The following is a 288,358-nucleotide window of genomic DNA, read 5'->3' as shown; positions in this document are numbered from 1 at the left end:
ATTCTCCTTAGGTGTGAGTGTGTGCATGAATGGTTGTTTGTCCCTGTGTTGCCCCTGATGGACTGACAACCTGTCGAGGGTGTACCTCGCCTCTCGCCCATTCATAGTTAGGCACCAGCACCCCTTGCAACCCCATCAGGGATGAGCGTAATGGAAAATGGATGGATGGATAATTAAGCACAAAGAGATTAAACTTGCTGTTGGGTGATGTGTTTGCAGTTTAAGTTAAAATGCTGATGAAGGTTCTCAGTCATGTTGAACATGGCACATCCAAGAAAGATTTAAACAATAAAAACCCCTGACTTCAGTCCTCATGAACAGTTTTCACTCATGTGGCTCCTGGTTTCAAGAACTTCCTTGGTTTAGAGTTTGTAGGGAAGAAGTTCCAAACTAATTTGAGTTTGACCTGATGATCACTGATCAAAGTGAGTGAAGGAAAAGACTGTCAACTCTACGATCTGTCTGATTTATTGGTATATCTCTGGCATAGCTGGTATGAGAGCAGTGGATTTGCAACCTGGGGTAAGAAAGATGGATATGCGTAGTTCAGTCTGAATGCTCTTGTGAAAAGTGTTTGCAAAAGGGAGGGGCATTCTGTATCATTGTTCGAGCCGAATGGGTAATTCAATAAGCTGGACTTGCCTCCATTCTCAGCAGCAGTAGCAGGTGTAACGTATAGAATTCTTGATTAGTTTCACAGCGGAGTTACAAGATTGATAAAACTCTTACCAAATGTAGTCAGGAGGAATGTACAAATATCTTTCCCATCCACAAAGGCACAGATCGTGTCCTTTTGCCCATTTTCGAAAAAGAAAAATTCCTGCTAAAGCAGGCTAATTAGCATCTACAGGTAGTCTCACCAGTGCAGCCATGTTTGTTTTGCTTTGGCCCGGTTTTTCCGGATGACTTCATACATGTGACTGCATTTCATTGGTTATTAACATTTCTGTATCAAGAATGATGCATCTATTGGCTTCTTGCAAGATTTATTTATAGGAATTTGTGAAATCACAAACCTCACAACAATTCATCTTGCTTGCAAGGTAAAGGGATCTGCAACCTGGAGAGATTGCAATGACAAATAAAAGTGTTTCTTATGATTTTATCCAAATTGGACCATATTTTCTGATTGCTGAACACTAAGGAACCTACAATGTTTTAACCCTTTCATGCATAGTGGTCACTACAGTGGACAGTTATTAAATGGTTGTTTTCTCTTAAATGAACATGTTTTAATGTCACATTTGCACATATGTTACTACAGTGGACGCTAATGTATCATCCTGCCACTTGTCAAACTGCCACCTACTCCTCAGCCTTTGCAAGTGACTTTTTTTTCCTCAAAAAAAAACAAAATGGCTGACAGAGGAGCACATGGGTTGTGAGGGAGAGGAATATCTGCTCATTCCTTCTATTCTAGGCGATCCTTGCAGGTAAAAAAAATATGGGGCCATCAAGTAACAATAGTTTTCTTTAAAACAAAACAAGGTTATATCAGTTGCACAAATGCGCATTGTCCACCCAAGTGGACATGTTACCAACTCCCTAAAGAAAGTATATTTTTAAAAAAAATTTATGAAAATGTTTTTTTCATTCATAAAGAGTAATAAAAACACTTGGTAAAAAAATCATAACATATACTATCGTAATTCATGCATGAAAGGGTTAAAGTGATCATTTTAACTTTTTACTCACCTCCTTAAAAAAAAAAACGTTATAACTTCCTCATCGGTCACATAGTTAACTACATACAATGTTCACACTATCTCTAAAATGTATTGTAAAGTTGCAGGTAGAGTGAACCTAATAAAGCTCAAAGTTGTAAGTGTTAATTTAGGGAATTAAGCAAACTTGCATTAGCTAATAAAACCCTTCATGTCACCGGGTTAATCTGAGCATCAACAGCATGTTTCATGTTCACTGCAGCGTTTGCTACTGTGATGTAATCTGATAAACAGTAGATGTTTTTAAAAGTTGTAGCAGAGATCCTCACCACTTCTGCATTCTTTTTTCTTCCTTTTCTCTCTACCCTCCTTCCCTGTCCATCAGGTTTTAACAACCAAGAGGTATATAAGAAAGTCTTGGAAGGATACAGGATGGAGGCACCACCCAAATGCCCCGGTTTTCTCTACAACCTCATGCTGAAATGTTGGCAGGAGAAGCCAGAGGACAGGCCAGACTTTAATGCTATCAAGATCAAATTGGAAAGAAGCTCCTATGAGTTGGAATGAACGTGCTTTGACTTCCTGATGTTCACACTCAGCACCAGTGATAGTGAGCCAGACCTTTCATAGCTGTGGATTTTTCATATCATCATAAGAACAACATCATCTTTACAAAGCCAAATGCTTTTGAAGACACAGCTGACCATAACAAACATTTACACTACTTGTGAAGAATAAACCTTTAAAAAACGTGCAATAAGGATGACCGGTATCATCCAAATATTCAATACAAATGTGATCAGCTTCCATTTTTTTGTTTTTATTATTGTTTAATGTTTATCTGTTCTGGAGCTCAAACCAGCTTCTGACTGGGAGTTTTTAGTGGCCTGAAAACTGCAGGTAGAAAACAAAAATGAGGGAATAAGGAGACTTGGCTGTTTTAGCCATTTATCCAGCTTCAATGCAAAGCAATGTGAAAAAAGTATTTGTCCCGTTTCAGTTTTAATCTTTATATCAAATATTAATGGTCTGAGGAAATTCCAAATGAGGATCTCAAAAAATAATTGTATTTATTGACAGAAAAAAAGATTTTATGCATAATGGGTTAGAAGTGTTTCACATTGTTTAAGCAAATGTTGAGCTTCTCATTCAGCTCCAAGTCCAGACTTTGAGCTCCATGGTTACAGCAGGTCACCCAAGTCCTGAATCTGCAGCAGAAACCCTGGAGCGTCACTTTTTAACTACCATGTCTGACTGTCTGCGTCATGTCTGTTTTTTTAATATTCTTTTTTTATTGCTTTCTTGCCCCTTTGCAGGCTGCTCCTGACTGCTCCTCAACTGGTTTTATATTTCAGGTCAACAACTGTTGATTTTTAAGATCTTTTAACCTACTTCATGCAATTAAAATTGGTCTAATCTTGACAATACAAATGAGCTCTGCATTCTGAAGAAATGTGTTTAACCTCAGTTAACAAACGGGCGACTTTGAAAATGATTTTGATCACTTTTTTAGTTTGATTTTTTATTTACTTTACTTTACTTTCTGTGTATAGTTTCAATGTTTTAAGATCTGAATTATTTCAGACAAATAAGGAAAGCCGAAAATCTCTTACAGTGCAATCCTTTGCTCCTAGTGTTAAGCACTGACGCCAACTTGTGGCTGTTTTTCATGTTTGTATGTGTTATTGTTCCATTTCTGTGACCATATTTAGTTTTGCTGCTTCTTTCGCATTATTATTAAAAATCCACAAGAAAAAAATAAATACAAATTGGCAACATGATAATAATATATTTTTATATGTGATTATAGGAACCATAAGAGTTTATAATGTCATTTTTTAGATAATAAGTGGACTTCTGTAGGGTGGCTGTGCAGTGCAAACCACATCCACAAAAAGTTACACACAGCTATAAATTAAAAAACACAACTTTTTCCAAAACACTATGACATTAACTTGAAACAAATACAAATAGAAAAAACCCCACAACACAATCGGAAACAATGACACAATGTTTTGAAGTGGTGTGCCCTTCAGGGCCACCGTACTTCTGCAAAAGGAGACCTATTCCTGTTTGAAGCATAAGCCAGTTACAGAAGAAACTTTTTAAAGTTTAAACGGTTCACAGATAAAAGCTTTGACTAAATTATTTGGATGAATTTGACTTTTTTCATAATCACTGTATATATATTTAATTTAATGTTGTCTTTTTTCATGTTGTCGCTGAAAGGCCAACTGAAATTGCAATGATGTGATTATATGAAGGTTTTAATTCTGTGAAATCTTTTGATTAAATTCCATTTATACCCGTAGTTTCACATGTGTTCATAATTTATATATCATTACTTTTTAAGAATGCTGTTATCATGTCTCTATAGCTCCAAGTCTCAGGTCATACACATTCAAAGTTTAAATCATTTATCTTGTTTCAGGTCACCATTCATCTACAAGTACCTAGAAAAAGTTCTGCCAATAGCAGGAGAAACTGGGACACTTTTCACAGACTGGATGTTTGTTTCTAGGATAAATTCTTTGCTTTGTTTTTGCCCGATGAGTAAAGACGGTGCTTTTTCAGGGAATCACGTGAGGAACCGGTCTCTGACTCTTACACTACTCAGCAGGTTTCTCCAGCAACATGGTGCTCAAAACAACACAGGAACGCAGGGTATGAAATGAGTGAGCATTTATCTTCTTGCAAAATTAAACATTTACTGAAATAAATTGAAAGTTACTTGATGGCGTGGCTAAACTGTGAAATGGCCAACTTATTGGATGTGCTATCACTGGTTGTAAGAACATCATGCATGGAGTCGATCGTCTTCAGCAACTTTACAGTTTCAGGACATTTTGACCATATTCAACAGTTCCTGCATTGCTTTCTGTTACCTTAGAAACACCACGATGGATTAAGGTCAAGTTTATTTATCACACAATTTAGTAGACAAGACAGTTCAAAGTGTTTTGCGTGAATTAAACAGTAGAATAGAAGGTAAAAAAGCGAGTAAAGATAAAAAGATTATAAATGGTTTGGATCAGCGGCAGCTGTCTGATGAACTTTTTTGGCAAACGTGTGAAGACGCTGTTGCAATAATCGATTCTACTAAAGATAAATGTATGAATGAGTTTTTCTAGATCCTGCTTAAACATTAGTCCTTTAATCCTCGAAATTAGGATTGATAGTAGGCGATAAAAGTCCATCATTACACCAAGATTTCAGCCATAATCAGTGGTTTCTAACTGTAGTAGCTGAAGCTGTGAGCTAACTCTGGATCTCTCCTCCTTTGGTCTGAGGATTATTACCTCCATTTTGTTTTTCATATTCTCATACTAAATGAGTTTTTATTCAGTTGTAGAAAATGATGGTGCATCCACATATTGATCTGTTCTAAGCATCTCGCCAACGCTCTGATGGGTTCATAGTCACCTGGTGACATTGTGATGTAAAGCTAAATCATCGGCATAGTTATGATGACTGATCTTGTTGTTTTCTATAATCTGAGCAAAGGAGAGCATGTAAATGTTCAATAGGAGGGGCCCCAGAATGGAGCCTTGAGGAACCCCTCATTTTTCTGGTCTCTGATTTAGAGTTCTCTACTGACACATACAGTAGAAGTCCCCGTCCTTCAGGTAGGATTTAAACCAGTCCAGTGCGGAACCAGAAAGGCTAAGCCAGTTTTCCAGACGCTCTGATCAACTCGAGTGATCAACAGTATCAAACGCTGCACTGATGTCCAGTAATACAAACACTCTGCTTCTTCCAGTGTCTGAATTTATACAGATATCCTTGAACACCTTAATCAGGGCCGTCCCTGTGCTGTGGTTTCCAGCTTGTCATTGCTAAGAAGGCATTTAACTGTTTAAACACAACTTTTTCAGTAATTTAACTGATGAAGAGGCGGTTTGATATACATCTGTAGTTCTGCAGGACCAATAAGTCCAAGCTTCTTGTTTTCAACAATGATTTGATGATTACTGGTTTTAAGGCCTTGGGAAAAACACCTGACATAAGAGATTTGATTATGAATGCAATCAAATCAGACTCAAAACAGGTAAAACCTTAATAAAACCTATGAGTAAAACATCAAGACAGCAGGAAGAAGAGCTTAGCTCAATATTTTGATAAAGTTTTTTCTAACTGTAGACAGTATTGGTACTGGAGCTGGCTTATTGTACTTAGTTTTTTCTCAGTAAGGAACTGCAACAGAGATGGGAGAGTTTGTTAACCTGTGGACTGTGGCAAATAAGGTGCAAGCATTGTTAATACTTTTGTTGATAGTCTACGAGAAGAACATTTATTTTGCATTTTTTTGTTGTAAATTTTATATGTGAATTTTCTCTTTATTGATTTCACAAAGAAACCTGAAGTCTATTTTTGTCCCCATCTTCATGCAGCTTTTAAGCACTCCCTCTTTTCTCTTGTCACTGCTGGAGCATTTCTCCCTGTAGATTTCATCTTCCCAGAGACTCCTTTCACTTTAACTGGAGCAATGGACTCAATGATGTCTGCAACTGTGGAATGGAAATGATCAATTAACTTCAGGGTTCTGGCTGATCGCTCCATAACACTGGTCTATTTTTTTTTAAAGCATGTAATTTTCTGTATAATGTAAGTTAACTTAAATTACCCCATTCTATGAACTAAATAGCTCCAATAATATATTTGTGACAGACATCTCCATACCATGAAGCCTGTCTAGATAGTTTGTCTAATAACCATCTTCTTTTAATTCTGTCTATGTTATTTACCAATTCTCCACGATCACTTTTTCTTGCAAGATCACCTGGGAGGCTGGTGTCTATCTCTGTCAATAACCTGGACAGATTTGGTGCAAGTCAACAAGAAGACAGACAGGACAAATATCCATGCATCCACTCATACCTAAGATTAATTTAGAGTAAACAGTTGTTTTTGGACAGAGGGAGAAAGCCAGAGTAACCAAAAAGAGAATACTGACACGCACAGAAAGTTCCAGCTACATGCAGACTTTCTTTACTCTAAGGCAAGTGCTGCCGCTTTCAGCTCCATTGATTCCACGGTCCTATTTTTTTACATAGAACCACCAGCAGTAGCAGCAACCTTTGGTGAATGTTGATCTTGCGTTTCTAATAACTCCACATACCACATAATTTATAATGGAAAGATATAATTTCTACCAAAGACACATATTTCTTTAGTTAGTGATGATGGACTGCAATTAGGGGGCTGATGGGAATAAAAGGGGGTTCCATTTCCAGTTTCCATTCCAGATTAAAGCTGTTGGTTATTTGATTTTAATGATTTTCTTTTATACAGAGGATGCCCTAATATGCTTCAGAATGAATGATTATGCCTGTGGTTTAATACAAAAGCAACATGTTGCATTACTGCACTAATTTCATCTACTGTGCAGCCCTTTAGCACCAGAGCGAGCTCATTACAGAACAGCAGAGCTGTCTCTGAGCTTGATCAGAACAATGTGTGCTGCCAAGAGATAAATGAAATGTAACAACCAGCTTTGAGGTTGTTGGATCCTAATCAAACTACAGCTGAAGTAAATCACAATATAGGAGAAGTTGCAGTGCAGGAATCTTGTTCAATTTTGTCTCCAGAATATCTGAATGAGAATCCAGTAAATTTGGATAAATTTGATTTAAAAAAAAATGTTTCGCAGATTGCTGTAAAATAACAGTTAGTAACTTCTTTTCAAATATGTCAATCAAATCAATTAGAAATGCAAAACATGATGTGGGAACTCTTATCATATTTGGCTTTTATGTGTGAATAAGAAGACTTCCCAAGTGACCTGTGATGCACAGGTAATCACAGGTTAACCCTACTGTAGATTTTATCCTATGCAGTGTTCACAGCTGGCCAGCAGGGGGCAACCTAATGATACTGTATCAAACTCAGGGGTCTAGAACTGCAGTTCTTTACCCTTTATAAGGCAAGCTCAAATTTTTTTGGAGATGATACCTTAACTACTGTAAATTAAACTGAAAAAGTTAATAAGTTTAGTTAAAAAAGGTAAAAAGGTGAATGAAAAAGTTCAAAAGTAAAGTTAAAAGGTAAAGAATGTAAGTCCATGCATCAGCATTAATGTTCAAATGTTATGTTGTAACAAAAAAATCTTTCATTCTGTGATGGTTCATCTTGAATTTGTTTTAAACATATTAATGCAAGTTACATTTTTTGGGTATAAAATTAACCTTGTTGTATCAACATATACATAATGTTTAAATGTTAAGTAACTGGGTCTTTTCCTGTCCTCCAATAACACTCTAAAGTAAAATTTTTTATTATGATGGTATTTCACTGAGTGCCCTATAAGGCGGTAAGGGCCTGCTTTGCCAGGTTTTACCTTAATATAATCATTATCAGTGGAGTAGACCATCACCAGAACTTTATAGAACTTGATGATCTGCTGAGAAGGTAATTAAGCCACTAGTCTTTCATATTTTGATATTTCTCTTTAATTCGAAAGAAAGTAGAAAAATGCTGTCATAGTCCTATATCTCCTTTTTTGATGCCAGCTCTTCTCCACCTTCCACTTAATTGTCTTGTGGTGCATCAGAGCATTCTTAATACATCAACACATGAGCAGCCAGTTTGCATGTGAAGTTTGTTCTGATGATTATGTTTCTATGTTTGGTACCAGCAGGGTTTGATTTTTAGTTAATGTGTGCAGTGAATGTAAAATTATATAGAACATATATCCAAAAATTTCAAATTATATAATCTTTACATCTTATAAACCAGGCTTCTTTAGTGCAGACATTTTCTCATTACTGCATCATCAACTTTATAGTAGTAGTATTTATCAGTATCTATATTATATATTTATCAGGGATTACACTGAAAAGATAAAGAAAAGTTGAAACTGTTTCTCAGACAGCTGCAGCTTTTTTTTCTGACCTAGAAGTTAACTTGGTCCGACATGTCTCGTATTACAGTGCCCCCCCCACACACACACACCACGGACCTAGTTCAAATTCTAGACCAGTTCTTTATCATGAACCCAAGGACTCCACTCCAGCTGAAAGTCATGGCGTCTATGTGGATAAACTCATGGGAACAGAAATATAAAACATAAATACAATAAAAAAGTAAACAAAAACATTTGGGGTTTCCAAACTAGTAACGTAGTTGTTGCAGATGTTATCAATGCAAGGCCAGTTTTTCTATGCATGCCCTCAAACAATGTTAGGTTCCAGCTGAACACCTCTTACATTCAAGATTATCCGTGCATCTTCTGCTAATTCAGTTGGGGTCGCAGTGGGGTCAGTGGCTGCCACAGGCAGGCTATGGGCGTTAAGCAGGCTACGCCCTGGAGAGATAGCCAGTGTGTCACAGGGCAACAAAGAGACAAACAACCATACACACACACAGTCACACATAAAGACCAATTTAAAGGAGCCAATTAACCCAACAGCCTTGTTTTTGGACTGTGGGAGGAAGCCAGGGTACCTGGAGAAAACCCACTTGCAACATCCATGCAGACAGACCCCGGGAATCAAACCCAGAACCTTTCTTGCTGCAAGGCGACAGTGCTACAAACTGTGGCACCATGCCGCCCCGGCCAAGACTAATAAAGGTTTAAAGGTTTCATATTATAATACATTTGAAAAAATATAAATAAATAAATTAAGTATGAGCCCAACCATTTTTTTGCTGTTTGAGTAGGACAATATGCATGGGTGAAAACTAGGTATCATAATTTTGGCCCTATTTAGATTTAGCCATTAGGTCCCTCACCAAAGGCCCACCTGGGACTATAATGTAGGTTCAATATCTGTGGGTCAGAACTGGATATCATCATAGACCTCATTTAGATTTACTTACCGGCAGTGGCGGCTGGTGAAAAATATTTTTGGTGGGGCTGATATAGCCTAGTGTATGTCTCCAACTAACCCGGAATAAGAATTCAAATAAACAATTGGACAATACATACAATTTAACAGTAATGATTTAATTTACTATATAATAACAGTAACAGTGATGATTTGGGTCACTGTGACGGGGTTCTTTGGCCTCCAAGAATCCAGTCTCAGTCGGGTTACCGGTGTTGGTGATTTATTGAGCTCAAAAACTCAAAACAGGGTGCAAAAGAAACTAAACATATACAAGATACTCTGGGCCTCAGCCTCCCTCCAGTTACCAGCAATGTAACAAAGAAACAGAAAACAAAAATTGCTGCTTTTCTTCCCACAGCCCTCATTAAATAGTTTAAGCCCCTCACCTCAGGCTCTCTTATTTCTGATTTCTTCTCATTAATCAGTTTTGTCCATATATTACCTCCACAAACAATTGATGTACAAAAACAAATAATTTTTACAACTTAATTCTTTTACACAGATTCATTGACTTATTCAATTACACCAAACTGGGTTTGAACCCAGCAAAGATGCAGCCAGACTGAAGATGACAAGTCCCCGCATAAACACGTACACACCCACACCCCCCACATACACACACACACACACACACACACACACACGGCTAACCCCACTGAAATATTAAGTGTGCACCCTCAATACGCCAGCAGGTAACCAGGACAGCTTGTGTGTTTTAAGTTAATAGAGCTACTGATCTCAGCGCGAGTGTATTGGTCCTCACAAACACAGTATAACAGGAATGTGTGTGTGGCGCGCAAAGTTAGAGAGGTTGTTTTAAGCGACGAGGTGGATTCGTCACAGTCACAATAACCATGAAATGAAATGTTCATATCATACAACAGGGATGTTCTTCTGGCAAACGGGTAGATAAATAAGGATCTCACCGAATTTGGTGGAAGCTGCATCTCGGTCGTTACATTCGCCATCTTCCCTCTAATTGTCTGCACCTGCGCTTGGGTTCAGAAGCCTGTAAAAGCGCAGTATTTTCAGCGCCCCAATACCATAAAGTTCCGAGACGCTGATTGGCCATTAAATTCACCTAGCAATAGTACATGATTGACAGATTCTCTGCAAATGTGGGTCAGTCTGATCACAGCCCCCAGAACAGAGACGGTAGGAGTCTGTCTGTGGAAATCCACAAATTAATGACAGTAGATAGGGAAATGTAGTTTATATAATTTGTTTTGCTTATAGTTACACAGTAAAACTGACATTTATGAGTTAATTTCTAAAAATATATTTTACGTTTCTCTCTTCTTATCAGGGAGGGCGGTGCCCCAGCGCCCCCTATGGGCCGGCCGCCACTGCTTACCGGGTATATGGACCCCACACCATAAACTCACATGGCTAGCCCATCTTAGACCTGCCTAAAGCCTATATGGGTTTAATAACCATGTGTTTTTTTTTTTTTTGTGTTTTTTTTAAATAAACATGAGATTGTTATGTTCAAGTTAGCTACCTAACAAAGCACATTTGACATGCTTGATAGCAATAGTTATCCAGTGGTTCCATCCTTATTCTGAATCCTCTGAGAACAGAAAAGGCAGGGTATATGCCTGTGAAAGTAAATTGATTTAAAAACGAATTTTAAAAATAATTTTAGTTTTGCTTTTTCACTCTGTGCATTGAAGAATACCTGCTAAATCAACATGTATCTGACATTAGCCTGCAGCTAAATCCAGCAACTTCTGTCACTGTCTTTTAAATTACATACTATAACTTTTTTTTATGCCTTCAATGGAAGCATATGTTGCAAAAGTAAAAATGTGTTTTAGTGACCTTTCAGGTCCTTTCTCACATAGTTAGACTGGAGAGCCTTAAAGTTCAGTTTTAAATCCCTTTATTTTCATGTTAGTATGATATACTTTACTATTATATTTTATTATAATGCTTTAATATTTGATGATGATTTAGAAAAATAATATGTTATATTTCTAAAGGTCCCTTGAAACCCGCAGTGAAAAGCACTGGTCTATTATCTTTTAATTGGAAACTGATCCAAAAATGTTCCCGTTCCTCCTGCTGATAAGGTTCTGTGTTGGTTTTTATTAGAATAGCAAACATGTAGTGAACACAAACACCTTGAATGTGACCTTTCATCTACTAGCTGCTTGTTTTCTGTCCAGGACCTTTAAAAAGTATCTCTTTCTGACCGCAGGTCTATGAAAAACAAACTCTTATTCCACTTATCCAATACATCTCAAAGTTCTTCTTATGAACGCTGTTACTCTGCCAATTTAGAAAATCTGAGAACTTTGAAACTATTTATAAGTTGCAATAACTTTATATAATAGAGTTTATATTTTAAAACTTGAAGGTCAGTTGTGTTTCATAAATGAATTCACACTGACCTCTTACCTCTGACTGCACTTTTACACCAGACCCACTTTCCCCCACCTCTACTCTCAACATGCAGTTATTGATACACAGATCATTAAATAGTTTGGGGTTAAGTGCCTTGCTGCCCGGAGGTGCACACTAAGAAGGTAAATATTAACTGGAGATGCTTAGATATGCTGCATTGTAGTTGAAATACATCAAATGTAAAATGAGTTTTACAAAACATGTAGCATACACAGTGTCATGCATTTAACTATTTTTGATACAAAAAGCTTTGTATTTTATATCTTTTATCTAAGACAAAGTTATCTTCATCAAATCTAACTTATGATCATTGAACAATTAAGTCATACTTAAGGAAGCCTTGTCCTTGGAAGGCAATTTTTGTGAAGGGGATATAATTATGACGGTGTTTAGCAGTTACGCAGTGGATAGACATTCGCCCAGGAGCCAGAGGAATGCCAGTTCAAATCCTCACTAATGCAAATACAGTTATTGTGCCTACAGGCAAGTCTCTAAAATCTAGAAAGATAGATTTATCACCTTAATTTTCCCATGTATGAATGGGTGATTGTCTGGTATCTAAGTATTTTTACAATATTAGCAACCTTTCAGTGTGTTAGTATTAGATAACTCAATTGCAGTAAAGATTTTTTAAGCTATAAACTTAAAGCTGTGGAACAACATTTAGTAGCAGAAGCAATTTAATATTCGTAATTTGTTATTTGTAAAAAAAATCCAAACTCAAAGCCATATGTGGACAAACTAATTCAGGCTTATCTTGGACTTTATCACCTCATGAACCAAAGCTGTAGTATTTCTTCCCCATTTGTATGACTGGTTGTAGTAAAAAGGAAATTTTATAGAGGAATCCACTAGAAACTGCATTTCACTCTGACCTTTCCTGAACGGTGTGGAGAGCAGACATGTAACAGGCAGCCTGCCTGCGCAGACTCATGCTTGCTCCCATTTTCCACATCAGCATGTTTTGAGTGAGTGCCAGTAAATGCTGGAGAGTGAAACAGTAGATGTGTCAGTCTGATTGCCCATGTGTTGCTGGGTCATGTCGCCCTCCTTACACACGTTGTCCACGTGAAAGGAGGTCAGTTTGAAGCAGATTTAGATCCTGATGGGTCCTGACTGCACCCTGGTTACCCAACTGTGTAAATCCCAGCAGGTCGCAGTCTTTATTTCTAGGGTTTGAACTCAAACCACAAAAGAAAGCTTTTAATAATCCACATAAGCTAATACGGCTGATGTTTTTGTCTTTTCAGTGAATGGAATGTACAGATTAAATGACTAAATTTCCTTAAATTGAAAACAAACATTAATTAAATGTGGTTTGTGCAGGGGCCTGACATACGTTGCATTTGGAATATAATCATAATTTTACAAAACTTAGTTGGGAAATGGAAGGGCCTCGGTTTATGTCAGATCACATTAAAGAGATGTAAGATGCTAAGTTTCTCACTCCAGCCCTCCAGGTGACAGTAATACGCTTAAAGATTGTTTTTGCTCAACATGGAATGAAAGGGAGATTTGTAGCTAGCAGACAGATCCAAGCATGTGAGTAGAAGTAAACACTTTCCAATGCAACTCTAAAGTCTTAGGAACAATGGACTGGAAAGCTTTCAAGATGATGAACACAATTAAACTATAGAGTAAAAAAAATCTACATGCTTGTGGTTAATGCAAAGCAAAATAAAAAAAAAATGTTTTACAATTTTGGTTGGGGAAAAAATGTGCAATTATGATTTTTGATAAAAGTGTTAGCCCCTCGTCTGTCTCTATCCAGGAAAGTTAGAATCTAATGTCTATATCTTTTCCCTTTATTCCAAAGAAATGTAAACCTATTTTCAACGTTAATAATTGTGAAAATTAGTAATGTTGCTTCTAAATTTCCTTTGTTTTACTATTATGTTTAAAAATCCTAAATGTTGCAGCCGAGCAGGTTTTTCAGCTCCTCTCTCTTCTTTCTCAACTTTAATACTCCGAAAGGTTCCAGCATAAGTCCCACACGTGTTGCGCATGCCTGATCATGTGCTCTGGGAGTGAAAAGCCCGTGAACAAGACAAGCTTGTATATCCAGAGCTCCAAACTTGGCTCTGCTCCCATGAACCCACTCATCTCAAGGCAACTGCCCATAATCACTGTTAACTGTCTTTCAACAGAAACTCATACAGTGAATCTCTACAGCGGATGCTTCAGTTATTCAACACATAAACTAAAAATGTTCTACTCTCTAATTTCTGAAGAGACTTTCAGATTTTGCATCCACTAAAGTTTTTTTACACCAACCATCAGCTTATTCTGCTTTACTGTCTTTATAAATCTCCTCTGTTTTCTTTCTCCACAGGAGCTTAGCATGCTACATCATTAGTTTTGTATATTGTACATTTTATGCATATTCACAATATCCCATAACATACACACTCTTTTTGCATTCATCCATCGATCCATTTTCCATCACGCTTATCCCAAGTGGGGTTGTGAGGGGTGCTGGTCTACGGTTCAGGGGTGGTGCACACCCTGGACAGGTCGCAAGTCCATCGCAGGGCAACACAGAGACAAAAAACCATTCACACCTAAGGAGAATTTAGAGAAGTCAGTTAACCTAAGAGTCAGGTTTTTGGACTGTGGGAGGAAGCCAGAGTACCGGCGTACCCACGCATGCTCAGGGAGAACATGCAAACTCAATGCAGAAAGACCCCAGGCAGGATTTGAACCTGGAACCTTCTGGCTGCAAGGCAGCAGTGCAACTTAATCAGTTGATCTATGGTGGCCACTCCTACTGAAAGTCAGAGCATCTTCAGATTTGCCTCCAGTAGTTTTAATAGTTTCCCGATCTTCACACCGTATAACATAATAGCTTCACCTCATGGTTTGTCCAAAACTTTTTTGTTTTCAGTTTTTGCTATTGTTCTGTTAAAAACTATCTCTATCTTCTTAAGGCCTGCATCTTGCTTTTGTCCTTTGTCAGTTATCAAGCCGTAAAGCATAGAGGAGAATGTTTAATAAAAAAATGGTGAGCTTTTTATTCACCCAAAAACTAACCCTAACCCTAACCCAAAAAATATCAAAAATTATTAGCAAATCCAAGACTTGGGCTGGAGACATGCAGGCCAATAAATGAGGTCAACTCAATAAACTAGATTCAAAATCCTAACTAACCAAACCTTAAACAAGAAAAACTGACAAAGGCCTTTAAACATTGGATTACATAAAACAAAATTACTGCTACATAAAAATAAAACAATGCCATAAACTCCAAACCCCGACTATAGGCAGCAAAGCACATGTTTCATTCCAGCTTTAGGTACTTCAGGTCACTCAGCTCTTAACAGTACCTTTTGCCAACCTGGGGTCCGTTTCAAAAAGCAGGTTTACTGAAAACTCCTCCTAAACCTGAAATATGGGAAACTCTGAGTGGACCTACTTAAAGTTGATTAAACTAATTCCTAGCAGCCGTTGTGAAACTGAAAAGAGTTCCCGACCTTAGGCTAGATCAATTTAGAGTTGAGGATTTTAATCTGAGTTTGTTAAACCTGCTTTGTGAAACGAACCTCAGGAAAGACAGGCGAACTCCCAAGTAACAAAGAAAGAGGTTTTGAAACAATTTGAAAGGCAATTTTGATCTTGAGGATTGATAGTACAATAAACCAATAAGCTAGCATTATATTTGTTTGATAGAGAAATGCAATTTTAGTTTTGACTATAGAATAAATTCAAGTAAAACAAACTGGTGGAAAGAGGTAATTCTTGAAACTTGCCATCAAAACAGTTTTCCCCTCAGTTCTTCTAACTTTACTTTGTGAAGTTTTACAGCTCCATCTGTCTCAATCCCTTTGAACACATGGATTTTCCTCATTTCTCTAAAGCATTTTAAATCAAAATATCATCTGCAAACATGGAAATAGAGCCCTCTGATTTTCTGCCTCATTTTATTTACAATATGCATTCATCAGTTACTATTTATGGCTACATGTTAGATACTTATTGCTTAATACTACTCAAAAAACACATTAAATATAATAAATATATGTAACAGTGATAAATGAATAATATTATTGTGTCAACAAAGAAGCATTAAATGCAAAGAAACCACATTTGTTTGCCTCTAAAGATTCCTGCTTTCAAAGATCCCACTTATTTCATGCTAGTGATAAACAGTTTAAGATAGCTGATGATATTTTTTAATTGTAAGGACACTGACAATTCATTCAGGAGGGGATGATTTCAGTAGAGCCATGCAAAATGTCTCCTCCTACTGGTCTTATTTGGCTTTCCTCTAAAGTTCTCATCACCTTTATACAGAGTGACCTTTGCACAGACTAAAGCCTTCACTGGAGCAGGAAAACAACGTTTATCACAGCAGGACTGGACCTTCTCCATGCTCCAGAGTAAAACATGTTTCATGGGATCCTTTACTACAGTCATATAGAATAGTATGCAGGGAAAACATTCACATTGAGCACCTGGTCCTATTTATGTGATACTGTGTTAGCTCTTTTTGCGTGCAGTGGATAAACTCCCCTTGCATGTGACATAAAGCAAAACAAACCAGGACATGCTAATATCTAAAATCAGCATTGAATTGCCATTAAAGACATTTATTTATACCATAACTATTATTAATTGTTGATCCTACAGGACCTTCCATCCCACATGCATTTGGTTCTTCATTCTTTCACGCTTGACTAAAATGAATTGGCTTCTGTAGCTGTTTACAGGATGCTAGGAGTTGAAAGTTCTTATTTCAATCAGGAGTATGAGCTGATGCATATTTAATTGTGGGCCCTAGGGACCATAATTCAGATCTGATATGACGCAAAGCATCAAGTGTCTTAGATTATTTCCTATTCATTCATTAGAAAGTTATTTTACTGACATTTCACAGGTTGCTGACTGTTGAAAGGTTGGTTGTCACATGATTGTCATGTTATTATTCACAGCTGGTGTAGTAGAACATTTATAATTAGAAATTAAAGTCCCAGAGGCTAATTGAAGATCATCTAGCTTTTCTACCAGCTTTAACTCAGGGATGTATGAACTTTATAGATAAAAAAAAAAAAAAAACTTTTAAACTGTCAAATTTTTTTTCTCTCAGCCAGGTTCTGCTAGCCAAAATTAGCTTTGCAGGACATTCTTTTTATGTACAATTGTCATTGATTTCCAACATCAGTTTAGTGTTGAATTGAAGATGCCATCTTTATCCTAGTTGAATTTATTTTTCTTTTCTGGGGGAAATTTTGAAATATCTGTGTTTTGTGCACAGATATTTAAAAATTTGACCTCTTAATTAGCAAGGAAACACCGCAAAGAAGAAATGAAACAAATATGTTTATTGCATTTAGACATAAGAGCTGCAGTGGACTCTGCTCTTTTGCCTGACAAACAGATCCAGTTTCAGTTCTGCTTCTTTCTCCTCTGGTGTTTCCCCTACAGATCCCATTTTATTCTCTTTCTTACCATCTGTCTTTAAATTTTTATGTTGTGCAATTTCAACTGATACCTTCAGTTTGCTTTTTTGACACTTAATGTTTAACTTTGTCTACCTTTATGCAATCTTAACAGTTTTGTTAGACCATGTTTTATGTTTTTAAAAATCTTACTGTACACTTAATACATTTTAGAACCCTTTCCACTGTTTAAAGTGGCAGCTTTTTTGTTGGTGCCATGTCTTCTGCCAATGATTCTGCTGCAATAGCTTTTTATGGTCTGTATGCCGAGGTTGGTGGCTTTAAAATAGCTTTCTTTCTGGGACTGCATGCTTACATCCACGCCTGAAGAGCACTAGTGTGACTGAAGGACAGGAAGAATCTCTGAGAAGAGGAAGAGAGGAGTAGAAAAAGGTCTGCCTCCTGGTCATGTCTGTGTCTGTCTGTGCGGAGGGGAGGAGACACACCGTGCTTGGAGAAAAAACCACAGCAGACAACAAGTAAATGGTTTTCCTCAAGATACTACACCATTCCTCAGATCCCTTAACTATTTATCTATCTTCTAGTCTTCAAAACTTAAGTTCTGATTCTTGTTTTTTTTTTTTTTTTTCTCTCCCTGGAGTCATTTCATTCTGTCCTGCAGGATTTGAGGAAAAGTTGCTGCATCTCAAATCTAAACTAAGGTAGGAATTTTATATGTTTCTATGTCGATGACTGTGTTGTTTTCACTCGTTAATTGCAGAGTTAACCTGATGTTTTATTACTTTTCATTTAAAAATAATAATCTGGGAAACCTAAGGTAGAAAACTGAATCAATATGTTTGCAAAAGCAAATAGCATCTAAAGACTTTTTGGTTTTGATTCCTGTTCCAGAAACTTTGTCTGATGCAGAAACTGTTCAGTCCCCAAAAGCAGGAGCTAAGAGGGTGTGTGTGTTTACGCTGGTGGTAAGGGTGTCAACAAAGCCATAGAAGCTATAAATGTTTTGAATCTTTTTGCACCTTGACTTTTGGACTTTTGCAGAAGACATGAGCAGCTCCTGTTGCACATAGCTCGGCAACCACATATTTTAGTGTTGATCGTTGTATTAAAATAGAAGCTTCACAACAGTCAATTCCTAGTTTAATAAAACAGTAGAAAAAAACTAAAGAAAAACACTGAAACAAGCAGTCGAAGCATCAATATATGATGAAGTTTTACCCTTTTTCTTCCTTCCTTAAACCAACTTATTAAGCTATATTTACTATCTTATCAGCAGATCTTATTACAATATACCTCATTATGTGATTTAAAACAGTCAAAGTTCATGCATTAAATTGAAGATTATCATAAATCCAAAAGCATTTTGAAAGAGAAGCAAATATTGCCCATTATTTTTTGCACTTTCAAATTATTTTTCATAACAGATTAGTTAAGAGAGGCTTTTAAAAATGATCTTGTAAGCAGTTTTTTGTTGATATATATACTGACTTGACATTGCTTTTGTTTCCTACTTGAGAGGGATGATGACAAAGCATAGTTTCTCTACTGAGAAGCAAAGTAAGTCATTCTTTTATGTTTTAGTCCAACTTTTTTGCTTTGTATATGCAGCATTGCAGAACTACAGAAAAGTCCTTTCATTTTTGCAGGGAAAAAAAAAACAGAAAAAGGAGAAATGTGTTTAGTTGTGAAATGGACTGTGGGTGTTGCGCCATTCATTTTGAAGGGTATTTCTTCCTGTACCTACAGTATTCATGTATAGCATTCCAGTGAGACCTGATCCAGCAGAAGCTGGAAAAAAAAGAAATAGGAGGTCAGAGGGTTTACAGCTTGTTTTTCTTGCCTAGCTGCCTTCTAAGACTTGAGTGCTTTGCTGTTTGCTGACGGAGCAAATCCTAGCATTTGTGTCATTACATGGGATTAACACAAACCTTTTTCACTGGCTGTCGGGCAAAGTTAACATAAAGTCCTTTTCTGCAGTTGGAGGAACGACAAAACTCCCCTCAACCTACCCATCAATCATAAGGCACCATGTAACAAGGTTAATAAGCTTAACTTTTAACAACTATCAACAATTATCCAGTGTTTTCTTTATATTTATCATATAAAACAGCAAAATAAAATTAGGCATCTCCTGAAAAAGGCATCATCTTCCTTAAATAAGTAAGTTCAAATAGCATCTGCCTCATCTTCTAATGCTTAAGCATCAGAGGAATTGGGAAAAGGGGTCATTAAGACTCCTCTATCAGTAATATCTGCCCTCCAGTCTGGATCCGTCTCTATGGTAACCTGCAGCTGCACAGGCCATTGGGTGAGTGTAGTCCCACAGCTTCATTCAATTCTTAAAAAGCAAAAACTACACCCTGTTATGTAGAGAAGCAGCTTTACATGTTTTAAACCTTTTGACCAGCCAATTAAAAAAGCTTGGATGCAATTGTTTAACATAGATCTGCTTTATGATTAACAAGCAGCAGCCCTGAAAATTATGAACAACTTGCATTTCAAAGTCCTGAGTAAAAAAATCAGCATTTTCCTTGAATTTTATGATGAAATTCTCCTAATGGGTAAATTGGTTCAGCATGACAACCGTTGACAGACCTAACCTGCTAAATGGAGCTGTGTTGATGCTGGAGGAAATTCTCATTTACAAAATAATCTAAAATTCACATTTTTTGAATGTTTATGCTGGAAAATGGTGAGAAATTGTTAACACATTTTATTTTTATAATTATATTAAAAGTAAGAAGCCAACCCCAGCCAGGCTGAGGTGGAGCAGATCCATTTCCCTCTTCATTCTGAATTAAGACTTAACTTTTTCGCAATCTTTGCGACCTGCTAGATCTGGGTCTACCTTATTTGCCTGTAAACAGAGGAGGGTTTAATATTCCATGTGACACATTTTAATAATTGTAAGTGTCTTGTTTCCTATGGGCAATTTATCCAACTACATTTGGATGTTTCAACTCTTACAGTTGGTCATTAGCTGTGCATAAAGACCTTAGAGGTGAAAAGTGCTTGGATGTTCAGAAGGAGCTCAGAGAAGAGAAGCAGACTCAACTTTAGTCACCGAAATAGAATTGCGCAAACTAAGAGTATTCCTTTGCTTACATCATTCAACAACAAAACTATTTAAAAAGCAAAACAGGGTAAGGTCAATATAATTAGATGAATTAAATGTGTATTTTTGTGAATAAATAAAAAAAGAGAGTGGTTGTAGAAGAGCAAAGGTTCAATTGTTTAAGGAAAGTGTCCGATTATCCAGTCTGTGAGCACATCACAGAGTGGGGAAAGAAAGTTCCTCTGTGACTGTTTCTATGTTAAAATTTGAACATCCTCTTAACAGGCTGTGTGAGGTCAGCTCAGCTGTTACACTGGCTGCTTCTCCTCTTTGTCCTCAGACCTGTATGGGTTGAAATGGAAGGAAGCTCCGCCCTGATGATCCTCTCTGCAGACCATAATGTTTGTTGCAGTTTGGACTGGCCCTGTTTCTTAGTTTGGTTACTGAAGGGTTAATCTTTCTGAGTTTTCCCAGAACAAACTCTCTGCTGGGTCTTCTTCCTTACAAACCCTTTGTGTAAGGAACTTTACTAGAAAGTTGTAGCTCCAGGTGGGGCGGCTGGTTGGTTAGAGAACTATTTGTTTTAAAAAGAGTGCCCCTAAAGGGATCATGGCCGAGGGAGAATCAGAGAGGAGGACTCTGACAGTTGAGTGCTGATATGAAACAGCTGGTTTCTGCACCCTGATGCCAGTGGAAAAACTGCACCTATTTTTAACACCCTGACCTCCGATCTGTAATCCTTTCATATCTACCTCTGAAATGATTGTAGGGAGATCGAAGGGGTCTGATACGTTGGTAAAGCTAAGGCACTCTGCATGGTGCAGTGCACATTTTGTCCTAAACAGATTTATTTAACTGAGATGTGAAGACAGTAATGTCAAACATTTCAAGCTGTTGCTCTTTATAGAAATCAGTTTTCAGAGGGACTCTTCCACTGATGGTATGACTCTACTGGTAGGAAAACTTATTTTTAGAAAAAGAACAATATAATAGATCAGATTACTTTGCACAATCATCCCACAGCGATGTGAAAAAATGCCAAAAGAAATTGCAGATTTGGTCCGAACTAAAGACTGATGGTGAAATAGTCGCCCCTGGGGGTTTGTTAAAGGCAGCAGTTTGTTAATCGGTTTTTGGGATGATCAATAAAGAACTAATCAAACTGAGTCAACAGGAATTTCAGAACATCCCCCTGGATGCTCCGCTGACCTTGATTTCATCAGCAAAACAAATATTTTCGTCTCTGTTACCAGAAAAGGTTCCTTATCTAAAGCCAACAGCTCTGCAATAAGAGCCTGACTGAACCCAAACACACATAGACCTCGTGGCTTTGTGAACTTTGACCCCAGATTTGCAGTTCTTCACTGACATGTCTTTAAAGATTATTTTACCTAGTTGCTGTAATTGTAACCATAGGAAAAAATACAGTCGCTCTTGGAGAGAGCTCTAATAAGAGGGAGAGTAATTTGCTTCTAATTATGTTCAGTTATGCTTTCCTGAATGCTGTGCTGCCCTGAAGGCCTCAGACAGAGAAAAAAACTCAGAACGGCAAACAGTGATGTGACATAAACCCACAGTGCAGCTAATAATAGCAATAGGAGTGCTTAAGGTGAAAAGGTGAGCAAACTGTTCCTGTTTAAGTTGAAACTGTTTCCTCTGTTTTTTCTTTTTATTATTTATTTGGACTTTCAGGTTAGCTCATTATTTGCACATCCTGGCCTCCTCAGGTTCTCTGTTCCAGCACATCATGATTAGCTGCCCTCTGTGACATTTTTCTGTGGACATTTTGACCCCAAGGATGATTTTCGCACTGCAGGCCTGAGCAAAATAGCGATGGAGTTTTTTACTAATGTGAAACATGGTGAAATCCCCAAAAGACACAATGTGTCTGCACTCCTGTGTTGAACTTCAACAGTCAAAGGCATTTCTTAACAAATGGGTTTTTAACTTTGACTTAAATTCAAAGGTAGTATAACATGTTCTTGTTTTTTAAGTAGAGTTAACTAAATGCTATTGATCAGTCTGAATGATTTATATATTAATTAACTGTCCCTCACTGTGGAGGTCCAGTAATAGAGATTAAAAATCAAATGGATGCATAAAGATTAACACAAAGGTTATAAAAAAAAACATACGAATTGAGAGACTGTATTGTATATTAAGGGCAAATTTACAAGATAAAATATACAGTATGTGTACAAAAAATTGCATATTTAGATTAAATGAAATATTCAGCAGATAATCAAAAGATAATTTTGAAAAATGTCAAACTGTGCCTGTATGTACAGCTGCTGGAAGAAAGGAGCTGTAATAACTTTTCTCAGGAGCGCCTACAGCTCTGCAAAAGACCTCAGTTTCTCTAAAAAGTTTTTGACTCTAATGGGAAAATTTTAGCGGAGGTTTCTGTCCACATCACAATTCATTATAAGGATATATCATCAATAAAAATCAGAATTTAGTACTGGTAGAGACCATACAGTTAATGTATGGTCTCTACCCTCTCAGACCCTGCTTTGAAACTTTCACTTTCCTTTCAGCACCTCCCAAAGACTTTGATCTCTGTCTCACCCAAGCTTTTTCCAGAACGCCTCTGCTTCTTTATAAGAATTACTCCATAGCTGTAGGCTGACGACATTGTGATTTTAGATAACCTGACTGTTCTGGATTTTGCAGCGTAGATGTAAACACCTGCCTCCCAAAGACCGACTGTAACCGGCAGGGCTGGTATTTTACATGTTAAATTCAACATATTTCCTGTCATTGGGAGAATTCTCTGCTTAGACAACATATTTAATTCCAAGTGAAATATGAATACATTTTAGTTCAAACAAACTCAAAGCTTTCTATCTGCTGAACAATATCCCAAACAAGCAGGTGCTGAAGGTTGCTGCAAAATTATTTTAAACCAAAGCCTAGCTTGGTGCACCTGAAGCAGATATCCGTCTACCCCAAAGCTTATTGGGATGACTAAGGAGGTAAAGTGACTCCTAAACCTGAGCTGGGACATCGCAGCACAGTCGTGATGACCGACCCCCACTGTGTCTCTCTGTTTTTAGGCTGCTGCCCCCACAGGTCCAACATTCAGCGAATGTCTACATCAACATGACCAGCGTCAACTCTCCAGCCAGCCTGCTCGCCCGCAACCACTTCTACAGAAGTATGAGACTCAGACAGTCAAACAGCCGCCTAGATCTGCTTTTAGATCTGGAAGCTTCAGTTTAAACTCAAGGTCAAAGAACAAACAAATATTAGTTTGGGATGAGAGGTTAGAACTTTCCTCGTGCTCAGGCTGAGGTGGGTAGTAAATAGTTACACTGACTTGACTGTTTCCAGTAGTAGTTTTACAGCACTGCGCCTTTTGCTTCTACCTGATAAATGAAAAGGAAAAAATATCAATGTCTACTATCTCCAGTTACTTTACAATGTAACCAAAAATTCAACAGACACGATGCTGAGATGACTGGTTTGTTGTTTTTTCTAATGTTACTTTCCATCTGAAATCATTTGGAGGTCATATAATCGTACAGTAAACGGCAGATGGTGTGACTGGAAGTCCTCAGAGTTTACTTCAGTGTGTCTACTTTGTTCAAATCTGAACCGAAAAAGAGAATGTAACATTTCCTTGAATTATTTATGCAGATACGCAGTAAAGATTTACCAGGACACACGTCAAAATCTCAACAAAGCAAAGGTGTGCTGTGCTGGAGGTTTTTAGTGATGAGGTCCTTTTCTTGTTGATCTATTCCATACAATCATCAATAAAATACTTCAATTGTGCTGCTTTAATATGACAAAATGGAAAGTTAAGCAAAACATTTAAAGCCTTTAAACATTAAAACATCATGCAGAAAAAGTAGGAGAGACAGAAATCTCCTTTGGGCTAAATTGGAAGCTATGTGTAGGAATCAAAGAAGGAGAAATTAGAATAGATGTGTAGAAAACTGGGACAATCGTGCTGCAGATTTCCCCTTACAGAGAACATGTGCAATGATGACAAGCAGCCGCCTCAGGATGAATGGGTTCATAGGAACAGAGCCAAGCTGGGAATACCGGATATATGAGCCAACTTTAAAAAAAAGTTTTGGCCGTCATCTTGTTCACGCACTGTTCACTCCCAGAGCACATGATCACACATGCACATGGCATGCTTCCGAGCCTAACCGCAGACTGTAGAAGTGGTTAGGATAAGACACAAATAACAAAAACATAGAAATCTATTTTTACAGATAAGAACTATACTAATCTGGAAGCATAGTAAAAGAAAATAAGATTATTATTATTTTTTTCAGGTTTGCTCTCAAGTCCAGAAGGGATTAAATCCACATTCAGCTGTCAGAACGACTCAGCCATGCACCAACAAAAACTGGTCAACCTTTGGATCAGCATGGGAGCTCCTCCTGGTAAAAAAAACCCCAGACAGACACATTTAGAGCACACTGCTTTAATGAGATACATACAGTACATGGATACATACATATGGTACATACTTAGATACATACATGCGTACATACATACATGCATACATGCATACATGCATACATGCATACATGCATACATACATACATACATACATACATGCATGCATACATACATACATACATACATTCATACATGCATACATACATACATACATACATACATGCATGCATACATACATACATACATTCATACATGCATGCATACATACATACATACATACATACATGCATGCATGCATTCATATACATATACATACATACATACATATATGCTTACATACATACATACATACATACATACATACATACATACATACATACATACATACATACATACATACATACATACATACATACAGGCATACATGCATACATGCATACATACAGACATACATACATACATACTTACATAGATGCATGCATATACATACATACATACATACATACATACATACATACATACATACATGCATGCATGCATGCATACATACATACATACATACATACATACATGCATACATGCATGAATACATACATGCATGCATACATACCTACATGCATGCATGCATGCATACATACATACATACATACATACATACATACATACATACATACATACATACATGCATACATGCATGCATACATGCATACATACATACATACATACATACATACATACATGCATGTATATACATACATACATACATACATACATACATACATACATACATACATACATACATACATACATACATACATACATACATACATACATACATACATGCATGTATATACATACATACATACATACATACATGCATGTATATACATACATACATACATACATACATACATACATGCATGTATATACATACATACATGCATGTATATACATACATACATACATACATACATACATACATACATACATACATACATACATACATACATACATACATGCATGTATATACATACATACATACATACATACATACATACATACATACATACATACATACATACATACATACATACATACATACATACATACATACGTACATACATTCATGCGTACATACATAGATACATACATACATGCATACATGAATGCATACACACATACATACATCCATAAATGCGTACATACATTCATGCGTACATGAATGCATACATGCATGAAAACATACATGCATGCATGCATACATGTGTACATACATAGATACATGCATACACATATACATACATACATGCATGCATACATGCGAACATACATACATACATACATGCATGCATACACACATACATATATACATACATACATACATAAATGCACATATACATACATACACGCATACATACATACAGTACATACATACATACATACATACATACATACATACATACATACATACATACATACATACATACATACATACATACATACATACATACATACATACATACATACATACATACATACATACATGCGTACATACATGCGTACATACATACATTCATACATACATGCATGGATACACACATATATACATACATACATACATACATACACTATATTGCCAAAAGTATTTGCTCACCTGCCTTGACTCACATATGAGCTTAAGTGACATCCCGTTCCTAATCCATAGGGTTCAATATGACGTCGGTCCACCCTTTGCAGCTAGAACAGCTTCAACTCTTCTGGGAAGGCTGTCCACAAGGTTTAGGAGTGTGTTTATGGGAATTTTTGACCATTCTTCCAGAAGCGCATTTGTGAGGTCGCACACTGATGTTGGACGAGAAGGCCTGGCTCTCAGTCTCCGCTCTAATTCATCCCAAAGGTGTTCTATCGGGTTGAGGTCAGGACTCTGTGCAGGCCAGTCAAGTTCATCCACACCAGACTCTGTCATCCATGTCTTTATGGACCTTGCTTTGTGCACTGGTGCACAGTCATGTTGGAAGAGGAAGGGGCCAGCTCCAAACTGTTCCCACAAAGTTGGGAGCATGGAATTGTCCAAAATGTCTTGGTATGCTGAAGCATTCAGAGTTCCTTTCACTGGAACTAAGGGGCCAAGCCCAGCTCCTGAAAAACAACCCCACACCATAATCCCCCCTCCACCAAACTTTACACTTGGCACAATGCAGTCAGACAAGTACCGTTCTCCTGGCAACCGCCAAACCCAGACCCGTCCATCAGATTGCCAGATGGAGAAGCGCGATTCGTCACTCCAGAGAACGCGTCTCCACTGCTCTAGAGTCCAGTGGCGGCGTGCTTTACACCACCGCATCCGACGCTTTGCATTGCACTTGGTGATGTATGGCTTGGATGCAGCTGCTCGACCATGGAAACCCATTCCATGAAGCTCTCTGCGCACTGTTCTTGAGCTAATCTGAAGGCCACATGAAGTTTGGAGGTCTGTAGTGATTGACTCTGCAGAAAGTTGGCGACCTCTTCGCACTATGCGCGTCAGCATCCGCTGACCCCGCTCCGTCAGTTTACGTGGCCTACCACTTCGTGGCTGAGTTGCTGTCGTTCCCAAACACTTCCATTTTCTTATAATACAGCTGACAGTTGACTGTGGAATATTTAGGAGCGAGGAAATTTCACGACTGGATTTGTTGCACAGGTGGCATCCTATCACAGTTCCACGCTGGAATTCACTGAGCTCCTGAGAGCGACCCATTCTTTCACAAATGTTTGTAAAAACAGTCTGCATGCCTAGGTGCTTGAATTTATACACCTGTGGCCATGGAAGTGATTGGAACACCTGATTCCAATAATTTGGATGGGTGAGCAAATACTTTTGGCAATATAGTGTACATACATACATACACATAGATATATGTTCACAAGTATACTGTAGCCATGTATCTTATCATTTCAGTATATTTTATTTTCACCACAAAAAGCAAACATAAAAACATTACACCGAACCAACAGAGAGTTTAACATTATGCTTCACATACAAAAAATGAAATTTAGTGGACATGTGGTGAGCAAAAATAAAACAAACTATGCTGCACCCTTCTATGGATGTTGGCTTCAATCACACTAAATCAGAAGGCATTTCCTGTGGCCCTTTCTGCTCAAGCTTTCATTGCTAATGTAAAAATGTGTGACAGGTGTTTGGTAAGTTGGACAGCTGCTTTAATAATTTTGAATGACAGTGTGTTCCTTGTGAAAAGCTGAAAACTATGCTTATTTATAGGAAAAACTAGAAAAGTGTTTTGACTAAAGTGTGTTTTAGAATTACACCTATAGAGAAGAGCAGGAACTGGTCTATAGATTAGCAGAACCGGTTTAAGGGGCTGGTGCATGACTTACATGGGTAAAATGTGCTTTAAATACAATTTTTTGTGTGTAAACAATACATTTCGTATACAAAACAGGCATAAGCGTGCGGATATATGTGTGTGTGCATGTATGCGTCTGTGTCCGACCAAATGGGGTGCTTTAAATGCTAATGAGTCATCTGATAATTGTATGTCATCTTTTTAAGGATTACCAGTGGCCATGGGAACCAAAGGATTATCAATGGAGTTTATTCTGAGTTCCTGTTTCAGCCCAAACACCAAACCACCCAACCCGGCAGACCAACGTGTCAAGTAGATAAATCAAAAGCATTGATTGGTTAAGAGACTGAATTCACTTTGACTGCCAGCAGGTTACATGGTAAACAATACTGCAGGGAAACCGAACTTTAAAAGGAAAAAATTGACATTGTGTCTGACATATAATCCTAAAATATGCTGATTGATTTCACTGCTAAGTTTAATTAGATTCCTCGTGTCTTGCTTTAATTCCTGAATGAATTAAAACACCAGATTTTTTTTCAAAGTAATATGTGCAGCAAATCTTGTAATGAATGTTTAACTGCACTAAGCGAGCCAATGACTGTACCATCTACATGATGTGCCCTATTTCATAAATTAATTTTTATAACTTTGCATTTGAATTTATTCAACTACGACCTGAGCTATGTGTGCTCCTGTTATGGAATAATTCTGCAGCTAACCAGCAGACTGATGTCTGTTAAAGGGGAATATTTTTGTGTACAACGTTATTTCTTGTTCCAAATGCAATGGTTTCCTCATAGAAGCTCCTAAAGGCCTGTGAGGAGCAGCTCTGTAGGATTCAACAGCACCTCTTCACCCTTAGTCTGAACCCAGAGACGGTTTCAGTAATGTGGAAGACCTCCTTCCTTGTTCAAGTGCTAAGGAAGATTCAGCTAACAGTCCTCAGTGACTATAGGTCTGTTGCCATGACATTCCACATCATGAAGATCCTAGAGGGACTTCTGTTGGTTCACCTCAGCCAACAAACCAGCAGCTATCAGGGCCTTCTGCAGTTTGCTTATCCCTATGGAGTTGGTGTTAAAGATGCCATCATACACCTGCTTCAACAAACCCACTGTCATTTAGACAAGGCAGACAGCACTGTGAGGATCATGTTCTTTAATTTCTCCAGTGCATTTAACAAAATTCAACCTGACTTACTAAGAAACTTTAGAAGACTCAGGTGGAGGCATCAACACTCACCTGGATGAAACAGACCACAGTTTGTTAGACTGAAGGGTCAGCTGTCTGATCAAGTAGTCAGCAGCACAGGAGCACCACAGGGGGCGGTACTCTCTCCATTCCTTTTTACTCTGTAAGCATCTGACTTCCACTACCAGACATAATCCTGTCCTTTGTAGGAATACTCGGATGACTTTGCAGTCATTGGATGCATCAAAGATGGATGAAAAAGTGAGTACAGGGAGCTGGTGAGAAGCTTTGTGTAGAAAAAAATCATCTGATTCTGAATGTCAACAAAACAAGGGAGATGATTGTAGATTTAAGGAAAAAAAACAAGAAAACGCTGCATCATATTAACATCAAAGGTGGTTCAGGAGTATAAATACCTAGTTGTTCACCTGAACTACAAACGAGACTGGAGACACAACTGTGAAGCCGCCTGCAGGAAGGGAAAGAGCAGATCGTACGTCCTAAGGAAACTTAAGTCCTTCAGATGCTGCAGCAAGATGCACATCTGCTGTGGAGAGTGTGATCTTTTCCTCCATCCTCTGCCGGAGTAACAGTATCAAAGCTAATGACTTAAAAAAGCTCAACAAGTAATAAAGAAGGTCGGCTCTGTTATAGGAACTCTTCTAGATGATTTCACAAAGAAGAATTCTTCATAAAGTGAAGAACATTATGGACAACAGTGAAAATCCTCTTCAGAAGATTTTTTAACAACAACAATGTCTTCAGTCAGAGGCTTCTCCAGATCTGGTGCAAGACAAACCACTACAGAGGGTCCTTCCTGCCTACAGCTATCAGACCTGCAACAACTGGTTAAAAACCAAAAAAATTTATAATTAATTTTCCTTTGGGTTTAATAAAGTATTTTTGAATTGAATTGAACTGAATATTTCTGCTTGCACATGGAAAGGGCGGGATCCTGATCCCATCCATGTAAGATGTTGATTCCCCTTGAAGGGAGAGGGCTTCCCCCCAGTTCTACTAAAGAACTCTGGAGTTGATATAAAACAAATCATCCTCCATGAGCAACTTCCAACCATTTGAAACAAATTCAGGGTGGTCAGTGGATTTTCCATTCTGTTAAGGCAGGAAGTCGCAACGCTAAAATTCTGGCAATATGTTGTCTGGAGCTACAGATCTGAGCCCCAGTGAGAAGATGTGGCCATTTTTTACCAAGCAGATGAAGAAACAGAAGCTCGTGGACTGGAATCAGCTCCATTCACTAAGAAGCACAAAGAGTTAATCAGCATCAATCCTGATTTGTTGATATCGTGTGAAAGAGAAACGCAGAAATTATAAAAAAGAGGTATAAACAGCAGAGATACTGGATGAAAAAGCTGATGTAATTACTAATAAAACCTCTGAAACTTTAAGGAAAGTTTTTTTTTCTTCTTTTTCATATAATAGGAATGTATAAAATAGTTACAGCCACATGCCGTCTGATTTCTCCCACATCTTTTCATACTGTATTTCTCCTTCACGTCAGCGTTCTGCGATCCAGTGAGCAGCCAGTGAACTAGAAAAACTGCAGCGTGGAAGAACAAATAAGCTGCAGAGTAAAAACCTTTTTCAGCCATTCAGCTTCATCAAGCTTTGCAACAGCTTTGCTCTTTGTTTGTTTTTCCTCTGTTTCAGTGACAGAGAGCGAATGAATGGAGGACAGCAGTGCTTACATAAGCCCATTTTACACTCATTTAGGAAAACCCACGCATCAGGATTTGTTCCTTTAATCTGTAGCAAGACTTTCATCTTAAAGTCCAATTTATTTGTTCAGCTTAAGATATAAGCAGATGATTATTTTGGAAAATGTGTGATTAAAGTTTTTCTGCCTTATCACCAGCAGACATGATGCAGATAATTTGGGGTTAAATAAAAGCTCCTTAGTGCGTTTTTCAGATGGTGTTAAGGTCAATCAATGCTGACTAAATCCAGGGCATAATGTTTGCTCCCAAAAAATGTTTTTTACCTTAGTTTTGAGGACATAAAACAGTTGAAAACAAATATATACTAAATTCATATCTGGGATGCCATCTTGTTTCAAATATGTCAGAAATCCAATCTAGAAATTATTAGATTATTTTTGTTCAGGGCTGAAATGAGATTACTAATCACGCTAATAATGATATCAATATATATTAGTAATGGTAAAATCCACAACAAAGTAAAGTCATGGTCGATAAATTAGAATATGGGTTTTGATGAGGCTCTTTTGTAAAATTAACCCTTTCTAGGGCAAGTTACCCTTTTTTATTTGACCAATTAAATGATATATTACCTACTTTAAGTTCAAGGGAAAAAAAAATTAACAAGTCAAGAAAAAGGTAAAAGGTTAATTGAAAAGTTAAAAAGGAAAGGTAAAAAGTTAATAAGCATAGCTAACAATTTTATTTAGGTTAATAAACAATAAGATATAAGTGCCAGTATCAGCATCAGTGCCTCTAAGGTTATCTAAGGTTATAAAAAAAGTGTTTCTTCCCTGTCAGAGTATTTTTCATGAATTTCTTAAAGAAGCAATTTTTTTTATTTTCTTAATATATTCGGGCAAGTTGGAGTTTCTTGTTATTATATTGACATTCATTTTTGCCATTAAAATATCCATATTTTTTTGATCTTACAAAGGTGATAGGATCTTGTCCTGGATTCCAGTAAAAGTTTTGGCTTGAAATTTGGATTTTCAAAGTATTTCTCTGAGTGCCATATAAAGGTTTAAAAGAACCTTTTGCAAAAGAACAACCTTTGGGGATATAAAGAACCTACTTTCCATCAGGATCAGATTTAATAACTGCAGCTTTTTAATTAGCTGTAAAAGGAAAACTATCATGACTAACAGAAATAAAGAGATTATAACGTCAGTCTGGGTCTATTTAACTCCTAAAATTTGATTCATTTTGTAAAATTAAATGGATTTTTCACAAAATTTTCATTTATTTCTATGATTTACATAAACTCACTTTAAACTAGAAATAATTATCAGTTAATTTGACCATTTTATGTTTTGGTTGTTTTTTGTTGCTGTGAAACAGCAGATGGGCCCTTTAGTGTGGCCTCTGACATTGGATTGATCAACATGTACAGAAAGTTCACCTTAGATCTGTTCTCTTTACCAAGCCGACTTCCTCTAATGGGTTTAATGGAAATAATTACTTTAACTGTATAAAAAAGTCTGATGCATTAAACAGAAAGGAAGTTATAAATATTCTGTGATTTTTATTTACTTTCTTGAAACAACTGGCAGCACTGTTGTCTCACAGCATAAAGGTGCGAGTTTGAATCCCAGCCTGGGTCGTTCTGCATGTTCTCCATGCATATCTGCACTCTGGTTTCCATCATTGGTTGTGGATCATGTTTTAAGCTTCTATGAAGAAACAGAATAACAGAAAAAAGTTAGAATATTTTTTTTTTCCATCATTCATGATTATTACAAGTAGCAAAGTAAATCAGTATTTCTAAAAGACCTTCAAGTAAATCTGGAAAAGAAGAAAAAAATAAATCCATGAGTTTAGAAGTAATATTTGCTTAAGGGATGGTCTAACACTGTTCCAGAGCCTCACTCCGCCCACATCTGATATTTGAAAAAAGTACCTGGCGACAGACGGACCAGGGAACATATGCGGGGGGTCGAGGCTTAGGTTTGGTCTCTGCTGTGATTATCAGTGAAACAAACATGGAGACCAATCTCACACTGGAAAAAAAATCAAAATCTAGATAAGTCATTTTTTCTTAAAATGTTCTTGAATTGAAGAGGTAAAAAAGACATTTCGCCAATGGAATAAGACAATTTCCACTTAAAATAAGAAAAAACAATTGCATTGTCTTATTTCAAGAGCATATTATCTAATTATCTTATTTTAAGAGTAAAATACTCAATCCATTGGCAAACTATCTCGATTACCTGCTCAAATTAAGGTTAAATACGCTTAATTTAAGACATTTTTACTTATGTTTAGAGTGTTTTTTCAGTGCAGTGATGATAGTTTTGTTATGGAGAAGTCATATGGGTAGAGTAAGATGCTTTAGAGGCCTGCAGACCGGAGCTGTACCCGTTTGAGTGACTGCCACCCCTTAAGGATTAATGCATGGATGGAGCTTCAGTCTGTAAAGGATCCAAATCTCAACCTGGGCCTTTGTTCCAGTGTAAGCTTTGTTTGAGTGAGTGTAGACCAGCACATTACAAACCTAAATCTGGTTTAATCTCCAAATAAATCAGACACTCTAAAATAGATGGCAGGGTATGTCCTTCAGTACCAGCTGAATTCTGATTTCCTCTCAGAAATTGGCTTTATTCAAAAACATTCTAGACATGGATGAAGAAATGCTGAGGTGTCTAAAAGCTGGTCTTTGATGCATCCTGCTGAAGAGTGTTTGTTTGTGCTGTTAAAGCAGCAGGTATTCAGGCCAGAATGAATCATCAGTTATGATGGTTTAACTTTAGATAAACATTCTGAATGGATTTTGAGTAAATCAGCAGGAACTGGAGGGTTTTGGTGGAGTTGCAGGCTCGGCTTCCCTCAAACCAACTCAAACCGGCATAACTGGGTCTCTGAGTTAAGCAGCAGCAGGAATAGCTTTTTTTTTTTTTTTCACTGTTTACACTGTTCCTGGAATAACCCTGGACCAAAACCAGCAACTGTAACCAAGATAAACACACCTTCACCTCTTTGTCCTGCTAAATGTTATTTAGACTTGGAGTCTAAATGTTATCTAAACACCATTTTGTTTCAAAGTGACATTGTTTTCAGAGTATTTGTCTAAACTTCAGCCTGACCTACTTACTTTAAGAAACTTATGAAGATTTCTGATCATAGTTTATGTAATCATAGCTGCATTACCATTTTTATTGCAAACTTTCCTAAGTGCTGTAAAAAAACACTGGAAAAATTCTTATTGTTTCACGGTGCCAAGAAATTCAAAGAAAGCCACACAGCAGAGAACAAATCAGAGGAAGGATGCAACAATTGTAAGGAATCTGGAAAGAAATCTGGTGAGAGATTTGTCCGAAGACCCCGGAACAACAGCTAAACACAAGTTAATGACTTGGCTGAGTCAGGGATTTTATCACAAAAAAAAAAAGTCTGCCTCTCAGGCCCAATACAGAAATAGATAACGGATGATTTAGGATGCGGGCAAAGAAAACCCCCACTAGGAAAGACACCTTCAATCCAGACTGAAATATGCTTATAACAATGTGCAAAAAAAGATTTTGGATATGGAGATGTGTCCTTTGGTCAGATGGGACCGAACTTAAGCTTTTTATCCACTGACATTACTTATCTTTGGAGAAGAAAAACAGATTGGCATACAACCTGGAGAACACAATCCCCACAGTAAAACATGGTGGTGGGATCATGTTACAAGAATCCTGAAGAAAGAAGGATCACAGTCTACAGCAACCTTGTATCTGGGTTGTTGAAAAAGCTACCCCCAGACAACCAAAGTAAACATTACCGACTGGCTGGCATAATGCTGAACATTTTGGGTTGATGCTTGAACAGTTAAATTTGCAGAAGCATCTAAGATCTACGAAGGAACAAGCTGGGATTCCTCTGGAGATTTGCCACAAATACAAGCGCCTGTAGACTGTATGAAAAGGTTATATACCCGAGCATCAGCAGCAGGGAGGCTCATTTTGACACTGGTAGTTTGCAATCCTTTATCTAGCCAGTTTGTTGTATAGATCTAAAGGTAAATGTAACGACCTTTGGACTTTTTCCAGAGGTAATTAACCAAAACGACTGTATGCGCTGCAGTTTAAGACTAACCAGAGCTCTTAAAGGCGAGAAAACAAGTGCATTGTATCATACTTCACTGGTTGGGATCATTCTTCATTGATACATAAAATACTTAGCTTTGTTCTTTATAGCTGAACCACTCAGTCTAAAGACAATGCAGAAAACTTCATTACGGCAATTTTCTGCATTCATGGCCACATTACTGTAACCTTATGGCTGGAAATGAGACAAGGATTAAAAACAGCATTAGGCTGCAACAGACTACTTTATTGCATTTGCAATATTACAAGGAGACAATTCTGGTAACAAAAACAAGTGGAAATATGCACCACAGTGTCAATAGAAAGATGTCACAAAGCAAAATGTTACAAATGTTAAGGAACTCAGCTTCATTTTTTTTCTTCAGTTTTTTAGTCGTTAGAAAAAGAAGTTATGAAACATGAAAAAACAATGCAGCCTTTACTAAGATGAATACATATAAAAAAAAAAAAATGATGTAAACGGGACGATCTCCGTCGCCTAGCGTTGGTCGTTGGTTCGGTTCTCCCCAGGGTGCAGTGCAGACTGAAGAGAGATGCAGGATCACGAGGAGGCGGGGCTTCCTGCGTCGCTGCTCTCGCTCGCCTGCCGCTGCATCACCATCTCCTTGGCGATGCAGGTGATCTGACCATTGGTCACTGCACCCGAGACCCCCGCCCTGGCAGAGAGAGGCAGCGGTTAGAAAAATAAACACCATATGCATACAAAAAGATATCAGATAGCTTGACGCCATTACTTACTTCTGCTGTGCCTCCTCAGTCAATGGTGTCATCCCTGGCTGCTTCCCAAAGAAGAAACTGGACCACCAATGGCCAGAATCCTGCTTGGGGAGACCTGTGGACATAGATGAACAATAATGCAAATGTCACAAAGACATAAGCAAACAAAAAGGGAAAAAAAAAAAAAAAAAGACAAAGGGATGTATAACACAACATGGACACACCCCCTCCTTTTGACCTACTTTCCTGCTCTGCCCTGCTAGAGGCACATTTAAAAAAATAAAAACTGTTCCTCTGCGTGATTAGACAGAACCCCACCAGACTGCCATCAAATATGTGAGGATTACTGATGAGGACACGCCAACTGCTGCTAAGACTCAGCAGGGAAGCACACCCAGCCTCATCACCAGGAAACAAAACTGTGGGTGTGGCTGGGTTAAGAAATCGACTCATCGCACAAAAAGCACAGTGAAAAAAAAAAGTGATACATTTTTCCCAGCCAAAAAGAAATTAGAAAAAAAATTGATTCGTCATGCATAAGCAACACTGGTTTCTGGGTGTGCTACAAACATATCATGTCTGGAAGTTAAAGAGGGGTCCTTTGGAGTTTTTAACAGTCTTTATCTTACTCTCCATCACAATCCCTCTGAAAAGGAGTGTTATGAGTCTTAAACTCAAATTACTTCTTTTAAAGCACCTTTATTACTATTAAAGCAGCTACCATGGATGAATTTACCATTGTCCCTGTTCCCTTTGAATGAAGTTAATTACCTGGATGGTGAGGGATGACCTCCCCACTGTACTCCGAACTGCCGCAAGAGCTACTACTGGATGTAGAGCCGATGCGCCCTGCAAGCAAACAATAAGGAGGTTAGATATTAACACAAACACAAAAACAACCATCAGGACAGGAGAGACACTCACTTCGGTAGTAGTCAGTGGTCGCCACGAGGGAACCGCCTGCTGGAATGGCTGCCATACTTCAGGAGTTGGTCACTGATGGGCTTGATGGAAACCTGAAGAACAACAATCACATCTGAACAGTCAGACTAGAGCCTTTAAATTAGCTCAGCAAAATGATTGAGATTTTGCATCAACAGCTTGAATATTTAAATTCTTTCAAAGTTTTCAGATAAAACTGAAACACAATAGAAGCTGATGTGTGTCTATAACAACACAGAAAAATTAAAACTGAAAGAAAAACAGGAAAAAAATGTGAGTATTAATTTAAGATCTATTTAAACTCAAGACTTCCAGATTGTCAGTTTTAGACCCTAAGGATTTTAGGGTGTAAAAGTGCCCATTTGTTATTTATCTCTTGGAGGTAAAAAAATAAAAAAAAAAAAAAAAAAACAAAAAAAAAAAGACGCTATGTGGAATTATTTTTTTTTTTTATTCATTTAATTTTTTTAATCTTCATTCAAAGGTAGTTCTCCCCTACAAAAAAAACAAAACAAAAAAACGTTATACTTGACCCACTGAGCACAAGAAAAACTGATTAAGGGGGGGAAATGATTAAAGGAATAGTACACCCAAAACATGATTAGCCTTCATTTTCTACTCACCTCCATGCTGAACAACACTCTGGAGTACTTTTTTGATATCTCAAATGCATCTGGAGATCTGGGAGGCTTCTTGCTGTCTGCTGACATTCAAATAATGGAGGTCCATGGCGCCCGAGACAGAAAGGTCCATAAAAGTCCACAAAAACGTGTCAATATTCCTCCATACTGCTCGTCCAATGTAATCCAAGTGTCCTGAGTGGGTAGCATCCAGAATTTACTCGAAACGAAGTCATTTAGAATGTTTTTAGAGCATAAACAGTAGTGTATAGGATTTCCTAATAGCGCCCCCATGCGCGCTCGCGATTCTACGGAAGCCGGCAGACCAAACCAGCGCATTCAGCTCGGCAAAGAACTCATGCTCTTCCTCAACACTGAAGTCCTCAGACATTTTTCTTTCGTTGTTTCTTTCTTTGCACAGGTAAACAGCACATTTCTTCTTCTACGCTTGCAGTATCGGCAGACCAGACGCTGAATGCGCACTTTCTTCCGGTTTGGTCTGCCGGCTTCCGTAGAATCGTGAGCGCGCATGGGGGCGCTATTAGGAAATCCTATACACTACTGTTTATGCTCTAAAAACATTCTAAATGACTTCGTTTCGAGTAAATTCTGGATGCTACCCACTCAGGACACTTGGATTACATTGGACGAGCAGTATGGAGGAATATTGACACGTTTTTGTGGACTTTTATGGACCTTTCTGTCTCGGGCGCCATGGACCTCCATTATTTGAATGTCAGCAGACAGCAAGAAGCCTCCCAGATCTCCAGATGCATTTGAGATATCAAAAAAGTACTCCAGAGTGTTGTTCAGCATGGAGGTGAGTAGAAAATGAAGGCTAATCATGTTTTGGGTGTACTATTCCTTTAATGACCACTGGTGAACATTGGGGATACATAACCCCTAACGTGCAAGTATTATGAAAACATTTATACAGATTCAGGGTAAAATTGTGTTTCTGTGTTAAACGCTTTGTTACAATGACATCCCCACAGACACTGCTCTGCAGAGAGAGAGGAGGGGGTTGTTTACATTTAAACAGTCACTGCAGCAAACCCACATCTTTGCATTCATCTCATTCAGACTAGTGGAAAAAAAAAAAAAAACCGCAGCCGGTTCTGACCGGTACTACACAATAAAACCCACTGGAGTTCAAGGTGGACGACTTCCTGCTTCGCTTTGAGGACATTTTGTGTCAGAACTAGAACAGCTTAAAAAAACAAAAAAAACACAACAACGTAGCCGTGACCATTTTGGCAGTTTCTACATCTGCTAGCTCCCTGCGACCGTTAATGAGCGGTAACTGAAAGAAACCGTCAGACCAACCGAAATTAATTAAGTTTATTCCTACCGACAAGAAACAAAACAAACAAAGTCACCCCGAATAGCTAGCATTTAGCTCGCCTCGCTGACAGGAACCCGCCTCCCATGGGGGGGAAACGGTTTCCACCATTTTCTGACCAAAATTACCACGACGGAAAGCCTCACCTTTACTAACCCAGACGATGTGCTGATGTTCAGTAGCACTCAATTCAACTCAGACGGCGAGGATGGGGGGAGTAAACGCTAGGCGACGGGGCCCATTTGAAAAAAGGTTTTGGGTAAATGTAACCCTCCAAGGTCCGTGAGGATGTCGACGCTGCTTCTTTGTAGAGCCCGGAGAAGCAGCACGAGGTTTTATACTGCGGAGCAATGACGTCTTCAAAAGAGGCGGTGCTAAAGGAAGACGATTATTTCCCCCCATCAAGGGTTCATACAATATTAGAAATTTCTATATACGTCCAGAACACCATTCTTATTGTGACTTTGAATTATATATATATATATATATATATATTCGTTGTGTAACACAGAACAACAATGTAACAGCTATATAAGACCGTAAAATATGACTCACATTATGTGAGTCATATCCGGTCTCCATCTTAGCCAAGGACTATGGCAGGCCGTTTTGACATTTATTAGAAGCGCTTTCCTCTCTTGCGTTTGTTAATCTCTAAAATCTGATTCTTCCTAGTCAAAACTACATTCCTACTAGCCAGAAATGTACATATAGATATCCTAAATTACATTTTTGCCAGAAAGAATTACATTTCAGGCTGCCAAAAACATAATTGTACTAGTAAGAATAAACTTTCAAATGCCTAGAAATGTTTCCAAATTTTAAGTGGCCCTTTTGACATTTATTAGTTTGAATATATATTTCAGATGTCTCAAATGCATGTCTTCCTAGTCAAAATGAACATTTCAGACATCTAAAATAACATTCTTCCTATCTAAAATATACCTCTCAGATATCTAGAAATGTAATTCTTACTAGTACAAATAACGTTCCATTTCCTGTGTATTGGGCTTTTATTTCCAGATATCTACAATAAAAATTTTTCTATCTAAAAATGAATTCTTAATAGGATGAATTCTATTCTATTCTATTCTATCTAATTCTGATCTCCATAATAGAGTTTCTGCTAGTCAAAATTGTTATTTCAGACATCAAAAATGAATATAACATTACCGATATCCAAAAATCCAATTCTTGACATCTAAAATATATTTCTACTAGTAGAAATATAATTACAGATATCAACTATTGATATATGAGTAGTTAAAATGGAATTTAAAATATCTAAAATTTAATTATGTCTATCCAAAATATAGTTTTAGATACCTAAAAGCATATTTTGACTAAGATTCAAAAAAGAAATGGGGCGCCGTTTCAACATAAAACAGGCAGACTGACTAGTCACCTATTCTAGATAGCACAAAAAGCATTCTACCTTTTCACAATTACAATATTCCTAGTTAGAATTGTATTTTAGATATCACTAATTACCTTTCTACCAGTAGAAATTATTTAATAATTTTAAGTACTCTGGAATAAAATTTGTACTAGTAAGAACTACATTTCAGATATCTACAAATCTTTATTTATTTAAGGTGGCCTTTTATACCTATATTTGTATTTCAGATATCTTTAATAGTATTCCTCCTAATTTTAAATAGGAAGAATGTTATTTTAGATATCTGAAATGTTCATTTTGACTAGGAAAAAATGCACTTCTGACTGAATATAGTGTCATATATATTCTACATCTGGAATATATATTCCACATCCGGAATATATAGTCAGTCAAGTTAATAAATGTCAAAATGAACTGCCATGCCATACCAAGGGTTCGTCATTTACCAAACACTATAAACCCTTGGAAATGGCGCCACCTGGTGGTGAAATTGATCACATTTAATGAAGCATTCAAAATGCCAGCAAAGGAACAAGTTTAGGTTAAAAATATCATGTGTAAAGTTATTACCCACCTCTGGCTGCAAGATTTACTTGTAACTTCAAATATATATATTTTTAAATAATAATTGAACATGGCAGCCCACTGCTGACCAAGGGGATGTGTTCAATGCAGAGAATTAATTTCGTTGCTTTGTACTTGTGACATTGGAATGACTATAAAGTTGATTTCTAATTCTAAACTTTATTGATCTCACCCAGGAGAAATTTACCTCTGCATTTAACTAGTGTTGCGCCGATGCCATTTTTTGGCCCCGATACCGAAACCCAATACCTGGCTGTGCAGTATCGGCTGATACCGATACCATAATAATGTAAAATAATTGCCATCATGGCTTTGTCAAGCTGCTGCCTACATTTGTGAAGCAGGGAAAAATCTAATACAAAGTGAATCCAGTAGAACTTTTTATTGCCTACCAGGAGTGGGTGATAATAGTTGAATAAACTTATGGCTCTCAAAATGGTATCGGTGCCCTATTTGTTGGTACTCGCCGATACCGATACCACCATTTTAGGGCAGTATCAGGGCCCCGTCCGATACTGGTATCGGTATCGGTGCAACACTACATTTAACCCATCCCAATGGGGGAGCAGTTGGCTGCCATTGTGCAGCGCCCATAGAGCAGTGTGGGGTTAAAGGTCTTGCTCAGGAACAGGCAATGGGGGTCAAACCGGGTATTGGCAACCTTCTCAGAGCACAAGCGCACTTCTCTAACCATTAGGCCAACACTCCCCTCTTTGCAAATAACCATAATGCTCATATAGATAATACACAAAAATACTTATTTACAAGTAGGCTATATAAAGTAATTTCAAAGTATCTTTTACCAGATTACTCCACTTCATGATCTTTGCTTTTAGTGCTAAATTAAGTCAGGAAACCCCAAGGTGATTTATTTTACATCAGTCATTTACTCAAACATTCATTAATGGTGATAAGCTACATCAGAACCTCAGCTTTTACTTATATTGATTGGTGGACGCAAGAGGAAACACAGTGGCTGCAAAAATAAAAATAATGTTAGTAGATGGGCATAAAATTCAATTCGTAGAACTTTGTACTTTTAATGTTCACCTACTGTAAGCTCAGGTGCATCAAGCAAACATTACAGTAAAAACTCTCAGTAGTTGCTCTTGCTCTCGTTTAGATGAAAATTTGCTTTATTCATTGAATCAATTATGATTAATTTCATTGGTGTTTTCTGAAAGTCATTTCTGCACTGCTCTTTTAGAGTCTGCACACATTTCAACTCAAAGCCATCTGCAAAATATTTATTCTTGTATATTTCAAACACTAACGGAAGTGTTGAGGAGCCAGCTTGCTCCATGCTTTAACCTTTCCCATGCTGTGGTATACAGAGCTTATGGTTAGCTTGGATGAGGTGTCTGTGCTGAGTGTGCTTTTCTCAAGGCATGATGGGACTACATATCCAAACATCTGTACTTGTTCCATCATAAATCTGAACAGGCAAACTGAGGTCTGCAGAATCTAATGAGCTTAAAAGGTTGTATTTTTTTTTTTTTTTTTTTTTAGCATGGCACACCAAGTGAAATTCTACAGCTGCCTGTCTGAAATGTTTTCCAAATGCAGTAAATATTTCCTTCTAAATCTAAAGATTTATTTGGAAAAAGGATCTTATGACATTTATTGCCAACAGTTCCCTTCGGTTTTTAACGAGGATCTTCTAACGAATTAGAAGCACATGGAATATACTCACTTTTGACCCATTTTCCCTCTTAAGTTAAATGTTGTGTTCAGGAAGTGCTCTAGAATGTAGGAAGAAAAACACAAATCTGGGACCAAACTCAGGTTTTCATTTAAAGGAATGCTTTATTTGATCTCAACACATATACAACAAAACCAGAGATCTTTAATTATTTCAGCATGATTTCCCAAATCTCATCACTTTCCAGGATCTACACCAGCAGAGACTAAGCTGGGACCAAAGTGAATAAAACTCTAAGTACTACACTCTCCTCTGTGCAAGCTTGTCATGAGCTGCGCTTCCCTTGGCACCTGAAAAATAAATGATAAAAAAAAAAAGGTACATCCGTCTTGTTTTGGCCATCTCCAAAAAATAAAAAGAATTAATCTAAATTATTTTAAACCAGTGGGGAAAAAAAGGAAACTTTTGAAACTAAACCACATTTCTTTCTCTTAGGAGTGAATCCTTAAACGACTTGAGATGAACATTTCTTGCGATGTGCGAAGGCATCCCTTTTTGGCAAAGGAAAACTTACGTGAGATGAAGATGTGTTCTGTAACATATTTAAATAATGGCAACTTGTTGACAAAATCTCAAAAAAAGAGGGAAACTTTTGTATTCTACAGGAACATATCTACTAACAAATAGTGAACAGAAACACAAATGAAACAAAACAAACATATGATGCAGTAATGCAGTTTGATGACAAGTTGGACTTTTTAAACTTTTGATCTGGAGCTTTAAAAAGTCCCGCTCTGAGCTTTAGAGATTTGGAGAATTTTCCTGCTTATAATGCCTTAAATGAAGGAAAAAAAAAAGAAAAAAAAAAGAGAAATGAAACAGGAGATCAACTGCGGCGTAGAAGAGTCAACTAAATATGAGAAAACCTGAAAGTTATTCCATCATGTTTGTCAAGATGGAAAAAAAAAATAAAATGCAGAGCTTCCTTCTTTTATTTTGAAAGAAAAAGCCTCTCAGGCCCAAAAAAGGGGGGATTTTATGCAGTTTGGCATCATGCAGCCAGTGAGTTTAGTTTGTGTGTTAAAAGCAGCAAAATGCGTGTACATTCAGATACTTGTTGGCAAAGGTGTCGCCTATGGCAGCGGGAGATCATCTCTGTCCCTAAATGAACGCGGAACTTTATAAAAAAAGGGAAGAAAACATCAAAGTTTCCTTCTTCTTTGAGCTAAATTTGAGCAGGTGAGCCTGTTAACGTAAGGCGCCGACATTCACCAGGTATCAAACGCAACAAAGCCCCGCCTCCCACAGAACCATGGCCGGAAAGCACAGATTAGGTGGCTTTAAATCTACACTACTGAAAGAAAATGCTGCAAATTAAACCCAGTTTGATCGGATCGAGAGCTGCTTTGGTTTAATTAGTGTCACCAACTCATTCCTGGCTGAAAAAACTGACCCATTAGTGTTTGTTTTTTTCCACACTGACTTTTTCTAACCCACCAAACCCTGATAACTACCACCGATATATTGTAGTCTTATATATTTATACTTATTGATAAAAATTATGTAAAAACGTTTTGCAAAGCAGTGTAAAATAGTTTATAATACAAAATGGGTGCAGTTTTTTACAACTTGGGTGCTTTTTTTTTCTTTTCCTGTGGCTGTTTGCAGGGTTTCTAAGATGAAGCAAACATGCAGATATCTAAGATGTCCTTAATAACGGCGAAGCAAAGTCTGCGTCTAAAGAGTGGAGGAACGAACTGGGTGCGAGTGAGACAGGTGAGGAAACAGTGGTGATAGTAACAGTTGCTCACAGTGTGGGTGGAAGCTAAACTGGTTTTTAACTGGCACCCGAATCCACCCTGATGCTCGGTGAGCCTCAGAGACGTCGGCTATTAAACTACAAGTGAAAATAAAAAACAAAATGACATGAAAACCTCAACATCTTTTAGGTTTTTCCTTCTTAAAACGATGTTGAGGACTGATGATAGGAAAGGCAAATTATTCCGGTTTGAACAATCTTTGAAGAGTGAGAAAGAGAACCAAAGGTGGAGGAAGCAGCAGTGATGGGACAGTCGACTCATCAGCCTGCCTGCTGTGGTGCGTTTACAGATCGTAGGACAATACGCAGAGTGTTGCTGAAGGGTCAGAGGTCCGGGCTCGATAACAGTACAGTCTGAGGTCGTGAGGAAGATGGCAGCAAGGGGGAGGAGGAGGCGGCGTGTTGTGCGCTCAGAACGGCGGGTTGTCCTGAGTTGGGGTGGTGTCGGTGGGGGAGCTGACGGCGTCTCCGTTCCCTCTGGGTCCGACAACCTTATGCTGAACAGGGTGGAGGGGAAAGAGGAAGACGAAAACAGAGGAAACAGAAGAGTGTCAATGATCGTCGTGGTTCACTGACTCAACAGTTTCTGCTTCCTGTTTACGGTGACGTCGAGGATCTGGTGTCCTCTGATGGGGTCTAACTATAGCCGCTGATATGAGGCCGGCTTGATCAGGAAACTATTTCAGTAAAGTACGCATCCAGACAGGAAGCAGCTCCAAGAACTCAATAGGATTAAGTCTCTAATAGACACTTTTAGATATTTCAGTTCCTCTCAGTTATTCAGATTTTCTGCAGAGTCATAGAACTTCACAGTTTAGATTATTGTGCAAAGTGAGGAGTTAACCGCAGGAGCTTTAGTGGCTTTGAAAACTTTATATTTTAAATACATTATAGAAACTAATTTATCCGGTCACCAGCTAAGCTGATTAAAGGCAGGATGGTCTAACGGTCTCCATTAGTCTGGATTTGGTCCAAAAGGTCAGAGTGAGAAAAGATGAAAAATGAATGAAAAAAAAGCTTAAAGGTGGATAATTTCCAGCTAATAAATGATTTCTATTTGCCAGAAATCCTGAATAACCTCTGAACCGTTTATAATTCAAGGATTTTCTCAGACAAACCGAGTTTTCTCACCTTCAGGTTTCCCACTTTGTCCTCAAATGACTTGAAGGTTGGAGAGTTTCTATAGAGCAGAAACATGAAGTCAGTTCGGCAGAAATATCAAATTATTCAGCTGAAATATACTGAGAAAAATTATTTAATCCAACAATAAAACATTTATTGTCAAGATTAAATTGTTTCATAGGAAGATCTTTAAAATAAAAATAAAAAGTGTGGGTATACAAAAACCTTAATTTTAACAGTGTATTCTAATCTAGAAAATGGCCGTTTGACACCCAAACATGAAAAAGTCAGACATAAGTTTTGGTAAATTACATGAGGATAAATAATAAATAACTCATCCAATTTAATTACTACTTACAACAATAAGCAGATAAAAAACAAAAAACAAAACTGTATTTAAAAAGCTTAAGATACCATATGTAATTTTATTGCTATACATTTCCATATAACTTTTATAAATAACAAAATATATAATTTATATATATATACAAAATATTAAAGAAATAAAACTGGAACAGAATATTAAAAAGAGCATCATTACAAACCAAATTTATTAATTTAAAATATAAATAAGACTGAGAAAATCAAATTTAAAAATAGGAAATGAAGTAAAAGAAACATTTTAACAAAAGGATGCCATCACACTAACAGAGGCCATTAGGATCTATTGGCTACAGGATGAACTCGGTGATACTTTACCTCATGGCAGGCATACTTATGGAGTGGCGAATGGAATAGTTGCTACTTTGCAAGCATTAAAGAGAGGAGAGAGTGCAAGTGTTATACAGCAAGCAAAGGGTGAGACAGAGATTCACATTTAAAGCCTGCATCTAATAAGGTTTTATCGATTAAAAGTGTAGATCTGATGCTTTGTAGCATTAGTTTGGCTTCATCTATGGCTTTCTAAAAGCTCAACTCAGAATATTTTCATTTAAACTTGCATGTCTTCATCATCCTGATGAGTTTCAGGATGACTGACCATGTAAAGTTGATGTATTAGTCTTACCTAAAGGAATTAGAGAAAGGCAGAGCTCTGATCAACCCGCGGCAGCAAATAAAAACAAGAGGACAAAGTAAGGCAAAGGGACAAACGGAAACTAACAGGCGGAGAGGACGGTGCAGGGTGAAAAACCAACGTTATCAGATGGGACCAGAAACACAGGATGCAGATAAGAGAGCAGAATCTGTTTGCTGTGGAACCAGTGTCACCGGCAGCGTAATGCCGTTCCTTTTCTGAACATGGAGGCACGTACTGTACAAGAAGCCACAATGACACAGGAACTACAACAATTCTGACAGACAAAGGAGCCAAAAATACAAACAAAAATGATCCAAGCTGAATTCTGTTAAGTTAATGGTAAACATTCATTATCAAGCCTGAATCCAATGGATCAAATTACACAGTATGTTTTATCCATAGTGTAGCTTCAGCTTGATTCATCTTCATTTAAACAATATTTAAATATGGGGGGGAAAAAAGGAAAGAAAGCTGGACCTTCTAGCTCATTTATGTATTTAGAAGAAAGGTGAAAACACAACCAGCTTTAAAGACACGGAGCCTTTCAAGGTTAAAGCTTTCTTCCGACATGGAAGCACACTACTGGTGCTAAATACAAGCTATGGTCGCTGTTTAAAACTAAATATTTCTCCTAAAACCGTGCAGTTGGCAATAATCTGACACTTAAACTGTCTAAGAACAGACGTTCGTGCAGAACAGCTAACATCTACATTGGTAGCAGACATGCAGGCATGCAGCAGGTTTTCTACTACAGTAACTACTAAAGCAAGGAAACAGATTAAAGGTCTGTTATGATAAATCTGCAAGGAAAAGAACAAATGAGCCGTCTGTAACAGAAAGCTTTGTGTTTACCGCTTAAAATTAAATAGATATATCAATATCCTCATGGTTAAACATGAACAGGTCTTTAAATAGTTGGTTTGTTCTGCGCAGTAACTGAGTCAACCTTTATGTTGCTCAGACTGAACAGAGCAGTACAGAATGTCTACTGACTCTTCTCGTTTGTTCTTGTCTGCAGGTAATGTTGTCGGCCATTTTCACTCCGTACCTCATGTCGCCCAACCTCCTGCTGATGGCTGTGCCCAGCGTGCTGAGAGCTGCGGTCGTCTTCTGCCCCGCCTCAGAGAGAGTCTCCTGGGTTTTCTTGTATCTGCAGGGAAGGAAGCAGGGATGAGTAAATGAGAAGAAAACATGAAGGAGAAGGGATGATGGAAGAGACAGAAAAGAGGATTTTTATTACCATGTGGAGGCGTGAAGAAAAGGCAAATGAGTTAAAAGGGTGAAAGAAGGGTTAGCCGAAAATAAGAAGGCAACCAAGATCCAAAAGGTTAATAAACTAGAAGATGAGATTCTTTTTCTCTTCTATCTGAAAGCTAAAAAAGGTGTTAGGAGTTTCTGGCAAGACTCCATCTGTGAGTAAAGCATGGTTAGGGTTGGGTTAACCTTACAATAATGTGGGATTCGTCTCATGCAATAGGACCTAAAACCGTTTATTATCACTACGATTCAAACTGAGGATAAACAGTAAGTCTTTGATCATCGCCTCAGATCCTGCTGAACATCAGAGGTGGAACGGTTCACAAAATCCACGGTTCGGTTCACGGTTTCGTGGTCACGGTTTTCGGTTCAGTATATGTTGATTGTTAGCCTGACATGTTGGTCGTTTTGCTGTTGGCATAAACAAAAAGTGTTGCACAATGCTTGCAGACTGTTTTTATCCACAACTTTCTTTCCGCCGTCATCGTAGGTCACTCTAAATGCAAAGTGGTCACATACAGCAGACCTATAAAGTGCTGCTGGCGCGTCTTCCAACTCCTGTTCTATCCCACTCGCCATACACACACAATTCTCCACAACAACTGATTTTTTTTCTGCTACACCCGGCTACGCTGCTTCGCTTCTTCCTCTTCTTGTTTACTACTGGTGGTTGGCTTTGGTCGCAGTAGCGCCACCTTCTGCTGTGGAGTGTAAACGCTTCGCCTATGAGAAAAAGGAGCAGCGCATGAACCCAACGCAACACACGCGAACCGAACCGAGACAGTCGAACCGAACGGTTCGGATGGTTTTCATAAACCGTTCCATCCCTACTGAACATGAACCTGTTCTTACGTCTCCAAAGACACGTCTACAAGCAGCAGGACGCCAACCAGATAAGAGCCAAAATAAAGGGAATTAAGGAGAATTATCAGGTAGATTTTCATGGATTCATCTGAAATATTTAAAATAGAAGGATCCTTCTTAGTTCAAGGACACGGGGACAAAAAGGGAGAAGAACGGGGAACCTGAATGAGGGTCTGGATGGTTAGGAAGGAGGAACTTATTAAAACTAGTGCTGCACATCATCAGGGAAATAAAAAACTGTTACACTGTTGCTAATAAATTATGAATAATCCTCATATTTCTGACTCCTTTCCAGTTAATATAAAGACACCAGTGTTGAACATTAGGATCGATTACATGTCTTCATCCAGCTGACTAAACATGTTATTAATATACAGGGTGTTAATGCATGACACCAATATAGTATCCCAGCGAATATTGGAGCAACCTCTGATGTTTCCACACACACAATGAATAAAGCTCTACATGAAACCATAAATATGCTGCAAGTTCCGTGATGAAGACGCCAAAACTTTCTGTTTCTATGCACAAGTATCCGACCCTACATCTCTTTACCAAACTCAAAACAAAGCTCACTGATGAGATTATCGTATAATCATAAAAAAGTGGGAGATTTTAGTTCGGAAGAATCAATAAGCTCTAAATATCTCATTGATATTTGACCTGCTGACCCCACGATGAAGCCAAACAAGAGAATGGGGATGATTTCTACTGCTGCTGTTTTAGCAGTTAGTCCCAAACTCTCACATACGCAGTAATAATAACCCATTAGTTAGAGAAACTGTACAAGACAAGTAAAAGTTAAGACTGGAAGATATGGAAAACATGTAAAAGCATCATAATTGTTTAATATTGATTGCAATTGGTATCGAGATTAGAGCCATCTCTACAGCAGGGCAGGAAAGAAAATTTATTTATGATGCTTTGACAAAAACGGTTCTTTAAATCTTTCATCCCGTCAGTCCTTCACATCTGAAGCATTATAAAAAAAAATGACCTCATTAATTAGATTAATATAATTATCCAAACCAACCCAGTCATCTTGGAAAATAATCCTGATTACAGGCTGTTAGAGATAACAGTTGGAAGAGCTCAGTTTCTTGTTCCCCAACAGTTTGAAAGAGGAGTAATAAATAAAATCAATGTATAGCTTCTTATTTACTCAGGTTATATGTATCCTATAATAAACATTTGGAATAGAATAGTTGACAAAGAAAATAAACACTGAAACGTTGATAAATCTTTTTGCTGCACTATAGATCTGGTTAAAAAGAAGATGCGTTTATTTCTGAAGCAAAATTCAGACACAAGCTGACTCAGCGGTTTACATTCAGGGCGTACAAAAAGACAAAGTACAAAACCATTAAGCATAGACTATTAAAAAAAACCTAAGAAACTTTAAATGTTTAAAAACTTTGACGGCAAAAAATAAAATAAAAAAGATGAGAAGAAAGCCCCAAATCTTCCATCAGTAATGCAGAAAACAAAAGCTAAACCATGTCCACAGCAGGTTACCGTCCGAAAGAGAAAAAATAAAAACACTCCTCTGATTCAGAATACTTATTTGGACCTGAAATAAACTAGTTTTTCCTTTTCTAAAAGCTATAGGATTACTTTGGAGGAGTTGTACTAGAAAGTCTTTCCTCTTATAATCAAGTTGTTTCTTTCCTATTAAGCAAAAATAACAGCTGAATGGGGGCAGCTGGGCTTCCTCCAGTATAAAACCTGAAGTTGGGATATAGTCCAGGATGTATCCTGCTATGTGTTGTGCTTAAATCCCTAAAGCTGAACTCCATCATCAGTGGCTCAGAGACCTTCAGCTTCCTGCCTAACTGATGTTCAACAAAGGAAACAGCCTTTAATCCACAAAAGCAGCAGCTAAGCAGCAAGTTTCATCACATCAGTTATTTAGAATCCAATATCCCCTAAACATAGCCTTCAACACCGAATATGAACAGAATACAAAGCATGGACAGGAAGAAGGTTACGGCAAAAGCTCCCAAAATAAAACAAAAAGAAACCTTAACTCATCTACAAGCCAAAAAAAAAAAAAAAAAAAAAAAAAAAAAAAAAAAAAAAAAAAAAAAAAAAAAAAAAAAAAAAAGGATCAACTCACGCTTCAGAGTGGGCAATGTCATCCAAAGTGGCTGAGGCAGACAGATATCTGAAGACACAACAGCGGGATAATGACACAGAGGAAGAGATACAGACAGTCACAATACAGCAGTCTTTAACTGGTCCTAAACCTGTCCCAGTCTGGGAGACGCACTCTGATACTGGGCTGAAGGAAAGAGGGGGACAGCTGAAAGGGTTTGATTTGAACACGTGAGAATGTAGAACATTTCATTACATCAGAGAGAAACAGAACTGTCATTAACAAAAAGAAAAACATGATTATATTTCTATATAGTTTAGATTTCTAGATTTAAAAAAAAAAAGAAAAAAAAAAGAGCAAAGCCTCCAACTTTTATTTATTCCTGTGTGCATGTCAATTATCGTGCCCTTCATAGAGGACCGGTGTTGAATGTAATTTCCTCTTGAGGCCATTGAGGTTTTATGGGCAGACAGCTGCATTACTCCCAATATTTAAAAAATATTGCTTCAATATCAATTTCAGAAACTGCTAAACAAATATCAAAGGTTTCAGGTTTCTTTTTACAACAACATACAACCAGAAATCATAAAGACTGCAAAGATATATTAAAAAAATAAGCAAAAAAAACATTACTAGAATAAACACTAGAGCTTTAACCAGAGGAGACTAATGTTCAGCGACGTAGGACCAAATTTGGCCAAATGGTTGCATCCATCAGAGGAGCACAGTTATGGAACACACTGCCAGCTCATGTTAGGGGCTGTGTACCCTACATACGTTTTAAATTCTCCTTGAAACATTGGTTGAAAACTAACCAGACATGTGTTCACAGGTAAATTGATCTGTTTCCATGGGCCTGTTAACCTCATTTCATTGTTAACCTAATTTTATTGTGATTTTATGTTATTGGCATCTTATCTGTTTGTGTCCACTCTGTTCTCTCCTGTAGCGTCTTGTTTAATGTTCACTGTTTTTACCTGCCTTAGGACAGCGGACTCAAATTAGCTGTTGTGCTAATTCTAGCATATTTACATTTATGCTGACATGTTGATGAATGTGCATTGTCCTAATTCAAATAAATAAAAGGTGAGATTAGAGATTAAAAACAAGTACTATAAATGTCCATTAGAAGATATTGATCATTCCGAGGACAAATTCAGTCAAAATCTATTCGCTTCAAAACATCCTAGCTATTATATGCTACAGTTTTTTCTTGTTTGTTTTTTTCACTGAAAAGGTAAAATCCAGTTAAACACACCATCATAAAAATAAACCGCAAGTAGGTTTTTCCCCCAAAATATCCCAAATTGGCGCTTACTGCATAGCGACGGCATTGTAAGCATTATAAGAAAGAACATTAAGGATAAAGAATTGCTGAAAATGCACAAAAAATAGAAAAATAAACTTACTGCAGATCAAATAGCTTTTCTACGAAAGAGAATAAGGGCCACTGAAAAAAAAAAAGTTTACCGATTTTAAAATTTTATTTCAATTTAGTATTGGAAAAAAGTCGAATTCGGACTTTTTTCTCAGAATGCTGACTTTTTTCCTCAGAATTCTTTTAATCTCAGAATTCTGACAGATAACAAACATGTTAGCATCAAGCCATAGCCATGTCTGTTTTAGAGACTAGCTCTCTTGCTTTAATGACCTTCTGCTCCTCCATCAATGAGGGGACCCCTCGGGCACGTAAAAAGTTGACTAATTCCATCATTTTCCACCAGTGTGTCACTGCCCACCTCAAGCAACTCACATCTATGTCAGTGAAGCTAAGTGCTCCCACATCTCTTCCTTCATGGTGTCAATCTACAGTAAAATCCAAAATTCTGAGGAAAAAAGTCAGAATTCTGAGAAAAAAGTCAAAATTCTGAGATTAAAGTCAGAATTCTGATTTTTTTCCAATACTAAATTGAAATACATTTTTAAAATCAGTAGACTTTTTTTCTTTTTCCAGTGGCCCTAATCCTCTTCTGTACTTTTCCCTCTTATTTTATGGATTTTTTTCTTAAATAAATATTATGACCTATAACTCAACTCAATTCAAACTTTAATTATAAAGCACATTCAAAACAACCGGGGGTGACCAAAGTGCTGTACAGGAATCACAGTTAAGGAACATAAGATAAAAACTGAGCTAAAATAGATAAACAATTAAAAGACATTTTAGAATAAAATAAAATGTAAAATAAAATAACATTTTGCCAAATGTCCACTTAGACATGAGAAGGGAGAAGAAATGTGATTTTAAAGACAATTTAAAAACCTCAAAGGAGCCTGCTGATCTAATATGCCAAGTTATTTATAAGATAAATCAGGTGACCAAAATATGATATAAATCTAAATTATACTGTGAAATTAATTAAATTCCCATGTATTATGTATAATAATAAAAATTTTTAATGAAATGAAATGTCAAATTCTTGCGTCAAAAATCGAACTAAACCACATTTTAATGGAAAGTCTTAGACTAGGCGGATCCATGCTCCACACTTAACATGAAAGTTCTGTCCTTTCTAAAATGAACTTACTGTTCAGATGGACACTGGACTACCAATAAATTCAGAGATTAGAAAACACAAAGCTTTGGAATAAAACTGCTGTGTAATCGAGTTTTGATCTAAAACTTGTCAATAGATTTGTTTGTTCTTCCTGCAAAGGATCGACTTCCCTCTAAGTCTAAACTCCTTCAGTCTTCTCTCTTCAGATAAGTGTCTTCTGATGGCGCAATAAATAAATGAGCTGCATGAGCAGCTCCACGTTTCAGGAAGCCGGGAGGACAAAGATAACGAGCATAAGCGATGCAGAACAGCTGAAAATGTTTTAAGATGGGAAAAAAAATCCTCCCACAGATAATACAAAACGCTCCAACGCTTAATGCTTTAGCAGATCAAAGCACCGAATGACTCGGCTCATTAGCGAGGAGAGAGAAAAGTAGGTCAAACACACCATTCGCTGCCTCGGTTATGTTTGCTTCAAAACGCAAAAAAATAAAAACGAGAACAAAAACTTGAGGTCCAGCCTCAAGTTGTTTTAGACTCATCAAAACCCTAAACCAGAAGAGAATATTAGCAGCAACGTTTGTCAAGAGAAGAGTAATGATGATGCAGATTTCCTGCAAAAAATTTTCAGAGAAACTGAAAAAGAAACCTGAAAGAGTCTGGATAAAACCGACTCTGATTTAGGGCTGGGCGATATGGCAAAAATAAAATATCAAGATTTTTTGATTATATTATTGTGATCTCGATTTTATCACAATTGTTTAGATACGACCAACATAACTTCGATTACATGCAAAAAAGAGAAAAATGAAATAAATGAACAAGTTTATTAAAATTAGAGAATCAAAGCAGTGCTAACAAACTTATTCTTTAAATGTCTATATTGTAAACAAACCAAAGAGTATAAAAATGCAATAACTCCTGAGTAAAACAATTACAAATTAGTTAAATTTTTCAAGTAACTACATTAAAAAAATAAATAAAAAATTCTAACTGTATCTTAGTGCAGTTTTATTACTTTAAAATCTTGACTGGTCTAATAAAGTAGAAGAAAATAGAAAGCACACAGAAACTAACTTGAGTTAAAAAAAAAATATTACATTAAACAATAGATTTGTATAATTTCTAAAGTCTTTCGAAACAAAAACTATTATGGAACTGCAAATATAGATCAGTATAGTAAGTCAAGATGTAATCTGTGCAATCTATGATGATATGATCAGGAAAATAGGCTGTCTGCAGTGTTGCATTACATAGCTCCCAGTTGCTGATGGAATGTATGGTCAAGCTCAAATACGGCTCTGACGTGCGGCTGAACCAGAGGTCGCTTGAATTGGCAAATCTTTAACTGATTTTTAAACTAACGGACGAACGTCAAACCCTCGGATTATATTCTAGCTGTGGCAGAAATACAGCAGAACTGCAGTTCTGTGGAGCCTGATAAAACGGTCTCTTAATAATGACAGATCGTCAGAGGTGTAGATCGTAACACAGTCTTAAATCGTCATATCGCCCACCCCTACTCTGATTCTCATTTTTTACTGCAAATTCAAATGTGAGGCATTTGCAGCAGAAACAGGAGGGATCGGACATCGGCATCAGACAAGGCTAGACTACGCTGGGACCACCGTCAGCACAATGCAGCTTACAGTACAGCACAGTAACGTCAGACCCAGCGGCTCTGTGCTGGCATTGTCCTAGAGAAAACAATATGAACAGAGGAGGGGAGGACATCTTTAATTAAGGTCTGTAGCTCTACCAGCTGAGGTCTCCATGACCTACACAGCCTACTGGAGAGGAGCTGGATGGCAGAAAGTACAGGGAAAACCTCCCCTCAAAAAAAGCTTACTGGAAGATTCAATCCCATCATTACTAAAACTTTTTTAATAATCAAATTTTTATACTTTAACAATCTCTCCAGCTTTAGACAATCAGAAGAGTTTTATAACCAATATATTTTCTTTGCACCTCCTGACCCCGTCTCTGTGTGGATCATGTGACCCCGTCCTCCTCCTCCGTGTCTCTTGTTGTTTTCCCCTTGTCCCGTTTATTCCCGTCTGAGCGGCCTGTCTGCTCACTGGGAGCGAAGGAGGAGGCGTCGGAGAATGTGTGTCAGAGATAGACATGATTTCCTGCATGGTCTCTCTGTGTGGATGTTAAATACTTCCACGCTGCTTACTTCTCCTGTCATACATTTTTTCCTCCCTATCAAACAGATGCAATCCATTATCATTCTGAAAGCAAACAAAATAAAGTCCAAGCCAACTTGGTTTCTAAATGCAACAGAAACACTGTTCACCAGCTGCACAGCTGCGAGAGTTGGTGGCTACATGTCGAGTTCTCATCCATCCGGTTTATTGATCAAACCTCTCAGAAGCCATTTAATGGTTTGCCTTCAAATTCAGCCATTTGAAAACGGTTTTACAGCTCAGCCACAACGGAGCAGCTGGACATGTTTTACCAACATCAAGATCAAGAGATGCAACCCTGTCCTCCAGTACGACTCTGAGATAAAAGACAAAGGATTCTCTTCTTACAGATGAACGCTGTCAGCATGAACAGCCTCCAGTCACTGAACTCTGGACAGATCTATGAGGAGACAACCAGAGACAAGCTCCTCTTTGTGCAGAAATCCCACCAGAGTGAAAAGAAAAGGTGTCACGTCTGACCTGTGTGGAATTTCAAGAAAACTCTGCCTCTAATTCTACAGTTTCTCACACGGTTGCAGCTCAATCAGATTAACAGCATTTAAAAAGACTTAAATAGTCAACAAATCTAGTCAGGGATTTATCATTAATGGGATCATATAGTCTGTACAACTGAGTGCAGAAACAGAGCTAAATTTATATAAATAAACATTTTGCAATAAAGATTAGGACAAAAATGTATCTCCGTTTATAAATACATCAAGAACTCCTTAAATGAAAGGGTTTTAGCTTCAGATTCAAATTCTGTAAAAAGAAAGATCTATTAAGCATCTTTTCTATCTAGTTATTTATCTGCAGCCCTTTTTGGTTGTGAACATGTGAAATTTAATGTTAGGTTGGATGCGATGCTCTGGTTAGAGTGTTAACCTCATCTATTTCTCTCCATCCCTGTAGTCATCTCTACCAGGAAGGAATAGGCTACCATAGAAACGGTTTATAAGACAGGGAGGCTTCTTCAGTGCAAGATTAGCCAGAGAGGGTCAGGCTGACTTTGGAAGGACTCCGATTGGAGAACAGATTCTCTACCAGAACATCTATTAACAGGTTAGACTAACAGACGGAGCAGAGGAAAACACCCGGCAGTGTTTATTCACAGAGGAAGAGAAGGGGACACATCAGCGGCTCAAGAGGAAGAAACCCCAGCTGATCTCTGAGGAAGCAAAACACTGATTCAGTATAGAATAAAGCCAAACAGCTAGTTTACACGATACCTCCACCACAGGCCTGCAGGTTAGGAAAACGTCTCAAATGCATCAGTTCATTATTAGTAAACTAACCAGTGAGTTATAGGCTACAGGGTCTGTTAATGTTAGGACAGGAAAAAAATACATCTCATTTCAGTGCAACAAGTATAACCAAATAACCAAGAAAGTCATTAGAAGTGTAAAAGTGCTGATCCAAACATTACTTCTTTAAAAAGAAACTAAATAAGTAGATTAATGCAAAAACAAAAACAAGTGATCCCGCTGTAACACCAAGTGTTAAGAACCAGCTGCTGCGACGTTAGTCGCTGCCAAGGTTAGAATGTGTGTGTGGAGAATAGCGGGGGGGTTACTGAGGGGGAGTCAGAGCGTGAGAGAACAAACAGCAGAAGCCCAGACATCCACCGGTGAGACGAGCAGCAAACAGAGCATAGACTCACAGATCCGAACTGGTAACCCTTTCATTCCACTCGCCCAGTTTCTCTGTGGTTCTCACATAGCTAGAAACAGAAACGGGAGCCGGTTACCCAACCGAGGTCCAAGCAGGGCCACAGAGGTAAACCTGCGCTTCTGCAAAGAAACACTTCTGAAACAACCGATCGACACCCAGGATTCATTCACTTAAGCCTTCAGCTCAGTTTAGCTTAGCTTTACAAGTACATTTAGCTAACATCTAAAATTATAAACATTTCTCCTACAGGAAAACTCACCAGCAGTTTATCTAAAGGTTTTAATTTCATGATGCAGAGCTCCAAATATTTAAAATCTTATTTATTTTTTCTAGAAATGCCCTTAAAGTCAAGAATTTCAAGTTGCCACTAAGATATTTGTTATTCTGTAAGCGATGTTTAATAGTATTTGCACATGAACTAATCAGATGACCTCATTCATTATTGCTTTGCATCAATATTCAGGAAACATCAGCTTAAAAAAACGCAGCTGAAAGAACCGTTTTCAGGATCAGCAATAACTTCATGATGAGGTTAAGCTGCAAAGAAGAAGACTTCAACAATAATCCAACCAGATCAGATCAGCTCTATCACCAGTGTAGAGCTTACACTGGCAGCAGGTTCATTTTTTCACTTGTTCCATTGGACTTGTTCCTGTTTTTCCTGACATCTAAAATCATCTTGTTTTGTTAACAGAGGATCTGATGATTGTTTCCGCCTGCCTGCTCCTGTACTCGGCGTCTTCATCTCTGCAGAGTCATCCTAATGTTTCTGCAGATGACGTCACCGTTTAAAAAAAAAACATGGTGATGGGAATGGTGAGAAAACCGACTACCAGGTTATACTTGAACCTTCAAGTCTCACAGTCTCAACCTGTTCAATCCATTTGCTTTTAAAGAAGAGGAAACAAAAGTAAACAATCTGTGATGAACTCCAAGTTCTGCATATAACAAACCATCATTTCCTTCTTAGTGACCCAGAGGGCAGGAAGTGGTCAGCGTTGGTCAGAGTCTGCTCTGGAAGCTGAAGCTGATTCAAGTCTGTCCCAGAAACTCATAACTCATAGAAATTATTAATAACTCCCTGACCAGTAAATTAGGATTTCCCTAACCCTTGATCCGCCAATATGAAAACACATCTTACAATAAATATAATTATATTGTACTATTTTACCTAGACAGCTACACAGATTCAAAGAGAGCAATTACTACAAACATTAAAGGATTACTAAGAAATTAGTAATTACTCAAAAGCAACACGTGTAACAACCTCAAGGCGTTTCTTTTCCAAAGCGGTGACATTTTTATTTGGAAAGGCAATCGGGTTGAAAGGAGAGGTTGATATAATTATCTCTCTACCAAAAGTTTTTTTTTTTTTTTTTTTTTTTTTTTTGTTGCCTTGCCAATGAACTAATAATAGTATTGTAGCTTGACTTCAGAGGGAATTGAACCTCTGGATTCAGAACCAGAAGTTCTAGTTCTATATATGAGCCTCCGGGGCTGAAGGGGTTAATGCATACGTACGCCTGTGAGGTCTGTACATCTTGCCAGCTCTTGGAGATGTTCTGCTTGAGTTCGTTGAGCGGATTGAGGCCGAGTTTCCTCTTTAGCTCTGAGGCGTGTTTTTCTTTGGCCGACAGAACCAGGCGCAGGGTGTTGATCTCCTCCTCAACCTGAAACATCAGCATAGCTCAAACCAAAATACTCCAGCTCTGTCACCCACGGATATATATATATATATATATATATATATATATATATATATATATATATATATATATATATATATATATATACATATATATATATATATATACATATATATATATATATACATATATATATATATATATATATATATATATATACATACATATACACACATACACATAAATAAAACTGTAAATTAATCCCATATTTTAGTCAAAAAAAAAAAAAAAAAAAAAAAAAAAAATATTCAGATCCTTCACATCACATCTCTTTACGGAAGAGGATTAGGGCCACTGAAAAAAAAAAAGTCAACTGATTTTTAACATGGGGGGAAAAAGTCAGAATTCTGACTTTTTTCTCAGAATTCTGACTTTAATCTCAGAATTCTGACTTTAATCTCAGATTTGTGGATCTTAATGTAGATGGGCACCATGAAGGAAGAGATGTGGGAGCACTCAGCTTCACTGACAAAGATGCGAGTTGTTTGGGAGGTCTAGTGACACACTGGTGCAAAATGATGGAATTAGGCAACTTTTAACGTGCCTAACGAGGGGTCCCCTCATTAATGGAGGAGCAGAAGGTCATTAAAACAAGAGCTAGTCTCTAAAACAGACATGGCTATGGCTTGATGCTAACAAGAAACCAGAAGGGCTGGTTTAAGAATGAAACGGCTGTTCTATAATCAGGGAAACTCGGTTTGGTACTTTTATTTTAAACATTATACTTTGTCTCTTACCTTTGTTAGCTCTGTGCGGAGCTCCTCGGCTTCTTCCTCCGTCAGGCCGGGTGGAAGAGGGTGAGCCACGTTTCCCGCCGCTCCCTCCACCTGAACATCGGACAGGTTGTCTGAATGATCCATATTGAGACCTTTGTTGGGAGAGTTCAGGTTGATATCTGATAGAGAAAAACAGAAAAACTATGAAGCGGGAAACACGACAAGGGAAGGAAACGGAAAACGTAAATAAAAGCTGGAGTTTTTTACGATCGTTTTTGGCTGCATTCAGGTTTGTATAGACAGAAAAGAAGATAAACCAATAGGAATCAGTATCTGCAAGCAGACTACGATGTCTCTTCCACAAAGCAGGCTTTATAACTGAGCTTTTTTATTTATTTAATCACACATGGATAAAACAATCTAAAGTAAAAAAAAAAAATGGGTTTCTTTTTTACTTCACCTTAAACGACCGACTCCAGAACTCAGAACAGGTGCAAAGAAAGGAAGTCTAATATGGCCGGCCTTTCTACAAAACTGAGGACTAATTTTAGCAGCGAAGGCTGAGTCAGAGGAGGCAACGCTGGCAGCAGAACAGGAATGGGGAAAAATATTTACTAATGAATCAAAGTAACTTCATGGAACCATATTCTAGGGTTATGGCTGGAAATAAACAAAATATCCAGACGTTATTGCAATATCAATAGATGTTGCAGAAACAACATATCTAACCTCACTGGTAGGCTCTTCCTGCCCTTTATGCTCACATCATATTCTGTTTGGGAAAATTTGTTCCAGACTCTTCTACAAATTTTGGCAAATTAATATGAAAGCTTCACTATGAAACTATTGAAATGATTTTTACAATATTCAGTATTCAAACATGGATTCTAAGAACAGAAATGTCTTTACCCGATATAGATATTAACAGTTGATCCGATCAGATTCTATCGGACTGCATCTGAAATCTCTAAGTATGCTGATAGAAACACTTTGCTTTCAAATGAATGTAACCATTGATTAATAATAATTCTTACAGCCATTGTTTATATCTATTGTTCTCTTTTTGAGAAAAATCAATCGATCCAACATTTTCTAACCTTTAATGCAACAAAATGAGTAAAAGTAGTTAATCCATGCAGATAACCTATCGGACCATATCGGCCTTAAGGAATATTTATCGCTGCAATATATGCATCACATCGGTAACTAAAAGGTTTTATTAGGACATCTCTGTCAAAGAACCACACACTGGATTATGGCTCTAAAACCTTACTGGGGCAAAAAAAAATTGCCATTTTATTAGGGCTGAAACTAACGAAATCGGTTAATATGTTTTTACTTTTTTGATTAATAATCGGATAGCCAATGGTTCCTTAAGGAAGATTTTTTACAAAATCAAAGCAGGTGAAACTAAAACTTTTCCACTTGATTGACAGTCAATAAGTCGATGCAATCAGCTGGTTTTCATTAGATAGAAAACTTTGAATCATTCTGACTGTATGATCTGGTTGAATCATCTCTGTAAAGTGCCCTGAGATGACAAGTGTTGTGAATTGGTGCTATATAAATAAACTGAATTAAATTGAATTTAATGGATAGAGCATATTGACGGTCAAAAACGTTGTTTTTTCCATCTTAAATGCAAAATATTTATACATTTTTACAACTGTACTATAATTACTGCTCTCTCAGCTAAACACGTGTTACAAGTCTCTACACTCCAGTTAACAATTAATCGATTACTAAATTAGTTGATGATTATTCAAATAATCGATTAATCACAATTAATTGTTTCAGCCCTAAATTTTATTTCTTTTGAATCTTAATTTTGTCTTTCAGACTTATCCTGACCTGGGAGACATTTGAATCCATTTCCATGTTCCTCCAAAAGAGGGAAAACCCTGATATTGAATCAGGGGATTCAGGAGGAATCCCATCACTGTGGATCCATAAGCTGGTCAGCAAGTAATCAGAAATAATTCATATTATTAAATCTCTGACAAACACACAAAGTTTGATTTGCCTTTTGTTCTAGTGCAAAATAAAAACTGACCCAGACCATTTACACACCATGGCTAATAAGCAAGGTCTCATTTGAAAATAAAACACAGTCCAATGACAGGATCAAAATAAAAGGGGGAAAAAAAGAATGAACTAGAAATTCTGGAAAAATTGTCAAAAAAAGCCAAATTATACCTTTAAAAAAGAACTCTGTAGAAAGTTACTTTATTATATACAGTGTTAATCAAATAAAGCACTTGATCCAAAAATCATTGGAGACAGATTTCTCAGCTGATTTGGCAGCAGCAGGTTCTCGAAACACACGTCCATCAGAGGTTGGCGCAACAGTTGCGAGTCGTTACGAAATAACAGGATTGACTGCAGGTAGCAGGACTCTGCAATCGAGACATCTCCGATGAGCTGTCAGGAGTCTTTAGGCAAACAGTTACTCCACCCGTTAGGTATACTGACCCGTCTGAAGCAATCAGACAAGCTTAGACAAAGAGATCAATGTTTGGGGGGGTGGGGGGCTGGGATCCTTGACTTCATAATGTTTTACTAACATTTCTTTTACTGCTTTTAAATATAATCTGATGGGTGAAGTTTTGTGACTTTATTTAAAACCTGTGAGCAGGTGATCATTTGTCTGAACTCGTTTGACAGCAGTCTAACCTGTTTGAGAAACACTGAGGCGTGGAATGTGAGGTCATCCTCCACGCCCAATCAGCACCGACCTTCCCGCTGTTCTACGTTCTAAGCTGCTTCAGATTAACAATACTAATGAGCTTCAAACCCACCATCTGCGTTTTATCGTCAGTTTACTTAATGTTAACTTTTGTTCAAACACAAAAATGAAAAAAAAAGACAATTTTTCCTTTTCCTAAAAAGTTTAGGAAAAGGAGGACATTTAAACAGAAACGTCACACAGAGACGAGGAAACGGTTCATGTTAAGGATTTCATTCTAGGTCACACCACTGACCAACAAACGGCAACAAGTGCCTTTGTTTTCTCTGCAAACAAAGCCAGAGGCTTGGCAACGCATCACTGAGTTCATCTGAGGCGCTGCATTGCCACGTCGTTTAGAAACCGCATCATCGCCAACGGGGGAAACCCTGCAGCACACAGTGATGCTGAATGAGACGCTCACGGGGGGTCTCACAATCCTTCCTTAAGGACTTTTACAGCAGTGTTTTTTTTTTTTATTGGTGACAAATGTGCATCAACACCATTTCCAAACATTTTACCCTATGACCCGAAAATAACAAACTGACAATCACATAAATATACATGCAATTCCTTCACTTTATATTTACTTATAGAAGTGAATTATAAAACATTTTAAATAAATATCATTTTAAGTTTTATTTAATCAATTAATTCATCATTTTAAACAGATTTTTCATTACATAGAACATAACATTCAACAGTATATTAAATATTTGCATCCTGCATTTAAAATAAATCAAAGCTGCACCCAATAATTTTAATAATAGATGTTTGTATTTCAGTCCCCTTTATGTCTCTCATTGTATATTTTGGCCTTAAATACACCTTAGGGATCACATCACAATGATCTGGTGACCCCCTCACAGTAGGAACCTTTGCACTAGCGCACACCACACTGAAAAGACTGCAGATTTTTTGCAGGGTCCATCAGAGGCGACACAGAGGCGAAGAAAACTGTTAGCAAAATACATTGTGAGGACAAATCAAAGATAAACAGAAATAACTGCAGAAGGGCGGAGCTACAAAGTCATTGGGTGCGTTTGATTTCAGCATCTTCTAAGGACCTGTCTACCTGGGTAAACCAAATATTACCTCATATCAGACTTTATAACCATCTAAATGAACTATTTTTCATTAATTTCAGACTGAACTATTCACATACTTGCATTATAATTAATCGACACACTGTTCAGCACCATTTCCCTTTTTTCTCTGAGCATGGAGAAGCCGGGCTGCTTGGACTCGCAAGGAATCACGGGATAACCAAGGATACGTAGGATACGCCACACCTGTCCTTCAAAATGGACAAAAAGAAGGCTGCATTTGTCGGCCGAGGATTCTTCCAATCCGAATAGGCCTCGGCACCGCGCTATGACGCAATCAAACTACAAATCTTCCCCTTGGAGGATGCAGCCGCAGTGTTGCATAGCAACAAAGTAAAAATCCATCACTACTGTACTTAAGTACATTTTGGATTACTTCATACTTTCCTCAAGTATACATTTTTTTTGACAAAATTGTACTTTTACTTTACTATATTTCCTAACGTAATTGCATACTTTTACTGTGATACATTTTCAATGTTTAGTTTAGTACTAGTTACTAAAAAGTGAGAGAGAGCGAAGCGCAAGTGTTTTGGCCCCACCTACTGACTGACTGCAACAAAGTCTGGACTTGCCTTGGCTTGTTCATCACCACCAATAGGATACACTCGTTTCACTTCTCCCATTAAAAACAAATCAAGTCTCAAAATCAGCGGCAGACACATGGAAGAGGAGACGGAGACGACAACGACTGCAACATCGAACTGGACTACAGTGGACCCATCAGTCCGCGATGAGAACCCGTGGCCTTATTTAAACACAATGTACTCTACCATGGGTGTTAAAGATTTTTCGGACAACATAAAGTGTCTGTTATGCCCGCCCAAAAACATGGAAATTCTATCTTCCAAAAACACCCCGTCTGACTTAAAGAAACACATGGAGGTAGTCAGTATGCACCCCCTGGTCTGCATTTTGCCTGCACTTGGTCGTGTACCATTTTAATGTGTATAGCACTGACCTTACTTGAAGAGGGAAAACTGAAGGCTTACAAAAAGGTTGTATTGTCTGTCTAAACTTGGTCTAAATTTCTCCTGCACTTGGTTGTGTATATTATTTCAACTGAAAGTTTGCCAAAATGTAAAACATGTCATTCATACAGCTTTTGCCTTGTTTTAATTTCATTACATTACTTGAGTAGATATATTTTTACAGTAATTTTCATACTTAAAAGACATTTCGGATACTTTAAGACTTCAACTCAAGTAACATTTCAGTGAGTGACTTGGTAAATTTCCCCAATGTAAGATCAAGGTACCTGTACTTTTACTTGACTGAGATTTCAGTACTTTATAAAACACCATGCAGCCCCTGAATTCTGACGCAGCAATAGTTTAACAAAAGAATCAATTGTTGTGTATACAGATCTGGATCAATCTGAACAAAGCGCCTCAGATTAAAAGTCCTTATATGGTAGGGCCCTTAGCTTCTAGGACTGCTACATCTAGACATAAGAACTCCTTTATCAATCAGACTGGACCTTCATTGGATGATGGACCACACTTCTGCCACTTCTTGACTAAAGACGGCTCTACAACCCCTAGATCCAGAAGGAGAAAACCACCCATCTGGGGCTCCTCACTTCTGCTGCACCATTATTTATCTCTTTATAGATTTAAACTCTGTTTATATTCCATTAAAATATTCAAAATCTACTAGAAAAAGACACAGGCAATGATCTAAATCTATATTTGATATTTTAATCAATCGCATTCCTCTGACCAATGCTAAATAACCAGTTGAGGCCATAAATCTGATTACAAATTTGTGTCAAACGTCCACAGAACCACCGAGGGAGAAAAGCTCATTTCGACTTGTTAATCGATGGATAATTTTTTAATCGATGTGTAGGAAAAATCTGATACCAGGTTAAAGAAAGAAAATATGAGAATGATAAAGATTGGTCATATTAAAACAATCACTCTGAAGCACTGGCAAACTTTTGTACAAATTTTTCAATATCAGAACTTTCTTTTTGGATAGGAATTGTTTCAGTTTCTATAGATTACTATTTTGCCACTGAGCAGAATCTGCCTTTTTTTGCCCTGACCCATAAATCCCTCTAAGTTGTTGATAAATCTTTTCCCTCCCAAGTAGTGAACACAGGATGTGGCTCTGAAAAACACTTTCTGGAATAGAAACTGTCAGGGCCGGAAACATCCATTTAATTCAGCTTTGTTTTTATGGTCGATCTCTTAGAGAAAACAGAACAGACCAGCATCACCATCAGCAGGTCAAATCTTTAAAAAACACCCTGATTGGCGGATCTGTTTTTCTGATTTGTTTTCTGAAGTTTCAAACAGAAGTTGTCAATAATCTGTTCTGCTCGCCCCCCACAGCTTCTCCTTCTTTCTAGTGAGACTTTGCACCGCTGCTATGAGGAGCCAGCCATCAATAGTAAAAGGAAATCCATAGCTGTGCAAAAAATCAAACCCACTTGATGAAAAGACAATCTTTAAACTTCATTTGAAGAGCTCCTTATGCTAAAGGCACCTTCACAGTTGGACAGGCCTGAAAATGGAGACCCATCAAACTCATTCTTGATGGATTGTTCAAAGCTGTATTCAGTATTAAAGAAGGAAAGTCAAATTTTAGGAAATATGTTAACAAAATGGCAGCTCAGCACCTTCAGCATGTTAAGTATCAATACAGTCTACAGTAGGGGTGAGTATTGGCATGGGTGTCATGATACAATATTATCACTATATTGCAATATCTCAATATATCATTATATTTTTCCTGCTATCAAAATTAAATGTATAAATAAAAAAGAAACAACCTCTGTATATGTTGATCAGATGATTTTGATCTTTCAGTTATTTTGGTATCAATGTTGATTGGGTTTTGAGTCAGTTTACGCCTTCCACCGTGACTGCCTCAACTACAGATATGGCGCTGCGACGCGCAGCAGAAGGACTCCACTGCACTACCAGAATGGCGGTGCAGAGGTAGCCCATTTTCCCTCAGTTTTAGGTAAAAATGTTTTGTTTAAAAAAATCAATATGAGGGATTATAAGATCGATATTATATCAGGCAGCCAAGAATCACGATATACTGACAGAACGATTTTCTTCCCCACTCTTAGTCTACAGCATGAGACACCAATTTAAAAATCAGGGAGGTCCGAATAAAGAAAATCAACAACCAGTAAAGGTCCAGAGACATTTTTAATTATAATCGGTTACTTAAAACAGAATTTAACACTGAAATTAAATGAGTTTTTTATGTATCCATGTTATAAACTGACCTTTTAAATAAAAAAAATAAAATAAAATAACAAAACTTTTTTCCATTTTAAAACCTAAAGTGTTTTTTTTTTTTAAGTAGAGAACAATAATCGTTCAGTTTGTTATATAGACAATTTCCTGATTGACAGATTTTATAAAACATCTGAACTGACCATTTATTTTATTTCTGTCTTTTTTATGGCTTAATAAGGGAAGTAAGGCTTTAAAGCTGGTTTGAATGGTGACAAAGCAATTCTAAAGCACATATAAAAGGTGCTCTTTTTGATTACAGGTGCTGGTCATAAAATTAGAATATCATGAAAAAGTAGATTGATTTCAGTAATTCCATTTAAAAAGTGAAACTTGTATATTATATTCATACATTACATACAAACTCATATATTTCAGATGTTTATTTTGTTTAATTTTGATGATTACAAATGACAACAAATGAAAATCCCAAATTCATCATATCAGAAAATTAGAATATTACTGAAGACCAATAAAAACAAAGGATTTATAGAAATGTTGGCCAACTGAAAAGTATGAACATGAAAAGTATGAGCATGTACAGCACTCAGTATTTAGTTGGGCCTCCTTTGGCCTGTATTACTGCAGCAATGCGGCGTGGCATGGAGTCGATCAGTCTGTGGCACTGCTCAGGTGTTATGATAGCCCAGGTTGCTCTAATAGTGGCTTTTAGCTCTTCTGAATTGTTGGGTCTGGTGTATTGCATCTTCTTCTTCACAATACCCCATAGATTTTCTATGGGGTTAAGGTCAGGAGAGTTTGCTGGCCAATTAAGAACAGGGATACCATGGTCCTTCAACCAGGTACTGGTAGCTTTGGCACTGTGTGCAGGTGCCAAGTCCTGTTGGAAAATGAAATCTGCATCTCCAAAAAGTTGGTCAGCTGCAGGAAGCATGAAGTGCTCTAAAACTTCCTGGTATGTGGCTGCGTTGACCCTGGACCTCAGAAAACACAATGGACCAACACCAGCAGATGACATGGCACCCCAAACCATCACTGACTGTGGAAACTTTACACTGGACTTCAAGCAACGTGGATGAAGTGCCTCTCTTCTTTTCCTCCAGACTCTGGGACCTTGATTTCCAAAGGAAATGCAAAATTTACTTTCATCAGAGAACATGACTTTGGACCACTCACCAGCAGTCCAGTCCTGTTTCTCTTTAGCCCAGGCAAGACGCTTCTGACGCTGTCTGTGGTTCAAGAGTGGCTTGACACAAGGAATGCGACAGCAGAAACCCATGTCTTTCATACGTCTGTGTGTGGTGGTTCTTGAAGCACTCACTCCAGCTGCAGTCCACTCTTTGTGAATCTCCCCCACATTTTTGAAGGGGTTTTGTTTCACAATCCTCTCCAGGGTGCGGTTATCTCTCTTGCTTGTACACTTTTTTCGACCACATCTTTTCCTTCCCTTCGCCTCTCTATTAATGTGCTTGGACACTGAGCTCTGTGAACAGCCAGCCTCTTTAGCGATGACCTTTTGTGTCTTGCCCTCCTTGTGCAAGGTGTCGATGGTCGTCTTTTGGACAACTGTCAAGTCAGCAGTCTTCCCCATGATTGTGTAGCCTATAGAACTAGACTGAAAGACCATTTAAAGGCTTTTGCAGGTGGTTTGAGTTAATTAGCTGATTAGAGTGTGGCACCAGGGGCCATCAATTTTGAACCTTTTCACAATATTCTAATTTTCTGATATGATGAATTTGAGATTTTCATTTGTTGTCATTTGTAATCATCAAAATTAAACAAAATAAACATCTGAAATATATGAGTTTGTATGTAATGTATGAATATAATATACAAGTTTCACTTTTTAAATGGAATTACTGAAATCAATCTACTTTTTCATGATATTCTAATTTTATGACCAGCACCTGTATGTTCATGGTGGAGAATCCTGCTTCACAGCAGCATGTTACTCAAAATGTGCAGGGTCACCTTTGAGCACGCCATTTCACTTTCTGTCACCAGTTCACCGCAGTTCTTCCAGCAGTCCACACTTTCTTTCAGTCTTTCTCATCATCTTCTCCTTCTTTCCCATCGACCGGCTTGCCACAGGTTTGCCTGCTGTGTCTTAAAGTAGCAGCAGCAGCAACCCTGACCGACACAGCTCATTGGCTAATTGGCATCACATGCATTCTGGTCCCGGAGGGCTTTACCGTACAAACAGGAGAAGCGGCGCAAGTGAAATTAGACACTGCTGTCGGACAACATGCGGTTTATTTATAAATGTTTTAAATCAGGTTGGGTCCAGATTAGCCAGCAGGTGGGTGCGGATCCGGACCGTGGTCCACTAATCCGTGAGCTCTGGTCTAAAGGGTAAGAATTGTGAATTGCGGAGTCATGTTCCATCTTTGCAAGCTCAAAATGCTCTCTGCAACTCATTGCAAGCAGGATGAATTGTCGCAAGTTTTGTGAATTCACATAGTACCGAAAACACATCTCGCCAGAGGTCAATAGATGGATTAGTGTTGATACAGAAATGTTTTGCACCGACCACATTCTGAAACAACAGGCCAAAACAAACAGGGCTGCATTGGTGATACAAGTTGTAGACTCTAATATTCAGTCTGTTTTATCAGGAACAGCTTCTATTTCTTTTCTTGAAAAAAAGAGCAAAAGGACAATATTTGTGCTTTTGTGGATGGGAAAAATGCACACTGCTCCCCAGGCTTCACACAATGGGTTGGATTAAATGCAGAGGTAAATTTCCCCAATGTAAGATCAATAAAGTTCAGTTATTATTATCTCAATGTTTGTTCTTTTTAAATAATGTGCAGAAAAGAAACATGCTGCCACCATTCCAGAGCTTGCTCATACTTGGCAGCAGCATGCAAAAGCATCTGCAGCAAAGAGCGAGAATGAAAGTAGACTGAGCCGACTGGTACAACGCTGCACGCTCCTTCATTAGGATCATCTGGGATGGATTGGTAAGGCCTCCCATCTGTCCTGATTCAGTGATACCATCAGTACCACAGGAACAAGCTGGTGATGACCTGTGAATCTTCGCAGCGTGATGAAGCCTCCGTGTCCCAAGTTATTCCAAAGTTCCTCAGATACCAGAACATTGGATCTTTTAGACCTGCGGTCAGAAAACTTTCTGTCCAAAAACATGGAGACCCTGTGGCCCCTGATGCAAAAAAACGACATTTCCACACCTGGATTTGATCTGGAAGCTGATTAATATCAAATAATTACACAGGGCTCAAAAAATAGAAACACTGACTCTGAAATAAGAGTTTGATGCACCTAGAAATTATTTTTAGAGGATTCCAGCACATCCCTGGAACCCCCTCTTTATGTGGGGCTGTGCAGAAACTTTTGGATCCAGCTGCAGGTCAGCTGGGGTTAATGACACAGCAGAAAGAAAGCTTCCTCCTCCTCCCCAGCACCTGCTCTCAGTTTCATCCTATTATTTATCAGCGAGAGACACAAAAACATTCAAATGTGTTGGAATAAAGGAGCCTATTGTTGACTTTTATCGCTGTAATGACTCATTCAAACGCAGAAAGTTCAGTTCGGTGTTTCATCGACAGATGAGCTGCCTTAGCGGATTGGGTCAGCTAAACGAGGTAAAAATCAGTGCTAACATCAGTAACCGGATCCTCCTTTCTGTCCACCTGCTGTTACTGCTCCTGTCATGGAGCAGAGGCCCGCGGCTCCTACAAACACCCCCGATAATTACAACATACATACGTTTAACTTTAAAACAACACGAGGGAAAACCAGATGGGTTTATATCACAGCTTTCTGGATTAAAAACAAGCTGCCTTCAATTTGTTTACGTATTATTTTCAGGCAGCCAGAGAGCCGCGGCTAAGTTATGCTAACTTGCCGAACAAGCTAACAATTACCTTGACTGGCTGGGTCCATGACGTTACTGTAACGGAGCCTGTGATTCTCGGATCAATTCGCCTTGAATCGACGGTGGAAAAGCGGCTCGGTGTGTGGAAATCTCCCCGAGCTGAGCGACCAACTTCCACGTAGAGAAAGACGTCGATGGGAACTGCCAGCAGACTCAAAACAGCCCCAGCCCACAGCCAGCTCAGCCTTAACAACTTTCTGTGAAGCTAGCGAAGGTTTCAGATCCACATCCGGTGACATCATTTCAAAATAAAAGCGTTTGTTTTGCAGCTACGTGGACAGTGGTCTGTAGTTTTTACAGCCTCTTAGATTTGTGTCGGTTTATAAATTAAATAGCAAAATGTTTTTTTCCCCTAGATTTCAATATAGTCAATTTACAGGCATCATTTAATCTATGGAAAATATAAAATAAAACTGGAGGTTTTTAACCTATATACAAAAATAAATATGCTGATGAAGATTGTCAGTCATCCAGGTGATAGTCATTCCGTAAAAGTTTACAAACAATCCACTGGACTTGGTTTCCAAGGTTTGAAGACGTTTCGCTTCCCCTCCAGGAATTGAGAAAGCTTCCTGGAGGGGAAGCGAAACGTCTTCAAACCTTGGAAACCAAGTCCAGTGGATTGTTTTTAAACTTTTACGGAACAAAAATAAATACTTAGACAACTTTATTGTCATTTTGTATACACACAGTGTATAGAAAACTATAATTTCAGATAGTGAATGATCAGCAGCTTAGCAGTGAAATTAACATTTCCATTTCATAAAGTGCAGCGGCGTACAAATGTAAACAGAGTGGAAGAAAAAACCTGGTGCAAAAGGCAACGATATGGAAGTCCAGAGCATTACAAGACAAATATATAGGTTGCAAATATGCAGTGTTTTGGTTGTGTTATCAGTGTGATGCAGGGTCTGTGACTTGATTTTAAGTCTTTAAAAGTTCAGCAGTCTGATGGCAGTGGGGGAAAAAGCTGTTGCAGAATCTGCTGGCTGGTCTCTATAGTGCTTCTGTAGAAGGTTATAAATATTGTGCATAGAAAGCATTAAAAAAGCTTTTGGAACAGCAGCTAAAGTTAGCATGTTTCAATTTTGTCTAGAATTTTCTCTTAGATCTTCTTTTACTCAAGAAGATCTAAAGAGCCACAAGCAGCCCTGAGTGTTGTAGACCCTTCAACTAGGGTCTCTGAATTCAGTTTTGCCTGCTGCTCTAGAGCAAGTGATCTTAAACTATGTCATTTATTTTCCCCAGCCACCAAATTTTCCCCAGCCACCAATTTGGTGGCATTTTCTCATGCCACCAAAAACCCAGCAATAACACAACCAAACAACTCAATAAGGGAGATATGATCACCGATGGTGCCACTGCAAGGCGACCCTGCAAGGATAAGAGGTATAATGGTGTATTAATGGTGTAACTTTAACTCGAGGTATGAGCAGAGAGAAATACAGCATGCCTGACTCTGCCTACGATTTTAAACCACCAGTCATTTTACTAGTTTAATTGTAATGCCTGTTGTTTTTACATTGTAATGCTTTTATTTTGAAAGCCGACCATCCAAACCAGAAGTAACATCCTCCAACTGGAAACTCAGGCATATTTCTGAAACTTTGTGTTTTTCTGTGGAAAAGTAACATTAAAAAACGCATGTTTTAATTGGATTTTTATTCGTACTTTGATTACAAACCTGAAATCTACAAAAATCATGCTTTACATGATCAAGTCTCCATCCAGAGTCCAGTTTATAACAGTAAGAAGCAAATCCAGTGTCTCATCTGAGCTTCTTGGCAAACTTGTAAAATAGCCCAAAATATCTTCAATCATAACTTAACCAAAGGAGGTAAAAGCTTCAGTTTGTACCAAAACGGGATCAATCAGCAGTTTGCAGCCAATGAAATCCGCTCTCATCATCTGTTCAGTCAAGTTTCCTGTGATATTTGAGGTTTTGGCTTCTGTAGCATTTTATTTTTGTATAAAATTGACAGTAAAAAACCGGAATAATCATTTAAAATCATCCTCAGTGCAGTTGAACAACCAACATATTATTAAATATTAGTAAAGAAAAGCAGACTCCTTGTTTTCCTCCTGCTACTTGTTGTTGTCCTCTAGGTCAGCCAAATGATGCAGAAGCTGGATGCTAAAGGAACTTAGCTCAAGGCTGAGAGGCAGGCTGATGACCAACCCAAGAAAAGTGGGTACTGTTGTCCTTTGTCCTCTGAAGGAGAATGCAGATAACTAAAGTTAATTCATTACATACACACAGAACATCTCATCCCTTTGTAATAATACATTTAAATGCTGCTGAGCCAGAACTGATACAAGCAATTAAGACATTAACATTAATTAATAATATTTTAAATAATAGACTTAGTCTGACTTAGGATTTTAATATTTCAAACCTCAGGAATCTGTATCAACAGCTTTGGTTCTTTAAAAATAAAAGGTACCCAAAGCTGTAGTTACAAAATATAACCACAAGGTGTCAGTCAAAGGCAACAAAAAACAACTTTGGCTGAACAGCTATATGATATGTGTTGATTCATATCTGACCAGCATGGTGGTGCTGATCCATGGATCTCTCTCCTCTGGTTTCATAAGTGGATGATGCAGCCGATGTAAGACCAAACCCTCTGCAGGATGACCAAAAAGGTCAACAGGTAGAAGATGATTGTGACAACCTGGAGGAAAGATGTGCAAAGATGGAAAGGGCATCATTGGGAAGCGAAGGGAACAAAAAACATTCAGAAGTTTACATTTTAAACTGAAGCATGACCGTTACACTCCAGGGTTTGAGGGAAACTGTCCTGCAACTTTGGAGAAGTAGCAATAATCTACTCTACAGATGAGGTAATTTATCATTTAATTCAGGCTCTGCTGGAGTAGGGATATGTGCAAACACCTGGGGACAGGAGCTTTGACACCTTAAAAAAAAGAGTTTAGAATATAAAAATGATTTTAAGGGGACTACGACATTACTTAAAGTCCATTCCCTATAGAGAAAACACATTGAGTTTAGTCTTCAAGCCTTTTGAATTTCTGTTTTTTAGATGTTTGAGACGTTACCTCCAGATTCAGGTTTAAGATCTGACCTAGATGTGCTGAGAGGGAATTTCCTGACGGCTGTGGGGGTATATTAGCTGTTCTGAAATGCTATCCTTTGGCAGGGTTTCCCATTGAGTGGAAACTTCAGGGGCAACTCTTTGCTAACAGCGTTAAGCTCAGTCAGTGGCGGTCCTAGATCAGAATGAGCAGAGAGTTCAGGGTGGGGGCCAGTCCTTATTTCATTGAGATACAGAACAAAGAAATGCAACAAACAAACAAAAAATAAATAAATAGGGCAATAGTTTACTGTTTATTACATTAAGTGAGCCACTCTAGAGCTGCAAGTTATCCCTGATGTAGCAGATGAAAACTGCGATCCTATCTCAATATGGCTGCATTTAAAAGTGCAACACCTTAACTTTTAAATTACTTGAAGAAAAACAAAAACGTAACTGTGCCAGTGCATATCAATGTAAGAAGCTGAGTTAGTGTTATGTCCTCAGCAAGGGGGCCATAACTTAGCCTCGTGAGACCATCCTGATCTCGCAAGCTTTCAAGGTTTCACTCGCAGATCAGTCTCCAGACTCTCCGTTAAAGAAAATTTGGAGCAATTCACCAAACGAACGTCCAATCAGCATTGGCTTTGAGGCGGGTTGAGGTGTGACGCAACGAGAAGCGCGACAGTTCAGTCTAAAGAACATGGCGGCTTCAGCCGATGAAACTAGCGTTAGCGTGGCTATCGAGCAAGTTTTATCGGAATTACAGAGTATTTCTTCACTGAAAGAAGAGCAAAACACTGCTCTGGAGGCTTTTCTCAGAGTTTGATCTATCAATTGGCTTGTGCCTGGCTTGTGGTTGTGTTTTTTGTTGTCGCTCTGTTAGTACATATGCTAGGTTAATCTGATTGGTTTATTTGGCCCGTCTATCACCAACATAGGCCATTCAGCTAACCAGTTTTTTCGCCCCTTCCCAAAATTACTTCAACGGAAGTTTTCCAGATGGATATGCGGAGCAAATCCATCTGGCGGAGTCAGGTTAGCCATAACTGGGGCAAAGGACAGTTTTACAGGGGCACTGGCCTCTTCTGGCCCCTGTTTAGAACCGGCCATGAGCCCTGTCCCCTTTGTCCTTTTTCCTGAAATTTGACCTTTTTTTAAGGGACAAGAATTAGGGGACAAGAAACATTGTGATTCCAAGAGAAATTTTCCCTACTGCTACAAAATTAAAAAGTCAATAAGCACAGAAAAAAAGGATTTTATAAGTAATAGTCTTTCTTATTCCTTTTCATAAAAGCCACAGTGAAAGCGACAAGGAGCCACAAGTTGCTCTGGAGCTGCAGGGTGTGGGCCCCTGGACTATACAGGGGACTAAATACCTTCAGTTACCTTTGACCTGCTGCAAGTCGACAGCTGTCCAACGCTGTGTTTCTCATGGTGGTAACTGGGCCGCTTTAAGTGGTATACTGAGGACCTTTAAGCATCACTCATTTAAACAAGAAGGAAACTAAGATTCTTTCTAAAAATATGGTTTATATGGCTCACAGCCCAGGGTGGCCCAATCCAGGGGCAACGGTAGCACATTACTTTTTTCCCAGCAACATTATCCATCAATCGCATCCTGAAAACATGTCATATTTATTTAGATGTTCTGTGAAGGAGGAGTTGGAGTTCCTGAGTGTTGTTTGCAGCCTTGTAGCAAAATATTCCTACTCACAGCAGCTAGACGAGCTTGTTATGTCATTTCAAACATCTAACTTAGCACTTTAGGAACAGTTTTTTCACTATTTTTCAACAAACTGTGAGGTTATTTCATCATCTCTAGCTCAAAATCTGAAATGCTTCAGCTGGTCAGATCTGACCTGAAATAAGTCCATACTTCAAGAGTGTTTTCAACTAGAACTGCAACATTTATTTGTTACCCCAATAAATATTACAGTCTAACATTTCATAGAGAAAAAGATCATTAGCAAACAAAAATATTTTGACAATGCTGATCAAAAGCCAGAGGTGGGTCAGATTCTACATGTCTCCCAATAGTAAACTATAGATAAGAAGGAGAAAGGATCATGGAGTTGGTAAAACAAACAGACAGACAGACAGACAGAGCTGTAAGGATCAAAGACTAGAGGCAGCGGTAAAGCCTTACCTTCCTCCCGATCCCATTTTATAAAATGAAAAGGTTTTGGCTCAGAAAACAGCTAAGAAAGCAGAGATAACCTACCTGCTGTGTGCTCTTCCCTTCCTGGTCCTTCCTAATGCTTTCCTCTTTCACAGGATGTGGCGCCTCAGTCATGTTTTGATTCTCCACCCTCTCTACTTCCTTCTCTACATTAACCTGACCTGATCCCACATCACCTGGATCTGGCTCATAAGTGTCCTGCTCTGAATTTTCTTCAGCAGCATCTAAAGAACTAGTTACCGCTGCTCCACTAGCTAAAGGCACATAGTCAGTTTCCAGTTCACATGGTTGTAATGATTCCACTGTTGGGGAAATGCTTTCTAGAACTGAATCCTCGACTGTTTTTTCCACTGCTTCCAGGTCCTGGATTGAAGTTTCTGGATTTTGTACTGGTTCTATGTTTTGGGCTGTGTGTCCTTTGGGTTCCTCTGGCTCTGGATTGACTTCCGGCTGTTCAGAAATGTCCTCTACAACTATTGGGGGAAAAAAGCAAACTATAATCAGATTTTCTTTGCCTAAAGAAAACTTTATTAAATAGTGAAAAACATATGAAATGGTACCAAAGCCTCAAGATTAGGGGGGCGAATTTATCATACCATTTGGTGTTGTGATATATTTGTAGTCAGGATAATAAATTTTATCTATGTACTTATTAGGGCTGGGTATTTTCGCCAAAGTCATGAATCGATTCGATTTTGATTCATACAGTTCTAAATCGATTATTTTGGTTCAATCTGTTTTTACAATAATGAAAGTGGTTCAACTGTGTTTTAAATTCTCATGTATTTTATTTTTTCCTGTCACATTAAACACAAACTTGTAAATCAGACAGTTTAAAGTTGAGATGTGAACAAAACTGTCTCATAAGTGCAAACTTGTTTGTGAAAAGTGAAAAAGTGAAGCCTCACTCGAGCAAGCAGATGTGACAGAGCAGACATGCATGAGCTGCATTATCTCCACTGCACAAACCATATTTACAGTGTTGTCTGTAACAACTACAGGGTGTTTGCTGGTCAGCCCCCATTTGTTAATGTCTTCAGTCAACCTATTGGCTATATTTGCAGTTGTCTAGCTTGAAGTAATCGTGAGTGCAAGTCATTGCACCACTTGGGGTTAAATAACTTGTTGCCAGTTGAAAGATGATCGCCCATGCAGTAATTATCCAATAGGAGGCTCGTACCTATTTGCTTAGTTGAATCCAGATGGCAACTTTTTTTTTAGCCACGAGGTGTATATACTGTATGAACACATCTAAGTACTACCCCCAAAGAATAGTCTGTTTCTTATCCCACTAAATCTAAAGATTTCTGTCAAAATTAACACCAGTTCAAGTTTCTTTTGTTTTTCTTACCTTTATCAAAGTCTATGCTCCTCAGCGCTCCTTCTTGTTCACTAAAATTAAACCTGTAGCACCTCAGATTTTCATAACCTTGTTTTAGTGTCTCTGTTGGACACGAGCTGGTGGCTGCAATCACTCTGCAGAGGAAGGGAAGCAGGGAAGAGGATATAAGTAAAGAAAGCAATATTGTATCAACAGGGAATGGAATACTGTATAATGTTGGGGGGGTTGGACTTGCGGCTAAGCTGCTTATTTTATCTGTAAATACTTACTTTGAGATCAGCTCTTTGGAATTCTAAGGATGGGGTGACAAAAATGACAACGAGAGAAAATGTTAATTATAATCATTTATTGTGGCTTAACATGATAAGTTCTCAGAAACATATTCAACTGACTATAAAGGAAAGCTAAACAGACAAAGAACTCTGATGTAAATATTGGCGTGGAGGATCTGGTTCTGCTTATGAAGGTGTGACTCACCTGGACAAACTTAGATATATCCACCTCCTCCATGCTGCTCTCTGCAATTGCTAACAGCTTCCTGTTGGCCTCCATCCTGTCACCATAGCAACGCATCAACATCTGGTTGTGGTCTATTTTCTCATCTTCTTCAGAGCTAATTTGTTGTGTCATAACCTTTAGGAAAGTGAGAAAAGAAATAAGAAGAACCAAAGAAGAATTAACATTTATTTCATTTGGTTTTAGCGCAGTTTCACACTTAAGTTTTGTGTTTTTTCTTAGATAAAGTTTAATAGGTTCTCAAACACTTTTACACAGAGGTCAAAGGTCAAATAATGAGTCCCTGTCTGACACAGACACGTGAAATTATAGGCGGAGCTTAAGCAGAAATGGAACAGCTGCTGTGTTACGTCAAAATCAAGCTTATCAGATAAATAGACAAACTCTGACCTTGCGTCTTTCCTCCAGGATGGAAAACATGCTGCTAAACTTGTCACACACATTCTGTTTCTGCGTCTTGTAGTTCTCCTGCAGAGGATTAGGGGAATATCAAAACACAAATCTGGAAAAAAAAAAAAAAGATCCTTTCATATAATCCAGAAACTGTGAAAGTCTGTTTTTCTATGAAACCCATAACTAATAAAACATGAACCCTCCGGACGACAGTCAACTCTGCATAAAGGTATATCTTTGTCACGAATTACCGCTGAGACTCAGCATGAGTTTTGGTTATAATTATCCAGCGTTTTGATCTCCAGCAGCTATTATCTTTCCATGTTTAGAATATTGTTACTCTGCATATTAAAGCTTCAGACTGATTAAACATTTGTTCCTAGGTAATGAATTGAGAATGAGATATAAAGAGCTGTCTGAGGTCCTCAGGAGGAAAAATATAGCAGCTTATGGGTTTAATAAAAGCTCTAAATAGGTTATAAAGTAATTTTATAGTCTAAAATTGGAGGCCATTTGAAATAATTGCCTATGTGTTCAAGTGGGGGCATCCAAGGAGGTTCACCTTGAAAGCAGACTGCAGGATGCTAAAAGAAGTCTCCTAAAAACATGGAGCCTTCTGCAGGCTACTGATGTCGCTGATTAAATGTCCATATCTGTGAAAAATCAATTCAATTCAGTTTATTTATATAGTGCCAATTCGCAACACATGTCATCTCAAGGCACTTTACAATTCAACCAGATCATACAGTGAAATTGATTCATAGTTATCTATCTAAGGAAAACCAGTTGATTGCATCGACTCATTGACTAGAAGGCAATCCCTCACACTAATCAGAAAGAGGCTAAAGCTTAACTTTGGAGGAAGGTTTGCAAAAAGGAACCTGTTGTTCTCTGAGAAAAACATGACAGCCAGCACTTTTACAAGAAGATCGACAAAGACCGGTTTAAGATTAAGTTTTACTTTAGAGTTCCAAGAAAAAAAGAAGCATAAGAAGGAAAGCAGCTGAGAGGAGAAGGTTTCATGTTTTGCTGCAGTAAAATCTGGTCAGCTAACCAGCACAAAATGAACTATACAGATAGTGGTCGAGGAAAACAGGAGACCGTGTGTAGATTAGTTGAAGTGGAAGCAGACCCAGTGTAGATCTTAATTAACCAAAGACTGAGATAAGAGTTAGGAAATATTAAGTCTGTTGAGGAATCAAAGCACAGGTTTGATCTCATAAAAAAAAAGGAATGACTTGAAATGGGTAGAACATGTTAGAAACAGCTGGATGTAATAAGTGGGACTAATTTTCCTCAAACTGGTCTCACAACTGGAGGACAGCTTCAAGAAGCAGCTTTATGGGGTTTTATCAAGCTAATAAGATAAGACAGGTACAGTTGCCTGTTTTCAACTATTAAAAATGCTTTTTCTATTGATGTGATTTATCAATACAATACGTTTACATTTTGGTTTTACTTAATATGAGATCATTTCCTTATCTCATATTGAAAAACTCACCAAGTTAAGAATAAAAATCTGACCTTTTAGAAACACATCAAAGAATCTGTTGGGTAGGGCTCAGTGTGTTTTATCCAAGGGAGGATGAAGAAGTAGAGGCTTGAAGATGGCGTAATGATTGCTAAGTTTATTCTTCATAAATCATGTGCATTTTTAGTCTGTTAGCCAGATTAGACAGAGTAGAAATCTAATCAGGACAGCCTTTGTGTCTTTAAAAATACACAGGATATGGGCACATCTTGGAGCCGGACTGATAAAGGAGAGCTATCTGGCAAGATGCATGAAGGTCAGGGCATGGATGGCGTGTCAGTTTCTGATACGGACGGCTAAGCATCCACCTGATGCAACACATAGGCTCATGGGGTATAAGAAGGAGGAGATGACCTTGTTCGGGCCTCAATCTTTCACTCGCTGACGTTATTTAACCCACAGTCGTGCCAACTCCAAGCAAATTCTCTGTCCTGTAACGACCTGACATGGAATAAACTCTGTTACCTTTTACTCCTGTTTTATGGTCCTTTTTTAGATGGTTCTACCCAGTTTGAGTTAAGAGTAGTAAATAACTTGCTCCCAGGAAAAGAACCGGAAAGGAAGTTCCGAGGCGCAACCGCCTTTAGGGGGGCCTAACTTCCATATTTGACATGATGTTGCATCTCTGACCCGGGGAGGAACTCAGAGAGCCCAGTGTGTTAAAGGTCTGAAGCGGAGAGAAAAGAGCTCCAATTAATCCAACAGAGAGATTTGCAGAAACTGGATTTTCCTATGAATGAACAAGCTGCCTCCAGCGCCAGGTTATAGAAAACCGGGGAGATGTAAGGTGAGGTTTGAAACTGACATACCTCAACAACTCTACAAGTCTCTTCTATTTCAGTGATGAGAGCCTGGACTTTGCCCCTGAATTCCACCAGGGAGGTGATTCCTTCACTCAGCTCATCCTAAAATACAGCAGAAATTGTTTTTTAGCCATTTGAACCTTGATTTTAGGACACACACTTCTTCTTTATTATTATAGCCATCAAGAAATAGGAATTACCCCATGTAAAATGGGAGTAAATAGGCTATTTATCATCAATCACACACATACTACACAGTGCATCAGTTCACCTTCTTTTGCTGGTGGACATCTGCCAGAGGAGCCACCTGACAGGACTGATGGGCCCCAAATACTTTGCAGAGAGAACATGTTGGAAACTGGCAGGTAAGACAGTAGATGTTTAACTTTTCACCCTCGTGGTCAGAGCAGGTTGCTTCAGTAGGAGGAAGAGGAGGAGGAGGAGGAAGAGGGCTAGAGAGGAAGAAACAATTCTGTTTAAGTGTTGATTCAGTCCTTCTGACCTTGGATCTTGGTTATCATGGTTCAGTCTCTCCACCTCGGTATTTGGTTGAGCTCCTCTTTGTAGATATCAATGATGTTCTCTACTAGCAGGTTTCTCTGGAGGCCGTAGACGCCGTGGCGATCCAGCACCACGTCGTGTCTGCAGGTTGGACATCGGAAACGCCCGCTGTTCACGAGCATAGTGGTTCGAGCGTGGAACAGAGAGGGCTTCACATGGGAAAGAATAATAGGGAAATGCTCTGTAGGGTTACGGTTTAGTAGATGGGTTTATAAAGTTAATCCGTTAATCAAGTCACCTGTTTCCATTCAGTCATAATCATTCCATAACCCCTTGAACCCTACGGACCCACCGGCGGGTCCAGCTGCAACATGACCTCGTAATTTTACCAAACCCCCAGTATTGATCTAAAAAACATATTTGGCACAGTTTGGTGACATTTATGGATAAATGTGCCAAACTGGCCCCTCCGCCTAAGAAATTTCTCACTAATACCATTCTAAAATAAATATGATTCATCTGATTGAGTCCAAATTTGGTATATTTTACACAACATTTAGATTTAAAAGTATGTACTACTTTTTTGTGCTATAAATAATATTTTGGTAGTGTGTTGCAATGTTTATTTCAAAGAAAATTTTGGCGAGGTTCAAAAAATGCAAAATATTTTGTATTTTGTCCCTAATATTTCAGGCAGGGTCAAAGCTACAATGGTGCTGACACCAGAAAACCATTCTATGACATCTTACCTTTACAGACGTACCAAAAGTTTCTTCTTAAATCTAATAGCTTTGAGGCTATAGGTTATTTACTTTTGTGTGTTTTTGTCAGGCAGAAATTTATTTATACCCCCTTAGGGTGTAAGAGGATAATATGAAAAAAACAACCTTATATCATACATTTTTAGACTGTTTTTACTCCATGTCTTTTTATAAACAAAAAGTTATATACATTTTATATGTATGAGTATAGGTATTTTATCATACACCAATTCAAAATATGACACAATTGTGAGGCTAAGGGAAAGGGGCATCTGGCTTTTTAATTTTTTTTTTCCACAAAAAGAACTAGCCTTAAAACGGCAAATGGTACTTAGTAAGGGTGAGAAGACCTAAAGCTAAAGATGAGCTGAGGCCTTCCATTCTAAACATACAGCACTAAACAGTGACATTCATAAATCCTCTCCATCCAATATGACTAATCTTGAGTTTTTATGTAATATATGGAGAATATAACCTTGACTTGACTTGACTTGTGACTTAGGTTATTCTGGATTATATCTATACTAATGCTGCTATGGGGTTAGAATGCCGGAGGACAAACAGTGCCTTGCAAAAGCCCCCCTTGAACTTTTCAACCTTTTGCCACATTTCAGGCTTCTAAGATAAAGATATAAAATTGCAGTTTAGTTCAACCCCTATCTTTATGACTTTATGTTGTCTCTGATTTCTCTCTCCATAATAGTTTCACCTGGTTTATTTGGCTGTGATCAGCTGGACCACTGCTATCAACACCTAACATAAGAGATGATAGAGTTGGGCTTATGTTTATTTAATTATTTATTTTTTAAGTGTTTAGTCCTGTTTCTCTCCTAGACACAGCTATGGTGTCCGCTTTTTACTGTGACTAACTGTATGTGCTCACTTTCATCTCTTTGACTTGAAAACTTGCTCAGAGCTGATCTTCTACTGTTTGTTTTTTTTCAGACCGAGCTTGTTAGATTTTCTAGTAACATAGAAGTATTTCTGGACAGCGATAGTTTCAAGGTGTTACTCTATTGTATGTCTCGTACCATGTCTTTTGGTTGTGCTGTTCTTTTTACATCTCGTTGCAGGTGATGAAGCAGACTGAAAATGTTTTGTCATGATCTCCTATTTATCATTCTATATCCTATTTCTTTCATCTTTTCTCTTTTTTTTTCCTTTCTTTTTTCTCTTCAGCTGTTTTTCATCTTCTGTTCTACCTACATCGCAGTGTCCATATAATCTGTAAAACTCCCTGCATAATTATAATAAAGCAATTTATATGCATTAAACAAGCGCAACACTATGGCAATAGCCATACTGCTCCACTTGTGAAAGTAAAATCTGTTGGGCTCTTTTTGGCATCAAGACAATTGTTCTTATTGCCACATTGCCAGACAGGACACTGTAAAAAAAATAAATAAATAAAAGAACAAGTATTTCTGGACGAGTGCTTCTATGTTTGTTATTGCATGTCTAATTTTCTCTCTTTAAACCCCAGTTGGCCTCAGATGGACGCTCACCCTGAGCCTGGTTCTGCAGGTTGGTTATCCTGTTAAAAGGGAGTTTTTTTCTCTCCACCTTCGCTGCATGCTGTGAAGGATTGCTGTAGCGTTAATGACGAAATGTAAGTGAATATCTACTATTGCCACAAGCTCATCCAGGAGTTTGTCTTGCAAGTCAATGACTTCATGCAATCTTTTTTTATTATTAAGATTTTTTACCAATCTGACTGTATGATCTGATTGAAATATCTCTGTAAAAAGCCTTGAGATGACATGTGTTGTGAATTGGCACCAACCTGAAATTGGAGTACTCTGTGTAAAGCTGATAGATGCACTGCAAAAGCCTTACAGCTGTAACTGCATGAGAAGGCACTTTTGGTACTGAAAAGAAATGCATGCTAAACTAATGAATATGAAAAAAAAAAATCTTGTATCGTTTTCCTGTCAAGTGAACTAAAATATAGAGAACTGTCAACAGGCTTAACTTTCAGAAACTATGAGGAGCTCTTTGATGAGCTGTAAACTGCTACATTTTTACTATTTGATAGACAATATTGCTTTGTAACAAACACGGAAATCCCCTCACAGTGAGAAGCAGCTTTAACTATCAGGTCAAACAGTGAATCTGGGGCCATATTAGATCCCTATAACTCCAAGCAATTCACACATGAAGAAAAACCCTCGCGGTGAGAACAATAGCAGCCAATATGGGTGACGGCAGCTGATTTTAAAGTGGCCAACATGTGCATACCAGTTAAACATCATCACGTCCCAGTTTAGACCCTGATAATCCACATACACACAGACCTGCACGTGTGTGCGCCTTGTTTGCAGCATGTGTGCCATGCAGCTCTGTATATTGAAGTTCAATGCACACAATTTATTTTACCAAACTACCTTCAGATAATGAGAATAACATTAAATGTGGGTTTTGCACATAATGAGGCACACCTGATAGAGCTCGTTTGCACACTTTCTGCACAGGTTGTGCTGGCATGGCAGGATGACCACGGGCTTGTTGAAGATCTCCATGCAGATGGGACACATCAGCTGTTTCTCCAGCGATGCCAGCGCTGCGTCTCGCTCTGCTCCCTGGCTGCTCTTGAGGCAGCTCAAGTCTGCTGACAGAGACATGGCTGCAGCACTGGACTTCACCTCCTCCTGCTGAAACCAGGGAACGCAAAGTCTATTGCTTATGAACAAACGCATCTAAATTGTTCTCCAGACAAAGAGTCAACCAAATTCAGTTTTCCCCTTTTTGTCATTGTTGATTTGCAGAAATGTTCTTGCTAAAGTGTTCTTTACACAAAAACCCTCTGAGAATTACGAATGTATTCAGAAAGATCCATTGGGAATGACTTTTTTTGAGCATTGTTTGCAACAACAATGGAAAAGAAGAGCTGCTTAGAATTTAACTGGACAAAAAGATGAAAATGGGACAAACAGCAGCTTATTTGGCTGTCTAGAGTTTTATTTTGCACCTTTGCTAAAAGTGTTGAACTTTCCAGTCCACTGTTAGAGCTGAAAATAGCCAAGCGTCACCTTAAGGTGAAGCTTAAAGGAGATCTTTTTTCTTCAGGTTAGTGGGTCATTCTTAGTCGTGTTGCCGCTTGGAATAGATGGACCAAAGTTCAACGAGGGCCATTCTCACAGTAAAACCAACCGAGAGCCTGACAGCAGAAACTAGCTGGATCCTTACCTTGATACGGTTCTTCCTTCTACCTCCTCCGACACTTGCTGCTTGTTCACGGTCTGTGCAGGGTCCACAACAGCAGTGGGAGGAAGAGGATGCATGGTGGGGGGACAGGGTTTAGACTGGTGTGGGTTGGAGGCGTCAGATTTCAGCCCAGCGCTGCTGAAATGATCCTGACACAAACACACACACACCATATGAGGAGTCGGCTGGTATGTGGACAGATTAAGACCCTGCCATGCTGTCCTTCTGTTACTCTCTGACGTCCTGCTAAATGTCGTAAATGACAGAAATCTTCAGATTTCAAATGAAATAGCTTATTGGACCCTTGCAAAAAGGGTTAGGGTTACACACAGGGAGAACACAGAAAAACATTGTGCTTCAAATCAATGAAAAGACATGATAAACAGATTTTTTTTCTCCACCGACTGCGCATCTCATGCTGATGATCAGCTTTTGGAGCAGACTTGGACGGATGGTGACCCCTTCTTAGAGATGATCAGTTTTAATAGATGTTTCACCACCTTCTATTTAAGAGCTGACCTGAGGTTGTGATCAGGAGCTGCTGCATCAAGCTGGAAAATGCAGAGATTACCAAAATATGTGCTGGATTATTAAAAGTTGCCTTTTAAGTTGTTTTGATCCCACTATTATTTCCTGACAGTAAGGATGGATATAACCTTAGTTTATCCTGATTCTATAATAAACATGATTTTGATGATGTACCCATAAAACCAAAATCATTGTCGCTTTAATTTCCCCCCACAATTAGTTTCAAAAGGGCAGTCCTATTTTTAAACCGTGATAAAGATAAAATGCAGTACTTAAAGTCACCAATACTTTTTTTTAACCTTTATTTTACCAGGAAGTCCCTTGAGATAAAATCTCTTTTTCGAGGGAGACCTGGCCAAGAGGCAGCAGTACAGTAAGACATATAAAAACATATCATAAACTAGACTCTACTTTAAAGATGTTCTTTATTTTTGGCTAAATTATATTCGTATTTGAATATATTCGTGAACCTTTGACCACTTAGTAAAAGAAAAGTATTCAATAACTTTTAAATTCCAACAAAATATTAAACTTTTAAGTTTTTCCCCATCACTATAGCTATGTCCTATTGGGCTGTTCTCCTAACATCCTGCAAAGCAAACTCTGCACTGGTGGCAAAGTGATTCTGCAGAACTTCTATTTAGGTTAACATCTCTGCTTGAGCTTTATCCAGAAAACAGCTCCTTCAATTGTATTATATTTCGCTGTAGTTCCCTGTGTGCAAAGAGGCGATTGCTCTTTGCTCATCTTTGTCTCCTCTAATATAGACTGATAAAACTGACTTGACTTGATATTGACCACACCATCATTAAAAAAAAAACAACACAGTGAGAGATTAAGCTGTGAAGCATCAGAACTGTTTATTTTCCAACAGAACATTGGACACTTCAAGTATTTTCCCAACCCCACACACACATATCTCTTTGCCCGACAGGTAGAAACACAAGTCCATGTTAAAAACAGGAAAATCTGCACCCATCTACAGGTTGCACTGCGTGTATATATACAGCACATCGAAAACCCTAAACATCCCCTTCAAACATTAGCTAAATTTAAACATTACAGAGACGGGTCAAAAAAATAAAATAAAGCAAAAACATTACATAACGCTGCTGGATTGTTGTCATACTGCTAATATATTCAAACATCCCTTCCTGTTGTGCCTGTGCATTTTTTGAGGCGTCAGGATTCAAGCCGGTTTCACTTAAAAGGACGAGATTAATCGAGCAAGATGTTTGGTTAAATGCATCAGAATGAGCATTAAAACCTGCAGATTCTTGGAAACGCAGAACTAAACATGGGATGATTTAGCAGCTCATTATTTCACTCCCTTATGATATGCAGAAATACGTAATGAATATGTTATGGAGTGGGCCTGGTTCACTAAGTCTTTAGAAACAGCCAATTGACTCCCCTGTTTATATGGGAGAAAAACAAAAACAAAAAAAATAATTAAGAGATCGATTGTTGTAAATCGCTTCTCTACAAAAGCAACACAATTAAATAAGACTTTGGACATCAGTAATTTCCCTTCCTGAACAACAGAAACATGGAAACAAACAAGGAGAAAACAAACACAGATGCAGTCATTAAGACAAAAAAGACTTGCAGTCAAATCTACATTAACTTTACACAACATTTACAGTGTTTTCACAAAACAAATCAAAAACTACTAAAAAAAAATCCAAAAGTAGGAGTTCATCTGTGTATAAATGAATACCTGTGATGGCAACGTGGCGCTGCTTACTGTTCTAAAACTATACAATAATAAAGAGACCGTCTCGGTCTTTGCTTTGAATACTGACGTCTGAACAAGCCTTCAGATGGAGAACGAGGACATTATTTCAGCTTCAAAACAAAGAAATGGAGTAGGAGGAGCGAGAGGGAGAGGACGCAACACCGACCGCTGGAGCAGCCAAATTCTGCATACATGTGGCTTTAAACCCAGACATCACCAGAATGCCCTCATCCTGTGACGGCCATATTGGATTTAAACACGCTGACCAAATAAAGGTTATTTTCACTCCTAACTTTAGTGTTTAAACTCCTAAAGAGGCAAAAGGGGCACCAATACTGGTCTACCAGAATCACACGAATGAATGGGTAAAACTCAACAGCCTAAAGCAGCTGAATGGATTGATAGCGAGAGCCAGTAGGTGAAAATGACTGCTGGATAAAAGAAATTAAAAAGATGCTGGGGTTCTCACATTTATGTTAGATCTCAAACATCTTGGACAGGTAATGGGACGGTTCAATCTGTCCCCTCCCTGGTGATTCAACTCAAAAACAATCCACTAGACTTTGTTTCCAAATTTAAAGACGTTTGGCGTCCCATCCAAGAAGCGGAAAGTGAAGCAAAATGTCTTCAAACTTGGAAACAAAGTCCAGTGAATTGTTTTAAAAAAATCTTTAAGGCCTATGAGCTGGATGACTGAGAATCTTCACTCCCTGGCAATAGGAGCGCGGTCCGAACGGCTCAAAAAAAGAACCGAGCTGGGATGAGAAAGATCATATTCTTGCATAAAGATGAAAGCAGCTTCAAATAAGTTTCTGCAGCCTGGGTTCTAATGCATGATTTATCCAAATGCAATCAGGGATGCTAACATTTTAACAAGCAGACGGCCTACTCGGGATCATAAAATCACTAATGAAAACTAGGGAGGCTTTCACTGTGTGAGGAAAGCGTAAAAATACAGCAGAGAACGACAGTAAGGCTGTGGCTTTAGCTCAACATAAAGGTTCTGATGCATGGAGCAGGAAGCCGGATACAGAGTTTGGCAGAGCAGTGTTCTCGTCTGAACATAAATATTAATCTAAAGTCAAAAGGGAGGTCATTATAAAAATCCAAGATTGTTAATATCTGAAGAAAGAACAGGTACTGAAAGCTAAAGCAGAGATACCCAACTGTACCGTCTGATGTGCACAACAGCAGTTATTAGCAAGGATGTAAATATTAGCAGAAAAACTTTTATCCAACATGGCCGCTATAGGAAGTGAAAAGCTGTAAGATGATGTTGACAGTTTCAGCTGGGTTTAATCCTCATTCATTTTGGAAGACTGCTGACAAAAAAGGTCGCTAAAGGGGGGAAAGAATCTGATTCATAATGGCACCTGGTTCTTAAATCTGAAGGGAACTCGTCATCATGAACGGCATAATGCATCTATAAGAATTCTCATTTAAAAGAGCAATTAAATGATGAATGAGCAGGTTTATGAAATCAAATAAAAAAATTTCATTTTTTACAGCTTCAGGAAGCACAATCTCGACTGAAGGGTTTGACACATCTTCAAAGTAATGCTGGTGATCATACAGACAATTGCAACAGGAAATTATCCATCAATATAATAGGCTGGAACCATCATACATCCAAGGAGAAAAACTACAGTTTTATTTCACAATTTTTCAAATAAAACTCTTAAAAGTTATTGCATAAATCATTAGTTAAATCTCTTATCGTCTCCAATATATATATTAAAAAAACATTTTAGTAAAAGTGGTTTTATTTGGAGGGTTATAGGGGTGAGCTTCCTCTAGCTGGTAACATCAGCGCCCGTGGAATAAATAATCCAAAAACACAACCAGATAAAGTGGGAATAATCTAGTAAAATTATAAATTTTTTTGTATATCTCCCTTCCTTCTCCCTCTAGGCTTCTTCCTGTCCATTCAGCTAATTTCAAACATATAATTTAAGAAAAGAAACTAAAAAAATAAACCTATAACCTAATGTCCTATTTTTATTGAATTCATCTGCAGGCTGAGGGTGAGATTGAAAAAAAGGGACAAGCTGGAAAAATGTCTGATGTAAATGTGAATGCAAAGTATGCATCAGTCCACCTGGTTCAGGGGTGTGTGTGTGTGTTTGAGAGTGCTGCTGAGAGACTAAACAGCTGTTAGGGCTGGGAAGGATCGTTGGAGATGCATAAAAACCCATTTTGTTTTGACACACCTTTCTCCATCCCTCTGGGCCACGTTTGAATACATCTTAGTACATTAACACATCTTTATAGCCAGTAAATTTATTTATCAGACCATGTTCCGCCCAAAGATGGAACAAGGTCAGAAACAGAGCGGCAGAAATGCAGCAAACTACAGCTGGATTTCCACCAAAATTCTTACATTTTAGGTTCTAGATGTTCGACAGATTGACTGCTGAATTGGAATTAAATAATTTAAAGTCATATTTACACATTTTTCTAAAGCCTTAATGTTCCTGTACACACTTAAATGTTAAAAAGCCATGTTCTGTCTGTTGGAAGAATATAGAAAAAGGTGCCCTCCTGTTTTTTGAGGTCTACATTTGTACCTTTTAGCACTAGTTTTTGATTAAATTTCAGCATTTAGTGTTTTCATTAAAAATCTGGAGCAAATTTCAGCTGAAATCATAAATTTCAGGCTGTAAGTATTTCAAAAAAGTATGTTTGGCACGATAAACACTGCATATTACAGGGAACCTTGGTGGTGGCAGCATCATGCTGTGGGATTTCTGCTCATTATTTGCAACTGGAGAGTTTTTTAAGACAGTAGAAACTATAAACAGAAGAGATTCCAATTCAAATAGAGTCAGCTAGAAAGCTAAAGCTGAACAGGGACGTTTTTTGGAAAAAATCCTGGAAGGTCACCAGAAAAGGGCTTTAAGCAAGACATATCTTTAACTTATTGAGGATTCAAGATAGAGGTGGCAAGTATTCCCAGTAAGATGTGGGATGCTGGTAGAGTTTTTTTGGGGAAAAAGGCAGAATGCTGACATTGAATCAAAACGTGTCTCAGGTAATATGTGTGCAAATATCTGCAACCGGATTTGTAATTTCAGCAGCACAACATACAGGACCGTTAAAGTGGGTAATGTTTTGGAATAATTGATAAATCTTATTCTATGTTAGAAAAAAAGATAATCGGACTCAGTAAGCTGCTGACACTGACCCATAGAGAGAATAAACAGACTAGCCTCTCGGTTCTGGCAACGAGGAGGAAGACGTGCTACGACTGGTTCCTGTGACATGTGGGTTAAGTTATTGCTCTAAATCTAATGCATCCACATGTATTAATCCTCTTTAAGTCGTGTTCGTCTAAATTATTCAGGAAAAACTAAAGTGGATGTACCTCTCAGCCCTAGCAGCCTCTTCTTGCCTTGTGAGGTGTGTGTGTGTGTTTCTGTAAGCGTGTCTAGTATGAGTCGGTCTTGTAGCTGTGATGTGCATCAGAGGTGAGCTGGGTAGTTTCTGTGGCCGATGACGGCTGAACCATGATGGGATCGCTGCCATCTGGGGAGGAGACAAACAAGAAAACATGAATATTTTGAAAAAAATCTGAGCATTTTAAATTTTTTACAGAAGTAGTGGCTTGTTTTTTCTACAGTAGGCTGACAGGAAAGGGGGTATGAGAGAGGGGGAGAGACATACTGCGAAGAACCACAGGCCAGATTCGAACCCAAGTCGGCAGCGTGAGGACTAAGGCCTCCGTACAATGGTCGTGCGCACTAACCCCTGCACCAACGCCCTGGATTGATTTTCAACCCGACAGATCTAAAGGGCAGATTATACTTCTGAAACCGCACAAGTCAAATGTCGCTTGGGTCTGGTTGCCAACAAGTTTTGCTGGTATGCTTCTGCACAGTCAGTCTGGAATTTCTAGTAGTCAGGATCTTTTTTAAGGTGCGTGACCTAGGGTTGTCAAAAGTATCGATACTCAAAAAAGTATCCATACTGAAAAGTTGTATCCGGATACAATACTCATTTTCAAAAGTATCGATACAGTGCTACCACCAGTGGCTCCTAAACAGTCATTCATCTTAAGCGCAGATTAGAGGAAAATGCACCTTCTGAGCACTGTGTGATTGAATAATTCTGTGCACTTTTCAGTTTCAGACTTTTTTCTGTAACAGGTGCAGCTGCTGAGAATTATTTTAGTTTTTTAACTGGTTTGGCTAGTGTCATTGTTATGTGTGTAAAGCATAGCCAAGGAAGGAACACTTAATTTTAATTTTGTAAGTTTTTCATCAAGCTTGCTTAATACTGTGCACAGCATACAACCTCAAAATATTGTTTATTGTATTTATTTATCTATTTATTGTATTTTGTTTATTAATGAAAACATTTTTGTTAAATTTTGGAGTCTTTGTTTTTATCCTTGTGGTATCGAAAATGACATTGAGTATCGAATATTTTACTTAGTATCGGTATCAAGTTGAAAAGTTTAGTATTGTGACAACCCTAGCGTGACCAGACCTGCTGCACAGAGGTTCTGCAACCGTCGTCGCACAGAGACGGATTTGACGGTTTTAGAGGCTATATGTCAGAAGCATAAATTGGCTTTAAGGCTATGTTCATGCTGTATATCAAATAATTTCACTGTCATAGCCTCCGTATTTTTTATGCTTTTGTACGGTGACCTTGAGTGTCCAGAAAGGCGCCTTTTTAAATAAAATGTATTATTATTATTATATCTGGCTTTTCAAGGAGGCCTGAACAGCCAAATATTAACCTGTTCACATAGGAAGAAAATCCATAATATGTGGAGCTAAAACAGATACGCATTTATTAGTATTCCAAGCGCCTGAAGTCTGAACTGTCATGTCGCATTTAATGCAACGTTGATAACATTGATATGGATCTCTCAAACGTCTCTACAGCAGCAGCAATCACTGCTCTACTAAACATCACACTTTTGTTCTTACCTTCATAATTATTTTGTTGGTCACTATATTGTCTGTTCCTATTGCTAAACAGCTTAATATTGAGACAGAGACACTGGTATCCGTTATTAATGCCATACATGGTGCGTTGCTGTGTGAAGCTTATGTTTTGCAAATGCAGAACATAAGCGTGCTTTGGGGTCAAAAACATCACATGTCTGGTTTTGGTTGGGTATGAATATTAGAATGAACAATGGAGCAGGAATAATCAGATTTAAGCCAAAAATACGAATTGAGCCTGAAGACCCTCAGAGTGAATGCAGCCTAAATGTTGCAGGTCATCAGGCGTGGAGGACTCCATCAATGTGAGCTGAATATTTAATGAACTCCCAGACTTTAAACAGAGAACGTGCAAAAACAGTCAAAGGGATCAAAAGGCCTACTGGTTCTAGAAAAGTTTAGATATGATAAAAAAAAAAAAAAGGGGGGTAAATCCAGCTGGAAGATCCACAGAAAGCAAGGCTTATTCTCCTTCTTCCTCTAAGGTCTATCAGGTTTGAGGGCAACATTCTGGCATTTTCCTTGTCTGTTTTCTAACATCCAAACAGAAGTGAACTATTTTTAATTGGGTTGGATTCAGACGACTTTTCCAGAACTATTTATTGGGTTTGCTGTGGGAAGAAAAGAAAACTCTACTTTCTCACTCATCTTGTGTTTTTAGTTTGATGTTATTGTTTATATGTTATGCTGTTTGTTTTGGTCAGGACTATCTTAAAAAGCATGCATTTAAACTCAGTGTTAATTTGCCTTATTGAGTAAAGACAAACCTTCAAAGTTCTTAACTTCTGTTTCCTAACTCGATTAGGATGTAAAAAAAAAACTAAGTAACCAAAAAAAGCAAAGAGGTTCGACTTTTTTAAAGACCAAGGTGTTATAATCTACATATGAATCTTGAAAATGGATATTTTCCAAAGCAGCTATCATTTTAGTTTTTCCTCTGTGTCCTTGAACTCACCTCTTTCCTCAGCTGTCATCTGGGCCTCCAGGTCCTCGGGGGACACGTAGAATTCAGGGTCCTGGTCCATCGGCGGTCGAGGTTTACATTTACCACAGCAGCAGTTACAGCAGCAGCACAGGCAACAGCAGCAGTAGCAACCTGTCGCCAGGCAGCAGAAGGCGAACAAAGCCTGTGGGGGTAAAGGTCAAGCAAGCACAAAGTGAGACCTGAGGGAACACTTCCAACAACAAGGTTCTTTCAACAGCAGAGGAAGAGCTGAATAACATAACAAATCACTGCATCTTTCATGTTGTCAAAAAATAAAAATCTGCAATATATGGTAGGATATTATAATAATAAAGATATGTATGTAAATTTATGATGCCTTTACAGGATATAAAATCCGTCAGTTTTATATATGTAAACCAACTTCAAATAGCTTTAAATTGTGAGTGAAAAAACTGGATGACAGTGAGCGATCAGACGTACCTTGGCCCACCAGCTGGACAAAACAAAGTAGGTGTTGACGTTCTCCTCTCCGAACTGCTCGGCCACGTAGAGACCCAGCGATCCGTACTTGTCGTAGATGTTCTTCTTGGTGGGGTCCACCAGGATGGAGTGAGCATTGTTTATTTCTTTAAACTTTTCAGCTGCGTCCGGGTTATCTGGGTTTTTGTCTGGGTGAAACTTCAGTGCCAGTTTTCTGTCAGATGAAAGAGAAAATGGAAAAAACAAAAACACATAAGATTTCTAATTCAAACCAACAGTGGTTGGGAGGGTGAGACAGAATGTAAGAAGGTTTAAAGATGGATTATATTACATTTCAACTACGTCAACTGGGGAAATAATAGCACTTGCAATATAATCGCAATTTAACAAAATGCAGTTTTCAAATCACAAGGGTGCTAAATTTTAATCACACTACATTTAAAGTCGTAGGAAATTGCTGTTCCAACCATTGCAGTTCTGAATTCTCTCCTATGGTGCCCGACGAGTGAATAAAGTGAATGGTGATTGGTTGTTTATCAAGGCGGCGGGATTGTTGTGGCGGAAGGTTTGCAATGTTTAGCAAACATTGTCCCAAGCATCTTGCTAACCAGTTAGCAACTTAGTGCTAGTAGGTTCCCAATGGGAAATTCCATTGGGACCAAGTAGCACTAAATTTGTGACTTAGAAACGACGCTGTCAAGGAACGCTATAACAACATGCAAGAAGAGGAGAGTTTTGTGTCGGAGGTTGTGGATGAGTCTCCTCCGTCATCCATTTTTTATTTAGAGGAGGAAAACAGGGACGAAGTTGTTGTTGAAGAGGACGCCAGGGCGGCAGAAGCTTGGTTTGGTGTAGAAGGCTTACAGCCGTGCATGTTTGAGCCCTTGCCTCGCAACGCTGCCAGTTCTCTTAGCTCTACGCCTGCTGAAGACACAGATGTCCATCACCGTGGACATTGGGACGGAACTCAATGGTAAAGGAAATTATTCTTATTTCAACCGTTGCGTATATTAGCTGTGACATATGAATCAAGATGCTATGACCAAAAACATTTGATTAACAGATGACCGTTGATATATGATTGAACAAATTTAGGTGTACAAGCTGACATATACCAACTGGCCTGCAAAAGATAACAGAAAAAAAACACAGATGTTAAGACAGGATTTTTTTTTTAAATAGAAATTTTCTAATTTTGTTGTCTGATAAAGAGTACATTTATATACATGTTTAAGCCAGAATGATTTGACATTTAAATATGACTTCCCTATGACCTTAACAATAGTAAGACACTAAATTTCTCCCTCCAGCCCTATAGGTGGTGGTTAAATCCTTTAAGTGGGTTTGTCGCCGCACAGAAAGGTAGAGAAAACTGCGGCCAACAAACAAATCCATACTTGCAAGTAAAAGTAAACACTTTTTCACACAATGGTTACAGTAAAGTCCTGTAATAATGGAGACTTGGCAAGCAAGCTCTCAAAAACTGAATGCCTGGGTGAAACATCTATAAGCTTGGGGTTAGTGCAAAGGAAAATTGAAATCAAATCGCATCGCAATTTTAGTTAGAAAATTTGCAATTTAGATTTCTGGTAAAATTGTTCAGCCCTAATTCCTAGTTGAAGTTGAAGGAAGTTTTTGGCTGTCCTAATCAGACCTTTAAGATTTTCATTTCTTGATCAACATCAGTGTTCTGGTGTAGTACTGTAAGGGAGACTTGGAGAGCCAGCAGAGGCACACAAAGGGCTGGATAAGGATGTTTTAATGTTGGCACCACACAGAACTCATGGCAGCTCTGACCTTTTCTACTCAAGCTGTTGCAAATAATCAGAAAGAACAACTCTGCCCTCATCTTAGAGGGAGTGGCCTAGTGGTTAGAGCTTGGAATCCAGAGGTTCGAGTTCAAACCCCACTCCCACAGACTGACACTCTAGGTCCCTAAACAAAGACCCTTAACTTCACACAGCTCCCTGGGCGCCGCACAATGGCAGCCCACTGCTCCCCAAGAGGATGGGTTAAATGCAGAGAGTTCATTTCGTTGCTCTGTACTTGTGACAGTGTAATGGCAATAAAGAAAAAAAGCTAGTCTTCTTCCCACCCAACCTTGGGGAATTTACCATCTCCATGCAGCGCTCTGGACCTTTTGCTAAAGCTGTGTTATCTCTGCGCTCATGGCAGGTAGCATCTCCCTCAGGAGGAGGTAGACCTGGAGCTTCTTGAAGATCCCAAAGTCCTCTTCACAGGAGCTTAAAGTTCTTGATGACTTATTGTTCTTTCAGCTGCTATATACTAAGCAGGAGTTTTCATCATACGAGGCCAATTTGTTGCAAAATAACGCCTGCATGCTTTTCTGTAGGAACTCCTGCTCCTCTTCGAGAGCATCCACCTCCTGCTTTGATTAATTGAGTTTTGATATCACTGAAACTAATACAGTTCTTTGCATTTAATGGGCATCTCTGTGATATCTTAAGCTTTAAGTGAGTTTGAAGGCAGGGAAATAAGGCTGCATGAAAGGTGTTTGGAATCATTTCAGACTAGAAGGACTCCCCTGGATTATTGATTGTTTTACAGATCAAGACCAGAGCCATTTCAAAAAGGCATGAACTGACATTTTTGCCTTTCAGATGTTAGATTACTATGTTAATCAGTCAATGAGAGGGAGAGGCATGATGAAAAATATGTTTCATCAAACAATAACAAACTAGAGTTGATCTTTTAGAGCTCCCTAGAATTGCAGTTTTTACAGGTCTTTCCCCCCTCTAGTGGTGAAAAGAATTAAAACAGATGGATTTCCTCCTGCTATAGTAGGTTTGATTCAATCCCTGCCATTTAAATCAGTACACACCTGTAACATTTCTTTATGTCCTCTGTTGTGGCATTCTTGTCGACTCCGAGCACAGCATACAGTGATTCTCCTGAAGTGGACAGCGTTCTCTGCCGCTGATGGTCCATGGCTGCTCTGTTACTCTCTTCTTCCCTTCTCCTACTGGCTCCTCTTCTCACTCAGCTTTTCCTTTAAACAAAAGAAAAGGGGAACAATGAACAATGGACGCTCTGCTCGTATATAGGTTGGACTTTATTAATGAATAAACAGACAAAATAATCAAACCAAAAATGTGCGACACGCAGCAGTTCAAGGCGAATAGGGCCAGAGGGCGATTCAACGACTGTAAACGTCTTATTATTAGAGAGAGAACTCCTACATATGAACCTACAGCAGGTTTTACAACCCATAGATTTCAATAGCTCACAATAAAAGGGGCATTAGATGGCATGAACCTTAATGGAGGTTTAGACTCCTTTAGTTTCACGAATTATACAGATCATTAGCCCTAATTACTTGTGGCTGGAAATTAGGAGGGGAATACAAATGTATTTCTTTTTCTTTTCCATTATTTTACAAAGAGGTAAACAAACATGTCTGTAAACACATCAAGAAGCCTGTTTGACGCAGTTTCCTGTTATTTAGTCATATGTTCAGAACAAAGGTTTGGATTTATGGCTGTAGCCATTAGATTTACAGATATGACAGAACAGGCCCATACTGACGTATTTTAATATAACATTTATGGCCAAAAACCAACATTATCTACAGTTCTCTAGCCTTTAAACACTGTGAAAAATAACCACAGCTCTCATATTGCTTCTCTTAAGTTAAAAACCCACAAATCCTGTGCTGCATCACCATCACAAGACCAAACCAAAAATCATGGGGCTAACCTCTTCCACATGAATGCATATCCAAACTGCAACCAAAAGGAAAAAAAAAAAAACATCACTTAACCATATCAGATCAGTTTTACTGATGGAGCCGATACCAATGATGCAGATGTATAGATATTCCCTAGTGGCAATGCTTCAGAACTATTGTGCTCCCAAAAAAATGTCACACCCCGAACACTTAAAAACAAATGAGCGCTTTAACTGCAGTTTTAACTGGCTTTAATTATTCAACTAAATGCCATGAAAAATCATAAATAGATAAACAAATCCAGTCATGAATACTGTTGTTCTCCAAAAGAAGCCCAAGGTCCAAAAAGCCCATGGTTCCCCCAAGAATTAAACATCAATCCAAAATATCTAAATATTAAAAAAGAATCTAAATTGAGAACCTTAAAGATGGGGTGACAAGTTTAAGAGCACTCTGCTTACTTTATTTACCGTCAATTATAGAGTCTTCAGATACTAATGTTTAAAAATAAAGCATTTTTTTGCGGGTTCTGTTTTTTTGCCCATACCAAGCGTTTGACGCCACTCTGGGACATTGGCTAGCCAAAATGTCTGGTATACACACTGAAAAGGATAGCGATAAGTGACGAAAATACTTATGAATCATCGTCAAGGTACAATTTTTCAACGGATGCCAAACAGAATCCAGTCGACGAACAGGTTCTGCAGCTGCTGCCCTATAAGTTTGCACCTAACAAATCATCGAAGGAGGAAAAGGAAGGGAAGATGGAGTCAATTGGGATAAATAGGAGACGAGAATAAGATGATGACTGAACATCTACAGACTTTAAAAATGAGTGTGAAGAGTGTGAAATGTTCGAATGGTATGTTTTCAACCACTAAGAGAGGTCTAAGTGACTTGTTTAAGCTTTTAAACCTGACAGGGCCCAACATGGCTCAGCTGACATATGTGCATCTTGAGCTATTTATAGATACCAGTGTAGCTTTGCTAGGTATCTATTGCTAAAAATAACCATAATAATAATGTTTGAACCAAACAGTTTTGGATCTTCATACTTTAGATCTCACATGGCAAAAATAATGAAAAACATTATTCAACAACAATGTACAGTAGGGTTATTCTGCACAATGTCATTCCATAACCCTAGAGCGAGTCACACCAGTTGCACTGAATGCAGTAGAGAGGCTTCTTCTACGCAGGGTGAATAGTTCCAGATCTATGCAGATTTTATTTATTTATTTTTTTAACTTCTGTCCCAATGCCCCAAATATTGGAGCAATATCCTGCATCTTACTGGGTCAGATTATAAAAACTTTTTACTTAAAAAAAAAAAAAGTATGAAAGAAATAAAACAGCCATCAAGACTTTAAAGCCTTGCCTAACTTCATTACCAGTCTGCTCCAGTATGCTCAAACGGAAGCAGACAGAGAATTTTAATAGATTAAAGAATGTGTAAAAAGAAAATGCAGCAATAAAGGCCGGGTTTAAACACATAAGCGACAGAGGTGATTTTCAGACAGCGATCTGGGGAGAATGATAAACCTTAGGGGTGTAAATAATAATCGTTTTGTATCGATGCATCGATCCAACAGCTGACGATCCAATGCATCGATACGTCCGCAAGAGTATCGATTCATGTTTTTTTTTTCCCCCCTCTGGTCTATTTTTATCCATTTGCTCCTGGGCGTAATTTTCCTCCCGTGCTGCGGTGGCGCTAAACCTATTTTGCCCTCCTATCGCGCTTCCTGGTTATACTCTTACAGCCATAGATATTCATAATAAAGGCTAGATGTCTCGTCCGCGCTGCTGGCCAATGGGGGTCGACGTCCGCACGTGGCGGCCATCTTGCCACAGGCAGCTCGCTCATTCGTAACATTGTGTTTTAAAGGCGCATGTACTTAACCATAACTTCCTGAATTGTCTAATTGTTTGGTTTGTTAAACAAAAGTCAGACATGTAGTTATGATACTGCACACTTATGAATAATTATAACCATGGTATTTCATATGAAAAGAACATTGAATAGAACATACAGGTGCAATAAATATACACATGCACAAGGTATTTATGTTAAATCAATATATGCTATTAAAACTCAGTGTACTGAATGGCAACATGATATATAGATATATCTATAGATATCTATATAGATATAGATACCTATATATATAAATATGTGTATATATATATATATATATATATATATATATATATAAATATGTATATATATAAATAAAATTATGTATATATATATATATAAATATGTATATATACATATTTATATATATTTTTTAATATGTGTATATATATATATATAAATAAACACTTTTATTTGGGTGTGATTAATTATTTCACAGTCCTAATTTATTTATATTTATATACATACTTTTATAATATGAATATTATTGTTATAATAAAATATGGAATACTGACAGAAAAGGCTTATTGTGTGGCAACCTCTTGGTGTAGCAGCATAATCCAGGTTTCAAATTAAAGGTAACACTTTGAAGTTTCATGTAGACTATTCGGATTATATATCAGGGGTAATTACACAAAAGTTCCTATTTTTAAACCATTATAAAAGTGACATTTATTTGCTATTAAAATTGGTACAATAGTCCCCTTCACAAGTATATATAGATGTAGCATGTTGAAATCCCCACCTACACTACTGTGATGGTATACACATGGAAGACAGAGATTTAAAAAATGACCCAAAAAACATAGCTTGGCTAATGCCCTTTGAAAAGGAAGGTTTTATTGAGCTTCTGTGTAATGTACAAGAGACCGTTGTCCACAAGGCCATCAAAGCGGACAGGAAGGTAGCTGTGGTCATGTACTAGTGCAGGAATGTCAGCAAACGGGGATGGAAGATCTTCTCCTCCTGCTTACACATTATATAACCTGCAGAAACAAAAATAAAAGTGACCAACAACAATTCACGGTGTATAAGATTGGTATATCAATATGTGATTAAATTTCAATGATACACATGCCCTCTGAAGATGAGCTGGAAAGTTGAAAATGTTTGGCACAACACCATCTTTAAGTTGTCCAAATGAAACTAATACAAACTTATAAAAGCTTTGAGTCAACAACAATCTTGTAATACTATTATGTCATAGCAAAAGTCTGGCATCTTCCTTTTAATAAACCCAGCAAATTCCTGTAACATAATGTAAGATGTGTTGACAGACCAAATCGATTGGAAATCATGTTAAATTCTGCCTCTTCCACTGATGTAAAGTTGCTGGTTAACGTTAGCAGCTAGCTAAACTGTAACGTTAGCTGCTAACTTACTAACGTTAGGTCTCACTTTGCAGCTTCTTGTTATTAGCCAGCTAACGTTAGGCTAATAATGAAAATACAACAACACTCAGATTATTGTTATTAGCCAACTAATAACTACAACCACATCCACAAATATTGTAATTTACACCAAATATTAATTGTCATACAATCGTTATTGGTGTCAGTAAAACCTATATAATTGACTAATAATCTCAGCCTTGATAACTTGCGCAAGTAGCCGTGATGCACAACTATGCTGCATGATTAAGTCATTTTTCGACAAGAAAATCTGCAATTTCGACATGTTCAAGCATCAAGAATAATAGCCACGTTCATAATGTTTGTAAGAAACCAAACTGTTTGTAAATCCGTCAAGAATTCAGTGAGATAAGAGTATTTGTGTTTGTGCTGATCACTCACCTTACATTAGGTACCACAGAGCACAACAGAAAGCCTGCCTGAGGTAAGATGGCCGCCGGTGATGACGTTTGAGACTCCGCCGTAAGACATCTAGCCTTTATTATGGATATCTATGCTTACAGCAGTGTGTTGCAGTGAGCTTAACACAGACATTTTTGATTTATGCCCAATATTGAAGCGTGGTCTGCGCTATAAGCTGTGGGTCTAGATACGGCCGAGGTGGTGAGGAAGTGGGGGCGAGTTTGGTCCGACAACGGAGGGAGATGAGGGCCAAAAAGAGCGAAGATCCAGGTGAAAAAAGGGTCCCAGCATTCTAACGCACATCGCTCTTCTAGCGGATCAAACTTCACGAGTTGTTTTCCGCAATTTCGGACATAAAAACAAAACAAGCCGGCCTCTTGTCTGCGACAGTTTGCATTTAGCTACAATTTGGGAGAGGTGCAGCGGCGCGTCTGTGGAGGGGGCGGGACGTCTGGAGCCGAGGTATTGAGTTGCACTCACTGTGCTGATTTTGTGCAGTATTTTTTGATGCAAAGCCTTTCAGAATCTATAACGCAGGGATATTATTATTTTTCTGTGAATGAGGTTTTAATAGGAATAGGTGGAGTACAACTTTTCTACTTCTGTTATTTGCGGTTGTTTCTCAAATAAAATGCACAACGATATTACAGCTTTCATTGATTTATTTCAAATTTGAAACATTGTCTAGCCTGTAAGGTAAAAAAAAAAAATTAACCAATGAATCCAATCGAATCATATCATGGTGTATTCTTGAGTATCGAAAATAATCGAATCGTTGGGTCAGGAAATCGATACTGAATCGAGTCGCCATGATGGATGTGATTTATACCCCTAATAAACCTACTAAAATTAAAGCTCTGTTTTAAAACTTGATGTTACAAACAGCCACATCACAGATATGCATAGTAGCATTATCACAGGCCTTCCTCCCAGCTGCTGTTTCACTTTATAACCATCACTTCTCAAATACTTTAAATATAATTTTGCCATTGTATACTTTTTTCTTTTTGGAGTGCGGTTTTTTTATTTTTATGATATGCTTTTCTTTTCTATTTTTTTTCTTTAGTAGTTTCACCTACTTCAAAATCTCCTATTATAATTTTTATTAACCCTAATGTATATCTGCATGCTTCTGCCAGCCTTCCACAATAGATCAAGAACAATAGATTAAGAAATATGGCAAGAAATGGTAAACGGCCTGCACTCAGGAGACCTGAACAAAGCGTTTTACATTACATTCAGTCGTTCACCCATTCATGCACACGCTCACACACTGATACACAGCGCTACTAGACCATTAGGGTAATTAGCCTTAAAAAAGTGCTCAATCAACTTATTTCAGAATGTAAGGGAAGTGAAGTTTATATACAGATTGCACATGTTAAAATGTACTTTCATTAAATACAGTGTTTTCGAGTTTGTCAATAAGCCCTGATTAAGGGAATTCTTTTTGTCAAGAACAAGTTCCTACACAGGATGTTCCTAATTCCAAGCAACAGATTAATTCAGGCCCGTCCACACGAAGTCAAAACGAACACGAAACGCTGATATTTTCCAAAACGTTTGCCGTAAAGACGGAGACGTAAAATAAATGTGAGCGTCCACACGAATGCATGAAAACGCTGCAAAATGTATGCCAGGCCTGTAAGTGGCGCTGTGGTGACAAAGCAAAAATAAGCGACGAAATGTTGGGCATGCGCACTAATATTTATACATGGTTGCCCTGCGGGTCCATTTTCGTGGTTCAGTCAAATTCAGGTGCTGAACTATGTCGTCGATATTGCTCTGTTCTTCCTGGAGATATTCCAGAAGAAGAAGATTCTGTTGTAAGCCCGACAGCAGGGTGAGTAGCATTAGCAGCAACGGCGCCATTGTTGTTGTGATACTGTGTCGCGCATGCATGTTTAGAGGCGACGCTATGACGCTGGCGTGTAAAAAAAAAAATGCGGTTAGGGCGTAAAGATGGAAACGCGAAAACAGCGTTTCGAAATCTTCCCACTCTGAAGGCTGAATAAAAAAAAGATTGTTTAAAGACCCCCGAAACGCCGGCTTCGTGTGGATGAGAGGCTGGTTTGGTGAAAAATTTGTGCGTTTAGGCCAGGGTTCGTCTTCGTGTGGACGGGGCCTCAATAAAGTTCAGTTTATTCATACAACACCACTTCACAACACATTATCTCAAGTCACTTTATAGAGACAATTCAACTAGATCATTCAGTCAGATTGGTTCAAAGTTTTCTATCTAAGGTAAAACCAGTTGATTGTTGACTCATTGACTTCAGCAATCCCTTACACCAAGCAAATAACAAGCGAAAATGAAGAGGAAAACAGGAAGAAACCACAAAATCAGGCAGACTAGCTCCGAGCCAGCTCCCAAGTCTGGGTCAAGAGAAGGTTTCTTAAATAAAGGTTTAATTACAGCTATCTTAAAGCTTGAGGTACATATCCATGTAACAGGGATAGGTTAATCATTTCTAAAACTACTATTGTAATTCTTTTCTATCAGAAAGTCCACAAACTGTAGTTAAAAGCCTTCAGATGATCCAAAATGCTGCAGCCAGAGTTCTGATGAAAATTGCTATTGCCAATTGGAGATTTCTAGATTTCTTGCACAATAAAAGAATAATATCACAAACAACCTTAACACATTGTCAAATTATGTTTTATTTGGGGTATGAATTTTACATTTACTAGTGCACTTATTTAACTAATAAAACCTGTGAATCTCTTGAGGAAGAATGTTCAACATTGAGTTTTATCTCAATAAATATATTTGTTATGCCTTTAATTATTTGTCATTTTTATCCCCATGTTGTAAAAAATGGTACTGAGTATCAAATCCTTCAGTTAAAATCATTTACACCCTGTCCCCGTTATCTTAGATGTTTCCCCTGGGCTCTGTCCTGGGGCCCTTATTGTTTATCATCTACATCCTCCCCCTTGGCCACATATACTAGAAGTATAATACTAATTTTCATTGCCATGTGGATGAGACTCGGCTCTATCTCTCATCCAAACCAAACTCCATACTCCCACCATCTTCCTTCTCTGACAAGAAGTTTAAAGCAAAACTACTTTTAATAGGTGAAAAAACTACAACATAAAAATGTCACAATTTTTCCATTTTTCCCTCTCCACATTCAAGAGTCTGGGTGTCATACTCGACAATTCTCTCCTTTTTCCTCTCATCTCAATATTACCCGGTCCGTTTACCTCCACATTTGTAATAAACAATGTCTTCAACCCTCTCTTTTAAGTTGCTCCACTGCTATCCTTGTCCATAGCTTGGTTTCTTCCCATTTAGATTTCCTCAATTTCCTACTTTTTAGTATTGCACAAAAAAGAATGAATTACAACTTATCCAAAACTCAGCACTGTAACATTAAATGTACGCCCCATCCCATCCCAACTGCATTGGCTTTCCACCTCACATCATATAAACTACAAAATATTTCTTCTTTCTTTCATCACAGGGGTGTTTGTCAGAGGTACAAATTAACAGGGTGTTTCACAACATAACCAAAAATGAGTGGTGTATCATTTCCCCTTTGATTGATTACAACAAAGCTGTATACCAGAGTTTAACTTCTGTTATGTAAGAGAAAGAAAAAAATACATTTTATATATTTTTTTTATATGCAAAAAGATGTGAAAGGCAAACAAATAATAATAAAAAAAGGAATACCTATATGTCTACACTTAGTACTCTATAATCTTCATGATAAATAGACGTCATTGCTAAAACTTATTGACAAAAATACAGTTCTGGCATTAAATGGAACATGTGCTAAACCGCACCCTATTAAACCAGAGTGGGACACTGAGTATACTGCCAAAATCATCAACTTTAAGACTATTAGGAATGTGTAATGTGAAGAAAGAGAACCAACCCTCTGGTGAAGAGGGCTTCATGGCACCATATGGTCAGTACTGCATAGGCCACCATGCAGTCCCTGAGAGAAAACCTAGATTTAACACCCCCGAGCTTCTACTGTGTCTCAGATTAACCAGAAGTAACACAGATTCTCCGCCCTCCCCCGACCAAGATTACCCAATGAGGACAATTCATCAGGACCAGTGGGATTAACGGCATACTGACACTGTTCTGGTGTGTGTGTGTGTGTGTGAACGCTCACAACCAAGGTCCTTCAAGCCAAATAAATTAGGTTTCCAAACAGAGGCCAAACAGCCAATGAGATTCCACCAAAGAGCAGGAAGTAAAGCCGGTCGTTTATTGAACAGGTCGTCAATGAAAGGGGGACATCATGAAACATCCGTCTTTTTAAGCTCAAGCTTAAAGTTCTTTTCACAATAGCCCAACTTTATTCACACAAACAGAGTAAAGACTAAATCATATTTTATTTCAGGTGCATATTTTAATCTACATGGTTTATTTTACTTATGGGCAAAAGGGTTCATACTTAAGTGAAATTTAAAATCTTTAATATAAATGAATTTCAAGTGGATGCACTTTACCTTTTAGGATGATTTGGCAGAAAATAAGAGTGGAATATAAAGTGCATGGCAAACCAAAAATCACATTCTGATGTATAAACTGTTTGATAAATGCATTAGTTGTAGCATCTTTTGGATATTTACTCGGTTCAAAATATGTTGTGAGAGATTCCATTCTAAGATGAACATAGAAATATAAAAAGAGCCTGAACTTTGATGGAGTACAAAATTATAGAACTATTCAAATAATTCACTTTGTAAAGGTGCGTTCACAAATGGACTCTAACCTTTAAAATCCATTTGAAATTAGATTTCTGCACTGATTTATGGCTTAGCTCGGAGGTCTGAATAGTTTAGAGCAGTGTTTTGCAAACCTTTCCTCAAGGTACGCTTTTATGCAGGTGTCTTTGCCTTTACACAAGAATGAAGTTCAGCAAAATCGGTTTATTAACCACTAATTCAAATCCGCTAAACAAAAACAACTAAAAAATACAGGGCAGAGGGCTCTGAGGAGGTTTGAGAACCCCATTAGGAAAAAAAAAATTATTGTTTTCGACTCAGAAAACTTTCAATGCACCTCTAGTTAACACTGCACTATGAGACATAGAGGAAGAAAGCAAGAAAGAAGCGGGATCAGTTTGCAGGATCATGAAGTAAGGGAAGGAGGACGTATGAGAGGAGATATTTTAGATCAGCTGAGTTTGACTATAGTGAATTATCATTACAATCTATTCAGGTTTTACGTAACTGGATCAGAACCTGGGCTGTATTTGAGTTGATTTTAGACAAAACTGGGTTCTGCATAATTGAACATGAACTGGGCTTGATTTCCCGGTTAGTTTCTGAATCAGTACCAGATAAATACACTGAACTGAATCCAAAACGAATAGTTCTACAATTTGCTAAAGCCCCATCATAAAACAGTGAATGTTAGATCGTTTCTAATATTTTAACAAATCTGACCAAGTCTAAAAATTAGGTCAACAATCAGCGGACAGGACAATTATTTGAACTCCTGTTTTCAGTGATGATTAAAAGGAGAAGTAGGGAAAACCCTGAACGGGTTCTTATGACTTTTACCAGAACTTTATTATTAAGGCCAAAACTAACAGCAGCAAAACATTTAAAGTTCAAGAAATCAATCAAATCAAATAATTCTATATTCCATATCTGAAAAACGAAAGAGGAGGTGTTCATACCTTTTATTTTAATTTTCTGGAACCTTTTTTACTTCTGTTTATACATTTCTATTTATATACTACATCTATATTAGTATTTGTACTAGATTATGTACTACATATCAATAGACATAATCTGGAATTATTTCAAAATAACATTTTGAGTGATATAAATACCCAGATCCTCTAATAGTGTTTCACACATTTAGGTATTTTGCATTTATCCCTAATTTATATTTAGTAAGAAATTGCTTTTTTTATACCTCCTTTTCAATATTTATGTTTAATCTGTGCTTAATCTCCATATCTGTTCCACAATTAAATATGCACATACTTTCCATTGTTAGTGTGTCTTTTTATAAATATCTTTAGCTAAAGAGCGAGTCATTTTAAATGAAATGTTTGTAGCAGCAGCAACACTTTTAATCAATCTCAGATTGAACACGATGCTTTCTTCTCTTTTAAACTGAAACAGGAAACTGAATGCCACAAAGACCTTAGTCCAAAACAGAATGCAGTTAGAGATAAACAAGCTCATGCAAACACGATCAAAATACCATAGCGTTAGAGTTTTGAAGATCTTTATTAATCTAAACCATGAGTTTATTTAGAAAAATACTCCAATAATTTTGCTTCCTATATGTAAAAAATTACGCAAACCACAATCTGTTGTTACTATATGTGCACCTGTTCAATATTTATAAAAATATGAATATTTTACTTGAATGTATAAATATTCATTCTACCCATCAAGGCTTTTAAGGTGTACCCTAGAATTATACGAGAATAGTCCCGCTGTTACCTTAATGTTCTCTGGTTTGCACACGGCCCTTATTCAGTGAATATCTTTAATCGATCAGTTTAGGAAACAAGATGTTCCTCTTTAAAAATGATACCATGTTTTTGCCTGACCAAAGTAAACAGGGTTGTTATGCACCTAATGAGCTGCTATCCTTAAATAAATAAAAAAATCCTAAAATATATTTGCAAGAAATCCACATTTTAAATGTTTTTTTATTTTTTAACTCTGCTGAAAGTTAAAATGCAGTTTACGACTTAGTTATTTTACCGTTGTTGCAAAGAGCACGCCACAATCGGCAACCCTATCAGAGCATCAGTAATGTGACCTCATCGCTATAACCGAAGCAAAGTAAACACAGCTGTCACATGCATGCAAGGCAGCTGACTAAATGTTCGAGCATCTTTTATGCTTCGCTCTTCAAGCCTGGTCATTAGACTAAACCGTCCTCTCCAATTTGAGCTATGAATGGGGGAGGGAGCAAAATGTGTCCTTTTAGATGACAGCTCAGATAAAATATCAGCATAAAACTGGATAGTTGTAACATCTTTACAGGTTGCTAAAGTATTCTTTAAATTCAGATAAAATGATAGTCATGTTTCTTTCTGTGCTTGAGTAACCACAGTTTCTGCCTTCGCCTGAAGATGATGCAGGATGACTTGCTCTGGAGTGGTCTGTGAAACCACCATGATAACTGTAATGAAGCACTGATACAAAATGCAGCAGTTAGTAACAGGCCATTGGTTGAAAAAACCTATTTATATATTGTAATTAGCCAGATATAATTATGTTTTAACACTTAAAGCATAGCTCATTTAATTAAAAAGTTCCAACTGACATAAAAAATGGACTAAACCTCAGTATATCACAGAGTACCAGAAAAGCACAAGGTTAGCTTTATGCTAGGCACAAAGATACACAATGCTTTCCAATCAGTCTGTACATCTTGGGGGGGGGGGGGGGGGGGGGGGGGGGGGGGCATTAGCAAAGGAAGCCAGTCCAATTCATTAGCTAATGTTGAATCGGCACACTGTCAGCATTCACTAATCAGTTTTCCTGATGGATGCAGACATGCTAACAGTGCAGCAGAAAGGATGAACAATCTGGACTCTGCTAAAGAAACCTGGAACAACTGCATAGGGGTTCACCTTCATGAATTGCAATGATGACTACAGGGGATTATTCTAGGAAGAAACAGGCCCTGAGAAAATTTTTATTTTTTGAGTAGTATTATTATCGAGTGTCTATCTCAAAGCTACACACCCAGTGGTATATAAAGGAAGTGTAGACAAGTAAAAAAAAAATTATTAAAAGTGCACAAGGAAGAGAAAGTAAAAGTTAATCAGTTGACAGGCTCATGTGATGCTGCAGTCACAAGACGCTTTTATAAACCTGGGCGAGGCCTGGAAGGAGTCTCTGTCTTTAACATTAAGTAACATTGGTAGAGGAAAACAATATTTTATTTCAGGTGTAAACATTGTCATAAAAAAAAATAAAAAAAGTATTTGGGTTCAGACTGTCGGAGACAGACAGTAGCAGCTGTAATTATGTCAATTTTACTGCTTTTGTCATCTATACATAAAAAAAAGAAGCAATAGTCATTTAATAATATTTAAAAACACAAATGATTTGATAAAAAAAAAAAACTAACTTGATTAGTCGTACAAAAGTAAAAAAAATGCAACACTACAAATCAGGATGATGGTCAAATAAAATCCCAACAAGTAAAAATAAATCTTTCATAGTTGTCTCTAAACTCCATCTTTAACATGGATCTGAAAAAATGAAGAGTTGCCGCTATCGAGTCGTAATTGGGTGATTGCCCAACTCTACTACTTCCCGAACTTCAGCCAATTCCTTTGTTTCCCCGTCTTTTATTACTGTTCCAAATGATTAATCCAGATGTGTGTGACTTCAGTAACCATTACGAGAACAGCCAGACACACCTGGATTAATCAGTTAGTCCAGAAATTAAAGACAGGAAACAAAGTAGTGGGCTAAAGTTCAGGAAGTAGTGGAATTGAGCATTTAATATAACTCATTACTTGTGATTCTAGTTGTTTGAAGTGTTTTTCAAATGATCTTTTACTTATAAATGTGACCAGACTATGAAAACAATTAAAACATCCTGTAATAATCAGTAATCTGACGGGAAGAGAGCGATGGCTTGGGTAACATGCTCACATGTTCTTGTTCCTCTTTAAAGGTTAAATAGCAGAATTTTTGACCCACCTTCACCTTGAGAAATATCTATTGATCCAAGCCCACATACAGGGAACCCTTACAGTACCTATAGGGACAGTACACAATACTAGAGAACAAATGTACAGCAATGTTCATTTATTGAGATACCCGTTTATAGTCATTTAGAAAACAAAGGGGTTATAAGATGACATAAGCTGACAACTGAGACATAGTAAGTGTATCATTGTGATATAGTGTTTAATTTACAAATAGTGTCTTTTTCTTGGGCCACATGCACACTCAGAGATAGGGCCATGTATGCAGATGTAAATGAATGACCAAGTCAAATGAGGTATTAAAAAATACTAACCAAAGATTGAAACATGATGACATCTTCTATTGCTCTATACAAATATTTAAAGTGTAATTTATCAAACGGAGCTCTATGGAAGAGGATTAGGGCCACTGAAAAAATAAAAAAGTTAACTGATTCTTAAATATTATTTCAGTTTAAAATGGGAAACAAGTCAGAATTCTGACCTTAATCTCAGAATTCTGACTTTAAACACAGAATTTGTACTTTTTTTCTTTTTTTTAATTTTTTCTGAATTTTTTCCTCAGAATTCTGACTTTAATCTCAGAATTCTGGATCTTATTGGGCACCATGATGTGGAAGCCCTCAGCTTCACTGACAAAGATGTGAGTTGTTTGGGAGGGCCAGTAACACTTTGGTGGAAAATGATGGGATTAGGTGACTTTTTACGTGCCCAAGGGGTCCCTGGTGATGCTATTTCATTACTGGAAGAGCAGAAGGTGATTAAAACAAGAGAGCTAGTTTAGTCTCTAAAACAGGCATGGCTACAGTTTATTGCTAACCTGTTTGTCAGCAGTCAGAATTCAATCAGAATTCAGACAAAAAAGTCAGAATTCAGAGATTAAAGTCAGAATTCAGAGATCAAATTCAAAATTCTGAGATTCAAGTCAAAATTCTGAGATTCAAGTCAAAATTCTGAGATTAAAGACAGGATTCTCAGATTAAAAAGTCAGAATTCTGAAATTAAAAAAGTCAGAATTCTGAGATTAAAAAGTCAGAATTCTGAGATTAAAAAGTCAGAATTCTGAGATTAAAAAGTCAGAATTCTGAGATTAAAGTCAGAATTCTGAGATTAAAAAGTCAGAATTCTGAGAATAAAGTCAGAATTTTTACTTTTTTCCTCATATTATACTGAAGTAAAATGAAAAAATCTGTTTTTTTTTTCTCCCAGTGGCCTTAATCCTCCTTCGCACATCTCTGTGAAAGTAAAGACCCTGATGTATTCTTCTCCTGACCATGCACCTGTCTCCTACAATTAACACACACACGTCAGCTGCGACATCAAAAGCACACCGGCGTCAGTATGGAAATCCGGATTTATCTTGGTGATGTCTTCTAACAACTACAGTTTACGACATGGGTTTAATCCATCACATCTGAACTAAAGCAGCAGCAATCGAATCTCTGCTTTCAAATAACTTAACTGAAAGATCGCAGAAGCACGTAGGCTCGGGAATCAAACCGAGGTTAAAGCGGATAATCTCCGAGCACCACATCAAACGAAAGCAACGAGCATCCATGTTGGTTAAAGGGGTGTTTAGCTAGTTCATATCCTTGTCTACATTAAGCACTTTGCTCGCTAACTAATCCAAGGGCAGCAAAGCTGGCTAATGTTAGCCCACTCAGCTAACTATGCGCGTTTCTTACCTTTTATTTCTCCAACGGGGGTAATGTTTCTGTCGCTGTCTTTTCCCCTTCTATAGCCAACTTGAAGTGTTACAGTTCTTGCATCTCAGTTTTCCTTTTGCTTTCCGCCGCTAAAGCATTCAGGAACAAGAAGCTGCAGAAAGTAGCGCCAGGCTAATGGCTATACCGGGTGGGAATGATCTGTCAGTCCAAGACAGCAATCCCTCGCAAACCTCCTCCCACTCTACGTCTGCGCGCTCACGATCTCACAGCAGCCGCGCGCATGATCGAACAGGAAGTTTACTCACTACGACGCTACGTCACTAGCGTAACAGTCGGACGCTGTGGAGAGAAAAGTTGTCGGACGTTTTTGAAGATTAAGTCGAATACATTAAAACGTGAGTCTAAAACTTTTATCCCCTTTTTGTTTTAGAAAATATATCAATACAGTTGTTTTGTCACGTCAATTGATTTTATTTTAGTTTGTAAGACTTTGGCCTTCAGCGGTTGATCTATTTAGCCTTGTCATGGGCTAACGTTAGCATGGACCACAACCAAAACTCAACAAAGCTAATCATAGCTACATAGCTCAACTGCTGCGGTTTAAACAAATAAAATCACTATGAAATGAAAACGAGGTGTAAAAATAAAAATTATAATTTTACCTTTCAGGGTCGGGAAGAAGATAAAACTGGAAACGTGTCACCAGTAGCCTTGCAAGGCTGACTTTTACAGCTTGTTCTCTTTTGTTCCTTGTTGAGAAAGTTCCTGTTCGTTAATAAAAAGTAAAGTTGCCCCTTTTTTGTTAAAAACAGTCGATAATATCGATGTAAAGTGCCAAAGCCCGTACTTTTTTTTTTTTTATGAAATGATCCTGTCAAAGTCACCAGTCTTCCAGAACAGCAGAATCCAGCATGACTACATGTAGCTTCAAACTATTTGGTTGCACTTTAATAACTCTGCATATAAATAACATGGACATTTTTTTTACTCTATATATTATTGGTTCAGTTCAGCTTGACGGGAACAACCCAAAATATAGGGTATAATTTTGTGGTTTTAAATGTTATTATGTTTTTTAGGGGACCTATATAACCAGAAACCATAGGCAGTGCATAGATTAAAAAAATATTACTAGTAAATTACTTTTTTCTTTTATTTTAACAGTATGAAGGGGAAAAAAATTAGCAGGTTTGACAAATGTGTTTTTGGATTGATTCAATCTTTTCTTTAAGAGGACGTATTATACAAATTCAATTATTTTAATCCTTCAATACATTTGTCAACTTTGGGATCTTTAGGGCGGCAGAAAAGTTGAAGTTAGTCTGCATATGCTGTGGAGATGTTTATAGATTTATATTCCCTTTGGTTCACACATTTCAACCCATTCCTTTTTTTAAATGTTATTTATCACAGTTGCATTTTTTTAACAATAAGGTAAACAGGGCCATGGAAATCTGGCTAACTGATTTTTGCAAATCAGTTATATTTATTTCTTGCAGTTGGACGTATTAACACGCACAATGTGTTACTCTTCTGTATAATACCCCTTGATAACATAATTCACGTACGTGGTAAATTTTTTTTTTTCCTTTTAAGTAGTTGCCATATCAGGATTATTACTTTTGGCTATTGCATAAAAAAGAAATGTATGTATATAATATATTGCAAATTTGTGACATCGGTTATAATGATCAATGGTAACGAACACTGTCATGGGCCACTTATATCAGAAGCAAGTCCTTGACAAAGGTTTTTAGGTCTGCACAATTGAGGGAATAAAAACGCTAGCTTGCGAATGCTTTGTTGCTGTGCAGCTACAGTAACCTTGATTAGCCAGCCAGACTGACTTACTGTACACAGGGTGTAGCTAGGCCCATAATGCAACAGCCCTTTTCTGTAACCTTAACGGTCAAGATTGCAGCTGCAACAGAGCAAGGTTTTCATGATGCCCTTTATTGTGTTCCCAAAATAGCTGTTTATATGGTTAAAATGTAGACAACTGGCTGATGTATGAAAAAAAATTTTTGTGTCACATCTGTCATTGCCAAACGATTTAGCCAAAAATCAAGTTGCGATTAATTTTAACAAATATTAAGATTTTATTTCGACTTTCCTTTGCCCTAACCCCAAGCTTGTAGGTGTTTCACTTAAGGCTTTCAGTTTTTGAAAGCTTGCTTGCCCAAACCTACTTCAAGCGTTTGAAAGGGCTGGAGGGAGAAATTTTATATCTGACCTGTTAAATATAGTTCGATTTGAATTATTTTTTTTATCAAATTGCGATTACATTGCAAATGCACTGAATTGCCCCGCCCTAATATAGACTACTAGATCACAACTGAATGATCTAATTGGGAAAAGGACATATTTTATAGCATGATTTTTAAAGTAGCACAATTAGAACCACATTGAAATAGTCTTTTGAAACTTTGAAGTTGTTGAAATCTTTTGAAACTGTTGCACATTTGAATTAAGTTTTATATGAGGTCAAATAAAAAATAAGCCAATGATGTTTGGATGGCAAGTCATCCTTACTACCACATTCAATCCCCTAAAGCAAATGAAATCTGCTATAATATAGGAAAATATTAAAGGAATAGTACACCCAAAACATGATTAGCCTTCATTTTCTACTCACCCCCATGCTGAACAACACCCTGGAGTACTTTTTTGATATCTCAAATGCATCTGGAGATCTGGGAGGCTTCTTGCTGTCTGCTGACATTCAAATAATGGAGGTCTATGGTGCCCGAGACAGAAAGGTCCATAAAAGTCCACAAAAAACGTGTCAATATTCCTCCATACTGCTCGTCCAATGTATTCCAAGTGTCCTGAGTGGGTAGCATCCAGAATTTACTCGAAACGAAGTCATTTAGAATGTTTTTAGAGCATAAACAGTAGTGTATAGGATTTCCTGAAAGCGCGCACATGCGCGTTCACGACACTACGGAAGCCGGCAGACCAAACCAGATGAAAGTGCGCATTCAGCGTCTGCTCTGCCAATAATGCAAGCGTAGAAGAAGAAATGTGCTGTTTACCTGTGCAAAGAAAGAAACAACGAAAGAAAAATGTCTGAGGACTTCAGTGTTGAGGAAGAGCATGAGTTCTTTGCCGAGCTGAATGCGCTGGTTTGGTCTGCCGGCTTCCGTAGCGTCGTGACCGCGCATGTGCGTGCTTTCAGGAAATCCTATACACTACTGTTTATGCTCTTAAAAACATTCTAAATGACTTCGTTTCAAGTAAATTCTGGATGCTACCCACTCAGGACACTTGGAATACATTGGACGAGCAGTATGGAGGAATATTGACACGTTTTTTGTGGACTTTTATGGACCTTTCTGTCTCGGGCGCCATAGACCTCCATTATTTGAATGTCAGCAGACAGCAAGAAGCCTCCCAGATCTCCAGATGCATTTGAGATATCAAAAAAGTACTCCAGTGTGTTGTTCAGCATGGGGGTGAGTAGAAAATGAAGGCTAATCATGTTTTGGGTGTACTATTCCTTTAAGGATGTCTGGATCTGATACTGATATGAGCAATCGTTTTGATATCACTCAGAAAAATACACCAGAATATATCACCCTGCATCTAAAATCTCCAATTATTATTAACATGCTGAATGAAACACTCTACTTCTGTTTAAAAGTTATGTAACTCATTGGACAATAATGATGTGTCCATTGTCTATCTGTTATTGTTGACTATTGTTTAAGTGATATCACTTCTAACTTTCCACAATACATAATAAGTGAAGGTATGCATGTCTGATGCAATTATTATGTCAGGATAATATCAGTATCAGTCAGTATTTAAAGATGTATTAGGGTATCGGAAATTCAATAGTTGTATTGTGACAACCCTAATATAAAAAAAATAATATAGTGTCCCATTTCCCCCTGATGTCTGAATATTTTCCCATTAAGATAATAGAATACCACTGATATTTGGTCCGTGTGATGCTGATTGTGTTCGACTGTAATAGAAAGACAACCAATTCAATGAGACAGTCGGGAGGATAGCAGTTATCACTGCCTGAGTTATCCTGTTGTTTAAAGTTTATTAACTGTTTATTCCTTGTTAATATGTCAATTAGGAAGCAAGTGTAGAAATAGGATTTCCTCTTTATGATAAAACTGATAATCAAAATAGTTTTGATCAGTAGTAAAATCCCCATCATCTAACATAGGCATGTTCATGTACTGCATTTATTTCACCCAAAAAGAACGAGGCTGAATCATCTTAATGAATGTTTATAGTGAGGTATTATTTTTGATTGTTTTGAGAGTTTGATTAACTGTACAGTTGACAAATGACCCTGCCAGCTTAAAAAAAAACCCAAAACAAAACAAAAAAACTCTTAAGATGGCTACTTATAAAAATTGGGTGACCTCATCAGAATGACATTTCTTATTTTTCATCAGTTTAGGAGGATTCTAAAGATGTCTTCAGGGGCTCTGTTTCCGAGTTTGGTCAGCGGCTCGAGGGGAAGCTCCAGCAAATACCTGGTGGAGTTCCGTGCTGGAAAAATGACCTTGAAAGGGAACACAGTTACACCCGACAAACGCAAGGGTTTGGTTTACATCCAGCAGTCTGATGACTCCCTGATCCACTTCTGCTGGAAGGATAGAACCACAGGCAATGTTGATGATGTAAGTAAAGATTACTGTTTTTAAATTAGACTGTGATCACAAAAAATATATACAGGCAAATAGGGCAAGATGTTAAATGTATTGCTTTTTATGTGATCTAACTTTGGATGTTAATCTTAAACAGTGAACCACAAGCAAATATCATTTTCTCTACCTCTGCTCATTTTTATAATTACCCCTTATAAAGCATTGTTGCTAGCAATGCAATATTTTTCTAAATTATACCAAAAATATCTTCTCATCTTGTTGATACTGGAGATTTTCTGATATTTTCCGCACTCTTAGGTCAGACATCCTGACTTTTCATGATTACGTTTTCTTGTCCCTATAAATGTTGGCAAACGTTATTTCTAATACAACCTTAACTTTGATCCATTTTGTTTTTGGTAGAAGACAAATATCCATGTAAAGCCTCTTACCCACTAAAATTGGAAGGTTAACATGGGTTTTTCAAACACGGGTCGACCTACTAACTATCAGCATTTGGCTCCCTTCCCATTGACAAAAAAAAATGCAGGCTCTGACCTGCCGCAGGCGAGCTGCGTGGCCTCTCTCCCCCCCACTGCTGCGAATCTGGTGATGCCATCATGCTGGGTTAGCGTTGATGATGTCACCAGTGCAACTGAAATCAGAAATTTTAACAACAGAGAGAAACATGGAAGTCACTCTGCGTGTAGGAAGTGTTTCCTATTGTTTCGATCTTTTGTCCCTTCAATTCTCTCACCAGTGCTGCGCAATATTCATCCAATGTAATTAGCAGGTCAACCCGAGTCTGATTTTTTTCACTGTATGCTGCCCTTATAGCTAACATCTAGATATCAACTATATTTAAATATTCACTTGATACTTACATATTTACTACTATATTTATATATCCACTCTATCTTCTGACCTAAGCTAAATATGAGGTTAAGAAGTCAAATAATTTGTGAGGTTTTCTTTACCATAAGTAAATTGGAAGTTAAAAGTGAATGTCCTGTCTTCTTCTAGGACCTGATCATCTTTCCCGATGACTGTGAGTTTAAGCGGGTGAACCAGTGCACCACGGGACGTGTCTATGTGTTGAAGTTCAAGGCCGGATCCAAAAGACTCTTCTTCTGGATGCAGGTTAGACAATGATGCTGATCAACTGACTAGAAAACTAAGAGCCGATCCGCGGAAGAACCAGTTGTACTTTTTTCATTTTTAGTTATTTGTGTCTGTAAAGAGATCTACCACTTTTTTTAGCATGATTTTTTTGTCATGAGGCCGATCCAGTTACTGAGGCATGGGTCACTTTTAAGAAATTCTGTTTTGTGAGATTAAAAAAGGGCTTAACTTTTAAAATGGTCAATTTAGGAGCCTAAAACGGACAAAGATGAGGAGTTCTGCCGTAAAGTGAACGAGTATCTGAACAACCCCCCAATTCCTGGAGCTTCTGGCAGCGGTGGCGGCAGCGGCCATGAGCTGTCCGCACTGGGCGGAGAGGGAGGCCTCCAGAACCTGCTGGGAAATATGAGCCACAACCAGTTGATGCAGCTGATCGGTCCAACAGGCCTTGGTGGACTGGGTGAGTAACTCTTCATATATTCTTCCAAATATGAAAAATCTAATTTGCTTAAGGCTAGATTAGGTTTTATTGTTAGCTTTTTTTTTCTCCATTAAATTAAAGTTTATGCAAATATTAAAAACCAGGATCAGTTTGGCTTTCCAAAAGAAAAAAAAAATTTGTTTTTTTTTTTCAGATACATTGTCCAAAGAGACTTTGTGATTTGAATCTGGGTTAATAAACCCAGGCACAGACGTCAGGCAGGCAGAACTTGCATGCATGACTCGAAAGTAGGAATGTCCCGATCCAATATCATATATGATAACGTTTCGATATTTGCCAAAAAATAAAAATCTGATTTCGTCAACTGCCATCTAAAATCTTATCTTATTGTTGGTTATTTAACTTATTTTGTAAGTTACTGGACCCAATGTCCACAGGTGGGGGTTGTATTCAGCCCAATAACATGCAGAATGCTTGGCATTTGCCAGAGAACATCAGGATTGGCAAATTAGCCACTGGCGCCCTGTGCTCTTCACAGATGAAAGCAGGATCATCTTTCTACAGAACAAAGTATTCTATTTGAAAGTTTCGTGTTTTTTGAGTGTTCCCTTTTTTTTAGCGGTATTTTGTCAGCCTCAGGGTAAAGTTGAGCTGCTTTTTTTGATCAGTTTAGGCAGTTTTTATAGATCTGTTTTTGTTTGTCTAAGGAGGCCTGGGAGCTTTAGCAGGACCAGGGCTTGCAAACCTTCTGGGCAGTGGGGGTCCACCCACTAGCAGCTCCTCATCCAGGTAGGATTCTCCAAACTAAAAGACTTGTGTAGACTGAAGCAGATATCAGGTTTTATGGGCCAACTCTATCCTCTGGTTCCTTCCACCTCTCTGCTAATTTCAGTTCTCGGAGCCAAGCTGCAGCAGCAGCAGCCTCCTCTTCATCAGCTGCAGCCCCGAGACTCAGTTCTACCCAAACTCCAAGCACCCCGACACCTCCTGCTGCGACCGCTCCCTCCACTACTGCTGCCCCCGCTACCCCCTCCACACCAGGTATAATGCTCCCAGACATCCTATTGGATCTGCTAATGGCTTCATGTTTTCTAATGAACCTGAATCCAACCTTTACACTAAAGAAAGGCTGAATATCTCATCTGATGCCTGTTGAGTTTCTGTGTTGCCATTTAATCACGAGTTCCCCTCTTTCTCATTTGCAGCTCCAGCTCAGACACCTGTGGCTCCAGCCTCTGTGGGAAGCCCTCCCCCTCATCAGCACATCCAGCTCAGTGACCTTCAGAGCATCCTGGCCAACATGAATGTTCCAGCAGCTGCTGCTGCTCAGGGTCCTGCAGGTCAGTAGCTAATTTCCTACTTCGTGGTTCATTCTGTGGATGAGAGAAGAAGCTGGAAGTTTCTGTCTAGTGTGAAGAGAAAGCATTCAAGACTGACTGATGTTTGGAGCAATTGTTGCAATATTAACATCCTGACATTATTTCTTATTATTCCGCCCTTAATGACAAAGTTTTAGAAAAGAGGCTCCAGCTGTGACTCACCACAGCATAGAAGCTAAAGGGTTTTGTTGTTGTTTTTTTTAGTGGACCTAGCAAGTGTTTGCACCCCAGAGATGATGGCTCCCATCCTGACCAACGCTGAAGTCCAGCAGAGGCTCCTCCCCTTCCTTCCCAGTGGAGAAAGCTTACAACAGAGTGCTGAGGAGATCCAGAACACTCTTAACTCACCTCAATTCCAGCAGGTAGAACAAGATCAAAACACAGACCTTTAGAAACTTCTTTATGTTCTTTAAACTTTATTTCCTTATTTTTACATTTTCCACTTTTCTTTGGAGCAGTTTAAGGCTAAAACAGGTATTTGAAATGAGTCGACTAACTGTCACCTCTTTCTTTCTTTCTTGTAGTCCATGAGTATGTTCAGCAGTGCCTTGGCTTCCGGACAGCTCGGCCCACTCATGAGTCAGTTTGGTCTGTCAGCTGAAGCTGTGGATGCCGCCAACAGGGGAGGTAGGACAAACACACACCTTACATCCTTACATTTTTTTTTTCCTACTTGCTTTGATTCTGTTTTATGTTCCTGTATTTTAATCATGTAAAGCACTTTGCATTGTCTTTGTACTGAATTGTGCTATACAAATAAATTTGCCTTGCCTTGCCATTGAGTCATCTCTCTTGGACTCTGTCCATAGAGCTATCTGTCAGTGAAGAACGATGTGTATAAAAATGAGAATCACTGGGAGGGCTGCTAAATAAATGCTAGGTAGCTAAAAATATTTGCTTACCTGCCTTCACTCACATGAACTAAAGTAAAATCCCATTCAATAGGCAGGGTGAACGACAGCCATTGGCAGTATCTACTAAAGAGTAGCAACTCAGTGGCAAAGTCATTCTGTGTATATGAATCAATTTCCTGAGGAAAGCCTGTCTGCAGGAAGCTTTTTACCATCTGCCACCCTGAGATGCTCTGAACTAAAGTTTATTAAGCCCAAAGAACAGAAATAAAATGCAGACTCCCAATGCTACTCTTAGAAGCCACCATAAGATCAAGGACTGAATTTTCTCAGTAAATCTCCAATAATTTTCAGATAATGTCAGTTTGTTGCACTTTTACATAAAATCACTCAGGGTAGCCCCCTTTTTTCACTACTTTTTTTTTTTTTTTACTACGGGCATCGCTGCGTCATCATTTATCAGATTATCCTTTTTGAACAGGATGCCTTTTTATTAACGCATGAATCCACATCTTCAAAAGATGCTATCTTTCTTTTCCTTTGGTCTTAACACATTTTCTCTCCCTTCCTCAGATGTAGAAGCGTTTTCCAGAGCCATGCAGGGCAGCAAAGGAGACTCAAAAGAGAAGAAAGAGGACGATGAAGACATGAGTCTGGATTAGAGACGAGCCAGCCAAGTCCCACACTCGTCTGTGCTTCCGTTTACCTCTCTTTATATCAGCATTGTCTTCAACCATTTTCTACACCAAAGGCAATGTTTCTACTCAGGAGAAATGAAATATTAGCTAGGGTTTACTTTGATCACCTAGTAGAGTTTTCTGTGTTTGAATTTCTCCTATGTTCCATTTCTTTTAAACTGTTCTGGGACTAAGCCTTGTTTTCTTTTTGTTCTTAAAGTAAAGACTGTGTGATGTCAGCTTTTTGGGGACTTACTAATAAAAATAAAGGATAAAAACACTCAAGTGTACATTTTATATGAAAACAGAATTTATTTAAACACAGGGCTGGGAGTGAGTGGGTTGGCAGCTTATTCTTTGAGACATTTTTAAAAATATGAACATGCTCACTTTTTTTGTTTGTTACAAAAAATGAAGACATTTGTAAGAAAAAAAAACCCAAAAATGAACAGGATGAGTGTAGATCATAAGGTTAAAGTTGGTTAAAGAGGGAACAGGTGGTGTCCATGCAGAACTGAGGTTATTTATGGTCAAACTTATTTGGTTGCAATTTAATAACTAATTTACTGCAAAATTTGTGGTATTTTAAGAATTTGAAATATGTTAACCTATCGGAAACAAATATGGATTTAGCCCATATGTGGCTAAAAAGAAATAGGATCCGCTCATGACATTTTAGGGCGTTTTCCATTAGGATTACTGAAAGATAACAATAGAAGGCTGTTTAAGGTCAATTCAAAGAAAACACTTTTTTTTTTAAGGCATGCTTTACCTCCATTTCAATCAATAAAACCAACTTATGAGGCCTGATCCTGTTCTAGGTATAAAGTATCACAGTGTGCACACATGGATTAACTCGTAGGCATGTCAGTTTCATCAATATACAGCAGAATCAGGAACATAGTTTGGGAAAAAAAATTAGCTTTTTTTGTTTTACATGTTTAATTTTAAAGTTAATATTCATTTTAATCAGTGCATAGTTATGTGAAACCAATTATTACTGATGTAGCACAAAAAGTAATGTGAAAATATATAAAATATGCTTTTTTTCTCCCCTCAAAAAATAAAATAAATATTACTATATCTTAAATTAGCTACAGTATCATGACACCCACCACCGATTGTTTACTGTCGGGGAATGTGAGGATATGCCTACATGTGAGGACAGCCTTGAGTTCCGACGGCTCCGTGCACAGAGAGCGGTTTGGACAACATCACAGGTCTACGGTTGATGCTAACATGGTGGAAGCAGCCTTGGAAAGCTGGGGAACCGTGAAGGTGGTTGGACGCTTTGATCTCACCTGGTGAACAGAGAATAAAATATATAGCAATTTGGAAAAAACTGACCTTTTCAGAAAAATCTTGCTTTGTTTTATAAATCCTGAATTTAAAAAACCAGGGGAAGACTGCCTGAAAGGGAAGATAAAATGACTCCAGTATCATTCCCTTACTGTTTTATATCCTAGGGGTGATTTTTGCAGAGCGAGAACCAGAAACTTGGGATCTTGGCAGCAACATTGAAAGCTTTGTCAGCTTAAGTATTCAGCCTGGTATTAGAAATGGAAATTATCCCAACCTGCTTAAAGTTTTAACTTCCAGGACCTAACAGGAAGCTGAAGAGATTTAACGCTGCCATGGTTACAAGGTGCACACTCTAGAAGGCAGACACCACTGTGATAGAGCTGCTCAGTATAGAAAAAAAAAGTTTAAAATTGGAATGACATTGCTGAAAATTAAAACATGATGGTGCCTAATGGGTCAGAATTTTTTTGTATCCCAAAATATCCAGACAATACATCAGCTGTGGACATTAAAGGCCATTTAGAGTCAACTCCATCGGCCAAATATATTGATATTGGAGTAAATTATTAACTTATGAAATATGGTAGTGTTCTACCAAATACTACATCCAAGCACTTTACTTTTTACATAAAACAATGCAATAACAATTGTGATTTGATATATTGCTGTAAAAAAAATGCAGATGCAATGTTATTAAGCCACAAGTAAGTTCACTGAGTCTTTAGTCAAGACTCCAGAACTGATAGTGCAGCCATTGACTGTGATATACTGTAGGCTGATTATCAACGAGCGCTGGGAATTTAATGACAAGAAGATTATGGGTCTGAGTACACATCCTTAAGGTACTCCGTAATACTTCGCAGCTATAGAAAAGAGAATTTGGCTGCTTAAATCTTGTCAAGTTAATTTGTTTTTAACCACAAATCCTCGCATGAGCAAAACAACAGTCAAAAATGTAAATAACAGATAAAGAAATTAATATTTTTAAAGTATTCTACAATCAAAATAGCCTTTCATGAAAGCAGAAAAGTGCTAATTTTTTTAAACATTACTTCTTTAAAACTCATTTTATAGACCTTAGCCACTACTTTCCTGCACTGGAAAAAATTGAAATCTAGATAAGTAATTTTTTATTAAAATGTGTGCATTTGTTCTTGTATTGAGGAGGTAAAAGAGACATTTTGCCAATAGAACAAGATAATTTACATTCAAAATAAGAAAACACAATTGCATTGTCTTTTTTCAAGTGCATATTATCTACATTATATATAAGATTATATATATATATATTATTTTAATAATAAAAAGAATCATTCCATTGGCAAACTACTCGAATTAAGGGTAAATACACTTAATGTAAGAAATTTTTACTTTTTTATAGATCGTTTTTCCAGTGTGTCAACATTTTTACAGTATACAGGTGCTGGTCATAAAATTAGAATATCATGAAAAAGTAGATTGATTTCAGTAATTCCATTTAAAAAGTGAAACTTGTATATTATATTCATACATTACATACAAACTCATATATTTCAGATGTTTATTTTGTTTAATTTTGATGATTACAAATGACAACAAATGAAAATCTCAAATTCATCATATCAGAAAATTAGAATATTGTGAAAAGGTTCAAAATTGATGGCCCCTGGTGCCACACTCTAATCAGCTAATTAACTCAAACCACCTGCAAAAGCCTTTAAATGGTCTTTCAGTCTAGTTCTATAGGCTACACAATCATGGGGAAGACTGCTGACTTGACAGTTGTCCAAAAGACGACCATCGACACCTTGCACAAGGAGGGCAAGACACAAAAGGTCATCGCTAAAGAGGCTGGCTGTTCACAGAGCTCAGTGTCCAAGCACATTAATAGAGAGGCGAAGGGAAGGAAAAGATGTGGTCGAAAAAAGTGTACAAGCAAGAGAGATAACCGCACCCTGGAGAGGATTGTGAAACAAAACCCCTTCAAAAATGTGGGGGAGATTCACAAAGAGTGGACTGCAGCTGGAGTGAGTGCTTCAAGAACCACCACACACAGACGTATGAAAGACATGGGTTTCTGCTGTCGCATTCCTTGTGTCAAGCCACTCTTGAACCACAGACAGCGTCAGAAGCGTCTTGCCTGGGCTAAAGAGAAACAGGACTGGACTGCTGGTGAGTGGTCCAAAGTCATGTTCTCTGATGAAAGTAAATTTTGCATTTCCTTTGGAAATCAAGGTCCCAGAGTCTGGAGGAAAAGAAGAGAGGCACTTCATCCACGTTGCTTGAAGTCCAGTGTAAAGTTTCCACAGTCAGTGATGGTTTGGGGTGCCATGTCATCTGCTGGTGTTGGTCCATTGTGTTTTCTGAGGTCCAGGGTCAACGCAGCCACATACCAGGAAGTTTTAGAGCACTTCATGCTTCCTGCCGCTGACCAACTTTTTGGAGATGCAGATTTCATTTTCCAACAGGACTTGGCACCTGCACACAGTGCCAAAGCTACCAGTACCTGGTTGAAGGACCATGGTATCCCTGTTCTTAGTTGGCCAGCAAACTCTCCTGACCTTAACCCCATAGAAAATCTTTGGGGTATTGTGAAGAAGAAGATGCAATACACCAGACCCAACAATTCAGAAGAGCTAAAAGCCACTATTAGAGCAACCTGGGCAATCATAACACCTGAGCAGTGCCACAGACTGATCGACTCCATGCCACGCCGCATTGCTGCAGTAATACAGGCCAAAGGAGGCCCAACTAAATACTGAGTGCTGTACATGCTCATACTTTTCATGTTCATACTTTTCAGTTGGCCAACATTTCTATAAATCCTTTGTTTTTATTGGTCTTCAGTAATATTCTAATTTTCTGATATGATGAATTTGAGATTTTCATTTGTTGTCATTTGTAATCATCAAAATTAAACAAAATAAACATCTGAAATATATGAGTTTGTATGTAATGTATGAATATAATATACAAGTTTCACTTTTTAAATGGAATTACTGAAATCAATCTACTTTTTCATGATATTCTAATTTTATGACCAGCACCTGTAGATGACAACCTAAATCCCCCCATAAACTGCAGAGGTCAGTATAAGGACTTCAGATACAGGAACCTTGGAGACAGACAACGCTAAAATGGTTCGGACGGCTGATGGGATTGTGATATTGTACTCACTTGGTGCGCCTCCAAGGTGTACGGTAGCTTTAGCTCCGGCAGACCGGCTCTGTTTCGGGCCCACAGTCTGTTCACTGCTTCCATCCACATGCAGTTGCAGGAGGTTGTTTATCTTCACCACTGGAGATGAAATCTGCATTACAAAATGCGACAGAGTGGTAAAAGATGCAGAAAATGATTTGATGGTCTAAACTCACCTCTGATCGTGTGCCATTGCCTGTTACACAGAGGCTCCTCAGGGATTAAAGAGGTAGAGAATTCCCCTTTGCCACTGTTTATGGAAACAATCACCTACACACACAAACACACTATTTTTAGGTTTGTTTTTTAGGACTCTGAAAAATTAGACAAAAAAGACTCAATGCATTATTCTGAAGCTGATTTATTGGTTAAAGAAAGCATAGCTTCACCTCCCCCTGGCTTAGCACCAAGCTCAGGTACTGGTCAGATGAAGTTCCCGCGTGCAACACCAGCCCAGAGTCTGAAGTGGGTCGAACCTCCAGTTGGATCTCAAAATCCCGACCCAGAACCAGAGAGTTGTCTGCCAGGAGGCGGAGACACTTCAATCAGTCTACACTCAAACGTAGACAAAAAAAATACAACGGCCGAAACACACAGGGATAGTACCTACCTATTTCCATGTGTCCTCCCTCCCCAGAGAAGTACACTCCAGGTTGTAGAGGGTTCTGGAAGCAGGGCACCACCCCCTGACTGTAAGCTGGGTTTCCTGCAGGGACTGCGTTCAGCTTCAGATCCCTGATGCATCCGATGAAACCATCACAACCTGTAGGCTAGAATTTAAAACCCCCACACAAGTGGAAAAATGAGCTTTGATAAAGGGCAAAAAGAACCTTTTTATATGAGGGGCAGTACAAGCCATAAATCATACTCATATACACATTTTATCTCGTACGATACATATTCTCACATACATATATTCTTCAACATATATACATACTTGCTCCTCACACAAATATTAATTCTGCTGTCATTATAAATTATGAAATAATTATTTAAATGTGTCATTAGTCTCTTAAAACTGGAAATAAATACAAATTTAAGGTAAATAAATAGTAACTTTTATGGTCCTCTGTTAAATATGTTGATTTTATTTCCAGTATTGAGTATAATTATTTTACAATTTAATAAATTATTCAATTGATTCTGCACTGAAGCACACCATGAACTAATTTAAATGGTCAGACAGCCCCCAAAGTCAGAGGCGGGGCTAGAGCCGCTCTCACAGTAACCCTGACGTCTGATTGGCTGCTTTTCATTTAAAAAGGGGAGAAAACTTCCTCCTGTTTTTTTTTTTTTTACTCTAAAGTCAATATTATTGCTGGAAAATGGTGTGAATTACGTATTCATACTAAAATTAATGTAAATCTGACCTTGATTGAGGCTGGGATTCCTCCAATAAATAAAGGCCCTGTGATCCGCATCTTGCTGCCTCCAGGTATCCTCTTAGATCGAACGCTGATGCCACCTACTGTCAGAATGATCTTGTTCCCTTCATGCTTTATGAAAACCTGCAGAGACACGGGAAGCAGAGAACCTTAGAAACATCTGGTGAACACAGTCCCGACCCATTACTTTCACGATTTCTCCTGTACGAGATTTCTAAATCTCTAACGCTCCTCCAAACTGACGGGTTGGAGGAGCGAGTGAGGGGAGAATGGAGCGGGGGATCGATAAACAGATCGGTGCAGCTGCTGCTAACATGCAGACACTGCACTGGTCTGTCGTGGTCAACGTTTCTACCCTCATCTGCAGTCATGAAATCTGGATCATGACCGAAAGAACGAGATCTAGGATACAAGCGGCTGAAATTAGCTTTTTCTGCAGGGTGGCTGGGCTCCTCCTTAGAGAGTCAGTCATTCAGGAGGGGCTCAGAGTGGAGCTGCTTCTCCACATCAAGAGAAGTCATCTGCAGTGGCTCAGGCATCTTTGTCTGATGCCCCTTAAAAGCCTCCCTCAGGAGGTGTTCCAGGCATGTCCCACCGGGAGGAGGCACAAGGGATGACCCAGGACATGATGTCTCTCGGCTGGCCTAAGAGCGCCTCGGGCTTCCTCCAGTAAAACTGCAATATGGGTCTGCAGAGAGGGAAGTGTGGGAACCTCTGCAATGCAATTTCTAAGATCTGTTGAAGATTCTCATTCATCCAGGCAGGCTCGGACTGGGAACGACAACCAAGACTTCTGTAAAGTGGTTTTACTGGCTTTGGTTATAAACACAGACGCAACAGTGACTGCTGCTGCGTAACGTCCACACATGCACAAAGCCAGCCAGAAACCCACTCACTCACGCATACTAGCTCTACAACATAATCAGCAGGGTTGCAGATGTCACTGATTCTTGTCTTCCAGCCCAAAAAATTTTCATAAACCGCCTGGATATATGAAATCTCGCCCAGTTTGATCCAAAGTCTATTAATCTCTTAGGCCATAAATCTAAAGAAAAACATTTTTTACCCATAGACGGCCATCCTAATCTGCCAGATTGGGAAACATCCTAACCAGGCAACAATGCACATAAGATGGGAAATGTTAGCCTTTAGAACGCTATCATGCACCGCAACATATATTTGCAAAATATTCTAACATAAATTCGCAAAAAGAGGAACAACGTAGCTTGGTTTAAAGAAAGCATTTTAGTTTTATTATAATTAACTTTTTTGCAACGATTTTACTGCTGGAAGAAATAGATAATGACACCATACGCCAACCGTCACAGGGATGTGCATGACAAGGAAGGGCTATATAAATGCATGCATCATATAGATAGTTAACATTGTATTACTTCTTGAGCTGCTTGAGTTATTTACTGTCACAGTTGGGTGCTTCGGCCAGAGAGTCAGTGTTGGGGCCGGTATGATTTAAGAAGCGCCGGCCCTCCACACTGAAATTAGGACCGGCCCACCGGGCAAATGCCCGGTATCACAGATTACCAGTCCGAGCCTGCATCCAGGTCATAGTCATTCCAGGGAAACAAAGTCCAGTGGATTGTTTTTTGTTTTGGAATGACTTTTGACATCAATTGTTTCAAAGAAAAACACTTACAGGAGTCAATTAGCAGTGCTGTTTGCCCTGATGAGCCCTGAAATTTTTCAGCTGTAAACAACAAAACCAACATGATTTTGTGACCTCACCGGGTGCCACCGCTCGTCGTTGTATCTGTTCAGGCTGCGTACTTTGACTTTGACCCCTGCTGCCTCTACTGAGAGCAACAGGTGGCCTTTTAAGACGCTGAGCGACATCACCGGTCCGCCGTGCCGCCTGCCGGCTGCGTAGAGGATGCAGCCGTCAGAGGAGTTGATCTTCACCTCTAAGGACAGGTGAGAGCTGCGGAAAGACGATTTGTATTATATAAGGTTGTCTTTATATGCAAGCTGAACCTACATATAAATGATACAGCAATCACAAATATTTGTCTGGATGGATTTCTTAATACAGTGATTAAAATCCTGTTTAAAGTCTAAACATGTAAAGAACAAAGAATTTAAACATCTAAAAATTTAAAGAGGAAGTAGAAAATTTAAAAATGGGGAAAAAAATTATCTTCTTTTAACAATAAACAAGTGAGTATACATGCAGTATTCTTAAAATGAAAATATTAGCTGGGAAATGTATATTGGCAGAATTTGGACGTCAAACCAACACTTTGGAGTCGAACTTGGAGGTCAAAGAGGCCACAGCATGTAAGTGTAATTCTACCTTTACCCAGGTCTGACTCTGATGCCCAAATGCCTGCTGATGGGCCTCTTAGACCATCAGCAATAACTTGAAAACCATCCATTTCCCTTAAACCTTTTTGAATTTGGTCACATTACAGCGAAAAACTTCACTGATCTAGACTGAATAAAGTTGTGTAAAATTCAGAGGTGAGTGGAAAACATAATAAACAGGTAAATATCTAAAAAGTGCGGCATGCATTTGTACTCTCCTAAAAGAAAAGTTTGCTGCCTCCATCTTGACTCCTCCCTCTAATCAGTTAAAAGAGTCTTTAATGTGAAGTGTTTAATCTCTGTATAAACCCGACTGCTCTCTTCCTGGCCTCAGAGAACATAAGAGAACAAAGAAAGTAATGAGAACCAAGGAACACAGCATGCAGTTCAGAGAGAAGGTTGTGGAAAAGTCTAAAGGTCCACCAACGCTTTGAGCATCTCCCAGATCTCTGTTCAGTCAGTCCATCATCTGAACATAGAGAGAGGATGGACCACCTCCAGACTGACCAAAACATGGAGGTCCACCTAAACGGTTCTTCTCATCTGTGTTTACACTCACATGGATCTGATCATCACAGAATCCTGTCTCTGGTAGCTGTAGGTAGAGCCGCTGAAGTGCATCGCTCTGCTTTCAGGGTGCGACAGCTCCCTCTGGCAGGACTCCCTGGTACTGCGACTGCGAGATTTCGGCGGCTTCTTTTGATTGCCCTGAGAGGAAGCAGCGTGTTTAATGGATGTCATGGCAGCTGGAGGAGCAGAACTTTGGTATGCAGCCTGCAGTACCTTATGTTTGCGTTTGTGCTGAGTAGCAATGATCTGTTGAGGTTTTTTAGCTGCAGGACAGCTCAGAGGGACGTTCACATTTAGTTTAGCCTTCAGTAAGTCCAGAACTGTTTGGTCATTTGTGCTGTTGGATGCAAGAATAGTCGATATATTTTACCAAGCTGTTAATACTATTTTCTTAACAGTAGATGTTCAGAAGTCATTCGATCTTAATTTAAAAGTTGCCCAGGTGGCATAACCACCATTTGAGGCTATTTTTGTATTTCCTCAGTTTTTTTTTTTTTTTTTTTAATTGAAACGTTTTAGGTGATCCGAAACACTAAGGGTCAACTAAAAAGATCAATACAAGACTTCTGTTAGGAGAAATGCACTTTCATACCAAAACGCCAGAATTTTAGAGGAAATAAAGCTTTTCTAACCTCTTTATGAAGACATTACTAATGCATCCTGTAAGATTGTTGAGATTCTGGTAAGGTGATCCTCCCAGGAAGGTGACACTAGTTGGAGGATCAGGTGGATTGCTGCTCGGCTTCTTGCTGCCACTCCCCTTCTCCAGCATGTCGTCCACGTACAGACGCAACCTGTGGAAGAAGCACGTCCACAGTTGGCAAACAATTGGGGTTTTTAAGGTTTTTAATTCCAAGTCAGATTTCTGACACCTAAAACAAACAATTTATCATCAAATCCACAACATCTAGGTCCCTTCTTATAAGGACACACCCATCTGATACCTGGATATCGGCTGTGATATTGAGTTATTAGCTGGATTGGATATCAGTGATTTGATGTCGGAGATCCAATCCATTGCATTTTACATAAAACTGTTATTTATTTCTTTGTGCCGCTCATTTGTTAATATATAACATAAAGTACATTTATATCTGTGTTAATTTGTTACCTTTTTGTAACAATGTTTATGTCGAGGCTAAAGACTTCACTCAATGCCAAGATATATGGTTCATTCATTTAACAGTTGGATTGAATCGGTATCGGCCAATACTCTAAGCCCAGGTATCTGCATTGAATCGAATCGAAGAAAACTGGATTGGTGCATCTCTAACACTGAAATATTGTAGGTTAGGAGTTCAAACCCTTCCTTTGTGTCTTTAGGCCTAAATGATAACATCAACATTTCAAAATATATCTTATAAATATATTATAAATTAATTGAACATGCAATTAATGCAGCATCTAATGCTGCTTAATATAATTTTGCAATTTATTCAAATGTAATGTATTTTTTTAAATTATACCAATAGGCAAATGATTTACGAAAAAAAAAAAAAAAAATAAAACAATAGAGATAAAAAGTGTTGCTGTTGTTTTTTTTTTTTTTGTAATGACCAAGTTAAGAACAGTTTTTCCTTTTTTTCCCCCTCTCCTTGTATTATATGAGTAACTCAACATGGTTTGGAGGGTTTTTAGAGGTTTTTTATTTTTAGAATCACACTTAAACCTTTTGCTCCCGATTAAAAATAGTAGAAAAGTTCACATGTACAGGTAAGGTATGAATAAAAAGAATAAAAAACTTCCGACTAAACAACACAGGAAGTACTTTTCCAGCCAGACGAGTCGAGTCTAATTCATGTCTTAAGTGTTTAAGACACAAGTCTAAGTCAAGATTAATGTGTTATCTCTGCAACTTTAATGCGATGATAGTTGGAAGCTCCGACTCCAGTCACCTTCCCCGGCCATCTTACCCGTTAACGTTGCTGTAGAAGGCAATATTGTGGCTATTATCATCATTGTACGTCATCTGAGTCTTAACCTCGCTGTCGGCAGCCCTCACCACAATGTGGCCCTTCTGTAAAGAGACCTGACAGATCGCCTCCTGCAGCCACAGAGGGGTTAAAAATAAGCAGAGTAGAATAACAGAGAAGAAGGTAAGATAAAAGGAATCACGTTTTATACTCTGACCTGATCCCTGTGGTACAATATAAGGCCGTCCTTCTCATCTGTTCTGAAGCTGAAGCTGGCGTAGAAGTCGTTCTTCAGGTTGTTGATAGATGTGGGGGCTAACTGCAGGTAGTTCTGACCTCTAAAGTGAGCCTCCCGAACGACCTGCAGAAACATACGACAGCTAAACCAGTGGTCCTCCACTGCTTCTATTCAACACAAACCACAATGTCTGCACTAGCAAAGCGGGAAAGAAAAGACACAATTCTTTTTAAGGAATCGCAATTAGTTGCAACGAGTTTAAAAAACGCAAAAAATTTGGATTCCACTTTTTTTTCAAGCAATATAAGCTGCTGGTTTGTCGCCTTATGGTCCCAATAAAAAACATACTGACATGTGCAGCTGTTACCTGAATATTTAGCATGATTTATTCACAGCACTGTAAGAATCATGTTTGAAGGACTCGAGGTTTGAACAACTGTTAAAAACTGAAAAGGTTCTTATTTTACCAGCAGGTCGTCATCACAGCCGAAACTGACTCCAGAGGTTTTCATGCTGGACAGAGTGACGAAACCCCTGCTGGTCTTGATGTTCCTGAAACAGCCTTTCATGGAGGTCTGTCCTGAAAACAGCGCCTTCAGACTGAGGAGACAAATATATGCTGCTTAAAATCAAAATTTCCAAACATTCGACATTTTTTTAGGCTTGGATTCTAAAGATTGGATACATTTGTCCTATTTTGAACATTTAACTACAAACTAATGATAAAAGAGTCACTCTGGCCTTGTGGCTATTATTGGAACAGACCCTATAAAGGTTGGTCACAAACTCCCTTGCTGTCCATTTTAGTTAAAATGACTAAACACAATGAAACACGGCACAGGCAGCATTATGCTCGTTATACACTTCCATCCCACCGACGTGAATATTTTTCAAAACAAAGTGATGGTCTGATGAGGTTCCACAAACCTGCCCGGTATCTCCTCCTCTGGTGCTCCTCCCAGATAGTATGTCGTGTCAAACCCGGGTAATTTCGCAGTTAAAGTTTGTTGAAAGATGAAGTCATTGTTTAGCTTTATCGCAACTTGTTTAGTGCTGTTAACAAGGAAAACCTGGAGCTGAAAAAGCAAAACAAACAGAAAATTACTTTTACCAAATAAATTAAAAAGAATATCAAACAATTTTCATGACTATTTTCATTCAGGTAATGTTGCATCTATAATTTTAACTCAGCAAGATGCCATGTGAAATAGAAAGGTGTCTGACTTTAGAGGATAAAAAACAAAAAATAGGGTCCGAGTTTAGTGTTGTTGCAGAAAAATATTATCTCTGTTAAACTTAAACCAGTCTTTAACTTGGTAGTTTAAAACCTTGTGATAATTGCATTTAATCTATAGTGCGATAATTTGTTTTAACATTTCAATAAATGAAGTGCTAAAAGGCAGATGTAGTTCCGTAATTTTCGGACTATTAGCCGCAACTTTTTCCCGAATTTTTCGACCTTGCGGCTTATATAACAATGCGGCTTATCTATGGACTTTTACAGCTAACGGCCACTAAATGGTAAATGGCATGTACTTATATAGCGCCATTATTCAAGTTAGGAGACTTGACCAAAGTGCTTTACACTACATTTATTTATCCATTCAAGCACACACTCACACACTGATGGTGGCAAGCTACATTGTAGCCACAGCTGCCCTGGGGCTCACTGACAGAAGCGGGGCTGCCGTACACTGGCGCCACCGGGCCCTCTGACCACCATCAGTAGACAATGCAGGTGAAGTGTCTTGCCCAAGGACACAATAACACTGAAAGTCGGAGCTGGGGCTTGAACCGTCAATCCTTCGATTTCAGGGCAAACTCCAACATCCAACGCCAATGTCGCCCCACCTAGCCTCCACTAGGGTAATACCTAAATGTATGGATTTTACCATCCACCATGTTGACGTCGCATTTGCTTCAACACACAAGTACGGTAGCCGCTCGTGCGGGAACGCGGAGGTCCTCCGGAAGCAGACTTCTACCGCGAGTGGTACGAGACAGAACGACAGCGAGAAAGACGGACATTGCGAGCACAAGACAGTTTGTGTTAAACATAAAAAAACCTGCGGCTTATATTCAGGTGCGGCTAATAGTCCGAAAATTACGGTAATTATATGGGTTACATCTTACAGTATATGTCACCATTATAAGTGATTCCAATATTCTTCCAAGTAAAAGAACTGATCATCTTAACCAAAGCAAAATAGAAAGAAAATATTTTTAAAGAGTTTGTAAATAGCTGCTTTGAGCTGCTAGTAAAACATTATAAGGTAAAAAATGTCAGACTTACCATTTTTGAGTTCCCATCAGTAATCTTCAGCAAATCCTTTGTTACTTTAGATTTCATATCAACCAAAGTACCATTGAAGTTATAGAAAGCATGGATCTCTCCCTGAAGTGCGGCCATGCAAAAGAACTGCATCTGATGGAGGAAACACATACAAAAGCACTCAGTATATCTCAAACACCACGGCAGGCACCTAACAATGACAGAAAGCTGAGGATGTTGTTTTTTTTTTTTTTTACCTGATGTTTTAATAGTAATATAATTCCTTGCTGTGAGATAAGTCTGAATTCCTGCTCAAAGCGTAAAACATTATCTTTATTAAAGACGATCTCAGCAAAGCCGGTTCCGTCAAAATAGGCCCCATCAGTCACCCACGGCCGGCTCAGTCTCAGTGGGGTCCTGTTTAAAGATATGATATCCAACAATGAATAAAGAAACAATTAGGATTGGCTGCACAGCCGAGCTGCTGCAGGATTTATTTATTTTTTTAATAGATTTAGTCTGTTCTCTCTGTGCATGTCTGTGATCTCTCTGGGTACTCTTACTTCCTCCCACAGTCCAACCAAAAAAATGTTAGCTAAATTAACCGTTCTCCAAAGCCTTTAGAAGCCTGGAATTGATGCCTCCTGCTTTGGCATCAGAGTGAGAACAACTTTTGGGATAAACGGTGAGGTTTAAGACTAAGGTGGGAGTTTAGGTTAAGGTTAGAGTTACAGTTATACAGTATAGCCCAGTAAAACATTTAGTGTATGAGAATCCTGCTTTAATACATTGTATTTTTGTGCCACCAGCTTCAGTGCACGGCGTGAGCATGTGAGACACATCCACAGCCTTTAAATCTCATGCACACTCGTTTTAAGGCATGTCTGCTTGCTCTCTGCACGGTGGTGTGCTCAGCCTCCTCCATGCTCTTTAAACATGATCTGTTTGAGCAGATGGCTCTGCGTCTGCAACTAAATAAACTGTATGTCATTGAACAACACCTTCAGCCAGGTGTGAAAAATGCCTTTGCCTAACTCACAACTCTATTTCTTCCACCTCCTGAGAGGTGATAGATAACTTTCTTCCAAAGGGATCAGTATACTCTATGCAGAATAGATATTTCCATATTTTACTGTACATAATTTGCACAAAGATCCAGATGACAAGGCATTTAAAGCATCTTTATCTACCGGTACACACATACAAAAGTCCTGGTTCCACATTCTTAATAGAGAAAGGAGGATTCCTCTTTCCATTGGGATTTTATGTGTCGAATCCTCTGATCTTAGGTCTAAATTTACTGATTCTTTCACTGCTGGGAAAATAGCAGACGCTGGGAATGTATTCTGGTTGAGATCAATCATAAACAGGGTGGAATGGTGGACTTCAAATTGTTTGGTAATGACCTACACCTCATACTTTGTGCATCCACAGTTCTTTCTTCAAGAACAAACCTATAGAAAATCACACTTTTATAAATGTGGTCCAGTTTTCAGTGTCATCTGTAATAATAATGGCAATTAGTTTAGATTCTGAATTGTAAAATACTTTAGAGCTTTAAAAGTACCAGAAATAAAAATAACCGAAGGAATAACATAAGGAAAAAGAAAAAAAAAACATTTTTTTTGCTTAAAAGTGATGAAGATCATTTCCCTGTCAAGCAAAGAAAACTCCTATTGATGATATCTCTGCGGTTCAATCATTTGCTCTGACCTGACGCATGGTCTGTCCGTTAAAGTGCTGAGCTGGATGGTTTTCTCAAAGTTATACAGACTGAGGACCTCCTTGTTCAGCGTTTCCAGCAGAATGCATCCCTCGAATCCTTTGGCTTTGTCAAATGGGGCTGGCAGCTGAAAGAAAGAAAGAAAGAAAGAAAGAAAGAAAGAAAGAAAGAAAGAAAGAAAGAAAGAAAGAAAGAAAGAAAGAAAGAAAGAAAGAAAGAAAGAAAGAAAGAAAGAAAGAAAGAAAGAAAGAAAGAAAGAAACAAACAAATGAAGAAAGAAAGAAACAAACAAACAAACAAATGAAGAAAGAAAGAAAGAAAGAAACAAAAAGAAACAAAGAAACAAAGAAACAAAAAGAAACAAAGAAAGATAGATAAATAAATTCTGAGAAAATAAAGATAGTTTCTGTCCTTTGGGTTAGACATCCTAAACTATTTACGGTACAAAATAAATTAGGCAAAATATATGTATAACAACCATTGTACATACTGTTAGCAAAATAAAGTTTCTCATTATACACAGTCCTTTTTTTAATGGTGTAAAATCATTCTTTTTCTTGGCATTTCTGCGACCATTTCATAGGTATAATTTTTCAGATTCACTACATATTTAATATGTTGAGTATTCATACTTCCTGTAACCCTAAACATGACTTTCTTTGCTTTTTGGCTGCACTAACAACAGTGAGTCTAACCTGACAAGTAAAGCCCTTAGCCCATCTTTACTTACCTGGAAAGAATCTGGGGGTCCGCCAACATAGAAGACAGTGCCCGTGGTTAAGAGGTTGAGCAGTCCCTGATCACCTTTAGCCTCCCCGTTTTCTTTGTTGGTCCTTTCTTCCCCTTTTTCAACATATGTGATGGAAATTTGACCAAACTGGAGGATCCTACAGAAACAAAAATATAGTAAAACGTTGATTAAGTACACCTATCCTGACTGCTTAATTCTAAAAAGAACAGGGTGAAAATGTTGTTTATTTATTAAAGTGTGCAGCGTTTGGCTCATATGTGGAAAATCCAATTAATTCAAATAATTTCTATGACAATAGATGAGCAAAAATTATTCATAATCTATGCAGAAGGTAAAAAAAGAAAAAGAAAAATCGCATTTGGGGTTCCTCAAAGCTCCGATCTTAATCCACTTTTATTCAATACCTAAATATTCATTAGATTAGAGAATATTAATAAAAATTGCAATACATGCCAAGAGAAATGCAACTTTATCTTTATGTCTCACTGAATGATCCCAATTTTAATAGTCATTATTTGGGCTGAAACAATTGATTGGATTAACTATGATTTATATATTAGTATTTGATTTATTTAATAATATTAATCTAAAATAATTTAGTAATTGGTTATTCTTTAAGAGGAGCCTACAGGCTCTAAAATTTTATTTTCTGAAAGATTAACTAATTTAAAGCAAACATTAAGCCACAGCGATACAAAATATACATGCATTTTGCAGTTGAGATGAAAAAACTCTTGCTTGATCATAAGACCTCGAAAGGCTTGGCTTGGTTTTAGCTGCAAATTCTTCAAATTAAATTCCATTAAAAAAATACCCTATGAAGCACATTTTACTCTCTGATTAATCAGAAAAATATTTGACAGATTAAACAATAAGTAAAGTTATTTTAGGTGAAGCCCAAGTCTGTGTGTGTGTTGATAAAGTGGAGGATTGAGAAAGTCTGGGATTGATTTAGTCTTTGTTTTTCTCCAAAGATTGTTAAAAAGGTAAGAGATTAAGATTCAAGTAGACCAAATAACAACACCAAAAACAAATTCATAAACATAATTGTGAAAATAATGGAGAACCAGCATTTGAAAAACATTCACCAAAATGAATGTGATCAGAATCACAATCAGAACAGGAAGCATCCAAGGCACCTTTACAGGTAATAAAAAGAATCTTACTGTTGGTCTAAAAAGTCTATAGTGGTCTGGAGCCTGACTAGCCCTGTCAAAGGTCATCAATGGTTTCTCAGTGCTCCATGGAGAATAAATAAACAAGAGCTTAGACTTTTTATTTCTATTTTTATTTGTGCTCATTTCTGAAAATGAATCCCAGAAACCCAGAGAGAACACGAAGCTGTTGAACTGAAAATTCCCATCTGTCACTTATTAGCAGCTCAGCTTGGACCAAAGGAAGAGAAGCTATAATTACCTTTCCAAGAAAACTTCAACGAAGTTTTCAGTAACTTTGATTTCATCAGACACTTCAGCAGTTTCTCCTCCAACATTGAAATACCAGTGCAGTTTATTCTCCTTTAACGTCAATGCCATAAACTCCTTACTGGACTGGAGATACAACAGACAGGATAAACATTATAAGAGCAATATGATTTTATCCTCCTTATCTATAAAATATCTCTATTCATCTTACATTTTTGTTGCCGAGGAACAAGACAAGCTGTGCTGTTGAGCCATCAGTGGATCTCTTTTTCCGCTTGGCCTCTGGCAGCTTGATATCGAACTTCATGGAGGTGTAGGCAGCCAGGTCAGCCAGGTTAGGCGGCATACGAACTTCAACTGCAGACTTTCCATTGAATTTCATGGGCACGCTCACCTGGAGGGGTGAAACAAATTGTAGGTCAATAAACTTTTCACCAGGGCCTGCTTTAAATGCATCAATCATTTGAAAGCAGGAAAAAGTCTGCACCCTGTTGGCAGCGCTGCGCGCTTCCTGAATCAGCTGCCGGATCCGGTTAATGTTCTCAGAGATGTTTGGCATTTGGACGGTATAATTCTGCAGATCATCAAGTTTCTTCATCAGAGTCGGGATATCTTCTTCCAGCTTTTGAACTGTGAGGAATAAAAAAAGTAAAACAGTGATTTGAGTTTCTTATGTTTGAGTTTCAGAGTGAGACGCTTTTTCCTTTTAATAAAACTAAATCAGTGAATATAATATAGGTTGGATTTCCTTTATCTGCTTTGGTTTTATTTCTTTAATTAAATCATGTATCCTTATAGGTGTGATTACTAACAGAATCTAATGTAATTACTACAGTAGCAAAATGGCCCTTCCCAGTCAAATGCCAGCCAAATAATGCCCACTTCCCTGCAGTCCCCAGCAAAATCCCATCCAACTTCCAGCCAATGACCTTTTCCTGGGCATGCACATTTTTTTTTTTACTCTGACTCCAATCTTTCACTGAATTACAGGGTCTGACCAGGAGGTAAAGCTTCTCTTTAGATCTAAATGCCATGACAGAAAGAATATTTTAGCAGAAAGGAATTGTAGGGGACCAACCAGGAAAATTGAGAAATTTTGAATGGCTTCTGCTCTAGAGTCCTTCTAAGATGTAAATCTTGTAAGTTGGAAAGAATCTATCCCATTCTTTTCTATCGACTGTTCAATAAAAGCTCAAATATTTAGCATTCTGAATTAATGTTGAAAGATTTGAGACGACTGTAACTGATAAGATTTATAATACCTATAACCAGCTATAACCAGCTTATTGATTGCTACTTTTTGACGTCCACCATTTATGGAGCCCATAGAGGTTATAGGCTCCATAATGTTAGGAATCCGGTTTGTGTGGGTTGTGTTTTTTGTGTCTTTCTCTCCCTCCACCACCAGGTGGTGCCCTGTTCTCGTTGGTCCTCTCACACAACTACGGCTGGTTGACTCATCACTGAGGACTATTTGAGCCATGGACTGTCACTACCTCGGCGCCAGAGTGTTTGCTAGTTTTGGGTATTATAGCCAAGCTGAGCTTTGCTGAGTCTAACTGAGTCTTTGTTTTCACTGAGCCTAACCTTGTTTTTTTGTCTTTGCCTTTTCGGCAGGAAGTCATCCTGCAAGCTGGATGTTTGGCCTTCTTCCCCTGGAAAGATTGTTTGAGTCTCACACTGGGCAGGGGATTAACCTACACAAGTTCTGTTCAAGTCCTCCAGGATTTCGGAGTGACAGTCCGCTCAATAGCTCCTCAGGGTCCAACCAAGTCTAAACCTGTCCCCCCTCCAAGAGTCTCTTCCTCTGGATAAACCCACAACGACTGGATTCTTGCAAGAAAGTTTTCTTTTCTACCGTGAGTTCCGTTTTCTCTGTCTCTCCAAGTCATCGTTCTAAGTTCCCACGGATCCCTCTTCCAGTTCCGGTTCACCAATGAACCGAGTTTCCTGAATCCAACCCCCGCTGATCTTATCAATAAACCTGTTAAAACTTTACCCTGGTTCTCTGAGTGGTTTACTGCATGTGTGTCAGATCCCTTAAGAAAATCATGACACATAAATGCTCTCTTACTTTCTGGAATTTCTAATACATGCCTTTGAACGGCCTAAACCAAATATACTGCATTTATATAGAAAATAATTCATATTAATTTAACTAGACAAACTACATCAAGAAGGAAGGACCTAATGAGAGGACATAATGAGGAGAGAGCGTTATTCCCACCCGTTTCTGAGGCATTTATCAGGGCCTTGTTGATGTCATCGCTGCTGGAGTTGACGTTGCCGTAAGTTTGCTGCCATTTGTCCAGCTGCTCTTTCATTGTATCCAAGACGTCATTGACCTTGGTGGCCGTGCTGTTTGCTTCATTCGCCGCCATTTTCGCTTCATTGATCAGCTGGGTCGTATCTGCAAATCCAACAAAACAAAGGAGCTTCCAACGTCAGAATTACAAACAGCACAAGATGAAACTGAAGATCTATCACCAAACTGAAAAGTTACAAGAATGATTTAAAACTGAGTCGCTTGTTTTCACTCCTTTATAACTGATTGATTACTAACATACACAGCACAGTTTTTAGTAGAAATATCAGACTATTTCTGCACTTATTAAATGAAAACTTTTGGCTTTGTTAGCACCTTATCACACTTTTGTTTATCAGTATTGCATTTTATTGACCTATAAAGTCGTTTTTTTAAAAAGTCACCCACCAACACGTACAGCAGCATCGTAACAGTATGATTATATCACTTTTGATTGTTGGAAAAAACTGCAGTTATAATTTATGTCACATAAAAATTCTCTGAACCATCAAAGATTTAGGATTTAGGTCAATTTTTGCCATTTATTTTGAAATTCTGTGTGCTTTTGCCATTTTCTGCTCAATAATTGCTCAACAATTGCCATTACTGTATATTCTTAATATCTGCTAATGTTCTACTTCTTTGAAATTTAGCATATCTTACTCGTGACAGGAAGGATTTTATTTCTCCCTCAATGTTCTTTAGCAGACTTTGCACAGAGCCTTGTTATTTTTTATTCGATTACTAAAGGCCTGCCTTGTTTTGCTAATGTATTGGATCAAGCTGCTGTTGAGAGAATTTGTTTAGAGCATCATGTGCTGTAAATCTGACCGCAGCTCTTTTCTGTCAGGGAGCGATTGATGGGTGAGGTGATCAATCAATAGACAAACACAACTTTCCCATGCTCTATATTGTATTTTTTTTATTCAACTTTGATAGCTGTATTTTTATTATTTTGTCTGCAGCATGTGCACTATAAATTATATCTAAAGTGTTGACGATACTGATCTAATTTTGCATTAAAATCATGTAGCAGAACATATCAGGTGGTTTTAAGTTATTATGAATCAAACAAGATTTTTTTTAACACAAATATCCTGCATTTAGTAGCGCAGCAGGAGCATTGTGATTAATAGCCACCAAAAACCATGTCTGTGTGCAGTCTGGAACTGGATTGTGTGGTTGAACCATCAGCCAGTTTAAGCTCAGGAGAGGGTAGTGATGCTGAGGAATATGGAGGCCTCACACCTTACAGGTCAGAACTATCCAGAGTGGACCTGTAGCCTACAGAGTCAGACTCTGACTGAAACTGATGGCTAATATGACCGCAGCAGCCCTGGTAGTAAACACAGGGTGGGGAAACACTACTTGTTACGCCTCTGGTACAGATGGTATAACCAGTTATTAATGAATAAAACATAAAGTAGTATATAATACTTTAAATGAACATGACTTTCAACTAAATCCTCGCCTGCTGTAAAAGAGATGATCTACTATATTCTTAAAGGGGTCATAGAATGCAAAACTGAGTTTACATTGTCATAGAAGTATGACGATAGTTCAGTGGGGGAAATGTCGTTCTAACCTATATGTTGCTTCCGATTTCTCCTCCAGTCACTGAGCGGTTCTAGAGTCCTCTGAATGGTAGAGCTTTTTTTAATCCTATTTTACGGAAAAACTATTTTATGTGGGTGCCCTTGAAATTATTGCATTGATCATTGGTATTAACATTTTGGTCTACAAAAAAAATCATCAACACTTTAATGTTATCATTATATTTTTTTATCATTATTACTTATTTAATCATAACCGTTATTAAGTCCATTCTCAAACTGACAGTAAAACATGTAATCTTCTATGTGGAACTAACATGTTAGTAATTTGTTAGAGATCACCCACAACACGCCCACCTATTGCACACAAAAATATATTTAGCATGTGCAGTTTAGCAACCCTTTTTTGAATCTTTAAAATATCAGTTTCTAAGAGCCTAAATGTCTGGTTAGTCACAGGAGGAGTTATTTTTACCCGCTGTTCTACCATCTATAATCAAAGGAAGCCTGATTAAATGGTTGCAGTTTTACAAAGATACACTGATTTAACATGTCGAATGTGCGTACTTGATGTGAAGTTGAGGCTTTTCTGAATTGCTTCCAAATCCTTTAATGCTTGATCTTGCTTAGCTCTGGTTTCGTTCAGCCTTTTCTGAGCGTCGTCCAGCTCTGCCTTCAGGGCTGCAGGGCAGAAAAGCCAATTTTAAAAATTCAGATTCGGGAAACTGCTTTAAAAAGAAAGCGAAAGAGAAAGTGTATGTCTAAAACACAGCATTTACTATTGTTCAGTTCATCGTCCAGCTGTTTGACTTCATCAAGCAGGTCCATGCTGTGGTTCTTCAGAGCGCTTGCCATGTTTCCGAGGTCCTGGTTCTTTATATTCTAAAAGGATTCAGAGCAACACCAGATATGAACAAATAAAACCACTTACGCACTACCTAAAAGCAGGGTGAGTGTGGTATTTATTAATTTGCCTATTTCTGTTTAATTTAGTGAAGTGAGCCAAAAAAAGGTTTGTTTAAAATTAATTGAAATCAATTGTGTGTGTGGGTACTGCACCTGTAGGGTGTCATTGGCGGCCTTCTCAGCCATCCTCGCAGCCTCTTCTGCTGCACTGATCTTGTTGACAATGTTGTTGTAGGCTTTTGTTAAATCCACAGACGGATCCTTGTTGGTTTCTGAAACCAAACTGCAGTGGAAACACGTCGCAGATTAACCTCCTTTTATCGATCTCTGGAACTGTGTTCTATATCTAACAGGGCTGTACCAACTGGAGCCACTGAGGGTCCCTACCTGGTCAAGTTCATGGCTAACTCGTTCAGCAGCTCAGCGTGTTTCTCCGCCTTCTCCACTAGTGGGATTAGGTTGTTGGTTTCAGCGAAGGTCTGCACCTTCTTTGCCAAAGGCTGCCTGGCTCCATCCAGCTCCGCTGCCAGATGTTCGTACTCCTGAGGAATAAGAATAAAGCATCTGCTTTTAACAGCCCCACATCTATCAATGAACTGAAAGACTTTCATGGTTTATATGAAAATCTCTTTGATCCTCGGAGATCTTTAGCTGCAGAATGAATTTGCCTTCTTATTTAAAACTAACCGAACAAAACAAAGGAACCGACAATTCTTTTAAGACATTCATCAAAACAGGAAGGTCGGAGTTAATGTCTTCTTTGAGGCTCTAGTTTCTGTGCATCATGAAACATGAAGGTTTGGGTTATACGGGTAGAAATCTGAATATCTCAGAGCTACTTTTGAAATACAAAACTGTGCAACATAAGATGCATCTTGACTAAAAATAACAGATACATTCAAATCATGGGATGTTTATTTTTCTGTAGTTCTCTTTGTTCTAACCGTTTTGGACTCCTGCAGCATCTGAGCCAGCATGTTGAGTTGAGTGACGTCAGCGACGGCCATGTCCATGGTGTCATTCACCTCCTTCTGCTTCATTAGCAAGTCTTCAGCCTTCCTCTGAGAGAAACAGAACACAGCAGTCATCAGACACACTCACAAACCTTTGTTTTTGTGGCTTTGGAGAACTTCTCACCTTGTTTTCCTCCAGAGTTTTCTCATTGACACTGTTGAGTTCTGCAGCTCTGGCGGTGTTGTTCACAGCCTCGTTCAGAGCGTCTCGCAGGTCTTTTATGTCAGAGAGGAAACGGAGCAGGCGGTCCATGATGGCCTTGGATGAATTGAGGTTTTCCTCCTGATGGTTTACCAGCTCCTTGTTAACACCATCCAACACTGACAGATTCAGAGAAATACGTTAGAAGTTATTATAATTTCACCCATTATATGCTGATTTGGCTCAAAATGACACCATGTTATTTCAGCCATATTTCTCATCACACTTTATAAATCTATAAATCCTGCACACAAAGAAAGTCATAAAATAGCACAAAGATAACAGGAATTAATCAGAAACAATAATGAATCAAAGCACCACATTCTAGCAATTCAAGTCTTTGCTTTAGTGATTGGAAGCCTAGAATACGAACTTACACTTCTCTGCTTCGCTCTTCTCTTTGTCGGCCATTTTCTTTTGACCCACACAGCTCCTGTACCTCATCTCCCTCAGCATGGCCTGAACCTCCTCGATCTTCCTCTGCTGCTCCTCCCCATCCTGTTCACCGTCTGTTTCATTCAGGGACTGGTTTGCCATGCGCAGCAGCGCTGCAGAACGAAGGAAGCAATGCCAAACAATTGCCTGTTTGTAACTAGCCTGTGGTTGATAGGCGAACAGGTGTACAAAGGTGCATCTCTGATCTCTCTCACCGTTTATGTCTATGGTGATGTTGTTAATGAATTTCAGCAGATCTTCTGCCCTCTGGTGTGTGTCGGAGGTACTGTTATCTACTTCACCAACCCTGTCTGTCATTACTTCAGACTGAAAGGAAACAACATTCAACTTTCACAATGTCTCAGTGATAAAAAAGGAACACTTGATTAACTATTAGGTTAGAGTAACCTAAAGGAGCATTTATTCGAACCTATGATAGACATAGCTAGTCATTTCAATTGATTTTAAGGTGAAATATACTAAGAAATCCAATTATCTGAGGAAAGCAGGGATATGGTGCTGTTTATTCTTAGAAACTTACAACAAGAATGGTTATTAAAACCTGGTTTAACTGATCAAGTTGTCTTCAGAAACACAGCCTCTATTGTTAAACGTACTAGACAAGACAAAGACATCTTATAAATACAGACTGGAAGAACCAATTACTCTAAATAAGTCATTTTTTCCTAAAATAAGTGCAGTTTTTATTGAATTGAGGATGTAAGTGAGACACTGCCAATGGAAGAAGACAATCTAAATATAAAATAAAAAAAAAACTACTGCATTGCCTTATTTCAAGTCCATATCATCTTTCACTCTTAGTTTAAGAGTGAAAGCACTCATTCCATTGGCAAATAGTCTTATTAAACTACTAAAATAAATTTTTTTAAATGAATTTATTTAGTTACATCCTTAGAACATCCTTAGAACATATTCATTTATTGTCCCATGTCCCAAATGGGAAATGCATTTGACTATCCCCAATTGTGCGGCTCTCTTGGAGCAGTGTGGGGTTGAGTTTTTATTTTTTTTTTTGTTTTTAACGGCACCAGTGGCTCGTTTTTCTGACAGTAGGCTGACAAGAAAGGGGGTGAGACATGCGGCAAAGGACCACAGGCCAGAGTCAAACCCCAGGACCAAGGCTTCCGTACATGTGTTGTGCGCACTAACCACTGCTCCACCTGCACGCCCTATGGGGTTAAGGGTTTTGCTCAGGAACACAGAGTGCTGGCTGTGGAGATTAGATCAGGTACTTGCAACTAGTGTTACACCAATGCCATTTTTTTGGCCCCGATACCTGATACCTGGCTGTGCAGTATCGGCCGATACTGATAGCATATTGATACCATCTGTTTGAAATTGATGTGTGTGTGTATAAATGGAGAACAGCATAATACTTCGATGGAAAATAATTGCCATCATGGTTTTGTCAGACTGCTGCCTACCTTTGTGAAGCAGGAAAAAGACTAATACAGAGTGTAGAACCAGTAGAACTTTTTTTTGCCTACCTGGAATGGGTGACAATAGTTGAATAAACTTTTGGCTCTCAAAATGGTATCGGCGCCCTATTTGTCGGTACTCGCCGATATCGATACCACCATTTTAGTGCAGTATGAGGGCCCTGCTCGATACTGGTATCGGTGGAACACTACTTGCAACCTTCTCCGAGAACAAGCACACTGCTCTAACCACTAGGCCAACACTACCCCTAATTAAGTAATTATTAAGCTAATAAATTAAGGGTAAATACACTTAGAAAGCGGAGTGAATGAAGAAGGTGAGAGCAGAACATTTGGTAATGATCCAGATCATGTGAGTTTTAGCAATAGGTGAACAGTAAGGCAAAATATGGGGCAAATGTGCTGCTTGGGGGAGCTCTGCGCTCTCTGAGTGCTTTTCTAGTTATTTATATCATTACCTTTATTCCCCTGCAATGGACATTACTCTCTGTTTTCCTTTCATGTTTCTTTTTTCATGCACAAGACTTTGAATTGTCTCGTTACTGTAATATGCTATATTAAAATGCTACATAAACAGCAATTTCCCCATTGTGGGACAAGAAAGGGCTTTTTTTTCTATTCTATTCTGTTTTATAAATAAACTTAGCTTAGCCTTACAGAGGCTTTGCTAACATCCTAAAACTCTAAGTTATCTAGATTGTAATTTAACATGAGATTGATTAATTGTGCTTCAATAGGTTAATATTCAGGCACTGAGTGTGTTTAGTCCAGACCTTTCTGCGCAGCTCATCGATATCAGTACCGATGTTGTTTATGTCTATGTCCAGCATGTCGAGCTGATTCCTGCTTGTATCCAGCGTGTTGTTGTAGTTCTCGATGGCTCGCTGGAATCAAAAATGTTTCAATTAAACTCTGAGTTTACATAAGTCTGCTATTCAGTTTGAGAACCAATCTTTCATTGACAGAAAGTGAGAAAGAAATAGAGCTAAATCCAAAGAATATGTAAAAAAAATCTGAAAACAGGAAATGCAACTAATCTGGGAATTATAATTTTGGATGTGCATTTGATCATGGTTCGGCCCTTATATTACAGATGGACCATTTAAACAGTGGATGTTGAAAGGACTTTCCACTTTTTATACACTAACATATAGGGATGCACGATATTGGGATTTTGGCCGATATCCGATATGCCGATATTTTAAAACTCATGTAGCCGATAACCGATATCAATTCCGATGTTAAAGCTGAACAAAAATAAGTAGTCATTGAAAATAGCAGTTTTGTTATCCATTTCTGACACTTTGAAAAATAATATACTCAAATATATTTTCATATGCTGATATCAAATATATTTTTAAAAACGCGGTATCGATCTATTCTACTTTCAAAATCTCGTGAAATTTCATCGTTCTGTTACAAACTCTCGAGATATTTTGCAAATTCTTGTGAGATTTTGTTAGTAAATTAGATCGATACCGCGTCAATATATCAACATATAAAAATATGGCAACATTTTGTGAATTTTCGGGGGATTTCGTAGCATAACGATGACATATAGCAATATTTCATTAGTAAAAGAGATTGATATGGTGTTTTTAAATGGAAATATATCAGCATATGAAGATATTGTGATATTTTAATGTATCAATATTTTTTCCCTCGTCTTTAGAAGTTTTTAAGTCTGTAAAAAAGAAGTCTTTGAGGAAGAAGTATTTATTTATTTTTTTTAGATTTTAGAAACTCAGAAGCTGATCAAATATCGGGTTAAATATCGGTGGGGTGGCCGATGTCCGATATTCATTTTTAAGGCCGATACCGATAGGGGGCCGATTATATCGTGCATCCCTACTAACATAGAATGGAAACGAAAGATTTTGTCAGTTTAAAGACAAATTATCACATTAATAGCTCAGTCTTCTTTAGAAATCTTCAAATGTGGAACTATTCCCAACAAAATATTATTAGTGTAACATATTAATGATGCAATATTTAATATTGACTTAATGGGCTTCTGAAAAATAACTTGATTAAAGGTGCAGTAAGTAAAATATAAAAAGGTTTTCTGTCTAAAAGTCTCACTCTGCAACGTATGTTGAAGAGAAATGGAAAAGGTGACTGTATTTCCTTTCAGCTTAATTCCTGAACAGTTTATCATCCTATTTCACACAGACATGCTGTTCACGTTTGGACTCACAGCGACGTCCTCTATAGATTTGTTGAGGCTGTCGAGCTGAGCCCAAGCCATGGAGCTGGCGTTGAGGTTCCTCAGCTGCCGGGCGACGGCAGTAAAGTTGTCGTTCAGCGTATCCAGTTCGTCCAGCAGCACCATGACGCAGCTGTCGCACGCTGAGGGTTCAAACATAAACATGCACAGGATGCTCTCCGTCAGTGTCTGATCCTCATCATGTGGATATGCACCTGGTTTACTTACGTTCGCAGTGCGTGCCGCCATCTACTGGAACGCTGTATTTCTGCAAGCAGATGTCACACTGTTTTCCTGTCATCCCGTCTGGACAACGGCACTCCCCTGTCCGGGGGTCACAGCGGCCTCCGTTACAATCACACTCTGAAACGGTTAACAGAGGCGTTTAAGATCTAATGCAGAAACATATGTTCCCTTAAGGAGAGGGTGTCCGGCAAAGTTCGGACATCTGGACCCACTTTGGATTTTAGATCTTTACGGGAAAGTATGGAGCAAATTAAAAAGCTAAAATACACTTCATAAAAAGAAACACCATTATTAGGGTCCAGATTGCTCTTAAAGGAGCGGTGTGGTCTATAGGCTGAATAATGGCTGCAGATGTTACACCAAACATCCAGACAATAACTTAAAGGTGTTGAAATAATTCATTAAGTGTGGCTCAGAGGAACGAACCACAAAGGGTCATTATTGCAGCCTGATAGATCGGACTGCTTCAAAAAAGCCCACAGCATCATGAGGGACATTTTTCAGCCAGATGAGAATCTGTTTGAGCTGTTCATTGTCAGGCAGACAACAAAGTTACGTTTAAACAAGGACAAAACAACTCAACATCAGTTTGTATCCAAATGCAACAGCTAAACACAAAACAGACGAAATGTAAACAATTTCTGTAGTTTTTGATTTGATATAAAGTGGAGTTCCAATAAAATGTTGAGAAAAGGGTGAAATAGTCCAATTGGCTGTTATGATACAATCACAGACGTGAATAGGGCTGGGTATTTTCGCCAAAGTCCTGAATCGATTCGATTTTGATAAATATAGTTCTAAATCTATTAATTTCGATTCAATCGGTTTTTACAATAATGAAAGTGGTTCAACTGTGTTTTAAAATTCTCATGTATTTTATTTTTTCCTGTCACATTAAACACAAAGTGCAAACTTGAAATCAGACAGTTCAAACTTGAGATGTGAACAAAAATGTCTCATAAGTGCAAACTTGTTTGTGAAAAGTGAAAAAGTGAAGCCTCACTCGAGCAAGCAGACGCGACACAGCAGACATGCATGAGCTGCATTATCTCCACTGTACAAACCATATTTGCAGCATTGGCTGTGAAAACTACAGGGTGTTTTCTGGTCAGCACCCATTTGTTAATGTCTTCAGTCAACCTATTGGCTATATTTGCAGCTGTCTGGCTTGAAGTCATCGTGAGTGCATCTTTCCTGCTCATTTGAATGTACATCACTATAAAACTAATCGCTCTAATTCCCTTGACATCGATTTTGCAAAAATGGAGAGGAATCGATTCCAACTTCATTAAATAGATTTTTTTTTTTTACCCAACCCTAGTCGTGAACAGTGATGTAACACGAGCCTAGTCATAGTTGTGTGGGCACTCACTCTTGCAGCCGTCAGGTCCATAGTCCCAGAATCCAGGAGCGCACTGTTTACAGTTTGGTCCGTTGACTCCTGGCTGGCAGGTGCACTGGCCGTTCTGAGGATCGCACGGCACAACCAGGGCTGCTGAGGCATCACACTCACACTGACGACAGCCAGAGCATGAGCTGAAGCCAAACGATCCATCCTTAGAACGACAGAGGCAGATGAAAGCGAGATGGAAAGGTAAGCTTCTATTGGCTGAAGGGTTTGAGGCATATAATGGGTACTGTTTATACATCTTTTTTTTATTAAACAATAATAACAATTAGGGAAAAGTAGCCAAACTTATAGAGCAAACAGATGATAAAGTGTAAAATCTGTAAAAAAAAAAAAACTAAAAAACCTCAAAACTCCTGCAAAATATTCCTACCTGACAATGGTCACAGAGCGGTCCAGTGACTCCTGGCTTACAGTGACACTGTCCTGTGTGAGGGTCACAGGATTCGGTTCCACATGGAGAACAGCTGCATTCTGGGTAACAGAACCATAACATAAAACACTTCAGCAAAAATACACTGTTATAAGTAATCAGTGTGGAGTTTCATAATTCAGCCATACATTATTCGTTGTTTAAATGGTTCCCTGAAGGTTACGGGTTAATAGACTGACTTGTCATTTTTCATACCCTTAAATGTTTATACATAGTAATGGCTTACGTTTTGGGTTTTGTGATCAACATTTTTCCCTATTTGTGTTCAGCTTACAGTTTGTCAGCCTGTGAAAATTTCCACCCATGTTTTTGTGCCCACATCCACAGTGAGAACATCAAAAAGTGGCCTTTTGGTCTGTTTTCCTTTCATGTTTCTTTTTTCACGCACAAGACTTTGAATTGTCTTGTTACTGAAATATGCTATATTAAAATGCTATATAAACAGCAATTTCCCCATTGTGGGACAATAAAGGGCTTTTTTTATTTAATTCTATTCTATTCTTTAAATAAACTTAGCTTAGCCTTACAGAGGCTTTGCTTTTGGTCTGTTTTCAGCCTGCTTCTAATTAAATCCCTGCAGAGCGCAGAGTCCACAACCAAACTAGAGTTTATAATCTATTTTATTTTAGCTCAGATTTCTTCGTAAAACTGAAAATTAAGGGTTTCTTTGACCGGAGATATGCACAGCAACAGAAACACCAAACACCAAAAGTGTCTTTGTTACAATTTATAGATTTGCACAGGTTGTCTTTCTGCGTATCCCCCTCAAAGAAGCAGGGAGCTATGGAGCTAAATTGAGGCCATGAAGATTGTTCAAATGGTAAATTTGAAACCTAAGAAAAAAAGATCCTAAAAAATTATTTTGATCCCCCCCATAAAAAAGAAAAAAAAAAAAATTTTGCAACTCCAAATAAAATTGGGTAGGGTCCCTGAAGGCATCACCTGGAGTATGTTGTTCAGCCACTGTGTTAAGCTCTCATTCATGATCCCACAGTCCTGTGATCTGACGCAAAGACCCAAATACCAAAACAGGGACAGAAGTTTAAAACTAGAAAAATAAAATCTACATCTGGAAGAAAATAAAACCTTTAATTTGAAAAGCGGCTCTGATCTTTTTCTTCCAGTTTCATTTTTTTTTTTTTGTCGCAAAACAATTTTTGTATGTTTCTATCTCATTGGATGCTTAAAAAAAACAAAACAATTATTTTAAAATAATAATTTTCATGTTAAAATTTGTCTCTTTTGAACAAACTGTATGGCCCGAATAATGCTCTACAGAAATCCCCATAAAAACTATAAACTTTTGTTTTCTGCAGTCCTTGTTGTTCATATCAATCAGTCATGAAATAGAAAGAGATGTGTGTCTTATTTGGAATAATTTATTTTCATTTATTGTACCATGCTCACACTAAAGCCATGTTGTTCTGAAGCTCAACTTACTGGTACAGTTTTTGGCATGTATAGCGTCTCCATAGTAACCAGGAGAACAGATGTCACAGTCAGGTCCTGCCGTGTTGTCCATGCAGTTGAGGCATTGTCCAGTCAGGGGGTGACAGTCGGTGAACAGCATGTTAGGGTCTGTGTTACCATTGCAATTGCACGGCTGACAACTGCTGCCGAAAACCATGGGGTTACCGTAGAAACCAGGGGCACACCTGCATAAAAGGGAACAAAGAAAACGGCATCAGAGAGTTGAATCTAGGGAGTATTTTCAAGCTGCTTTAAGAAGATGTGATCACCTTTCACAGTTTGGTCCAGCATAGCCATGCATACACAGACACTGCATCCTGTCCCCCTCTCGGCACGCAGCCTTCTGCAAAGCTATGGACGCATAAAACATGAGTTCCAGGAAAACTCATTATCAAGTGAATAAAAAAGTGCATCTAAGGGAAGCTTAAAAAGCACAGACTTGTTGGACGGGGCCCTGAGAGGGCAGGGGCAGCTGGAGCAGGAAACGGACTGTCCGTCCAGACTGTTGTTGCTAAGGAAACCTCCCATGCAGCTCTTGCAATGGTCCCCCACAGTATTGTGCTGGCAATTCTGAAAAACACATTGAGTGCAGTGTAGAGTCTAAAACATGAACAAGCTCTACAGAGCTGTGAAAAACTCGGTGTCAGGTAAAAGGCTCACCAGACAGACTCCAGATCCATCCAAACAATGGTCCGAGTGTCCATTACAGTTACAGGGAACACATTTCCCAAGGAACAGTCCGATGGTGTCCCTGTAGTGACCCGGAGCACATTTCTGCAGAGAGAAAGAAAATCAAACTTCACTGAGAGCGTGAAGGAAAGCTGCTTAGAATTATAACTATTTGGTACGAGTTAGAAACTGTCAATTAAGAGACAATCCCGCCACATGTAGGTGGATTCTATTTTGATGTCTCCAAATTTGACTAGAATTGTTTTTCGACTTAAGAGTCCAGAAGTCCGTAAATGCTTTCATGGAACAATATTAAAAAGAAAGAAAACCACCTTTCAACATTTAACTCACTGAGGGGGAAAAAAATGAAATGTCTTTTAGGGCAATATAGGAGAGGTAAATAAAACATGTTTTAGATAGATGAAAGACAAATGCTTGATTTAATTTGGTCAAAACAAGGTCAGAACTGAAAAAAAGGGGTGCAGATAAAAAAATAAATAAATAAAAAAACAGTCTGATTCCAGCAAGTGTGATGAAATATTTAGAGAAAATACAGGAAATAGGACATCCATTTCTCCCAAAATAAAAAAAGACAAGCGTATACCTGTTTGAAAAAGTACTGACCACTTTTAAAAGATAAAAAGTACTAAAATAGGCTGAACAGAGGAGAGCAAAGTAGAGCTGATTGATTAAAATGCTAAGCAGCGTCAATCTTTTTAACCTTTCCCTACCTGACAAGAGTCTCCTAAGTAGTTAGCCGGACACATGCAGATCTCCACATTGTTTGCATGTCGTCCTGTGGTCAGGTCGGCTGCACCCTCTAACACGGCACCGCGGAGCGACACGGAGTGGGCCGACTGGGAGTGAAGGGCTCGGATTTGCAGAGACTCCAAGTTGACCAAAACCATCATCAACTCCTCCCGTGACACAGAGTTTCCGGTCCGAGCGTGACGGAAGCTTCCCTGCAATGACAAGGAAAATTTCATATATTAATATTTATTGAAGATTTGTTTTAGCTAAGGTGATCCTTATCACAGTTTTAACAGACTTCAAGTTGGCAATGGTCAAAATAGATCCTAACATACTGATCAACAGAGTTAAATAGTGAGCAGAGAATTGAGGACAAATCTTACCCTATTTCATTTATCAATTGTAAGTAAGTCAAAAATATCCCATGCAGGGTCCCTCAGGGCTTCATTCTGGGTCCCCTTTTATTAAAAAACTACTATCATTTGCTCAGACCAAAATCTTAACAAGCATATAATCTTGTCCCTAATTCAGCCAAATAGCATCTTAAACATACAAGAATAAAAAAACTTCTAGTCAGAAAAATCAGGAAACATTTTTTTTTGTACATGCTCCAAACTGTTACAGGTTTAAAGAAGTGAAGAAAATCTCTGCACTACCTCCTTGTTTGGGAAAGTGTAATTTTTCCAAAAGGCATTAAATGTTCTTTGGGGTAAATGCATGTCAGGTATGAAAAATGTAAGATAGGTTGTTTAGTTCCCATGCTACTCTGTTCAGAAACGAATTCATGAAAAACTGATATTTAGAAACTATTAAATCAGGACTAAAGCCATTGTTTACCACAACTATGTAACAAACACAAAAAGCTTTAGTTGTAAGTTTATGCTTTTTTTTTATGTTTATTTTTCTCCATTTTATGTAGCATCCATCAAAGTAACTTTACCTCAACTATGTGAACAATTCCCAGGTGAGGGTCTTCAGGTGCTGAGTATTCTCTCTCCATAAATACCAGGGTCATCTGGTTCCCCTGCAGGAAAAAAAAAGCACTAATGGAGGTTGCAAACATGCCAAGAGTCAGATTATGGACTCTGAGACAGGATAAACAGTCTATCAATGTACAGTTTGGTGTAACTGGTGTTGGTGTTTGGCACCTTTAGAATAATGTCGGGTCTGGAGGCTTCGGCCGGCAGAGGTAGAGCGTCGCCTCTCATGGTCTGAGTGTGAAGACGGTACCGCAAGGATCCGCCGTACGAAGAGACCTGGAGGAACCAGCAGTGGAGTGAGTGAGACAAACAGATCCAAACTCTGCTCAGCTAAAATGTTTAGTCAGTTTCAGAATCCAGTTTTTTTTTTAAACTTCTCTCTTCCTGCTGAGATTTTCTAGTCTAATAAAAATGCTTTACATTCTTTCCTAAGCTCATCTCCTACCTTGTCTCCCAGGTATGTCTTCGGTGCATGCCAGTGCAGGTCCTGGTAGACATCAGGCACGTCGCTGAGGTCAGCTTCTACAAGATCCTGATCAGGATACACCGTGACCGGGACTTCCTGTCGGTCCGCTCCAAGGAGCACCCAGCCTTCCATGTCCATGATCTGCAAGAAAGGAAAATAATGACATTAAAAAGCCATCTAAGAAGAAGAAGAAAGAAGGTGTGGGAAAGTTAGCCGACAGTCAGGCAAGCATTTCAAGAATTAAATCCTAAGGTTTTATATTAATTTGACTAAAACACATCCATATTGCCTTAAATGAGCAATAGTAAACAAAAAAAAAACTAAGATCCAAACGTGGCAATAGGCTTTTAATTCTTTTCCATTGTCAGCCTTGAGGTGAACGCTGGAAAATATTGCATCTTCATGTTGGAGCACATCGACTAACTGGGGAAGCAGGTTCATAAATCTTAACGCTGACAGAACAGACATTTTAGTATCTCTGTTTGATACAAAGAACATGACATTCGATTGGAAAATACCCACAGACTGCTGTTTCAGTGGATCTTGGAACACGCATCAGAACAATAACTTCACATAAATCTTTAGAACCGTGAGCACCTCTATCCGTCTCTTGTCCGAGCTGTGACACCGGTCCGTGGCCCCGAAGCAGAAGCAGCTGGTGCATCCTTTGGGGTTGGTTGGGTCCAGGTGGAAAGTACCTATCCTGCACTGATCGCAGCGGGAGCCCTGGACGTTTTCCTGCAGGTGGAAGGTGAACACACACACACAGCCTGAGGTGAGCCACTCACAGTGGAGCAGGTGTCTGAAATGGGTGTGTTTTTGTGTGCATCTCCAACCTTGCAGAGACACATTCCTGTAAAGGAGTCGCACACTTCCTCCTCGGTTCCCGCTTCGTTGCAGTCGCACGGCCTGCAGTTGGGGTAACCATAGAAACCAGGCGCGCAGCGGTCACACTGACGACCAACAACGTTGTTCCTGCACCTGGAAACACAGCAAGTTGGTTAGTATTTCAGTCAACATAGTGAGTGATGCTGTTTTGCCAACCTGGTTTCTGTGAGCTCTCTTGGAGTCTTCTAAAATGATTTCCTTATCATTAAGACCATAGGTGAAGGCGGTGTTATGGTTTGGACAAAAAAGACATGGAAATTGTTCCACATTAAGAATAGGGGTTTCTGTGTTTGTGTTTTTTTTTTCCAGATGAAGGAATCTGGATTTACTGATGTCTTCAGGCAGAGCGCATTCAAGCTTTCCAGCCTCCTCATGTTTGGACTGAGATACATTCCTTTTTCTGCACATTTAAACGTCAAGACTGAAGTTGATTTAAATTGAGCAAGTGAGGTGTTAACTGACCCCAGCATAAGATTTGAGTAAATGAGAAATGGATGCAATAGGAATTAGAGTTTCATATCTGAAAAAAAGCAATAACAACTTAAACTGCAGCAAATCAGGAATAAAATGATCTAGAAAGGTAACAGATTCAGCAGGTACTGGTTCGATATCAACTAGGGCTGGGTGATAAACAATATAATTTTTTATAATAATAATATTATAAAAACCAAGCAAAAACAAGCAAATCAAAATGGCGGCGCCCGTAACATTCACTGGAAAAAATCGAAATCTAGATAAGTAATTTTTTCTTAAGTGCATTTGTTCTTGGATTGAGGAAGTAAAGGAGACATTTTGCCAATGGAACAAGAAAATATACACTTAGAATAAGAAAACACAATTGCATTGTCTTATTTCCTGCGCATATTATCTAATCATCTTATTGTAAGAGTAAAAATACTCATTCCACTAGCAAACTATCTCATTTACCTAATTAAAATTAAGGGTAAATACCCTCAAATTAAGAAATTTTTACTTATTTCTAGATTGTTTTTCCAGTGCTGCTGCTGCTGTAATACATATGCTGCATCCTTCTGTCGTGTGAAGAGAGAGCGGAGTGAAAAGCCAGAGCTCTTGATTTACCGCTTGGTCTAAGTTCCTAACTTCATCGAAGGTCATGAAAGCTGGATCATGTCCGAAAGAATGAGATCCCAGATACAAGCTAATGAAATTGGCTTTGTCAGCAGGGTGGCGGGGCTCTCCCTTAGAGATAGGGTGAGGAACTTGGTAATACTGGACGGGCTCAGAGTAGAGCTGGTTCTCCTCAACATCGAAAGGAGTCAGCTGAGGAAGCTCAGACATCTTTTTCTGCTGTCCCCTGGAGGCCTCCCTATGGAGGTGTTTCACCGGAACATTTCAGCTTGAGTTTGCATTATTGTTGAGTATTTACCAGATTTAGATGGTAGGGACTAAAAACATGATGAATTCAAAACAGGAAGAAATTCACTCTTAGTTCCACGATGCTCCTTATCAATAGTGCACAAATATAAAAAACAAAGTAAAATTTTATGTCATTATCTCAACCAATATATTTAGGGGCAATGTATACAATAATTCTTGAATACACAGTAAAAGTGGCAAAACAAAAGATTTGGTAGATTTAAACACTTTAAAAACCCACAAGGCGTGACGATAAATTACCAACAATGTTTCATCACAATTAAGACTTACTGTTTTGATTTGATCATAACTTGTTGTAAACCAGCTGCAATCTAAACCATTATGATGTAAAAGAAGTGGAAAGAATAAGCGAGTCACATTGCCAAGTTGGACACGAATCAGGAAGGACAATGGCCCCCTAAAAAATTGTGATTAATATATATTAATCATTAATCAGAGCAAAGTCTCTGAGGCCAAAACAGAGGTATGAAAGGTCTGGAGTTTGGTTAGAAACTGGTGTATGAGAAACTGTTTATATCTGTCATTCCGCAAAAGTTTAAAAAACAATCCACTGGACTTGGTTTCCAAGATTTGAAGAAGTTTGAAACCGGTTTCAATTTGCATGTTTCTAAGCAATACAAGGCCTTGTCTATATAAAGACTCAAACTCACTGCGGATCCAGACATGTGAATTGAGAAGGCTTCCAGGAGGGGAAGCAAAACGTCTTCAAATCTAGGAAACCAAGTCCAGTGGATTGTTTTTTAAACTTTTACGGAATGACTATGACCTGGATGACTGGGAATCTTCATCAGCATATTTATATCTGTCAGATTCGAAGCCATTTCAGAAAAAAAAGAACCAAGATGCAGTAAACAGGAAACCTGAACTCAGAAACTGTGGTTTTACTTGGTACCTGCACTGTCCACTGTCCGTGTCACAGCTCACGTCAGGAGACACAACGCCGGGCCGAGAGCAGTTGCAGACCTCACAGCCAACCACCGGGTGGCAGCCAAAGGTCTGCGGCTCACATTGGATGCACTCAGGGCGTAGAGTCCTTGGTGGACAGATGCAATCCCCCGTCACAGGCTCACATAATCTCGTACCACAGTTACAGGCTGCAGCGGGAACAGGAGGAAAGAAGTCAGACACAGGAAGAAGTCTCCAACAGATATCATATGGATTATTTTATGATAAAAAACGATAGACATGGAATTCATCAATCCATCCATTTTCTAAGTCTTTGTCAGGGTCGTGAAGGGACCAGTGTCTATCTCCTGCAGTCTATGGGCAAGAGGTGGGGTCACTTAACCTAACAGTCATATTTTTGGAGAATGGGAGGAAACCGGAGTATCAGGAGAGAACCCACGCATGCATTGGGAGAACATGCCAACTCCATGCAGAAAGACCCTGGGCCGGGAATTAAACCTAGAACCTTATTGCTGCAAGGCTACATCGTTATCCACTGCACAACCATGCAGCTGTAGACATGGAATTCACAAAACAAAATACTTTACAGGTATATTATTCTTATTTATTTACCAAAAATTTATTTTTGTTATGATCTGCCACACCACCCTCATCAGTAGGCTTTCTTCCATTCGCATCAATCACACTCCACTGGACTGGTTTACTTCCTACTTCTCTGGCTGCACTCAGTTCATTCAACTGTAGACCATCAAATGCACTCCCTCCCTCATCACCTCAGGTGTGCCCCAGGCCTCTGTCCTGTGGCCCCTCCTCTTCATCATCTACCTCCTTCCCCTTGGCAATATCTTCTGCTAATTTAACATCCAATTCTACTGCTATGCCGATGACACCTAGCTATACCTCACCACAAAACTATCGTCCTGTCTTCTGCCGGCCTTCCTCACAGAATGCATCTCTGAAAATCTCATGGTGACATTCAAGGCCCTTCACCACGTTGCCCCCCCAAGATCTGTCGGGCCTCCTGCATGTTCCCACCCCCCTCTGTGCTCTCAGATCATCATCTGTCCCTTCTGCCCATCTCACCACCATGGGGGGCAGAGCATTTAGCCGCTCTGCCCCCCGCCACTGGAACTCTCTACCAACACTACTTAGAAATACGGACTCACTTCTCCATTTCAAATCCCGACTCAAAACTCATCTGTTTAGGCCTATTCTCTTTAATATCAAATTCCCTGTCCCAGTCTTTGTATTTTTTTAAATGATTTATATTGTGTTTTTTTTTGTCTTTGTTTCTGCCATTGTGTTTTTATCTTTTGTATGATGACCTTGAGTGTCCAGAACAGTGCCTTTTAAATAAGTTGTATTATTATTATTATTATTATTATTATTAATAAAAAAGACTGTTACATTGTTATATTTTTAAAGGAGAGAGTAGACAAAGATCCTGAGCTAAAATAAGATAAAACTGATTTGAAGTTTCATTTGCTTCAGGTCAAACAACAGTAAGAGAAAAACTTGATGGCAAACCTACAGAATGTAAAAATTGGAAATATTTTCAGATAAAAACTGGTTTTAAAGGTTTTAAAGCAGTTTTAATCACAAGTTATCTGAATGTTTCGGTTGTGTTCAATCTACAAAGCGATGTCATTACTTTTGGTTGAAGATAATAGCAGGAAACTCATAAACTGTGCCAACGTGAAAACCATAACAGGCATCAAAGTTCTGATTCAGCCTGACAAAATCCAACTATGAATGATGTTTCTACTATAAAGGACTTTCACAGTCATTTTGAAAAACATATAATATAAAAAGTATTTTTTTTCCTTTCTGTTTGAATCTACATTTTTTTTTTCTTTTTTACATAGCAATTGTGCTCTTTAATTATGGCCCCGTCCACACGAAGTCAAAACGAACACGAAACGCTGATATTTTCCAAAACGTTTGCCGTAAAGACGGAGACGTAAAATAAATGTGAGCGTCCACACGAATGCATGAAAACGCTGCAAAATGTATGCCAGGCCTGTAAGTGGCGCTGTGGTGCCAAAGCAAAAATAAGCGACGAAATGTTGGGCATGCGCACTAATATTTATACATGGTTGCCCTGCGAGTCCATTTTCGTGGTTAAGTCAAATTCAGGTGCTGAACTATGTCGTCGATATTGCTCTGTTCTTCCTGGAGATATTCCAGAAGAAGAGGATTCTGTTGTAAGCCCGACAGCAGGGTGAGTAGCATTAGCAGCAACGGCGCCATTGTTGTTGTGATACTGGTCGCGCATGCGTGTTTAGAGGCGACGCTATGACGCATGCGTGTAAAAAAAAATATGCGGTTAGAGCGTAAAGATGGAAACGCGAAAACGGCGTTTCGAAATCTTCCCACTCTGAAGGCTGAATAAAAAAAAGATCGTTTACAGACCCCCGAAACGCCGGCTTCGTGTGGATGAGAGGCTGGTTTGGTGAAAAATTTGTGCGTTTAGGCCAGGGTTCGTCTTCGTGTGGACGGGGCCTATAATTCCTATGCGTATCGTATTTCTGAAACAAATCCCATGCAGTGGTCTATATCTGCCACCAAAGTGTTGTATAAGTTTAGTATAAACTCACGTCTGCAGTGAGGAAATCCCCAGTAGCCAGTGGCGCACATGGAGCAGTCTCGTCCAATCACGTTGGGCCTACACTGGCACTGGCCGCCGAATAGCTCGCAGGTGTCGCTTTCGGCTCCCGCCTCATGACAAGCGCAGGGCATTGCCCCGTTGTTGAAAAAGGCCGACAGCGATACTGCCGAGCTGAGGCAGAACGGGGAAGCAGTGGAGGGGCTGAGGAGATGAACAGATTGCAAACCTTTACCGCCTCAGCTCAGCCATCCCTCACATGTTTTCGTTTAAAAGGTGCTTTAAGGTACTGACTTGATATAGAAGCTGTTTTGGCCACAGTGGCTGATGAAGTCGTATGATTTGTCCAGAGGCTCCTCGTTCAGGTAGCTGGATTTGAAGCTTTTCTCTGGAACCACAAGTACGTAGTCCTGTTGGGACATGAAACACAGGATCAAATCATGTCTTCTAAACATTGAATGTGTCCATGTTGGAACTGTTTCATAGATCTGTGATGGTTTTGCACATAATGAAAGATAAATGCTTGTTTTCTTCTGGCTGAGAAGATTGGAGGCAGGTTTTAGAAAAGACTTTTAATCCTAAAACGATCACCGTGCAAAAACAAAAAGCACTGTTGGAAAATTTTTCCAAAAGGAGAAACATCGAGTGGAGACAAATAGACATTTTTCTGCAGTGTTTTCTGAATAAGATCACAGAAGAATAAAACTCATTTTTAGAGGAGAGGATTTAAACCTCAGGTGCTGATGATTCCTGCAAAAGCCATAATCTAGTTTGAGATCATTACATGCAAGGTTAAAAAAAAACTTAATCTGTCACTGCAAATGTCATATAAAAAGGTGTTATATTTAAAAGCTGGCACATCAGAGGCTGGAGCTGTTAAAGAAAGCAAATTACAGAGCTTTGATTTTGACTCCTTTCTTAAACTACCTTTTTTTTCCCCAGCCAAAATAAAAATCCTCTGATGCTGATTTTGTGAAGCAAACCATCGAATGGGATTCCTACTACCACCTAGTGCTACCACCAAACCAAAAAGGACTTAAGTCAAAAAATGTTTAACTTCTGCATTTTTGCGCCATATATATTTGTCTTTGCACTGCTCTGAACTTCCATATCAATGCGATTTGCTCCATCTTTTTCTCTCGCCCTGCTTACATGTGATCACTGCTGCACTTTATGAAATGGAAACGTTCGTTTCACTGCTAAGCTGCTGCTCATTTACTGTGTGAAAACTACAAATCGAAATTTCGTTTTGCATACAAAATGACAAAAAAAGTTTTCTAAGTCTTTAAGACCACTAAAGTTCTGAGAACAAAATTTATACTTTCTGTTAATTTATGTTTAGCACAGTGTGAAAATTGGCAGACAAAGAGCAGAGAACATGCACATAATAAAACACAAATAAGCAGGAGGGATTTCCTGTTCATCAGAGTTATTTAGAAGGAAAAACCGACAGATAGTTGAAGATCAAAAATGGTTCAAAAAAGTTTCCAGACAAAATTGCAAAACTGAATCTTTTCGAAGGAAGACCTGCAAGGAGAATAAGCTCTAGAGCTGCTTCTGAAAGAGTTTAGCATGTTGGAAATCAAATGTAGAGTTACCATGGCGGTGCAACGAGAAGCAAGAGAAACATTGACCTTGGTGCACCATTAAACAGATAAGCGAATAGATGTAGAGTGGGCGACCTTTAACCCATTAGGGGCTGATTTCTAGTTTATTTAGCATTTCGAGGAAGAAAAAAACTGAAAGCTGAAGCAGGTTAACAATGAGACTGATAAACTGAAAGAACAGGACACTCACCAGCCACAGCGTCTTTCCTGGAGGGACCTGCACCGTGAGGAAGACGTCATGGTGGGTCACATCCAGAATGATCTGGTTCTCTGAAACCAGCACGTCTCTGCAGCCGTAAGCGTGGGGACAGAAGGAGGCGTTGGTCTGACCTGAAAGCAGCAGTCAGTTAATGATCACTGAACAATGTCAAACCACCATAGTAGAGGATGCTGTTAGTTACCCTGCCAGATCAGTCCTCCGTTAATGTAGACTTGGACTGGATAGGTGGGATGAAGGGGCTGATGATAATGGAGGATGAAGACGTAGCGGCCAAGAGACTGGATACGGGCTGTGTACACTGCTGCATTCTGGGTAAAGGAAAGGGAGGAAAGCAGCTGTGAATTTATCCCCGTCACCCTCATCGCTATATCAGCAGCAGCGACTTTCCTACCTGCAGCGAGTCCAGACGCATGTGGTGGTTGTTATCTGCGCCGAAGGGAGGTCTGACTTCTTCCATCCAGGCTGGCTCGTCCCTCTGGTTGGAGGAAAGCGGAGGAGCTGCTGCAGGAGACGCCTGAACGGGCTCTTCCTGAGTGGAGGAGCTCTGGCCCTCCCTCAGGACCAGAGAGTCTGACGGTGTCTGGAAGCGGGAAGGGATGCAGGAGGAACTGGGAGCGAATGCAGAGCGAGCTGGTCAGCATTTAAAGCAGGGCATCATCAAATATACTGCAGTACTAGGGAGTCCCTTTACCTGTCAGAGGAGAACTGTCCATGAGTGCTGATGCAGTGGACCTTAGGCTCCACATACTCCATGGTAAACAGGTCTTTGGGCACCAAGTAGACTTTGTGCTGAAAAACAATGAAAAACTTTAGAAAATAGAATATCTTCAATTTTTCTCTCCATAATCTAACCTACAGGGACATATCATGATAAAAACGTTAAATCCCTTTTCACTGAAATCATTTAACTTTTTTTTGTGCTAAGATAAGTAGGTATTTTCTGATAGAATAAAATAATGTATGTTCAAAAAAACAAAAATCAAATAAGTGATTTCTTTTCAAATGCATAATATAAATTTGATTCCAAGTTGGTAGATCATCTTTTTTATCTTCCTAAAAAAAAGGGGGAAAATACTTTTATTTCAAGACATTTTCACTCATCCTAGATATGTTTTTTGCAGTATTTTAAAAAGTGAAATATACATTAAATAGAATGATGAGTTATATTAAATTGAACGATGAGGGAAATATTTCTGGCCCTTATTTCCTGCAATTTCGATGATGATGTTTTACAGAATAGGAAAAGACCTAAAGTTTAGTATCTGAGAAAATTAGATTCATGTAAAAAAGTTTAATATTTGAAACTCATGGTGTCAAACCCTAAAGGGTTCATTCAATCCAAAAAAAAAAAAAACTGCAATGGTTTGCTTCCAGCATGGGAAAAACTGTCCAGAAAGCATCTGTCCTGTAGGCAGACATCGCCTCCACAAAGCGAGGGAGTTCAGCATCCAAGCAGAATCATAGAAAGTTGAGTGAAAGGAAAAAGTGTCGATCAGCAGGGATGGATTCGCCCATAAAGATTCTCATCTACTAGTTCTGGTCCACTAATTCTTTTACAGACCACAACTAACATGGTCATCTACCAGGACACTTTAGAGCACTTCATGTTTCTCCTCTGCTGACCGAGATTCTAATTTCATTTTCTACCAAGAACTGAATCCATGTGATATATGAGTTTTATTTTCTGAAATTAAAAACAAATAAAAATGCAAAACCTTTTAAAATGTTTTAGATATATCTGGGAAGTCAAAAAACCAATATATGTTAGTTTTTTTCCCATCATGATGTAAGGGGACAGCGATTCTCACCAAAAAGAAGGAGGCACGCTCAGAGGACATCTGGATCTCGGCATCAGCAGGCAGTGAGAAGAATGCCACCCGCTTCTGTTCATCAACTGCCACGACTCGACACAGGAAGCTGCACAGAGAACATGCAACAGGAGGATAAAGAAGTGCTGAAAGAATGAGCAGATGGAGCGTGAACAGTTTCAGCAAATGGTCAATAAGCAGAGCTGATGGAGACGAATGCTGGCCTGGGTTTGTTTAGCCTTTATGTTAGCTACTCAACACCGAGGAATTAACTGAATGACAGGTTTTTATACAAACTGGAAAGGTTTCAGTTTGTTTTTCACATGTCTCTAATAACGATTGGTGTTTTGTTAGTCATTGGAGAGGAGGAGCTTGAAGCAGAACTGCTGCTCCTTTGAGTTTATTGAAGATCTGATTAAGTTCCTTTCTAGTAGTGACTCTAATAGGAAGAACCTGGGAGAAAAAAGTCTGGATCAAATATCTCTCAAGTGAGTGAGTGAGTGAGTGAGTGAGTGAGTGAGTGAGTGAGTGAGTGAGTGAGTGAGTGAGTGAGTGAGTGAGTGAGTGAGTGAGTGAGTGAGTGAGTGAAGTAACGGCAGACATTGGCAGTTTCTCAATATGTGTGCTTGTGCATTCTCATGTGCTCATTTACCCGAAAAATGTCATCATCCTCAGAACTGTTCCAATTCACAAGAACAAGAAGACCGAGAACGGACAAAGTTCCCGGGTGTTGTTCTTGCCCCTCCCTCTTTACCGAGTATGCATCAGATCAGACTTGTCCGTTCTCAAGATTAACAGCAGCTTCCAATAAAGCGCTCACAGAGCTCAGAGTATTAAGTTAAAAGTTCTCTTTTCTGTTGCTGTTGTTCGAAAAAAGCACATTTATAGATTGTTTAAGATGAGAACATTATGCTTGTACGTGTCATTATATAGCCCATTTACTGACTTAGTGTGTAATAAAAAAAAAAATTCGGATGTTGAGAGGACCGCAGCAACCAGCGGACCTCCGAGGGAAACAGCAGCCAGGTCTAACCTTAACTCATCTGCAGCAGCCCTCTCTCAGCATAGCCGTGTGAGAAGTACCGCTGGCTCTGATGGCGATATTTTTTTTTTATTTGGCAAAATGTTCATTTGATTTGTGTTTATCTGACCCTTGTTCAATACTGTTCCCCCAGTAATTGAAACAAGTAATCATTTATTATTATCTGGAGACCATTAATAACAGGAGGAGAAATACAGCTCCAGAGGAGCCGAGCGAGTGGTGACGTCACGAGGACACTTCTGTTCCAACTGACCCATATTTATGCTAAGTGCTCCCACTCTGCCAGGGTCCATACTCACGAGTCTGTACTCACATTCCTGTGAATTGAGAAACGGCCATTGTTCCTCACCTGAACTTGCAGTGCAGGAGGGTGACATGGTGGCGCTGTGTTCGCGCTCCAGGCGAGTTAACGGTGACTGTCAGAGTTTGTGGCAGCTCCTCTTCACTGGCGTATTCCACCACCAGAGCATGGTCTCCAGGAGAGACCAGATGCTTTTGCAGCTCTATGCTGATCTGGAGCAGAACAAAAACGCAAATACTTTCTCCTTTAATTTCATATAAAAGCAAAACAACAACTACTCTGTTAATCCTCTTACGTCCAATCCGCTGCAGACGGCCATGTCAGGGTGACGCGGCGTAACCTTCTCTGTGGGGCAGGGTCGTGGCAGGTGGTTGTCATGACGACAGTTGCCGTCGTTTCCGGAGATGGAGGGGAAGTAGTCCAGAGGCAGGTACTTGTACAGCAGGCAGCTAGACAAAACAAGAGGATCGTTTTAAATATTGTCATGAAGGTTCAGATTTGAAGGAACAATACAGCCTTCAGCTACACTGCAGCAGGATGGGAATTGATTATTATAAGACAGGGGAAAGGACAAGACATAAAAACAAAACTTTAACAGGACCCAAGTTTATGCTTCCACCTGCTATTGGGAAGATGTTGGCAAATGAAGGGGATGAATCTATAAAACTGATAACTGCTGGAAAAAGGAACATCTAATGATCATAAAGCCTTCAAAATAAATATTAGGTTTTATCTGCATGCTAATCAGCTGATTGCAAGGCAAGAGTTTATTGTGCAAGAACAGCTGCAGTTAAAAGTTTTTCAGGGAGGAAAAACTCCAAGTGAATCTGGCTTAAAAGAAAGAACTAAAGCTGTGGAAAAGCACCTGATGCTGGAGGATCAGGGCCTGTTTCTGTCTTTATTGCTCCAGCATCATGTTCTGTATTCTCAGCGACCAATCACATTAATCCTCACCATGGATGTCCGATTCAGGAGCTAAAGCCCTGATTGGCTGATTGGATTGAATGCTATCTTAACAGTTAGTTCATTTTTATAATAAAAGAGGGAATGTCTATATTTACTTCTGGTTTTGTTCAGGAACAAAGCTGTATGTGCAGGGGTCCGTGACTTTAATCTGCAGGATAGGAGCTTCATAGTAGGCGCTGGGCAGCAACACAAGGTAGTCCTGGAGGAAAAACAAAAACAGTGGGAATTAGAGTGAAGATTAAGGAAATATTGAATCACAAGAATTGTGAAATGTAATGTATCATCATTAAATAAACAATATCATGAAATTAAGAAAAATTATAACCGTTTTTCTGGGCTAAATGTGTCATTGCAGACATGCAAGTAAAAAAGCCGCTGTAAAATATCCCTACGATCAAAAAGACAATGGTTTGGGGACAATGTAATTTTTTGTAGCACAAATAAGATAATGCTCTAAGAAATACATATTCTACCAATGTCTAACAACAATCCCATTAACATTTAAATGTCCCCATAGCTTAGAGTTATTTACAAAATCATAGGTTAAGGTGCATCCATGTTGAGTTGCCATCTTTGATTGCAGTTGCCGTAAGGAGATACAATTGTTAGCCTTACATGTTTCTTAGACTTAGAGAACTTTTATTGTCATTTTGTATACACTGGTACAGCTTTTCAGACAGTAAACTTTCAGTTTCACCTGTATATGAACAGCTGTTATTGGTAAGGGGGAGTATAAAACCAGGAAAGTCGACCGTAGATCATTCTACTTTTCTATTAAAATGGACAACCATCCAAACTATTTGCACTAAGGGATGAAAGTAACAGAGAAACGAAAAAGAAATAATAACCCCTAGAAAAACAAGTCTATATTGGAGAAGCTTAACCCAGGTGGAGATAATTCATGAGGGAGTGGAGTTGAAAGCCGATGTAGATGTTGAAGGTTTTCTCCTGAACAGGTGAGCTGATTCAATAAAACATTGCAGTTAAATTGGAATTATGTTAGAAACTGGGCTACTTTACTTGTTTGCCTCATTTAAACTGCTATCAGTTGATGTTATTTCTCACAGACGTCAGACCAGCAGGCGACTGTACACTTCTTTCAGCTGGATGTTCTGGTAGATGTTCAATGTGTTTATTTATTCTAGCTTATTTGTATTTGTATCTATATAATAGATAGATAATAGACCTAAACTAAAACAGGTTTCTCAGTGATTTAATTACAAGAATGGGAAGCAATCCGATGCAGAAACCTCTCAGATAATATTTACATCTAAAGGACACATCTAATCGCCCACGGAGAAATCAGCTGAAATAAATTCATATAAAACGAGAGAAAATCTCAGCTTTTAATGTATTGGCATCAATAAAAAAAACAAATTATGAATCGTTCTGTAACTCATCCACTGGTGTGACGCATCTGACGCAGGATGTGGACATTGTCGCATTATGACACTTTGCGCCTTCCAATCTTACGAAATGCTTAATGGCAAGGCGACAGAGCGTACTTCTCATTCATTTGTAATTTACTTAATTCACCACTAGATGGCAGTAAACCTTACATGCTGCAGCTTTAAAGGAAGTTACAGCATAAGAGCCGGCTCCCCGATAACACTGTCCGCTTTTCGGCTTAGCATTAATTAGAGTTCAGCATTATAACTATGAATGCAACTATTTCTTATAATGATTCATTATGCCTGGAAAATTGTATATGATATAATAAAGGCTTACTGATAGGAATAAGGATTTTATAACTTATAGGGAATCATTAATTTATCATCTTGTTTTAAAAAAGGTGCCCTCCACCGTTTTGTGCTCAGTAAGGCTGATTTGCATGTATGCTAACCACTACATGTGTGATGTTAAGTATATCTTACTAGCAAGATCCCCTCAGCCTCTATTATTACGGTCCAGGTTCCTGGGTTCAGGACGAAAGGCTCCACATAGTTGTTCTGGGGGACATTGACGAAGGTCGGCTGCACACTGGGTGCAAAGACGATTTGTTTGGACTGTTCTGAACCTTAAAACACAAACAATCCTGCATCACACACAAGAACTCAGTCTGAGTCAGATACACAGCAGAAAGGTAAAGTCAAAACAGAAAGAGAAAAAAATAATAATTTAACGATTGTCAAAGACAACTCAAGCAAACATCAAGTAGCATCAGCGGTGACAATGTCTGGTTAGTGGTGGAGACATACCTCTGCGGTTGGCCTGAAAGGCTGTTATTTTACCGTTGGAGGTGTCCCCCTCAGAATTGACATATCTGAGGATAAATCGAGTCAGATAGACGTCTGCCTCGCTCACAAAAACCTGGAGCTTGACTGCAGTCTACAAGGACCGGGTCCAAGGTGAGAAAGAAATGCGTAAGCATTAACGATAAACCTTGGATGTCTCTACTGATCTGTGGCCCTCAAGAGGAAAATCAATGGAGCTTTTAGAGTGAAAGAGAAGCCACCACCAAGACGTGTTTGCCAGCCTGCCACCACTGCAAACACATCCATCGCTTCTTACAGGAACGATGGATGATGAAGACGAGGATAGTTTCCAGACTGGAGCGACGCCATTACTCACCATTTTTCACCCCGACACCGAAATAACCAAATTTATTTAGTGTGTTTTGTGAAATTAAATAAAAAACATAAATTTTATCCATGTTTAGTATTAACTTTAAAGGTATAGGCTATCAGGAGGTGGGATCAAGTGATTCTAGCAACGTCTTAGATAAGTCTGAAGTCGGGTTGAGTCAAAGTCGAGTCTATTTTTTTAAAAATATAGTTAAGCCAAGTCATCAAATCTCTAAGTGGAGTCAAAATTCACGCTACGTTGAAATATAATTTACAACTGAAGTAAAGCATAGAATTCCTTAAAAGACTCCAAACAGGAAGAGGAGAGGTTTAGTCCTTTTTCCAAAGATGCTGAGAGGTGAAGAAAAGATAGAAAAGTAGGTTTACCATCTCCTAGCACTTACAGTTACCACAGAAATGATTCCAGCCGTCTTCTATGATCGACACCCTGCCCCGAACAGCCGAACCGCCCCAGTTGCTGTAGCGCAGCACCACACGGAACAGATCCGGAGAAGTGACAAACACCGACACCAGCACGTTGGACTACAGAGGGAGCAGCGAGCAAGGCAGGAGGAGCAGAGGGGACGAGTCAGAGAAACACAGGAGCCACAGGTTAGAAGACCCCACAGATCAGAAGAGCAGAGAAAGGAACACTAAGATGGAAGGAGATGAATCATTCAAGGAGAAGGAAGATGAGGGAAGTCACCAGTTAAACAGAACCACCATTAAGACTGAAAGGGAAGCAGCAAACCTCTAAAGGAGGTTCTCTTATGCTGTCATTTAAATCAGAACATTTCTCTTTGAAGACACACTTTCAAGCACAACTTTAGTCTGTCTCCAGAATTTCTTAAAGGTATCCACAATCATAGTTAATGAAAAAAGTGGAAAACTACCTTTATTAAACTAAAAGATAAAATATGTTTAACCTCTTGAATGCCATTACCTCTTCATACTACGTACACAATCAAGATAGCATTTGCATTCTCCCAGTGCAAGTTTTTCAGTGTGGGGCTAGAAAACTTTGGCAAGTTCTTGATCCCATTACAATTGGTCCCTAACAGTTTTTGTTACATGTTGCTACAAATTTGTAATATACCTAAATTTTTTATTTATTTTATACATACATAGAAAGTTGCAACATTTAAATTTCGCAACTATTTAAAGCCATATTTATATATATATACACAAACAAACATATATATATATAAATTCAAGCATCAATGGGTTAAACGCTGCTCTGTATATGCTGAAAGGTTATTCTACCAAAGAGAAACATCCAATTTTAGCTGATCTTTTTTGTATAAGAAAACAACAAGAAGGGGCCACAGTCAGCTAAATATCTTTTCATAAAAGCACACTGTAATACTTAACAGTTACATTTTAAAATAATGAACATTTATCATAAAAAAACAACTTCATGAGAAGACATATATAACATCATACATAACAAAATTCAGTATTATCAAGGAATATATATCAACATCAGAGGTCGAAGGTCAAACCTACCTGAATGGTGGACATCTGGGCATAACCTCTCCAGCTGAAGTCTGGGAACTCCAGCAGGTTGTAACCAAATCTGACGGGTCGACCATCCATCATGGTTCCCTCCTCAATCTCAAACTTCAGATGATGGAGGTCTGGAAAGTAATGATCTGGACGAGGTCTGCAACCAAACAAGCATTTATCCAACAAAAACCTGTAGATGTTGTAAAGAAACCTAATCCATTGGAAACAGGCTGCTAAAAAGATCCTCCTGACGGAATAAAGTAATCTATTTGAACCGCTGAAGAAGGTTGGTTAGACTCACAGGTTACACCTTGACCCCTCAATGTTGGGCCGACAGTCACACTGACCACTTTGCTGGCTACAAAACTGACCGATGGAGCCCCCAATGTCACACTGGCAACCTAAAAAAACACAAAACACATTTATTAGTTAACCATCAGCTAACATATAAAAAGCTAAACCTTGATGTTTTTAACGGGTTTAGCTAAAGAAAACTCACCCTGGCAGCCAAAGTAATTGTGATCCTGCAGGTTGTAGTAGCCCTCTTTGCAAGTAGAGCAGGTTCCACTGCAGACGTTGGGCTTGCAGTGACAGTCACCAGTCTCCTGTCAGACACATACAAATAAAAAATAACCATTAGCTACAGTAAATATTACAATACAATCTACTTCAACTGCAGAAAAGAGAACAAAAACATAAAAATCTGCAAAATAGAATAACCACATGTTGGATAAATCTGATCAGGAAAGTTCTAGCTTAAAAATGCATAAGGTTAAAAATAAAAGAACAAAACTGATCTGACATCTTCGAGAGGGCATTTGATTTACTGTGGGTGTTATTTCAGTGCTTTGATCTTATTGGCAGCAACTAGCCTCTTACACCCTAAGGGGGTATAAATAAATTTCTGCCTGACAAAAACACACAAAAGTAAATAACTTATAGCCTCAAAGCTATTAGATTTAAGAAGAAACTTTTGGTACGTCTGTAAAGGTAAGATGTCATAGAATGGTTTTCTGGTGTCAGCACCATTGCAGCTTTGACCCTGCCTGAAATATTAGGGACAAAATACAAAATATTTTGCATTTTTTGAACCTCGCCAAAATTTTCTTTGAAATAAACATTGCAAAACACTACCAAAATATTATTTATAGCACAAAAAAGTAGTACAGACTTTCAAATCTAAATGTTGTGTAAAAATATACCAAATTTGGACTCAATCAGATGAATCATATTTATTTTAGAATGGTATTAGTGAGAAATTTCTTAGGCGGAGAGGCCATTTTGGCACATTTATCCATAAATGTCACCAAACTGTGACAAATATGTTTTTTACATCAATACTGGGGGTTTGGTAAAATTACGAGGTCACATAGCAGCTGGACCCGCCGGTGGGTCCGTAGGGTTCAAGGGGCTAGATGTCAAAACTTCAACATGACTAAAATTCTCAGAAATAAGCCTTCAGTTTGTTCACTTTCCTGTCTTTTAAAGACACATAACTCTTGAAAATTAAACATATGTTTGATAAATAAGCTTTCTAAAGATTGGTTATGAAATCTGCCAAAATCAAGTCACAGGTAACACTTTGCAGATGTACTATTTTTTGAGAGAGGAAATGTTTATTTCACCTGTGCACACTCAGCAACAGCACTCAGGGTCCCTGCAGTGTTACACTCACAGCCTGCATGATAAAACCAGGAAGACAGAGGTCTGTTCTACTGACTGCCTTCATAGAAATGAAAAATCCTTGAGTGTCATGTAGCATGTCCTACTGGAGCATCCATCAGGCACGTCCGGGGAGAGGTTCCAGTACAGAGGTTTGCATTTGTCACAAGCTGGGCCCTCGACATGACGACGACACTCACACTGACCCTGCGTGCAGGAAAAAGCTCCATCTAATGAATTCATTCAAAAAACACTAAAAGTTTAGAAAAATAAGAGCAAACTAGACTTACAACAGGTGGCAGGACGACATACTGGACGGATCCAGCTGGGTGACACGTACCAGCTTTCATGTCAGAGAGAAACAGAGGCCATCACTCAGGTTACACGATCTAAAGTCTCAATATTTATCATTAGGCTGCAATTTAAGGCCTCCAATCATATAAAGTGACCCAAACAGATTAATTAAAGCATATTCAAAGCAGTTGTTTAACATTTAGTGCAATATTGCAATCTCTAGCTTTAGTGTGTTTGTTGCATCATTAGGAGCAAAATAGGAGGCACCGACTGTTTGTTTTATTACCTTGACAGCTGGGGAAGCCGTATGAGCCGTGCTCACAGCTGTCACACCTCAGTCCCACCACGCCGGGCAGACAAACGCACTGGCCGGTCATCTGGTCGCAGCTTGTGTAGCGTGACCCCAGCGGGGAACACTGGCAGGCTGGAGACGAAACCAGGAGAGGCAGAGCGGTTAACAGTCACCTTTACATTTGCTTCTTAAACAACAAACTTTAAGTCCTGACTTACGCGTGCAGCTCGGGTAGCCATAGTAACCGTGGGAGCACTGGTCACATGACACCGCGCTGTAGTTGGGTCGGCAGTGGCAGGCACCGGAGGCGGAACAGCGGCTCTCTAATGAGGTGCGGGGATCACAGGAGCACTCTGGGAAAATACCGCAAAATATTCAAAGAGTTAATATACAGCAAATGTTTTACTGAATGCTTTTATATTCTTCCATTTCATAACATTTTACTTGGGAGATAAAAAAAATTGGCACAATTTAATATCAAACAAATTGGCAAAAGATTCCTTAACATATTCTTATTTAGTTATGTCAAATAAAAGCACTTATTTTATGCATAAGAAATTGGATCTAATTGGTTGTTTTAACAAGACAATGCTTACATAATAACATTTAAAATAGTTCTGGAAAGAACTCTATAAACTACGCTTTACAATATGAAATGAACTGGGTTAGACTTGAATGTTTCATCAAATATGAAGGAGAATGCATTTTGAAAATACATATAAAAAGCCATTATGCAAAATAAATCATATTGCATATGTTAAATCTAAGCTAGCCAAAAATTTTTTTTATTTTGAATAACGTAAAGTACATTTTGGACCCTAATATATGTATAATGCAATGGTTTTACCATTTTAACATATTGTTTGATAACTTGAAATATTGAACTGATACGTTTCTGTGACCCTTGAACTAAACCTGTCTCATATTTTCCCTTATTCCTTTCTTATACTTTTTCCCATCTATTTTTTTCCCCACGTGCAAATTCCTGAGCCTAACAAAAAAAAAGAACAGATTTTATAAAGAAATGTGCCACTTCATAAAATCTAACCCAAAACAAATTGCTTCCATGTGCATCAGTCACATAAAGTGATCCATGATCCCTGCATTAGATCTGCTCTGTGATTGATTACCTTGACAGTTAGGGAAGGAGTGGAATCCAGAGCTGCACTGCTCACAGCGAGGACCCTGAAACTCTGGTTTACAGAGACAGCGGCCGGAGTCATCGCAGCGCTCAGGAAGAGAGCCGTCTATGCTGCAGCCGCAGACTGCAGAAAGAGGACAGACATCATAGCATTCCTAAACTATCTTTAATATATTTATTAGAAACCCAACCTAAAAACTACACTTAAAACTCAATAAATAAACACCTAACATTCCTTTTCATGACATCAGGCTCGGTGTGATCTCCATTAGGTCAACCAGCCTGACATCTGAGCAGGTGGTAAAAGAACAACTACTGTTCAATCAAGTCAAAATACACCCACTTATATACAGTTGAACAGCATGATCAACATCCAGAAGGAGCAGTTTGAAAGGAAATAATTCGATCCACATGCAGAAGGGGGGGGGCGGACATGAACAGTATTTGATTTGCATGCATCTGTTGTCTAGTGTGGAAAGGAAAGGAGATTGTGATTGGAGCAATTCCATCCGTCAGGCAAAGTCTTTGAAGTTCAACCAGAAACTTATACAGTTTGACAGGGGTCACACTCTGGGTTTACATGAGTTCTAGTGGATGTATTCTGTAATTAGGAGGTAAAGATACCTCTGATGGATGCTCCACAAACTGCCTGGAACATCAAGCTTGGCTTACGATCATTTAGTCTGTCCTATAATAAATGGTCTAGACATTAAAATCTAGGATCTGTCTGCATGAGTATCAAATCATATCTGGGTCAAACCACGGGTACTGGATCCGGCCAGTTAATACATTTCTAGAGTGAGTTATTAATTTATTTAAGTTAGCCAAGGTTGTTTGTTTTAGTGTGAATTCCACAAAAAATAATAAACTAAGAACTGAATTATTGATTTATTCAGATTTTTTCTTAACCAAATATGTAGATTTTTTTTCAACAAGATCCAGACATAAAAACCAAAAGTCTCCAGGTGGAGGAGGTGACTCACATTGGCAGAGGGGGTAGTTGAAGTAACCAGGCGCACACTGATCACATTGGTAACCCTGGAAACCACTCCGACACACTCCATGACCAGTCACCAAGTCACATGACCCGTCTTGGCATCCCGGACCCGAACACTGACAGGCTGGTAGGGGGAAAAAAATCCCAGTGTGACGGCAGACAGGAACAGAGTTTCTATGGTTCTAAAGCACTACATGATCATCATAGAACAATTATTATAGTTTTTATGTGAGACTAGGAGCATAGTTTTAACTGGTTTTATAAAATAAGACCTTAGGCACCTGATTAGTACATCCAACATGGTATTCCACGTCTTATTTCTAAAAACATTCTTTCACCCAAAAGTCTTTAACTGTATAGAAAACAGCTGGGAAGGAAGGAAGGAAGGAAGGAAGGAAGGAAGGAAGGAAGGAAGGAAGGAAGGAAGGAAGGAAGGAAGGAAGGAAGGAAGGAAGGAAGGAAGGAAGGAAGGAAGGAAGGAAGGAAGGAAGGAAGGAAGTTCCTTTTAGAACTTAGAAAGTGAATAAGGTCTTGAAATAAACACAAAAAAAAAATTGGCTACTCTTTTTTTATCCTTCAGTCTGATGCCTCCTTAAAAATAATGTTTAGGAAAATGAGCAGTTAACGTTAAACTTAAAGCATATAGAAAACTGCTGTGACTAAGAAAGGAAGTAAGTAAGTAAGTAAGTAAGTAAGGAAGGAAGGAAGGAAGGAAGGAAGGAAGGAAGGAAGGAAGGAAGGAAGGAAGGAAGGAATTGAAGGAAAGAAATGAAGGTCTAATGCCTCCTTATAAAAATGTTTAAGAAAATGAGCAGTTAACGTTAAACTTAAAGCATATAGAAAACTGCTGTGTCTAAGAAAGGAAATAAGTAAGTAAGCAAGTAAGTAAGTAAGTAAGTAAGTAAGTAAGTAAGGAAGGAAGGAAGGAAGGAAGGAAGGAAGGAAGGAATTGAAGGAAAGAAATGAAGGTCTGATGCCTCCTTAAAAAAAATTTTTTAGTAAAATGAGCTGCTAACGCTCATGTCTCACCCTGGCAGTTAAGGCCGTAGAAACCAGGGGCGCAGGTGTCACAGTGGTCCCCAGTGAACCCGGGTTTACAGATGCAGGTTTGAGTTCGAGGGTCCGTCCTGCAGGAGTTATCTACAGTACCTGCAGCGCTGCACTCACAGTCTGCAAAGAAAATACCATCATATTTGTTCTTTTCAAATATATCAATTATGTACCTACGTGTTTAATACAAACAATAGTTAAAAAAAGACATTTAAAGAATAAATGTTGGATGTTGTTGGAATGTGGCACAAACAACCATCAGAGGACAGGTGGTCTAGCTAGAATGATCAGTGTTTTTGGACCAGCTTATCAACTTTGAGCTACATTCAGTTCACAGCAGAGCTTTCCCATAACTCCCTCACACATCTGAGTAAAACAAAAGCATCACAACTGAGCAACTGAGAGCGAGATACGGTAGCATTTAACCATGAATACCTCTGGAGTCAAGGTCAGACATTTGTTAGTGTTCCCAAAACACAGTCAGACACTCATTCTTTCTTTGTTTCAGGTTTCAATAAAAAGATACTTTGCAATCCTCTCTGTGCATTTCTCTAATTAAATCCATCTAAACACACCCACTATAGTGTTGTTAGAAGTATTTGCCTCTATAGTTCCTTTTGTCGCTGCCTTGGTTTCACACTTAAAGGTTTTAAGCTTGTTAACCAGACTTAACACCAAAAAACTTTTCAAATAATGATTACATTTTTAAAAGAATCAAAGGTTCCCACCCCCCAAAACAAGTAGACTGCAAATGTAAACAGTAACTTTTGTATCTCAGTGAAAGTAGAGAAACACACAACTTGTAATTGGATTAAGATCGGGACTTTGACTAGTTCACTCACAAATCTTAAACATCTGTAGTTGAAGTTGTGCCATTATTAAGTGGGAGGCTTTTTTATTTTATTTAAGATTTTCTAGTAGAGAGCAAAATTCCTGGTTTTGTCATAAAGAGGAATTCATCTAAGTCTTCAAGCAGCAAACCAAACCCAGATCAGCTTTAGCATTTCTGGGTTTTTACACAAACGCCTGATGCTCTCCTGGAGTATTGGTAGGGTGGCCCCTTCGGAGACTGTTCTCGTCTGTTCCACAGTTACTCCATTTGTTAATGATAGTTCTACACACAGTTCAAAAGCTATGTTGCTTTCTTTATTATCTGTTGTTTATTATGAGGGCATGTTGCTCTTTTACATGTTGTTAGCCGTTTTCATGTTGCCAGATGGGTTCTATTAAGGATTTCTCATTAGGACAGGTCGTTAGTGATCCAATTAGGCTTTCCACAATAGGGATTCATTAAAGTTAATTTCACACTTTAATCATCTCTTAAAAACTAATCTTTATCTGACATAAAAATTGTTTGCTAATCTTATAAAAACACTTCATCCGCTTTAAAAGGCTGAAACATCTCTGTCCTCTTTGTTTGTACATATATGAGCAGTAGAAAGATGTTTATGAAAGGCTGAATGGAGCTCCATTGAATGCACAATAAATGTGTAAACTTGTTAGCGATGGGGAAAACTTGGTTTTGTATACATTTCTGTATAAGTATAAGAATTAAAACCAGTTTCTGATCATATCACTGTTGGAATCAAGAGAAGAAACCTACTGATGATCTCTCCAGCTGGTTTGGCTTCACCGTTGTTCTCATTGTTAGTGGGATCGGTGGAGATGGCTGGCAGACAGAAAGACAAACGTTCCTGTTTAACTACGGAAGTCTGTTTTAAACACAGCATCTAAAAATGTTCCAACTCACGGTAACACTCAGGGAAGTTAATAAAGCCACTGGCACAGGCGTCGCAGTTCTCTCCAGTGTATTTCGGTTTGCAGAAGCAACGTCCGGTCAGATCCTCACACGTACCGTCTGTGAACTCTGACTGACAGTTACAGGCTGCAGGCGGATAAAAGGGGAAAGATGAAGAGGAGGCATTGAGGATGAAGCGTTAGAGGAAAACTGACGGACAACAGATACTCACGCAGACAGGCCAGAGGGGAGTCGATGGGATGGTCCGGTGACCTGTAGTAGGTGGGGATGCAACGCTCACAGTTGACTCCGGTGGTGTGATGCTGTGAAAGACAGTTTGTGACAGTTTTACACCTTTAAAGCTCCAACACTAACATCCTTTGTTTCAGGAGTCTAAAGTACCTGGCAGTTGAGGCAGACGCCTCCTCCTCTGTGGTGTCCATGGATGTCCAGACTGGCTCTCCTTCGGTCCACCTCAGGATCGTAGTAACAGTCGAAAGAGTGACGGTGACAGTTACAGGCTGAAAGGACCAAAAAAAACATCTTTAATATAGCAACAAAACTAGGAAAATACAGAGTGATATGAAGATACATAATGTATATTTATTATATCCAAACATCCAGAGGTTTGGGGAAAGAGTTTGTTTTATACCTAAAATAACCCATAAACCAATAAAATAGGACACATGAAGGCCTGAGCTGCTCTTTAAGGAGTTTTCTCTGTGTGCTGCATAGCGTAGGATTCACCTGCCCCCCTTGTCCTAGTCTTTTAAAGTAATAGGGAAGCGGCTGTTCAAACTGTTGCATTTTCGAGGTCTCCGAAATGGTGCACGACTTTACAGGAGTGAATAAAGTGAATGTGATTGGTCGGTTATCAAGGGGGCGGGATTGTTGTGGCGGAAGGTTTGCAAGCAAGTTTGGTTGTAGCCGGTTTGTCAGAAGCATCTTGTTAACCAGTTAGCAACTTCGTGCTAGTAGGTTCCCAATGGGAAAATCCATTGCAACCAAGTAGCACTAAATTAATGATTTAGAAACGACACTGTCAAGGAACGCTATGGACAGTGGAAACATGCAAGAGGAGGGGAGTTTAGTGTCGGAGGTTGAGGATGAGTCTACTCTGTCATACATTTTTTTATTTAAAGAAGGAAAGCGGGAACGAAGTTGTCGTGGAAGAGGATGACAGGGTGGCAGAAGCTTGGTTGGGTGTAGAAGGCTTACAGCCGTACATGTTTGAGCCCTTGCCTCGCAACGCTACCGGTTCTATTAGCTCTACGCCTGCCGAAGACACAGACATCCATCCCCGTGAACACTGGGACGAAACTAGATGGGAAAGGAAATTATGATTCCTATTTCTTATTTCAACCGTTGCGTATATTAGCTGCAACATATTAATCAAGATGCTATGACCGAAAAAATTTGATTGACAGATGATCATTGATATATGATTGGCCGAATTTAGGTGTTCAGGCTGATGTATAATTAACTGGCCTGCATAAAATAACGGGTGAAAAAAATTATTTTCAGACAGGATTTTGGGACAATATGGTCTGATAAAGATTACATGTATAAACATGTTTAAGCCAGAATGATTTTACATTTAAATATGAATTCCCTACAACTTCAACCATAGCTCTTTATTCAGTGATTACCCAATTAGTCATTAATAAACTATAAGAAGAATTAAAAAAGTTTCCAGATACCTGATAGAATATAACTACTAGAGTTTTAAGGGAGGAATGTATTATACAGGAGTAAAAGGACGTGTTGTGCTTTTCTGGTGAGCTGAAGATTCTAGAAACATTTAAAAAGTTGAGCTGAAAACAGAGCATCAGGTTCCTGCTGGTGGCCCTCATCAGGGTCTGTTTGTAAAGTAAGTTCCCTAATATTTCAAGGCAAATTACATGTTCTACCTTAATCCAGTAACAAGAGAATTTTAGTGTTTCACATGAATAAAGGATAAGAAAAGAAAATACAGCATAACACTTATTGCTGTGGCATAATGAGGGCGGGTAAAGATTGCAGAATAAAATAATTATACGTCACTGGAGTCTTTGGAAACTGAGGAATACGTGTTTAGACATATAACCCTGAGAGCAATCAGACATCAGAAGTAATCTCACAGAATCAACTGTTGTTGCTCATCAATCTGATATGAGTTCAAATTCTATTTTCAAAGTATTTTAGGAAAACGTCTGGAAAGGCGAGGCTCATTTTCAGGTGGAAATCTTTCTAGGCTTTTGAATTCTGTATTTTTATTTGTTTTTATCAGCAGGTTAATTAGGTTAATTGGCTTATTATTACAGTTAAAAATCAAGATGAAAGATGTGACAAAAAAAGTGGGAAACCAGAGGAGATAATATTGGCTTGCCATAAAAAAGGAAAGTTGGCTGTGGCAGCAGTCATCCTGCAAACTTTCTCCATACTGTATCTGTCTGCTTTATATTCATTGTGGGTCATCTGTTGCTGGGAAAGCAGTAAATCAGCAGTCAGTGAATTTATCTGACTGAACAACCACTGATCCATACTGAAAACATTATTCAGTAAAGATGTATATGTGTAAAGTCTAACATGAACATTTGTTCAAACTTATATCAATTGGTGGTAAAACATTAATATTTAACACAGACATGAAAATGGCTTTTAGCCAAAAGACAAAAAGCTGAACAGGAATAAAAGAAGCAAGGAAAGGGAAAAAGATCCAAAAGATAAAATTAATAAGTAAAATGGCAATTGTAAATCGGTTGCAACTTAAATTCTGGGTTTTCTCATCAATGACGTTTAAAGCTGCTGCTCTGCTACTCATTTCCTCAGAACGGCGGTTTTAATAGAGGATGGGGGATCAGACACTGTTTAGGATCCAGCATTTAGTCCAAGAAGAAGTTCAGCTGTGATTAACAGAACCACACAGACTGTCTGACTGCATGAAAACCAGGTTGGGCTTTTTTCATCCATCATAAAAGGCTAATTTCATGTCTAATCACAGGCTGGTGGAACATCTTTCTTCTGATAACACTTAAGGGCCTTTAAAGAGTTCTTTACAAAGTATTCATCGGACCAATCTGATCCAGTTAAAAGGGAAAAAACAGGAAGTATCTAAAATGTTCATGTTCCATGGAGCGGGACGATGGGTTCTCAAAGGTGTCTTAATGACAGATGGTTCTTCTGTAGAACAGCGAATAATTTGCTTGGTTTCAGCTTTGATCATCAACCAGCATTTCTTTAGACTGACAATATTTTATTTATTGTATCCATCTCTAAATGTATTCAGGGTAAATAATGTAGATAACCCAGACTTAAACCTAAAAAGTTAAATGAAAGCACAGAAATTTCAGCTTCTTATGATCTCAGTTAAAACACAGACACACACGAATGCCTGAGGACCAGACGAACTACCGCTTCTGATAGTACTTTGTTCTTATCTGACTCGGTGTCTGAGAGGTCCCGTCTCAATGAACTGCTTATCCTGCATCTTTCCTGCAGCTCCACAGCGATGCCTTTACTCTAAGTCGGAAACATTTATATTTTTCACTCACTCTAAAGCAGAACAATGAATTAGTGAAAAACTAAACTAAACTAGACATTTAGTGAACCTTTGGCCATTGTTATTTCCATTATGAGCTTAAAAACACCAATTCATACCAATCAAAATGAAACAGGAGAAAACTTTAGGCTGGGACCTAAGCTTTCATCTAGCAAAGTGTAAAAAAGTTCAACAAGTCAACTTATTGGATCTTATTATACTTAGTTAATTTATAAAAATGAATATTTTAAAGAATAAAGCCTGTTCCAGATGAGTATGAATTAAAATGACTAAAGGTTAAAGAAAACTATCAGGTAGGAAAAAGCCACCTGGCTTTACTCAGCTGGTAAGATACGATAAAATCAAAAATCAAATCAAAAAGAGCATGCTTTCAAACTGTCATGCAGTAGCTAACTAACACACAAATACTTTAGAATCTATTTCTGCACATTTCGATTTATAGTTATGTTCCTGTTTGGACCAGGCTTTAGCTGATACACAAAACACATCCCTCTGATCGATTTTGGAATTTATATCTTCAGACACTTAAATATTAATGAGGGCCAAGCATTCCAGGTTCCTTAGTTGAAAAAATAGCCCACATCATCACCCCTCCACCACCATGCTTCGTTTGATTTGCTCCAGTTCATCAAAAACAAAACAAACAAAAACATTTTTTGGCTGTGTTATCAATGACTTTATGATCTTAAATCCTAACTGAAGGCTTCTTAAGTTTTATTACTTCTTCTTTACTTATGTAATTTTTTTGAAAAACCGTTGTTTGTCATATCTTATGTAAGTAATAAGGCAAGATGTCATGACCGTAAATATAAGAGTGGACCAGCACCTTTTATTACGCATAGGAAAGAATTATAGGTTTTCTATACTGATGCACAGCGAAAGTATATGCAAACTGAACTAGAAGGCCTGAAAACGTTCCTATCCTCACCATAAAAATGTTCATGTGAGAAAGTCCAGCCTCTGTTTCTGCTGAGCTTCATTAAATTAAAGCCAACTGATTCTGTTGAACCAACACATGAAACACATTCCTGTGCAGGCTTCAGTGAGCACACCTTCTCTCTCTCTGTGTGTGTGTGCTGTGTTGGGCCCCACTCACGTTCGCATTCATTAGCGCTGTAGGTCGTCGCAGGTTTCCACGGTAACTGGTTGTACCCGGGGCAGCATTGGTCACAAAAAACGCCGCAGGTGTTGTGCTTACAGTCACACAGCAACCTGTGAAACAATAAAAACAAAAAGAGGAGAGAAAAAGCAGTTTAGCTCAGATTCAGTTTCCAGCTTTTCTGTTAGTGTCCCGCTAAAGTTTATTCTCTAACATTAATGTAAAAACAGGTTACTGATGCTGCAACTTCTCCCATACTGTAACACAGTAGAGGTTAAACAGTAAAAAAAGATCCTCTCAACAAAGAGGAGTGCAACCCATCTCCTGGGTGGACAGAGGCTGACCGCTTCACCCCGGCTTCTAATTGGATTAGTGAGTGAACTTACTGCCCACAGAGTGTGGCCCAAACACAGCAGGGAACGAGACAGAAAAACAAACTTCACCTTGCTTTTTTTATTAGTCTGAGTCATCTTAACCCTGCATAAAATACAAAGCGATCACGGGAGAACGAGGAAAGTGTAATGAGAGTAAAGAGGAGGAGAGTTAGATTTTAATCACTTAATTGTGAACTTTTATTCCAGACTGACATGAGGGAAAATAACTTGGCTATTTTGACCTGAGGGATCTAGATATAGTTGTATTAACAGTACAGTAAAATATACAAACCTGATGTGAATGAACACTAGTAACTGAAAAGAAGAGCAAAACAAATTTGCTCTTCTTCCGATAAAACTGAGAGATTCAGTTCTTTATTGAAAGGGTTTAACCTCTTAACATTCACCTCATTTTGGGTAATCCTCTCCTATTTTGCACACCCAAATGGAAAAGCAACTTAGGAACATTATTTTAAAGCTAACACTCTTTAGGTTATGAATATGTAAATTAAAATTGGATGAGTAGAACACAGACCAAGCTGCATCAGTTTAATCATGACTCAAAGTTGTTGTTTTTTTATTCTCGAAAATGATAGGCCTTTTTTGAACAACGGTAGTAAAGACATTCTTGAGGGCAGAAGCAGGTTTCATTGTATTATTTTTGTTGTACATCATGTCAACCACAAATGCAGAAAATGTCAGACCTCTAGCTATAACAGTTCCAGAGCTGTGGGGTATGGAACTTTTGGTGTCAGCTTAGAGCTGCGCGCAATGGCTCTACCTGCTGGTAAACATTTTACCAAGGGAATTTTATGCATCCCTCACTTAAAGGAATAGTACACCCAAAACATGATTAGCCTTCATTTTCTACTCACCCCCATGCTGCACAACACCCTGGAGTACTTTTTTGATATCTCAAATGCATCTGGAGATCTGGGAGGCTTCTTGCTGTCTGCTGACATTCAAATAATGGAGGTCTATGGTGCCCGAGACAGAAAGGTCCATAAAAGTCCACAAAAAACGTGTCAATATTCCTCCATACTGCTCGTCCAATGTATTCCAAGTGTCCTGAGTGGGTAGCATCCAGAATTTACTCGAAACTAAGTCATTTAGAATGTTTTTAGAGCATAAACAGTAGTGTATAGGATTTCCTGAAAGCGCGCACATGCGCGATCACGACGCTACGGAAGACGGCAGACCAAACCAGATGAAAGTGCGCATTCAGCGTCTACTCTGCCAATAATGCAAGCGTAGAAGAAGAAATGTGCTGTTTACCTGTGCAAAGAAAGAAACAACGAAAGAAAAATGTCTGAGGACTTCAGTGTTGAGGAAGAGCATGAGTTCTTTGCCGAGCTGAATGCGCTGGTTTGGTCTGCCGGCTTCCGTAGCGTCGTGATCGCGCATGTGCGCGCTTTCAGGAAATCCTATACACTACTGTTTATGCTCTAAAAACATTCTAAATGACTTCGTTTCGAGTAAATTCTGGATGCTACCCACTCAGGACACTTGGAATACATTGGACGAGCAGTATGGAGGAATATTGACACGTTTTTTGTGGACTTTTATGGACCTTTCTGCCTCGGGCGCCACAGACCTCCATTATTTGAATGTCAGCAGACAGCAAGAAGCCTCCCAGATCTCCAGATGCATTTGAGATATCAAAAAAGTACTCCAGAGTGTTGTTCAGCATGGGGGTGAGTAGAAAATGAAGGCTAATCATGTTTTGGGTGTAGTATTCCTTTAAGGTCCACTGGGTCGCCGGTGACCCGGTGGGTTTTAAAAGGTTAATATGATATCTGCCCGCTGTCTGTTACCGAAGATCTCTGATTTTTGTGGCTAAACATTTTGTACAGCTGTCTTTACAGGGAATTTTAAACCCTGCTTTTAACAGAGTGTTTGTGAGGTCAGACAATGGTGCTGGGGGAGAAAGCGTTGAATCCTATCTGCTCTCTAATTCATCTTAAAGCTGTTTAATGTGGTTGAGGCCTGGAGCAGAAATATAAATTTCCCCAGGCTGGTCCCACAAAGTTGGAAGAGTAAACATATCTTGGTATTAGAAGCGTTACGAGATCAGAGAGTTGTATTTACCTGCAAACTAACAAACCTAGACTGAATTGTTGTTGTTTCCAATCACTTATACTTTGTTTTAACACCACTAATAGGAAATTGCGGAATATAGTAGCAAGAAATTTAAATGACTAGATTGACTAATACAAGTTTTTGAGGACGAATGCCTTTACTGATTATTTTGACATCCGCTTAAAAGTTAAGTCATGCTGGATGCATGTACAATCCGCACAGAAAATGAGCGACTTATCACAGCGTCCTCAGCTTTTACACAGTGTGCATCTTTTTTCCCAATTCTGACCGGCTCCAGGGGGGGGGGGGAGTTCAGCCAAACAGCTAGCTGACAACACCAAATTACATAAGAAAGTAGAAACGCAGCCATTTACAGCTGCAAACTACGACAGTCATTTCATTTCAAGAGTTTCTCCACAATCTGTTGATAATGGTGGTTTTTATACCCTAACTCACTAAGATGTCTACATTTCCAAACCCTTGCTGGTGTGAGGTGTTTTTCACTTGGCATGTTTTTCCACTTGGAGCTGTTCATGTAGTTACAAATCACGGTACAGAAAGTCTGTTTGCACGGACGCCGTTAGACACTGCAAGTGTCATGAATTCAAGGCATGGCTGCTAAATATGTTAATGAATTGGACAATTCATGCATATCGGCCAAAAACATTTTCCAGTGAACATATTGGTCTCCCTGTATTATTTACAAAATATTAGTGAAAGCAGTTTACATGCTGCCAACCTGCTGGCTGAATTAACCTGCGGTCATTTAAGGGGTTATAATACTTCAATTCAAATATACTGTTTGGGGAGGGAAATACCTTTGGGCACTACAGAGTATCTCCTGTTTTATGTGCAGTGACAGCTGAAAAAAAATCCCCTGCCGCCCTGAACAGGATGCAGCTGAATTGAAAATGTTTTTGTTTTATTAAACTGTTAACTGACCGTAACACCTGCAGTTCTGCAGGCATGTTTGAGCTGATAAAGGTCCATGCATTGTGTTTCAAAACTCTGATTGAGTTCCCATGTTTTTCTTCAGAGCTCCATTCATTCAGGCTGTTTTACAAACACCCCTCTGCTCCATAATCTCAACATTATTTCTGTTTTTAGGTAAGGTTGGAGCTTTTTAGGTTTTGCAAACAAGTGTTCAGATGGTATTCTTTGATATTCTTATTTGTAAACTTTATGGATTAGTGCATCTCTTCACTTCTGCTTCTTCGAATCGATCAATGATTCAAACATCCCTCACATCAGCAAAAGTAAGCTCAGTCTGGATGGAGATACCCATGGATTCTCGGACTAAGAGGAAATTAATCATCTGGACAAACATGATTTACCGGTAATATCATATACCAATGTAACACAATCATTGATATCTATATCCACTAACAGAAATTCAAGAACAAAAAAAAATTTTAATCAATCTAATCAAATTGTTTATTATTTCATCAATATATCAATATAGATTGATGCATTCTTACACCCCTAGTTAAAACAGTTAAATGGATTTGCAATATATTCACAGTTTCTAAATCACTGCTGTTTAACACTAACTTTGTCCCTCTCGTCAATTAGGTGGGAGTAACATGCTTAAACTGGGTTTGGGGCCTAACAGAGGGGGAGTGATGCAGATCCATGCATGCGAGCTAGAAGTAAGCAATTCTCCTCCCCATATTAATTTCCCGCAACAATGGACTGTGGACAATAGAGCATTCAAGGCCATGAAAACAAGGAGGCCCCGGAGCCAAATATGCTTGTAGTTAGTGCAAAGGAAAACTGTAAAATAAAATCAAGGCCTTAAAGTTGCAGGATGGTAGCCCTCCAGGACTGGAGTTGGACACCCCTGTCTTTTAGAAAACAGTACATTAAATCTGGCCCGAGGAACAAACTGTGTTTAAAGTAGTCTTGAAGTCATGCATCTGCTTTCTAAATGAAATTTAAACAATTATTTCTGCTAGCAGAGGGGCCATAATGATCTAGCTGGAGTGGTATTCTAGTATTTTAAACATTTAGAGTAACAGGGCTGGCATGAGGACACCTCTACTGCAGCTCGGTTTTCTTTTCATCACGATTCATATGTTTAACAGACTGGAGACAGAACAGGAGATTGATTCTTACAGCTGGCAGGTGTTTGACTGATGGAAACACAGGATAATAATTCAAATAAATCCCTTCTGACTGCATGTGGACTTTGAGGATTTGTTCGCTGGTTGTGTAAGAGTGAAGGAATACAGACTCATGAGTTTTTGTTTAATCTCAGCACTCACATCAGTCCCAGGCTTCGTTTGATGATGCTAAATCAAGCACTTGTGGAAAAAGGTGACAGTGAGTCTGCTGACTGGAGGTCTGTGAGGTGACAAAGTTACATCCAACAGCTGAGCTTCTCCTTTTGAAAGTTTCATACTTCTCCAGGCTCAATTTCCCAGATTGCTTTGTGTCTTTAAGTGGTTTTTTGAGGATCTGATATAAACTTGATTTAGGATTCAAAGAATAAACTAATGAATGAAGGAAGTAAAAATACCTGGTTGGTTTTAATAAAGGGACAAATGGTTGCTTGGATCTTTTAGATAACTTTGGGAGATTAACCACAATTTTTTCCATACCTATTCTTGAAAAAAAAAAAAACTGCACCTAATATCATTATCTTGGCAGTGATATCCTGGCTTAATTACACACTTCTTTCATCTGTCCAATTCTGCCAAGTTTCTCATAACTGCTCATCTGATCCACCTGCTCCCGCCTCTATTTAAGTTGCTTGCATCCAGTCTTCAGAGCCAGATTATTCTTGTTCTTTCGTGCTAGTGGTGAGATTGTTTTTAAGTGTTCCTTTGTGTTTCTGATGTCTTGATCCTGACCTGTTCTGCCTCTCAACCACTGAGCCTGTCTGTTCCGTCTGAACGGTTTGCCTGACTCTGCTTTGGACTCCTGCTTGTTCTGTGTTCTGTGGGGCTGCAACATCGGGGAAACTCTGAGCATCTTGTTGTTAGCTCACCGGCTAGATCCTACCTCATTCTCAGGACACGGGCTGAACTGTTAAACAAGGTTAGTGACGCGTTCATAATTATCCAAAGTAAGATTATTGTGGTCACCAACCTGTGTTTCCTTTTACAGATTTTCCCGATTGCACCCTACACCAATCCTTCGCTTTTTAAACAAACACTTTTTGAGTTAACCCAATGTCTTGCCTGAATACTGAGTCCTTATGTTCTGAACCATAAAACCTAAACTACAATTAGTGTAAGCTAATTATTTCATTACCACACTAACACTCTCTATGCCATATTATATTATATTATATTTCAGAAGTTTTATTTAATAGGGGACATCAGAATTATTACAGAAGGTGGAAAAGTAGGAAGAAGATGCATTGTGGGGAAAGTCTGCATAAAATGTAAGACAATCATTACTCAGACTGGCGTCGGATCTTAGCTTAAAAAAGAAAAATCTAATTGACCAAAGCTGGATGGTTTGAAGTCAGTTCTGATTAATCCATATTAACCAAACGGTTTTCCTCCGTTTCACCATTATGATGTCCTTGTTGTACCCCTGCTAGAAAACATTACATCTAAACAGTCTTTTGAAATTGTGATATATATTTATATATAGAGAGAAGGAGAGAGAGATTGTGACTTTATTCATGCAGTTCTAGCAAATAGTGCAGCTCTAAACATGTTTGCACAAGACTGTTGTTAAGTTTGTCACTGTTTACTAGGACAAACCTCGCTCACAATGTCATTTAAATGCCCTGCAACATGGTGATTGCTTAGGACCTGCTGATGAGCTAAAATTGATCAATCATATCATAATTAATGTAATTTTTTTTAGTTTATTTCCAATTTAAACTAGGAGATTATAGTGAATAAACACCAGAATAATAAGTGTTAGCAAGATTAGATGGTTTACCAAGGAGCATATGCGAAAAGTTTGTCCCAGAAACACTGATAACGTATAGAGGTTAGCCATTCAATAATACAGAGTTGGCTTAGCACCATAACCGGCATTTAAAAATAAAACTCAATTCAGTGAACTGAAATTAATTAGCAAAATCAGGAGAGTTATAATAACTTTTGTGAGTTTGATGACCTGATGTTTAAAAAGCCCTTAAATCACACATCCTTAGAGCTAATTTAAAGGCAGTATTTCTCCTAAGACAGATGTTGGAAAACTGCTCTCCACAGCCTCCTTCTTTGTTGAGGTAACTTATGATGGATTTGGATTCCTCCAGCATGTCATCATTGCATGGTTCTCCTTGATTACAGGTCTAAAAATAAAATGTTATGATCCATGAATTAGTCATTAGCACAAATGGGAACAGAGGGAAGATAAAACATCTTTCCAAAAATGAAAGTCTAATGTACTATTAGGATAATTAAAGGAAATTAAAGGTCAGGTAAACGATAATATATTCCTCGCCCAAGAAAAAGACTTTTTAAAAGTAACACAGAAAACATGCACTCCTGTGGTAGATTGATGCTATTTTAATACCCTCTGAGACAAAAACACACGTGTGTCTTTAATCTGACAGGACAAAGCAGTTTAAGAATATCTTGCATGTAAGGTTCAGCAGGAAAAGTGCCACTACATTTTATCATTCTAGTTTATTATCCAGCAAGATGTCCTTTAATGTCCCTCCTTTCCTCCAGAACTCCCAGTCTATTCCCATGGATCAGAAAGAGCGATTTAAGAACCTATCTGTCTAACTTTACACAAGATTGTCTTCAGATGCATCCAGCAAGTCTGAGCAAGTGTGGTTCTTCTTCACACATGTATGGCTGTTTGCAGGAAAGGCAAAAGCGAAAAGCAGAATTGTGCAGTTTGTACTAGACAGATGGAAATCAAGGAGACAGATAACTTCATGTTTATGAGTGTGAGTTTTGTGTAGGTGTGTGTATATATGTATGTGACTCATGGTGGATTTACCTGAGTAATAATAGCTTATCTGCAGCATATGAGGAAAGACGCTCATAAGTAAGAAAATATGCCCTGCAGTTTATATGCAGAACACTTTAAACATGTTATTATCAAATCAATGAAAAGGTGCACTAATCTAGTCTTTTTTCACACAAACGTCTCATGCATTAAAACAAGCTCCATCCTGCCTTTACAATAACAGACTTGATTCAGGGTACAAACAGAAACTGGGTTTTTATCCTCCACTCATGTGTTAATTTACTGTACAAAACAACATACTTCCAAATGTTTGCATGTTTCTCACCATGAGGCTGCATCCTTTAAAGGACCAGGCCTACATAGACTGGGTCTGTAGTGATCCATTCTGAAATCAGCAATCTAGACTTCCATAACTGTTCCCACCCTAACATCAGTCAGCTAAGAGGCCGTTAAAAAAAAAATTCAAACCATTACCATTGTCACATGGATGAACTAAATATGAACTAAATATGAGTGACTTTTTTTGTTTCTCCAGCTCTCCCTTTGCAAATAGTAACCCATTCATCTGCAACTCCTACTCCATTCTGGCCAGGGGCGGAGCTAGAAGGAGGGCCAGGGAAAGCCATGGCAACCGTTGGCAACTAACTACCCACCACTACCAGGTAATTGGATGTTCCCATTGGAACATACGTCATCACCTCCAGGACAAGCAGTTCCCCTCCAAAACAGAGTGGGCAGCAGTGATACTTTGAGCTGGAAAGTCTTAATTAAAGGTATTGTGGAGGATTTTTGCTAATTAAAAAAAAAAATGTAGGAAAAGCACATCCACAACCCTGTACTCGCTCCCGAGAGGGAACACATATTAAACACATGCAAGGGCATGCGCAAGCCTATTTCTCCTCATGCACTTTATGTCTAAAAGTTCATGTTTGCATCGCTCATACAAGCTCACTTTCCAAAGGAAGATTTGCAGTTTCTCCACTATGTCAGACTCACCATTGATAAGTTAAAATAGGTCCAAGCACATAGGACGGCCTTACATAAACATACTGTATCACCAGAATGATTGACAAGTAGGAGGATCACTTATTTTGATGATCCACCTGGAAAAAGAACATCCTCCACTACACCTTTAATTTAGTTTTTCAATTGATATTATATCAACTATAAGTTGACAATGAAATTACAGTAATGAATTATTTATTCACATGAATATACTAACATAAAACAAAAACAGAACTCATGCTCTTTTCAGAACTAGGGTTTTGGCTCCTATAGGTTTTTGGTCACCCCTCAGTGCACATTGGTCCCTGCCTGGCCAAACCTAGGATCATTTTCTGATTACGCCATTGATCATGGTATCACTCATGATGACGGTTAAGGGTTAAAGAAACTCCTCATGTTGAGGTAAAGAAGCCCCCCCCCACACACACACAGTGAAATATCCCTTCATCAGCACGGTAACATGTGAGAACAAATTCCAGATCTCATTTGAATACAAAGTTTGCAGCTTATATGTGGTTAAAAAAGAGATAAAACCTAAAATCCAGATTAATTTTGACCACAGACATTTATCATAGAGTCATATCTTGGGGGTTTCTAACATGCAAAAACTCTGTAGGTTACAACAGTAAAAATAACAAAGCTTTATAAGTGGATTTTAAAGAGATTTTCAAATAGATACTACCTGTCAGTGTAATTAGACTCTAATTGTAAAGTCTGATTCTTTATTTATGTTATGTGTCAGGGAGGAGAGCATGTCCTGTCTGGACTTCTTTCTTATGCATATTTATTTTTTTTTCAACAAAATCAAAATTCCCAAAACAATGTGGGGGGAAAATTGTTTATAGAAGCATCTTTGCCCTGTTTTTTTCTGCTTTATGACCTTATAATTCTCTCACCATCAATGTGGAGGAATTTCAGCGCACTCATCCTGAAACATGTTTGAGCGCATCGATATTTGGGGTATTATAAACTGTCCTGTTAAGGTCTCTACACAGCACTTTATTCAAGCTGAAGTCTGCACTTTGACTGGGTTATTGTAAAATCTTCATATTTTTTGCCTCTTACTTTAAATCCCTATTATGGATTATGAGGCAATTGGGGAACAAAGTTTAGCTGTCTAACAGAATGCCAATGCCATGTTTCTCATCCCAAACAGTTCATGGTTTACTTCAAAACAAGCCCATATCATCATATGTTCAACTCTGTACCTGAAAGCAGGTGTGAAGTTTCAGACAAAAACTAGAATATTTTTACCAAATTAAATGCACAAAAAATCTTTTAAAAAAAATCTGCAAAAAATCCATCCAACAGTTTAAGTTATTGAGAAGCAGCAGACACCATTTTGTTTAGAAGCAAAAACACTTTAAACAGCTTCAAAACGCTTCAGTCTGTTTCTAACTTTTCTCTCAAAAACTTCAACTTTTACACCTGCAAATCTAAAGATCACAGAATGTCAGCTCAAGTTATTGATCAATTATCAGTTAGCTTTAGGCATTCCTTTGTGCAACAAGAGCAGAACGGGTTGAATCCTGAGAAAACCTGATTCTTACTTGTAAGGATCATTTGGGTCATTGGCGTTGCAGGCCTCAGCGTGTCCATTACACACACATCTTCCTCCGATGCTGATGTCTTTGATACTGTAGTAGTACTGCAAGAAATCAAGAGCAGACAGACTTTAATCACCTTTTATGAACAATGGGTTAGAGCTAAAGTTCATGCAAAAAAAGCTGAATAATCAATCTGGAGGAAGAAGCAATTGAAGACCCTGCCCCCCAATCTATAACTCTCAACTACATCTCTGACTGGCTGAACATCAGCTTGCAGCGAGGCCTCACCCTCCGGGTGACGGTGGGGTCACGCAGTGCCTTGCCCATCAGGTGTCCCAGAAGGGTGTTGGTCCTTAGGAAGCGGAGCCTGATGTTGGTGGCCTTGGTGAAGTCCCTAAGCACTGGTGAATAGGAGAAGTTCATGGCCCCGGGACGGCCGTTCACCAGGGACACCACAATCTGACATGGGGCGGATCACAGAGCAGAACAGATCATCAGATAAAAAACATGGCAACAAAAAAAATACCTGAACACCAACCTGAAGTAACAAATCAAGATAAATACAGAAAATCCTTAGAATGAACGATATTGGTTCATTGCTTTAAGCCATGAGTTTGATAAAAGTGCTCACTGACTGTCATAGATTAGGTTGTCGGATCTGCAATAAATATACAAAGAAACTGTTATTTTATTAGTCTGAACTTTAAAAAAATTGGACCTGGAAGACATATTCTCACTTCTGCCATAAGGAAAATACAACATTTAAACAGAGAGACAGAATCTGAAATAATGCATTAATAATAACGCAATAATGCAATCACCTCTCCGTTTTCCAGCGGGACTATACGAGAGTACTCTGTGGTGCAGATAACATCATCGTCATGGTTGATTCGCTCTATGGTCCTCTGTCCAAAGCGTTCAATACAGTCCCTTTTGGAGGCTGCAAAAAAACACAGATGCAAGGAAAGAAATATGTTAGAATATGTTATCAAGCATTCATTGATTCCTTCCAAGGGTTCAGCCTGAATGCAGAAGGCAGAGGTGTAATTATCTTAATGTCATGATTTCAGCTTGTTAAATCTGAAAACAGCAACAGGTCAGAGATTTACAGCTTGTCTCTCCTCTGTATATTAACTTGTACAGAACATGAACCCTGAATAAATGTTTGATATTAGCGGTCAACATTAGGCTTTATCCTGTGCGGAAGAAGGCACGGAGCAATGAGCAGCTAAGAACAACACTTTTTAAGTCCAGGTACAGACTCAAGAATGGATTTAGGTCTGGACTTAGGCCATTCCACCACTGCATCACAGCTCTGGCTGAGTGTTTAGGGCTTTAGTTGTTTTGTTGAAAGTTGAACCTGTGTTCAACACTCAGTTTTTCTGTCAGTGAGCCGCAGTTCAGCTGTGGCTAAAATGTAGCTTGCCACCATCAGTGTGTGAGTGTGTGTGTGAATGGGTGAATGACTGAATGTAGTGTAAAGCGTTTTGGTCATGTCACCTGACTTGAAAAAGCGCTATATATATATATATATACGTAGAGTATAAAAAATCTTCTAGAACAAAACTCTCCTCATAAGTAGCCATGTTTACATCCAATTTAGGTGTGAATTTTATGCAAACTTTTAAAAATTTGAAGAAAAAAAAAAAATTTTCATTTCTGCTGTTTTTTTCCCATTGGGTATAAAATAAAATTAACCAAGCAAAGTAAAGCATAATATCATCATATTTCATCGTCTATAATACATTGTCACGCATGGCTGTAATAAAGAAGTATAACCAAAGCATAGACCACAGATCAGTAATGGAGGAAAGTCTTAATGAATGTGTTTCTACTGGGCAACTTGTTCTTATGCTGACATCTCAGTTTACAATGTTTTTTCCAGCCGTGTTTACGTACATATTAGCAACATCCATGAAGGAAACAGCTGTTTGGTCAACTGAAGTAAATGTTCCAACCATTAAAGATTATTCGAAAACACTATTTCCATCTTCCTTTTTGTGAATGAAACCCATTTTTTAAAAGCCAAAACCACGTCAAGCGAGAGTTAAAACTTTTTTTTGCAAACTTCTTTTCTGATGTAACAATTAAAAAAATGTGCATAAAAAAGAGATGGAAATGCACCTAGATTTAGTTTTTAAAGAGATCAAAGGGTTTGGTTTTGTTTTTACCTGACCAGAGCATCTTCTTCCAAATATTTGCTGTACCTCCATCACGGCTAGTGGAAATATTTTAGCTGTCTTTTACCATAAACTCACTCTTTGACATTTCTATAAAGGACCAAGTTTATGGAGTGCACAAATGGTGTTTAGCTTCTCCCTCCTAAGCTGTAAATTGCTGCAGCTCCTCTGGATTTACCTTTAAAACGTCTCAGCTATCTCTGATTGATTCCCTTTTTGTTGTCAATTTAGATGGATGATCATATCTCAATAGGTTAGGTAATCGATTCCTTCTAAATGATAACATTTCTCCACAAACCTCTACTTGAACTGTCCACTGGGTCCCTTTCTGACAATGGAGCTCCTCTGTGTGTGCAGTAAACCACAGAGAAACCATCCTTTACCATAGCTGCAAAGCTGTCATGTCCGGTTTGGACATAACAGCTGACATTAACGTTTAATTACTAATGTTTCAGGTTATATTTGGATGCAGATGCTGTAACAAATGGCACACACACCCAAAGCCTCCACTTTCTATGATCAGGTAAACCAAGCTGTGACCTGTTGTCAGACATTCCAGGAATTCCCCTGCAGCCCACCTCCACCAGCAGCTGCCTCCCTCAATCAGGTAACATGTGCCCCCCTCACCTTCCCTCCACCCCCAACACCCCTAACCCCAGGCATCCTGTTTAGTCTAAAATATCAGAGAAGGATTTAAAGGCCTTTCCCCAAGCACAGTTAGTAGATTAGTTGTTGATTCTCATAGAATCTGATTTGGTTTTGGAGTCAAACATACTCACAGGCAAAGAACTGCCAGGGCTGGTAGGTCAGACCGTAGTCTGTGGATCTCTCCAGAACCCAGAGGTCCGGACGGGGGGAGTTGGCAAATTTGATCAACACATAGGCCACATGGAAGACCTGTAGAGGAAAAAAGAAAACAATCCACATTAGAGCTGAGAAAATTTATCAGATTAATCATGATAAAACGATTATTGAAATAATCGTTGACTATTTTAATTATCAATTAATCGTTAAGTGGAGTATTGAGACTGTAGAATATGCTTTTAGCTGACAGAGGAACCCATTTAGAGCAGTAATTATACCAAGATTGCAAAAAAATATATAAACTTTTTGCATTTAAGATCAATAATCTTTTTCATGTGTTAACATGCTCTATCAGGAACTCATTTCAAGAACTTTAATTTCATAAAAAGTCTTCTTTCATAAATCTTTGTCTATCTGATTATTAATCGAAAAAATAATCAACAGATGAAACCATTTGCAAAATAATCGATAGTTGCAGCCCTAATCTACATTAAACATTCAGAGAAAATGTTGCCTATCATATGCCGTAAAAGAATGTTTGCACCTTTATACGCGAAAAAATATCAGCATGAATCTTGTATTTTCTTGTCAATCATTTCATATTATGGAACTATGTAGTGTTCTTAGTATGCCACTCTGGGTCTCTGAGCAAAGACCTTTAAACCCCACACTGCTCCCCAGGTGCTGCACAATGGCAGCCCACTGCTCCAATAGGGGATGTGTTAAATGTACAGGTTATTTCTCCAATGTGAGATCAATAAAGTTCAGTTATTATTATCTATATTGGGGTATTACATGCCTAATGCTAACATGTCTTAAATGATCAAACTCATTGTAACATTACACAAAGTGTTGTCATCCCACAGTATCTTTAACACCCCAAATTTAAAAGCTGCAGAACCAAAGATATTTAAATGAAAATGATTGTTGAATATTTTCCTTCCGGATTTATAGGCATGAAAGTAGAATTTATTGGTCCATTGATTGCACCAAGTTTTCATAATCCTGACTCAGCAAAGCAGCCCCACATCATCACGCTATCTCCACCGTATTGGATTGCAGATGTGCAACCGCTTTACACCTTCCAAAAAGGTCTAATTTTGTCTCATCAATCCACAGGTTTTTTCCAAAAGTCTTTTGGATCAGAGAGAAGTATTACTTGGTATCTGTAAGGCAGGACTTTGCGTTCCTCTGGGACAGCAGTGGTTCAACCCCGGAGTTTTAACTGAAAGGCAATTTTGCCTGATTTCTTTCTGCTAAATCATGACATCAGACTTTAACTAAGGCAGCTAAATTTGCTGAGCTTTAGATGTTTATCTGGAATCTTCCGGATGAGCAGTTGATGCTCTCTTGTAGTAGTTTTGGTAGAATGGCCACTCCTTAAATGTTCATCACTGTTCCAGGTTTTCCCCATTAGTGGATGTGGACAATAATTTGTGACCTTTTCTAGAATCATATGAAATAATTTTGGACTCCTCTACAACATAATCAGGAAACTGTTTGTTTAGAGAACCATTGGCCTAATTTGCATTCGGATGGGTTCTATTTGACTGCTTTCTTGATTCTAGAGATCTGATAATTATCAGAGAAAGTGAAGCAAACATTCATTATTGAACAAGGCTAGTGGTGGTTGCCTTTTTTTAACAGGCACTGGTTGTTTTGGATATGTTTTATTTCTTTAATAAATGAAATACTTACTTACTTATGTTATCTTTGTCAAACATTAGGAATTTAAAATGATGTAAAACCTATAAGCCTGACCATAAATGCAAAATTAAAAGGACTCTGTAAAAAGGCAAATGCTTTTTAGAAGAAAAATTTGTTTGATCTTTCTGAACATCAAATATAATCTCTGTTGGAAGCTGGAGAAGTACCACTTTTCTCCAGCAGAGTCCGCCGTGGATCCTCCTGAGCAGAGCCTCCTGCACAGCTGCTGCTCATTACCATCATCAGAGGATCCACTACTTAAGCTGTCTTCAGACCTTGCCTCAACGCCGCAGTGTTGATCCAGTTGGAAACCAGTTTGTCTCCTGTGAAGCTCTGGAAGAGCTTAACCTGCTAAGCCTACCCTCTGAGCCAAACCTGAAGCCTGCCTTTGAGCTTTCATACAGCCTAGGATCAAGAGCTGGAAACCTCAAGTTTCACTCGGTTCAATCCTAAGAAGTAAGACGCTGAAGCAGCTTGCGGACTCTGCGAACCAAACTCTCTCCAGTTCCAACAACCTTCCTCTCCAAGCTTTAATCAAGAACCCTCAAGGTACAAGTCAGAAACAATCTAAAGACAAATCTCTAAGTGCCCTGCTAACTGAACTATCTTCCTGTGCAGACTCCGGTGAACCCGTGTTCCAGGACCAGAACCAGAACCAGTGTCATTGTGCTTGCAAAATAAACTCTGTTAAACTTTTACTACTGTTTCCGTCTAGTGGTGTTCTGCATACTTGGGTCGCTTTAGAGAACCCATCATGACAGAACACTGCGGCCAAACACAAGGCCCAGCAGATCACCTCCGCCGTCGCTTGGAGGAGCAGGAAGTCCAAATCCAAGGACAAACCCAGACACTCCGTGAGTTATATCGCCTTGTAGACACTCACAATCATATGCTTCAGAGCTACGCTAATTATATGAGCAATGCTAATGCTCTATGTTTTCACATACTTTCTCTGTTTATGACTAACAGACTAATTATCGGATAATAAACACGCAAGAATTCATAAACCAGAGTGATTTTGAGGCCTTCTGGTTAATTCTAAGAGATCCTATAAGGGTCCCAAAACTGAGAGGGACATTTAGAGCCCATTTCTACTGCAGGAATCTTTTACTCACCTTGAACATTAAATGTGAGGAAAATCCTAATTTAATAGTAACATTTTATGGCTTTAAATTATTTATTCATAGAAGTAATTGACATTTATGTACTATTTTTGCACGTCACGTATCACTTTACTTGGATTTATCAATTTACTTGGATTTAGTTTTACATATGCATGTATATGTATATATATATATATATATATATATATATATATATATATATATATATATATATATATATATACACGTATACATATATATATAAACAGAAGAGCTATATGTGTATATATTTTTATCTTTTTATTTTTATCTTTATTATCTTGTGTGGTTGGTTGTGTGTATATATATATATATATATAAAACTGTAACTGGAGCGTGTAACAAAAATGATTTCCCTCTGGGATTATTAAAGTACCGCATTTCTGAAGAGGGTCTGCTTTTTATGATAATATGGGAAATTTTTTGAACTGTAAACTACAATCTATAGACAAGTAGTCTATTTATTTTGATTAGTGTTGATGATACAAGTAAACTCCTGAGGATCTATTACTGGATTAAAAGTGCAAATCTATTATCATTCTCAGCAATCTATAGTCCCAGGTGTTAACTAGGTTCTATGACCTTCAATCTCAATGTGGTGATTACACACAACCCCAGCTGTGTGTGGGAAGCTTTCATGGTTTATTTTATAATTTTTTTTTTTTTTTTTTTTTTATAGGGATCATGCTCTGGCAACATTGTCTTCAGCCTCACTATTGTTTCTGGATAGAGTAAAATCAGGCCTTAAAGTTGGCCTTGGAGGTTAGTGAGAGGCTATGCTTGGTGCTACTCTGTGACAAAATCCTCCCTAACAAACAGAAGGGTGAAAAGCAGAGAGGAGTGAAGCACACGACTCCTGCTCAGTATGACAAACAATCGTTTCTCCTGACAATCATTTGGAAGCGACTGATTGGGAAGTCCTAAAGATTGGTCGATTTTTGTTGAAGTTGAGAGCTCTGACTTACTGCCCTGATGTGCTGATAGTTTTTTTTTTTTATTGTGTTAAGAAGAATACGCTGCAGACACACATATGTGTCTTAGAGGGATGAAGTTCTGAAGCCACATCAACAGTCTCTATGAAATGGGAGACTTTTCAAAAAGAATACGGAAAAGTCTTTCAACCATTAACCGAGGGCAAGGGGAACATTGCAACGTTAGAACCATTTAGTTCAGAATAGATCTAGGCATTTCATTTAATATGCAATATATCACAATTTAACAAAACCCAATTTTCAAATCGCAGAGGCTCTGAATTTTGGTCACGTTACATTTGACAGGAGAAAGACGCAAAATGCCTCATTTCAGCCCTTTAGATTGCAGTTATACCCTTGTAGTGGGTTTGCCGTCATACAAAAAGGTAAAATGGGGAAAGTAGCAGTTTCAATGCAGATCCATGCATGCAAGTAGAAGTACGCACTTTTTTACACAAAGGTTACAGTACTGTCCTGCAAGAATAAAATGCAAGATTTCAAGATCAGGAAAAGACGGGAACCTTAAAATAAAGCCCCTACAAGCTTGTAATTAGTGCAAAGGAAGACCAAAATAAAATTACAATCACAATATTTGTTCAAAATAATCTCATTTTTGATTTTTGGAAAAATTATTCTTCCCTATTTCCCAGAATCACATCGCAAATAGATCATAATCCACCAGTTAACTTTAGCTTCAGCTTGTTTAAAAAAGTCCTTCAATATTATGAAACCATCAGCTGGAAGGACAAATACTTCTTTTCTAAATTGTCTTATTCTCCGTCTGTGGAAGAATTTGCAGAAAAACATAATAAACTGGAGATGTTCAAATCTGAAAGGGGAATAGTGTCCCATTTTCCTATCACCTACATCTGTCTGGCTGCACTTCACTAGAAACCTTCCAGATGAAGCAAACAGCCACTCACTCAAACATTGACACCTAACAGCATTGGACACCAGACATGGATTGGTTAACGTTCCAAGTGAGAGCCTACAGTAGGCATGCACTCGGCCATCAGAAAAATAATCTGACGCAGTAAAAAAGAAGCACAGCACTGGATTATCTGGTGCTTGTAACTTGATTCTCATTGTCTGTGTCTGTCTCCGAGTCTCAGTGGAAGCCATTCCGTTCTCTTACATAAACACATACAGGCATCCGTACAAAATAACACACAAATGTTACAAAAGGGGTATTCCTGACTCCTCTATGCCCACAAAACTTTAGGGATTAGTGGCAGCCTCCCAGGTCAACCTCCCCAAATTGCTTGTAGAGTGATCAATCAACCACCCATTACCATAACAACAGTCAGACGGTGACAGGACAATGCAAAGGGGAAGGAACTGATCTAACCAAAGAATAAACTAGAAAGAGTTCTGCACTTTTATTCTTCTTTGTCTAAAGTCCCCTATGACTCAGAATCTAAGTTGATTTCGTGGATCTTAACTTAAACCCCAACTAAGCACAGAATTAGGGCATCAAAGATTCCTATGTGGCCTCTGCTGGAATTAGTCAGTAAGCCAAGGAAAGACAAGGAGGTGATTTCACAATGCAACTTCAGGATAGGACTCTATCACTCTGCCAGGCCTTCTGAAGGAAATGGAAGAAGATCAGAGCCGCTGTGACTAATGATCTGTGATGACAGGAAGTTATGGGAGACGAAAGAAGACAAAGAGAAATGAAACTAAAACCATGGGTCAAGTGAAAAAGCTCATAAGCTTCTGTTTGTATAGATCAGATTTCTTGAACAGGTTTCTTTTTGCACAGCATATGAACAAATAGAAATATAGAAAGGGTTAAATCCTTTTTTTTCAAGTGAGATTTTTCTTTTAGAGATGATATAACATTACAGATAAAACCTATACATTTATAAGGAATAATCTGAAGCTAACCATCCAAATATTTGAAGGTTAGTTTACATCTATGTCTACGTCTCAAGAATTCAGGTGCGCTTGCATTTGTGTGTCTGGCCCCAAGCCGGTTTAATGATTGTACACATTCCTTGGTGGCACCCACCGGTGCCTCAGGTAACCATGGAAAAAAGACACAACACACACACACAATGACAGGGAGGGGGGATGGATGGAGGGATGAACGCAGAGAGGGAGGAAGGGTGAGGAAAGTCAGGAAAACAAGGTCTGAGGTGGACGTGTAGAGCTGTGTCCTTTTACAAGTTTCAGACATTATTCCAAAGAAAATGATCCACACATGCGTAGCTCTCTGGGCAACACTTCCAACTAGGATTCAGTGAGTCACTCTGACTTGCATCACACTTTGATTTAAAAAATATGAGCCTAAGGTTTTGTCTAGAGCATCAAGTCAGTCATCTCTGGCATATAAACAAACCACGAAAACAAAACAGCAAAAAAAATTCCAGCTGGTTATTGGAAGGTTTCCTCCATCTGGACCAACACCGAAGTTTAATCAAGGCCTGTTTGGCCTCCAGGCTAAATTTTCCCCGTGGAGCTGCTGCGATGACAGCAAAAAAAGTCACAATATTTACACAAATTATACTATCAGATAATAATTGAAGTAAATCATCTAAATGGAAACATTCATGATGTTACTGGATGACTGACTGAAAGAAGAGACACGGGTTAAACTTCCATCCAAGATAAATATATGAGCAACTTTACCCAGCTGACCTCTCTAAAAGTGAACCTCGACGCAAGGAACGAAACGGAGAGCACAGTAAAACTAACTGTGAACGGACTGGACGGACTATGAATGCTCACGTCAGCAAAACTATCAGAGTCAAGGACCGCTGATGGTTACATCACAGCATCATCAACATCAATGAAAACATTTGTTTTACAACCGCTATCAGGTGCATGTCTCTGATAATACTGTTAGATTTATTCAATGATTATTATAAAATGAATGTATGTACATATAAAACATTGGAGAAATTAGATGCTTCACTATGTCTTGTGATTCAGTCAGTGGAGCATTCTGTCTTATGACCTGATCAATTGTCCTGTCAGAAGAATACTGTTTTGTAACCTACCCCATGTGTTATGTTCCGTTAATAAAAGGCACTGCAGAAGGAGGGGGGTCCGAGAGAGAGTTGGAAAGTTGGGTTGGGCTCTTTCCCCTTCTGCAGAAGCTGTTGAAAATACCTTTCTGTGTGGACTCAGTCCCTCTTTTACAAACCTACATTTTTGAACCTAACAAATACAACAGACCGAAAATATGTGGAACTTTTATATATTTAGATCTTATAAAAACACAACTTTAACTAAGAAGAGAAACCCTTTAAAATGACAGCAGACATGAATTTGTATGAAAAAAACATTATTTTAAGGATAAACCATGCAACATGTAATAGATTAATTTCAAAAGTTTTTATTCTTTTAAATCTATCAACATCGTTTTTATATATAGCTATACATATATCCATATATCTCAATTACAGTGCAATTTGTAGTTTGACAATAAAGATTGATTGATTGATTGATTGATTGCTATATAAAAATTAGGGCAGCCTAAAGTGAACAATAAAAGCCAATAAAAGTTTAACTTCTTTTAAAGGATTCTTTTTAAGCAAAGATCCAAATGTACTCTTTCTTAGGATATCAAATATCTGGGTAAACATCCAATAAAGTCAAAAACATGGCTCTGGAAGCTAATGGGTATAACAGTGTTAAAATAAATCAATGTTTTATTTTACAGTTTAATTTGAATTAAATCAGTCTGTGGATGAGAATGCTGCACAACAGAAAATAAATAGTTGAGCTATAAAACTGATTGTGTGATAAGTACAGAAGTAAAGATGAGGAGCAGCGTTAGCAGAATCAGGGCAGTAAAGAAGAGAAGGGGCTCCAGCTGCATCTGTCAGCTTCTGGAGAAAATCTCAGACACTTTCTCAGGACAATTTCAAGACAGCCAAGAGACACCTTCTTGGCGCCTCGGTGTGATTTATGAAAGAAGTGAGACCAAATGGGGGGATCGAGTCAATTTGCTGCTGTCACGCCTCTAAGCCACCAACAGAGGCAGTCATGGAGGTCAAGCAGGTGAGCATTGCTCCAGGATCTGGTACTAACCACAGGATTATGAACTGCAGAGGCAGTTCATTCTTACAGAGTATGGTTTGGACTTTTTCAAGATATGCATGTTTCCTAGGGGCCAGAAAGGCTAAAGATTCTTTAAGTGAAAGTACATAACACTTCTCTCTGGGGTATACACAGGCACTTTCACAGTTTATTGTATCTCTGAAGACACATCCAGTGATTCCAGGATCAGGAACAAATACCGAACCCCTGCTAAAGGAGCAGGAAACATACTTTTTCTACAGAGATCTGCAGCTGTTCTGCAAGAAGAAGGTTCTGTCTTAATTCCTCTCATCAAATATGGTTTTACTTAAATAAATCTTTTTTTTTTCGAACTGTCCACCATTGTCTCTATTCAGTTTGTCTTCCCTTTCATTGAGCTGCTTGCAGCAGCAGGATAAACATGGTCCCAGCTGCACAGACATTGTATAACAAGATTATAGAGAAAGAAATACTACAGTGCCTCGTAGGACATCAGCTTCTTATCTTCATATGCGACTTCATTAGGTACACCTTGTTGGTTTGCAGTAATTGTTATTGAATCAAAAACATTTCTCAAAGATTGACATCATTTCAGCTTTGTGACACAATCCTTTATCCTGCTGGAAGTATGCATCAGAAGATGCGTACACTGTGGCCATAAATGGAGAATGGTCAGCAGCAACACTAGTATAGGCTGTGGTGTTGGAACGATGCTGGGTTATACCAAGGAGCCCAGAGTATGCCATAGAAATATACACCATTATACCACAACTGCCAGCATGAACCATTGATAAGGTAGGACGGATCCCCCCCACATTGTTTTCACCATATCCTGACCCTAACATGAGAATGCTGTTGTTGGTAAGTCAATGTGAGTCGTTTCCTCTTCTTGACTGTGTGTGAATTTTCTGCACTGCTGCATTCTAACGTGCTTTTTTAACTGCTTTTTATCTTTAATTGCTGTTATTCTGCTTTAATTTTCATTCTATTCTATTGTTTCCTTCATGTTAGGCACTTTGAATTATCTTTGCACTAAATTTTGCTATACGGTTAAACTTGCCTTGCCTTAACTGAGCTTCTGTTACATTTCTTCCATCTCAAACATGTTTGTTCGATCTCCTGTGGCACCAGTTTTATTCCCCTCAGATGCAGCTCATTGAATATTTTATATATACCAGACAATTCTTTGTAAAACTGTGAATACTTTCTTAAACAATAGATAAGGAGTCGAAGATGGAAAAGGTCTCATCACAGTTTGCTGTCTTCTTTACTAGTTGCTTTCAGTTGATGCCTGCAGAAGTAAAAGCAGCCAAGAGAACAACAGACCTTTATATCTCAAAAAGCTCCTCAGATGATCTGATTCTGCAATTTCAACTGACAAATAGGAAATTAGGAAAGATCCTTAACTTAAAGACAGATGCTTATCCTGTTTTTTTTTTTTCTTCCCACAGTTCAGAGCTGCACATTACTTCCAGGTTTCTAAATGAAAGGATTAGAAAACACTAACCAGTACTTCTGGAGAACTGTACGTAATGACAGCTTACACATTTTCCAAAACCACCACCTTTATCCTAAAACCACACGGCTTTCCAGGTGGGATTTTGATGTCCTGAGGCTCCAGATGTACAGACGCAGACTGCTCCCTAACACCTATACATCCACAGAACAGCTGGTCTGTACACGCTCAGCCGGTGAGCTCAGTGCCTTTCAAACATGCCTCAAATGTAAAGCAGCATTTCCCGCCTTACATCCCCCCCCCCCCCCCCCCCCCCCCCCCCCCCCCCCCCCCCCTACAACCCCAATGATAGTTTGTGTGGTGTTAAAATCTTGGAAGCAAGCATGCCATCTTCAGCAAGCCCTGGCAAGAAAACAAAGTTGGGTAAAGACATGGCAATCTGCTGTTTGCATTCCAGTAAATTCAGCCAGAAATACTGACAGACCCATGAAAAAAAAAGAAAAGAAGGTTAATCAGATTGTAGGTGTGTAAAACAAATCTGCAAAAGATCAAAATCTGCTATTCTTAATTAGTCGTAACCAGTGGTTAGTAGGGGAGTCAAACAGAAAGGCCCTTTTTTCTAATCATTAAACTCATAAAAACCATCTTCTGTCTTTAAATTAATCAAATAAAGACACACAAAGAGGCTTATTAAAATTAGAGGTTAGGGAAAATATGATTTAAATGCAGAAATTTTTTAATATAAAAACATTTGCATTTGAAACCAATTGACATCTTAAATTAACAAGGAAAATCTATTCATAAAGATTTTCATTTGTCTATTTATAATAAACTCTACAAATAAAACGTCATTTTACTTTTTATATTAAATCCAAATCTCATCAGTCACAAATCAAAGTCCAAAAACAATCAATCAAAACATTTTAAGATGAGTTACAACACTAGCTATTTTTGGATACGGACTAGTAATTATAATTAATTACAAATTTGAGAAAGACCAAAGACTTGCAAAAAAACATCATAATTCCTTATGTTTTTCTTTACACATATGTCATTTAAAGTGAGAGCATAATGTTTACACCTCTGTTAAAGTTTAATGCAAAAAAAATCTCAATGTATTCTTATACAGCAGACTAAAATAGCAAATATTTATTATTAATTAACAGTTTTAGTAAAATCAAAATCTCTTTTATTTATGAGTGATTGGATGCGGAAAACCGAGAGGAGGAGGATTTCTTAGCTCATCTGGATATAAAAAGCACCTTGAAAAAAGCTTTAGGCTCCTGTAAATAATATGTTTAATTTAAAGTAAAATTAGTTAAGAAATCAGGCCCTGAATTTATAAAAAAAAAAAAACTTGTAAATGGCTGAATTTAGGCGCATATAAGAAATAAACACACCGGGATCTTAACTAACATTAGAAGATAAAATTTGCAAATGTTGATCAATTTGTTCAAATTCTCTAATGTTAAGAAACTAAATCTGTCTGTGCCTAAATATTTGTTTAACTTCATGAACCTGGATACCATCTTCTGCTAATCACTTTTGTATTTTCCAAGCTATTATTGAATCGTATGAATGGGCTTCAAGGTGACTCCCGTGTTATTTTATGACAAAGGTCAAAGAGTTTGCAACCCTAATAATAGCCAAACACTAACTGAAAAGCCAAAGGTAAAGATTGCACAAAAAGAGAAGCAGATGTTAGTAAGAACTGAGGAAAAGAAGGAGGACGAGGAGAGGAGATAAGGAAGAGACGGCTGCTGCTGTGGAAACACTGCTTCTTCCCAGACTCCTCTTATCAGAGCCCAGGAGGATGAGGATGAAGGGGGACGAAGGTAGAGGAGTCAGAAGGGGGAATGCTCATTATTTTGGAAAGTTCAGGTTATTTGTCTTTCTGGAGAGTTTGGGATCCATAATGTGATGAAAAAAAAAAAGATTAGTTAAAAAAATCTAGTTTAGCTTTCATCCTGATGAATTATGGAAACTGAGTAAGATCAGTTTCTGTAAGCGAAGATCATCATCATCATCATGATCTGACTTTTCATGCTAACTAATTATTAAAGCAAAGATTAAATATTTTGTAACTATGTGAAAGTTGATGTAAAATAGATGTTAAACATTTATTTATTAGAGTATGTCGTAATTAATACAAGAAACATGTTGAAATAAAACATAGAAGGAGGAGAATAGAAGGAGATGAAATAATGTGTTTCAAGCTTCACCCTTTAGATAAAGAGTCAGCTGGCATATAACAAGCTTCAGGTTGTAGTGGAAAAGGAAACTGAACATTTTCCAGTTGTGTCAGACAGGACAGGAATGAGGGAAAGGGCAAGAAAGGGAGGACAGACACAGAAGGAAGGGAGGCTTCCTCTGCCATGACCTTAACATCCTCCATCTTTCTGATCCACGGCTCCTCTAAAGAGCTAAGTGGATGCCTTCTGATGACAGACAGCTGGGTCATATTCCATAATTAGAGGGAATGTGGGGGGAGGAGAGATAAGAAAGAGGAAAGGGAGGCAGGTTGTCCAATGGAAGATGATAGTTAGTATATATATAATCTACTGGATTACAGCTAATTGGTAGAAATCGCTATAAACTAAGAAATAGGACATCAGAGGGGAAATAATGCATACATTTGGCTGTGTGGTATTTGGGTTCATGCGACAGTATGCAATGTCTACATTCACAACGTTTCCTGAATGACTGAAAGAAAACAAAAAATAAATACTGAATGCACCATTTAGGGCAGTCAGGATGCATGTTTACATGGAGTAGGGTTCATTCAGAATAGAAGCAGTTTGACATCTGCAGGGCTGTCATATTGCCCTGAAACATCCTCAGAAGAAATTGTAATTTGAATATGCTGCATTAAAAAAAGTATTTTGAGCCCCCATAGTGGACCCATGCCAGGTTCTGACAACAGGTGACATCTTATTGCTTTCCATGATTAAGCTGCAGGCTCAGCAACTCATGCTGTTGCTGCATTGCTGAATGAGAGAGCAGGAAGAACATGAAAGCCATTCGAAGCTCTGCGCTGCCCAGCACCGCTGCCTCTTCTTCCACAGGTGAATAGATGGACCAACCCGCTCTACTCCCAGCTAACTCTAATCACACTCTCCTGACTGCCGTATTTACACAGTGCATTCTTATTCAGGCAGGCCCTTTATTCAAATGCTTCGGTCCATTAAAGACATACTTGGAGATAGTGGTACAGTGCAGGATTTAACTGAAGGAGAAAAGCAATGCCTGTGATGCAGTAATGGATATGCCAGGTTTGCTGCCAAGCGGTCAGGTTGGGAAAGTGACAATTGGAAAGGAAAAGAAAAACATGATAGCTGCTTTGGGGAGGAAAAAAATAAGGAACTAGAACAAGAATCTTTTGCAGTTTCTATAATCATGAGCTGGAATATTAAGATGTGTAACTTGCAGCAAAAAGGTTGCAGGTTCTTTCTGCATGGAGTTTGCATGTTCTCCCTGAGCATGCATGGGTTCTCTCCCGGTACTCTGGCTTCCTCCCACAGTCCAAACACATGATTGTTAGGTTAATTTTCCTTGGGTGTGAGTGTGTGCATGAAAGGTTGTTAGTCTCTGTGTTGCCCTGGCGACCTGTCCAAGATGTACCCCGCCTCTCGCTCGTAAACAGCTGCAGATAGGCACCAGCACCCCTCATGACCCTACTTGGGATAAGTGTGACGAAAAATGGATGGATTGTTTAGAGTTTCCTTTTTTTCCCCAAAGAAAGCGAACATTCCTGTTATAAAAGAACTAAGAACCAATCAGACCAACATTTTTAACCATCTGGAAAAATGACACGTTTTTCCCAGCAGGTAAGCTGCCTCAGGGCGTTCTCTGTTTGGCAAATATTTAACTTCATGTACATTAATATTCCCTTAAGTACTTGCAAGATTTTCATTTGCTGGATGTTATGGCTATTATTTAAGTAGACAGAGGTGGCCAGTATCATGCCAAGAAGAGTTTCAGTGAACGCTGAGGCTTCCCAGCTGTTGGCTTTAACAGCACTCAGCTTCTGCATTCAGCCCTCAGCTGTGTTCCTTCAGTCTCCCCCAAACAGCAGCTCTATGACTGTCTATCAGGAAAAAAACAAACAAAAAAACCTTCTGCGTCTTCATCTGCTTTGACGGCAGACCAACCGAGCTGTGAGGGGAGCTTGATGATGGTCACAGGGTCACAAGATCAAGCAAACAGCTGCCAGCATCCAAGAAAAAAGTTATGATAAAATAAAATAAAAAAACAGACTGGAGCCTGAGAGTCATACAGCCTTACAGCGATGCTGTTACCTGGCCATAAGAATTGGTTTTATAAACAAATAAAACATAGTCAACACATTTATTAGAGTCAAGTATCTGATCATCTTGGATTCCACAGCGAGGCTTTAAGGTTTGCAGAAAAAATGAAGATATTATTATTCTGAGATGTCAAAGCTGCTTCAATCAGAACCTGATTCCTCTTAAATCAGAAACACTCTATGCTTTGGAATGAGGCTGTTACTAAGGACATCACAGATGATATTTATGGTTTATGATTTGCATTATAAGACATATTTCCATTGGGATATTTTTTAAAGCGATGTTAAATCCAGTTTAAAACGTTTCCGAATAACCTTTGTTTTTAATCAGTAGAAGCCTGTTTTACTGCGACTAGTCTCTTGCAAACACGATGAGAGGCCGCCGCAGCACCTAATATAAATTACAACAACCACTCATGATAAATAAGGTCCTGAAAGAGAAATTGGTACCAGAACAAATTGCTTTTAGCATGTTTAAAGTTAACAAAAATCAGATACTCTCTTCATGTCATGTTTTACACAAGCTGAAAACTGCCGTAAGACTATCAGAACCACCACAAATAAAGCTAATCATAGTTCAGTCTCCATCTAATATGATGACGAATGAGTGTCAGTCAAATGTCACCAGGAGGAGGCTGGGAAGCAAAAACTGGCAGGAAAAAACAAAACGCATAGAGCTTAATATGAAGGAAAAAAACCTCTTGACCTCCTCCTTTCTCTGAAGTCTTGCTTCACTCCCCCATCGCTCTCACCTCCCCCACGTCTTTCATTTCAGAATGAGCTTAGGAAAGAGGAGAAACTCAAACAACCTGCTGTAGTTGACCCGACCGAAACCAATATTTACTGTCACATTAAGAAGGGCAAACGTCTCCTTTTGTCCATATAGATTTTTTTCCATCAAAGTTTCCTCTTTTGCCTCTTTGCAGAGCTTTTTATCACCCATTTGCCAGATTTAATTTCTTTATTACTGAGAAAATACTAAACACTTCGATGCACATTGTCCTTAGTCCAAATCTAACATTAAAAACCAAATGAAATGGGTTTGAGCAAACAGAGAAACTCAGAATAAACATAAAAACAGTTTGTAAAGTTTATCAGTTAACAGGTCTGTCCAGAGCTGCCCTCTAAAGCTAAGAAGCTGTAGCGTAAAGACAACCCTTTCTTATCACTTTTCCAGTCTTTCTTTTGATCAATAATCTGTATAAAATAAAAGCAAATATATTGATATTTAGACCACATGCAGAAGATCAGATAGCATCACAAAGTGAACATAAAACTAGTAAAAATAAAAACGAAGGATAAAACTACATGCATAAAACTAACTGAATACTTGAGGATAGAACTATGATTAAGTTTCCTTTATAATTAAACTGTAGAAACTGTAGATCTGAAGTTTATTTAGCTCTATTGTTATGCAGTTTTAAAGTATTTCTGCATGTTTTTATTTCATTAAGCTCATTTACGATCATTGTATTCTAATTTACTCTTTTCTAGAACCAAGACTCTTTATTGTTATTATAAAAACATAAAGATATTTGGTTATAATTGTGATATTTTGTTGTTTGTGGAAAGTCAGGCAAAGAAGGCAACCTTTGGTGAATTAAACTTTTGGGAATTGGATACGACAAACAATAGTCTAATCAGGGCTTAGAGACACAGGAAACAATGACAGACGCTGAGGTTTATCACATTGCTAAGCAGAATAATCACTGGAAATCGTGTGGCACGGTAGGAAAGCTAGTATTTTTACGATGTCTGAAATTTCCTGATAACGAAGGCAGATTGCCTAGCCAGAACTGAACCACGCCGAGCCCTACTGATGAACAAGTACCATGTTAGCACGGCTCGGTTGTGTCTGGCACGGTCCGGTTCAGTTCTGCATACCCTTTATACTCAACAGTTATCGAGCTCGGACAGATCTCGCACTGTTTCAAAAGGATAGTGTTAATGGGGTATAAGACATCTGGTTCTGAATGCACACATAAGACAGATTCTATTCTAGAAAAGTATTCTATTCTATTCTATTCTGGCAACTATGGGAAATTGATCTTGTCCAGAAAATATTTCCCATGCAGAAACTACTTTTTTGTAACAGTCATAAATGTCCTGAAAGCCTGTCTAGGAGATTCATAAATTAAACAAAAACCTTTTTATTTTTTTATTTTAAAGTGCATAATATGGGACCATCCATCCATCCATCTTCCTCCGCTTATCCGGGGTCGGGTCGCGGGGGCAGCAGCTTCAGAAGGGAGGCCCAGACTTCCCTCTCCCCAGCCATTTCTTCCAGCTCTTCAGGAGGAACCCCAAGGCGTTTCCAGGCCAGCCGAGAAACATAGTCTCTCCAGCGTGTCCTGGGTCTTCCCCGGGGCCTCCCCCGGTGGGACGTGCCCGGAACACCTCACCAGGGAGGCGTCTAGGAGGCATCCTAATATGGGACCTTTAAATGAAATTCCAGAGATCTGCAGACCCTTTTGCAGACTGCCCCAACAGTTTTCCAGGAACTGTTGTCACATGTTTATACCGTAAAGTTAGACTAAATTTACCATCTCTAGTGGTTTTCTATGCAATAAATGCTGAAAACGTCTGTTATTAAAGATTGTCAATCATTTTACCGTTTATCTTTTCTTCTACGATCCTGATGCTTTTGTCTAAACAACTAAGACCATAAATCCTAGGACCCCCCCCCCCCCCCCCCCCCCCCCCAGGAAGATAAGAACTGAGCTCTAACCATCTTTCAGAAGCAGCAACACAACCAACGACAAATGAAGTCAATCAGCTTAGTGAGAGTCTCAACAACAGGTCAATTTTAGGTTAAGATACAGAGAACCTGAGCTGAGCTGACAGCTCAGACTCCGGACTCTGAAAAGGAAAACAGATAAAGTAAAACAGGTTTTATCTGAGTGCTGAAGCAAACCCTGAAGAAAAAAAAAATAAAGACAGAACATTCAAAGGATTCCATATCACATAAGCATTATGCATCCCACAGACAGTCGGTATTTTCACCAAATTTCTTAACTGGAACTATTAATTTCTGAGTACAGAAATCTGAATAAATCCAACACACATGAAGGAAATGTTGAAATGAGAGAGAAGTATAAAAATAAGTCCCTGCAGCTTTCTCATTGAGGGCAGAACAGTTCTCACTTCAGTCTTTTTATCAAAATGAGCTCATTGTGTGATAGCAGGCTGATAGTAGTCAGTCTCTTCAGGCTCTGGTCTGATTCAGGGAGGAAGAAAAGGACTGTGTCTCCGAGGGAGGATGGGTCTGGCACCAAACATGTTTTCCTGTCTGAGGAGAAAAGCTGCTCCTCAAACGCTGCAGCTGGACCTTCATGCACATGTGATGGGATTGAATCTACATGCTGATGAGTTTAAATGTCCCAATAACCCAATAACACAGACCAGAAATCACACCTGCATCTCAAAATGCACTTAGTGGGAAACCTTTTTGAAAACAATCTTATTTTTTTCTTAGCGTATCATACGTTTTCAACAAGTAGAACATTATCAGTAGATGTTTATGGTTTATTAAACTGTTGCTCTGTTTATTCAGCTTGTTGCTGTAGCTCCAACTTTTAACCAGACCATGACCTTTTAATCCAAAATATGGGGTTCTATGGCTTCTTTTAGCTTTTATTTTTCTGTAGTCTATTTTTAGGCTTCAAAAACAAAATGATAAAATATGACGGTGAGTCATAATTTGTCTATTTGTGGAATAAAAATTAAAGCCCCTCCAGTTCTATAAAAAAAAAAGCTTAAAATTCTAGGTTTAAAAATCGTTATTTTCTGTACAAAAAAGGAACCAAGAGTTTTTGAAAAGGCGTTAGGTTGTTTTGGTAAAATTATCTAGAGGAAAAATCTGAAAAATAGGTTTTGCTCATTAAAATGATTATTTTAAAATAACCTTTCAGACCATAATCTGCAGCTTCCAAATCTTTAGCCATATGGGACTAAATTTTCAAGTGAAAAAAAACTAAAATCAGCCAAAATATATATATATTTTTTAAGTAAAAATCCACAAACATATCATTGCAAACTCTTTTCCTTCTCAACGGTAACCTTATAATGCAAAACACAGACTGAACAGATGGGATCTACAATTGTAGATTGAAAACTTAAAGGTTTTAATTTTTCGCCTTATTTAAAATAGAGGCATTTAGTTTACTTACTATTTAAGCATTGATGTAGTTAGATAAGTTTAATGAGAAGGAGCTGAGATATAGTAATAACAGCCGGATCAACATCCCAGAACCAAACACCTGTTTGCTCACTTTGTTTTTCTCTTCAATAAGAAACTACAAGAGACCTTAAAAAAGACGGAACTCCTCAAGGCTGGGGTTTGTCCTTCAGCACGAGAAGAGGAAGCTCAGTTTAGAGCAAATAAATAAGGAACCAGAACCCAGATGTTCGTGGAGTTTTTCAGCAAGTGACTGATTAACTGATCTAATCTGGTTTTTAATTAATTTCTATTGAACCCAGTTTCCTCTCTCTCTCACTGCAGGGAATCCGAAACACTTCACTTCCCATTCACACAAAACACTTTCTTCCATGTTTGCTCTCTGGAGTCTGTTTGAATGAGTTCAACACACTCATCAGCACAATGGTGTGATAAAAAGGAAGCATTGAGAAAGATCCTGGATGCTAAGTCACTGGGAGAGCCTGGGACCACTCCATCAAAAGGAGGTAGTGAGGGCGGGCAAACACAGCGGGACAAAGGGAGCGCGCTGAATGGAGGGTCGGCGGGTCAGGGTCAGGCTGCAGAGTGCGGCGAGGAAACGTGTCTCAACCTGTTTGCAGTAGGCTGGTTGGAAACTTTTCCCCCTGTCTTGTTTTGAGAGATAAAGTCACAGGTTGACACATTTGCAGAACAGTTATGGATGTGCTGAAATGTTCTGATGGAGGACGGGGATCAGTTTACGAAGCAGAGAAACTGGAGCATTTCTAACATGAACTCATTCTCCTTCTGTTTCTGTTCCTATCACACCGTCTGTTTACTCACAAGCCCAGGAGTAAAAAAATATAAAAATTACAAGAACCCTAAAATCAAGCTATCATGATAGGTTTTTCTGTGACTGTATGGTTACAGTATATATCGTCAACCATTAAAAATGGTTCAATAAAATCTAAATATTAATAGTCTAGTAAGTTCAGTTCAGTTCATCTAATGTCCCACAGAGAGGAAGTTAACAACACATTTTTAATGATTCTCACCTCCGATTACATTAATGCTTCTTTTATGACTTTACTTTTTGTTCTGCTGATACGGTTTAATAAGTTGGAAAATGGATTTCTAGTTTTCTTAAGGTACACAAAAATCTTGCCTTGATCGTCAAACAGTAATCATTTTTTATTTAAAACCAGAAGAGAGAGAAAGAGCTTCAGTGGTAGAGCAGAGGCACCATGCATGGAGGCTGCAGTCCGTGACTGGCTCTGGTCTGATTCCAGCCATTCTCTAAATGTCTTCCTTTACTTTCTGATCAGCCAATAATGAATAAAACCTCCTATGGCACCAGAAAAATAAAAACAACCATAAGAAAACACCAAGAGAAAGAAAGTGGGAGAAAACATCCACTTTCTTAAGTAAATTTTTTAGCGTCTGAGCAGCTTTTTCCAACTTATGTAAGGCTGCAAGCCCAGTCAGGAGGGGGTGGTTGGGTTCTTTATCTTTCAGTCATTGGGTGAAAGGCAGGTTAGACATACGGACTGGTCGCTAGTCATTTACAGCGACACAAGGGAAAAACAACCATACATGCAGAACATCTACCCCAACAGCCATATTGGGGTAGAGGGAATATTTACTGGTCTTTTCTGAAAAAAATTGAACAATTGAAACACTTGCACTCCATTAACACCCCTCTTCCTTCAAGCAATCATCTTGTCTTTGTTCATTCCCACCACTGTCACCCCTTCAAACCTGAATCCTTTACTCTCCAGCCCTTCTTCCCTCTTCCGTTGCTTATTTTCCTGCCCACTACACAAAATGAATGAGCAAAAAATGTGCACTCGCAGTCAGCGGTTGTGTGTTTGTTTGAGCATGCAGGGGCAACACTTAACCCCGAACGGCACGAACAAAGGAGCGAAAGCCACGATGAAGGCCGACAAGACAGCGGTGACACAAAAAGGTCAATCAAGAAGGCCGAGGCAGGAGGGAATGAATGAGAGCAACTGTTGGTCCTGAAGTGACGGTCGGAAAACGCTGCTGAGTGAAACTTGTGGTTGACTGAGTCACTGAGGAAGACAGAGTAAAAGGAGACCCACTGATCAGGGAACTGTGACACAACAACGTGACACATTTACCAGCAAACAATGAGGAGTGATAAATGAAGAAAGAGAAACTTCAGAAAACAGAAAAATTCTGTAGGACCCGATATATACATATATATTAGGGATGCACGATATTGGGATTTTGGCCGATATCCGATATGTCGATATTTTAAAACTCATGTAGCCGATAACCGATATCGATACTGATGTTAAAGCTGGACGAAAATAAGTAGTCATTGAAAATAGCAGTTTTGTTATCCATTTCTGACACTTTGAAAAATAATATACTCAAATATATTTTCATATGCTAATATCAAATTGATTTTTAAAAACGCGGTATCGACCTATTTTACTTCGAAAATCTCGTGAAATTTCATCGTTCTGTTACAAACTCTCGTGATATTTTGCAAATTCTTGTGAGATTTTGTTAGTAAAATAGATCGATACCGCGTCAATATATCATATAAAGATATGGCAAAATTTTGTGAATTTTCGGGAGATTTCGTAGCATAACGATGATATATAGCAATATTTCATTAGTAAAAGAGATTGATATGGTGTTTTTAAATGGCAATATATCAGCATATGAAGATATTGTGATATTTTAATGTATCAATATTTTTTCCCTTGTCTTTAGAAGTTTTTGAGGAAAAAGAAGAAGTAGTATATATTTTTTTTAAACTTAAGAAACTCAGAAGCTGATCAAATATCAGGTTAAATATTGGTGGGGTTGCCGATGTCCGATATTCAGTTTTAAGGCCGATACAGGCCGATACAGATAGGGGGCCGATTATATCGTGCATCCCTAATATATTTATATAAAACCTTTTCATTTTTTCTTTAATGCATTTTCCAATATAAAATAGATCGTATTTTTTCATTCTAAAGGAAATTATCCATGCATCAAACACTGCTAATAAAAAAACCTTGGTAACAATGGTGGAAATGTGTATTCTTCACACTTTGCTCAGTTAATCCTAAATAAAACCTTATGAACTGTCATCTAATTAGTAAAAAAAAGTCCAGCAGTGTGCAATTTAAACTGAGTAATAAACCAGCTGTTTTGTTTCTGGCCTCATTGGTTTGTTAGAGATCCTCATGAACCTCTTGCCCTTCATGTTTCAGGTGCTTCACTGCTGTTGCACACCTGACTTTAATAAATGGGGAGTTAACAGGCTTCTTCAGCAAATCCTCAGCAGGTGATGCAATCATAGAATCAGTTGTCCTGAAGCAGAAGCACATCGAAAACATGAAGGACACTGGACCATGAATGGTTGAGAAACACTGACCTAGTTCTTACAAAATAACGTATGATTTGTTTTTGCTGGGATTTCATAATCAGCAAACTGTATCTTATTGAGTTAGAGGTTGTCCAGGAACACAAGAAATGTTTGTAGTAATAAAAGGTATAAATTCGATATCTGTTTTAGCCCTCTGATCTTCATAAATCCTAAATATAAGATGCATTTATATGAAGTGTGAACCAGGAAACCAAGAGACTTTATCCCGATTTTATCCTGCTGCTTCATCATTACTATCTCAGTCTCAACACAGAAGAGTCTTTGTGAGCAATACAACAGATATGAACAGTGAGCTGAGTAGCATGAGAAACCAGAGAAAGATCAAAAGCTTGATTATATTAAAAGAGACACGAAAAATACTGCAGAGATCATTCAATGAGCAAAAATTATATTTAGAGTATCAGACAGCAAAGGATCAGACAGGAGACACAGAAAAAAGAAAACTACCTCTGTATCAATAGATTCAGTCAGGTCATCATTTTTTTGTCATATTTTATCCCCATCATTTAATAAATGCAAAGACATCATCCAGGTTCAGAGACGGCTGTTGATATAATAATTTTAATCCTTTTATTCGGTCTGCTTCAGATCCAGTTCCAGAACATTAGTGGATCATAAGATACCAATTTGTAAAATACTGCAGAAGCCCAGATCAAACAGAGTCATTGTAGAAACACCACCTCCTGGGGAAGCATGGGGCGACAGTAGTAAGCAACAACCCCACTTAACAAGGACAAGAAAACCACAACTGGTCAGCCACCTCCTGGAGGACAGGATGAAATAACAGAACACACTGCAAAAAAAGAATCTAGAAATAAGTAAAAATGTCTTAAGTGTAATTACCCTTACTTTAAGCAGGTTATATAAGATGATTTATAAAGGGAATGAGTATTTTTACTCTTAAAATAAGATACAATTAGATAAGAAGAAAATGCCCTAATCTTGTCTTTACATTTTTACTAAAACACTTGTTCCAAATGAAGATATTTAACTGATTCTTTTGCGCTTCCTGATAATGAAAAAAAAAAATGCATGGTGTCGTATTTTTAAACATTGCCTCAGGATTTGTCTCGTTTTGGCAATATTGTAGAGGCAAATGAAAGCAGTACAAACCTGTTTACCCGATCTATCAAATATCACTTGATGTGGTGAATCTTAGGAAAATTTATCTCTTATTAAACTGCAAATGATATTTTAAACAACTCTAGGGATTTTCCCAGATTTGTAGAGTTCATACTATCCTCCTCCCTGAAGCTCAAAGCTGCAGGTTGGCAATTAAAGGATAAGAAACCCAATAAAACAGAACCAGGAAGAGTTTAGTGAGGGCAGTGGGCTTTGCTCACTCCTATGGTGGAAGATACAGCAATATAAACTATCCATGAGGGTCTATAAAGAACATGTCTTTGTTTTGATCCTGCAGGAAAACCTGGATCATAAGATCATTCAGATGAGAGACTCTAAGTAAAGTTTCCCATTTTGTCAAAAAAACAGCAAAATCAAATATTTAATTGGGATAACAGGGTTCGGACAAAAATAAAATATTGAATAATTCTGATGTGAAATGAAAGGAAGTCTTATAAAATTAATAAATGAGCATTTTTAACATGTTGTATCCCTGAATAAAAATATACCTGAATAAAAAGCAGAGCAGCAAATTGTTTTGAGGAAGTTTCGACCTATCAACCCATATTCAGCCTTCACTATTGGACCAATCTGGACCACAAAGGTTATGTTTCTATAATTATGCTACGGAGTAGGGGTGGGTATTGGCAAAGAAGTCACAATTCGATTCGAATCACGATTCACATGCCACGATGCGATTCTATCACAATGCATCGTGATACTTTAAATATTGCGATGCATTGCGATATTTTAACTTGAAATGTGATGGAGGAACGGGGCGAATTTTCTTATTGTCCTCCATGTTTAATTTCATATGACTCGTCGCAGTATCCCACGGCCGGACATGCTTGTGACACAAGGCAGCGGGCGTCAACGCATCCGCAGCGACATCTGCTGGACTGGAAGTTGTATTCCACTTGGTTTGGCTGATGTGTACCAACCATAAATGTGTTTTATTTGTTCATTTTTTTTTTTTATAATCGATTCTTGCCTTCAAGAATTGATGCAGTAGATCACAAAAATTAGAATCACGATGCATCATCATGGCGATTATTTTGCACACCCTTCCTACGGAGGAGGCAGTAATCCCTAAAATCTGTTAACTTCCTATAAAATAGAGTCTCCACTCAGTCGATGGGTGAGAAACCATCTCCATTAATTAATACTGCAATACAATAAATGTAAATTGGAATTTATCAATCATGAAGATAAAATTGGGGATGTTTCTTAGTAATTTTTTACTAAAAAACATCACGAAAATAAGTTTTTATTGTGGATTACTGAATGCCTTTTTTAAATGATATTATTAGTACTTCATTGTAAGATTTATACAGACGTGCTGGAAGCGTATAATCATTCATTCCTTTGGGATTAATACAGTGTTTTGAAATGTATTGAATAACAAAATAATATATATAATAAAGAAAAAAAAATAGTACTGAAGCCGAGTGATTTATTTCCTATTCTTATTCAGATTAATAAACAAAAGAGAACATAAAATAATCTGTTAATACTTGGTGTTCTATAATAAGTCCCAAAAATGAGTGAAACTGTGGAAAACACAGCGCAGCTACTCAGGGCTCCAGGCTGAAAGCTGCTGACAGATCTGATTACAAGAAACCAGATTGTTTTTATTCACGTAGGGAGGATTGTGGAACAGAAGACCTCACCTAAAGAGCAAACACACACACACACATCATTCTGCACTCTAATTATAGTGTTCAGAAACACATAAGCATCCCCAGTTCCTTTCTTCTCTCATCCCCTCCTTCCTCTTTACGTCTGCTCTGTTCCCATGTTTCATCCCTCCTTCCTCTCCTCCCCTTCCTGCTTTCTTCAGACAGCTTTGCCTCCCCCCTCCTTAAACATGTAGGATTAGGTTCCCTCCGTTCTTCCATCTCCCCTCCCCTTTACCTGGGACAACACTCCCTCCACTACCGCATGTCTGTGGAATGAAAACTTTACACAATCACACCTGGGCACAAAGCGCCCAAATCCCTACATTCGTTAGTCTTACATATGTGTGCAAACATAAACTGTGCGTTATGATGAAATATGAGTCATTTTCCTTTCTAAGGTCTGCTCTCTCCACCCTGTCTCCAATTGCGACTCAATGAAAGAAAACAATAAAAAGAAACTTTTCTTTCCCATTTAAAGGTAATGAACAGACTGTTTGTTGCCTTTTATGTATTTAATCTACATTCTCTACATCTGTCCTCATTTATAAAAAAGAAAGCTGATCCATTGGAATCAAAATCCTGCTGTGCATGTTAACATTAAAACGACATCCTAGCGTGGACATTTCTGACCTTTTTTCAGTTATAACCTACAGACAACTTTTATTACCAACAGAATAATGGACCAGTAGTAGAGGTGAAGCTTCAGGAAGCCTTAAGTAAATCAGGCCTCTCCAAAGTCGGCCCTCGAGGGCCGTTGTCCCGCAGGTTTTAGAGGTTTTCCTGCTTGAGCACAGCTGATTTCCATTGACAGCTGATTAACAGGCCTTTGCTGAAATGCAATCATCAGAAGCAGCTGTGCTGAAGCAGGGAAACCTCTAAAACATGCGGGAAAGTGGCCCCCAAGGGCCTGCAGTAAATTGTGCCAAAATGTACGTCAACGTCAAGGTCCTCAACCTTTTAAACCAAATCCACAGAATGAAGGCTCGGATCGTTTTAAGGGTTTTACACCAACAAAGACACCTCTCGTAATCACCAGCTTTAACTATCTAACAGTTCAACAAAGCGAAAAGAGTCTCAGCATCAAAACTTCCTGTACCGCTGTCATTAATGCTACAGGCTTAATATTCTAGGTCTACAATTCGCAATTAGTTCGCTAATCGAATAATATGTCTGTTATTCTTTTTCAACTAATTAATGGGATAGCACATGGAGAAGCAGCATTTAGTTCCCATGCTCCACTTATCTGGAACAAACTTCCAGGAAATGTGCGGAAAGCCTGAGTTCCTTTAAATCAAGACTAAAAACACATATGTTTAGGATTGCCTTCGACTGTTCTAGTTAACAGTTCAACTGAAACATCGTTAGTTCAACTTTTTTATTTTCTTTAGTCCAGCTGTTTTTAATATTATTTTTTGTCTCTGCATTTTTTATTTTTTTTAATACTTGCTTTGATTCAGTTTTATTTTCCTATATTTTAATCATGTAAAGCACTTTGCATTGTCTTTGTACTGAATTTTGCTATACAAATACATTTGCCTTGCCTTGCCTAGCAAAAGGGGCTTTATATGAAATTAATTTACAGGATTACTGGATAGAGCAAATTAACAGACAGAAGGGTTTTTATCTTAAATAAAAAATATTTACATATTTTGTACAACTTTTTTACTTCATTACTGGTTGGTGCATAGAGTCATTAAATCATAAAAACTGAAGAAATTTGTTAAAAATATATAATAAAATCACCTGATTGCACATTTCCCATTGTTGCCTCTTATATAATGGAAATTTCACTGAAAGCTCAAGAGGAAGTTAAAAAAGTTTGTTGTTTCAGTCTAAATGAATGTTTTCATAATGCCATCTCCAGATTTGACTTGTTGAGCTGCAGCCAGCTGAAATGGGAAGACATGGGGAGTTATTTAGGGGGCAAATCAGCAAAGCCTCCCCTCTGCAGGTTGAGACAGGTTAACTGAAATTCCAATCTTTCTCTTTTTTCCTTCCTTCTTTCATATGGTTGGAGGCGAGGTCCTCAGCACCCTCTCTACACTGATTCAAACTCAAAACATGGCCTTTACCCACCTACATTCTTTCCAGACAAAACCGTAACCTGGTAACTGCAGACCCTCCCCCTCTTTGCTCATAGTCTCTGTTAAGCTCCTTTTAAAGCAAAGCGCTCCATTCTGAAGTGATGTTCAAATATTCAAATCAGTTGTTCTGCAGCTGCGGCAAGCTGCTTTGAAAGCTCAGTCTCCCAAGGTTGCATTTCTCCTTGTAAATGATGTTCTCCGTCAGTATGGCAGCACCCTCACTGGGTACTCCGGCTTTTTCCAACAGACCAAAAAGGCTTTAAAGGCAAAATGTGAACCAAGTTGACGTCTTAAGTACACGCTGCTGTGCAGAACATGTAAAGCCTGATTCTTTCATTCATGTTTCCTGTATTTAATTTCTTAAATCTCTTAAAATGAGATGAAAATTTGTGCTAAAAAAATGCAGGGCTGCTGATTGACTTTATAAACCAGGTTACAGAGGACAATCAAGGCACATTTTCTTCCTTCAGGGGATTAATTTTAAAAGCAAAAAAACATATTTGGATTATTTCGAAATTGCTCTCATCAAATCTTCATTAAGTCATAAAAGGAAACACAATGATTGAGCTCCTAAACATTGACTCTGATTAAAACCTTGATGGATTCTGAATAGCACAGCTGGCAGAGTTGGCATGCAGCCCACTTCTATTTAATGAAGAACTGAGCCCTGAAACTATTCATGCTGCTCTTTCATGGTGACCCTTTCTTTTCTTTCTTATTGCAGTGACAAGGTAAACATCCCATCCTGCTAACTTTAACAAGCTATACACACTTTTACTGCTCCGGGGTTAAATAGAAAGAACAAAGCAGGGAGTGATGAGGAGAAATGGAGGACTGAGAAGAAGGAAGGAGACATTTTCTGAGATGATTTACTGGCCGGTCGAATTAAAATCATGCCATAAAAAAAAAAGATGAGGATTGGAAGCTTTCACCACTTAGACCCAGACAAACCTTATTATCATTTTGTATATAAAGAGTGTATACAAAACGAAATTTCATTTTATACAGCTCTCATTATATTTCCATTTCTTAAAGTGAAACAGTGATCAAATGTAAACATAAGACTGTGATATGATTTACAGTCTCTCTCCAAGATTCAGCTTTTTTTCCCATTTCATCAAACATTCAGCAGTCTGACGGCGGTGGGGAAGAAGCTGTTTTGGAATCTGCTGGACCTGCATCGAATGCTGCAAAGACTCTTCCCAGAGGGCAGTCCATGGTGGGGGTGTGAGGGGTCATTTATGATGTTAAGGCCTCTGGACACGCAGTGCTGGGATGAAATGTCTTTAATGGAGGGAAGAGGAGCCCCGATGATCCTCTCTGCTGTTCTCACCACTCTCCTCACCTTCTTCCAGTCTGAGGCGCTGCAGCCTCCACACCACACAGTGAAACAGCTGGTCAGAAATCTCTCTATGGTGCTTCTGTAGAAGGTGGTGAGGATGGATGGGGGCAGGTGGGCTCTCCTCATCCTCCTAAGGACGTACATGCACTTTTGTGCCCTTTTGACCAGTGAGGTGGTGTTTACAGTCCACGTGAGGTTGTCTGTGTTGTGCACACCCAGAAATGTGCACCTCCAGTCAAATTAAAGTATCAACTCCTGTAAATTCACTTTACTTTTAAAATCCATTAACAAGGAAAAAAATACACTGAAATATTTTTTTCCAGGTAAATATGTACTAAGTCAAAGGTAATAGTGTTACTAGGGGTTGTAACAAACTGTAACGTGAATGTGGCCTGATTACCCGATTAATTAAAAATAGGTGTAACCAGCACTGCAACGCCATGAGTAACAACTAAAGCAGTCTACTCAGTTTCAGAATAGAGATGATGCGCAGGCATTGTCGTCATTAATCAATATATTCTCATTATGGGTTCGTATGAAATCGTACGAAAAGTTATGCACCGTAATTTCGTACGTTTTGGACGTTTTTCCTCAAAAAAACACATCAGTGCGCATGTGCAGGCAGACAGACAAAAAAACAGATCCGCGGATGGACGTAAAACTGGGAAAAACAGTGCAATAATTACTTCTTCATTTCTCTAACTACGTTGCTTGTTGTTTTATATCTTAGGGTTAGGGTCAGGGTTAGGGTAAATTGTATGTTAAATTCTATGTTATTTAATGGTGCGTAACATGCGCATATGACGTAAAAAAACGTCCAAAACGTACGAAATTACGGTGCATAACTTTTCGTACGATTTCATACGAACTCATAATGAGAATACACTGCATTAATTGAATGACTTACATTTATCATGGAGACAGTTTTAAGAACTGTGAAGCATTTCAGGTTCCTTAGCTTGTTAAAAAACAATAAAAAGATTTATTTTCACAATTTTTAAAACTACATTTAAAGCTCTAAGTTATCATGAATTATAAATCCTGTGTCTGTGGTCAATGAATATACCAAAGTTTGATATTTACTCTTTGAAAGTTTAATCTTTTTCCAAAACTTAATTCCTAAGTAAATTTATGCTTATATGTATCGGTATTTTTTTTTCTAAATTGCAAAAATCAAGTTAAAACAAAGCGAAAAACGTGTCTAAGATCTGTCATAAGTTATAGTTTTACTTTGTATGAATTCAGTTTCTTTCTTTGTCTGAAGGTGAAAAAATTATTTCTAATAAATCAAAATTTATACTTTCAAACATCTCACGCATTTAATTTGAGAAAAACAAATAAATGTAAGTGTAGCAAATTACTGTAATTTTCTTAAGTTGATTCAAAGTATCTTTTTTTCAGTGTAGAGTGAAGGTGTGGAAACTAAAGTGCAACAAAATGATTAGATGGGTTAGAACGACTGCAGGCTGAGCTCACAGCCTGGATCACTAATATCAGTTTATTAGTCTCTCACTATTGCTTATCAAAGACATAGATGAGCAGTTCAGCTTTACTTCTAATTCCAGATCAAACCGAATAAATCAGCAAACATTCCCAGCATCATTTGTTTCATCTCCATTCATTTTCTGACTAGGCGGAGCGGAGACCAAAAAGGTCACAGTTTAAGTTGCTCCTTTTGTGTTAGAGTAGCCGTTCCCTCCACAATATGGAGCCGTGCTGCATTCAAGACCTTCAGCAAAGGAACAACCCTGTTCGGTTCAAAGGTTCCCAAAGATATCAATGCTATTCATACCCTAACGTGTCTGTGCACGGCACTGTGATACCATCACACAAATCACACTTGCAAAAGACATCAGATTCAAACAAACACCTCCCCCTATCTGACACACACACAGTGTCTGTCCCCTGTTTCATGAAGAGGAAGGCACTCGAGCAGGACCAGCAGCCATTAAAGAGCTGCATTCAGGAGCATAAGGAGGTGGTTCAAGAACAATATTCAAGGAAAAAAGTTGAAGTGGTGCATAAGGTGAGCATGCAGGAGCTTTGAGTGAGTGAAAAAAGACCCAAGTGGTTCCATACATGAGGATGTAAGCATGCTAAACAAGTGTGAGAATATATATTTTTTTCCCATCCAAGCTGCAGCATCAATGAGATTAATACAAGGCATCCGGAGGAAACATCTCTGTACCCTTTAAATCATTTCCTCGATGAGGTTATGAAAATTTGGAAAGCTCACTATTTTGACAGTTGTTACACTGAGTTTTAGTTTTAGATTTCTATCAGGTTAAGAAGCAGAAAAACAGTCAATTAAATGTTTTAAAAAATGTCATCTAGCTATTTAGGGTTCAGTTATTTATTTTCTAAGAAAGTAATCTTAGCACAGTGCTTCCTGTGTTGAGCTTCCATGAAAAATCTCAGGGCTTCCAATAAAAAAAATGACTCTCCTTTTCCTTCTTTCCCAAAGAAAACACCCCTAACTTACTGCTTCGTTGTTTATTTTTATTTATACACTGTATAAAACAGCTTATTTGGCAAACACCAATAACTAAGTATTGTATTTTTATTTTGTTTATTTCCCATTGAATGTACCCCTGGTTCAGTGGGTTCAGTGCTCTCAAACCAAAGCAACCAGAGGTGAACTAATTCTGTTGGAGGTTTCCTCCTGACAGAAGGAGTTCTTCCTCTCCACTGTCTCCAGATGCTTCCTCAGAACAACCAGTTTCTGCAAAGACAAAACTTTAGCAACTGCCTTAAAATGTTAACCTGTGTTGGACTGAACTGAGTCATTATTGGAACCAGATCTCGGAGTCTAATAAGTGGGCATGTTTGGGACGCATTGGTCTTGTATATAAAACATTTGTTCTGAATTGGCACCATATGAATAAACTGAACTGAAATCACTTGAATATAGTTTAATTCAAGACACAATTAACTTATTATAAGACTGAATTCATTCGCACAAATATGCTCAATATTTTGCTAGAGGAACAAATGTTACCAAATTGAAAATTCAGAGACAGCTTTTAGAGATCCAGTAATTTCTCCTAGATTAGTCTTCATTTGAGACCTTCTTTGTATAGATGGTCTTTTAATAATAAAACCTGGAACTGATCTGAAATAAATAATCCACCTGCCTCTATGTCACCGCACAGGAACCAGAAAAGAGGTCAACATCAGGCTCCCATAAACCCTGGAATCACACGCTGAGTTTGTTCTGCTAACAGCCAGAAATCAAAAGGTCTCATGGTTTTAGGCTTTTAGTAAATCCTACCTGTCCCAGATCCAGCGTGACGTTGACCTGGTTGAACTCCGTGCTGCGGGACAGAGGCGGGCTCTGCCACCATCTCTCTGTCCCATCGATGGCGTTAGTGATGGGATGGGCCCGATCGCTGTCCTCCTGGCTGCAGATGTCACAGTATTGCCCCTAAGGAGTCAAACAAGGAGAAAAGAAAGTCTTGAAAGGTGCAGCTTAGACATAAAACCTGGTATCATCCGATCTTCCTGTGACACAAGCATGTGGTTCACTTTCACTTTCCATTTTAGATCAAATCCCACTAAATGCTGTTCATACATTTTAACTTAAAAGGTTTTTATGAATACTATATTCACCGATCTGTAAGCTGTCTTCCAATCGCTGATTGTTTTGGTTTCTTCAAGTAGGACCTGCCTGGAAAACCTCAAAACCAAATATCCAAGAGGAATCCTAACCAGAAGGTAGATCCCCCTTTGCTGACCTCTTTAGGATTCAGAGGAGCAGAACTTCTTCTCTGAGCTGCCAGTAGATGAGGGATCCTCTCCTTATCTTTGGAGCAAAGCCTCCCTATAGAGGACGTTCTTTGTGTCATTTCAAATTTAAGATGCTGAGGTCTGTAGCTCTTTAGGATTAGATAGGAAAGTTTGGATGACTTGATATTTATATTTTTTCTATAAAAAAAGACTAATAGCTAATGAGCTCTAAATAATCTTTGTTACAAATGTTACACTAGCTGTATATAACCTATTACTGCGTGACCTACAGCCGGTGACCTTTAAAACACTCATGGTGGCATTTATCGTGGATTTCAGGATACAAAAAGTTTCCATCAGGGAAACAAAACCTAAGGGTTTACGCTCAAACCTTGAATTTAAGAATGTTTCAGCTTCTTTGATCACAACTAAAGATGGAAATGTTTCTATGCGATTGCATTTTTACAGATGTTTGTTAAATTAAAGATCTGGGTTCATGTTTCAAAGACGAAGCCACCTATTTCTGTCATGTCCAGGCTCCAGCAAAACAATTTCCCTTTAACAACAATAAAAATACTGTTTTTTTTTTCTCATTTTCTGAGGGACTTCAATATTAAATATACCAAAATACATGTTATATTCTTGGTCCATAAGTAACATAAAGCAGATACCCCTAAAAGCAGCAGTCCCTTCATCTATTTTGTGCTCTAATCCTCCTCATTATTTACAAATCAAATAGTTATCTTAGAGATTAACCTGGGTGGCAATTTAAGGATAACTGAGATTAAAAGGCGTCTTCTCTGTAGCTCAGTAGGTTCAAAGATTTTCTGCCGTCTCTTGTGTTAGATAGCGTTAATATAACCATCTATTATTTGCTATAAATTTCCTCCCACCCTGATTTGCATTTTGATAAATTTCAAGTATTTTCAAATTGGAGGTAAAAATTGAATTTGCAAAATTGTTATCACCTCGTTGATCTCCTCAAAAATGAAAACAGAGAAATAGAGATAAAACCATGAGATGCTTAAATTGAGCTGATGGGTTTATTCAAAGGCTTTAAATTCCTGCTGTTAGTGTTCTAGTTATAGAACTTTGTTGCAACTTGGAAAGATGGAGGAAAAAAAAACTTTTAAAAAGAGATTAATCTCTTTTCTCCTAAACCTACAGATGGATTCATTCAAATTTTATAAATTTTTATAAATTTCATTCCTGAACAGAATTAAATTTATAAAAGTGAGAGTGAATAAAAAGTAAAAAAAACATTCGACTGGACTTTGTTACCAAGTTTGAAGATGTTTTGCTTCCCGTCCAGCAAGCTTTTTCCAATTCAAAATGTCAGAATTAGCGTTGAGTTTGAGGCTTTATAGAGTGGGTGTATAATGTTCAGAAAATTCAATAACTACTTTGGTTAGTGTAGGGAAATATGTTTTTTTTTTTTGGTAATTTAAAGTTTCTTTAAACAGCAACTTTAGAGATTCCTCTAAGTTCCAGTTTTAAGTAAACCGCCTCAGGGCACATTTATTTATTTATTCTTGGAAGCTGCCTGCTGCTCTTTATCAGCCTCCGCTGACTGATCCTAATCTTGCAGAAAGATCTCCTTCAGCGTCTGTTAAACAACACCTTTTCATGTGTACACCTCGTGGGGCCAACTCCAAATTTAAGCTGAATTCTTTTTTCCTTCTTCTTTTGGCTCTCAGGTCCTGAAAATCTCCCGGTAACAGGGAGCATAAAGCCATCCTGATTGGAGGACACGGGTCAGTCGCTGTGAGGAATGTGGGGAACAGGTGGGAAAAGACGAGGAGAAGGTTTTATGTGGTCTCCCAGAGGCTTGCTATATTAGTTAACCCATTAAACCACAATTAACTTTTGTGTGTTAACAGCCGTAACCAACAGGCTTAGACGTTAAAAAGAGGCCCTCAGGCTCACAAACCCATCATAACATTAAAAACTCTCCAACAGAAAGAAAAAGGATGAAGCTGAAAAATAGGCCCAAGTTGGATTAACTTAGTTTTCACCTTTAATGAAATGCTGGCTGCTCTTATATAACTGAGCCCTGTTAAGCTTTGCCAAGTCCTACAAAGTAAGCGATGCATGAAATGATGACTTGGCAGAGCAGCTGGAGCTTCGCGCCCACTCTGACCCACTCAGTTCAGATGAGTCCACAGTTCAGACACATATATCTGTGATATATAGATAAATGCAGCAGTGAACAGTTATCTTAAAATACATTAAATCAAAATAGATTACTTCAATGAGGCGATATCAGGGGCTTTTTGCACACCTTCTGACGTATTTTCCAGTACTTTAAATCTGATTATGCAAATCCAAAAAATTTAACTTTATTAATTAGTTACTACCAAAGTTTTTTGTTGTTAACATGTCAACAAAAGGTCCTTCTGCTTATTTTGTTTAAAAAATCCTGCACAGTTTTGTTTTGTTAGCTGTGCATAAACAACATTCTAAGTTAACTGATTGTCTGCATTTATGGTCCTGATTAGACTTTCTAAACCTTATAGAAATAATTAAAAATTTAAAAATTTTAACTCAACTAACAACAAATAAAGCTTTTTTGAATCCTGATCTAAAATGCAATGATTTGGTGTCTCTTTTAACTTGTGAGGATGTTTTTTATTTTCAAATGCATTACTTAAATACATCTATATACATCCCCAGAGCAAGATGCACACAGAAAACATAACAACGCTATATTATGTTTTGGTATCAGAGAAAAAAGGAAATCAAAATGAGCGGAAATGAGCAATAATGGCATATAGGATGTTATTTTCTTGTGTAATCTAGAGGCATTGGAAAGCTGTCGCCTTTTCCAAAAAAATAGATTGCAGGAAACTATAGTATATATATAGCATATTACGACATTGATATTAATAACAAAAACAAGTAATAGCGAAGAAAACAAAATATGTCTCCAATTCATCCATTTTCTGACACGCTTAATCCCAAGTGGGGACACAAGGGGTGCTGAACAGGATGCCAGTGCATTGCAGGGCAACACAGAGAGACAAACAACCATTCACACACACCTAAGGAGAATTTTGAGAAGCCAATTAACATAATTGATTTTGGAGTGTGAGAGGTAGCCAGAGTACCCAGAGAGAGCCCACGCATGCAGAAAGACCCCAAGCCAGGTATCGAACCCACAACCTTCTTGCTGCAAGGCAGCAGTGCTATCCACTATCCCACTATATCTGCAAGCATGGAAGTCCAATCTGAAAGTTTAAAATTAAATCTATAAATGCAACAGATTTGGATAAGTGGAAGAAAAAAAAAATATTGGGTTAAATCCGAGCGAATTAGACTAAATGCAAAACTTCTACCTTAAAGTTTAAGCTGCAATAATTAGTTTTCTAAATGCAGATATTTAGAGAAATAAAACCTTTCACCACATCAGAAATGTATAATAGTTGATTTTAAGTTCTGTATGCAGTAATAAAGTGAAATGAACTTATTATAAGTGCAGTTCTGAGGCGCAGCCGGAAGTTTGGAAAACTTTCTGGACTCACCTGGATTGTCTGGCTCGGGTCCCCGGAAACCGGGCCCCCGACCAGCTTACAGTACAGGTCCTGCAGGCTCCTGCCGCTCTCGTCCTCCCCGCAGGTCGCCGTGGCGGTGATCTTGGTCCCCTCCGCCAGGTTGAAGTAGGGCGGGTGGAGGCTGTATCCGTTCAGGCCGCCGGCCGGCAGCTCCTGCGCCGCAGCGAGGCAGCAGCAGCAGCCCAGGAGCAGCACCCATAACCCGGCTCCGTTCATCACCTGTCCGCTCGATCCGCCTGGAGGTGTAAGGCCTGCTGTTAACTGAAGCAGAGCTGATGCAGCATCTGCAGGAAGAAGTCAGTGCAGGATGAATAACTCCAAAGAGGAAAGCAACATAAAAAAAGAAGGAGAGCTGATGGAAATGCTGGAGATCAGAGCCTCGGAGTGTCTGTTCTCCCTCCTGGTGACAGAGTCCTACTAAAACCTCCTAGTCCTCCCCCCTCTGTCTCCTTCAGCCTGTCCCCCAGTGGTTAAAGAGGGGAAACACTCACCACTCCTTCATTCACTTCACACACTTTACTAAATGTTTTAATCCATTCCAATATTTCTTATTTCTCCATTTCTTGTCATTTATATTTGTAGTGGGACTCTTCTCCTTTATTTTCCTAAAATATTTCTGCTTGACTGAGTTATTTTTCTAGGACTTTAAACCATACAATCATCTCTCTCTGGGTTTCAGTTTGCTCAGACATGACTCAAGTGTAGAACTTTGGTCAGGTGATAACAGCTGGGAGTTTTTTATTACCTGAGCAGAAATACCTGCATATTTGTTCACTGATGTAAGCTTAGAGTCCATCCAGTCCAAATGATAGCCTAAAGCGCAGCATATACACTATATTGCCAAAAGTATTTGCTCACCCATCCAAATTATTGGAATCAGGTGTTCCAATCACTTCCATGGCCACAGGTGTATAAATTCAAGCACCTAGGCATGCAGACTGTTTTTACAAACATTTGTGAAAGAATGGGTCGCTCTCAGGAGCTCAGTGAATTCCAGCGTGGAACTGTGATAGGATGCCACCTGTGCAACAAATCCAGTCGTGAAATATCCTCGCTCCTAAATATTCCACAGTCAACTGTCAGCTGTATTATAAGAAAATGGAAGTGTTTGGGAACGACAGCAACTCAGCCACGAAGTGGTAGGCCACGTAAACTGACGGAGCGGGGTCAGCGGATGCTGACGCGCATAGTGCGAAGAGGTCGCCAACTTTCTGCAGAGTCAATCACTACAGACCTCCAAACTTCATGTGGCCTTCAGATTAGCTCAAGAACAGTGCGCAGAGAGCTTCATGGAATGGGTTTCCATGGTCGAGCAGCTGCATCCAAGCCATACATCACCAAGTGCAATGCAAAGCGTCGGATGCGGTGGTGTAAAGCACGCCGCCACTGGACTCTAGAGCAGTGGAGACGCGTTCTCTGGAGTGACGAATCGCGCTTCTCCATCTGGCAATCTGATGGACGGGTCTGGGTTTGGCGGTTGCCAGGAGAACGGTACTTGTCTGACTGCATTGTGCCAAGTGTAAAGTTTGGTGGAGGGGGGATTATGGTGTGGGGTTGTTTTTCAGGAGCTGGGCTTGGCCCCTTAGTTCCAGTGAAAGGAACTCTGAATGCTTCAGCATACCAAGACATTTTGGACAATTCCATGCTCCCAACTTTGTGGGAACAGTTTGGAGCTGGCCCCTTCCTCTTCCAACATGACTGTGCACCAGTGCACAAAGCAAGGTCCATAAAGACATGGATGACAGAGTCTGGTGTGGATGAACTTGACTGGCCTGCACAGAGTCCTGACCTCAACCCGATAGAACACCTTTGGGATGAATTAGAGCGGAGACTGAGAGCCAGGCCTTCTCGTCCAACATCAGTGTGCGACCTCACAAATGCGCTTCTGGAAGAATGGTCAAAAATTCCCATAAACACACTCCTAAACCTTGTGGACAGCCTTCCCAGAAGAGTTGAAGCTGTTCTAGCTGCAAAGGGTGGACCGACGTCATATTGAACCCTATGGATTAGGAACGGGATGTCACTTAAGCTCATATGTGAGTCAAGGCAGGTGAGCAAATACTTTTGGCAATATAGTGTATATCCTCTAACACCCAACGCTCCTATTCTGACAAAAATATTTGGATGATTCAATTCAATTCAGTTTATTTCTATTGCACCAATTCACAACACGTGTCATCTCAAGAAACTTTACAGTTCACCAAGTCATGCAGTCAAATTGATTCAAAGTTTTCTATCTAAGGAAAACCAGTTGATTGCATCGACTCATTGACTCAAATGCAATCCCTTACACTAAGCATGCTTGTGGCAACAGTGGAGAGGAAAACCTCCTTTTTAACAGGAAGAAACCTCCAGCAGAACCAGGCTCAGAACCATCTGCCAAGGCCGACTTGGGTTCAAGGAGACAGAAGCAGAGATACAAAAAGCAACAGTAAAAGTTAACTATCTGACTTTTACGTCTATGTATGTGTTCAGGGAATGTTTCTCCTATTTTAAATGTGTGGGTGCAGTTTGGTTGGTTTAGCATCTCCAGCCCCCAATAACCGAGAGCATTACACACCTGCAAACCTTCCAAAAGATGAATTTCCACCATTTTAAAACAAAGTGTGTGACATCACAAGAGCATTAATCATTGAAACAGCCTTCAGACCTTCTCTGGGGACACAGGGGGAGCTGCAGAGATTAACAGCTCATACTAGAACAGTTATTAGTCAGGTTGGTATCTGAGACAGAGAGTGAAGTTCCCTAAGCTCCACAGGAGATATAAGTCATGCCTAAAAGAACAGGATCTCTGTTGTAACCGTGTGAACAGTTTTCTCCACAGGGTGCCTGGTCTCTGCCTCAGGGTAAGGCTCTCAATCATTTGGGGATCTCGGAAAGAAGGCATTTGAAGAATCTCATCATGGTCTCTCCTCGGTAACTTGCTTTGAAGGTTTACTTTGTATATCTCAGTTACAGGAGACCGTTGGTCAGATCCAGAACTGAAAGTTTTAATATGCCTCCTGGACCTGGAATACTCCAGATTGAGATGGAGGTGACTCTGTAGAACTGATCCTGGCCCCTGTTATGTTAATATTTTTTTTTTTAAAAAGCACTAATGATGATATTCTCTGGATCAGGCAAACTAATTGATAGCTCCCTTTTACCCATTTCTTCCAAATCTTTAAAGAAAAATGTTGCAGCTGAACTGATCATTTTTAGTTAAGTTCTAATTTTGATTTAATTAAAACAATAAATTGTAGTATAAAAAGTCTAAATATGTGATATTTCTAGATTATGGCGTAATATTCCCAAAAATTGCCTTAATTTATCTTTAAGTAGATACTTATATAGCAACTTATTATTTTAGTTACTTTTTCCTGCCCTGTGAGGAAAATGATAATTTCAAGCCAAAATAATAGGAATATTAAGTTGAAACAACATCAAAGTTTAATTAATCTAAATTATGTGGAAATTTCACTTCATTCAGAGCAGCATTATGATTTGGTTTTTGGTTCTGCTGCTTTACATACATTTATTCACTATTGACCTGTTTTTTTGTTTCATGCTTTTCTGTGCTCCCATTAAACAGGCTCCCCTCCCCAGTAAATATGTTCTAGAACCGTCACTCTCGTGGCAGACAGATGTTGTGGGTTCCTCCCTAATCTGTTAGCCTGTGACCTGATCTCTGATAAGCAGACGACAAAGGATGGATGTCGCTCTCCTATTAGTGTCGGTCTTCACTGCAGGAAAAAGTGCATCATATCTAGGTTTTCTGTATCTGTTCTCGCTCAGTGACAGCCTGACGCTGAGAGCCTCAGCAGGGGTTTGTTTAGGAAACACAGGATTAGAATGAGACAATAGATAACCTGTCTTTGTTCCACGTAGACTTCTGTCCTCGTCCTGCTGCTGCTGGCAGTCGCTGCATGACTTCTTCTATCAGTGAAAGTTACTGCAGACCCAGCAGAAAAAGCTTTAAACTTCTTCTTAGAAACATTTGTCTTCTTCAAATCCACTTAAAGCCTGCAGGAGCTGCTGCTTCCCAAGAACATTCTTCCAATGACCCAACACTCGGCTTTCTCATATAACAGTCAATGCATTTTTTTGCACCATGTCTTTTCTCCCAAACTGTTTATATCTGATCACTGCTGCACTTTATGGAATTGAAATGTTCATTTATTGGGTGTGCAGGTGGAACATTGGTTAAAATGCACGACTTATGTGAGGTGGCTTTAGTCCTTGACGCAGCAGACCCCGGTTTGAATCTGACCTGTGGTCCTCTGCTGTATGTCTCTCCTCATACCCCCTTTCCTGTCAGACTACTGTCAAAAAAACAAGCCACTAGTGCTGTAAAAACTCAAAAGAAAAAAGGAAATTTTCATTTAAGCTGTGCTAAACAAAATTTGGTTTTGTGAACACTCGGTGTACAAAATAACAATAAAAGTTGTCTAAGTCTTAGAGATTTTGCAAACTTTATTAGGCTTTTTCTTGTGCAAAGGGGCTCCTTCGTGTCTGCTTTCAGCGTGGCTCTAAACAGGAACGAATTAAGTGCTTGGAGGGGTAAAAAACAAAAAACAAAACCCTTGCATCATTACAGCACAGACTCAAACTAGAGATGAACAACCAGAAGACACCTGAACAGCTGTGTGTTTATCTCATAGTCTCCAGAGCTCTGTCATCTAATTAACGGATGGAAACCTTTTTGGAAGATGAAAGAGCTCCACTGACACACAAACTCATGTACATTTATTAAAAGCAGATGTTTCAATTATTTGCATTCATTGTTGAGAAAGACAACTCCATCCACAGCTTAGTTTCACTTTATTTAATAAAACCTCCCTTCACAGCTAAAGTCTGACTCCAGAAGTTGGGCGTGTTTGATGACGAGAAGGTGAGCCGACAGTCTTTCCTGGAACAAAATAATCCAAGATGGACCCTCATCTATGATATATGTAGAATCAATTAACCTTAAAAATTATCCGTTTTTGTCTCTTAAATGAAACTGTTTCATACCACTGCGGTCTAAATCCTTCCTATTTTAAGTTAGTGCTTATTTCACCAGCAAACGCATTTGGTTAAATTCCCCTGATGGCACTGTTATCCTGTTTCTTCTTCTGAGCAACCGTAAGGCCATGGCCCAGCTATTTCCTCCTTTTTGTCACCTGGTGCAATGACAACTCCTTGGATCTTGGCAGGGAGTGGTGGCCTAGTGCAGGGGTCTTCAACGTCTTCCAGGCCAAGGACCCCCAAACTTATGGTGAGATGGAGCGGGGACCCCCTAAATATATATAGTATGAAATTGTGTTATATCAAACTGGTCCTATAGTCACTCTATTAAAGATGGAGTAATGTAATGAAAGTAATTTCTCCCTGGGATTATTAAAGTATTTCTGATTCTGATTCCTGGTTGATGGGACAGGTGTTGTGAATGAAAGGGTGCCCAACTTGAAAGAGCTCCTATGTGGTGTACTGAAATTGGATCCCATTTTTCTTTTTTTCAAAAGAAATTTCTCTAATTTTTAAAGCTGAATGCATCAATTTTTTTTGTTCTAATTTAGATTACATAGAAAAATGTAATTGTAAGTTAAATTAAGTCAAAAATATACAAAATTCCAAAATTATGGAATCCTGGCCCCTTGGTACATTTGGTCTAGAACCGCCCTAGCATCGATGACTGAAAGACATCTTCTGCCTCCATTTATCTGTTTACTACAGTGTGTTGAATTCATGTTAATGTGTATTTAAAAACAGTTCAATTAGTGGAAAAAATTGCAGGGTGAATATAAAAAAAAAGTCTAATAAACTAAAACTTTCGCGACCCCCGTGCAGTACCTCTGGGGACCCCCTGTTGAAGACCTCTGGCCTAGTGGTTATGGCATAAAGCCTAGAAATCTGAGGTTCTGAATTTGAGCCCCACTCCCACAGCCTGCACTCTGGGTCCCTGAGCAAAGATTCTTAACACCACACTGCCCCCCTGGCACCGCACAATGACAGCCCACTGCTCCCAAAGGGGATGGGTTAAATGCAGAGGTAAATTTCTCCAAAGCGAGGTCAAAAAAGTTCCATGATTATTATTATAAATGTCTCAAAGATTGAATAACTTGTTGTAGATTTTAGGCAAGGAGGTAACAGAATAAATGGTGAAGAAGTGCAACGCATCAACATCCAGGAATATTTGGGAAACGTGCATCAGAGTTTTGGGCCTCACTCTGGGAGAGTCAGGTCACTAAGAAGGCTGGGAAAGTCATAGACTTGGCTCAATGACCTTTTTCTATTGACATGTTTTAACTTAATGCCCTTAGGTTTGCATTACTACATGTCTAAAATCAATATTAATCATTAAAAACCTGCAATTAGGTTCATTAATCAAATTTCTGTTTTTCTTTGTATGTTTGGCCAGGTTGCTGTAAGGATTTGCCCTTCATGATATTAATTACGTTTTCTGATTCTGATTGTGTGACATATCTAGAATTGAGCTCCAAATGGGCCGAACCTTTCTCGAGCAGCTGAGGTTCAACAAATATATAAATATGTGTTTCTATATTAGCCATTTGTTTTTCTTTACAAACTAAGATCTTAAAGAATATATACACGGCTACTCTTGACTATAATTTAATGACCAGGGGGACAACTGACCTGGTTTTTCCCCACTGTCGGTGGCTGAGGTTACAAGTTGTGAGTGAATTAAAACAAGTCTGAGCAGCAGCTCTGTTTCCATCTGAGTGGAGTAAATTAAAACAAGTGCACACAGGTTACAGCTGTACAAATAAGTCACTGAACAAACAAATCATGTCATAAATCAGCAACTCACTTCCCTCACAAAACGTATTGTTTAGATCAACGTTATGTGAATATATGTAGTTTTTGGAGATGTTCTTAAAAACATTCCAGTGTGTGAAAACATCTGTTTATCAATCGATCAATCAATCAAAATGGAAAATAAGCGGCAAACAACAGACTAATTAAATAAGAAAAGAAAAAAAAACTGTAAAATCAAGAAAATGGAAACCATTATAAAACCACATGACTTATTAACACAAACTGAAATGGGAGGGAAATTTACACAAAATCTGAAAAGTGTGGCGTGCTTTTTTATTTAGCCTCTCTATGCAAAGAAAATGTAACGCAATTTTACTAAAATTACAACCATAAGAAATGTAAACAGACTCGTAAACCTGAATCTGAAGGGCCTTCCTTACCGGCTTATATGCGTAGGAGAGGGGAATCTGGTGTGGAGGAAGTCAGAGAGGTAGACACCTTAGCTGGTCCGCCGGAAATTACTTCCTGTGTCACCTGTTGAACACATGTTGAGCTCTGACCTCTTGGCTGCTGTTAGATTTGATTATACGTTATAAGATATGCAAACCTAACCCTGATCGGGTTAATGTCATTATTACTAAACATGTAGCTGCTTGTTGGCAGAGGTCAGTGACCTCCTGTAGTTTAAAGACGTCTGGAGGCAGAGTGTGAGAGAGCCATAGCTTCATTCACTGACACACTCCAACATTCCCCAGGATGTTTGCAGATTCAAAGGTCACTTGGATGGTAGCTCAGGCTAGGGGCTCTGTGCTTGCCTACCTTTTCTGTTTAATATTTAGACATTTTTAATTATCTTAGCTGTAATTAAGTTTTTTAGGTAAAGAGCCAGTAATTCAAAACCTGCAGAAAAAAAAGGGCAAAATGCAACAAAGCTGAGAGGGTTTAATATAATGTTATTTTATTTTGATAATAAATGAACAGAGCCTGGCTCCACATAAAGCAAGTATTATAAATATAAAAAGCACAAATCCAGAGGTATGTAGTTATGGCAAAAAATCCTGAGTTTCACCAAACGTTTTTTTTTCTTCACCTTTGGAGGAGGAACATTTTAAGGTTTAAGCTAAAAATCTGCAGTAATTAATAATAAACAAACCCTTACTTAGCTTATATTTGATCAACAGTACTCACATTCATTGGGTTTATCATCTGGGCTTTAATGGAGACCTTTTTAAAAGAGGAATCCAAATTAAACCAGTTTTGATAAATCTTCAGTCACTTTCTTGCTGGAATGAGCTGGTTTTAAGCATTCAGGTGTTGAATTGAAGGTAAGTGGATACATTCGATATTGACCCCTCTGTGCAATGCACTAGCAACAAAAAAGACCCTTAGCATGACAATGGCACCACCGTGCTTGTCCATTGACACAGACATTTTAGCTTTAAATGTATCACCTACTTCAAACCCTACTTTGTTATTGGTGTGGGCAGCTGTAAGCTACAGGTAACCTTAAGAGCAACCATATTTCAACAAGATGGTAATCCCACATTAAATGTAGAAACTAGTTATTGAAATGGTAAAGCAGGTTAACCCTAAGTAAAATACAGACTTTAAATACATTTAAAACGTGTAGATTCTGTTCAAAAACTGAGATCTGTGCCAGAAAACCCACCATTTAAAAATGCTGAAAGAATGGTGAGATACATCCACCCAGATTCATACCTAAAGGTGCTGATGGCTGCAAAGAGCAGACAGTCGAAATACATTTTATGAAAGAACATTCAGATAGTATTAAATTTGTTTTATTTATAATAAGCTTTTCCTTAACAGGATGAAGACAAGAAACAATATATAACCCCCAATAAGCTTAAAAAAATTAAATTACAAAAATAAAACAGGTATAAGTGATTAAAATGTAAAGTTAAAATAGAGAAAATCTCAAATCTTTTTAAGCATGCACAGAAGTTTGTTAGTTTGTTTTTCACAAATTCATTGAAGCAGAAACATCTCATGGTATTTAGACACTAAAAACATTTTCACTTTATGTTTTTTGTTAATATATATCGCATGCAAAAAAATCAAGAACTTTAAACTTGTCGTTTAAGATAAACATAATAAGTATAAAAAAAATTCTAATCTAACTATACCCCTCTTATTTGACCTCTCGCTCGTTATCCTAATCTACTTCCTGGTTTCCAAGGAGACCCAAGGAGAAGCGCAGGAACGGCCCCTCGTTGCTGTGGCAGCTGTGAGCTGCGACATTAGTTAAACCCGCTCACCCACTGCTAATACACTCCCACACACAGACTTTAATTAAGAGTTCAGAACTCCTACGAAAAAGAAAGCAGATGAGATGTCAGGAGTGTCAGAGAAAATAACAGATATGGGCTGAATTTGAAAGTTACTTTACTCTACTTCTCACCGATCAATAATCTTTATACTCATTCAGTATTAATGATAAAATCAGCATCATATTTCCTCATGGGATGCTCCATCAAAGAAGTTAGGGTATGAAAGGGAGCATTTAATAAACTTCAGGTCATAGGAGCAGACTGAGAGCACTGAGAGGACAAATTCCATACAACCGCTGCAAAACATGGATGCTTAACTTGAGAATGTTACCAGTTTATTAGGAAAAAACACTTTGTGGCTTTAACCTGCCATAAAAACTCTGATTCATGAGATTTATATCCCCGTAGTGGTCAATTTATATTTGAATGTAATCACAGAGTTTGTCATTTAAATATTTAAATAAGATTTTTTGAACACTTGAATTTTGAAACGTAAATACTGACTGCCTGTGTCCGCAGCTCTGATTTGTTTTTTTGTGTTTAAATGCTGAAAATCCAGATAAATATCTTCTTATATCACTAATGACAACAAGCCTGTTCGCTGAGCAAATTAAATAGATTCCTTTGCTATAACTGCATGGTTGGTAGAAGCATTAATACCCTCTAAAGGAGGGGCCACCTGGTAATGGAGCATAGTGTTCCTACCCCTCACCCAGCGACTGCGATTTTTCCTACTTTTGAATAGAACAGAAAGCTTAATTCTTAGCACAAACCCTGTTACTGTGTTCATTGTCCCACTCGTTTTTTTTTCTCCTAAGGGAAAACCAGACGATTCTACAAGTCAAAACACCACCTAATCCTGTTATCAGTATGGGCTCTCCACATGTGCACACAGTTCATGTTTCTTAGCCATAACTCCAGGATATGTGGATGATAGTAGTAGTAGTGGGTAAATACTGACTATCTCTTCACAGCATTCCTGAGATATTGCAGCTTCAATCCAGCATCAGATAGGGGTTTGGTCCACATAAACACACCCATGCCCATATAAATGACACATGGAGGGGTGAAGGCGGATGTGTTTGAAGCACTGCGAGCCTGGGAGGGGATGTTTGGGCTGATTGCAGACAAAAGTTAGTGTGTGTCTGAGGCAGGTAGATACATGCCTGCCTCTTTGTTTCCTCTCTATCAAAGGAAAGTCATGGTGGGCCGTCTGTTCAGTCTCAACACTGCCAACGCCATCAGCAAGTGTAACCTCGCCATATTACTGACGCTCCTCTGGTCCTTTCTAATATCTTTTATGTATTTTTTTTCTGCAGATATGAAGCAATGAGCATCAAAATGTTACTAACATATCTGTTAAATGCAGGCTGAGGAAGCAGAACAGAGGGACGAAAGGAACTTTAAGCAGAGTGCAATGAGAAAGAGAATAATTAAATCTTACAAAGATGGAAACAGAATAGCCCGAGGAATCCCATTAACATCGCCTTTTTAAAACGCCCAGTTTAATCATCTCTGAGCCAACCTGCCATTCATCTCTATAAACACCCATGTAAACACCTTGTGCAATAATCCTGTATAATAATCTTACTTAAAAAAAAAAGCATTTATTTTTTATTTTTTACATACTTTATTAATCCCAGAGGGAAATTAATTCTCTGCATTTAATAAATCCCCTTGAGGAGCAGTGGGCTGCCATTTTGCGGCGCCCGGGACCCAGTGTGGCAGTCTGTGGGAGTAGGGGATTGAACTCCCACAGACTGCCATACTGGGTCCCTGAGCAAGACCAACCAATCAGACCAATCAATATGTAGATGCACTGTATATACAATATATACATCCATGCACCTTCTTCTTGTCCTTTGACTATTTGAGCTGATGTAACGAGTAAATTTCTCTACTGTGAAATCAATTAAGTTCAGAAGTTGGAAGGATTGTTTAAACAATCATAACCTACATCAGTGTCTCTTGTTAGGCATAAAGAGTACATTTATGTCATTGCTAGACATAATTCCTTTGATTCTAATTGGTAATCACTTTCTCTGTTTGAAATTGTTCTTTTTAATGCAATATGATATGGGAATGATTTTAAGAAATAAATATATTGTCTTTACGTTTCTACCTGCATCAAAGGAAAACCTAGAAACTTACCAGAATGTCACCACTGGTATCAACAAGGAATAATGTTGGATTAAACGTGCAGCCTCCACCCTTCTTCAGATCCACCCAGTGTTTCCTCCACCAGCTTGGTGTATCTTACCCACTTTGAAGTCTGCTGGTGTCTGAAAGGGGTCTTAAATAAAAGCCAGGCAGCTTCCAAAGACAGATAAAGGATTACAGAGAGATAAAGAAACAATATAAAAAGGAAGAGATGGGAAAAGACCCTGCATGTTAGAGGGAGGAAGTGGGTATCACAATACGAAGGAATTACCACTAGTGAAGACTGAGTACAAATATTATCCAAACTTGTAGTTTTTATATTTGTCCATACTATTAAAAGTATAGCTGAAGAACCTTAATAAACAGTGTAATGTATAAAATAGCAGGATTAAGAAACCTTAAAGATTTAATGTTTATTAATAAAAGAAGGTACTCTTGACTTGAAAATCGTTCAGATGAGAGTGACTAAAAAAGCTACGGGTGTCGCAACCTTGGTGCAACATCCTTTTACCTTCCAATAAAAAGTACTGCAGACCCTGTGCATCAGTTTTGGTCTTGTGTTTTGTAAGCAATTGAAAGCTGTTCATGGTGAGCCTGGTTCTGGTTCTTCTGGATGTTTCTCTTAAATGGGAAGGTTTACCCTCCACTGGAATCACCTGCATTTATTAAAATAGGAAAATGCAGTGAAAGTTAAAAAGAAATTGGACTTGATTGGGGGCATTTTTGATCATTTTACTCACTTAAATTGTATCATGACTGGGATTAAATTGGACTACAAGAAATTTAATAGAAATGTTTATTGTTGCAGACTGCTTTTTAGACCCAGTTGGGTTTTTACTCTTTTTGGCTACTGTAACAATGAGCCATTGTTACCTGTATATTGGCAAAAGTAGCAGCTAAACACAGCATTTAGTTTTCTACATTGGTTTATTTTTGTTGTTTTGGGTGAAGTGGATTTGTTTGGGTTGTGGTTCTTTGGTTGGCCACATCTTGTTTTCATTTAAAAAAAAAGGTAAATTGATTTCACTTTACAATATTTAGCTGTTTCACTCTCCAAGCAGGTGTGTACAGGACTGTACCATTGGATAATTGAGGGGTGGGGGGGTTGATCTGATGTATGGTGTTTTCTATATTGAGTTTGAGTATTTGTTTGGATTGAATTAAAATATTTATCTTCTGTATTTATTGGTAAAAAGTATTTTCTAAGTAGTTGTTGTGAATCTGAACATCCTCTTAAAAAATGTTTTCGTCCAATTTAGTTCCTCTTCTATATAAGAAACATGTCTGCCATTGTTCTTGGTTGGTGTGGTTTGGTTGATGTCCTGCACAAGAAGAAATTAACGTTTTGTCAGCTGAAAACTCTTCAAAGCATGTTCTTCTTTCAACTAGTTTGGGTCCCAACTCCAAGACTGCTTGGCCTCCTGGCAAGCATGTGACAGGTACATACAAATAAACTGAAACAGAACTTTCAGAAATGAAACCAAATTAAAGTGGGCTCTGTTGATGCCATCTGAAACACCAGACTGCACGGCCAGAATTTCTCTGTATTTTCAGAAACATTGAGTTAGAGCTGACATGCTGAAGCATCATAATGGTCGACCACATTCCAGTCCAAACCTGCAGAAAGCTGCTCCAAATTCAACCACAGCATTTTATTCCTTAGGCTCCTTCATCTCTCTCAGCTTTTTCAGTCCACCATTCCTCCTGCTGTCAACCCAAACAATCTAACCACCATTATCTCCCTCCCTGTAAAGCAGGGGTGTCAAACTGGTTCCAGAAAGGGCCGTGTGGCTGCAGGTTTTCTTTCCAACCAAGCAATAGTACACCAGACTCCATTCATCTCATCAAGTGAGTCCAATCTGAACATGATGAAATGAATGGAGTCTGGTGCTACTGCCTGGTTGGAAAGAAAACCTGCAGCCACATGCCCTTTCTGGAACCAGTTTGACACCCCTGCTGTAAAGCGTCTCATTAGGACTCCTCTTCCTCCTCTCCTGTCGCACTAGAATGGGATCTACTGGCCCCCATAAGAGCTGCAGGAACATTTTTAAATGGATTTCCACTCGACAACCCGAGTATGTTCACCTAAAGCCAACCATGAAACAGAGTCTTCTTTGTCTGTGCTGGATTTGGAAAGCAGGGGCCATCAAAGGCATGCAGGGGGACAGGTGAGGGAGGGTCTAATAAGAGTCTTAGATGCCTTTATGCTTGGACTGGAGTGACTTGCAGGTCACCCCTTCCCACAGAAACACCAATCAGAGGAACTATACATGTTTTAGGTGAAATTTCCCAGAAAAACTAATCTTAAAATATGAAATAGATAATAAATGTAGTATACAATAGAAGCAAATATATTAGTATGACTGCAGACAGGTCTGAGGACAGTGATGACAGGGATCTCATCTGTCCACCTGTGGAAAAAAAGGAGGGAAACGTGGGAACAAAGCAGTGAAGTAGCAGCTGATGACAGCCATCACTGCCATCATGTAAAATTATAGACGACTCAAACTGCTCTCAGCCCTAAATTACCACAATATCCTGTTGCTTCTCATCTTATTCCCACTCTGAACTGAAGAACTTGAAGATATTTTAGCTTTTCATTATGCAGAACACGAACAAAAACAGAAAACATGTCATTGTATTTGCTAAAGCCTACACTGCCATCAGTCATTAGGGTTTCCCGTCAAATGTATGGATCTTTAAGTTCATAAAGAAACTCTGGGACATTTTGTTTAAAACCATAAAATCTACAAAAAGCAGACTAGAAGATAAAGTTATTGTATTAGAACAAGAAATATGCATGCAAGAAAAGATGCATGATGTTCTGCAAAAGCTTTTTGGACATGACCAAAGATTGCAGAATAGACTTTTGTTTATTTTAACTGAAGTCATCTGCAAGTCAATTTACTCTAAAATATTAAAATGCTTTAGCATGATATCCTATCAAGATATCATTTGTGCTGTATCTAAAGTGCTTCATGCTGGGTTTCCTTATATGGCCCCATCAAACCATCAGAATGATTCAAGTAGACTCTGAATGGGGTCTTAGATAATAATCCTTTAGATGAAAACTTGTCTAAAAACACTGCCTATAACTTACACTTGGAGGTTATTTTTTTTTGTTACCCCACGAGGGCTTCAAATGCAAAAATGCTCACATTGGACATTATTTATATGATTAACGTGATATCACGTGTTGTGAAGAAACCACTGCAGCCATAGCAGTTGTAAGTTGCCTTAATGTCAAATTGAACTTTATTGATCTCACAATGGAGAAGTTAATCTCTGCATTTGATCCATCCCCTTGGGAAGCAGTGGGCTGCAATTGTGCGGATGCCGGGGAGCAGTGTGGGGTTAAGTGTCTTGCTCGGGGACCCAGAGTGTAGGCTGTGGGGATCAAACTAGGTGCTTGAAACCTTCTCAGAGCGCAAGCGCACTGCTCTGACCACTAGGCCAACACATCCCCAAATCCTTTGGTCATGTGTCCTACTGCTTTTAGATCTTTTGCTCAACACATCTATAAATGTCTCAACTGCCCCATTAGCATGCAGTCCATTTCTAAAGCACTACTGTTAGTCTGGGTCTTCAAGCAGACATATCCAATGCAGGTAAGGTTTTTCTGGTTACATGTCAAATACTGCCCTCTGGTGGCTTAAAGTATAACAGTATAAAGACTAATATGGCTGACTCAAGATTAAGTCACGAGTCATTTGCTTCTGTCAGGTATTGAAACAAGCGAAGCAACCCTCCTAATAATTCTAGTTTTTGCCAATAAGTCTACTTATTGCCATGAAAATTTACAGCAGCCTATATAGCCAACACAGCTGCAACTATGGGGCCCTGCAGAAGTTTCCACTTTTAGAAAACCTGAGGAAAGCTAAAAGGACAATTGAAACTATTTCATTAACTCAATAAAAATCACGTGTGCCAACATACTGTCCTATATAACGGTAATCTTATTGCCAAATGTTTCCAATTAATAAATGAGCAGCTGAGGTTTATTCTATCTGAAAGAAACATGGTTTATTATATAGATAAAAAAAATAGTGCACATAATAGTTTGTTCTGTTTCCTCCCTTTAGGCAGAGAACAGCTCATAATTTTAATATCCCAGCAGCTGTCAAACTTTCTGTAATAACCAAGTTGATGCAGATTAAATATTACCCGTCAGGTTTTTGTTCATACAAGTCACTTATTAATGAAGGAGACACAATTTAGCTTTTTCTTCCATTTTATTTAACAAATGATCCACAGCTCCAACGTGAAAATCAGAAGTTCCTGAAAGATAGGAGGAAAAAAAAAATCATAAAAATGTCAAAACATTAACCTCAGAAATCAAATCCAGCTACCAACAAAGCTAGTTTATTCTCACATGTTCAATAAACTTCAGTGATTAAATTGATGAAACCAATCAATTTTCCTTTTCCAGCTGCACATCCTAAAGCCCAGTGAGCCGCTTCTTGTCTAAATTCTTTTTACAGAATAGAAAGAATACTGATGTCTAAGCTTCTACTCGTTAGCAAGCTGATATTTAAATTTTTTAAGTAGGATTTTATATATGTACATATAAAGGAAAATTAAACTAACATGAATGGCACATATCTGCAGTCAGGATAACTGGATCATAAATACGTACTTTGCAACGACACCATCAGTCTTGGCCAACCTCAGAATGGAGTCGTCAGATTCTCCCTGCAGAAACGGATGAAAAACAGTCAGTTTCAGCACAGAGATGAATTAACATGATTTCATGCCAGACTTTAATCATTTTACCAAATGGGCTTAAAACAAATCCTGTGAATGAGTTCAGGGATTCCTTAGGAAGTTTTACAGAGCTGAAACATTCTTAAGCCACGTTTTTTTAAAGAATATATGTCATGCTATACATTTGAAAGTGATAAATAAAAGATCAGTAAAGTCTATAGAACATCTATAACACAGAAGCTTAATTTTTCAGTGAATTAAGTTTTCATAGGCCTAGGTAGAGTACAACTTCACTACTTCTGTTATTTGCTGTTGTTTCTCAAATAAAATGCATAACGATATTACAGCTTTCATTGATTTATTTCAAATTTAACACATTGTATAGCCTGTAAGGTAAAAAAAACCCAAAACAATTAATATAATCTTATCATGGTGTATTCTTGAGTACCGAAAATAATCGAATCATTGGATCAGGAAATTGATATTGAATCAAATCGCTATGATGGGTGTGATTTACACCCCTCATTACAAACAACAAAAACAGTTGTTTTTCTCCCTTTTAAGTGATGCTTTTGCATCTTTAATCACTTTAGCATAAATGTTTGTTGTGGGCTTTTATTTCTGTCCTGGATCTAAAACAGCAAAAGAATACAGAGAAAATTTCTGCTGTAAGACCTAGTTTTCGTGCTAGAGCATGTTCCTCCTGATTCCTGTTTATTTGTCGATGCTAAAGAGCTGGAGTTATAAAAACTTTTGTTCCTCTTAATATTTGGTGAAAAAAATAGGGGCAAATCATTTTTTTATCAGAACAATGAAAGCATCTTAAAAAGGGGAACTGTAATAATAAATCTGACCTATTAACACCTGCCTGTACTTCACCCAGTCCAATGGATCCCACTGCACATTTTGCCAGACTCTATTGTTTTAGGAAAGTACCGAATGCAAGGCAAAATAAATAGAGTACACCAAACTAAAAACACCACAGAAAAACGGGTATAAAAATTAAGTCCCCTTTTGTCTGAAATCACCCAACTCACCCATATGGGGATGGACATTATTTACTTGGAACTATTAGCATGATGTTCATTTGTGACATTATGCCAAGGTTGACCATGAAGATTTTAAAGGTCTGTTTCACCTTTCATAAATCATGTAATACTGTCCAGTCTGACGATGTGTTCCCGCTCCAACGTTGCACTTTTTAAAGGGCTAAATTAGCTCATTACCAATATGATAATTGTCCTCACTGATCAACACCGCATCACAGATAGTGTTAGAAAAAGAATGCAAACACAGAATGGGCCTTCTCACAACCAGGCAGGTAGAAAGGACATATGTGGCACCCATAAATTCCTCAGTCATAAAAATATAAAAAAATATATTTACTATGTTAATGACTGTATACGTTATGATGCTACATTCACACCTGAAGCAGCAGGAGCAGAAAAAAAAAAAACACGCTTTATTTTTGATGCTTGTACAAGTTTAGTTCTGATACGCGACAGAGGCATCTTTGCTGCTTCAGCTGCACGGTGAAAAGGTGTGTCTGATGCGCGTTGGGTGGAGCTACCCTGTCCTTTTTTTTTTTTTTTTTTACAATGGCAGCCATATTTGCCGTTATCAGTAGGTAAAAAGTAGTGCAGTCATTTAATCCAGATTACCATCCCATTTTCAAATATTATTTGTCGGAGCCGCTCAGAACCCCACATACAAGCAGTGCGCTGTCACAAGGAATCCCATCCAACAGCAGCTTCTGACCTGGTCACCTCTTATGCCGGCAGATTTGGGCATTTTAAGTTCATTTAGGCGCTAATAAACTGTTTCAGAGGAGTGATCATAGTGATATGTATCATCAGCGCTGTGACTCAATGCCATCTCCCATATCAGCTTCACTGATTGGTTGATGCGCATCGAGCAGCAAAAGTTAAATTTTTCCAACTCCAGCAGCAGCTGCTTCTGAAGCGTTTTGAACGACGCACTGCTTCAGCTGCACAAAACACACTGTGGGACATTTTGCTGCGCCTTGATGCGCGTCAACTATTGAGTTTGCATGTAAACTAGCTGCTCCTGCTGCTTTAGGTCTGAACGTAGCATGAGCTTGTGTTTTCAAATACTGTCATTTGCCATCTTACTGTAAAAGGTTAAAATAGTAAAAAGCTTGTATTGCTTGATGGTATGCATTGAGCTATGCGACCCATACAGGTATCATTTGTTGCATATGCAAACCAACAGGGGCGCCCAAACCTTTGGCATGGACCGGCGCGATGCACCTGAATACTGTTATCTTATTTGCCAAACGATGATAACTATTAATGTGCGTAAACTAATTTTTTTTTTTTATATTTTCTTCTATTATAACTTATTTCTGCAAAACAGAAACAAATGGGTTAGATTTATCATTTACTTTGATGCTGGCAAAAAGTAAGCATGTACATCTGGTCTGTGATTATTACGTTTTAAGTAAAGTTTTAATGGAGTATTATTAAGAGGAAAGTTTCCCTGAGGAACGACCAAGAATCAGGTCTTGAGTGAGGAACTAATCTTACCATCCTTCGAATGGCTCCGCAGATGGCGTAGGTCTTGGTCTGACCATTGAAGCGACCAGTCACTTTGTCGACCTAAAGAGAAAAGAAGAAATGGGCATTAGAGGGCTTTTTCTTTATCCATAACCAGAAGCAAAGCAGCAATCGGGAAAGATTTGGCCCACTTGTTTAAACATCTTTTATCCATGGCTGATATGAGGAAAACTTATCAGAATATACAGGTGCTGGTCATAAAATTAGAATATCATGAAAAAGTAGATTGATTTCAGTAATTCCATTTAAAAAGTGAAACTTGTATATTATATTCATACATTACATACAAACTCATATATTTCAGATGTTTATTTTGTTTAATTTTGATGATTACAAATGACAACAAATGAAAATCTCAAATTCATCATATCAGAAAATTAGAATATTGTGAAAAGGTTCAAAATTGATGGCCCCTGGTGCCACACTCTAATCAGCTAATTAACTCAAACCACCTGCAAAAGCCTTTAAATGGTCTTTCAGTCTAGTTCTATAGGCTACACAATCATGGGGAAGACTGCTGACTTGACAGTTGTCCAAAAGACGACCATCGACACCTTGCACAAGGAGGGCAAGACACAAAAGGTCATCGCTAAAGAGGCTGGCTGTTCACAGAGCTCAGTGTCCAAGCACATTAATAGAGAGGCGAAGGGAAGGAAAAGATGTGGTCGAAAAAAGTGTACAAGCAAGAGAGATAACCGCACCCTGGAGAGGATTGTGAAACAAAACCCATTCAAAAATGTGGGGGAGATTCACAAAGAGTGGACTGCAGCTGGAGTGAGTGCTTCAAGAACCACCACACACAGACGTATGAAAGACATGGGTTTCTGCTGTCGCATTCCTTGTGTCAAGCCACTCTTGAACCACAGACAGCGTCAGAAGCGTCTAAAGAGAAACAGGACTGGACTGCTGGTGAGTGGTCCAAAGTCATGTTCTCTGATGAAAGTAAATTTTGCATTTCCTTTGGAAATCAAGGTCCCAGAGTCTGGAGGAAAAGAAGAGAGGCACTTCATCCACGTTGCTTGAAGTCCAGTGTAAAGTTTCCACAGTCAGTGATGGTTTGGGGTGCCATGTCATCTGCTGGTGTTGGTCCATTGTGTTTTCTGAGGTCCAGGGTCAACGCAGCCACATACCAGGAAGTTTTAGAGCACTTCATGCTTCCTGCAGCTGACCAACTTTTTGGAGATGCAGATTTCATTTTCCAACAGGACTTGGCACCTGCACACAGTGCCAAAGCTACCAGTACCTGGTTGAAGGACCATGGTATCCCTGTTCTTAATTGGCCAGCAAACTCTCCTGACCTTAACCCCATAGAAAATCTATGGGGTATTGTGAAGAAGAAGATGCAATACACCAGACCCAACAATTCAGAAGAGCTAAAAGCCACTATTAGAGCAACCTGGGCTATCATAACACCTGAGCAGTGCCACAGACTGATCGACTCCATGCCACGCCGCATTGCTGCAGTAATACAGGCCAAAGGAGGCCCAACTAAATACTGAGTGCTGTACATGCTCATACTTTTCATGTTCATACTTTTCAGTTGGCCAACATTTCTATAAATCCTTTGTTTTTATTGGTCTCCAGTAATATTCTAATTTTCTGATATGATGAATTTGAGATTTTCATTTGTTGTCATTTGTAATCATCAAAATTAAACAAAATAAACATCTGAAATATATGAGTTTGTATGTAATGTATGAATATAATATACAAGTTTCACTTTTTAAATGGAATTACTGAAATCAATCTACTTTTTCATGATATTCTAATTTTATGACCAGCACCTGTATTTCTTTATTTCAATACATAAAACTACAATATTGATACAAACACACGGTAGCTTTAAAAAGATGCAAAGAAAGCTCTCAAAGGAAACTTTTGCTAGGTCTGTGAAACTAACATTTAAGTATTTCCTTTAAAGTCATTTAACGACAAATGTAATCATAGACCAACAAAGGTAACAACATGTTTTTTGGAATCAGCAGCACATCTAGAATTTGCCATGTGAGGCAGAAGTAGGTCACATGGTCACAAAACAGAAGGTACAGAGCGTCCCATTGTTACCCGCTTCACAAAAACAGAATCAAATATTTATACCATACAGAAAATGAAAGTATGGCCAAAAAAAAAAAAAAAAATCTGGTGGATGATTAATTCTGACCAACGGCCATTAAAAGGAATTTCCTCTATGTCAGTCTGGTAGGTTTTCTGTCTGCTGTTGAAACCAAATTTAGGCAAATAATACATCGAAAACAGAAGCAGGTACTGGCTAAAGGATTTAGCCTGAACAGACCATCAGGCTCCTAAGTCAGGTTAAAGATGGACGCCTTCAGTGGAATACATTCTAATTTAATACTTTGCAGATGCTAACATGAGTTCCATGGTTTAATCTGCTTAAAAAAAAGTAAACTGATTTTGTAATCAAACTGTAATCTAAATTTACACTGATTGTAAAACAGGCAATTTGTAGTTTTTTTTTTTTTACAAACAGTAGATGAGACTGTAATTATGACAAAACTCTACAAACATTTCCATGAAGGATGATAAAGGCAACATTACAAAAATGCTTCCATTATTAATGGCCAATATTTTAACATCCTGTAAACACCTTTAATTTACAAGTGGTTATTATGAATTGAAGATTAAATGCAAGCTAAGGAATCGTGTTGGCAAACGCTGATTCTGCTTATGAGGTAATAATTTAGTAGGAATGTTGAATACAAAAATACAGCTGAACGGCTAAGAATCACAATTTAGCAAGAAATGTTTCGCCTCTTCCCCGCCCTTAATGCATAATAAACACCCATGGCCAAATTAAAGCAGTAACAGATTAATAACAATTTTATAAACTGTGTCATCTGTTGGGGAAGCAAATTTTTTTATGAATGGGTTACTAAAATAATTGATAGCTTAAGTCTTTAGTTCATATTGTATAATATGAATAGTCTGTATAAAGGATCCAATGATATCTGTCAAACTGCAGCATTAGCAGGTGATGGGAGGCTTGGAATATTCTTTTAGTAGCACAGTCTACTAAAGAGGGAGACACTGCATTTGACATTAAATCAATGATTACAAAGTCATTGCCAGCGATCACCTGGATTAGTCATGATTTCCCTACTCAAAAGGGGAAAAAACAAAAGTATAACACCTTCAAATAATATTTTCTATAAACACTGGACGAGTAATTGTGATTTTCAAGGAACGCAGGTTATTAAAAACAAAATTATAAAAACCAAATTAACTTCCTTCAGAACACTAAACCCCATGTACGTTTTAGGTTTCTGGGGGAAGATTTGAAATCAGAGTCTTTTTATATTTCCTCCTTTTTAGAAATCTGAAGATATTACAGAAAAGAAAAAGTGAATTGACTCAGTTAAGTGTCTAAACATCTGCTAATGTTAGCTGCTGCATGTCGTTCAGAATAGACAGGCAGATACTATATACATCAGCTAATACCTACATGTATATGTGTGCAGTCAGCAGCCATGTCTTGAAATTATGTAAAGCTCATGCATATTTTTATTGTCTTTTTTGAGACTTGAATGTCATTTGTTATCAATTTGTACATGTTTATGAACGAAGTAGGAAAAGGCAATATAAGCTACAAAAATCAGCAGCACACATAAGGATATTTGTATAGAATAATCAGCACCAATCATGAACCAATATTGATCAATTTGTTATTCAAAGCTATGATATGTTGGTCAGTATCTTTTTTTTTTACCTCAGCAATGTTGATCTGGATGGAGGCGTGATCCTTTGCTCCAATGATTCTGTTGCTTGCAGAGCTGCAACAAGAAGATAGTTTTAGTTAAACCGGAAATAGCTGGACATCAATTTAGCAAGACTGTTTCACTGCAGTGAGAGAATAAGTCAGCTGAAAAGGTTTTTTTGCATGTATGTGAATCCAAAACCAAACAGCAACGTTGGTTTTATGATAAGGCATTTCTGAAGGTATCAAGGAGCATGCTTATTAAAAGCATGTAGGGACGAAACAATTGATTTTAGAAAAAAATGCAAATCAATTAATCGTAAACTTCAGTATAAAGGATATATGGCTAAGTTCACACTACAGGCCTTGATGCTCAATTTTGATTTTTTTTGTATTGTCTTTCACATTTCCAAATATATGCGACTTGTATGCGATCCCCCGTGTGAACTGCAGTCATACAACCCAAGTGTCCCGCATGTGCAGCAGAGGACGCAATGACGTCACGAGTAAGCCTGCTGTGTTTACGGAAGTAAACATGGATGGTAGTGCAGGAGGACATCTAGCGATCTTTCCCAACCTTAAAAACTCAATCTTTCCAAGATGGTTCAAGATAAATACTGCTCTCCACATCATCGTCCACCATTGTTGTTGTTTTTCTTGCCACTTCGGCGTAGCATGAAGCAGAAGAGTGACCACTGTTGGGTATTAATGACATTCAGGTCGGATGAATGCGACCTGGCCGTTCAGACACTGGTCGCATTAGAAAAGATCAGATTCGTATCTGATTCAGGACCACATAGCCAAGTGGCCTGTGTCGCATTGGAAAAAAATTGGATCTGTGTTGTTCAGACAGCCATGAAAAGACCAGATACAGGTTGCATATGGACAGAAAAAAAAAAAAATAATCTAATTCGGGTCACTTCAGGTGGCGATGTGAACATAGCCTAAAACATGCTTGAGCTGACAGAGCAACCCACTTAGAGCATTAATTATACCAAAATAGTTTAAAAAAAAATCTAAACATTTTGCATTTAAGATAAAAAAAAAAAATGTTTGTCATCCTGCTCTATACATAACTCCAGAAATGGAAAAGTTGTATTTTCACCTGGATTATTTTCGTAAAAATCTTCTGGTATGTATGAAAATCAAATTTTTAATATGGTGTACAGGAGGTAAAAGAAAAATGTATTATGTTTTCTAATGCTGTAAACATTTGTATCAAATGTATTTAAACAATTTGTGTCATAGCCATAGAGATCAGTGGTCATATTTTGCAACCAGAACGCTGGCGACGGAGGATGTGGGATTTCAGGGTTAAGCCCAGCGTACACTGTGCGATTTCCGGGACAATTTTCCAGCCATGTGAGAATTTTTCGATCGGGCCGCCTTTTAGCCTGATTGTTCGTCGTGTAGTGTACAGGGGGTTACGAGGGGCGATCAGCATCTCACGACCACCTCCTGATCAAGAATCGTGAGGTTGGTAGAATATCCAACATGTTTAATTTTCTCCCAACTGTCGAGGGCAAAATTGCTCAGGGCGCATGCACAAACAAGGATTCTGCTTTTCATTCTTTCTCTCAGATGTAAAAAGCATCGTAGCAGGGATGCAATGAGTGAAATTAAGCTCCGTCTGTAAAATTGACAGACCATAGTAACCACGTTTACTCAGCCATATCTTTTTTCCAAATATGTGGTCGCCTTTTCTTATTAGGACTTTCAGCACAAAATTGCACAAATTGCCAAGGCAGCGCGTTTCACTTTAGTGAGCTTAATATTCGCCTTCCATTAGTTTGACTTCCGGATAGACGCGTCAGAGCAGCTCCATCTCACTGCGGAGCTGAGTCCGACATGGTTTTTAGTCATACAGTGTGAGCAGGGAGATCGCATGAGAGCTTTGGGCCGAACATAAATCATGAGCTGTAAACTGCAACAAAAAACTAAACCACGCCGTGAAGGGCAGTGAAACGGCGCGCAGTGGGAGCGTTCAGTGCTCCTTCTATGTGACATTTCCTCACTGATAAACTTTACCATGAATGCTTATTATGTATTTAAGTCCACATAGTCCTTTTCAATACACTTAGAGCCTGTGTTGCCATAAAAGGCATACTTAACACTTTTCCATTTTTGCAGATCCAGGCAGATTTATTTTTTGTTTTTTGAGCAGTTTGGGTTGCCGACTCTTGGACTAACCAATTATCATTCAATCAAAATAATAGATTAATTGGTTTAAAAAAACAATCGTTAGTTGCAGCCCTAAATAATGAATTTAATAAAAAAAACAAAACGCTTGATCAATTTCTTGTAATTGAAAGCTATAGAAATGCCTCAAAATATTTACCATGAGAAGTATTTGGGTGGCGAGTGGTATAATTTTGAGTATCACACATAAATCTGGCGCAGTTATAAGCAAATATATTCCTGACCCAGTTAGATTTATGTTTACAGCTGTCCATATTTAAGTTTTAAAAAGTTTGCCATATAATAGGCAAGACGATGGCCAGCAAAAGAAAGAATTAAGCTAAAGGGCAGGAAGAAACTAATAGCGAGGTGCTGCTGCGGTCAGCCAGACTGATCCAATGCCTCCAGGGAAGAGATGCACATTTCTCTCATCAGTTCACTTGATTATCATTTCATTTTCACTCTAGATGCAAGAGCTCTAGGGTCCAACACAAAGTAAAAGAAAACTAATACAGGAAGTTGGATGAGCTTTCGCACTGGACCAGAAAATTTAAGTTTTATGGGTCCCTAGAACATACTAAACCGGTGTAAATAAAGCTTAAGGCAGGAAAAAATAAAGAACACGAGAACTTCAACATTAATGGTGCTGATAGCATAATGTGATTAACCGACAAACCTCTTGTAACAGTCTAGGAGTCTTCTAGTCCTGTAAAAAATTACTGAACACTCGTACATTTAATCTTTACAGTTTAGATAAATAACTTTAAAACTCACCATTTTCGTGGGACGTAAAGATCCACAAATTCACCAGCGTCGTTCTGCATTTTGAGAGCGGGTGTGGGTGGTCGCCTACAAATCTAATTTAAACAAAAAACAAATACAGAGCCAGGTGGTTCTAGATTAATTTTTTTGACGGAAACATAATCTCAAAATAGCGAAGGACATAAATAAGGACACAGATGATACCGCAAGGAAGAAAAAAAAGCAGTTAGCGGCTAACAGAGCTAGCATGTGGACAGCACGGCCGCACGCGGCAGCTTACGCAGACGTACATTTCCTATTCACACACAACCAAGAGCAGTTTACCACCCCAAACAACAACCTAAGAGTTTAAAATACCATTAACTTTTAAATATTCCCAGTAAAAACCGAAGTGATATGGTAAAGGAGAAAGATTAAAACGTTTTAATATCAGAGCATACGGCGGTACTCACCGTCTACGACAAATGGCCGACAGGAAAAGGAAGTAGATAGGCTACGTCATAAAATATCAGCCTCACTTTATCGCCACCTGCTGGAATTTGAGTGTAACAACAAGAATCACACGTCAACTGGACAGAATTCTACTCAACCCCTCAAATCTTAAAATTAAGTTTTTGAACATATTTCTAACTGGGCTAAAGTAAAGAGTATATGCTTAATAAATTAGAAAAATTAAAAAATGATTTGGCACAAAGGCCTCCGAGTAACTTTTCTACTATTTAGAATTGTTTAATCAGACAAATAGTAATATCCGGTAATGTGAAAATTCAATTTGTTTTACAGACTAAAACAAAGTATATATATATATATATATATATATATATATATATATATATATATATATATATATATATATATATATATATATATATATATATATATATATATATATATATATATATATATATATATATATATATATATATATATATATATATATATATATATATATATATATATATTATATATATATATATAACATTTTTACTGGTAAATAAATTTAAGCACTCAAAAGGATTTTTTTCATCTAAAACATATTAAAAACAATGAGCAGGGATGCAAAATTTCTTTTTGTTTTACACTGATGTAAACAAAGTGACACATAGAATCTGTCTAAGTCTAAGTAAAAATACCTTCATTGACAATATACCTTGTACTAGATATTACCTTGACCCCCATATAATAAGAGTATTAGCAGATAAAAGTAATTAAAAGAACAAAGAGGCTGTCCGAAAAAATAATACTCACTTTAGTGAGACTTTCTGTGTCTGCTGGATTTCAGGTTACAATGTGTGAGTGTTCTTTAGTCAGTTATGGTATTTACAGAGGGTAGAATAGCCAAAAAGTTTACTCAAGTAATAGGATAGCAATATTTCATGAAACTATAACTGAAATCAAAATAAACTTTACTTTGCACTTAAACTATCAAAAAAAGAGTAAATTTTGGTCAATCCTTATTTGAGTAGATGCAACTGAGTAAATGCAACTAGTAACTGCTTGCCTCTGGTTTTGAAGAACAGAAATAACTTTGGGAATTGATTTCCCAGAGTTAGCTGATAGCTCAACAGTTCTGCTTTCACAAGCTGATCAGTGTGACAGTTGCAATAAGGTTCTGCTTGATACTTGTAAATTAAACTTTGGGGAGCAGTGGGCTGCCACTGTGCAGTGCCCAGGGAGCAGTGTGGGGGTTAAGGGTCTCAGGGACCCTTAGTGCAGGCTGCAGTAACTGAACCGGGTACTTGCAGCCTTCTAAGAACACAAGTGTACTGCTCAAACACTAGACCAATAATATATATATATATATATATATATATATATATATATATATATATATATATATATATATATATATATATATATATATATATATATATATATATATATATATATATATATATATATATATTTTTTTTTTTTTTTTTTTTTTTTCCAATAATGTCTTTATTCTTCTCAAAAACATTCCCAGCAAGCATGTGAAGAAATAGCTGGCTGTAATACAGAGACAAGGGCATGCAAATACCCTATCTAGTCTATGTAGATCCATCAGATATGATGCAGCAGTTATCTTAATTTCTAACTAATTGTATTTCAACTCTGGATGTGAATTAATTTTATTTCTAATAAACATATGAAGGGACTAGTTTCTGAGCATCACCCCTGGAAAAGACTCTATTGTTTGCAATATTCTGGAGATTACGAAGGATATTCTAGAAAAGTGTTTGATGTGGGAATCAAATGAAAAAAGTATCAAACTTTTTTAACGCTATAATCAAAAACCAATTAAATCAGGTTCGGATCAAGTTACAGACTAATTAGCTTATTTTTCAGTTACATTTAATTAAATATATTTTTTGGTCCAAGTCATTAACTTCTGTTTTGTCTGCATTCAAAAGAAACATATACCAGTATGTACGGGTACAAATTATCTTACTGTTGATAGAATCAATCTTAATTATAGAGTATCCCATAAGTAATGTTGTTTGATTTGAAGATCTACAACATCTTATGAAACAAGGGGATTAAAAGCAGAAACAATATAACTTTGAGCTAGCATTTTTTTTTTACGATACTGAATATGACTCAGATCTAACAGTCTTTGTCCGAAGTGTAAAACTTCATTAAAAAAGGAAATATTTTTTGCTTCATTGCTACTAAGATGTTCATATTATTTAATGCTATAAAAGGAAAAATGTCTTTTTCTATCATATTTTTCTATCTTTTTACAGATAGTAGAAGAGTTTTTTTTCCTTGAGTTTATTTAATTCAAATTTGAATACAAAAAAGTGTAAATACGTTTGTTGTCTGAGGGTTTTCACTCCCTTTTTTTTTTTTTACATATTCAAGGATTGGGTCACTTGGTCCCATCTTTGTATGAACAGTTCCATCTTGAGCTGAAGTTTTGCGGTCAGATGCTCCTTTCTATGGACTTGCTTAAGTGTCTAGTCCGTCTTTGTAGGAGGAGAGGGTTTAATCCAATTTACGGTGATCTTTTTTTGAAATCAAAATCATAATGCGGAGTATGCATTTGTGATCTTTATCATGTATATTATTAGGGACTAATCCAAAGATAACCAGCATCAGGTCTATTGAAGTTTTTACATGTAATATACTCAACTTTAGTTTTAATATCCTGCCAATACTGTGTTAGTACTGGTCCCAAAATCCATATGAGTGACCATCCACTTTGCCACAGTTTCTCCAGCATAATGGTGAAACGTTTTTCTAGAATTTAGATATAGTTAAAGGGGTTTTGAAGTATCTTATCTTAATTTTCAAATTCTTTCCACAAGTTGCTGTTTATACCTCGATATCTCATCTCCCACACATGCATCCATGTCTTGTCTTCAATAACAACATGAAGTTCCAGTTCTTACTTATTTTTGCATGATAGGTGTTTTTCTTTTAAAGTATTGCTCTAAATCTGTAGGGTTGGCTATCACTTTTTCCCACTCATCATGCTTTTTGTCATGTCTTATTCGTAAGTATTTATAGTCCTATTTATTAGGAAGGGAAATAGATTTTGTAGTTATGAGAAATATTTTAAATAATTTCTTTTAAATAGCTGGTTAAATGTTTGCAGACCACATATGTCCAATTTTTTAAATCCACTCTCCCAAAATATGGGTGTAAATAAAGGTTACCAGCAATAGAAATGGCACGCAATAGGTTAATTGCATCTCCTAGCTTCTTCCTTGTGCAGTCACATACTGGTAATGTGTGTTTAATCCAAATATTTTTCTATTTAAGCTTTTTCCAAAGCTCTTCTTTTAGAAAGGGAAGGACAGATAAACATATTTCCTATATTGTATTTTGTTCTATTAGAAGCCGGTCTGTTTCTGCCTCGTTGTTATTCCGAAGAGCTCATATTAAGGCAAAAAAGCCTTGTCCTTCTTTTACAAATATTGTTAATGCAAAATGTCCACTTGAAATCTAATTTGTAGTCATCTGAACAACAAGGGATAAAGCATCTGTTCACATTTCTTTATTATAGATTTGAAAGAAAAGGTTCAAATGATCTGAAGTGTTTTGTTTTGTTGTCTTTTGAAAGACGCAATAGCAGCAAGTTCAAGTCTCTACTGAACAGAAAAGAAATCATAGAGAAAAAAAAGTCAAATGCGATATTCTTAAAATGAATATCTTACAAAACATTTTTAAAATTGTACTCCTTTACAAAGAAATGGAGCAATTTCTTAATTTCTTCCATCACATGTGAAAACATGCTGTAGATGTCTCATATCATTGACATGTGTTCTTGTTATAAAGAAGTTTTTCAAAGAAAATTTAAATGTTTACATTACTTATGTACTCAAATCCCAAATACATAAAGAAGGACATACCAACAATAAATACATAGATAAATATTACATAGGTGGAAAGTCTGTGTTACTCCTTGACACATGTGCATCCAACCGCCAGTTGGTAGGGACACTTGCACCACTCTTCTTCTTCCCCATTGCGTACCCACTTAAAAACGTGAATTCCAATGTAGATGGGCTTGGCGACCATGCCTTTCACGGTGCAGGTTTTGCAGACCGCCACTTGCAAAGGATCCAGTTCATTTCCAACTTCAGAACTTGGCCTAAAACGACAAAAAAAAAGTGTACAGGTCAATGAACACAATGAAAGAGAGACGGATAAAACTGCCTTTATTCTTTAAAGCAGTGGGAGGAAATATTGAATATATGCTATGCTTAAATATTCCAACAATGCATTTCATTTTGGGTCCAAATAAGTTTCTTTAGTATTTAGTTTATTCTTGCGATTGGTCCTAAAACATTTATCCTAAATCACAAAGTTTAACTGTGAACATTTTTCACATCATCTTATGATTAACATGTTTTCTTTTTTTTCCTCCCTAAAAATATGGAGGAGTTTGCCTACCTGTCTTGAAGAGTCCAGGGTGCGACGGAAGATTTCCCCTGGTCAGCAGGTAGATGATGGATACCATGATCGGTATATCTCTTTGTTGGTTTGCAGTCCTTAGGACAGGCAGTATGTGGGACAGGATGACTGTTTACTCTCATCATCAGTCCCAGAATGACCTTGGAGGACAAACACAACATTCAGAATTCCTTTAAAAATCACATTCTGCTCATTAGCAGAAATCTTAACAGAGTTCCAATTTACAGATTTAAAAAAAATAAGTATTTTTTCAGGTGAGAGTATATGGCAGTACTCACCAGGCAGAGACTTAGAAGCACTCTGAGCATCATAGTAGAAGTTGTTGTGAGTCAAGATAAAACAGGAGCTACTACTGTTGTTGTTTGTAAAATCAGGAGAGTTCCTGCTCTTATCTTGCAGAGGATACCTGGAATGCAATGCTCCTGACTCTCTGGGAGCTTTTATGTTGCAGCGGTGATGTAACAACGCGAGGTGTTTCCTCGGCATGCAAATGCCCTCGGGAACAATGGGAGGGTGCCAAGGTTATTTTTATTACCATTTCATATGCAGCAGTGAACATAATCGCATCAAATAAATGTTTAAAATTACATATTCTGTTCTGGGTTTATTTATTTTTCTTGATGTTCATGGCTCCAATAAGTTAGCTATTTAAAGCAGAAAAACTGTGAATGATTGGAGTTTAATGGGAAATTGCTGAAGTGTGATATTTACAAGAATCTTTATATGAAATGCAATGACACTATAATAATCTAATGTTTTATAGAAATAATTTACAGTAATTTATATTTATTAATAATTTATAAGTTTACAGAAACAATTCATGTTTAGTCTGAAATATTTAGTAATTTTATGTTTTATAAACCTTTTTCATTTCATTTATTACTATGCTCACTATTGAAGTTGCCTGATAAAAGTGTAAAATTAAAGATACTACAGCAAAATTAGTACATGTAATCAAATTTTAGTTTATTTTTATCTTTTGTTAAAAGGTGTTGCAGCAGCCGCAGCTTTCCTGAGGGTGTGGCAGAGGACTCTGGGATTCCCAATACGTCACTATGAAACCTTCTGGTGAATATGATTGGGGAAGCACATTTAGACACCTACAGCGTGGAGAAAGCCTGTTGTGTGGGCGTGTGAAGCGTGTGTGCTGTGACATACCTCCTGCCCACGCTGTATCCTTTTGAAGAGGATCTGTTTTTTCTTTTTTGTCCCGGGGTTATTATTTTACACTCAAAGAAAGAAAGGAATGTAATGCACCTTGATATCCAATTTGTAGAGCAAACAAACCTTTATTAACAAAATATTTGGAGTATTAATTTATTTAGATATTCCTAAGCTATTCTTCTCGTAAAAACTTCACTTTTTTTCTCCAAAAAGTTAGTGTTATATATATATTTTTATATTGTGGTTTTGACTGACCCTACAGCTGCTGCTTGTTTTCATGTTATATTCTCTTTACTTGTTCACCAACTCATTTTTGCTGTTAAACAAACATACTCTCAGATAATATCCCAAGTTTTTTTGTCTCAGTTGATACCTGATTGGGTTCAGTGAATTACATGAACAACAACTGATGCACCGATAAGACAAGAGGGGACATGCTGGAGAGCATGGTGGTGTCTTGGCGATGGATTCATTCTTCATATATACAACATCCAAGAGTACTAAGACGCAAATCTTGGCGTTAGCCTTTGTGGTAAGACCAGTATTAAATTCCAAGACTTGCTAGAGGTGACAGTGGTGTTCAATTCCAATTCAATTCAGTTTATTTATGTAGCGCCAAGTCACAACATGTCATCTATAGGCACTTTACAGATGTTGGATGCAAGATTTTGCCCTTCAACCAAAGGATTTTTGGTTTAAGCCCTGGCTCTGGCTTTCAATGTTAGTCTATTAATTAACCAATATTTTGGTCAAAGTGACCAATGTATTGGTTTGCCCTTTTACCATTGGTTAAAAACGACTAAACTGATTGGTTGTTTTATCCAAAGATTGGTTGGACACATAACAAACAGCCAGATAGGTAAAATTCACACCAATTTTTTTTTTTTGCATTGGCCAATCTGTTTTTAAGGTTTACTGTTATAGCTTCTGCAAAGGCTTCCTTTGGTGAAAGCATTCTCTAAATTAGATTGGAAATTCAAAAAACTTATGCTGATATTGAATGACATCCTTATATTATAGATGCCAACTGTGGAAGAAGCACACTGCTGGCATTTTTGAACCACAGTGGCGAATTTAACAGTGGCAATCAGAGATGGGAAGTAACGAAGTACAAATACTTCGTTACTGTACTCAAGTAGATTTTTCTGATATTTTTACTTTACTTTACTACTTACTTTTATGGCGACTTTTTACTTCTACTCTTTACATTTTTACACAAATATCTGTACTTTCTACTCCTTACATTTTAGAAAATTGGCTCGTTACTTTAGTTTTGAATCATTTCAATGGAGTTACCGTTATTATTTTTTACGTCATCAATACCAAATTCAATCTAATTGGATGGAAATTTATGTTGCATTTGACACACCACTACAAGATGAATCGACAGATTCGGCGGTATTAATTCGCGGCAAATCATTGCAGCTTGGTGGCGGTGGCGTTGGCATAGTAGTATGGACGACGAGATGATTGAAAATGAACACAACGGAGATCTAGTCCTATTGGCAGACATCCATTTAAAATGTAGGCAACAGCATGAAAAAAGTGGTTTCTACTTTTACTTTTATACTTTAAGTAAATTTACAAGCCTGTACTCTGTTACTTTTACTTGAGTAAAGAAATTTAATCAGTACTTCCACTTTTACCACAGTATTTTTTAACACAAGTATCTGTACTTTTACTCAAGTATGGAAAGTGAGTACTTTTGCCATCTCTGGTGACAATCATTTTATTTGAGTGTTTTAAGAACTGGATAAACCTTTCTGGTAGAGCACTGGACTGGTTTAAATTCTAATCTCAGGACAGAAGGTAACTTTACATCAGAACACAAAAATCACATCCTCAAGGAACCATCTTGGGTCCCCTCCTATTTAACATCTAAATGCTCCCCCTTGCTCAGATTATAACAGACAACATAAGTTGCCATACCTAGGAACACAAACCAGATCTATATTACAGTGTTACCAAGAGACTAAAAACCCATTCAGCTCCTTGGTATAGCATATATAAGAAATCAATACATGGATGTGATACATTTTTCATCAGCTAAAAATAAACAAACAAAACCGAAGGGATTCGTTTTGGATCAAAGAATGGGCATTTAAAAATTAATACACAGCTTAAGTTACTTTAGCAAGAAACCCCTGGTCTGTCTGAATTAACTAAGAAGGACTAATGACTCGAAATACAGGACTGCTGAGCTAAATGACATGCTGATGAGTCCAGCCATTAGTTTTGATGTGTTGGAGAAGAGATACATGTAAGAAATGCAGGATAGTTACTCCAGAGGTTGATATGCCTGATCAGATCCACATTTACTTGTAACCTGATAAAGGAAAATCAATAAAGGGTGCTTTGCAGGCTGCATAAACAAAATTAAACATTCCATATCCTCCTCATAAAAAGTGCAACCTAGAGATGGGAACCTGTATTTCCATTATTTTTGGGTGTGTAACTTGTTTTCCAGACTTTGGACAAGTATATCAATGGTATTCAGTAAGATATTTAAAAATCTAAATATAGACAGAGCCTGTGCTTTTCCCTTCATGGCTTTGACTCTAGGAACGTGTCTCGTTCTTTTGCTACCCTTTAAACACCTGAAATCTGGGCCAGATCTTGCAAGAGGCTGAGTAATACTTTGTCATAAACTCCTGAAAGGTTAGAGAAAGTCTAAATTTCCCCATTTGACAGAACTGTCAGCATAATTCAGCTGCCAGTAATCTGCAAGACATTCATGCAATTAGATCTTACATGAAGTTGAACCCCCATGTCAGTAGAGGTGTGAAATGTAAGCCAGTCTTGACTTGCCCTGAGAAAGTGCTGATGAGGTAATGATCTCTTAAGTAGCTTGGAAGATTTTTTCACTGATCAGTATTTTTGATTGATAATAAATTAAAGTATTTTTGAAATGATTAAAAATCCTGTAAATCCTCCACCACCACCCATAAGTGTTTATTACGAACCTTTTATTTTAGTTTTTCCTCTGCAGATAGGCCAGTACAACTCTGACTGGTTAATAAAACTGGAGCAATACAATCTATGGAAAAACCATTAAATTCCACACTTATATCAATGGTATTCAGTAAGATATTTAAAAATCAAAAGACAGGCAGACACAGAGTATGAGCTTTTCCCTTTATGACTTTTCTTTTAAGAACTTGCATCCCACTGCATGGCATAAAGGGCTGATGCTAAAAAACAAAACAAACAGGCAAGGCAAGTTTATTTTAACAGCACGATTCCATACAAAGGAAGCTCAAAGGGCTTTTCATAAATTAAACATTAAATGACAAGGAAAGTAAAAGCGGGATGCTCAGTGGCGCATTGGGGAGCACTGCTGCCTTGCAGCAAGAGGGTTCCGGGTTCTATTCTCTGCCTGTTTGCATGTTCTCCTTGTGAATGCGTGAGTTCTCTCCGGGGACTCTGGCTTCCTTCCACAGTCCAAAAACATGACTGTTAGGTTAATTCACACTCCAAAATCTCCTATGGTGTAAGTGTGTGCGTGAATGGTTGTTTTTCTCTGTGTTGCTCTGCAATAGACTGACGTCCTGTCCGGGGTGTACCCTGCCTCTCGTCCATTGACAAGTGGAGATAGGTACCAGCACCACTTGCAACCCCAGCAGGGATAAGCTTGATGGAAAAAGAGTGGATCTTTTTAAGAGGCTTTTAACTCCTGAGGATTGGGCCAGGCATAGTTTTGTTCTTGGTCACATTTTAGTCTTGCATTTTAAGTGCTTTCTTTAGACCATGTTGCTGCATGGGATCATGCCTCTTATCTAAAAGGCACTGTTAATATAAATGCTAATAGGAACTATATAAAAAAAATATTAGGGACAGTTAAATATGCACTTTCAATCTAATGCATGAAACAGTCAAAACTGAAAAAAAAAGTTCAATTGCAAAGATCAATGGTAAATTTCTAAATGCCAAGAAATACAGTACTATACTGTAATGATAACATTCTGGTAAACTGTTCCGCACCCTAATTTTTCTAACACCACGTTACAAATCACTTAAACTGAGAGCGAGTAAGTATTCAAAGTTAGAGGATACACCCGAGGCAGAGGTGAGTCAGTCATTTCTACTATCGTCATACGCGGTAGAAGAACGTGCAAAAACAATTCTGAACTTGCCAGATTCAGGATGCAGACATTAAAAGCTATTTCAAGCAACTACTGCATAATAGTATTTCAAGCGAAAATTGTCATTTGTGATTTTATTGCTAAACTTGGGGATTAATTGAGCTGATGAAATAGTTTTTGTGTCTGTATTTTGTCTTATTTATCTTCTGCAGCTTCTCTAACTGAAACTAATGTAGCAGCAATACACAATTAATAGATGGTCAAATGATCTAATATATTGATATTTGTTGTGGCCGTTCACCTAAACCTTTTCTAAATCCCAAGTTCCTTTTATTTGGATATTTGTTTTGTTTTATTTGGTAGATAGAATATATTTTATATGTTTTTTTAGATTGAAACAAAGATATATGATTTTATATACGGAATTGTTTTGATTGCTTTGGTAAATTTTATATTTGTCCATTAATTTAGGCCATCTGGAACACACAGGAGATTTTTTTTGTTGTGCAAATCAATGGTGTGAGGACAGGAGGTAGTAAAAACACGTGGTTTGATCATTTTTGAAGGCTGTAACAACAGATTAAGTTACCTTTGGGGTTTTTTTCAGTTACACATTGCATATTTTATTTATTTTTTGCTGTAAATAAAAAAAACATATATTTTTCAAGTCATAAGTGCATATAAAAAACAAACCACCTGTTGCCACCCACTGCCTTCATATTGGTTTTGGAACATGTAAAGGCTTTATCAATAAGCATTACTGAAGAATTCCTTTGTCCACCAGAGAATAATAATCTATAATTTATATAGCCCTTTTTTCTCATATATTGTTACTGACATCTGGTGAAAATATCATATCAATAGGACCTCTATAAATATATTTACTGAGAGAAATGGTGGCGTGTTCAATACTAGTTTTACCTGCTGTAATACAATAAAAAAATAGGCATTATAAATGAACACAACTGGTGGAGGGCTATATGGAAATACCTATTTTACCCGCTCTATATAGAGAAATGCAGACAACCAGTAAATTTTAACAACCAGTTACTAAAAATAGGTTTATTCATCATGATGTAACAGAGAATTTCAGATATAAAAGCTGAGTGATCCCTAGTGCACGACATCCATTCACTTTGATCTTACGTCACCTCCTACGTAGAAGACTATTAAAATGTAAGCCAGTCTTGACTTGTCCTCAGAAAGTGCAGATGTAATTATAACCTCTTATGTAGCTTCTGCAGCTTTTGAAAGGATTTTAGACACAAATGAAGTTATTTCTGCCACCGTCAAGGACTCTTTAAATCACTTTCTATAAGTGTTTATTGTGAACCCTTTATTTTAGTTTTTCCTCTGCAGAAAGGTCTGTTCAAATGTAACGGGTTAGTGCATAAATTAAACTAGAGCAATAAAATCTATGGGAAAAATGTTGAATGCCAAAATTCCTTCTGGATTCCAATTTCTACTTCAATCTGAAAAACTCATACGGAAGGAGAAGACAAGTAGAGGAATTGTATTTATACAATTAATTTAGTCTCTGGTGCTCAGACCTTGGCAGGAAACATAGCACTGAATATTGTTTGATATGCATGAACACGTAGTAAAGAACAGGCAAATTTCCCCCAGACCTGAAACTGGTGTTGGCATGGAGATAAATACAGTTGGTCAGTGCATGACTGCTGGTTGGCGAGACGGTATGCTTGAGCTGTATGGGAAGATCCAGTGGTTTACGTGACTGATACTAGTGCTTCACTAGAGAACCTGTTCATGATGAGCAAGCACAAAGAGATAGTGGGGAGGAAAAATTCCCCATTGGGAAGAAACCTCTGAACTAGGCTCAACTTGGCGGTCTTCTGCCCGACCGGTTGAAATAAGACAGGGAATGAATCCCAGGGAGTCTGGGAGGAATGAAACTCTGATGAAGCTTAGCTAAGATGGTTAGGGGGGCTTGAGGTGGGTTCGACATAGGGCAACCACTGCCTGATCTTGGGTAGCAGACGGAGTGTGATTGGAGACCTTTTAAGATGAACTCTGGATGCTGATTGGGCTTTCGTGTAGGTTTGGTTTAAAGCTGATTAGCTGGTGTCGGAAGCGGATGAAGAAAACAAGTCCACATACATCCAGATTATGTGTATGTGTTTTCATCTCCAAACTCCCTATGTCTGTCTCCCACATACCAGCCTCAGTTCATGTTTTACTTGTGCATCATATTCAGCTTCTAAAGCTGGAAATACACTGTACAATTATTTTCCCTTTGCTGGATGACTCTCCAGTCGTGCTAGCCTCATCGTGTGTTCTTCAGGAGGTAACGAGGGGCGATCATGACGACCTCCCGATCATGAACTGTAAAGTTTTGGAGAAAATCAAACATGTTTAAAATACAGTCGCCCATCGTAAGATCACATCAGAGCGTCGGGCCGCACAGTGTGAGAACATGCATCATGAGCCGTGAACTTTTAAACCCTGTGTTGGGATCCAGAAGTCTGCCCTCCAGAGGGCGACGTGGATCCCTTTCTGTGGGTTTCTGTTATCTGTTGCGATCCAGAGGTCTGCCCTCCAGAGGGCGATGTGGATCCCTTTCTGAGGGGTTCTGCTGTCGGTTGGGATCCAGAGGCTTGCCCACCAGAGGGCGCCGTAGATCCTTTGCTGAGAGCTTGTGCTCGTCCGTAACAGCTGATCCCCATCTGCTCATTAAGCTCTCCCTACATAAGCTGGAGGGGAGCTTCATTCTGAGCCGGATTGTTAAACTAGTTATGGTTAGCAAGCCTGAGCCAGCCTGCCTGCCTGAACCTGAACCTGTAAACCTGCATACCTGAACCTGAACCTAACCTGCTTTGTCCTCTCTGCCTCCCAGGTAGAACCTTGTCTGCATCCAGTAAACTATTGGACTTTTATCCTGCCTCTGAGTCTGTGAGTTCTGCATTTGGGCTAGTAATCCTGCCTGATCATGACACCCTGCTGTTTTGTCGTACGGTTTGGGCTGTGGCTGCATACAATTGGAAATATTACAAAGTGTATGCCCGGCTTAAGTCAACATTAAACTCAGTGTGTACTGATTGCATCTTTTTTGCTAATTTGTAATCACGTTTAATCTGTACCAGATCTTGCTAGGATTGTCTATGCAGCTAACATCTCCTTTGCCATTTAGTTAAATGCCACTAAGGTTTGGTATCTCATTCTTAGGGTAGGTGTTTTAGGAAAGGCCCCTATAGGTATGATAAAATTAAATGTGGTTTTCCCCACAGATGTGTGATCTGTCTTAAAATTATCAGGACACTTGGAGAACAACATACAAGTGTGGTAGTATTGAACACTGGAAGACTGACAGTGAATATGGAATTAATGGCACTAAAGCCAATCAGAGTTACATGGCCTGCATATTACAAGTAATGTCCCTGGATCATTTAGACAATGCATGCTCAGTCAGTTCAACCTGTAGCTCCTCAAAATACAACAGCTCCCATTTTTCAATTTTTCATCCTTCTCTGTCTTCCAATGTTAGGTCTTATATTATTCCAAATTATGCTACAGAAATCATACAGAAAATTGAACATGAGGTATTTTAAGACTTTTGTTGAACTTATTGGGGATTTAATTGTTACTTAACATTAAAATGAGCTGATGTATGGTGGTATTGTGGAGAAACTAATTATTCATCATAAGCTCGAAACCTTGGTCCCAAAATTCAAATGAGACAGATCTGGATTAGTTCAAACAAGTCTCTATTAAACAAGGCTGCTCTTCAGCAGATAAACCAGATCCTCTGGTTTAGAGTTTATTCCGTTACCAGAGGAAAGAGATGAATCCAAGGGTTGAGAATGTCCTCCGCTTGCAGCGGGCACCGCCCCCGGAGCTGTGGGGAAAGAGCGGAGCTCATGCCAGGGGCAACAGTGTCCTGAAGGGAATATCCAAAGCCAAAGTCGTAGCAGAACCAAGTACACAGATCAGAAGGTCAGAGAGCCAATGAGGTACGGAAGGGGAATCCAAGTCGAGGTCAGAAGAGCAGTCCAAGTTCGGTAAGCCAGTGGTATCCAGGAATCAGTCCAGAACAGAGCAGATTAACAGGGCAGACAGGGGCAAAGCAAATCTTGGGAGCCACAAGGTTGAAACAGGTCACAATCAGAAAATCAGAACAACAAACAGAATGCTAGAGTTACTCACACCAAACAGCTTGAACAATCTGGCGCTGGTAGCTGGAAAACAAGCAGCATTTATAGGAGCTGGAAACAGGTGGATCAGATAAGCAGTAATGAAAGTTAAACAGGTGAATGGAATGAGCAATCAAGCCAGCTACCAGTGCCAGGATCATGACATTAATTATCCGTTGAATGATTATAACAATAATTTGCTTACTGACCAGGGTTCTTACATAAAAGTTTGGACTTCTGAATCGGCTGTTGAAAATTCAGTTGTCTTTCACCAATTTAGTCATTAAGACTATGGCTATCAGCAGAGTTATTAATCACAAACCAAATAAAAGTGTCATAAGCTTAGAATTTAGGACCCAGAATTCAGGCAAGACAGACAGTGGGATACTTCAAAGTGGTTATTTTGAAAATTAACAAGTAGATCTGCTGATCTGCAGTGGCTGTGGTTGCGACAGGGCACCCCCATCACTGGAAGCTCTGGTTCGAAGAGAAATACAGGTAAGTGATTATTATAATCTGATTGAAGATGATAATCCATGAGAGTCATTTAGCTGGTTGAACAGTTCAGTCCACCTCCATATAACATGGTAGGATCCAGCCGCAGTCCCGGAGGGCAAACCGAGTCAGGTTTGGGAAATAAATCACAACAGGAAGGTTAAGAGGTCCAGGAGTCCAAAGCCCAGTCAGGGAAACCTATGTGAAGAGGAATAGACTGGTCCAAGGTTCCAGGAGTCCACAGAGAGTTCAGGCAGGACGTTCAGATGGGAACAGGCACGCTTAGTGGATAAGAGACAAGACATGATCAGAAAATCAGAAACGACGAAACACTAAAAACCTCTCTCACCACTGGCTTCCAATAACGAGAACTTGAACTATGGCATCAGCAATGATCTCAAACTCAGCAGCAATGATCTGGCACCGATAGCTGGGACTGAGCCGTCTATAAAGAAGCAGGAGCAGGTAGATAAGATGACTGATAATTGAAAACTGGACAGAGTTGGGAAGGTGAAAAGAATGAGCAATTAGGTCAGTACTAAGAGCCATGAACACGTGTCTCTGTTCATTCAGATGCTACTAAAAGAAGAGGGAGTAAGAAATCGTTCACTGACTAAAATAAACACAAAAGACCATGAGTGAAAATACAACTATACCTTAATTAGCTTCTAATTACATATCAATATGTAATTAGATAATTACATATCTAATTACATATCATTATCTAATAACTAGTCAGGCACTAAACACTACTGAAAATAAGCATAAATAAACAAATAATAGGGGAAGAGGGATTTAAAAGTCCTTTCAAGGTCTGAGGAATGTTTAAGGCTTAATGCACGGAAAGTGTTCTTTAAAACAGCAGCAAGTAAATGTGAATAAACTCTGACACAGAGATATTAAATGCAGTAAAAACGTGCAGTTTCATTCAGTTTTATGGGGAAAAATGAATAAGGACACAGGAATGCATTAATCTGTAATGAGGCTGAACAGAGGCGGATCTAGAAAATCATTGATGGTTTGGCAAAGGAGGGGCAGGAATTTTCCTGGTGTGGCACACATATTTTAGATGGTTACCATTTTAGCTGCTTCTAGGCTTGCAGTCATTTATTTAAATCTTTAACCCGAGTTTTTTTTTCCTTCTACACCCATCTTTTGTTGTCATCATTTAAAGGATCACTAATGAAAACAACTTTCATACCTATAACAGCTGAATCTGACGATTTTCACTGCTGCTTAGCAAAACGCTTTACAAATGTGTCCAGATCCAAAGTTTTAGTGTGTTTTGGTTCAATACTGAGTACAGACAAACTTTTAGCCTTGTTTCTTTTATTATATTAGAGCCCCAGAATTGAAAAATGTCTTTCTCAGGATGCACTGCTCACCGGTAAAACAACTGCTGTCTTACACAACCTGAACAACTCATGAAAGAGATACTGGTATAGGTCCAAAAATTGTGTGAAGGCCATCAGATTGGTAGGATTGCTTGCTTTAACAGCTCTTTGTGAAGTTTTTTCAAATGCAATCTCATCAAGCACCTATACAATTGCAGAAAATATTTTAATATCATTTCTACATGCTATCTGCTTGCAGGCCCAACATGTATCACTTAGCTGCTGTGGCTCCCTTGGTGCACCAACAAACATCTCTCGCTGCACTTCCAGCCAGCTGTTACGTACATAGGAACCGGAGTGGAATAAATACATTCTTTCCAACAATGAGAAGTTTCTTGCATCTACCACACTTTTTACAGAGTCTACTATTACAAGGTTTAAGCAGTGTGCACTACAGTGAACATAGAAGGCATATTTGGCTACATCTTGTATTTTAGCTTAGATTAGATTAGATGAGCTTTATTGATCTCACAGCGGAGAAATTCACTCGTCACATATTGGCATAGAAGTTACAGAAGGTGCAAACAGGGAGGAAAAAGGTGCATTAAGAATAAGCAATATATATACAGTATATCCAGGTATATACAGTATATCAAGATAAATAGGATTAAGGTGCAAATGAAAAACAAAATAAAAATAAGAAATAAAATAAAAATAAGAAATAAAAATATGTACAATCCGGATGGCTTATATACAGGTGGAGAAATATTGCATGTTCAGCATATTGCACAGGATATTGCACAGTCAATAAATAAAAAACTATAATATAGCTGCACAGTGGTTTTTACAGGAGTTATTGGTTTTTACAGGAGTTATTGTGGTTATAATGCAGTATTATAGAGTCTGGTGGCAGCAGGAATGAATTACCTGCGGTAGCGCTCCTTCTTACAGACAGGGTGTCTAAGTCTTTGACTAAAGGAGCTGCTCAGCTCCTCTACAGTTTGGTGCAGGGGGTGAGAGGTATTGTCCATGATGGATGTGAGTTTGGACAGCATCCTCCTTTCAGCCACTTCCTCCACCGAGTCCAGAGGGCAGCCCAGGACAGAAGTGGCCTTCCTCACGAGCTTATTCAGTCTCTTTCTGTCCCACTCTGAGCTGCCAGGGGCCCAGCAGACGACAGCGTAGAGGAGGGCTGAGGCCACCACAGAGTCATAAAAGATTTTAAGGAGGGGCCTGCTGACTCCAAAGGCCCTCAGCCTCCTCAGGAGGTGGAGGCGGCTCTGGCCCTTTTTATACAGAGTGTGAGTCCAGTCCAGCTTATTATTGACGTGAGCACCCAGGTATTTGAAACTCTCCACAGTTTCTTGAACACCTGCATGTGCCCCACGCTTCACAACAGCACCACCATAGCCTTGGCTGACAAGGTATTCCTTACACTCAAGCCCAGGCTTTAAAAAAAAAAAAAAACGCATATTTTATCCCAAGGCAGCAGCATCCATCTGTTCTGCCAAATTAAACTCCAGAACGCTCTAATGAACTCACCACTGTAGTAGTATCATACAACAAAAAACATTTGCTCTTTTTTCTGAACGTCGCATGTTTCATTTACAATTAACTTTTTTACTTCATGAATTATTTCCTCTTTAATCATTGCTCCCAAGCATGCAACTATTTCATCCTGGACTGTTTTACTTGTATATATAGCATTTATAGCTTGTTATTAAGCATGTTCGTAATCACTTGATTATGGTTACCCAACAAGAAGAAAGAAGAAAAACACTCTTTTTATCAGAGTCAGGTGATTTCCTGTGACCCCGCTGGGCTGTATTTTCTGTTGCAGTTAGAATTCAGGATCTCAGCTAGGGCTTTAATGTAGTACTGATTTTCTGTCACTTGTTTCTTATTTTGCTCATCCATTACTGCCAAATATGAGTTATTTTTGTCTGTAATTATTTTTTCTGTCCATGCAAATATTGCATTTACATGACTTTCAGATCAGGCATGAGAACAGGACCCACTGTCCTTCATTGTTGCCTTTTTCCAATTGTGATAGCCTTCGAGGGGTGCGAAAACAGTCTTTGGTGCATGAGGGAGAGAAAAGTGCCAACAGCAAAACAGGAAGCTGCATCGTTCAGCTGTGAGTTGATACCAGTCAGTATGGAAGCATCCCCAAGTTCTCCTTATAGGGTCTTTGGAAATCTCTGGTGTTTAGACCACTACACAGAGCAAGTTGGTACACCAAAAGAGGCATTTCTTGGGCTACAGAAGCTTGACAGTTTTGACGCAAAGTCAGCTTGAGGTTGAATAGAAGCAGTGCTACGCTCTCACAATCTAAGTGACCTCATGTGTTGCATAAGCATATAATGGAGAAAAAGTGATGAGTGGACCAATGGGGGGTGTTTAGGCCCGCTTCAGAGAGCGACACCCTGAAACATCTACATGTTTTTCAGCAACTCTCTTGTCAACCACAACAAGTTCATAGAAATCCAAAATCAACTGGGATTAAAACCATCTCAACCTGTGGAGCTCTCCACAACAAGATCAGCTTGACAGGTTTTCAATCTTGTTTGTTGTTCAATCTGAACAACAGACGAACCTTAATCCCCCTAACCCAATGGTGGTGTTAAATATTAGTGTGGATGTTAGATTATTGCAGTAAAAGTCATGGCTGTCAAAAATGTTGGTGTATTTTGTAATTCTTCTTGCTTGCAATTTCCTTGTAAGATCTGTCTTGCACCTGTTCTTTTATTTGAACATTTCTCAACCCCTCCCGCATGCCTGCAAACCATGAAAAAAAGAACTGCAACCAGAGATGACACAGTCAAGTAAGTGAGACCAAGCCAAACACATTCATCACACAAGTCGTCCTGTACAGTTAAATTTAGTTGACTCAAAAAAGGCAAATAAATATGTTCTTGTTAAAACCTGGGTATATGCCTTTTGCCATGATAATTACAATGAATTACATAATAGAAATAATGCTTTACCATCATGGATGTCTGTTGCACTTCTATGGTTCCCCATCCCCTATAACCTCTTGAATAATCTCTCAATTTTAATTCTTTAATATTTTGTCAATAATATAATAATAATTTTTGGATGAATGTGTCTTTCTCTGTTTAACTGTTTTCCTCTGTAGGTCACTTTGTGTTATATCTTTTAGTGTGAAAAGTGTATTAGCAATAACGTTGGCTTAATTTACTAATTTCCTGTAAAACCAATCTCAAAAATCCACTTTATTATTGTTGTAGAGTCACTGAATTGATTTTTAATGTGAAATGAGACATAATGTCAGGGCTCTGCCTCTCTCTCCCTTCTCTGCAGGTGGCTGGAGCTGACAGGTGGGCGTGGTACACACCTGTGGCTTGTTCAGCGGCGTGCGGCTCAGCTATTTAAGCAGCACTTTGACAGCTGATGGACGCCAGAGTGTTAACCTTGTTGGTCTTTTCTCCTTGTGAAAACCGTTCCAGTGTTTCCTCGAGCTCCGACGTCTTCAGTGGAAGTTCTCCGGTTCAGACTGTTCTGGATCTACCTCTGAATAATCCCTCCAGCTCCCTTGGTGGTACCAAGCCGGGCTGGAGAGCCTTTCAAGCCCTTCTGGTTCCATCAGCTGCCCCCGGATTCCTCCTCGGCCGCTGCTGCTCGGGCCCCTCCTCACAGACTTCAATCACCTGCCCACCTGTCGCTCAGTCACCTGCCAACTTCTCGGGAGGTTCCTCAGTGAGTCCGTCTCTCCACTCCCCCCTGCCCGGTTCCTTCATCCGGCGATCGATCAGTCCTGCCTGCGCTGATAGTCCACCTGCTCACCGTGCCGCAGCTCCCAGTGTTTGGTTCCCTCGCTGTTTAATTAAACGTCTGAAAATTGCTCTTGCCTTCTGTGTTGGTTCTGCATGTGGGTCAAGCACCTCAAAACCATGACACATAAAAGCCCCTGTCTGAATGTTAAAGATGTTTTGTCTAACATCAAAACAATTATCAGGTTGGTCTGGTTTAAAATTATCTCCAATCAGAGATACTTTAGAACTGAAACTAACAAATAATCCTAAATGATGCAAGATGAAGAGTAAAAGTGGCTGCATTGAAAACATCCTTTATGTGGGGGCTCAATAAAAAAAAAAGCACACACAAAGAGTTGACAACTTAAGGTATGTTATTTAACAGTTAAGGCACTGCCCTTAGTGAGAAAATGAAACTCACATTGGTCTGAGCTTAGGTTCAACACAAAAGGATTACGCTATAGGAAAATAGTACAGTACAAGAAGACACAATACTCATTAGAATATCAATAGAATCAAAAGAATTTCAGTCAAGCATTCAACTACTTAAAACAAGTTGTGACAGGTGTATTAATGGTTTCGTAGTTGAACAGGATGACAAACAAGCTGGAAGTATTGGTGGAGTCATGGATTACAACTGGTGTACCCAAGCTGAAATTTAATCTCCACGATGAATTTTCTATCTTGATCGGGGGAAATCTGCACTCGCAGCATTGGTAGTCTGGACTCGTTGCTCTCTGAACATGTGTTAACACACCGGAACAGGGGGCATTTTACTGTAAACATGTGAGTGGGGGAACTGTGCTTGGGGAAGACGCAGTGCCTCTTGGGGCTGGGATCCTGAACAGTAGAAAAATACCTTTTGGTAAGCTGCGGACAACCAGCTCCTGTTACCCTTAAGTCTCCAGTCCAACAGCTAGGATGACTGCGTCTTCATCCTCCACAACAATGAATCTCTCCGAAATCCTGGTGAAGGGATCTTGCTCCATGCTGTTTGGCAGGGGGGTTGGCCTTGGTTCTGTGACTGAGCAGGTTGGGATCTTGTCGTAAAGGGCTGCATCATGCTCTTTGGCGGGGATGGTGGTATGGCTGGTTTGCAAATGCCTGAGCTGGATTTTGGCCTCTTGTCCTCTCTTGGCATAATGCAGTGCAGTGCTTCAGTCTTCTTCTTCCTCTACTCAAATTTCGCCTGAATGGCATCAGGAGGATAACCCACCTCAAATAGAGTTACTTCAAAACTTGAAGGTAAGGATAAAATAAAGTGCTGTTTGCATCTAAACCAGACTTAGAAAACACAACTGTCCCTCCTGAACGACCCAATGTCTGTGCAGAGTCAGAGTAGGAGCAGTCAGATGGTAAAAGTTCAACCAGAGCGCTGGACTCACTGGCACTGATCCATGTCTCTGTCACACAGAGGGAATCCAGGGCACTGGAGCTAAAGAATTCCAGCAGGATGAAAGTTTTGCTGGCCAGGGATATGGCATTCAACAGACCTATCCTGCAGGGTGTAGGAGGCTGCAGTCCAGTGGGTCGGGAAACTGGGGATAACATCCTTAGGAGCCAATGATCCACACCGCTCTGAGAAAGCTGAGAAGGGCAAGAAGGCAAGGCGGAAATCCCTCCACAACGCCAGTGTTGGGCACCAAACAGGTGTTGATGGGGTCGAAGAAGAGTCGGGACAGATTAAGTAAATATAATAATCCAAATCCTGTCAGAGAATCGGACCAAGAGCGTGGCGACTACCTAAGCTTCAGTTTCACCACCCAACCACCGCGACTGCCACAGTGACGGAGACACCTCTACGGAAAGGATGGGGCCAAGGCCTTGCACAGGTAAGGTGGAATCCCATCAAGGTGAGGAGGCAGAGTATTTTTGTCATAATGATTCCAAGCATAGGAGTGTCCAATTTTTGGCCGAAGAAGCCAAAAAGACTGGGAATCATACACGTGCAGGGACTCAATCAGTTTTGATCCAAAAGTTAAAAGTAAGAACACCAAACATTGCAGGAGAAATAAAATCATTAAATTAAATCATTCAACAAGGAACAATTGAGAAACTCTTGGAATATAATTGGCAGGGTGAACAAACTTTTCAAAATTAGGATTTATAAACAACATCTGTTGGAAATTGAACAAAAGTGAGCACTTTCAGGCAGAAGGTTAATAATGAAGATTATTATGCCCGTTTCTCCTTACCGTCCAGTGGAGAAGACACAAAGACCAAACAGAGGAAAAATGGAACAATCTTAGGTAACCCTTCCTGAAGTGGTCAGAGTGAGGAGAAACCTTTTACTTTTTACGCACCACTAAATGCACGTGAATAACAGCGACCCAAACTTGGTCAAACCAAGAAACTGAAAGATAAACTAAATTCTCTATTCATATTTTACTTTTAATTATATTTTAAACCGCCATTTATTTTAGATTAGGTTTTTCTGTTGACTTGTTTTGTTTTTAATGGCGAAAGTCACTAGTTGTAGTTTAAGCTGTGCTGTCTAATTAGGTTTGGGCTATATGAGAATGTTAGATTTTCTTCTTCAGTTAAAGAAGGATTTTTGTACAGTTCTAAAAAAGTAAAATTTCCAGATTTTCCCATCATTTCTGCAATATTTCTCCTGTTGCCTGGCAGTCTTGTTTTTGTTTCTGTTATTAGCAGCAAACTCTGGTGCTATTTTTACCCTTCACTTTCAAATTTCTGTCACTGAACCGATGCATCTTACTCATTTGCCAGATAACTTTCTCTTTTGAACACCTCTATCCCTGATGGCTTTTTGCATATTTCTTTTCGTTTTCTGTATCTGACATTCTGGCTTTTTTTTTTTTTTACTTAATTTCAGCAAAAGCAGAAATAAAGGAAATTGTTTATTCTTTTTCTCCCCAATCATGCTGTATAACTTTTTACCTGTAATGTTTTTAAATATTGCACATCTTACATGGTCTGATGTTCCCATGGAAGGCAGCAAACTTTGGATCAGCTAACTCAAACAACAATTTGCTGTTGTTGACATAACCTTTCAAAGGATGCAGTGTTTATTTACATGGCGTGTTTGCATGAGCATTATTTAAAAAAATGAAACTGACTTGTGGACATGTGTGCATTACGAGAATGTTTTCACTGTACCATAAATTGCAAGCTGCCACATTTGATTATTTCACAATTTATTCATTAATTCTTAAATACTTTTGTGGTGCAACTTGATCTTTAGCATGGTTTCCCAAAACACTTAAACCAACTCAGTGCTTGGTGTTTAGAGCACTTAATGATTTGCTTTTGTACAGCGCTAACACTGTAGCATACATCCAGCTAAGATTGGCTGCCAGCTTTTCTGGACAGATTTGCAGAGTTCCTTTCAGATATGAAAACACAGCATTTGGTAGCACCCTATGGATTATCTTCTCAGGACTGTGCACTTCATCCCTCATTGCTGGTCTGTCTTTGCAGCTGGAGCTCATTCACACCTGTGCTCTTTTATCTTCTTTGAGGGGGAAATCCATCCTTCAGACCTCATTCCTTCCTCTGGTCTTCATTCGTCCACTTTCTCCTTTCCACCTGGATCAGCTCAAAATGATTAGATTAAATTATTTCTATAGCACCAAATCACAACACATGTCATCTAATGGCACTTTACAGTTCACCAGATCATCCAGTCAAATTGATTCAAAGTTTTCTATCTAAGGAAAACCAGTTGATTGCATTGACTTGAATGCAATCCCTCACACTAAGCATGCTTGTAGCGTCAGTGGAGAGGAAAAACTCCCTTTTAACAGGAAAAAACCTCCAGCAGAACCAGGCAAATGATCTCATCACCTCTCAACTGCGATCCTCTTTAGCACCGACAAGTAAAACTGAATTGGGTTTGATGCACGTAGATTTGTGTGGAAAAAAGCCCTATGAAAGACGATGTTTGTGCCTAATATTTTGGCACAACTGGTAACTACACAAAACAAGGAAGTAGAAAACCCAATTGTTTCCAACATTTTCAAAGCCTCTTTTGAATGTCATTTCACCCCTAATCTGTTTACCGTGTTGATATTTATGGGCTGTACAGGTAGTGTAGACACCACATTGAGGGGGTAATGACATAATTTGGCCACACAGACCTAACGGTCATGTAAACAATACTCCATAAACATCTCAATCCTTTGAAGGAAGTACAAATAAAGCTCTAATAATGTGTAAAACAGATGAAAATTAATCAATCAACCGGCCCCCCTGCCAACTTCACAAGACTAAGCGGGAGAAAATGGATGAATGGATGGAAAGGGGTTGAGAATGTGTTTATTTCCAAAATGTCCTTTTAATGCATGCATTGTTCTTTGTCTCTTATTCTAAAATTATTCATAATGTCTTCGTTTTACATTGCTGCTGTAGCTTTGTTCCACCTGCCCTGCAGAGATTGTTTGTGATTGTTTTATAGTACTACATCCAAAAACATCTTTTGCAGTTAAAAATATAAATAATCAGATCATTTGGATTTTCCTTCAGTTATAGATACATTTCATTTCCATTAAACAATTTTTGCTCATGTTTCTTTTCTATATAATTCCCATGGTTGTTTTTTTTATTACAGAAAAGATTTATACATTAGACAAAAATTAAGATATAAATTTAAGAACTAAATATAAACATAACATTCAAATATAAATTTAAGATGTGGAAATAGATGAACAATTAAATAGATATAATGTTTAGATGGATATTTATTACATTTTGAGAGAAAAGCCCAACATTTGAAGAAAATGGGGTAAATAACAGAAATGTGACATCAAAAGTTTTTATTTTTTCATGTCTCTATGCTGCAGAGTGTGTCTCTGTGCTACACGTGAAATATTTAAGTGTTCTGATTTACAAAGTATTTATTGTGTAGCAGTCCATCATCACACTGCTAGTATTCCATAATGCACCTGCATCACCATAAAAATCCTCCCACATGAAACATTTTAAGCTCTTGCTGAAAATATTCTGTGTTGCCTTTATTAAATTAAACAGTTTTTAATTACCCTGCTTTAAGGTGTAGGGCTAAGAAGTTTCCACTCACCTGCATTCAAACATGTAAGAACTTGAGTTACATATGATTGCATATGATGACTCACAGTTTGGGATCAAGGCAACTTCTCTTGATCCAACATGATCCAAAGCCTGACTCACAATCTTAACTGTTGGGATTACTTCAGAAAGTTTTGTAAATGTATTCTCCTGCAGTCAGTCAACTGTGTCTTTATGGACATTACTCAAAGTATTTGTTTGACTTGTCAGAACAGGAAGCACCATTATCTAAACTGTCTAATTGAGCTACGAAGTTTCATATATTTTACCAAAAGAATGGAGCTGAGTCGAGCACTGCTAAAACAGCCCAACAAAATAAATTCCCCATCTGCAGCAAACTTTACACCTAAAGCAGTCAGGCAAACTGGAGGTTAAGATTTGCAATGCATTTGCTGATATAAGGCTTAGCTGTATTTGCATGACCTTGAGAAATAATTCAACTGAACTTACATTTTCTATTGGAATTTATTACTGATTTCTAACTTTTAATTGTTATTCCATCTGTTTTTGAATCACTTAATATTTCAATGTAGAGTACATTGCCTAGTTGTCTGTTTTAAAGGCATTGTTTTTTAAATAAATGGTTGTTGAATAATTTCTTAACTTAATATGCCTTCAGGCAATATCAGGGTAAGATATTAACCAGCATGTACATTCAATGGCAAGGCAAGGCAAGGCAAGGCAAATTTATTTGTATAGCACAATTCAGTACAAAGACAATGCAAAGTGCTTTACATGATTAAAATACAGGAAGATAAAACAGAGTCAAAGCAAGTAGGAACAAAAAAAAAAAAAAAAACATAAAAAATGCAGAAACAAAAAAGAATATTAAAAACAGTTGGACTAAAGAAAATATGTTTTAGTTGAACTGTTTAACTAGAACAATCGAAGGCAATCCTAAACAAATGTGTTTTTAGTCTTGATTTAAAGGAACTCAGGCTTTCTGCACTTTTACAGTTTTCTGGAAGGTTGTTCCAGATAAGTGGAGCATAGGAACTAAGTGCTGCTTTTCCATGTTTAGTTCTGGTTCTAGGTATGCAGAGCAGGCTGGAGCCAGAAGACCTGAGTGGTCTGGAGGGTTGATACACTGATAGCAAGTCTGTGATGTATTTAGGTGCTAAGCCATTCAGAAATCTATAAACTAACAGAAGTAAAAGGAAAAAGAGCCGATATTTTGGGCAAGTTAGTATGTTTAGGGCTTAAATGGCTTTTTTGTCACATTCCCTGCAGAAAATATGGAATCACAATGATTTTAATTTCTTTTAATAATAATAATAATAATAATAATAATAATAATAATAATAATAATACATGTTATTAAAATGTGCCTTTCTGGACACTCAGGGTCACTGTGCAAAAAGCATAAAAAACACAGTGTCAGAAACAAAATAAAATCATTTAAAAAATACAGAGGCTGTGACAGTGAAATTTATATTTAAAGAGAATACGGAATCTTAAACAGATGAGTCTTGAGTTGCATTTTAAAATGGAGAATTGAGTCCATGTTTCTAAGTAGGGGTGGTAGAGAGTTCCAGAGGCGGGGGGGCAGAGTGGCTGAATGCTCTTTTAGCAGCAGTACTGCTGAGTCCCATAAATTTATGAGACAAAAACTGTTGCATTGGAAAGGTGTGAAGTAATGAACTCAGCAGGACTAACTGAAGGAAGCATAGATCTTCCAATAGTGAGAATCATATTTTAAGTAATTTAAGCAGGTTGGACAGTCAAATGAATAACAAAATACAAAAGTAATTTAAGTTGTTTTAATTTGCGTCTTCTGTTATTTACTGCGGGCAGTTCAGGGTTGAAATCAGTTGCATTAGCAGGAGCTATTTAAAAAAAAAAAAAAAAGTTATCGATTTTTTTTTTTAAAACAGCAAAATCATTAACCCAAACAAGCCCATTCCAGTTTAGTCACCCATCCCAGTTTCATTAACGTTGCTTAATTTCAAAACAATGCCTGTTACTCAACTGATAGACCAGGATTATCAGGTTGGACTTCATGTCCACCATCACCACCAGTAGAGGTGTGTCACAGGACCCCTTTCCTACCTGTAACATCTTTCATAGAACCAGCACATCCAGAATTGTGAAATGTCCTGATTCCAATTCCTCTGAAATGTATTTTAAAACAGCAACTAAGAAGAAGCTTAATAAAATCTAAAAAACTTCAACTCAAGACCAAACAACAAAACCTTTCGTTGTGTACGCTTTTCATCCCTATAAGAATGTCCAGTGATTAATATCCCACCTCAGAGGAATCCAGCTCCATGGCAACACTTCCCAACTCATTGCAGAAGATCTCAAGGTGCTTCAACGCCAGGAAGGATTTAAAGTTAGGTCCATGAATATTTGGAAAGAGACAATATTTCCTAATTATGGTTCTGCACGTCAACACAATAAATGTTGAGCAACACAATTCAGAAGCAGTTGAAATTCAGACTTTCACCTTTAGTTACGTAGGTCAAACAAAAATAATTCCCAAAGAATTTGAGCAACTACATTTTTTAAACACAATCCTTTCATTCAAGGGGAATACATTTTTTGTTTTGTTTTTATCGAGTTAGAGCATGGCCCTCTATGCTTCTTTTCGACATCAGCGCTCCAATTACAGCCTACTCTCGTGTGGGCGGACAGAAATAAAAAAGACTACTATATGTTTCCTGAAAAACTGAGCAAAAGTACAGTTGCCTTTGATTATAGCCCATATTGTTGTTGCCTTGACCCAGATGAATAAGAATTTGCACAGGCATGTTTATTTATTCCTTTTAAATAAAGTTATGTAATTTCAATCTGAAAAACTCACAGAGAGAGAAAGATCCAATTAGAAGAGTTTATTGATACAATAGTTTGAACTTTGGCGATCAGGCCTCGGCAGGAAACATAAACGCTGATTTATACTTTAATGCAGATAAACTGATGTATGAGAATAAGGATATTTCCCCCGGGCCTGAAACTGGTGGTGGAGTTTAGATAGATGAAGTTTGGTTAATCCATAGAGGCTGGTATGCAGGGTGATGCTTGAGTTAGATGTCACTGAATGAACAAGGTTGCATAAACTGTCCATGAACTGTCCATGAAGAGCAAGCATGAAGCGACTGTGGAGAGAAAAAAACTCCCCTTGGGAAGAAATCTCTGGCAGAACCAGGCTCAATCATGGCGGTCTTCTGCCGGACCGTTTAAAGTGACAGGGAACTCCATGAAAGTCTGGAGGGAGTACACACTGGAGGTGAGGTTGAAGGAGCATCGAGGAGGAGTCAGATGAGCTTACTACAATGGTGGAGAAGGGGATGGAGGTGGGTTGTCTGAATCAAAGTCCGACATAGGAGCAACGGATCTTGCGCTTGTTGAAGAGCAGGCCTAGAGATGATTTAGAGTGGCTTTTAAGTTGAGTGCTGAAAGATGATTAGGCATCGAGAGAATGTAGCTTGAAGTGGATTGGCTGCATCGGAGGCGGATCAGCCTCAGATTGAATGGAAGTAATCAGAGTTTCTTCAGTTGAATTTCCGCCTTAGCTTCATGATAGAATATAAATTTTCTTTACTGTCCCACAATAGGGAAATTCTATATTTACAGCAGCAAAAAGATTATAGGAAAAATGGTCACACAATGTAGAACTTAGTGTATAAGAATAACATAACAATAGTGAAGAGTTCAAAAATAAATAATATACTGTACTGTTAAGTGTTTTAACAATATAAATACTGCTAAAAAATATAGCACAAGTGTGGTGTCCCAAAACACTTAAACCAACTCAGTGCTTGATGTTTAGAGCATTATATGATTTGCTTTTGTACAGCTTTAACACTGTAGTATACATCCAGCTAAGAATGGCAGCCAGCTTTTCTGGACAGATTTGCAGAGTTCTTCCTTTCGGATATGAAAACATGGCATTTGGTAGCACCCTATGGATTATCTCCTATGTGTTTTCTCAGGACTGTGCGCTTTATCCCTCATTGCTGGTCTGTCTTTACAGCTGGAGCTCATTCAGATCAGTCAGAGGCTTCACACCTGTGCTCTTTTATCTTCTTTGCGGGGGAAATCCATCCTTCAAACCTCAGTCCTTCCTCTGGTCTTCAGTCATCTACTTTCTCCTTTCCACCTGGATCAGCTCAAAATGATTAAATTCAATGCGATTCAGAGTATTTATATAGCACCAATTCACGACACATGTCAACTCAAGGCACTTTACAGTTCACCAGACCATACAGTCACATTGATTCAAAGTTTTCAATCTTAGGAAAACCAGTTGATTGCATCGACTCATTGACTTGAATGCAATTCCTCACACTAAGCATGCTTGTAGCGACAGTGGAGAGGAAAAACTCCCTTTTAACATTTTTGTGGAAAAGAGCCCTGTTGAAGACGGCGTTTGTGCCTAATATTTTGGCACAACTGGTAACAACACCAAACAAGGAAGATTTTGCAATTCTTCTGAAATGTATTTTAACACAGCAACTAAGGATAAGTTGAATAAAATCTAAAAAACTTCAACTTGAGACCAAACAACAAAACCTTTCGTTGTGTACGCTTTTCTTCCCTATAAGAATGTCCAGTGATTAATGTCCCACCTCAGAGGAATCCAGCTCCATGGCAACACTTTCCAACTCATTGCAGAAGATCTCAAGGTGCTTTAACGCCAGGAACGATGTAAAGTTAGGTCCATGAATATTTGGAAGGAGACAAGATTTCCTAATTATGGTTCTTCACATCAACACAATAAATGTTGAGCAACACAATTCAGAAGCAGTTGAAATTCAGACTTTCATCTTTAGTTACGTAGGTCAAACAAAAATAATTCCCAAAGAATTTGAGCAACAAAATTTTTTAAACACAATCCTTTCATTCAAGGGGAATAATTTTTATTTTTTTTATCGAGTTAGAGCATGGCCCTCCACTGCTGCTTGACGACATCAGCGCTCTTATTACAGCTTGCTCTCGTGTGGGCGGACAGAAATAAAAGACTCCTGAATATGGTTCCTGAAAAACTGAGCAAAAGTACAGTTGCCTTTTATTATAGCACGTGTTGTTGTTGCCTCGACCCAGATCAACAAGAATTTGCACAGGCATGTTTATTAATTCCTTTTAAATAAAGTTATGTAATGATAGAATAGAAATTTTCTTTACTGTCCCACAATAGGGAAATTCTGTTTACAGCAGCAAAAAGATTATAGGAAAAATGGTCACACAATGTAGACCTTGGTGTATAAGAACAACATAACAAATACTGTACTGTTAAGTGTTTTAGCAATATAAATACTGTTCACCTGAAAAATAAATAACCAATATACAGCTGTGGATAGTTTTACAGTAATGGATATTTGAAAACAGCAGCAATATCAGAGATGTGCAAAATGAAATCAGCATGTTATTTAAGTAGATAAGGTAGAAACTGTGAATGTAACAACTTATTAAGGTTGTTGGGAACAGTGGTGGTTTTAAAGTCTTACAGCTGCTGGGAGGAAGGATCTGTGATAACGCTCCCTGGATCTGTGATGACTGATCTAGAATAAATCACAGACCACCTTTGTGCCATTTTGTTAAATTGTTTCATGTTTGATTTTTAGATAGATTTAGCTCGAAGAATTGTACCACACTTTTGCCTTCATGGCAGTTAAGAAATTAAATTAGAACGGTGTTTTATAATGGCTACATAAAAAAAAAAAATAAATCTTGACTGATGAACCTCACAGTAAAAGTATAAAGTTTCAGTTTAGATTTGCATCAGTGTGAGAGAATCCGAAAAGAAAAACAAGAAACGGAACACAGAGTCAAGTTGTAGCAGTTTTAATTCCCCGCCATGATCTTTATCAAGCACAAGAAAGCTTTTTATTTTTTTTACTTTTTACAACACTTGGAGAAACGGAGAGAACATAATACTTACAGAGATGACAGATGGTGTACTTTTCACCTTCCTGTCACAGAAGGGAACAAACAGACAATAATAATAATAAAATATAGGAAAAGAAAAATCAGGAATAAAAATTGGTTCAACTTGTTTTCACTATTGTGATAAAAGCTACAAAAATCTAACAATGTTTGAATCTTTTTGAGAACATACAGAATTAAAGAACAGAAAGACTAGATCTTTATAACATCCCCCGCCCACCCATCTATTCTACATTACTCCTGAAGCTGAGGGCAGTACAACCACAGATGAACAAATATCAAATACTGTACAGAGCAGTGACGTGCGGTGAGGTTCATAGCTGGTGAGGCACTGACGTCATCAGAATCAGATTTGCAAATAGATGCATAGATTGACAGCAGTTTACAGGTTATGTTTCACTTCTGCATCCTTACACATACAAACTGTAGCTCACAAAACACACATTTCCTTAAAAAACAAAACAAAATAAATGTTATTACTGTCTTACCTTTACTTATAAATGAATAGAAGTCCTCCTTATCTTCCTTCAGTTTTAAAAGTCTCTCTGTCTCAATGGAGATCACTGCCAGGGAAGAAAGCCTTCCTTGATCCGTCCTGTTCCTGCCTTATGTTTTCAGTCTCTTGAGCACCCCCTGCCATGAGGCAAGAGAACTGCCTGCCTCACCTCGAACTTGTTCTCTGCCGTTTATAATCGCTCATTACACGAAACACGTTACACAAACACAGTTGGTGACAAAAAGCTCTGTACATTATATACATAAGCCAAATTATTAGAAATAAGTTCACATATTACATTTGTTTAAACCATTTTATTGACGCCGTACAGCAACATGCTCTCTCCGCTTTGCAGCCAGCGCAGAGCCAGGGGTTGCGCAATCCAAGGTGAGGCAGAGCTCGCTGCTGCCTCACCAGCATCGCTTCCAAGCATTTGAATGGGAAAATAAGAAAATTCAGCGATTTTGAACAAATAAAAATCGAAATTGGTGAAGCTACATGAAAAATGAATATTTTTTAGTACAAACCACCGGATGAATATAACAATTTAAATTACTTTATGATTATATATTTTCTTTCTTTCCATGATGGCTGGTGAGGCACTGCCTCACCTGCCTCCCCTGACCGCACGTCACTGGTACAGAGACACGAGTCCCCACGGCTCCATCGGGACCAAAACATTCTTATAGAGTAGCAACAAACCGACATATTCAGTCCTGATCTGCAGGATTCTGACAGACAGCATGAACTCTTGGTCTGCTATAAAACTCTTAGTTTCACCATCACTGAAAAAAAGATGGAACTTTTCTACTGTTATCCAATTTATACAACTTGTTTTCTTAAAGCCTAAGAGGAAAAGATGTTTATTTTTGGCTTGCAGATCGGTAAATAGACAGCAGTACAGATTCTTCCACTGCTCAGTTGAATGCAATCTATCAACAGTTAGAGATAACGGATATTTTAAATTTAGACACTTCCTGTTTTTAACCCAACAAAACAGGTTCTGGTGACAAGATGCACATCGTGACTTTTCTGTTCTATCATGTCTAAGCATGAAAAACATCTTGCCATGTGTGTTGGTTGGCTCCTTTTATCATGTAGGTGTGTCCATTATCAGTGTCTTGGATGTTTTCCAGAGTTTAGTGTGCATTGCTGTAGTGTGCATCTTTGTGAGAAACTAGAGTGACTACCAACGAACACGGAGTACAGGAGGGATGACATCTGGATAAAGTATCAGATTTAATTTGCAACTTTTTGCTGCAATGTTGTTGTGTCTCTATTCAGTTTTTTGTAATCAATGGGATTAAAATCCTGTCATTTAGGGTTCTATTGTTTGTTTTAAATCGACAGCTTCATACAAGTTAGGCCAATTCTGGGTTGCACTACATCACAAGAAGCCATGTTTGTTCATTTGTGGTTTCACTTCTTGTCCACTAGTAAAAATCCTTCACATGTAGGGTTTCTTTATTCTAAAGGAATGTCGGTTTCTATTTTTCTGACGGAATCAGGCTCATTTAGATGCCGTCGCCGATACATTTACTTAAGATCAACTCGATGCTTGAATCTTTTTGTTGAGCAAGTTTTTGGTTTTTATATGAAATCTTTACAAAAAGTAACACATTTTTAGAAGAGACTGCAACCATCTGCCTTACATCTAAGCCCCCCGGATTGAATTGAGTTTAAGTACAAAGAAACAATCCCCTGAAAGGTGGATTTTTTTTCTTCTTTTTTTTTTTTTCCCCAGGTGACAAAAGTTATTCACTAAGATTTTGGAGAGAAAAACAGAAAGGTGAAAATATCTATAAGTTGAGAACAAAAAAATGGAAAAAAAAAAAATATTTGAACGATCAGGTCAACACTAAAACCCAGATACTGTAACAGTATTGCATAAAGGTGGAAAAAACACAAAAAGAATGCTTTTATGAAAAATAAAGCCAGATCATTTAAGTAAAATATGTAGTCAGATGCCCCCCCCCCCCCCCCCCATTGAGACAGCAAAGAAGATAAAAGCTATTTAATATTTACAGCTGAATCTGAACATCTTTCAAAAAAAAAAAAAAAAAAAAGGGGAGATGATTTAGTGACACCCTTCGTTTTACGTCAGTAGTGGGCTTCCACACCAAAAACCAATAACAAGAATAAATTTTGGAATAATAACAATAAAATCCTAAGGATCAGTTAAAAGAAGGACTATTTTTTACTTGTGTTAATACATCTATGGAACGTTTTAATGGAGATCTCCAGTATACTCTAATCAAAACCTAAAATGATTTTGAAAATTGTCAAAAAACAAATTAGATCTATTCGAATTCCATATTCACTTATCCGCTCAAAAAAAATTTTAAATAAAAAAACAAACAGTTTCCAGTGAAAATTAAGTATTCCTTGGCTTATAAGTGAGCTCCAGAGCACCAAACACTTCTGATTTTTTTCCTATGTCACAGGTAAGCAAATTAAAAACAAAAAACAAAAAAAGAAGACGAGTTACATGAACGATTTGTTCCAAATCTGATAAGTGTACTGAGATTTTTAGGGAGAGTCCACAGAGCAGGTGGAAGAAGACAGTAAGTCTCTGGCATGAGAGGGAGACAGGTTAAGAAAGCGGATCAGTTTAAGGTGAACCGTTAAAGGCGTGGGGCTGAACAGAAGGTGGGTGAAGATGATAAATAGTTTCAGAGCTGATTTAGACAGATAGCCTTTAGGGTGAAAAGCAATAACCTTCCTACTGGATACTATGGAATTTGAATTAGAGACAGTGGAGCAGATTAAATAAAGGACAGCATGAAGCTATATAATGGTGGAAAAGACAAAAAATGTTTCAACAATAAAGAGGTTGGAATACTGGTGTATTTAAACTAGCAGCAAGATTTTTAATCTAAAACAACTAATTAAATTGCAGAGAAACAAATCTATAACCTACTTGAATTAATTGAATACTAATTTCAATCCCTCTACAGTTATTGGTTTTGGTGCCGATGTCTCACTGTGACATCAAAAAGAATAAATAAATAAAAAAAAATAAAAAAAAATCACAGATGATTTCACTTCTTTAAAAAAGGCAGTTGTTTTTTTTACACATAAGTAAACTAATTAAAAACTATTTTCAATTAATTTGTAGTAACCCGCTGTGA

At 38.3% G+C, this 288,358-nt stretch overlaps 8 protein-coding genes across 25 annotated transcripts in view; 2 read left to right on the top strand and 6 right to left on the bottom strand.

Moving 5' to 3' along the window:
- ptk6b (PTK6 protein tyrosine kinase 6b) overlaps positions 1-2,709 on the top strand; it is a 17,949-nt gene extending 15,240 nt beyond the window's left edge. Inside the window, exon 8 of the mRNA XM_038309203.1 lies at positions 2,050-2,709. Within this exon, the coding sequence (XP_038165131.1) occupies positions 2,050-2,231 (182 nt within the window). The 3' untranslated portion in view covers positions 2,232-2,709. The remainder of the gene's footprint in view (positions 1-2,049) is intronic.
- Positions 2,710-35,324: 32,615 nt separating this feature from the next.
- On the bottom strand, positions 35,325-39,061 carry ppdpfb (pancreatic progenitor cell differentiation and proliferation factor b). Its single transcript, XM_038309441.1, has 5 exons — positions 38,887-39,061; positions 36,761-36,852; positions 36,608-36,685; positions 35,858-35,951; positions 35,325-35,775 (listed from the first exon to the last, which is right to left on the bottom strand). Exons 2-5 carry the CDS (start codon positions 36,813-36,815, stop codon positions 35,661-35,663), a joined length of 342 nt encoding a protein of 113 aa, XP_038165369.1. The 5' UTR covers positions 36,816-36,852; positions 38,887-39,061; the 3' UTR covers positions 35,325-35,660.
- A 4,910-nt stretch (positions 39,062-43,971) lies between these two features.
- On the bottom strand, positions 43,972-70,476 carry tpd52l2b (tpd52 like 2b). 15 transcript variants are annotated; one of them, XM_038309257.1, is made up of 10 exons: positions 70,258-70,476; positions 59,343-59,500; positions 58,421-58,569; positions 56,889-56,948; positions 50,563-50,610; positions 47,374-47,475; positions 46,314-46,340; positions 46,007-46,051; positions 45,317-45,365; positions 43,972-44,682 (listed from the first exon to the last, which is right to left on the bottom strand). In XM_038309257.1, the coding sequence occupies exons 1-10, from the start codon at positions 70,274-70,276 to the stop codon at positions 44,596-44,598; spliced, it is 744 nt and encodes a 247-aa protein (XP_038165185.1). In that variant the 5' UTR covers positions 70,277-70,476; the 3' UTR covers positions 43,972-44,595. The 15 variants fall into 15 exon arrangements, with proteins under 15 accessions (XP_038165185.1, XP_038165186.1, XP_038165187.1 ...); XM_038309258.1 differs by having other exon boundaries at positions 46,007-46,048; XM_038309259.1 differs by lacking the exon at positions 46,314-46,340 and having other exon boundaries at positions 46,007-46,048; positions 70,258-70,475.
- Positions 70,477-71,911: 1,435 nt separating this feature from the next.
- On the bottom strand, positions 71,912-84,674 carry trim101 (tripartite motif containing 101). The gene is made up of 12 exons (XM_038309465.1): positions 84,519-84,674; positions 83,771-83,983; positions 80,608-80,780; positions 80,342-80,522; positions 80,077-80,172; positions 77,734-77,811; positions 77,305-77,460; positions 77,097-77,119; positions 76,837-76,961; positions 75,528-75,958; positions 72,816-72,943; positions 71,912-72,480 (listed from the first exon to the last, which is right to left on the bottom strand). The coding sequence occupies exons 2-11, from the start codon at positions 83,951-83,953 to the stop codon at positions 72,857-72,859; spliced, it is 1,533 nt and encodes a 510-aa protein (XP_038165393.1). The 5' UTR covers positions 83,954-83,983; positions 84,519-84,674; the 3' UTR covers positions 71,912-72,480; positions 72,816-72,856.
- A 2,804-nt stretch (positions 84,675-87,478) lies between these two features.
- dnajc5ab (DnaJ (Hsp40) homolog, subfamily C, member 5ab) lies at positions 87,479-111,202 on the bottom strand. Its single transcript, XM_038309300.1, has 5 exons — positions 110,958-111,202; positions 96,026-96,193; positions 93,184-93,397; positions 92,713-92,884; positions 87,479-90,327 (listed from the first exon to the last, which is right to left on the bottom strand). The coding sequence occupies exons 2-5, from the start codon at positions 96,130-96,132 to the stop codon at positions 90,230-90,232; spliced, it is 591 nt and encodes a 196-aa protein (XP_038165228.1). The 5' UTR covers positions 96,133-96,193; positions 110,958-111,202; the 3' UTR covers positions 87,479-90,229.
- LOC119799417 (proteasomal ubiquitin receptor ADRM1-like) lies at positions 111,177-120,313 on the top strand. 4 transcript variants are annotated; one of them, XM_038309295.1, is made up of 10 exons: positions 111,177-111,334; positions 115,358-115,585; positions 116,576-116,692; positions 116,924-117,134; positions 117,824-117,905; positions 118,009-118,157; positions 118,322-118,456; positions 118,700-118,857; positions 119,020-119,122; positions 119,920-120,313. In XM_038309295.1, exons 2-10 carry the CDS (start codon positions 115,376-115,378, stop codon positions 120,006-120,008), a joined length of 1,254 nt encoding a protein of 417 aa, XP_038165223.1. In that variant the 5' UTR covers positions 111,177-111,334; positions 115,358-115,375; the 3' UTR covers positions 120,009-120,313. The 4 variants fall into 4 exon arrangements, with proteins under 4 accessions (XP_038165223.1, XP_038165226.1, XP_038165225.1 ...); XM_038309298.1 differs by lacking the exon at positions 119,920-120,313 and adding an exon at positions 119,271-119,335 and having other exon boundaries at positions 119,020-119,146; XM_038309297.1 differs by having other exon boundaries at positions 111,178-111,334; positions 117,827-117,905.
- A 753-nt stretch (positions 120,314-121,066) lies between these two features.
- On the bottom strand, positions 121,067-229,200 carry lama5 (laminin, alpha 5). Its single transcript, XM_038309294.1, is given in 81 exon segments — positions 121,067-121,324; positions 124,482-124,601; positions 124,679-124,772; positions 124,892-125,022; positions 125,113-125,272; positions 125,873-126,010; positions 127,631-127,823; positions 128,766-128,914; positions 128,990-129,113; positions 129,409-129,570; positions 130,690-130,820; positions 130,907-131,050; positions 131,395-131,527; positions 131,855-132,003; positions 133,221-133,352; positions 133,457-133,616; positions 134,913-135,049; positions 135,653-135,809; positions 137,090-137,223; positions 137,309-137,491; positions 137,585-137,727; positions 139,325-139,507; positions 141,523-141,636; positions 141,735-141,837; positions 142,015-142,144; positions 142,249-142,403; positions 142,806-142,922; positions 142,999-143,195; positions 143,454-143,624; positions 143,727-143,838; positions 145,745-145,855; positions 147,169-147,320; positions 147,406-147,540; positions 148,796-148,979; positions 149,205-149,305; positions 150,705-150,919; positions 151,004-151,065; positions 151,067-151,085; positions 151,174-151,304; positions 151,395-151,508; positions 152,135-152,365; positions 153,094-153,177; positions 153,302-153,409; positions 153,579-153,740; positions 154,197-154,337; positions 154,436-154,580; positions 156,778-156,979; positions 159,389-159,600; positions 159,691-159,806; positions 161,194-161,333; positions 161,405-161,531; positions 161,615-161,831; positions 161,915-162,012; positions 163,032-163,140; positions 164,423-164,586; positions 164,670-164,823; positions 165,436-165,539; positions 167,215-167,357; positions 168,309-168,447; positions 169,411-169,567; positions 169,712-169,811; positions 169,910-170,015; positions 171,036-171,088; positions 171,180-171,279; positions 171,363-171,415; positions 171,653-171,790; positions 171,877-172,011; positions 172,789-172,923; positions 173,783-173,920; positions 174,826-174,966; positions 176,450-176,515; positions 176,597-176,731; positions 176,817-176,907; positions 176,987-177,105; positions 181,222-181,337; positions 191,120-191,217; positions 191,405-191,575; positions 191,938-192,056; positions 194,076-194,193; positions 224,772-224,924; positions 228,748-229,200. Coding segments are annotated over 81 exon segments (11,013 nt in total). The 5' UTR covers positions 228,994-229,200; the 3' UTR covers positions 121,067-121,175.
- Positions 229,201-244,176: 14,976 nt separating this feature from the next.
- On the bottom strand, positions 244,177-254,442 carry rps21 (ribosomal protein S21). The gene is made up of 6 exons (XM_038309166.1): positions 254,351-254,442; positions 253,911-253,993; positions 250,971-251,034; positions 247,214-247,285; positions 244,600-244,655; positions 244,177-244,241 (listed from the first exon to the last, which is right to left on the bottom strand). Exons 2-6 carry the CDS (start codon positions 253,958-253,960, stop codon positions 244,232-244,234), a joined length of 252 nt encoding a protein of 83 aa, XP_038165094.1. The 5' UTR covers positions 253,961-253,993; positions 254,351-254,442; the 3' UTR covers positions 244,177-244,231.
- Positions 254,443-288,358: the final 33,916 nt, after the last annotated feature.

Source organism: Cyprinodon tularosa, unplaced genomic scaffold (assembly GCF_016077235.1).
Source record: "Cyprinodon tularosa strain WSP-4 unplaced genomic scaffold, ASM1607723v1 ctg66, whole genome shotgun sequence".
NCBI lineage: Eukaryota > Metazoa > Chordata > Actinopteri > Cyprinodontiformes > Cyprinodontidae > Cyprinodon > Cyprinodon tularosa.
This window is presented reverse-complemented; position numbering and strand designations above follow the sequence as displayed.

Excerpts from the sequence above, each read along its gene's own strand:
- ppdpfb (XM_038309441.1), bottom strand. The coding sequence starts at position 36,815 with ATGGCAGCCATTCCAGCAGGCGGTTCCCTCGTGGCGACCACTGACTAC. Across the intron at positions 36,686-36,760 it reads GACCACTGACTACTACCGAA|GGCGCATCGGCTCTACATCC; the intron begins GTGAGTGTCTCT and ends GTTTGCTTGCAG. Across the intron at positions 35,776-35,857 it reads ACTGAGGAGGCACAGCAGAA|GGCGGGGGTCTCGGGTGCAG; the intron begins GTAAGTAATGGC and ends TCTCTCTGCCAG.
- tpd52l2b (XM_038309257.1), bottom strand. Across the intron at positions 46,341-47,373 it reads AGGAGGTTGGGCGACATGAG|AGCTCTGCCTTTCTCTAATT; the intron begins GTACGGAGTGAA and ends CGGGTTGATCAG. Across the intron at positions 46,052-46,313 it reads CCTTTCTCTAATTCCTTTAG|TAGCAACTATTCCATTCGCC; the intron begins GTAAGACTAATA and ends ATGCTTGCAAAG.
- trim101 (XM_038309465.1), bottom strand. The coding sequence starts at position 83,953 with ATGTCTCTGTCAGCAGACTTGAGCTGCCTCAAGAGCAGCCAGGGAGCA. Across the intron at positions 80,781-83,770 it reads GTGCAAACGAGCTCTATCAG|CCCTCTCTGTTCCACGCTCG; the intron begins GTGTGCCTCATT and ends TCCCATGTGAAG. Across the intron at positions 77,461-77,733 it reads TCCTGGAGGAAAGACGCAAG|GTTATGACACAACAAATTAG; the intron begins GTCAGAGTTTGT and ends ACTTTCCTAAAG.
- dnajc5ab (XM_038309300.1), bottom strand. The coding sequence starts at position 96,132 with ATGGACCATCAGCGGCAGAGAACGCTGTCCACTTCAGGAGAATCACTG. Across the intron at positions 93,398-96,025 it reads GACATAAAGAAATGTTACAG|AAAACTGGCACTGAAGTTTC; the intron begins GTGTGTACTGAT and ends TTCATCTGACAG. Across the intron at positions 92,885-93,183 it reads TGTCCAGCTGGTGGGCCAAG|GCTTTGTTCGCCTTCTGCTG; the intron begins GTACGTCTGATC and ends TTACCCCCACAG.
- LOC119799417 (XM_038309295.1), top strand. The coding sequence starts at position 115,376 with ATGTCTTCAGGGGCTCTGTTTCCGAGTTTGGTCAGCGGCTCGAGGGGA. Across the intron at positions 116,693-116,923 it reads GACTCTTCTTCTGGATGCAG|GAGCCTAAAACGGACAAAGA; the intron begins GTTAGACAATGA and ends TGGTCAATTTAG. Across the intron at positions 118,158-118,321 it reads CGCTACCCCCTCCACACCAG|CTCCAGCTCAGACACCTGTG; the intron begins GTATAATGCTCC and ends TCTCATTTGCAG.
- rps21 (XM_038309166.1), bottom strand. The coding sequence starts at position 253,960 with ATGCAGAACGACGCTGGTGAATTTGTGGATCTTTACGTCCCACGAAAA. Across the intron at positions 251,035-253,910 it reads CTTTACGTCCCACGAAAATG|CTCTGCAAGCAACAGAATCA; the intron begins GTGAGTTTTAAA and ends TTCTTGTTGCAG. Across the intron at positions 247,286-250,970 it reads TCCAGATCAACATTGCTGAG|GTCGACAAAGTGACTGGTCG; the intron begins GTAAAAAAAAAA and ends TTTTCTCTTTAG.